This window comes from Mustelus asterias, chromosome 27, assembly GCF_964213995.1.
Source record: "Mustelus asterias chromosome 27, sMusAst1.hap1.1, whole genome shotgun sequence".
Taxonomy (NCBI): Eukaryota; Metazoa; Chordata; class Chondrichthyes; order Carcharhiniformes; family Triakidae; genus Mustelus; species Mustelus asterias.
Window position 1 is genome coordinate 30610394 of NC_135827.1, and position 255477 is coordinate 30865870.

General features: G+C 45.7%; 1 protein-coding gene across 1 annotated transcript; it reads right to left on the reverse strand.

The window, feature by feature from the left end:
* Nucleotides 1-46132: 46132 nt before the first annotated feature.
* sik2a (salt-inducible kinase 2a) lies at nucleotides 46133-216745 on the reverse strand. Its single transcript, XM_078198965.1, has 15 exons — nucleotides 216243-216745; nucleotides 173936-174052; nucleotides 156208-156271; nucleotides 92518-92679; nucleotides 82970-83094; nucleotides 79284-79407; nucleotides 75887-76107; nucleotides 73166-73318; nucleotides 69033-69194; nucleotides 63339-63567; nucleotides 60242-60526; nucleotides 54063-54223; nucleotides 52720-52833; nucleotides 49028-49119; nucleotides 46133-47711 (listed from the first exon to the last, which is right to left on the reverse strand). Exons 1-15 carry the CDS (start codon nucleotides 216375-216377, stop codon nucleotides 47138-47140), a joined length of 2718 nt encoding a protein of 905 aa, XP_078055091.1. The 5' UTR covers nucleotides 216378-216745; the 3' UTR covers nucleotides 46133-47137.
* Between the last annotated feature and the right edge of the window lie 38732 nt (nucleotides 216746-255477).

The following is a 255477-nucleotide window of genomic DNA, read 5'->3' on the forward strand; positions in this document are numbered from 1 at the left end:
TCTTCACCCAGAGGGTGGTGAATGTGTGGAATTCATTACCACAGAAAGTAGTTGAGGCCAAAACGTTGTGTGATTTCAAGAAGAAATTAGATATAACTTTTGGGGCTAAAGGGATCAATGGATATGGGGGGAAGGAGGGATCAGGATATTGAATTTGATGATTAGCCATGGTCAAAATGAATGGCGGAGCAGGCTCGAAGATCCGAATGGCTTGTTCGTGCTTCTAGTTTCTAGTTTCTATGTTTCTATAACTTGAACATTTTGACCCTGGACTATGGAGAGGTAAAGAGAGTTTGGATTGCTGCTCCTGATCACAACACAGTGAGACAAGCTAGAAGAACACTTGTAGAGACAGGATTGAGCTGGGTTATGAATTCCTCCCATTTATACTAATTGTGAGAGTCAGTTTGTTAACTCTACAAATGCAGGTCTGCTTACCCCAGGGCATTTAGGCCTTGTGTATGTCTTATGGCCCGACATCTGAGCCAGACGTTCCGGGTTGAAGCCCCACTCCAGGACTTGATTGCCAAGAAAGGTGCATTCATAACACAGTCAAATGGGTTGAATGTGTCAACTTTCCAACACATCAATGATGGCAGTAAGAGCGGGAGAGTCTCCTGGTCATCCATGCTTGATGTGAGGTGGTGCCCCTCAAGCCATAAACTGCTGGCGACAGACTAACGATCTGTTCCGGGGATAACCAACTATGGAAATGGACAAAAGTCTGCCTTAGTGCATTACTAGGTCTAGTTAATCCTGGGGGTTTAGGCCTGGTTAACCCTGGGCATCTAGGCCTGGTTAACTCTGGGCATCTCAACCTGATCAATTCTGGGCATCTAGACCTAGTTAATACTGGGGGTCTCGTCCTGGTTAACCCTGGGATCTAGACCTCCAGTGATGTAAATGAGCAAATAAAAAGTTACTGGAACAAAAATAGTATTGGAAAACATTAATAAAGAATTTTAAGATTTGATATTTATTCTGTTGCAAATAATTAAGCAGACATGAAGACTGGAATGTGACTATACCCCAATGGAGTGAGAAATTCTATTGAAAAACAAAGCCAATTTTCACACGCTGCTTTTTGAATATTTTTGTGAAGGTATAAAATTGGCAACTGAAATGAAGCCTGAAGCTCATCGGGAATGGGAAATAACCCCCGGAAGGTGCTGCAAAGGTTCAGCAGATCAATCTGCACCTGGAGAAGGCAGTCCGTTTATTTCTCTGGAAATGGACTCTTCAGCAGAACACTTCCGCAGTTTCTTACCAAGTGGTGGAGGGGTTGGAGAGGGGTCTTGTTGCAGGGCAGAGGTCATTGGGAAAACAAGTAGCAAGCGCAGGGATGAGATACCAGTGGTGGCTTGGTGGTAACCTTCCTGGACTAATCACCAGCAGGCTCAGGCTAATGCACTGGGGACAGGGGTTTGAATCCCAGCAGGGGTCTGGTGAAATTTAAATTCAATTAATAAAATCGAGATATATATATAAAGCTAGTTTCAGTGAGAGTGACCATGAAAACTATCATCAATTGTTGTTGAAAACCCATCTGGTTCACTAATGTCCCCTTTAGGGAAGGAAATCTGCCGTCCTTACCCGGTCTGGCCTACATGTGACTCCAGAGCCACAGCAATGTGGTTGACTTTTAACCGCCCTCTGAAATGGCTTAGTGAGCCTCTCAGGTCCAGGGCAATTAGTCATGGGCAACAAATGCTGACCTTGCCAGCGATGCCCGCATCCCCTGAAAGAACCTTAAAAAAGCAACAGTTGAGAGGTGAGGAGATATGGAACGGAGAGTGAAGGGTGCAGGTGGAGATGTGGGATTTTACCAGCTCGCTCCGCCCATCGCTAGGCGGGCTGAGGTGGTGGTGGGGGGGGGGGGGGGGGGGGGGGGCGGCGGGGGTGGCGGGGGGGAGAGCGAGTGGGTAAAGTCGCACGGCAGCCGAGAAATCAGGATCGCACACGAATTCCCGGCTCTCGCAATCTAACTGGCACCGGATTTCCGGCGCATTCAGCCTCCCGCCCATTTCCGGCGAGAGGCTGAATAATTTATTTAAATTTACTTAAATATAATTTGCATGGCATTAGCAAACCTGGCACGCAATTGTCCAGGCTCATTTGCCTTTGTGGCCTCGCCACAATACTCTTGTATTGTGTACTGAGGCCTACTGTGTGTAAACTAATGTGATAAGAGTAGCGCAATTGATATAGATATATATTTGGGCTTTTATATATCTGTGGGCGGCACGGTGGCACAGTGGTTAGCACTGCTGCCTCACAGGGCCAGGGACCCAGGTTCAATTCCCGGTTTGAATCTGTCTGTCTGTGCAGAGTTTGCACGTTCTCCCCGTGTCCACGTGGGTTTTCTCCGGGTGCTCCGCGGATGCTGCCGGACCTGCTGAGTATTTCCAGCATTTTTCTGTTTTTAATACAGATTTCCGGCATCTGCGAGATGGAACGATCAGGGGTGGGATTTTCTGGCCGCGCTCGCCCCAAAGCCGGAAAGTCCCGCCCGAGGTCAACTGACCTTTGCATGGTCCGTGTCCCGAACCGCTATGATTCCCGTGGCAGACGGGACGGGAAAATCCCGCCCCAGATGTTTCACTCACAGGGTCCTCAGAGAAAGTAGTTTGGGGGGGGGGGGGGGGAGGGGGGTGCTGTCGCAACGTTTTTTTTAAAGCTTATTTATTAGTTTTAAAGTTTATTTATTACTGTCACAAGTAGGCTTACATTAACACTGCAATTAAGTTACCGTGAAAATCCCCTGGTCGCCACACTCTGGCGCCTGTTCGGGTACACTGAGGGAGAATTTAGCACGGCCAATCCACCTAACCAGCACATATTTCAGACTGTGGGAGGAAGCCAGGGCACCTGCAGGAAACCCATGCAGGCACGGGGAGAATGTGCAGACTCCGCGCACAGTGACCCAAGCCAGGAATCGAACCCTGGTCCCTGGTGCTATGAGACAGCAGTGCTAACCATTGTGCCACCGTACCGTTCAAAGCAACAAGTATGAAATTTGAGCCATCAAACAAAGCTACCTAGGAATTTGATACTATGTAGTCCTGTTGGCCCACTACTTTGAGACACATATTGATTAATTACTCAGGAAATATAGTTCAGTGGGGAGACTATCCTCTAAGTCTGGGAATAAGGCCCTGCCGACGGTCTCTATACATCTATCCTTTGGTTGGAAGTATTTGACAGCATCACTAAGTAGAGAGGTAAATATTTCCTAATGTTGCCTCTTGTCTTCACAATTAAGGCTTTGCATTTTCTAGGAGTGTGAGAATACGCTGCGTTGTAAATGTTTTATTTGGATAAAGATCTTGGCAATGGTAAGTACAAACATCATGGTTTCTAGAGCTAAAGGGATGAGACACAAAGTTATCATAGTTACAAAATGGCCTGGTAAAATCCGTCAGTAACTGATGCGCGATATAACTCACGAGGCTAGGGATGCTCAAGGAAATAAAGGCTTTTATTTACTATTACAATGAAGCTACCATGTATAGTACACGATCCCAGACTGAGGGGTCCCAGACAGAGCAGTGACCTTTATACCTCTCCCAGGAGGCGGAGCCCGACTGGGATGTACCATAATAACTATAATACAGGTAGAACAGCCCAACCCTAACCCCAACAGTAACAAGTAGAACAACCCAACCCTAACCCCAACAGTAACAAGTAGAACAACCCAACCCTAACCCCAACAGCAACATATATACAGACTCATAGTACTGGCCAGACCCTGGCTCAGTACTACCTGGTGGGAACCAACGATGGTTCACCACAGTAACAGAAAGGATTCTCTAAGCTGCTTCTAAATTTGTAAGGACTTAATCATATTATCGTTGACACTAATTTCTACCCGAAGGACTCGCTATCTTTTCCCATTCTTGTGCTATCTCTGTACCAATGCAACATCTCTGGCTGAGTTCCCAATCACCCACCACTGACACTGGCTCTGGCCTTGAAAGAGATGCAGATGAGTGGGGCACATTGATCCTCCCTCCTTGTGATTAAACCCTCTGCTCTAACCCAGCATTGCTGAGATTGCCCCATTATATTGACCTCCTGCTCTGTGTTGTGTACCTCAGCCCCAACATTCTCGACAGTGCAGAAGGAGGCCATTTGGCACATTGGGTCTGCACTGAATCTCCAACAGAAGATCTCATCCAGGCCTCTTCCCGTAGCCCCATGTTTTTACCCCACTAATCCCCCTAAACTTAAAGTTAAAAGTTTATTTATTAGTCACAAGTAAGGCTTACATTACTGTGAAATTCCCCTAGTCGCCATATTCTGGCATCTGTTCGGGTCAATGTACCTAACCAGCATGTCTTTCAGGCTGGGAGGGAACCAGAGCACTTGGAGGAAACCCACGCAGAGAACATGCAAACTCCACACAGACAGTGACCCAAGCTGGCGCTGTGAGGCAGCAGTGCTGACCGCTGTGCCACCGTGCCACCCTTATGCTATACATCTTGGGACACTAAGGAGCAATTTAGCATGGCCAATCCACCTAACTCGCACATCTTTGGGCTGTGGGGGGAAACCGGAGCACCCGGAGGAAACTCATGCAGACACGGGGAGAATGTGCAAACTCTACACAGACAGCGACCCAAGCCGGAAATCGAACCCGAGTTCCTGGCGCTGTAATGCAGCAGTGCCAAGCACTGTGCCACCGTGCCACCCTACTAACCACTGTGCCACATGCTGCCCTACTAACCATTGTACCAACATGCCACCGGGTCCCTGGCGCTGTGAGGCAGCAGTGCTAACCACTGTGCTACATATTAGGATTCATTTTGACTTTGGCTGCTAGTGGAAAGAAGATGACATCGAACCAGCTTCACCTTATCCGGCTCTCACTTTCCCTCTCAGCAGATGACACAAATATAACTGGGGACATATTTATATAAATGGCTGGATGATTTAGCAGGGCCCAAAGTCAAAACTTCCCGCATATTGTTGCACCACATTGTTTCAGCTACAATGAACAAATACCCTGAAATAAAGTTTAAAGTTTAAGTATTAGTGTCAAATGAAGGTCATTTGCTAAAATTATTTGGTTGAAAACATTATTTCATTGGCAAAGATTTTACATGTTGTTACCCAATCTTTATCCTCTCCATCTTACTCCATTTATTATGTAATATGTCAAAGAATGACCGTGCCCTCTACTGAACTTTATTCTGTGGAATATTTGATCAGAGACTTTTAAACAAAGAAGCTTTTATGTGCAATTCAATCCTTCGGGACGCTGAGTGTGTGAGCTGTGTATACTCCTCCCCAACTTGGAAAAACCCATGCCTCTCTCAAAGTCCTATCGTTAGTGCTGAGAACTGAGGAGAGGTAATGTTTTGGGCACTGGAGGGTACACACACTCTCCTTTTCCCAGAGGTACGGTGCCAAGAGAAACACTCATGGGCTGAGCTGTGGTACATCATGTGGCATTGTCATATGTTTGAACAACTGCAGATCAGGAGATCTGGTGAAAGAATTATAGCAGCAGCTGAGATATCTGGCCAAATCAGGTCATGTGATTGAAGGTCTGATGGGTAGCTCCGTGCGATGTTTACAGAAGTTAATGTTCTCAGAAGGCATATCTGTTTTCTCTGCCCCTCACATCTTTGGGTTTGTGCAAGTCCAACAAGTGAATGTCAAATTGTGTTTCCGGTGCCTTTAACGTACAAACATTTCCCAGAGGGAGGTGCAATCGGGTAAAATGGACAACAAGCCAAAGAAGGAGATATTAGGTGGGGTGCCCAAAAGCTTGGTCAAGATAGGAGGACTTAGAGGAGGGGAGGGAGAAGGTGAGACAGGAATTTGGCAGGGAATTTCGGAATGTGAAGCCTCAGCTACAGAAGCCATCACACAAACCAGCCTCCCATCCATTGACTCCGTCTACACTTCCTGCTGCCTCGGCAAAGCAGCCAGCATAATCAAGGACCACATGCATCCCGGACATTCTCTCTTCCACCTTTTTCCATCGGGAAAAAGATACAAAAGTCTGAGGTCACGTACCAACCGACTCAAGAACAGCTTCTTCCCTGCTGCCATCAGATTTTTGAATGGACCTACCTTATATTAAGTTGATCTTTCTCTACACCCTAGCTATGACTGTAACATTACATTCTGCACTCTCTCCTTTCCTTCTCTATGAACGGTATGATTTGTCTGTACAGCACGCAAGAAACAATACTTTTCATTGCACCCCAATACATGTGACAATCTTAACTCAAATCAAAAAAATCAAAACCAGTGAGGTAAAAGGAGGGAGAGAAGCACAAGGGGCCAGAATGATAAGGATGAAAGTGTGGTGGCACGGTGGCACAGTCGTTAGCACTGCTGCCTCACAGCGCCAGGGACCTGGGTTCAATTCCCAGCTTGGATTATGTTCTCCCTGTGTTTGTGTGGGTTTCCTCCGGGTGCTCCGGTTCACTGTCTGAAAGACGTGCTGGTTAGGTTGCATTGACCCAAACAGGCGCCAGAATGTGGTGACTCAGGGATTTTCACAGTAACTTCATTGCAGTGTTAATGTAAGCCTATTTGTGACTAATAAATAAACTTTACTTTAAAAAAAAATGGGGATCAGGGAACGTGGGGCTTCATTGGCCCAGAAGAGATTAGAGAGGCAGAGAGGAGTGAGACCGAGAAACAAATTAAACATGAGAATGATCATTTAAAATGTGGACCGCAGTGATTCAGGAAGGCAGCTCACCACCACCTTCTCTAGGGCAACTAGCGAATGGATGATAAATGCTGGCCAGCCAGTGATGCCCATGTCCCCGAATGAGTAATCAACAATGCACAACTGCAGGCCAATCACAGCGAGGACAAAGGTGAATGGGTAGGATATTGGCAGAGGTAAAGTATTCTCCCTGCCTCCTTTCTTTTTCCTTCCCCCGGTGCCACACTTCTATTCTTATGCCTGTTCCTCACTCCACCTTTGCCAGCCAGTAACCTAGGTCCTAAGCTTTGAAATTCCCTAACTAAACCTTTCCAGTTCTCCAATTAGAACATAGAACATAGAACAGTACAGCACAGAACAGGCCCTTCGGCCCTCGATGTTGTGCCGAACCTTTTCCGAAACCAAGATCAAGCTATCCCACTCCCTATCATCCTGGTGTGCTCCATGCGCCTATCCAATAATCGCTTGAAAGTTCCGAAAGTGTCCGACTCCACTATCACAGCAGGCAGTCCATTCCACACCCCAACCACTCTCTGAGTAAAGAACCTACCTCGTATATCCCTCCTATATCTCCCACCACGAACCTTATAGTTATGCCCCCTAGTAACAGCTACATCCACCCGAGGAAATAGTCTCTGAACGTCCACTCTATCTATCCCCCTCATCATCTTATAAACCTCTATTTAGTCGCCTCTCAACCTCCTCCGCTCTAAAGAGAAAAGCCCTGGCTCCCTCAACCTTTCCTCATAGGAAATACCCTCCAAACCAAGCTGCATCCTGGTAAATCTCCTTTGCACTCTTTCCAGCTCTTCCACATCCTTCTTATAGTGAGGCGATCCCTCTCTTTTTTTCTAAACATTCCTTTAAGCATACCTCTTTGGTCAGTCTGCTGTATCTTATCCCCTTGGAGTGCAGTTGTTTCTGATTATGGCTTTGTTAAAACACCCTGGGATGTTTTTTGACATTTAAGATGTGATATAAGTGCAATTTATATTGAAGGGCCCAGGTTTAAGGGACAGAGAATGATCAAGAAAGCAGCGATTGATCTTAGATTAGAGATGACAAAAGCATGGATGGGGCTTTCAGAAACTGATGGCATTAGGTAGGGGTGAAGATGGATGATGGTTGAAAAGGGCTGGAAAGGATCTGGGGTCAGAAGTTGAGTTGGGAGTTGATTAGGTCACTAAATTTTCAAGTCAGGTTACCTGAAATTATGGCAATGGAGGGAGGTTAGAATTGGTGCTAAGGACACAGGGGTTAGAACCATAGAACCATAGAAACACTACAGTGCAGAAAGAGGCCATTCGGCCCATCGAGTCTGCACCGACAACAATCCCACCCGGGCCCTATCTCCGTATCCCTACATATTTTCCTGCTAATCCCTCTAACCCTCATATTTACCCACTAATCCACGCATCCCGGGACACTAAGGGGCAATTTAGCTTGGCCAATCAACCTAACCCGCACATCTTTAAACTGTGGGAGGAAACCGGAGTACCCGGAGGAAACCCACGCAGACACGGGGAGAATGTGCAAACTCCACACAGACAGTGACCCGAGTCGGGAATCGAACCCAGGTCCCTGGAGCTATGAAGCAGCAGTGCTAACCACTGTGCTACTGTGCCGCCCTTGCGGCGACAGATGAGAACAATGGCTGAACTTCTAGTTGCTGACGGAATTCCATTTTAAGGTATTTACACCTTGTTCAATGGTTAGTGTAGGGGCTGATCTGCGTTTGATTATGTTAGTCTGTTCACTGATGTATGTTTACAATACCTAATTGCTTGTGGGTGGAGCTAGAGAGTTAAGCAACTGAAATCAGACAAAAGGTTCCAGAATCTGAGTTGAGAGCATGTGTGTAAAAATCCTGTAATTACTAAGATATTTTAAAATACTGCAAATGAATCTGTGGGAGACTTCGAACTAGTGTTATCTGGATTGCTCAGATAAATCAGCTTAATACAAAGCAAACTGGCAAATAGAGTTCGGATAAGGTACAAGGTGCATATTCCTCTGTCAATCTATTAAATTAATTGAATGCAGATAGTGTTTCATTGAGTGTAAGAATACAATGTCAGTGCTGACCATGTGCTGATCACGAGTTAAGTAAATGATAACTTGCAGTTATGACTTGCATGAATTTAGCAATTTCATCTGGTCAAACTCCCAGGGCTGTAGAGGCACAGTTCTTATATATACATATATATGAATATTTAATATGAGAGGTCACACGACACCAGGTTATACTCCAACAGGTTTATTCGAAATCACAAGCTCTTAGAGCGCTGTCAAAGGAGCAAGCACTCTGAAAGCTCTCATCCTGTCCACCTCAGTCCAACACCAACATCTCTACATTTAACATATATACATTTGATTAAAACTGTAACATGTGACTGCTTCTAAACGCCTGGGGTGGGATTTCTGGCCTCACTCACCCTGAAACTGGAAAATCCCAACCGAGGTCAACAGACCTTTCCATGGTCCGCCCCTCACCCGCTACAATTCCCATGGTGGGCAGAATGGGAAGATTCACCCTCTGAAGTTACCTGCAGGCTTGGACCAAACGAAACACTCCCAGTTGTCATCGCTTTAAACTTATATGTTTGAAATAATGCAGATTTCACACCTCCGCTGTGGTGCCACCCAATTCCTGGTGGCAGTAATGTGTCATCTGGAATATATCCTAATCTAGATGTATAGTAAGCATTCTGTACTTGGAGCTGGAAATTAACACCAAGCGATGTGGGTTCCATTCCAATAAGTTACACCCAACCCCATAGAAAGCATTCTTTCTGGCTGTATCACAGCTTGGTATGGCTCCTGCTCTGCCCAAGACCGCAAGAAATTACAAAGGGTCATGAATGAAGCCCAGTCCATCACACAAACCAGCCTCCCATCCATTGACTCTGTCTACACTTCCCGCTGCCTCAGAAAAGCAGCCAGCATAATTAAAGACTCCACGCACCCTGGACATTCTCTCTTCCACCTTCTTCCATCGGGAAAAAGATACAAAAGCTTGAGGTCACGTACCAACCCACTCAGGCTTTTGAATGGACCTACCTCGCATTAAGTTGATCTTTCTTTACACCCTAGCTATGACTGTAACACTACATTCTGCACCCTCTCCTTTCCTTCTCTATGAACGGTATGCTTTGTCTATATAGTACGCAAGAAACAATACTTTTCACTGTACACTAATACATGTGACAATAATAAATCAAATCAAATCAAATCAGTTTATCAGTAAGAGGTTTGAGACCAACTGCTGGAGGGACTAACCTTTCCAAACACCACCAAAAACTTCAGTTTCCCTTTTTGCCAAAGTAATCATGTTTCCAAAACGTTAAATGTGTTTCGCTATCTCCACAGATACTGCCAGACCTGTTGGGCATTTGTACCATTCTCTCTTTTTATATCAGATATCAGGGGGTGGCACAGTGGTTAGCACTGCTGCCTCACAGCATCAGGGACCCAGGTTCGATTCCCGGCTTGGGTCACTGTCTGTGTGGTGCTTGCACGTTCTCCCTGTGTCTGTGTGGGTTTCCTCCGGGTGCTCCGGTTTCCTCCCACAGTCCAAAGCTGTGCTCGTTAGGTGCATTGACCCGAACAGGCGCCGGAGTGTGGCGACTAGGGGAATTTCACCGTAACTTCATGGCAGTGTTAATGTTAGCCTTACTTACGGCTAATAAATAAACTTTAAAAAAAAGATTTCCAGCATCCGCAGCATCTTATAATGATGGATTGGTTTGAGTATCAGCTTTTGGGGAAGCTCCCATAAAGAAAGAAATGGCTTTCATTTAATTAACGCCTTGCTGCATTTCGGTAATCCCAAATCCCTTTCCAAGAAGTATTATTGAAGTGTAGTCACCACTGTAATGGGGGAAATATGACAGCCATTTTGCGTACAGCAAGATCCCACAACAGGAAGTGGACTAGATAATCTTGCTTAATTGATGTTGATTGAGAGATAAATATTGGTCATAATTCCAGGGAGAACTGCCTTGCTCTTCTTCAAAATATTATCGACGGGATCTTCCTGATAACGCGACAATTAGATACCTGGTTAGATCAAGACTGAACAAGTCAGTCTGCGAGATAGCATTTGTCACTGTAAGTTGATCAACGCAACTTTATGTGTAGTTCTTTTAACCTTAATAAATATAGCTCTTGTTCTTCTATCATCCAATGCTGCACTGTTGTTACTTCTTGGATTAACAGCGGGTAGTCCCGATTATTAGCAACCCTACAAATAACAAGAACAGCACTGTCTCAGTTTCACATCCACACTTATCTGCCAAGACACAAGACCAGCCCAATGGAAGAATAGTATTACCCAACTGTACCGGAATCTCCCTCGTTCCTATTTGCATCAATCTGTAAGCGTCACTTTGTACGTAACATTTTTTAACATCGAGGTGCAAAAGTTGACAATTTTTGAAAAAGCCAAATAAAGCAACTATTCAGTTCTTATTTCCTGCAATGTTCCTTTCTCTGTGGATTCGAGGCAAGAAATTAGAAGGTCTTAAAAATGTACATATAATACAAGCAGCAAATCTGATCTACATCAATAACACTTGAGTGTCATTTGCAAAATGTGTTCAGTGCTGAGGGAAAATACGCAGGGAAATCCCCCAGCTCTCCCACTCTCCCCAAAAGATTGGTCCATTGGGTTGATTTTGGGTTGATTCCAATTGGACACATCAAAAATAAAGCTAAGGTTTTAATGGATTTTACCAAACTGTTGACAGTTGTCTAAGAATCACTTGGCCAAAATGGTAAAACAAAATACTTCAACAAATGTTCAGCTGTTCAAACAGCCATTCAATGACATGACTCTGAACAGTTTTCTGAGTCCTGAAGGAGTGAAACAACAGCCTAGTGAATAACGTTCTCCCGTGATCACTGTGCTACTGAGCCACTGGATGGTTAAGTCTCCAAATTTGATCCCCGGTCTTTTCTGTTAGCTGACCTCAGCCAGGGTAGGGGGCGATGGTACGAAAATTATCCTCGGTGCATGAGAGGGACGACAGGGAAGAAAAACTCTTGATTGTTCTCCTTGGAGAAGAGAAGGTTGAGAGGAGATTTGATAGAAGAGAAACTGTTCCCTTTGGGCCCAGATTTAAGCTATTTGGCAAATGAAGCAAACCCAACATGAGGAAAACTTCCCTGACGCAGTGAGTGGTTAGGAGCTGGAATGCATTTCTTGAGAGTGTGGTGGAGGAAGCCTCAATCGAAGCATTCAAAAGAGAATGAGATTATAATCTGAAAAGGAAAAAACATGCAGAGCTAAGGTGAGGGTGTGGTACTAGGTGAATTACTCCTTCAGGGGACCAGCACAGGCCCAATGGGCTGAAAGGCCTCCTTCTGTGCTGGAACCATTCTATAATTCCAGTATTGTGTTGATTTTTAATGGGAGTGGGCACAAATTCACCTGTTCTGAAGGGTTTAGTCCACAAATTTCTATCTTGAATGCTGACTTGACAGGATTCCAATGCTTCGGACAGAATTTTACCGTCCCGTCCGCCAAGGGAATCATAGAATCCCTACAGTGCAGAAGGAGGCCATTCGGCCCATCGAGTCTGCACCGACCACAATCCCACCCTGGCCCTATCCCCGTAACTCCATGCATTTACCCTAGCTAATCCCCCTGACACTAAAGGGCAATTTAGCATGGCCAATCAACTTAACCCGCACATCTTTGAACTGTGGGAGGAAACCGGAGCACCCGGAGGAAACCCACGCAGACACGGGGTGGATGTGCAAACTCCACACAGACAGAGTGGGCGAGGGGCAGACCATGGAAAGCATTTTATGGTTTCGGGATGAGCGTGGCTGTAAAATCCCTCCCTCTGTGTCTTTTTAGCACTGGCGTCACAATCCTACACACACTGAAGTTTTGATTCTCGGCTATGGCCCTGATTTTACCGACACACCCGCCCTGATTTCGGAACGGGCGAGGCTCGAAGAACGGCATTCTCAATCGGCCTCGGGCGCGATCTTACAAGCCTCGGGCCGGCGTACCGGTAAAATTCCGGCCTATGTCACTGTCCAGAGATGTCAAAACAAAAGCCTGGGTATTCTTCCTGGGAACAATCAGCTGGATAGCCTGGATTAATCTCCTGTGAGTTTCTCATGACTGATAATAGTCCAACATTGTTTGAGGTTAAAGAAGATCTCTCTATAGAGACCAAACCCTTCTTTCAATGCACCACGGGTTAACATAGTTCTTGTTTCCCCAGTGAAAGTAAGCAACATATATCGTCACTATTGTTGAATATGATTTCTTTATAATGAGAAGAAAAAGAGTGTCTGATCTTACAAGTTAACTTCATAAGACTATGAAAATCTGTATTAATATATCCTCACTGTGGGATCAGGCATTATATATTCATTGCATAAAAGATTGCTTGCTGAGATGGTCTTATCTCCAAGGTGCCACCATTTGCGTCACTCTCGCTGTATTAAATGCTGTCAGCAGCCTATGAATTATTCAAGTTAATCAAAGAGCTAACAAATATGATCCCTCACACAGATGGGCAGCAGTCTGCTCGTATTGTTAACTGCGAATGATCCTGATTGCAGTGTTGGTTTCTGGCGATATTTGTATGCGTTTCCTTGGTGCTTTGGGAGCGTCAGCAGTTCTGCTGGAGCGTGACTGTTTCAACAAGTGTTGGTGTAATGCAGTCAAGCAGAGAGAGGCCATTGGCTTCCGTTAGAATGGAATCGACAGCGGCACCCAACAGTTTGGCTATATAGAACCATAGAATCCTTACAGTGCAGAAAGAGGCCATTCAGCCCATCAATTCTGCACCGACTCTCCGAAAGTAGCCCCGCACATTTACCATGGTGAATCAACCTAACCTACACATCTTTGGACACCAAGAGGCAATTTAGCATGGCCAATCCACATTACCTACAGATCTTTGGACACTAAGGGGCAATTTAGTGTGGCCTATCCACCTAACCTGTACATCTTTGGACACTAAGGAACAATTTAGCGTGGCCAATCCATCTAACCTACACATCTTTGTACACTAAGGGGCAATTTAGCATGGCCAATCCACCTAACCTGTACATCTTTGGAGACCAAGGGGCAATTTAGCATGGCCAACCCACCTAACCTGTACATCTTTGGACTGTGGGAGGAAACCCATGCAGACACAGGGAGAACGTGCAAACTCTACAGAGTCATCCATGGCCAGAATCAAACCTGGGTCCCTGGCGCTGTGAGGCAGCAGTGCTAACCACTGTGTCACCCGAAGAGAATACAGGAAGGAATTTTAAGATTCAATACTCAACTCTCCGAATGCCACAGAGAGGAGGATTTAAAGTCCTTTAAAATGTATTCAGTCAGCACTATCCCTGTTTGAGATTGGTAAGGTAAGGTGCTTTAGCAGATCTTAGCAAAGTTTGTAGTGGAAGTGAGTCTAGAACAGAAATTTGCCAATAATTCAGCACCAATTTCAAACCGTTGGAATAGATATCTTGGAGAGAAGGTTAAGCTGCTTACACCATGACATTGAGCCAACCTTTAGGGTAGAATACATTAGTGAGAGCTTTACACTTCACACAATACAATTTAAACCTGAAGTACCAGTCAAACTTTACATTTCATTTCAACCCAACTATCAAATCCAATTGCTGCAGTGGAGAATGATGGAGATTTCTCATCACTGACCCGAGTCTGACCTGGGACTGACCGATGCTGGTTGTGAGTTTTCTGGTCTTTTGCTCATTCTGTCTGAAAGGATAATGTTTGTACCCGCATTGGTCTTCAAAATCTAAACGCATGTCTTGCAGCTTTTTAAAGTAACAAGTTTTATTTTTGAATTTACACCACATGGGCAGAATTTCATGCCTTCCCCTGTAGCAGGTTTAGAAATGCGGAGGGAGGGGTGGGGGAGGGGGGGGGTGAGAGGGGTGAATATTAATCAGATAGGAAGGTGGCAGATGGGGATCCTCCTCTACCTTGTTTACGTCCGTGGCAGGAAGTCCCATGGATGGTCTTCCTACCCCACTGCCAATCGAGGCCCTTAAGTGAACATTTAACGGTGATTTAAGGGCACCATCCCACTGCCTCTGACTCAGCGGCGAGCTGGGGTTTCACTTCATGGGAAGCTCCTCAAGCCAACCTGGACAGAGTTGCTTGGAAACGCCAATGTCGGGATGTGGGGGAGTGGTGTCCCTCTTTCAAAAGGCACTCAGTGCCTCATTGAGGGACCTGGCATTGGGAATGGTGGGGTCTGCAGTGAGACACATCCCTGCACTTGCTGGCTATGCACCCCCCCCTTCCTCCATCACTCACATGTGGTCGAGGATCCACCAACAATCTTAGGCCTCGGGTGGCTGTCATACTGACAGCAGCTGCCGCCTTTCTAGTGGCACTACCATTCAATAGAACACCTGTCCTATGATTGGCTGGCAGCTCTCGATAAGTGGGCCTTCCATCCTCGGTGTCCTTAATCCTGGGTAAGGGCCATTGCTGTCCAGCTAAGTGCCTGAGTGACAGCTAATAAAACAGGCCTTCCCTAATGGCAAGACAGGGCCTTTGATGCCTCTCCAGCCACCAAACAAGATCGTATTGCCTCCATTAAATACAGCACCAAGTGTAGAGTCCAAGGTTTTTCCTCAATGGGGTTTGCCTCCGGCAATCAATCAATATTTGACAATGAAGACAAGTATACTTTAAAAAAGGCACTACTCAGTGCACAAAGGATTTCTGGGCCCCATTGAGGTGGACATGAAGGGAGGTGGATGGGGCCTGAAATTTATACGGCCGACACCCAACCCTGTGCCTGACTTCAGCGATTTTGGCCCATATGGGTTCAGGGTCCAGCAAGGCTGCCGGCCTGCCCAGCTCGCAGGAGCAAATTCAACTCGTGAAGAGCCTTAGAAACATAGAAACATAGAAAAACTACAGCACAAAACAGGCCCTTCGGCCCCACAAGTTGTGCCGAACATATCCCTACCTTCTAGGCCTACCTATAATCCTCCATCCTATTAAGTCCCATGTACTCATTCAGGAGTCTCTTGAAAGACCCTATTGAGTTTGCCTCCACCACCACTGATGGCAGCCGAATCATAGAAACATAGAAAAACAACAGCCTTGTTTAAGGAGACTAAGTGGAATTTTCAGTCAACCTCCAGTTTCCAGACACGATAGAGAACAGTTCAAGAGACTGCAGGCACCTGATGACAGGCTGGATGGTGGTGGGGAGGGCGAGGGGGCGGGTGGGTTAGCGTTGCTGACATGCTTACAGCCCTCCCTGCCTGCTTGGTTTGAGTAGAGCCAAAGGCCTCCTGTAGGCCTCTGATTAGCCCTCCAGCTTTGAGAACCCCCCTTTCCCTGCTCCCTGCAGCCTTTAATTAGACGGGGAATTGGTGTCCATTGCCCATTAAGGGGGAGTTCAATAAAAATTCCAGCGAAGGACTGCTTTCCCCCCGGGGTGTGGTTGGGATACAGAAAGAGCCCTAACTTCTTCAAAACATCATTTACAGCACAACCAAGCTCAGCTGGATGCTGAGTTGTCCTCAGGACCGCCGGACAATAACCAGCTCACAAGGGACAACCTCAAGCACTGGACTGGAAAACATGGCCTTGATGGGGGCTGGTATGATTGCTGACCTCAAACTGACCTTACTTAATGTCCACTCATGTGTACTTTGTAGCATGAGGTAGAAATAGGGGCAGATACAAAAACAGGATTGCTCCTCAACCCTAGCCTGGGCCAGTAGGGGTAATTAATTAGATTTGATTTATTATTGTCACATGTATTAACATACAGTGAAAAGTATTGTTTCTTGCGCGCTATATAGACAAAGCAAGCCGTTCATAGAGAAGGAAACAAGAGTGCAGAATGTAGTGTTACAGTCATAGCTAGGATGTAGAGAAAGATCAACTTAATGCAAGGTAGGTCCATTCAAAAGTCTGATGGCAGCAGGGTAGAAGCTGTTCTTGAGTCTGTTGGTATGTGACCTCAGACTTTAGTATCTTTTTCCCGATGGAGGAAGGTGGAAGAGAGAATGTCTGGGGTGCGTGGGGTCCTTAATTGTGCTGGCTGCTTTGCCGAGAGAGTGGAAAGTGTAGACAGAGACAGTGGGTGGGAGCAATAATGGCCCCAACTGCCCTACCATGGTTTGTATTCCCTGGCGTATAGAAAATTAAGGGTGATCAAATTGCGATATTTAAGACGACTGAAGGGGTTAATTGTCTCTTTCTCTTGATCACAGAATCCAGAATAAGAAATAGATCTAGACTGTTCAGGGATGATTTCAGAAAAGATTTCACCACACAATAGATAGAAAATATCTGGAACTCTTTCCCTCAAAACCTGCCAACATAGCACAGGTCAGGGGTCAAGCATTGGCATCACCTGGTCTACGCTGTGCACTCCAAGTCTTGAAGCAGCCAAACTAAAGTTCAACAACAAAAGGTGACATGTTTCAAAATTGGATTAACTAGGCTGCTGTCGTCTCTGCATGGGGTATAATAACTCTTCCAAATTTATAATACTCCATGTGGTGTTAGATAACTGATTAGTCAAATCATAATTTGCATAAAAACAACTCAATCGAAACACGCTCCAACATAATTGCTACCAAGTGAAAGAAAATTGAGAATCCAGTGTTAACACAAACGAAATATCAGTAAAGATAAAAGAATGTCATCACATCACAATACTGATTTACCGTCATTTACAAATTATTTTATTTGAATATTCCTTAACGACTGTCTGGTGGTTGACTGCTGCTCTTTTGACAAAAAAGATATTGGCAGGAATTTTCTGCCCATTCACAGCAATGGGATTTTCCCATCCCGCTGCAGTGAGCGGAAATTTGGCTGGCCGCCAAATTCTCCATCTTCGCTGCAGTGGGAGCGTGGTGTGAACGGGTGGTAAGATTGCGCCCATTGTTTTCCTATCTGTGTCTTGGTTACAGTAAAGTCCTGCTGTTCGCTGGGGTTACATTCCCGTGAAATTTCCCAAATGGCAAAATGGCCAATGAGAGTTAATTAGATAGGATCCAGCCACCCTAAAGCATGCGTGAAAGGTCAAAGGCAATTAAATACCGTGGCCCCGAATTCTCCAACCCCGCCCGCGGTTGGGATTCTCCAGTCCCGCTGCAGTGAATGGAGATTTGGCTGAGCGCCAATTGTCCATTCTCGCTGGCAGCAAGAACAGACAATTGGTCAGAAAATACCTGGATTTATCTTTATTAGGCCCAACCTTGATACCCTACTTTACACTTCTCCACACTGAACTCCAATGCGAAAGTTTTACCTGGTCATTTAACCTATTAATATTGCAACTTTCCAATTCCATCTTCAGTATTAACTGTGCCATTTATTGGATACATGGCTCTCTAATCCCTCATCTAGTAGCTTTATTAGAGTCATAGAGTCATAGAGGTTTACAGCATGGAAACAGGCCCTTCGGCCCAACTTGTCTATGCCGCCCCTTTCTTTAACCCCTAAGCTAGTCCCAATTGCCCGCATTTGGCCCATATCCTTCTATACCCATCTTACCCATGTAACTGTCTGAAAGCTTTTTAAAAGACAAAATTGTAACCGCCTCTACTACCACCTCTGACAGCTCGTTCCAGACACTCACCACCCTCTGTGTGAAAAAATTGCCCCTCTGGACCCTTTTGTATCTCTCCCCTCTCACCTTAAACCTATGCCCTCTAGTTTTAGACTCCCCTACCTTTGGGAAAAGATATTGACTATCTAGATGGTCTATGCCCCTCATTAGTTTATAGACCTCTGTAAGGTCACACCCTCAGCCTCCTACGCTCCAGAGAAAAAAGTCCCAGTCTATCCAGCCTCTCCTTACAACTCAAACTATCAAGTCCCGGCAGCATCCTAGTAAATTTTCTCTGCACTCTTTCTAGCTTAATAATATCCTTTCTATAATAGGGTGAACAGAACTGCACACTGTATTCCAAGTGTGGCCTTACCAATGTCTTGTACAACTTCAACAAGATGTCCCAACTCATGTATTCACTGTTCTGACCAATGAAACCAAGCATGCTGAACGCCTTCTTCGCCACTCTGTCCACCTGTGACTCCACTTTCAAGGAACTATAAACCTATACCCCGAGATCTCTTTGTTCTATAACACTCCCCAACGCCCTATCATTAACTAAGTCCTGCCCTGGTTCGATCTACCAAGGTGCATCACCTCGCAGTTATCTAAATTAAACTTCATCTGCCATTCGTCAGCCCACTGGCCCAATTGATTAAGATCCCGTTGCAATCCTAGATAACCTTCTTCACTGTCCACTATGCTACCAATCTTGGTGTTATCTGCAAACTTACTAATCACGCCTCCTAAATTCTCATCCAAATCATTAATATAAATGACAGTCCTATTAAATGACATTAATATAAATGACAGTCGTAGCCCTACCTCTGGGACAGAAGTTCAAGTCCCAGTACAGGACTTGATGGCTACGGAATCTACGTTCATAACGCAGCCAAACAGGTTGATTATCAGCCTGTAAATCTTTCCACAACACCCAATGGCGGGTGGTAAGAACAGGAGAGTTTTCTGGTCAGCCATAGTGCAGAAGGCAATGGCAACTGCAGCACTTTGCCAAGCTTAATCATGGCGTAATGATCCCAGCGAGGTCCATGAGGTGGGCCTTTTGGAGTATGAGCTCCCTGATTGAGGTAATGATTGCCTGCCCAATCAGAGAGTTTCCGGTGTACCTAATGAGGAGTGTCAGGTCTTTGACTTTGTATCTGAAGCACTCTTAGGAGTGGAATTGAGTTTGTAAATAAAGGGAATTTGGTGAAGGGACACCGCCTCTGAGGAGTTATTTCACATGGACCAATCCATGGTCCCAAAACTGTCTGAGGGCAAGGGGTCTGAAGGAAGAGGTGGTTTCCATCATCTAAATAACTCATAAATATCGGAAAAAGTTCAGCAAAAGCTTAAGCCACAGTGCAATTTCCTAGGGGACACAACCAGTCATATGTTGTCAATTTCAGTAAGTGTCAATTATTTCTACTCCTTGTCTCCTGCCTTCTAACCAATTAATTAACTGTGTTAATAGTTGACTCCAATGCCATGTGTTCTCATTGTTGGTGACAGTCTCTTATGTGGAACCTTATCAAATGTTTCTGGGTGTCGATATAAATAAATCCAGCCACACACCCTTATCCAGAATGTTAATTACCTCTGATAACATTTAACTAGCTTTAACGGGCAAGACTTACCTTTCGGTTCCCCCAATGGCTCAGCAAGGTAAAGCTAGCACATCACGCGTCCTTCTCCAGCACAAAGGTTCTAAGTACAATTCCCATCATCAGGGAGAGAATCTGAGTAGGTTTGCAAACTCTGGCTGGAGGCAATCCTGGAAAGTTTACCATGTGACATTCTGAACACATGATATAAGACCATGTGATACATGATCACATGACATCTGATCACATCATTGCTCCAGATATTATAGAGGTGCTGGTGTGGGATTAGAATCATAGGCCAGAATGTTACCACCATTCACGCCAGCGGGATTTTCCCATCCCACTGCGGTGGCCAGAGATTTGGCAGTGCGCCAAATTCTCCAACCTCACTGCAGCGGGAGCATGGCGTGAACAGCTGGTAAGTTCGCGCCCATAGAGACGTAGAGCATAGAAAAGGCCTTTCCGCCCACTGAGTCTGCACCGACAATAATAAGAACATAAGAACTAGGAGCAGGAGTAGGCCATTTGGCCCCTCGAGCCTGCTCCGCCATTCAATAAGATCATGGCTGATCTTTGCTTGGACTCAGTTCCACTTACCTGCCCGCACACCATAACCCTTAATCCCTTTACTGTTGAAAAATCTATCTATCTTTGCCTTATAGGTAATTACCTCACAAGTCACGTCAATTCCATTTTCCAACACTTGTCCCATATCCTTGAATATTATGATGTTTCAAGTGCTCATCCAAATACTTTTTCAAGGTTGTAAGGTTTCCGGCTTCCACAACCTTCTCGTGCCAGATTCCCGCCACCCTCTGAGTGAATTTTTTCTTTCTCAAATCCCCTCTGAATCTCCTGCCTCTCACCCTAAAACTGTGCCCCCTTGTGATTGACCCCTCAACCAAGGTCTGCTCCCTACTCACCCTGTCCATACCCATTATAATCTTATACACCTCCGTCACATCCCCCTTCAGCCTTCTCTGCTCTAGAGAAAACAGTGCAAGCCTATCCAGTCTCTCCTTATAGCTCAAATGCTCCATCCCAGACAACATCCTGGATTGGAATTACATTGAGAGCGGACTGGGTGAGGAAAGCAGATGTTATCGAACCATTGGATTTCATGATGATTAAGGTCTACTTATGGGCTCCAGGATTTGATTTGATTTGATTTGATTTATTATTGTCACATGTATTAGTATACAGTGAAAACTATTGTTTCTTGCGCGCTATACAGACAAAGCATACCATTTATAGAGAAGGAAAGGAGCGAGTGTAGTGTTACAGTCATAGCTAGGGTGTAGAGAAAGATCAATTTCATGCAAGGTAGGTCCATTCAAAAGTCTGATAGCAGCAGGGAAGAAGCTGTTCTTGAGTCGGTTGGTATGTGACCTCAGGCTTTTGTATCTTTTTCCCGATGGAAGAAGGTGGAAGAGAGAATGTCCGGGGTGCAAGGGAACCTTGTTTATGCTGGTTGCTTTGCCGAGGCAGCAGGAAGTGTAGACAGAGTCAATGGATGGGAGGCTGGTTTGCATGATGGAGTGGGCTACATTCACGACCTTTTATAGTTTCTTGCGATCTTGGGCAGGGCAGGAGCCATACCAAGCTGTGATACAACCAGAAAGAATGTTTTCTTTGGTGCATCTGTAAAAGTTGATGAGAGTCATAGCTGACATGCCAAATTTCCTTAGCCTTCTGAGAAAGTAGAGGCGTTGGTGGGCTTTCTTAACTATAGTGTCGGCATGGGGGGACCAGGGCAGGTTGTTGGTGATCTGGACACCTAAAAACTTGAAGTTCTTGATCCTTTTGACTTCATCCCCATTGATGTAGACAGGGGCATGTTCTCCGTTAAGCTTCCTGAAGTCAATGGCAATCTCCTTCATTTTGTTGGCATTGAGGGAGAGATGATTGTCACTGCACCGAGTTTCTAAAACGGAATTCTCCTACTGATGGGATTTGAACTCACATTCTTGACGCTCCAAGTCTTTGGATTGCTAACACACACACAGCGGGGCAAATTCAATCCGGCCCTATCAATCCACTCTCAATCATCAGTAAATGATGAAAGGGGTCCTTGATGGAGCTATCACATGGCACAGACTCGGAGGAACCTGCTCACTGACACTCAGTTTGGGTGCTGGCGGGGCCACTCAGCTCCTGACCTCATTAAGACTTGGCCCAAACGTGGGGAAAAAAATCTTAATGTCAGAGGTGTGATGAGAATAATTGTGCTCGATGTCAACCATAGAATCATAGAATCCCTACAGCACAGGAGGAGACCATTCGGCCCACTGAGCCTGCATCGACAACAATCCCACCCAGGCCCTATTCCCTTAATCCCACGTATCCTGCTAATCCCCCGACACTGAGGGAGAATTTAACATGGTCAATCCACCCAACCTGCACATCTTTGGAGTGTGGGAGGAAACCGGAGCGCCCGGAAGAAACCCACGCAGGCACGGGGAGAACATGCAAACTCCACACAGATAATCACCCAAGGCCGGAATTGAACCCAGGTCCCTGGTGCTGTGAGGCAGCAGTGCTAACCACTGTACCACCATGTTGCCCATAACCAGGTATGGCATCAAAGAGGCCTAGCAAAGTTAAAGTCATTGGGAATGAAGGGGAAACTCTCCACTGGTGGGAGTCCGACCGAGCACAAAGAAAAATGATAAAAGCAAATTACTGGGGATGCTGGAATCTGAAACCAAACCAAACCAAACTTGTTTCCATTTTATTTAATTTTTAACTGTTCCCTACCTTTTATTTCTTTATTGACTTCCTTTATCTTTCTTCTCCCCAGTCTTTCCCTCTATTTTAGCCCCCTTTGCTTCCCTTTTTCCCCTTTTTCTCAATTTTACCTCTCTCCCCCCTCCCCCCACATCTTCCTCTGTCACAGTTTACCCTCTGATTTCAGCTTTTCTGCCGTTTGGCCATTCACACCTTCTATTCTCTCTGTGGGCTGCCATTAACACCTCTTAGCCTTTCCCCTTGTTTCTGTGGCTATGACTCATCTTTCATTCCCTCACCATACGGTATAAATATCTCCCACTTGCCATGCCTTTTAGCTTTGACAAAGGGTCATCTGGACTCGAAACGTCAGCTCTTTTCTCTCCTTACAGATGCTGCCAGACCCGCTGAGATTTTCCAGCTGTTTCTCTTTTGGTTACAAAGAAAAATGATTGCGGTTGTTGGAGGCCAATCATCTTTGCCCCAGATATCTCTTCAGGAGTTCTAGATGGTAGTGGGTGGTGAGGTGGCACAGTGGTTAGCACTGCTGTCTCGCAGCACCAGGGACCCGGGTTCGATTCCCGGCTTGGGTCACTCTCTGTGTGGAGTTTGCACGTTCTCCCCGTGTCTGCGTGGGTTTCCTCCGGGTGCTCCGGTTTCCTCCCACAGTCCAAAGATGTGCGTGTTAGGTAGATTGGCCACGCTAAATTGGCCCTTAGTGTCGGAGGTACTAGCTCGGGTAAATGCATGGGGTTATGGGACTAGGACCTGGGTGGGTTGTGGTCGGTGCAGACTCAATGGGCTGAATGGCCTCTTTCTGCACTGTAGGGATTCTATTCTAGTGTCCAAGACCCAACCACTTTCAGCTGCTTCATCAATTCCCTCCTGCATAAGGTCAGAAGTAGACATGTTCGCTGATGATTACACAGTGTTCAGCATCGTTTGTAACTCCTCAGATACAGAAGCACTGTGTGTGCACAAGCAACAAGACATGGACAACATTCAGGCTTGGGCCGATAAATGGCAGATTACAGTCACCTCATACAAGTGCCAGGCACTGATCGTAAAGAAAAAAAGACAGAATTACATTTTCATGACCTCCAGATGTCTCCAAGTGTTTCCAGCCAATGAGGTACATGTGAAGTGTAGTCACCATTGGATTGTCGGAAATGACCAGATAATCAGTTTCTTTGTGATGTTGAGTACGGGATAAATGTTACCACAACACCAGGTCTAAGTCCCTTTCTCCACCTCCAACAAGAGAGAGAATCTCACCATTCTCCCCCCGCTCCCCCACCACACCATCAACATCCTGGGGGGTCACTATTGACCAGAAGTTTATCTGAACCAGCTCCATAAATACCATGGCTATTTATAAGGTGCAAATCACAGCTAGTCAGCGATGCCCGTATCCCATAAATGAAAATGAGAAAAACCTGTGATGGACTATTCTCTTTCAGCCTGGATGAATGATGAATGCAACTTTTGTAGGAAGTACAGGGTTTCAATAATTGACAATAACAGTAAAGGTTTATGAACAATACTGAGCAACTCATACGTGCTGTGTGTCTGCCTGCATGATGTGGAGATGCCGGCGTTGGACTGGGGTCAACACAGTAAGAAGTCTCACAACACCAGGTTAAAGTCCAACAGGTTTATTTGGTAGCAAACGCCACTAGCTTTCGGAGCGCTGCTCCTTTAAGTGTACCTTTAAGTGTCCTTTAAGTGTCCATTGAGCACAGGTTAAAGAGATGTGTATTGTCTCCAGACAGGACAGTGAGTGTCCTGTCCTGTCCTGTCCTGTCTGGAGACAATACACATCTCTTTAACCTGTGCTTAATGCTCTCCACTCACATTGTCTGTACCTTTAAGACTTGATTACCTGTAAAGACTCGCATTCCAACCATTATTTTGTAAATTGAGTTTGTGTCTCTGTATGCCCTGTTTGTGAACAGATCTCCCACTCCACCCGACGAAGGAGCAGCGCTCCGAAAGCTAGTGGCGTTTGCTACCAAATAAACCTGTTGGACTTTAACCTGGTGTTGTGAGACTTCTTACTGTGTCTGCCTGCACCCAGGGGAGAGCCCCCACACTCCCGACACATGGCCCCTTTTGTACGAGCATCATCCCAGTGTCCACGTGACCACCTGTCTACAGCTTTAATAGTAAGAAGCTCGATGCCATCCAGGACAGAGCAGCCCACTTGCTTGGCACTCTAACCACCACTTTAATTATTCACTCCCTCCATCACCAATGTACAGTGGCAGCAGTGTAATACCATCTACAAGACGCACTGCAGCAACTCAGCAAGGCTCCTTCAACAGCACCTTTCAAACCCACCTTCTGTACCATCTTGAAGGGCAAGGGCAGCAGATGCATGCGATTTGATTTGATTTGATTTACTATTATCACATGTATTGGGATATGGTGAAAAGTATTGTTTCTTGCGCGCTATACAGACAAAACATACCGTTCTTGGGTACACAGGAGAGAAGGAAAGGAGAGGATGCAGAATATAAAGTTTAAAAGATTAGTGTCACAAGTAGTCTTACATTAACACTGCAATGAAGTTGAAAAACCCCTAGTCCCCACACTCTGGCGCCTGTCCAGGTACACTAAGGGAGAGTTTAGCAGGGCCAATGCACCTAACCAGCACATCTTTCGGACTGTGGGAAGAAACCCACACAGACATGGGGAGAGCGTGCAGACTCCACACAGATAGTGACCCAAGCCGGTAACCGAACCCAAGTCCCTGGCGCTGTGAGGCAGCAGTGCTGACCGCTGTGCCACCAAGACGCCCCAATTACAATTACAGATCGGGTGTAGAGAATGATCAGCTTAATATAAGGTAGGCCCATTCAGAGGTCTGATGGCAGCAGGGAAGAAGCTGTTCTTGAGTCAGTTGATACGTGACTTCAGACTTTTGTATCTTTTTCCCAATGGAAGAAGGTGGAAGGGTGCATGTCCGGACTGTGTAGGGTCCTTGTTTATGCTGGCTGCTTTTCCGAGGCAGCGGGAAATGTAGACAGAGTCAGTGGCTGATAACACCTGCAATTTCCCTTTCAAATCAAACACCATTCTGACTCTGGGTGTACCTACGGCGCAGGGACTGCAGTGGTTCAAAATGGTAGCTCACCACCACCTTTTCAAGGGCAATTAGGTCTGGGCAATAAATGCCGGCCTAGCCAGTAACACTCAAATCCAAAGAATTAAAGTAACCATTATGCTACTGTCCCCAAACGTTTTTCTTAGAATTGCCAACAATCCAGCTCAAATGATAAAAGAATAATCCATTATCATAGAATCATAGAAACCCTACAGTACAGAAAGAGGCCATTCGGCCCATCGAGTCTGCACCGACCACAATCCCACCCAGGCCCTACCCCCATATCCCTACATATTTTACCCGTTAATCCCTCTAATCTACGCGTCCCAGGACACTAAGGGGCAATTTTAGCATGGCCAATCAACCTAACCTGCACATCTTTGGACTGTGGGAGGAAACCGGAGCACCCGGAGGAAACCCACGCAGACACAAGGAGAACGTGCAAACTCCACACAGACAGTGACCCGAGCCGGGAATCGAACCCAGGTCCCTGGAGCTGTGAAGCAGCAGTGCTAACCACTGTGCTACCGTGCCGCCCCTACCCTCTGAAAGAGTGGTAGAGACGGGAACCCACACAACATTTAAGAAGCAGTTAGATGAACGCTTGAAATGCCATAGTTTCCAAGACAACAGACCAAGTGCTGGAAAATGGGATTAGAATAGATAGGTGCTTGATGGCCGGCAAAGACATGATGGGCTGAAGGGCCACTCGGGGCACTGAATACTCTGACTACTATTCCAGCCACCCCTACCCTCAAGATTATACTCAAGTTTCAACAAGTTTGCATACGGGAGATCAAGGATAAAGTCTTGCTTTGCCAAGTAATTGAATAAATCCAGACTGGAACTAACTGGCGGTATGATTGCAACACTAACGCAGCACTTACTGGCATTAAGGGAACTTGCCTGAATGCTTACACTCAAACTGACTTTTAATTACAGTAAACTTGCTGCTGTGTGACTCAGTGCTATACTCTGAAATGCACTCAATAATTCAGTCATCAGGGGAGTTTGAGATACATTTAACCCAGTGATGGGGAAGCAGACAGAGGAAGCTTTGTTCTTCTTCCTTTAGAAAGTCATAGGACACAAGGCAATAAAATCAAATAGAGCAAAAGGAAAAATCAATGCCCCCGTGATCAACCAGTGAGTGTATTCATCGTGTAACTGAGGACAGGCTCCAGCCTAATTCCAATCTTGGCTGGAATAGTAGTCAGAGTATTCAGTGCCCCGAGTGGCCCTTCAGCCCATCATGTCTTTGCCGGCCATCAAGCACCTATCTATTCTAATCCCATTTTCCAGCACTTGGTCTGTTGTCTTGGAAACTATGGCATTTCAAGCGTTCATCTAACTGCTTCTTAAATGTTGTGTGGGTTCCCGTCTCTACCACTCTTTCAGGCATTGAGTTCCAGATTCCCACCACCCTCCCTTCATAGTTGAAACGCTCCATCCCAGGCAGCATCCTGGGGAATCTCCTCTGCACCCTTTCTAATGCAATCACATCCTTCCTATAACGACCAGAACTTTTTTTTGAATAGTTCATGGGATTTGGGTGTCACTGGTTGGGCCATATTTAGTGTCTATCCCTAATTGCCCTTGAACTGAGGTCACTTCAGAGGGTAGGGGCGGCACGGTGGCACAGTGGTTAGCACTGCTGCCTCACAGTGCCAGGGACCCAGGTTCGATTCCCGGCTTGGGTCACTGTCTGTGTGGAGTTTACACGTTCTCCTCGTGTCTGCATGGGTTTGCTCCGGGTGCTTCGGTTTCCTCCTGCAGTCCAAAGGTGTGTGGGTTAGGTTGATTGGTCATGTTAAATTGATCCTAGTGTCAGGGGATTAGCAGGGTAAATATGTGGGCTTAGGGAGATAGGGCCTGGGTGAAATTGTGGTCGGTGCAGGCTCGATGGGCCAAATGGCCTCCTTCTACACTGTAGGGATTCTATGATTCCATGATGGCAGTTCCTCTGGTCCTCTGTACTTCCTAGTCCCCTACTGTTCATTCTGTATTCCATTACCTTGTTAATCCTCCCAAAATGCTCCACCTCACACTTTTCAGGGTTAAATTCCATTTGCCACTGTTCTGCCCACCTGATCAGCCCATCTATATCGCCCTGTAATCCAAAGCCCGCTAATGAGATGTAAATCTTCATTGTAATAATTTATGCACCTCTGCGCCGATTTCTGGCGCGGAGCTGACGCTGCCGGAATCCGGCGGCGGGAGACACGTGGAGGCAGTCGTGCCTGGCGAGGAGCCCACTACACCACCACCGCTTGAGTCTCCTGGCCCACTGCGCTGCTTTAGCTGGGAGAATCGCAACCCCCCCCCCACCAAATTTCTTCCCTTCAGTGTTCGAGCTCCCAAATTAAATCTGGCCCTTTGGACAAGGCATCATTGGGCAATTGGCGTCTCTAAGATTCTCCCTTTAAATGGGTTGGGGGAGTTTTGGGGGGCAAGAAATTGTTAGAAAATTTTGAGGGAAAAAGCTATTTAAAAATTGCATAAAGAAACAAACAGAATAAAGGAAAAGTGAAACACAAAAAACAAGTTTTTAAATAAATATGAAAGAAACAGAGAGTTAAATAATAACCCTCCTTCAATCAAAAATAGCTCCAATGAGCCAATCAATTCAAACTCATCTGTGGAACACATCAAAATAAGGAAACTTGATTCTGTTCCATTGACAGATATCGTCTCAACGATATTAATGAGCTGTTAGGCTGTAATGAGATGAATTTAGTCTGGAGCACATCATCAATCAATATGTTTCACAAGTGCGGCAAACTGAAAGCAAGTGGCCATTAAATCACCATAGCAACCTCCCCTTACCCTCCTCAGCACCAACATGCTCACATTATCATTAGACACATCTTTAATTTTTTTCAGAAAAAAAACAAAGCTGGTAATTTGGGGTTGAAAGTTTGGCATCATTTTCTCCTTCAAGCTGTAGGAACCGAGAAAGATTATTGCTCCCATCCCGAACCGTCAACCTCTCAACAAACCTCGACATTGCGAGAAATGAAAATATATTTAATATTCGAGGGTCAGCCGGTCCCCTACTGTGAGCGGGGTTTTCCGGGCATTTCAATTGGCACTGGTGGAGGGATCGAACAATGGGAAACCCCCGTGGAGGGATCAGAAGATCCCACCGCCAGCTATTGGCAGGCCACCTCCACCAATCCAAAATACTCTATGCTGGGGGGGTGGAGGGGGGTGGGATGGGCACGGCGGGGGGTAGTGGTGTGGGGCAGGGGAGTGGTGAAAAATCCTGCCCTCTCTTTTAAACTGCCCATTTCCATGGGCAGCACGGTGGCACAGTGGTTAGCACTGCTATCTCACAGCGCCAGGGACCCCGGTGTTCAATTCCGGCCTCGGGTGACTGTCTGTGTGGAGTTTGCACATTCTCCCCGTGTCTGCGTGGGTTTCCTCCGGGTGCTCCGGTTTCCTCCCACACTCCAAAGATGTGCGGGTTAGGTTGATTGGCTATGCTAAAAATTGCCCTTAGTGTCCTGAGATGTGTAGGTTAGATGGACTAGTGGGAAATATGTAGGGATATGGGGGTAGGGCCTGGGTGGGATTGTGGTCGGTGCAGACTCGATGGGCCGAATGGCCTCTTTCTGTACTGTAGGGTTTCTATGATTCTATGAATCCCACCCAAGCCCTATCCGATGCAAAAGTAGCCACAGTAGAGGGGCAGACAGCCGGGGTGGGCGACCCCCTCGGTCGCCTGCTGCCTGGATCTGTCCATTTATGTAAGGATGTCCAGACCACACAGGGATGTGTAATTGTTAGTGTCTTAAGATGTGTAGGTTAGGGGGATTAGTGGGGTAAATATCTGAGGTTAAGGGGATCGGCCCTGGGTCAGATGTTCTTTCGAAGAGTCGGTATAGACCTGATAGGCCAAGTGGCCTCGGTGGCACTGTAGTTAGCACTGCTGCCTCACAGCGCCAGGGACCAGGGTTCAATTCGGTCTCGGGTCACTCTCTGTGTGGAATTTACACATTCTCCCTGTGTCTGCGTGGATTTCCTCCGGGTGCTCCAATTTCGTCCCACGGTCCAAAGATGTGTGGGTTAGATGGATTGGTCATGCTAAATTGACCCGAGTGTCAGGAGGATTAGCAGGGTAAATATGTGGGGTTACAGGAATAGGGGCTGGGTGGGATTGTGGTTGGTGCTGACTCGATGGGCCGAATGGCCTCCTTCTGCACTGTGCGGATTCTATGATTCTGCATTGTAGGTGTTCCATGAGAATGGCAGCAGCTACTAATGTGCGACTTTGTCTTTGAAACAGTGCAAACATGCTGGAAAACCGACACTTTCCTGATATCCCAGATTAACAGACAGGATTTTTGGGGATTCTTTATGACTCGTTACTCAGCTGGCCTGCCAGGATATTGCTCTGTAATAAAACTGGAGAGAGACAGAAACACTTCATCATCAATAAAAGTGTCTGAAATGTTAAAGGAATGGCTGAATCTGAAACCTTTATCGATGGTGTTAAAAATGATTGCAACATGTTTTTTACTGCTGTTTAGTGAAATCAATTAGATCTCCTTTTGAGTTACTGTGTTGGATTTGTGTGTTCAGAAAGCGGAGACAGCTACACTTCATGTGCCCTGTGTTCTTCAAATCCCTCTATTAAGCTTCGGGGCAAATTACTGACTTATCCCAACTAGCCCCCTATTTTAACCCCTTTTGAACTATTAATACCACCAGACTTCATAACTGAGTTCGGACGAATGCCCAGATTCCTGGGTGATTTTGCAGCAGGGTGGCACAGTGGTTAGCACTGCTGCCTCACAGCGCCAGGGACCCAGGTTTGATTCGCGGCCTCGGGTCACTGCCTGTGTGGAGTCTGCACTTTCTCCCCCGTGTCTGCGTGGGTTTCCTCCGGGTGCTCCGGTTTCCTCCCACAGTCCAAAGATGCGTGGGTTAGCTTGATTGGCCTTGCTAAATTTACCCTAGTGTCAGGGGGACTAGCTAGGGTAAATGTATGGGGTTATGGGAATAGGGCCTGGGTGGGATTGTAGTCGGTACAGACTCGATGGATCGAATGGCCTCCTCCTGTACTGTAGGGATTCTATGATTCTATGTTGATTTTCAAGAAATTAGTATGACGCAGGAGGACTCTTGACCCAATTCTCCACACCCTCCCCCACCCCCGTCACCCTCCCCCGTGTCCGTGATCAAGGTCTTCCAGCAGTACCAGCAGTTCAGAGATCACAAAACATAGGAGCAGAATTAGGCCACTCGGCCCATCGAGTCTGCTCCGCCATTCAATCATGGCTGATATTTTTCTCATTTCCATCCTCCTGTCTTTTCCCCCATAACCCCTGACCCACTTATTAATCAAGAACCTATCTATCTCTGTCTTAAAGACACTCAATGACCTGGCCTCCGCAGCCTTCTGCGGCAAAAAGTTCCACAGATTCACCACTCTCTGGCTGAAGGAATTCCTCTTCATCTCTGTTTTAAAGGATCGTCCCTTTAGCCTGAGGTTGTGCTCTCTGATTCTAGTTTTTCCTACTAGTGGAAACATCCTCTCCACGTCCACTATCCAGGCCTCGCAGTATCCTGTAAGTTTCAATAAGATCCCCCCTCATCCTTCTAAACTCCAACGAGTACAGACCCAGAGTCCCCAACCATTCCTCATACGACAAGCTCTTAATTCCAGGGATCATTCTTGTGAACCTCCTCTGGACCCTTTCCAAGGCCAGCACATCCTTCCTTAGACACGGGGCCAAAACTGCTCACAATACTCCAAATGGGGCCTGACCAGAAGTTTGGATCAGGAGATCAGGAATTCAAGAGATGGAGGCAAGGGGCCAAAATCCAACAGCTCTGCATTGTGTGCCAGTGTTCACTGCATCAATGGGCACGATGTGGAGATGCCGGCGCTGGACTGCGGTGGGCACAGTAAGAAGACTCACACCACCAGGAGCTCCGAAAGCTCGTGATACCAAATAAATCTGTTGGACTTTAACCTGGTGTTGTGAGACTTCTTACTGTACATCAATGGGACTACCTATACAGTCAGTTTTATATGGAAGGTCACTGGTCCAGAGGCACTGGCAATAGCCAAAATCCTTAATGGAGCGGGGGAGGTGGGGGCAGGGGGAGGCGGGGGCAGGGGGAGGCGGGGGCAGGGGGAGGCGGGGGCAGGGGGAGGCGGGGGCAGGGGGAGGCGGGGGCAGGGGGAGGCGGGGGCAGGGGGAGGCGGGGGCAGGGGGAGGCGGGGGCAGGGGGAGGCGGGGGCAGGGGGAGGCGAGGGCAGGGGGAGGCGGGGGCAGGGGGAGGTGGGGGCAGGGGGAGGCGGGGGCAGGGGGAGGTGGGGGCAGGGGGAGGCGGGGGCAGGGGGAGGCGGGGGCAGGGGGAGGTGGGGGCAGGGGCAGGCGGGGGCAGGGGGAGGTGGGGGCAGGGGGAGGCGGGGGCAGGGGGAGGTGGGGGCAGGGGGAGGCGGGGGCAGGGGGAGGCGGGGGCAGGGGGAGGCGGGGGCAGGGGGAGGCGGGGGCAGGGGGAGGCGGGGGCAGGGGGAGGCGGGGGCAGGGGGGTGTGGGGGATGGCACTGTGTTTCCTGTTCAAGAAAATTAACTTTTTTTTCTACTCGAAATACATAATATAGGAGCAGGAGTAGGCCATTCGGCCCTTCATTCCTGCTCCACCATTCTGCATGATCAAAGCTGATCCTTCACCGCGTACTCCAGCATTCTCCCCATAGCCCTTTGGCTAATAACAACACGGTGGTCAACTTTCCCATCAGTAACAGACACAGCTGAGACACACCAGCCAGAACTTTGAACAGATTTGCCTCTTATGAGACCAATTGACAAAACTGAAAGTGATCTAATTCCAAAGGTTTTTAAGGAATAAAATCAGTTCCATCACTAATGGATCATTCCACCGAAACAGGCATGAACAGAGGGGAAGTTCCCCTCCCTCAAACTGTTAGTGTCATCTTAAGCAGGTGGTGTTGTAGGAGTAATGTCACTGGACTAGTAATCCAGAGACCCAGGCTAATGTCCTGTGGACACAGGTTCAAATCCCACCAAGGCAGCTGGTGGCACTTAAATTCAATAAATAAATCTGGAATATAAATCTACGGCGCGATTTTTCTCCCTCTCCGCAGCATGTTTGGTGGCAATGGGAGTAGGCGCACTGCTCGCTGGCGGTGAGATCTTATGATCCCGCCATTGTCAAAAGGGTTTCCCGTTGAATATATGCCTCGTTGCAGGGAAACCTGTGGCGGGAGGGGTGTGCCGTCAGCGGGACCGTATGACTTTGCAGGCCTGAATAGCAACAGGATTTCAGCTTCAATAATGATGACCATTGTTGATTGTCATTAGAAACGCCCATCTGGTTCACTAATGTCCTTTAGGGAAGGAAATCTGCCGTCCTTACCTGGTCTGGCCTACATGTGACTCCAGAGCCACAGCAATGTGATTGACTCTTAACTACCCTCTGAAATGGCCTCTAGCAAACCATGGACTGCAATAGTTCAGGGAAGACAAATCACCACCACGTTCTCAAGGACAATTAGGGTTGAGATGTAAGTGTTGATCTAGCCAGCGATGTCAAGAATGAATTAAAAAAAGCTAGTGATTGTTACTTAGACAAATGTGACAGCCTATATCTGCTATTTCTAGTGCAATAGTGCTCTAAAAGAATAAGGTTATTATATCATATAATAAAAATATTGTGTATACTTAAGTATTCTTAAGATGGGGCTGGAGGGAGGTGACTTCTTGCAAGCTGTGCCCAGCGTACCTTCTAATTCTATCTTTTACTCTCGTTCTAAAACTTCATTCTAACTCTTTTAAACTCTCTAACAATGCTTTAATTCAATTTCTTAGATTTCTTAAGTTGATCTTTCTCTACACCCTAGCTATGACTGTAACACTACATTCTGCACTCTCTCGTTTCCTTCTCTATGAATGGTATGCTTCGTCTGTATAGCGCGCAAGAAACAATACTTTTCACTGTCTGTTAATACATGTGACGATAATAAATCAAATCAAATCAATAAGGGGATCAGGGGTTATGGAGAAATGGCAGGAGAATGGGGATGAGAAAAAGATCAGCCATGATTGAATGGCGGAGCAGACTCAATGGGCCGAATGGCCTAATTCTGCTCCTGTGTTTTATGGTCTTGTGGCCTTATTGTGACCTATTCTGGTCACCTTTAGAGAGTGCAGGAAAGTTTCACAAAATGGTTACAGGGATGGTGGGCGGCGCAGTGGCACTGCTGCCTCGCAGCACCAGGGATCTGGGTTCGATTCTGCCCTCAGAGACTATTCTGCCTTCAGAGACTATTTCCTCGGGTGGATGTAGCTGTTACTAGGGGGCATAACTATAAGGCTCATGGTGGGAGATATAGGAGGGATGTCCGAGGTAGGTTCTTTACTCAGAGAGTGGTTGGGGTGTGGAATGGACTGCCTGCTGTGATAGTGGAGTCGGACACTTTAGGAACTTTCAGGCGTTTATTGGATAGGCAGTTGGAGCACACCAGAATGATAGGGAGTGGGATAGCTTGATCTTGGTTTCGGAAAAGGTTCGGCACAACATCGTGGTACTGTGCTGTACTGTTCTATGTTCTATGTTCAGGTGTCTGTGTGGAGTTTGCACATTCTCCCCGTGTTTGCGAGGGTTTCCTCCGGGTACTCCGGTTTCCTCCCACAGTCCCAAAGATGTGCAGGTTAGGAGGATTGGCCCTGCAAGATTGTCCCTTAGTGTCCAAAGATGTGTAGGTTAGGAGGATTAGCCATGGAAAATGTGTGCGATTATGAGGATAGGGTGGAAGCGAGGGCCTGGATGGAATGCTCTTTCGGAGAGTCGGTGCAGACTTGGTGGGCTGAATGGCCTCCTTCTGCACATAGGGATTCTATGATTCTATGGGATGAAGAACTTCAGTCATGACAACAGATTGGAGGAGAATGTTGAGTAGAGATCAGAGCTAGGATGAATTTTATGGATGCTGGAGTGAAACCCAGACAGAGGATATAGTTGGAAATCTGATTCAGATGGGAATTCCAAGAAGAAGAGACAAGAGGTGCCCCTATTTCTGTTTTTTTTCAGTCTCCAGTAGTTTTTGCTTTCTTCCTTTAGCTCCATGCGAGGTGAGAGTAACTTTCTATTAATTTATCTGTGTAAATGATTCACTAATTGACTAATTAAATACATAAAGTTGAGTAGAAATAGCAGGACTGGTGGTGTGCTATGATTACAGTATTTGGCAATGTGTGGAATACACTGGAATCCCTGACAATCATATCTGCAGTAAGTGTCTGCCACTTAGGCAACTTCAGCTCAGAGACTCTGAGCTGGAGTCTGTGATGTAGACATCACGGGGCATCAAGGAGGGAGAGTGTACTTTATAAATATATAAAAAGAAAGAGAGTAGCTAAAGTAAACGTTGGTCCCTTAGAATGGGCAGCACGGTGGCGCAGTGGTTAGCACTGCTGCCTCACAGTGCCAGGGACCCAGATTCAATTCCAGCCTCAAGTCACTATCTGTATGGAGTCTGCACATTCTCCCCGTGTCTGTGTGGGTTTCCTCCGGATGCTCCGGTTTCCTCCCATAGTCCAAAGATGTGCGGGTTAGGTTAATGGCCATGCTAAATTGCCCCTAGTGTCAGGGGGATTAGCAGGGTAAATGAGGATTACGGGAATAGGGCTTGGGTGGGATTGTGATCAGTACAGACTCGATGGGGTGAATGGCCTCCTTCTGTACTGTAGGGATTCTATGATTCCATGAAACAGAGACAGGAGAAATTATCATGGGGAATAAGAAAATGGCAGACATTGAACCTTGGGCAGGATTTTCCATGCAACCACCACCACCCCCCCCCCCCCCCCAACACCCTCCGCTCCCCCCTCTGCCACCAATTGCCAGGAAACCCATGGCAGTGATTTGCTCTCAGTGGGACTGGAAGATCCCACAGGCAAGGACAGCTGGAAAGCAGTAACCTAGGGGCTAGAGTGAGGAGATTAACATCAGCAAAGAAAAAGTATTGGAGAAAATTAAAGGACTAAAATCTGGCGCATCTCTGGGATCTGATGGCCTGCACCCCAGATACCTTCATAGAATCATCATAGAATCCCTACAGTGCAGAAGGAGGCCATTTGGCCCAGCGAGTCAGGCGTGGCGGCACTGTGGCACAGTGGTTAGCACTGCTGCCTCACAGCTCCAGGGACCCGGGTTCTATTCCCGGCTTGGGTCACTATCTGTGTGGAGTTTGCACGTTCTCTCCGTGTCTGCGTGGGTTTCCCCCAGGTGCTCCGGTTTCCTCCCGCAGTCCAAAGATGTGCATGTTAGGTTGATTGGCCATGCTAAATTGCCCATAGTGTCCTGGGATGTGTAGGTTAGAAGGATTAGTGGGGAAAATGTGTGGGGTTGCGGGATCGGGCCTGGGGTGGGATTGTTGTCAGTGCAGTCTCGATGGGCCGAATGGCCTCTTTCTGCACTTAGGGATTCTATGATTTCTATGAATCTGCACCAACCACAATCCCACCCAGGCCCTATTCCCATAACCCCACATATTTACCCTGCTAATCCCCCTGACACTAGGGTCAATTTAGGATGGCCAATCCACCTAACCCACACATCTTTGGCATGTGGGAGGAAACCCACGTAGACATGGGGAGAACTTGCAAACTCCACAAAGACAGTCATCCGAGGCCGGAATGGAACTTGGGTCCCTGGCACTGTGAGGCATCAGTGCTAACCACTGTGCCACCCACAGTGGAGATGCTGGCTATGATTTCCCAAAATCCCTCTGATTCTGAGTGGTGCCATTAGATCAGAAATTGGAAAACGTTCCACCATTTTCAGGAAAGGTGGGAGAAAGAGAACTGCAGGCCAGTTAGCCTGATATCAGTTATTGGGTAAGTGCTGGAATCTGTTATTAAGGAAATCTTAACAATGCATTTAGAAAAACATACGGGGCATGGTCTTAACTACCATTCACTCCACGCTCCCACTGCAGCGAGGTTGGAGAATTTAGCAGGATAATCCCACCAGCATGAATGTGATAAGATTCCGGCCAGAACGATTAGAACAAGTCAACATGGGAATAGGAAGATAGGAACAGCAATAGGCCATTCAGCCCATCGAGCCTGCTCCACCATTCAATACAATCATGGCTGATTGGGCACTTCAGTGCCTTTTACCCACACCCTCCCCATAACCCTTTACTCTATTGTTAATCAGAAATCTATCAATCTCTGCTTTAAATATACTCAATGTCTAAGCTTCCACAGCCCTCTGGCATAGAGAATTCCAAAGTTTCACGACTCTCTGTGTAAAGAAATTTCTCCTCATCTCAGTCCGAAGTGGCATCTCCCAATTGTGCCCCATGGTTCTATTTGATTTGATTTATTATTGTCAGATGTATTAACATACAGTGAAAAGTATTGTTTCTTGCGTGCTACACGGACAAAGCATACCGTTCATAGAGAAGGAAACGAGAGAGTGCAGAATGTTGTGTTACAGTCACAGCTAGGGTGTAGAGAAAGATCAACTTAATGCGAGGTAGGTCCATTCAAAAGTCTGACGGCAGCAGGGAAGAAGCTGCTCTTGAGTCGGTTGGTACGTGATGTCAGACTTTTGTATCTTTTTCCCGACAGAAGAAGGTGGAAGAGAGAATGTCCGGGGTGCATGGGGTCCTTAATTATGCTGGCTGCTTTTCCGAGGCAGCGGGAAGTGTAGACAGAGTCAATGGATGGGAGGCTGGTTTGCGTGATGGACTGGGCGACATTCACGACCTTTTGTAGTTTCTACAAAAACAGTTTCTAGACTCCCCAACCAAGGGAAACGCCCTGTCCACATCTACCCCGTGTATTCCTTAAGTATTTTTTTAGGTTTCAATGAGATCGCCTCTCATTCTTCGAAACTCTTGGGAATACATGCCCAGTTTGCCTAATCTCTCTTCATAGGACAGTCTCATCATCCCCAGAACAAGCCGGATGAACCTTCATTGCGCTCCCTCTGTGGCAATAATATCCTTGCTGAGGTAAGGAGACCAAAACTGTACCCAGTATTCCAGGTACAGTCTAACCAAGCTTCGGTACAATTGAAGCAAGACCTCACTACTCCTGCACTCAAATCCTCTTGTGATAAAAGCTAACATTTCATTAGTCTTCCTAATTGCTTGCTGCACCTACATGTTAGCCTTCAGTAATTATGGACAAGGACACCTTTTACACATCTACGCTTTCTAATTTCTTACCATTTAAGAAATATTCTGCACATCTGTTCCTTTAACCAAAGTGGATTTCCCTCACATTTTTCAACATTATATTCCATCAATTGCCACTCACTACGTCTGTCCAAATTCTCCTGTAGCCGCTTTACATTTTCCTCACAACACATATACCCACCCACCTTTGTATCATCTGCAAACTTGGAAATATTACAATTGGCTCCCACATCCAAATCATTGAAGTATATTGTGAACAACTGGGGCCCAAGTACGGATCCTTGCTGATATCCCTCTGCCAACCTGAGAATGACATGCTCATTCTTACTCCCTATTAGCCAATCCTTGATATTGGTTTCACTGAAGGGAAATTTTATTTGACAAATTTATTAAGAGTTTCTGAGGCCATGACTAATAGGGTAGATAAAGGAGATTTGATTTGATTTATTGTCACATGTATTAGCATACAATGAAAAGTATTGCTTCTTGCACGCTATACAGAGAATACCGTACATCGAGAAGGAAAGGAGAGAGTGCAGAATGTAATGTTACAGTCATAGCTAGGGTGTCGAGAAAGATCAACTTAACGCGAGGTAGGTCCATTCAAAAGTCTGACGGCAGCAGGGAAGAAGCTGTTCTTGAGTCAGTTGGTACGTGACCTCAGACTTTTATATCGTTAGTCTACCTGGATTTCCAAAAGCCATCCGATAAAGTGCCACAAAAAAGGGCTAAAGGCAAAATAAGAGTTAATGGGTTGGGGGTAATATTTTAGTATGGATAGAGAATTGGTTAATGGATAGAAAGCAGAGGGTGAGAATAAATGGGGTTCTTTCAAGTTTGCAGATAGTGAATGGTGGATTGTTGCAAGGATCACAGCCCGGGCCTCAGCTATGTACAATTCCCATTAATGATTTAGATGGAGAGACGGAGAGTAATGTATCTAGGTTTGTTAATGATACCAAGCTAGGCAGGAAGGTAAGTTGTGTGGAGGACACAGAGAGGCTGTATAGGGATATATACAAGTGAGAGGGTAACAAGATAGCAGATGGAGCATAATATGGGAAAGTGTGAAGTTCTTCTCTTTGGTCATAAGAGTAGAAAAGTAGAATAACTTTTAAAAGGTGCGAAACATTTTAGTGTTGATGTTTAAAGAAACTTGGGCGTGCTTGTACAAGGATCGCAGAAAGCTAGCATGCAGGTACAGCAAGCAATTAGGAAGGAAAATGGAATGTTGGCCTTTGTTGCAAAGGGTTTGGAATAGTAGAATAAAGAAGTCTTGCTACAATTATTTAGGGTTTTGATGGGACTACATCTAAAGTACTGTGTGCAGTTTTGGTCTCCACATTTAAAAAAAGGATATACTTGCATTGCAGACGGTGCAGCGCAGATTCACTCAGTTGGTCCTTGGGATGAAGGGTTGTCCTATGATGTGAGACTGAGTAAATTGGGCCTATATTCTCTGGAGTTTAGAAGAATGAGAAGCAATCTCATTGAAACATACAAAATTCTGAAGGAGCTCGATAAGGTAGATGCTCAGAGATCGGTTGCACTGGTTGGGGAATCCAGGGGACACCATCTCAAGATAAGGGGGCCAATTATTTAGGACTGAGATGAATAAGTAACTTCAAAGGGCTGTGGATCTTTAGAATTTTCTACACCAGAGGGTTGTGGATGCTCCATCTTTGAATACATTTACGGTTGGTCTTGGGGAATTAATGGGAGGATGCAGCACATTGGAATTGAAGCCTAAGATCCAACATGATTGTATTGAATGGCAGGGCAGGCTTGATGTGTTGCATGGGTGACTCCTGCTCCTGCTTCTTGTGTTCTAGAAGGGCTAACGGCCTCCATTTGTGCTGCAATCATGCTGTGATTCTATTTCTGTGGCACCATGGCGCACTCTCGGATACCTCAAAAGCGTTGTACCATTACGGAGACAAGCACAACCGTCAATTTTCACTTAGCAAACAGCAAAAGGCACGAACATCCCACGTTACTGATAAAATCTCGCAGCAGAACAATGACGGGAGTTCGCCCGTCACTTTGTGCGATGTGTATCACCTGGCATCGTTGTTAGTGGGAAACCCGATCGTCACTAAGGCAGCTGGCAAGCTACAAAAGCAAAAACCTCGCCTGTCCAGCTGTTGTCAAGTGGACTTGAATTGCAAACTTAAGCTGAGCATTTCTGCAGAATTTCAGCAGTAGATGAAATATTGATATGTTTATTTAAATGAGGCTAAGGCCCATTTCCTAATCATTTCTGGAACACAGGGTGATATCCAAAAGGGAGTATTAAATGTTTATATTCGCTGAAAAATACCCGAGGACGTTCCGTAATATTTAATGTTTTTCTAGTGTGTTTGAAGAATAAAGCAAAGTGGAAAATGATCAGATTTCACACAGTAAGATTCCACCTACAGATAAAATCCTCCTTTTGATAATTCCAGTTTACAAGCCAATTTATTTACGTGCATAACGGCACATCCTGCTTTTCATTTCTATCCAATAACAACGCTGACTTTTGTTCTGTTATCCCCTCCGGGTTGGAGAAATCTGTGCAGGTTTGTGAAGTTGGGTCAGAGATTGGTAAACCAGCCTCTTGTTAACCCCCAGCTCCGCACATTATGCTTTGTTCTGTTGTGCCTTTATTTTCATTTCTTCTTCATTCTTGGCATGCGAGAATTACTGACAAAACCAGCATTGATAACCCATCCCCTAAAAATCCTCAGGAAGGTGGTGGTGAGCCTTCCCTTTGTAGTTCACGCTGTGTCAGTACACCCATGCTGCTTTTTCCCTCTGTACGTTTGATACAATGTGTCTGAAATTACATGTAGGCCAGGTCAGGTAAGGATGGCAGATTTCCCCCCTGGAAAGTCATGGGTGACCCAGATATGTTTTTAAGAACAATCCAGTAGTTTGATGATTCGGATTTATCAATTCATTAATTTCAAATTGTCCCAGATTTGATGGTGGGATTTGAACTTATTTGAATTCTGGGCACACTGGAATACTAGTCCAGTAACATTGCCATCAACTCTTTGCCCTTTTAATAAACTTAACTGTCCAAAAAGGCAACGGATGATCTTTGTATGCTTCCCCCAAGAAAATTAATGACAGAGAACATTGTCCCCTGCATCCCAACATGGCACGGTGGTTAGCATTGCTGCCCGGGTTTAATTACGGCCTTGGGTTACTGTCTGTGCGGAGTTTACACATTCTCCCCGTGTCTGCCTGAGTTTCCTCCGGGTGCTCTGGTTTCCTCCCACAGTCCAAAGATGTGCAGGTTAGGTTGATTAGCTATACTAAATTGCCCTTACTAGTCAGAGGGATTAGCAGGGTAAATACGTGGGGTTAGGGCCTGTGTGCGATTGTCATCGGTGCAGACTCAATGGGCTGAATGGCCTCCTTCTACACCGTAGGAATTCTATGATGAACCGAGGCTACTGTCAATTTGTTTGCGTGTGTCATGGGAGAAACTTAAACTTGGAAGTATGCCATGCCCATATATGACAATATATGAGCTCAGATATGATATCCTGCGATGAACAGCTAACGCTCTCTCTCAACTTAAATATGGTGATTGCCTGCGTTTGTGGGAATGGTACAAGGGAAAGTTGAGGAAGTATCAGAACTGGGACAAGGAATACAGGCAGTTGTTTCACCTTGCCATATAAAGACAATCACTCAGTGCTATTGCTCAAAACACTACAGCCTTTATTCTCGATTCAATCAAACTGGGGATTTGGACCAGTACATGAACGGTATTCAGTTAGATCCTTGAAGTAAATTCTCTTATTTAAATTATCCTTTGGTTAACAGTACAAAGATTGCTTATCAAACTGCCAGAATCTCAGCAGTATCTTCTCCAGAAGTCTGGGACAGAAGTCTGCCGAATTATTCGAAAAAAAAGTCATCCTCCTTACTTCATCATCGTACGAAAACTTGCTCTTGAGGTACTGAAGACTGCCGACTCTCTCCTTTTGAGTAACAACAGACACGAAAAGGCAGCATCACACAATTATAATACACAGTTCGGTAACCATGGCGCGCAGTTTTCTTCACATGGTCCGTGATGTGTATTAGACTTCTTTATCGTAGAAAGAAAAACACTATCGTTTAATTACCAAATTGTAAAAAAAAAGCAGCTTTTACATACATCAAGAGCATATAGAACTAGTGCATTTCTGAAGCATCAACTATTTAACAGAATGCATCCTATGTACCACATGTATTGCACTTATCTCCATGTACACCTTGACCCCTTATACGCTGCACCAAAGCCTCTTCAAAGTATGTAATTGTATTAAAAGATTATAAAGGTAAAAATACATTTTTTTATACATCAAATTCAGAAATTGGACAGAAGACTTTTTCTTTTAAATCTTTACAAAACACAGACGATGAAGTCAAAGATGCCACAAGGAAAGATTATCACTCGACTCGTGTCATGGTTATTAATGGGTGGGAAGGAAAGAAAGATGGTTGATTGTGGTGAATGGATTCGTGGATTGGATTATTATGGTGTCGAAATGCAACGTTCTGTTTCCCACCAAACATCCCTTTGGGTTATTTGGCAGCACAGACGAAAGCAGAGAGAGGGGTAGGTTGAACTGGGGCGGGGTGGGGGCAACACAGAGCAGGCAGAATTGCACTGCCACCTCTTATCTGACCTGCCTCATGTTCCATTCTACTGAAGTCCCCAGCTCGGATGCAAGTACACCCCGATAGTGTTTTATCATTCTCATAAAAGGAAGTCTTTGACAGCTCACGTTTTAAGTTAGTGTACAGTTACTTATAGTTTCTTAAATGTAAGACAGAGATCTTGTACCAGTTTCTCCGGTAACTCAGCGGGCAAAGGCACTGTTGCATTGCAGCAACAAACCATTCAAGACCCAATGGTCAAATTCTTGTGAACCCCCCCCCCACCCACGCCAGTCTGAATCAGGCTAGATCTCTCAAATCTTCAGGCTGGGCCTTCACTCTTGCCTGTTATCCATTGTGCTGGTGAGGATATTCAGGTGAGAAGAGAGATTAGCCTGTCCCACACAATCTGGGTCTGCACACGAGGAGTGGTGACTTGACTTGAGGAACCGGCCGAACCCTCTGCAAAGACACCCAATGGTCTCAACCCACATTCAGGAAAAGGAATTGTAAAAAAAATCACACATACACCATATGCGTATCTTCTGTTCAGTTGGCAGTTTTGAACATGGGGTGTATTCTTGTCAATACACTGAGGAACCAGTGTATTGGTACAGCCACAGCATAATGTGGGACGGACTGGGTTTACACTGAGGCAGAGAGAGCTTGTTGAGAGGGGAGGCAAAAGAAAACACTCAACATTCATAGAATCCTTAGGGTGCAAAAGCAGGCCATTTGGCCCTTCGAGTCTGCACTGACTCTTCGACAGAGCATTTTACCCAGACCCTATCCCTGTAACCCCACATATTTACCTCACTAATCCTAACCTACACATCATGGGGCACTAAGGGGCAACTTAGTATGGCCAATCCACCTAACCCTTTGGACTGCAGGAGGAAACCAGAGCACCCGGAGGAAACCCACCCAGACACAGTGACCCAAGCCAGGAATTGAACCTGGGTCCCTGGCGCTGTGAGGCAGCAGCGCTAACCGCTGTGCCACCGTGCTGCCCCCATTCCTATAGGTCACCTCGGAGAGCAAATATATTCAGGCTCATATTGCTTAGTGGGATTTGGGCGGCATGGCGGCACAGTGGTTAGCACTCCTGCCTCACAGTTCCAGGGACCCGGGTTCCATTCCCGGCTTGGGTCACTGTCTGTGTGGAGTTTGCACGTTCTCCCCATGTCTGTGTGGCTTTACTCTGGTTTCAGTTGCTCCAGTTTCCTCCCACAGTCCAAAGATGTATGGGTTAGGTTGATTGGCCATGCTAAATTGCCCCTTAGTGTCTGGGATGTGTAGATTAGAGGGCTTAGCGGGAGTAAATAGGTGGAGTTATGGGGATAGGGCCTGGATGGGATTGTTGTCAGTGCAGACTAGATGGGCCGAATGACCTCCTTCTGCACTGTAGGGTTCCATTTTCAGACTCACGATTCTTTTTCAAAAAACTGAAAATGAAAGAGGAAATACTAATTGAAGAACTTTGCTCACGTTCTATGAACAATAATTTTCTTTTCTGTTGAATCTCTCTTTTGTTTGCCAGCAGAGGGGGGTTGGGGAAGGGAAGCTGCCTTTTAGTTTGGCTTCAGCAGGTACGAACAGAGTGGAGGAAATGTTCTCCCTTTTGAGGAGGGAGAACCTTGTCAATGGGCACCAGTCTCCCACTCAACTCTCCATAAATCAGCACTGATACAGGCCCCGGAAGAGTCACTGTCCTCTCCCTCCTCTGGTTGTGAAAGGGTTCATCATAGCAGAGAGAGTTCTAAAGGAGGACAGAAGAATACATATTTTGAAATTAATGACCCCCCCCCATCCCCAAACCCCTTCCTCCCCCCTAACCAACCCCCACATGCCAAGTTACATCAGGGTATGAAATTGTGAAATGATGATTGCGTTGGGGGTGGGGAGAGTGGGGTAAAAGGGGGAAAGGAAGACTAATACTTTGTACATTTCACCCCTTAAAATGGACACAGCGGAGGCAGACAGCGGTCACCCTGCACAGCTATGACTGAAATGAGGATGGGGACGAGGGAAATAGACCAATAGCAAAATGAGAGAGGCAGCGAGAGCAAGACGGTGCCCTCTGATCGAGTGACAACATTTACAGGGGCGCTGATTGTGACGCTGGCAATGGTCAGGGCTTCCTGGTGAAGTTGGAAACTTGGCAGACCAGACCTTGGCACCGCCGCCGCTGCTGCTTTTGCCCATCATCTGACTCGCGCTGCGATGTCGCAAAGTACAATCGCAGCACATGCCACGCGATTCGCATTGGAGGCATGCATGCCCCCCCCACCCCCCCTCCCTCAACTCTACTTGCCAAATCTTCTGCTCACTGAGGCATTTAACACAAGGTGTCTGGGAGAGCGGGGGGGAGGGGAGGGGAGAGGGTGGGGTGTCCGGGAGGGGGTGGAGAATGCTGAGGTACAATTTTCTACACGGCAATTTCAACATTGCTAACTCTTCACGGTGAAATGCTGATCCAACACCACAGATTGGCAGCTCGGGAGGGCCCATGGAGTCCAGAATGTCCCTTCCACGACCGCAATCATAGGCCTGTCTAGTCTTGCCATCTAATCTATCCAGATCAGCGCTTCACCTTCAATCCCTGACTGTATAATATATCAACAAGGAGGGAAAAAAAAAGGTCAAATTATCCCAACAGTGCACAAGACATCCATCACGCTACATGAACGGTACAATCGTCATTTCAAAGTATTTAATAAATATTGCTTTTTACTCTTTACATATAGGTTGACTTAAAAAGGAGCACAGAGCAAAACATTGGCCTGGGTTCCACATAGTGGAACCAGAAATAATTACTCTGAAGTGACTTTGGTTAATTTGCCAGTATAAACGGGGCATTGTATTTCCAAACTGTTTTCCAGAAATGTGTTTGTTTTTTTTTCTTAAATTAAAAGAAGCAAAAAGGCAGAGCACTATCACGCTTCACACAACAGTTTTTGTCTCAAAAACCTATTTCTCGTATAACTTCTAAAACCCTAGGTAAAGTGTACAAAGCTTTTTAATAAACAACCAGCAACTCAGATCTGAAATTCAAAATTACATTGAGTTATTCCTTGAAAAGCAAACACTGAACGACTAACACGTTAACTCAGCACCCTCAGGAACCAGAGGGTGTTCCACAGCTAAAGTGCCCCTGTAGGAGGCACTTTTTAAAAATTATATTTTCTTCTGAATTTCCATATTATGTCCTTTCTAGTGCTAAATGTAACCTAGCAACATCCTCTGGTGTGAAATGTAAGTTTATTGTTTTCAAATCATCTGGAGGTTCACAAGGTCCAGACTGTGGACTAAAACGAGTTCTTCTCCCTACCGGGGAGGGAAGGGGGTGAACAGGAGGAGGAGGGAGGAGCAACCGGAGGAGGAGGGAGGGGAAACTGGAGGAGGAGGGAGGGGCAACCAGAGGAGGAGGGAGGAGCAACTGGAGGGGGGAGGGGCAACCAGGAAGGGGTGGAGGCAACCAAGGGGGGGTGGGGGGCGCAACCCGGAAAGGGGGGGGGGCGCAACCAGGAAGGTGGGGGGGGGGGGGGGGGGGGTGGGCAACCGGGAAGGGGGGAGGAGGAGCAACCGGGAAGGGGGGAGAGCAACCAGGAAGGGGTCGGGGGGCAACCAGGAAGGGGTCGGGGGGCAACCAGGAAGGGGTCGGGGGGCAACCAGGAAGGGGTCGGGGGGCAACCAGGAAGGGGTCGGGGGGCAACCAGGAAGGGGTCGGGGGGCAACCAGGAAGGGGTCGGGGGGCAACCAGGAAGGGGTCGGGGGGCAACCAGGAAGGGGTCGGGGGGCAACCAGGAAGGGGTCGGGGGGCAACCAGGAAGGGGTCGGGGGGCAACCAGGAAGGGGTCGGGGGGCAACCAGGAAGGGGTCGGGGGGCAACCAGGAAGGGGTCGGGGGGCAACCAGGAAGGGGTCGGGGGGCAACCAGGAAGGGGTCGGGGGGGCAACCAGGAAGGGGCAGGATCTGGAGGGGCACAGGAGGGGCTTGAGGAGGAATGGGAGGGGCAGGAGGAGAATGATCTCAACTGAAAGCATTAGATTCCCCAGACAATTCAAGTCGATGGCATCAGCCAGGGTTTGTCGGAGGCGAGTGGGTGTCCAGTGGATTAGTGAGAACTTTTAATTTGGATAGCAATATCATTCTCGAGAATTCCCAAGCTCCTTAACTCCAGCTTTTCTGTTGATATATTGCCGTGTGGTCAGAAACACTTGCACTCTATTCTGTCTCTGTCCCCTTCCTATTTAGTGTTACGTGCTTATTGTCTGGTCGGTGGGTTGGTACCTTCTTTAGGAAAGTGCGTTTACTCCTTAAAGAGTTGCCTCTCTTGCCTCTTTCATTCTTCTCAGCACCCATGCACAAGGGCCAACTGTACCACACCACAGCTGCATCAACTAATGAGAACTAGTCCAAGCCAATTCTACATGGTTGATTTCTATTCTCTTCGCAATGCTTTAAGAAGGAAAGGTCATCAACTTTAGTGTTTTCTTGAATATACAAACTAAATTGACTTCCTTTTTTTTCCTCTTCTCTTCATCCCTTCTTTCTCGGTGAAATAACACTGAAAAAAAAATAAAGCGACTGAAGTCAGTTCACGAGGACATAGCCTCCGTGTTGAGTATCAACTGTCTCCATCATCTCACAGTCAAAAAGCCCTGGTAGCTCAGGGATGGTTATGTTCTTGTAGGTCGTTGGTGAGTCAGAAGCAGCATTGCATGCCTGGCTTTCGGACAAAGCCAAGGCAACCTGCGGGGTTTGGTTGATGGTATACGGGCAGTGTTCGGGGTAGCTGGGCTCTGGGGGTACGGCTCCGACTAGGTCGCAAGGCTGGTAAGGATACTGCAGGATTTGTTGCTGCTGCTCGAGGTGAACGTGGGGCTGAAGTGGAGGTTGTGCTGGCTGCTGAACGGGCGACATTTGTTGCAGGGATAGCTGAAGCTTGTAGTGCTGGCTGAGGAATGGGTCGCACTGCATCTGCTCCGAGGGCTCCACGACTGGGCTCAGTGCTTGGGCCATGCTGAATTGCTGCTGCTGCGCTTGGGAGTGAGGTATGGGCAGCTGTTGGGTTTGCTGCGGGTAGGAGCCTTCTGCAATGTGCATCTGGTTAAAATAAGCCTGGAGCTGCGATTGCTTGTGGAGAATCAGACGTTTCTGTTGTAACCTGAAATGGGAGATCAGAGGTTTAGAACCAAGCTACAGTTCATGAGGCAATCAAGGCAAGTTGGAAAGAACCTTGTCAGAGGGTACACTCTGCACATTAGGTGGTTTTCGCTGCTTTCCAAATAGGATGATCGAAGGAAACATTCAATTTATCCTTTCGTTGTATGTGGGCATTGCTGGCAAGGCCAGCATTTATTGCACAGTAAGAAGTCTCACAACACCAGGTTGAAGTCCAACAGATTTATTTGGTAGCACAAGCTTTCGGAGTGTTCCTCCTTCTTCAGGTGAGTGAAGGGTTGTGTTCAACTCTTGTGTTCACAATTCTTCACTCACCTGAAGAAGGAACGACCTAGTATTGTGAGACTTCTTACCGTGCTTACCCCAGTCCAACGCCGGCATCTCCACATCACAGCATTTATTGACCATCCCTATGGGGCAGCACAGTGGTTAGCACCGCTGCCTCACAGCACCAGGGACCCGAGTTTGATTCCCAGCTTGGGTCACTGGATGTGTGGAGTCTGCACGTTCTCCCTGTGTCTGCGTGGGTTTTCTCCGGGTGCTCCGGTTTCCTCCCACAGTCCAAAACACGTGCTGGTTAGGTGCATTGGCCGTGCTGAATCCTCCCTCAGTGTACCCGAACAGACGCCCGAGTGTGGCGACTAGTTTTTTCACAGTAACTTCATTGCAGTGTTAATATAAGCCTACTTGTGACACTAATAAATAAACTTTAAATTGCCCTTGAGCAGAGTGGTTTGCTAGGCCATTTCAGAGGGCAGTTAAGAGTCAACCACATTGCTGTGGGTCTAGAATCACATGTAGGTCAGATGGGGTGAGGATGGCAGATTTCCTCCCCTAAAGGACATTAGGGCGACACGATGGCACGGTGGTTAGCACTGCTGCCTCACAACACCAGGGACCCGGGTTCAATTATGGTCTTGGTTCCCTGTGTCTGCGTGAGTTTCCTCCGGTTTCCTCACACAGTCCAAAGATGTGCAGTCAGGTGGATTGGCCATGGTAAAAAAAAATTGCCCCTTCGTGTCCTCAAGATGTGCAGTGAACCAGATGGGTTTTTACAACAATTGATGACAGTTTCTCTGTCATGCAGACAAACTTTCAATTCTAGATTTACTAACTAAATTTAACCAGCTGCCATGATGAGATTGTAACCCATGTTCATTAGCCTGGATCCTGGACCTCTGGATCACTAATCTGGTGACATTACCACTGTGTCACCATCTACTGTTCGGCATTTGGGGCTAAGAGTATGAAATGTCAACATGGGATGTTCCACTGAATTGTGAAGTTTGGGAAGTTTACCTGTGTTCCTGTAGTTGCTGTTCCAGACTCCTGGGTATTTCCTTGCAATACATTGGACAGCTGTTTTGTGCTTTATTCAATAAGCTTGCGTTCTGTAAAAGGTATAGGATGGAATTTGATGACAACAAGAATTTGCATTAGTACTGCACCATTAACATAGCAAGATCAACATATGAACATGGAAATTAGGAGCAGGAGTGGGCACTTCAGCCCTCTGAGCCCACTCCGCCATTTAACATGATCATGGCTGATCTTATCCTGGTCTCAACTCCACTTTCCTACCTGCTCCCCATTGCCTTTCATCCCGCTTTTCATCAGATGCATAACTTTCTGTTTCTTGAATCTGTTGATTGATTTTGCCTCCACTGCACTCTGGGGCAGTGAGTTCCACTTCCGAGAGAAGTCGTTTCTCCACATCTCAGTTTTGCACCTACCTCCTCTCGCTCTGTATCTATGAGCTCTTGTTCGAGGCTGTCCCACATCTGCTCAACGCCCAGCTTATCAATCCCCTTAAGCATTTTATATACCTCGATCAGATCCCCCTCATTCAACTCCAGCAAGTACAAGCCCAAGCTGTCCAACAGCTCCTTGTACGACAGCCCTTTCGTCCCTGCAATCAATCTGGTGAACCTCTTCTGAACAGCCTCCAGTGCCACCACATTTTTTCTCGAGTAAGGAGAGAAAGCTCCCCACCCCCCACCCCCCAAGAAGAAATGGAGCATTATGGAACAAAATTTAACACCAAGCTCCACAAGGAGATATTATGTCAAGTGGAAGTATGTTTTGAATATTGTCTTAAAGGGGGGAGTGAGAATAAGAGGAAGCAAAGATTTAGGAGCCTTGAGCCTAGATAACTGAAGAAACGGCTGCCAACATTGGGGTGGGGAGAAGGGGAGGGGGCAATGGGAAAGGAAATTGGTGCTGCACCCAGAGGCCAAAATTGGAGGAGTGCAGGAACCTGCAGAGTTGTAGGGCTGGAGGGAGCGAAGCCATGGAAGGATCGGAGGATGTGAATTTTAAATGACATCATTAGAGACACTTACAAGGAAATTATTATTCAAATGAAGGAATATTACGGTGAGACCCCACTGATCTCTTTTTTTTTTGTGTGTTTCTTTTAAAAGATCCAACTCACAAGAGGCCTTCTGGGCGATTTAGGAACAGATGCTACGTTTCCGCACCACTGCCCCAGAATCACTGAGATGACAGTGGGACCATTGAAGGGAGAATGCACCCTGTGACGAGTTAAACCATTTAAAGAAAATTGAATATGCAGGTCTTTTTCAAAATACTCAGGCATTACATGGATTGTTGTGATCTTAACATTCTGATTAACACAGAGGCAGATTTAACTTTTTTCTATTTGAGCATTCCATCTTGTGCAAGTCCCCTGTCTCTCCTGCAGAGCCCTGCACATTTTTCCTTTTCAGATAACGGTCCAATTGCCGACTGAAAGCCTCAATTGACCATTGCCTCCACCGGGCCCTCGAGTGGCGCATTCCAGATCCCAACCACTCGCTGAAAAAAGATATTTCCTCATGTCGCCATCGTTTCTTTTGCCAATCGACTTAGATCCGCGCCCTCCTTTCTCGATCTCTCTCCCCCCCCCCCCCCCCCCAAGACCTCAAGTTTCCTCTCCATCTACTCTGGCCCTTGGGCCTGCCACTGCGGGGTTAAAAACGCAACCTCAGGCCTGACACTTCTAGCCTATCCACGGCTCCGATCCTCCCCCCCCCAAACCCCTTTGTGCCCACAGTTCCCTCTCACTTCCTGTTCTGTCTCAGTCCGACAGGGCACTGAGCATGCTCAGAGCACAGCCCAGTTTTGTGCTGGTGCCCTGGCTCCTGTACTCACTGATAGGGGGCTTTCTCACATGTGGGGAATTCTGGGTTAATGGTCTGCCATAGAGACCAATTAGTGAACTGGAAGATCAATAACAGAAAATGCTGGAAATATTTAACAGGTCTGGCAGCATCCTTTTCCTTCTACTTTAGTTTATAACGTTCCTTTTTATCTATATATTAGTGATAAAGCTTACAGATTTTACATTCAGGTCCACAGCCCAAACGACACTATAGTATTCTGAGTCACGCTCAATCTGGGTCTGGCAATACCTCAAAATCAAATAACTCCAATGCTTCCGTCAATATGCATAGTGAACTGCAGCCCCACACTTGTTGTGTTCTCAGCAACTTCAGAGAAACACATTCAGTAGGTGCTCCTCTGATGGGTTTTTGGTGAGTACAATTTGTCTCTATATTGCTCAGTTGTGAGATTGGGCAGTGGTCGGCACTGCTGCCTCACAGCGCCAAGGGCACGGGTTCGATTCCAGCCTTGGGTGGCTATGCAGAGTTTGCACGTTCTCCCCATGTCTGCGTGGGTTCCTCCGGTTCCCTTCTACAGTCTAAAGATGTGCAGGTTAGGTGGATTGGCCATGCTAAATTTCCCCCAGGTGTCCCAGGATGTGCAGGTTAGGTGGATTGGCCATGCTAAATTGCACAGGGTTATGGATAGGGAGGAGGAAGGTCAGGTAGGATGCTCTTTCATAGAGTTGATGCAGACTCGATGGTCCAAATAGGCTTTAGGGATTCTATAGGTGGTGGGGTGTTTTTCAGGTGGATGAATGCCAGGAGAGACAGTTGACTCTCAATTTGACAGTGAGTTTCTGATTGTGGTTTGCTGTTTAATCTTCAATGTACAGGGAACTGTTATGATGATGGTATCAGGAGCTGACGTCTGCGTTCTTACAGAATACAGCCTTTCAGTCCCAAGACTCAAGTTTCTTGCCCAACACCCAGATCTGGGGAGTTGAATGCCATCAAAGTTTCGTGAACAAAAGAGATTTGAAAGTTAAGCAGGTTTAGTATTGCTCAATGGCTGATAGGTTACCACTGTCCCAGGCCCTGACGTACTGAATTGCAATGTTGGAAACAAAGGAACCCAAAGTTAAGGATTCTCAATTGCTATTGCAGTGATTTAGAAGACTCCAGTCTCTTTTCTGTGAATCTTGTAAATGTTAGATTGACCTCTGCATCCACTAGGTATTCAATGTTTTGTTTTTAAAACATGAAACGTATTGAACTCTGCATGGCCAGTCCTAACCCAAGCAATTGCTGGACAAATGGCACAGTCGGTTAGCACTGCTGCCTCACAGCGCCAGGGACCCGGGTTCAATTCCGGCCTCGGGTGACTGTGTGGAGTTTGCACATTCTCCTAGGCTCTATGTTGGTTTCCTCTCACAGTCCAAAGATGTGAAGGTTAGGCGGATTGGCCGTGCTAAATTGCTGCTGGGTGTCAAGGGGATTAGCAGGATGAGGACATGGGATTACAGGGATATGGCCTGGGTGGGATTGTTGTCGGTGCAGGCTCAATGGACCTGCTAACCCCCCTGACACTATGGGGCAATTTAGCATGGCCAATCCACTTAACTCACATATCTGTGGACTGTGGGAGGAAACCTGAGCACCCGGAAGAAACCCACGCAGACACGGGGAGAACGTGCAAACTCCACACAGACAGTGACGCGAGCCGGGAATCAAACCTGGGTCCCTGGTGTTGTGAGGCAGCAGTGCTAACCACCGTGCCGCCCTTAGTTTATGAACTAACGCATCTCGAATTTTCTACCAGGTTTCCTTTATTTTTAACAAAATGTGCTGCCTTGCAATTAAAATCCTCGAGATAAAATACCATACCGGTAATCGATGTTGTAAGTAGTGCGTTTCGAGGCTCTGGCGTCGCGAGAGCATGTGTGGATGGACTCCATTAGGGTATAATGCTACATTTTCTTGATGACGAGAAGCTTCATCCTACAGTAAAAGGCATGGTAGTGACTTTTTTATTGCAAAATCTGGTTAATGGTGCAGTATTCAATTTGCAGTTACAGCTTACGTGGATCAACTGAGTTCAATTATTTTGGTGAGATTATCTGGCCTCCCAGCTGTGTATTTCCCAGCCAGCGGCCGGTGGCGCAGTTTGCTAGCGGTGGGATTCTCTGGTCCCGCCGCTGTCAATGGGAATTCCCGCTGACGTCACCCCACGCCGGCAGGAAACCCGCGGGAGAATCCCGCCGGCATGAACGGACGGAGAATTCCGGCCTTAATACTTTTAACACTTAAACTTACTGGAAGAGGTAATGATGTCTTACCTGTAAGGAAAATATCTCAGTCCATGCTGCAGGGGAGATAGTGGATGCTGAGTCTACGGGAGGGGATCAAAAGTGTACTTGGAGGACATGGGTGTGGAGAGGTCTTTTCATGGCTGGGAGGGAGGTAGAGATTCAAAGCAGAGCTCTGGTCAAAAGACAAGATAGGTGGTAGGGGTGGGACAAAAATGATCAAGGGAGACAGAGAGATGCTCCATCAGCAGGAATGTAAAAAACAATCCAGTGGAAGAGAGAGAGATTGGGGTGAAGTATCAAGTGCAGGAGGTTATCACAACCCCAGGCTCACTTGCTGGAAGGCTGCGTGGGGAAACTAATAATTGTACCACGTGCGAGGACAACTCGGGAAGTGCTTCTATACCCCAAGCTTTGGGGAGATGTTGGCACAACCAAGAACAGGCAATGGCATGGGAACATTGCAGAGGGACTGGAACCACTTCCCAATTAGGTTTGTTCCTGTTCGAGATCCACACCCAACATTTAATTAATTAATTATCTAACTGCTATAAACACATCAGAAAAGGGGATAGAACCATTTCCTACCCAGTGGGTAGAATTTTTCTGCTGCACCCCCCCGCCCCCTGTGGCGTGTTTTGCAGAGGTGGATCTTCCAGTCCCGCTGCTGTCAATGGGGTTTCCCGTTGTTCTCACCCTCTGTTGCCAGGGAACCCATGATGGGGGCGTTGGGGTGGGGGGGCGGGGGGTGGCTTTATGTGGGACCAAAAGATCCCACTAGCAGGGATGGCCAGAAAATCCCACCCACTGTTCCTCAGTCGTTATTAGGCCAACCCAGTCATTGAAAACGGATAGAGTTTCATACCGGCGCAAGTCCTCTAATAATGTCCTTGAACAACAAACTTTGGTAGGGAAGTTTACCTGGTGATGGTTGGTGAGGAGACCTTGTAAATGTGTTGCCGGTAACATATCAGGATCTTCATCTGAGCCCAACTGTTCGTACAACATCTGTACCTTGTTGAGTTCTAGAATCCCTTTGGTTCTGGCTAGATTCTGAAGATGCTGGCGGAAGGCCACGATACCTAGTCGAAGAAACAGGAGTCAATTGGTGTCCTCGACACAGGTGGGAACATAAAAACTTATAACACAACAGAAGGCCATTCAACCCACCACACCGGTGCTGACTCTCGGAAAGAGCAAGCAAGTTATTCCCCAATTCTGCACTTTGTTCATAATCCCATGGGTTTCTCATCCACCAGTACCTGCCTGACTGCCTTTTAAATTATTTACAGAACAACTTCCACCACCTACTCATGTGGCGTGTTCCAGATCCTACAACTATCTGGTTGGGTGGGTGGGTGGGGGGGACGACACAATAAGATGTAGACGGTACAATGGATATTCTCTTCAAATTCAACAGATGCTGCTATTTAATAAGAAATCACTTATCGGGGACCCACGGTTGTGGCTCAATTCTGAATTTTTTGCTTTCGTTTTGTGAGCAAGTGTGCCGTGCTGTAGCTCTACTCCTGCTCCTGTCAGCCACTTCGTCATGGAGTGGGAGGATGCTAAAATAGTTTACTCTCTTAGGAGTAAGGCTTCACCCCAGAACTTTATGACAAAGACGGAAGTGTGACCAGCTGAACCAAACCTTACACTCCCCAACAATGGGGAAAACATAAAGATTAAAGCAAAATACTGTCAATGCTGGAATCTGAAACAAAAAATGCTGGAAAATCTGAGTCTGGATGATCCAAGGGCTAGATGACCCGTGACTCAAAACGTTGACTCAATTCTCTCTTCACAGATGTTGTCAGACCAGCTGAGATTTTCCAGCATATTCTGTTCTTTGTTGCGTGGGAAAATATAAAGCCTTCTAACAAAAATGAATCAACCATGAGGGATTATAAATTTGTCAGTAAGAATGTGTTTTTAATCTTACCCATTTGTTCCTGTTAAAAGCTCAAGCCACTGACCCACAGTCACCACTTGCATGCAAGCTTCCCGTTTTCAACACTTCCTTTACTGCAATCTTGCAAAGTGCACTTGTCGAAAGCAACAGGCTAGACAACAACGTTGGTTCGGGGTCAGAAGATTTAGGTTTGAAACGCAGTCCTGGGCTTGATCACACACAAGCCACACTTGACACTCCACTGCAACGTGTGTTGGGGTGGCACAGTGGTTAGCACTGCTGCCTCACACTGCCAGGGACCCGGGTTCAATTCCGGCCTCGGGTCACTGTGTGGAGTTTGCACATTCTCCCCCCTGTGTCTGTGTGGGTTTTCCTCCGGGTGCTCCGGTTTCCTCCCACAGTCCAAAGATGTGCGGGATAGGTTGATTGGCCACGGTAAATTGACCCTTAGTGTCAGGGGCATTAGCTGGGGTAAATATGTGGGGTTACGGGAATAGGGCCTGGGTGGGATTGTGGTCGGTACAGACTCGATGGGACGAATGGCCTCCTTCTGCCCTGTAGGGATTCTATGTGTCGATGGAGGCAATGAAAACGATGACCTTTTCCAACGTTTAGGTGGGTGTGAAATATACCTCACCCAACCAACACCACCAGAGTAAAATGGATGCTCTTGTGTGAAAAAAGCCATGCCATTTGTTTTCACAACACTGTTTAAAGTGATTTGCCATACAGAGTGTTTAACAAAGGTTGTAGTGATAATGTGTCAAATAAGCTATGCACAGTCAGGCAAGAGTTGGCGGTATTTAGGAATTGAAATCAAATCTACGTCGAAGTGGACAGCAAAGAGAAGGAAATGCCCAACATTTCATCTGACCACAAACCACAAATTGGAGTTTACTCGCAGTTACAACACAGTAGATGTGGAGAAGACGTTTCCACTTGTGAAACAAGAACCAGGGGTCATAAGTATGAGATCGTTGTTAATAAATCCAATAGGGAATTCAGGAGAATATTCTTTTTAAACCCAGTGTGGTTAGAAAAAGGTTTATTAGTCACAAGAAAGGCTTACATTAACACTGCAATGAAGTTACTGTGAAATTCCCCTAGTGGCCACACTCCAGACGCGTGTTCGGGTCAATGTACCTAACCAGCACGTCTTTCAGAATGTAGGAGGAAACCGGAGCACCCGGAGGAAACCCATGCAGACACGGGGAGAACGTGCAAACTCCACACAGACAAGTGACTCAAGCCAGGAATCGAACTCAGGTCCCTGGCGCTGTGAGGCAGCAGTGCCAACCACTGTGCCACCGTGCCGCCCACAGTGGAATTAACGAGGGATAGGTGAGCTGAATAGCACAGGCGAATTGAAAGGGAGGCCAGATAAACCCATGGAAGCCAAAGGAAATGGGGAGGATTGTGGTGATGGGGTGAGATGAAGAAAGGGGGAAGGAAGTTTATGTGCTGCATAAACATTGACACGAACCTACTGGGAAGAACGGCCTGTTATTTTGCTTTGCGACATGATAATACAAGACAACCCTGGTCTGCTGGAGACCAGAGTTCAGACCTCTGAATTCTGGGGTAATATTCAGTGGACTGCTTCCATTCAATGGGAATGGAAGGGCAATAATCCCACTGACTCCCCGCCCCCCGTTCCAGTAGTGCCAGTGACCTGCCACATAAGCAAGTCTTTGATACAGAAACATCAGTGTGTGACCCAGTGGATGTAAAAAGCCGTGGAAAGAACTGGCTGCCTCATGCAGAGATGATGATAATGGTGTGTATTTTGTCATTCTAATGACAGCGAAACTGTCAGCGTTCTCGTTTACTGCCTTGTGAAATTGATAGCAACCTCTGGCGTCCATACATGCATAATTAAACACGGAAATCCAGAAGTTGCTGTCGGTGACTCCTTGCTTCTCTATGGGGTGTGGTGGTGAAATTCTCGGAGATGGAAGTCAATTAGAAATGACTGATCTGATGGGGCGGCACGGTGGCACAGTGGTTAGCACTGCTGCCTCACGACGTCAGAGATCTGGGTTCGATTCCCAGCTTGGGTCATTGCCTGAGTGGAGTCTGCATGTTCTCCCAGTGTCTGCGTGCGTTTCCTCCGAGTGCTCTGGTTTCCTCCCACAGTCTGAAAGGCGTGCTGGTTAGATGCATTGGTCATGTTAAATTCTCCCTCAGTGTACCCAAACAGGCGCCGGAGTGTGGCGACTAGGGGATTTTCACAGTAACTTCATTGCGGTGTTAATGTAAGCCTACTTGTGACACCAATAAATAAACTTTCGACTTTATGTGAGCTTATTACACTCTTATCTCATTATTTAAAACACCAACAATGTTAAGGCTTATTGTATGAAAGTGTAACTAAGTTTTTAATGGCATACCAAGTCACTGCTGAACAATTATTTTTAAAATTTGTCCATGATATTTCAATTTGTAACTTGGTTCCATGTATATTTTTTCCTTCGTAAAATTTCAATAAAATGTGAATGATGAAACCTACTTTGGTTTGTTTTCTGTGAGAATTCTTCATTGTGACTGGCTTGCTGAGCCTGTTTGATGACATCTCTGCTACTGGATGCCTAGAGATCTTTGGTAGCTGAAATTAATATCGGGAAAGGGGAAACCCATGCCACAGAGATTGCTAGATCATTGTGGGCAGCTTCTGCAAGGTCAGTTTTGTCTCTGACAGCAAGATCGGGGCCAACGTAATAGAATCTGTATGAAAGGAATAACGTAACTGCCCGACAAGCTATCACTGTTTCCGAGCCAAAGATATAATCACATGCAAATTCTGTTACTGCGCTGACAGCACCCATGACTAGAGCTATCGTCACAGAAACAGAAATGAGGAATCATAGATATTTAAGGACAAAAGGAGGTCAAATGGTGGCTTGAGTTCGTACCAGCTCAACACTTTCTATTCTGGATATGCCCCTCGATAGAATAATACAACACACAAGGAGACCTGTCCATGCTATGCTAAATCTTAGAAAAAGCTATGTTACACCAGTCTCCTATCTATTGACTCTGTCTACACTTCCCACAGCCTCGGCAAAGCAGCCAGCATAATTAAGGACCCCCACGCACCCTGGACATTCTCTCTTCCACCTTCTTCGGTCGGGAAAAAGTTACAAAAGTCTGAGGTCACGTACTCAAGAACAGCTTCTTCCCTGCTGCCGTCAGACGTTTGAATGGACCTACCTTGCATTAAGTTGATCTTTCTCTACACCCTAGCTAACATGACATTCTGCACTCTCTCGTTTCCTTCTCTATGAATGGTATGCTTTGTCTGTATAGCATGCAAGAAATAATACTTTTCACCGTATGTTAATACCTGTGACAATAATAAATCAAATCAAATTCTAGTGCCCTTTCATATTTTAACTCAAGGTGTTAACTGAGCAGTCAGCAGACCTCACATCACGGTAGGAAAGAAGTTAAGCCAATGGAAATCAGAGGAATGTGGCAATCTTGCACTTGGGGTAAAGTGACAAAATGTCTCGTGCGCCGCACTCAGAACCCTGTTGGGTCGCATGAACCTCCCGGACGGCAGATGGTCCATCTCTGATGTAGAAAAATATCCATTCCTGAAAAGTATTGCTCCAACTTTTAATTTAAGGATTCACCGACCAGTGCAAGCAACTTCTCACTATCTACAGTCTCAAACCCTTTCCCAATTTTGTACAGATGAGACTCTGGCTGAATCTTCCCTGCTCCACAGTGAATGTGCCGAACTTTTCCGTGTCTATTCTTTTTGTTCTTTTTATTATCCCATCCACGGTGTGCTTTTCTCATAGTCATTTAACAGGCTGTCCCAGCCTGCACAGTACTCCAACCCTAATATATCTGGCACAGATTCAGCATTTCTTTCCTGTTTCTGTATGGGATCAAGTTGGGAAGCAGCTTCCAAACTGGAAGTTCCATAGGGAAATGTGCTTGATAAAGGCAGCTACCTTGAGAGGAGCAACAGCTGGATACTAAGTGAGATGCGGATGCTGAAATGGACGTATGGAGTGACACAAAGGGACAAGATCAGGAGCCAGCACGTTGGGGAGTCAGGGAAGGTTACGGGAGCATTGAAGAAAGCAGCCCAGGCGAGACTGAAGTGTTGTGTGGTGGAGTGAGTGATGGAGTTGGGGCTGCCGGGAAGGGGAAGAAGATGGCCCGATTCCAAGATGGACAGATACGATGGCGAGGGACCTGAATGCAGTGGGACTGGAAGAGGAATGGGTGACTGACGAGACGAGACGGAGAAGGGTGATCAACTGGCATTGTGGTGACCCAAGTGAAATGGGAGAAGGTGATGTATGAAGACGTTGGTGGGAGCTACCTGTGATAACTGCAGGTGGTGCAGGTGATGAGGACTGTGTACCAAGAGTGCAGAAAATTGATGCTGAGCAATACTTTAAGCTAAGCTCCGACCACAAGACAAGGGGACTTGGGTGCAAACTGGTCAGTCCAGGACTGAGTCCAGGCACTTCATCAGACCCGGAATGGTCTTTTAGGAAAGAAGCCGAAGCGAAAGCTCTGGAATGATTTGGGTGGCAGTTAAATGCAGTTTCTACTTCGGGAGGACAGGCCAGATGCACAGCTTGCGTCTTCACCCATGTTGTTATTTAGGAGTCTCCCACACACTACAACTGAGTAAGACTTGGTGGGCAGAACTCAATCACATGAGGAGGTGGGACCAGAGGTGGGCAGATCCACAATTTCCCGACATCGGTTGGGGTGCTGACACGCTCCCACCTCCGGGCACCCCTTTTTTTAAACCCTCTCTGCATCCAGTGCCTTTTAAAGGGGCTCCCATTCCAGAAAAGCACACTGGCAGCAGAGGGCAGTTTCCATTGCAGACACTCTACATCTCTGATGGTGTGGATGCCGCTCTCTTCATGTTGGAGGGCTTCCGATTGGAGCACACCTTGGCCCATAATTTGACATGCCTCCAAAAAATAAAAATAAAACCGCGTTGGACATTTGATACTGATGCAGGATCGGAACCCAGAACCTCTCCCCCACATTGGGAGTCTCGAACCCAGAACAAAAATCCAGCCCAATAGGTCAGCCTTTCACCACAGGTATTGCGCAAGGGAGCTCCACACTGCTGTGGTGTAGCTACATATTACCGGCGGCACTCACATACGCAAATGCAGAAGATAATGGGTGCATGGTAGGTAGCCACCTTGTGTTAAAGACGTATCAGAAGCTCTGCGACCTTCTCGGAAGCTGACTGGTGACCGGTTGTGCACCTCGCGTTTCTGGGACGTCAGTGCCTCCATCGCAGGGTTTGGTGGCCTGATGCCAATCAGTGGCGGGGTCATCCGTGTCACAGGTTGGTTGACGAGAACAATCTCCTTCAGGGACAGTGTTTCCTCTAGGATATTGAGCTCACTATGAACCAATCCCATGTCGTATTCTGAATCAACGCTCCCCAAGGATGGATTGTTCCCGACAGTAAACAGTTTCCCTGTAATGAGGCAAAATACAGTGGTTAGGACAAGCGAGAGCTATCATCAGACCAATTAAATCTAATCTGTATTGCAGCCTCAAAACCCTATTGACTCAGCCCAAAGGTTCTTGTAAATTTATAATTAATGAATAACAGAACAAACTTTCTCAGGAGGCTAAGGAAATTTGGCATGTCCACCATGACCCTCGCCAACTTTTACATCACTATAGAAAGCATCCTTTCTGAATGTATCACTAGTCTGGTATTGCTCCTGCTCTGTCCAGGACTGCAGGAAACTACAAAGGGTTGTGAATAATAGCCCAGTCCATCAGGCAAACTAGCCTCCCAATCATTGACTTTGTCTACACTTCCTGCTGCCCCGGAAAAGTAGCCAGCATAATCAACGACTCCACGCACCCTGGACATACTCTGTTCCACTTTCTTCCATCAGCAAAAAGATACAAAAGTCCGAGATCATGTACCAACCGACTCAAGAACAGCTTCTTCCCTGCTGCCATCAGACTTTTGAATGGACCTGTCTTATATTAATTGATTTTTCTCTACACCCAATGTAATGACTGTAAAAATACAGTCTCTCCTTTCCTTCTCCCCTATGTAGAACAAAGAGCAGTACAGCACAGGAACAGGCCCTTCGGCCCACCAAGCCTGTGCCAATCACGTTGTCCTATCTAGACCAACCGTCTGTATCCCTCTATTCCCTGTCTGTTCATGTGTCGATCCAGATAAGTCTTAAATGTCACTAACATGCCTGCCTCAACCACCTCACTTGGCACTAGGCCCCCATTACCTTCTGTGTAAAAACTTCCCCCGCACATCTCCACTGAACCATTCCCCCCTTATCTTGAACTTGTGTCCCCTTGTAATTGTCATTTCTGACCTGGGAAAAAGCTTCCAACTGTTCACCTTATTTATGCCCCTCATAATTTTATAAACTTCTATCAGGTCGCCCCTCAGCCTCTGTCTTTCCAAGGGAGAACAATCCCAGTTTAATCAATCTCTCCTCATAGCTAATACCCTCCACACCAGGCAACACCCTGGTAAACCTTTTCTGTACTCCCTCCAAAGCTTCCACAGCCTTCTGGCAGTGTGGTGACCAGGATTGGAAGTATTCCAAAGGTGGCCGAACCAACGTTTTATACAACTGTACCATAACTTGCCAACTTTTATACTCGATGCCCCATCCGATGAAGGCAAGCATGCTATATGCTTTCTTCAATATCTTTTCCACCTGTGCTGCCACTTTTAAGGATCTGTGGACCTGTACTCCCAGATCTCTCTGTGTGTCAATGCTCCTGATGGTTCTGCCATTTATTTTATAGCTCCTACCTGAAATGGATCTACCAAAATGCATCACCTCACATTTGTCCAGATTGAATTCCATCTGCCATTTCTCAGCCCAATTTTCCAGTCTATCTATATCCTGTTGTATTCTCTGACAATCTTCATCACTATTCACAACTCTGCCAATTTTAGTATCATCTGCAAACTTGCTAATCAGACCAGCTCTGTTTTCTTCCAAGTCATTTAAGAACATAAGAAATAGGAGCAGGAGTAGGCCATCTAGCCCCTCGAGCCTGCCCCGCCAGTCAATAAGATCATGGCTGATCTGACGTGGATCAGTACCACTTACCCGCCTGATCCCCATAACCCTTAATTCCCTTACCGATCAGGAATCCATCCATCCGCGCTTTAAACATATTCAGCGAGGTAGCCTCCACCACCTCAGTGGGCAGAGAATTCCAGAGATTCACCACCCTCTGGGAGAAGAAGTTCCTCCTCAACTCTGTCTTAAACCGACCCCCCTTTATTTTGAGGCTGTGTCCTCTAGTTTTAACTTCCTTACTAAGTGGAAAGAATCTCTCCGCCTCCAACCTATCCAGCCCCCGCATTATCTTATAAGTCTCCATAAGATCCCCCCTCATCCTTCTAAACTCCAACGAGTACAAACCCAATTTCCTCAGCCTCTCCTCATAATCCAAACCCCTCATCTCCGGTATCAACCTGGTGAACCTTCTCTGCACTCCCTCCAATGCCAATATATCCTTCCTCATATAAGGGGACCAATACTGCACACAGTATTCCAGCTGCGGCCTCACCAATGCCCTGTACAGGTGCATCAAGACATCCCTGCTTTTATATTCTATCCCCCTCGCAATATAGGCCAACATCCCATTTGCCTTCTTGATCACCTGTTGTACCTGCAGACTGGGCTTTTGCGTCTCATGCACAAGGATCCCCAGGTCCCTTTGCACGGTAGCATGTTTTAATTTGTTTCCATTGAGATAGTAATCCCATTTGTTATTATTTCCTCCAAAGTGTATAACCTCGCATTTATCAACGTTATACTCCATTTGCCATATCCTCGCCCACTCACTCAGCCTGTCCAAATCTCTCTGCAGATCTTCTCCGTCCTCCACACGATTCACTTTTCCACTTATCTTTGTATATGTCTATTTATATACATTACAAACAGCAGAGGTCCCAGCACTGATCCCTGCGACACACCACTAGTTACAGACCTCCATTCAGAAAAACACCCTTCCACCGCTACCCTCTGTCTTCTTTGGCCAAGCCAGTTCTGAATCCATCTAGCTAGTTCACCCGTGCGATTTAACTTTTTGCACCAGCCTGCCATGAGGGACCTTGTCCTGCTAACATTCACTCTACAGACTGGCAATTGTAAAACGGACAAAACTCCTGAGGGCTAAGGCCAATCTTGGGAACAGCTCCTCAGACAGAGCGAACTCCTTGAGCAGAGGATGGGATGAAATGAGAAGTAAATACCATAAGCCTTTCCTGCCCGTCCTACCTGTGTTTGGCATCACCACTGGCTGGTTGGTCACTTCAGCAAGGGTATGCCTCCTCTGGCCACAACGCATGGCCTGAAACGATGCGTACACCTGGGCAGGATCCTCCTCGGAATCATCCTCAGTCTCTATCCCCTCATCGATGGAGGTCTCCATCATATTGCTAGGGGATGGTGGGCATCCCTTCCTCGCTATCACAGGAGGCAAAGGATCCAGGAGACAACCATTTACCTGTGAAATTAGGTCAAAGGGTTAGTTATCGTAAACAACATCTTCCGACATTCCTTGGATGTTTGAATGAATAATCATGGGTTAATGACGCCTTTGGAAGATTGGAAAATTATTGCCAAACAAACACGCCAAACTATCCCCTCCGCCGCTTTTCCCAGCTAGGAGTTCCACCCTTAACTATACACCTTTCAGTTTTAAACAACCGTGGATATATTATAAAAGCAAAGTACTGCAGATGCTGGAAATCTGAAATAAAAACAGAAAATGCTGGAAAAACTCAACAGGCACGACAGCATGTGTGGAGAGAGAATCAGAGTTAACGTTCTGAGAGTTTTTCAGAACTCCAATGAAGGGTCATAAGGTCTCGAAACATTAACTCGGTTTCTCCCTCCACAGATGCTGCCATATTGAGTTTTTCCAGCATTTTCTGTTTTCATATCTGGCATATATTCTGTTCGGGATTTGTATGGGCCTCCAATCACAGCACGCGGAGCACAGAATCAGACAATATGGCCCAGCCATTCCTTGCGTTGTTTAAGCTGCACACAATTCTCCTCCTATTCCTCCTCATTTAAATCTGTCAGTACACCTTTTCCATCCTTTCTCCCTCATTTAACTTCCTTTTAACTGTTTCTGTCATTGAACATTCTCCGGTACGTATCCACGAATATGAACACATTTAGAAAACTACAGGAGCCCGCGGTAGCAATAGAATCATAGAATCCCTACAGTGCAGAAAGGGGCCATTCGGCCCATCGAATCTGCACCGACCATAATCCCACCCAGGCCCTATTGCCGTAACCCCACATATTTACCCTGCTAATCCCCCGACACTAGGGTCAATTTAGCATGGCCAATCAACCTAACTCGCACATCTTTGGAGTGTGGGAGGAAACCGGAGCACCCGGAAGAAACCCACACAGACACTGGGAGAATGTGCAAACTCCACACAGGCAGTGACCTGAGGCAGGAATTGAACCCGGGTCCCTGGCACTGTGAGGCAGCAGTGCTAACCACTGTGCCACCGTGCCACCCACTTATTAAACATAGCTTATTAAACATTGGAGAAAAAGAGTAGGAACCAAAAATGGGGGAGGGGGGGGGGGGGTGTGCAGAAGTCAAGAATGAGTCATTTAAAAATTCTGATTCTCTGCAGACATAGCTCTCTGACATTTTCAGAGAACTGGGAAACATGCTGCCACTTATGTGTTCAGTCAAAAGATTCTAGAAATACCATAGGCACTTCCTCCATCTTGCTCTCTCAGTTTATCAGTGATAGCCTTGTCTGAGTCACTACCTCCCAGGAAACGACTTCATCTTCACCATTTATGATCTTGTGCAGATTCCTGTGCTCCCTCACATGTGTTTTCTCTCTCTCTCTCCATCCCATTCCCGCACAGACGTCCTCACATTTTTGGTACAATGAAGTTTGAAATCACTTCTGTCAGTTCATCTCTAACGCTGGTCAAAACAGCTTACAGATGACTCCTTTTCTGAAGTGCGCATTCCCCTGCAAAAGGCTCCTGAAATCATCGAATCACTACAGTGCAGAAGGAGGCCATTCGGCCCATCGAGCCTGCAGTCACTCTCCGACAGAGCATCTCACACGGGCCCATTCCCTTAATCCCACACATTTACACCACTAATCTCCCTAACCTACACATCTTGGGATACTAAGGGGCAATTTGGCATGTCCAATCCTGCACATCTTTGGGAATTTTGTTGTTGTCAGAAATTTGTTTGGGGGGGGGGGGCACATACATTCCCAAATTAAACTGGGGTTTTTTTGCCTTTCAAAGTGTGACCTATTTGCAAGTTAATTCACTTGGTAATGCGCTGCACCAGTGATATAAATTTGGAGAAAACTACACAGTTTTAAACTTTGTTCTTCACGAAACTTTGCTTGTTGGGCAGACCTGCTCTACATCACTTGGCAACACAGGAAGAATCTAAATTAAATGCCAAGGTCCATTGTTAGCAACAGATGCACTGATCCTGCAGCTCCTACATTTGTCATCATCAAATTAAGTCTATAAATGTCAAAAGTATGTGCCAACATTGGGTTTTAAAAGAGTTAATAGGTTTAAAATGTGGGTAGCGTCCTGCTGTGGAAAGTGGCTTGTTTCTTCATTCATTACTCATAGGATCAGAGAAACGGCAGCACAGGAGGGGGTTATTTAGCCCATCTACTGGTGCAGACTCTTCAACTGGAGCCATTCCCTCCTAAACATCTCTCAGTATTAGCTCTACTCATCAGCATCTCATTACGACAATATACGGACTGGGCTTACTTTGGCAGGAGAGCAAGTATAATAATGGATACAAAAGGAAGCATGATTAATTCCCGACAATGCCACAATTGTGCCGCACTCAAACATGTACACAGGGAACTGAATCCTGTAATTAAGATTCAAATACAGGCAGGGTGCTGACCTTACCATTCCCCCAACGCCCACACCCAGCACTTGAGTGAATTCCCAGTGGAAATGATCACACATGGTTGGGAATTTCTCTGCTGCAAGGGTTGTAGCGGAGACATTAAGTGTGAAAAACTACCTCAAATCTTCATATTCCAGTGTTTCGACACATTGTCGAGTCACGTCTGTCTCCTCTAAGGCAATATTTAGCAGTACGGCTTTTAAAAAGTTACAGCTAATTTTATCCGCACTGTTCGGAGTTGACTTGAGGGCTATGAAAGGCAGCCACTTAGCTACCTGAGCTAATAATGCCCTCAGATACGGAATCTCAACTTCAGGGTTCTTTTAAGTCAGTGAAGGGCTATGATTAGGTTGAATGGGTTTCCTTCCTGCCTGCCTGTTGAAATCTACTTTGCGTTCAGACACTGAATACGGAGGTGATAATTGCAGAGACTGCCTTCGGAAGTACCTACGAGGAGAATTTAGCATTCACTGGAATGACACAAAAACGAGTGGTGGTGAGGGGGGAATAAAAGCATCAACAATTAGTGGCTGCATTTGTTGAGGTTATCTGTCGGGTACAGGAATGCCAAACCACATGCTCCTGCATTTAAAAAAAAAACACACTCAGTACAAGGTGATGTATCCTGCTCGCAGGAAGGCGTCTTGCTACTTAAATTAAAGGTTTAAAAGAGAGACTTGTATTAATCTAGTGCTTTTTACTACCACCGGCTGTCTCGATATAGCTAATTAATTTTAAAGTGCTGTAAACTGCTGTAATGTAGGAAAGCTGGCAGCTAATAAATGCAGAGCAAGCTCCCAGAGACAGCAGCAACATGGTAATGACCAGATAAAGTAAAATAAAGTTTTTATTTATTAGTGTCACAAGTAGGCTTACATTAACACCGCAATGAAGTTACTGTGAAAATCTCCTAGTCGCCATATTCCGGCGCAAGTTCGGGTACACCGAGGGAGAATTTAGCACAGCCAATGCACCTAACCAGCACATCTTCCAGGCTATGGGAGGAAACCGGAGCACCCGGAGGAAGCCCATGCAGACACGGGGAGAATGTGCAGACTCCGCACAGTGATCCAAGCCGGGAATCGAACCCGGGTCCCTGGTGCTGTGAGGCAGCAGTGTTAAGCACTGTGCCAGCGTGCCACCCCTATCTATTCTGGTGATGTTGATTGAGATTCAAATATTGGCCAGGCCCCCTGGATAACTCGCCTGCAAAATAACACCATGGGGATCTGTTATATCCACCCAGGCAGACAGATGGGGCCTACACATTTAATATCCCGCCCAGCAGCACAGCACACCTTCAGTACTGCACTGGACTTCAGCCGTGATTTTGGTGCTCGGACCCAGAAGTCGGGGACCTGAACCCTGAACTTTGTGATTCAGAGACAAGGAGAAATGTATTCACTCAGATGGTGGTGAAATTCTCTACCACAGAAGGCTGTGGAGGCCAAGTCACTGAATATACTTCAGAGTGGTACGGTGGCAGAGTGGTTAGCACTGCTGCCTCACAGCGCCAGGCACCCAGGTTCGATTATGACCTTGGGTGACTGTGTGGAGTTTGCATGTTCTCCCCGTGTCTGCGTGGGTTTCCTCCCCGTGCTCCGGTTTCCTCTTGCACTCCAAAGATGTGCAGGTTAGATTGACTGGCCATGTTAAATTGCCTCTTAGTATTAGGGGGATTAGCAAGGTGGGGTTACGGGGATAAGGTCTAGGTGGGATTGTTGTCGGTGCTGGCTCAATGGGCCAAATAGCCTCCTTCTGCACTGTAGTGATTCTATGATACTTAAGAAGGAAACAGATAGATTTCTAGACACTAAGGGCATAAAGGGAGTGGGAGTGTGAAGTTGCGAGAGAGGATCAGCCATGATCATATTGAATGGCAGAGCAAGCTTGAGGGGCCGAATGGCCTTTTCCTACTTCTATTTTCTGTTTCTAAAGGTGTTAGTAACTGAGCCACAGCTGACACTCCGAGCAGCCTGGATGCGCATTGTAGGTAAGGGCCAAGTTTAACCATCTGCTCATCTAGTTTCTAGCAGGTAGATAGGGTTAAAATGCCCACTTTGTTCTAGTCCACCATGAACTCTATACCTAATGAATCTCTGGAGAAAAGGGTCTACAATTTCTCCCCTTCCCCAAAATGATTCTACAACATCCATTTAACCATACACAGTGCAATGCTCACTTTCACCAAAATAATAATTCTGTTGCTTAAGAACACTGATTGGAGTCTGGTAACTACAGTTTAAGGTTTGTCACAGCATCTTGTATTTATGTAACATCTTCAACATGGGAAATCGCCACAAGGTGCTTCACAGGGGCATTTTCAAACTGGATTTGACACTAAACCACAGAACGTAACCTCACTCACTCTCTCCCCCCCGCTCCAAACCCTCTCTCCTCCCCCACCCCAATCTCTCTCCCCCCCCCTCCAAACCCACCCCTCTTCCCCCCGCTCTCTTTCCCCTCTGCTGCAAACCCACTCCTCTTCCCCCCCACCCCTCCCCGCTTCAAACCCACCCCTCTCTCCCTCCTCTGCTCTCACTCTCCCCTCCACTCCAAATCCACCCGACTCCAAACCCACCCCTCTCTCCCCCCGCTCCAAACCCACCCCCTCTCCCTCCCCCGGCTCTCACTCTCTCCCCCCTGCTCCAAACCCACCCCTCTCTCTCTCCCCCTGCTCCAAACCCACCCCCTCTCCCCCTGCCCCAAACCCACTTGCTCTCCATCCCCCCGCTCTCACTCTCTCCCCCCGCCCCAAAACCACCCCTCTCTCCCTCCCCCTGCTCTCACTCTCTCCCCTCCCTGTTCCAAACTCAACCCGCTCTCCCTCCCCCCGCTCCAATCCACCCCTCTATCTCCTTCCCCCTGCTCTCACTCTCTCTCCCCCCCCCACTCTAAACCCACCTCTCTCTCTCTCCCCCCGCTCTCACACTCTCCCCCCTGCTCCAAACCCACCCCTCTCTCTCTCTCTTGCCCCCTTTCCCCAGCGTTCATCACCACACGTTAACACCAACTCGGTAACAAACCTTGGGAGTGTTGACATCTTCCTCCATGAAACCCAATTCTGGCTGACAACCAGTTTGCAGGAAGGAGAACGTGTCCACAGAGGTGGGTTGCGGCAGGATGGAGGACCTCAGCAGCCTGACATTTGGTGACAGGAGACTCACCTGGGGCACCGCAGGATTTGCCTGAGAAAACAATTAGGGTGTTGACATTTCTTTTGAAATATGATGCAAAATTTTTGACCTTTCACATTTCTTTCCCTTGCTTGGATCCACTGATCTTTATTCCTCCACCTTCCCCTCAGGGCACAGTAAAGAAATAAATAAGCCCCGTCCTGGAACAGGTGTCTCACCCAAACACCTATTTTTCAATGCAAGTCCAACACAGCAAATGTCAGCAAGCTATTCAACCATGAGAGGGGCATCATTTTAAATAACAATCCTGCGTTGTGCTTTCATGATCTCCAGACATCTCAAAGTGCCGTATGATCACCAAAATACTTTTGAAGTGTTGTCCCAGTTGTAATATAAGAATTGCGACAGGTTATTTGTGCATAGCAAGCTCCCACAAACAACAATCTGACAATAACCAGGTAACCCATTTTTGTAATGTTGATTGAGAGATAAAAGATTGGTCAGGACACCGGGGAGAACTCCCCCCCCCCCCCCCGCTCTTCTTCAAAATAATCCCATGGGATCTTCTACGTCCACCTGAGCAGACAGGTGGGGCCTCGGTTTAACGGAGGAAGGGGGTGGAGGAGTGAAGAAAAATCAGGATATTGAGTTTGATGATCAGCCATGATCAAAATGAATGGTGGAGCAGGCTCGAAGGGCCGAATGGCCCACTCCTGCTTCTAGTTTCTATGTCTCCTCCAAAAGGTGGCACCACCAATAGTGCAGCACTCCCTCGGTGCTGCAACAAGTGTCGGCCTTGGATTTTAAACTTTTGAACCTGGAGACTCGGAGGCGATATGTGACTGACTGAGTCACATCTCTCAGGGCGGGGGGGGGGGGTGTGTGTGTGTGTGTGTGTGTGTGTGTGGAGGTCAACAGTGTCTATGGAGAGAGTGTGTGTGTGTGGAGGTCAACAGTGTCTATGGAGAGAAACAAGAGTTCACATTTTGGGCCAATGATCTTTTCACCAGTTCAGATGAAAGGTCATCAATCTGAAATGTTAACTCTTGTTCCTTTCCACAGCCAATGGGGATCGTTGATTCTGCCTCATTCATTCTGCCATCCAGTCACTTTAACTATTCCTTTGAAAACCAACCGTGGCTCAATCAACTGCAATCGGTGGTTTAAAGAACAAGATGCACAGTGGCATGGACCAATTGAGTGACCCTATCAAGTGTGGATATCTCTAAGATTAATGGTTGTTCAGTAACATCTTTCCCCTTCAAAGCACAAATCTCCAAATATTTACACAGGAAGATGGTGGCACTCTGTTCACAAACCTAACGGCCAACCAGGCAATAATGCCAGAACATATCTTGCTGGGTCCTGGGAATCTTGCTCATGTAATCCCAGCTGAAAATTTGGCCAAGTTGCTTCGGAGATTTCACTGAACAGAAAGTTTTTCAGGCAAGTGAAAAGCCAAAAGCAGGAGATATGCAGAAAACGTGAAGAGGTTAGCCAACTGGAACCAGTGAATGAATACTTAATAGCCCTTAATGCGTCAAGCAGCCAATTTGAATTGGGCTGGGGTTGGGGGAGGAGAGGTTAAGGCTTCCCCCATTGAGACCTGACCCGATTCTGGTCAGAGTAAAAGTTCAATTATGTGTAAAATTTGGAGCAAGGTAGTGGGGTTGTCTCATCCAACAGCTGATGATCCACCTTATCCCAGTCTTTATGGTCCAGAAAATGATTGCTCAACATGGAATTTTCATTGTGAAGACAATTTTAACTCTCCTCGAACCAGTGGAACCTCGGCAGGTGGGAAGTTAAAACTCCCCAGCAAGAAACCAGAGTCTTCCAGACGGATACTGAAACTGCCCATCTAAAGTCAACCGAGTATGGTTTTGTAATAAAAAGGACATCACCAGGGCCTCAACTCCCCTTAACTCACCACAGCAGGACACTGGGGAATAGTGGTGGCACAGTGGTTAGCACTCCTGCCTCACAGCGCCAGGGACCCGGGTTTAATTCTGGCCTTGGGTGACTGTCTGCGTGGAGTTTGCACACTCTCCCTGTGTCTGCGTGGGTTTCATCCGGGTGCTCCGGTTTCTTCCCACAGTTCGGAAGACTTGCAGGTTAGGTGGATTGGCCATGCTAAATTGACCCATAGTGTCAGGGGGATTGGCAGGGATTACGGGGATAGAGTCTGGGTGGGATTGTTGTCGGCGCAGGCTCGATGGGCCAAATGGCTTCCTTCTGTACTGTAGGGATTCTATGATTCATTGCAGATTTAAGCTTTATCAGAATAGTGGGGTTTTGGAGTCTGTAGGTCTTTATTTTTGAATTGTTAGTATTTCCTTTGCCTTGCACTGACAGTGTAATTTTTTAAAAAACATTTCCCATGGACCGTTGGGTGCGATGAAGAGCCAGTGGAGGTACAAGTTTTGCGTTCTGCCTGCCTTCTTGCCAACTCTAGAATTGGAATTGGCAGAGGGAAGAGCCAGAAAATCCCACCTAGGGGCAATCAACGCTTGGCTGCCTCTCCGAACTCTCTGTCCCGGTCATCGCTTTCACAAAGAGAGGCAACATTTAGGAGGCATCCAGATGGGTATAGAATCCCTACAATGCAGAAGGAGGCCACTCGGTCCATCAAGTCTGCAATGACCACAATCCCACCCAGGCCCTATTCCTGTAACCCCACATATTTACCCTACTAATCCCCCTGACACTAAGGTTAATTTAGCATGGCCAATCCACCTAACCCGCACATCTGTGGAGTGTGGGAGGAAACCGGAGCTCCTGGAGGAAACCTACACAGACACGTGGAGAATGTGCAAACTCCACACAATGACCCGAGGCCGGAATTGAACCCAGGTCCTTGGTGTTGTAAGGCAGAAGTGCTAACTACTCTGCCACCATGCCGCCCCAATGAATAGGGAGGGAATAGAGGGATACAGACCGAAAAAAAGGGCAGAAAGATTTTTTTTTGTAGTTTAATTAGGGCATCATGATCGGGACAGGCTTGGAGGGCCGAAGGGCCTGTTCCTGTGCTGTACTTCTCTTTGTTCTTTGAAATAGGCAGATGTGATTATCAGGATTTTGGTGACAGATGAATTTTCAGCCTGGTTTATGAACGTTTATTGCATTTCACATTCTTCACAATTATTAAGGGTTTTGATACAAAAATAAATAAGGAGAAACTGTTTTCACTGGCAAGAGAGGACATTAATTTGAGGTAATTGTCAAGAGGGCTCAGAGGGGAGATGAGAATGTTTTTATCGTTGCGTGTTGTGATCTGGAATGCACAATTTGAAAAATTGGTGTGGAATAGTCGATATATACTCCAAGGGAAGCAAAACAGCAGGGCAATGGGGCAGGAACTGGAGCATGGGATTAATTGGATAGCTCTTTCAGAGTTGGCACACGCACAATGGGCTGAAGAGCCTCCTTCTGTTGTGTATCATCCTATGATTCAGATTCCAAACACTTCCTGTGACTCTGTGTTGGAGTTCCCAATATAGAATGCAACTCAATATGGTCATGAAGGAGATGAGGGGAGGAAGGCTTAACGTTCAGCTCAATTAGTTCTTCAATTAACATTCAGTTAATCAGCACCACAGGCGCAAGGAGGAAAACAGCTTAAAACAGATCTTAGTGAATCACTGGCAAAATCCAAGTGTGAAGAGAACCATAAATAATTCAAAACATCATGGGATGCTCTGTATTTTTAGTAAAACTACACACTCCCAAAAGCGCTGTACATTTAAGAAGTCTCAGTAGAATCCTTTGGTTATAAAGCACGAGGTTATCCAAAGACTTGAGCTGTGAAGTGTAAAAATAGACCCCCCCCCCCCAAAAAAAATATTTTCAAATTTACGCACTAACCTGTACTATTAAAGCCAGCACATGAATCGATCTTAACATTTAGCTGGCGCAACCTGTAGGGCAGGGGGTTGTAACCTTTACGCAATCGTTACTTCATCCATTGCAGCGCACGGTACGTATACAACTGACACAGCAACTGTCGGTGATTATGGCATTACCTTGGCAACACTTTGTTCAGCGATCGTGCTTGGTCGCCTTTGACGTGCATCAAGCCTCTGGTCGACGGGGAAGCTGCTTCTGTGAGACTTGAGCCTCTCCACCAGCAGATAATAAATAGCAGCAAAATGGTTATAACTCTTGTTCTGTAGAGACTGCATCAAACGCCAAAGAGAGGAGAAAATAAATCAAAGTGTAAATGGGCAAGGGCAAAAAAAAAAGCATCACACTTTATCTTCCAGTTTATTCAGCAGAGAAAAAAAAACCAAAGCCAACACAGTAATGATGTGAGAATGTGACTTTTGATGAGCTGAAAGGGATCCCAGTGAAGTGACCTTGTTCAAACCTCACTGCTTTGCCCTTGCGTGCTTTGCATACCATTTCTCGGTCCTCTCTAATCAATGCAATTTTTTTTTTGCGTTCACTGATTACTAGGCTGTCGGGGTCTTTCTTTCTGTCTAAGAATTATGGGCCAGTTGGGTCATCCTCCACTCACTTCCTTGTGCCGTCAATCTCACTAAAGTGGTCAAGGAGGGGGACAATCTTCAGGCAGGGCAATGAATCACCCCCCGCGACAGCATTTAACTTAATGATTTTTCTTTGAAGGGGGGGGGAGGGGGAAGTGTCATTGCATTAATCCAACTGATGTTCTGTGAGAAGCAACAAACAAAAACAGTTGAGAATCTTTTTCAGCAATTAAAAGGGGAAAGGATAGCTACCGAAGAAAGGGGGAGACTCCATCAATGGGGAGTTTTCTTTCCTTCAGGAAGAGTATTGAGAATTTAGGGATTTTGTAAAGAGAATATATGCAGAGATAAATATCAATCCTAGAATTCAGGATTGAAACAAACAATGATAGTCATTATTAAAACCATTGCGAAAATATTTGCCCATTCAAATGGTCTGGCCGGGTAATGTGTAATGAAGACTGAAGCAATAGCCTTTATCAGGGCGCTGCATGTGCTACTCCCACACACAAGGCTACAAAATCGAGCCTGTCAGGCACTTGGAAGTTACTCAACTCTGCTGGTCTAGGTGGAACAGCAAGGACAAGGACAGGGAGGACAAGGGGAAAGTGCAAAGGGGAAACTATAATTTTCCACACTAACATACCAAGATATGAATTGGGAGCAGGAGTAGGCCACTCAGCCCCTTGCGCTTGCTCTGCTATTCAAAAATATCGTGGCTGATTGGACTGTAAACCATCTACACCATCTACCCCCAATAACTTTTCACCACCTTGTTTCTCAAGGATCTATCTCTGCTTCCACTGCCTTTTTAGCAACGGAGTTTTCACTACCCTCTCGAGGGACAAAGTTTCTCCTCATCTTGGTCTTAAAAGGGCAACCCCTCATTTTTAAACAGTGACCCCCCTAATACTAGATTCACCCACAAGAGGAAACATCCTCTTCACTTCCACTCTGTCAATACTCCTCAGGATTTACCCACCTCAGAGGCATCAACACAGCCCTTTCAGGGCTAATGCAAACCATAGAAACATAGAAAATAGGAGCCATTCATTACGATCATGGCCAGTAGATTAAAAAAATAAAAGCAACAGGCTTGAGCTGCTTGGCTTTACTGAAGCCAAACTGGGAGTACTTTGTACAGTTTTAGCCTCCTCACTGGAGGAAGGACATTCTTGCTCTAGAGAGAGAGAGAGAAAAAGGGAGAGAGAGAGAAAGAGAGAGGGAAAGAAAGAGAGGGAAAGAAAGAGAAAAAGAGAGGGAAAGAAAGAGAAAAAGAGAGGGAAAGAAAGAGAGAGAGAGAGAAAGAGAAAGAAAGAAGAAAAGAGAGAAAGAGAGAGGGAAAAAAAGAGAAAAAGAGAGAGAGAGAGAAAAACAAAGGTTCACTCGACTGATTCCTGGAATGAAGGATTGTTCAAAGGAGAGAGATTCAGTGGTCAATGGCCAGGGTTTTCCAGCCCCGTCAAGGTGGGACCTGCCGCTGGCGATGTGGACGACCAGCCAAAAGTCCACTGTCCCAGCAATGGAAGGGGATGGATAATCCCAGCCAATGTCTATGTTTCCAGGAGTTTAGAAGAATGAGAAGTGATCAAATTGAAACATAGGAAATTCTTGGGGGCTCGAGAGAGTCGATGCTGAAAGAATATCTCCCCTGGCTGCGGAATCTAGAACACAGGATCACAGCCTCAGAACATGGGCTTGGCCATTTCGCATTGAGATGAAGAGAATTTTTTTCACTCAAGGGGTTGTGAACCTTTGTAATTCTTCACCCCGGAGAGCTGTGGATGCTCAGTTATTGAGTATATTTGAGGCAGGGACAAATAGAATTTTGGGTACTAAGGGAATTAAGCGATATGGGGATAGTGCAGGAAGATGAAGTTGAGGTAGAAAATCAGCCATGATCTTGGTGGATGGCTGGGGGTGGGGGGGATTCCTCCCGCAGTCCAAAGCTGTGCGGGTTAGGTCGACTGGTCATGATAAATTGCCCCTTAATGTCGGGGGGATTTGCAGGGTAAATGTGGGGTTATGGAGATAGAGCCTGGGTGGGACTGTGGTCAGTGCAGGCTTAATGGGCCGAATGGCCTCCTTCTGCATTGTAGAGATTCTATGATTCTATATTGGCCACTGGAAGTAGCAAACTAAAGTTGTGAAAAGAACCCATGATAAGAAATCCTGAAAAACCTTATTGCTGTCACTGACAACTCAAACTGAAGAAAACATGACCTTTGTCTCAAATGAAAATATTGCAGCCTTTACCTCAATGGTTTTCTGCTGGTCAATTCCCAGGCTATGCATCAGTCGTAGAACTTGTTCATTGTATTCTCCCATGGTTGATTCATTCTCAGTGGCTTGAGGATAGACAATTGGTCGGTGTACCGGCACCTCAGTCAGCATCCATTTGTGCTCCTTTATCTGGGCAATTGTGAGTCTTTTGGAAGGGTCTAAGACCAGCATGCGCCGAATGAGGTGTTCACAGTCTGGCAGGTAAGAAAGTCGATGAGTTGAGAATACGATCACCAGTAACTGGTTCACACATTGATCAAGGTTCCTACAAACAGACATTTGTCCAATAGTTTGCTTTAAGTAATAGAGAGAAATGTTCATTCGATCCCAATGGGTTCTTGGCTAAATTGCTCTTGGGTACGGCGTTAAGTGCTTGGAGGTTTCCAGTTTTATATCTGGCCTCTGCTGCGTGCTGCATTCAGAGAGCCACTGTCAGTCTCAGTTTCTCTGGGCTGGATGGCAAAAGACATCAGCCAAGGCTTTATCCACCCCCATTCCACAACCTCTATCCAATGACTCCTGCAGAATAAGGGCACCCACGGGCACATCAGGTTTTAAAAAAATTATTTCCTGGGATGCGGGTATCACAAGCAAGGCCAGCACTTATTGGCCACCCTGAATGAGTGGCTGCTAGGCCACTTCACTGCCATGGGTCTGGAGTCACATGTAGGCTAGACCCGGTAAGAATAGCAGATTTCCTTCCGTAAGGGTCATTAGTAAACCAAGTCTATTTTTATCTCAATCAATGACAATTTATGACCACTTTTTGAGACTCGATTTCCACTGGACTTATTAATTAATTGAATTTAATTAATTCAATGCCATGGTGGGATTTGAACCCGTGTCCTCAGAACAAAAGAGTGGGTCTCTGGCATCCAGTGAAATACCATTACGCCACCATCTCCTCTCGTGTGATACCATGGCCAAGCAGGCTGCCACACTCACCCGCTAGGCGTACACATGATTGAGCACTTGGGTGAGGGTCATTGGGACCATGACAGTAAAAAAATCAAGGAGAGGTGACAGAAAATTGGGAATCGTAAAAGGGAAAAAGATCCTTAAACGGGCTACCAGAAAAGGAGTTATCTCATCTTTAATTCTCAGATGAATGTGCAAATCGCTGGCAAGGCTATAGCATTTGTTGACGACCCCCAATTGCCTTGATCTGAGTTTGCCATTTCAGGGCATTCGTCATGACACGTCAACAACATTTTTGCTGCAGGGCTGGAGTCACATGTAAACCTGACCAGGTAACGATGGCAGATTTCGTTCCCTAAAGGAAATTAGTGAAACCAGATTGGTTTTTTACAACAGTTAATGATAGTTTCACGATTACCATCACTGAGATCAGCCTTTAAGGCCAGAATTATTAACTAAACTCAAATTTCACCTGCGACCACAGTAGGATTTGAACCCATGTTCTCAAAGAATTAGGCTAGATGTCTGGGTTACTAGCCCCATGACATTACTACCAAGCCACCTTATCCCCATCTCTTGGCTACAGTTTACAGCTACTCCTGAAGGCTGTTGGAGATTCCTGGGCTTAGGCCTTAGGCTTTTGCAGCAACACCTCAAATATGATAGCAGAAACTCCATCAAGTGTATATTTTGCATCCAATCAAAATAAAGTTTCTTCTGAAAATTACACTGGGTGGGATTCTCCGGCCGCATTCGGCCCAAAACCGGAAAATCCCACACAAGGTCAATGGACCTTGGCGTGGCGTGCCCCCCCCCCCCCCGCCTCCCACTATGATTCCCGTGGTGGGCGGGACAGGAGAATTCCCCCCACTGTCTAACGTGAGCTTCATACCAGGTCATGTGCAATATGCCACTATGGTATGGCATGGAAAACTGTTTTCTGGGTAAGTGGCCAATTATACAAAATCAAATTCAAAGAGCCAAGTTCTTCGTGGGCTAGTTATTCTAATTGGCCCATATATATTGTGCTGTAGCACATCCAACTTTCAGTCAGATTTTGGTATTTCCAATGGGAGTCAGAATAGTTTTCACTGGCTATTTCCTGAACACATCTGTCAGCCCTCCCACCAGAAATTAGGTAATTAGTTCCCCAATTATTTGTTGACTACACTTCTCAACTCTTCACAATATTCACACAAAATTTAAGTTTCGGCTTTTAATGCCAAACCGTGACGCCCAGTAGAACTGTAGCGTATTAGCAGAGAATGCACATTTAACATTGGCATTGAACCTTTTTAAATAGATCTGTGCGGCATGGTGGCACAGTGGTTAGCACTGCTGCCTCACAGCGCCAGGGACCGGGGTTCAACTCCGGCCTTGGATCACTGTCTGTGTGCAGCTAATGTTCTGGGGACCTGAGTTCGAATCCCGCCATGGTGGAAACTGAATTCAAGAAAAAATATCTGGAATTAAGAATCTACCATTGTTGTCTGTCGGAAAAACCCATCTGGTTCACTAATGTCTGTTAGGGAAGGAAATCTGCCATCCTTACCTGGTCTGGCCAACATGTGACTCCAGAGCCACAGCAATGTGGTTGATTCTCAACTGCCTTCCAAGGGCAACTAGGGACGGGCAATAAATGTTGGCCCTCCAGTGACACCCATATCCCACAAATAAATACAAAAAAAATTTGGAATAAAAAGGTCCCTGGAGTCATAGAGCAATACAGCACAGAAACAGGCCCTTCGGTCCAACCAGTCCATGCCGACCATGGTGCCCTCTCAGCTCCCACGTTCTACTTGTGTTCTGCACTGAGTTTGCTGATCACAGCCAGGGTGTGACTGAAGGGACTAACACTTTGTCCTTATCTTCCTAAGCTGAGAAGGGGGTGAAAAGCTCACAGCTCAGCCAGTGTTGACATCATGTGAAAGAGTTGGTAAGTGTTTTGGCTAGAGTTGTATGGTCCAGGTCCCTGGAATCTCCGGGGGGGGGGGGGTGTGTGTGTGTGTGTGTGGTGGTGCTATCCAAGCTACAGCTGCTTTCCATGATTTAGTAATAACATGTGTTGCGTCTGCCGCTTTGAAGCAGATCCTGGCCTATATGGTTTCATTTTCTTCTTTGATCGTCCCTGTCCTGTATGGAGCAATGGTTAATGGTGCTGTTACTATTTACTCTTTTACCCAGGACAACAGCTACTGTCAGAAGTTGTGCTCAAAGAATTTAGTAAAGGGCAGCACTTGAATTTTGGGTCTCCTCTATTTGTACAGTTGCTGAAAAATCAATAGGGGTGGAGTATAATATCTGAGTTAAGAGGCTAGATAACTCTTTTCCTATCTAAACCACACACAGTGTCATTCAACCAGACACCAAGGCTGATGCAAGTGGAGGCTCATTCCCCTCACGCAGACTGCAGCGCAGCTTAACATTGATCAAGTGTTTGGTCTGTTCTCACCTTCTGACATGAAGTACGGAATTCTAAACCTGCCTTCCAGAACCCTTTGCCTCAGGATGGGAAGTGTTGGACCGTCAAATGGTAAAGCTCCACAAACCAACACATAGAGGACCACACCGAGACTCTGTACGGACACAAAAATGAGAAGCATTACGGAATGCTTAATGCAAAACACTTCACTGCTCGCCAGTTGGAAGGTTCATTCCGTACCCGGTGGGCCCAAAGCACACACTACCCTCAATTCAACCGTTTAATTGATAACCGCACTCAGGAAGCCACAGGATGGCCAGTGTCAGGAGTTGCCCTGCTATGGTTGGGTCTGAGGCACATTGCTGGGGCAGAATAGAGGGGCTTTGTTCTTTGTACACGGATTGAGAGTTCTCGCCACCAACAGTGGACGCCCGAATTGAGAAAGCCATGCACTCTCCTGTACCACAACACCCCTCAACTTGATGATCACAAACAAAAGAAAAATTGGAAAGGTCATCATTGATTATAATGCTTGGGGCCTTCCAGAAATTGTAACATAACTGCCCCATTACTTGACAAATCCCTATCATTTTGAACTTTCACGTCGTTGTTAAAGTGACAATGCTTCAAAGACAGCTGACGAAAATATATTGGGTGCGATTTTCCCGCCCTGCTGCACTGGTTGAGTAGCAGAGTGGGGCAGGAAATTTGAACAGGAGGGCAAAAATGGAATAACACCGCCAGGCAGGTCACGATCTTCCTCGGCCGCATTTATTAGCGTGATCAGCCTTGTGTCAGGGAAGGGCGATCAGAGTGCTGACGATGGGGGGCCTAGACAGATATCCTATATACTGTGCAGACTTGTACACAGTATATGGGATACCAGGGCGCGTGCCTAGTGGACTACAGCCAGCTTGCCAGCGAGCTTAGCCTCCATCCCTCTCTACCGGCCTGAAAATCTTATTCTGCACACAAACAGTTCTCCCCATCATTTATTTGAAGCAAGATTTAGTGCAGCATCTATTTTAAGCATTGAGGCATAGGTCCACATCCAGCCCACTGACAGAAGGGAAGTTTCTATCTGCTGCCTGTGAGTATCCGACTTAAGAGAGTGTTTGCAAAGTTTCAAAACATCTCCTACCACAAAACCACCAGCACAAAACTGCACACAACCTGGCACCAACTAGCACCCCACCCCATTCAGGCATCAAGACAGAGAATGGCTAAACATAAGAAACAGGAGCCGAGTAGGTCCTTCCAAGCGTGCTTCATCATTTAGCACGACCGTCTACCTCAACTCCACTTTCCCACATTATCCCCATGTCCCTCAGTCCCTAAAATAAGAACATAAATCTCACAAGGACTGAGCACAATGCTGAGGTAGAATAGAGTTTTACTCTGACTAACTCCGCTGTCCCGAACAGAGAAACCTGGCCTGCCGGTACCAGAATGGAGGATTTCCATTCCAGTCGCCAGTGCAAACAACCCTCAGCAGAATAACTCTAAATAGGTAAACAAATTTGAAAGAAGACAAAAGAAAAGGCAGGAACATCAGCATCTTGGGGTTTCTGGTTTGGGTCAGTAGATTCCACGGTGAAGCATTTTGCCAGAACTGTGTCACTGGCAGAGTTTGGCACTCAGCTGGCAAACTGCCCATGCCTCTCTATCAACGATTTGCCAAGACTCCCAAGGTGACACTGGGTCTCAACAATTTTGGGTCGCATTGTCCAACCTCGCCCGCAGCCAAGATTCTCCAGTCCCGCTGCAGTGAACGGAGATTTGGCTGAGCGCCAAATTCTCCATCCTGGCTGGTGGCGGAGGCAGGGCGTGAACGGCCAAAGAATTCCGCCCATTATCTCATCAACTCAACAGCGAGGAAAGAAATTTTGATGTGTTGCCAGAGTGGCAAACAAACAGTCAAAAATATAACAGCACTTATTGGGTCAATGATAATTGGGACTTAAATTTTGAAAGGAATTCTTTAATTCAGAATTTTTTCCTGGAACTGTACCCAACCTGCATCTTATTGTAAAAAAAAACAGTCACAATCGCTTATGGTGAGGCTAAAGTTTTTGGCAGCGGTGAAGGTGTATGTAAAAGAAAAATCACACACCACTCATGGAGATCCCAGATCTTTCTGCACAGACTGTGCGATGGTAGCTCATCTCTACCAGAGCACCACAGCATCAGTACAGGCAAGCTCAATATGTTGGCACCAGAAGATACAGGGGAAATCAGCCAGGTCCCACTCTTCATTGGTAACCATTGACTCCTGTGTTGATACCTTTGGTAAGAAAGCTGTAAGACCTGTCCACACGGAGAATGATGTGGAGATGCCGGCGTTGGACTGGGGTAAACACAGTAAGAAGTTTAACAACACCAGGTTAAAGTCCAACAGGTTTATTTGGTAGCAAAAGCCACACAAGCTTTCGAGGCTCTGAGCCCCTTCTTCAGGTGAGTGGGAATTCTGTTCACAAACAGAACTTATAAGACACAGACTCAATTTACATGAATAATGGTTGGAATGCGAATACTTACAACTAATCCAGTCTTTAAGAAACAAAACAATGGGAGTGGGGAGAGCATCAAGACAGGCTAAAAAGATGTGTATTGTCTCCAGACAAGACAGCCAGTGAAACTCTGCAGGTCCACGCAACTGTGGGAGTTACAAATAGTGTGACATAAATTCTGATTCTAGGATCGCATGATAAAGACTCAGGAGGAAAAAAGCAGAAATATTTATGTGAAATAGTGTGACATAAACCCAATATCCCGGTTGAGGCCGTCCTTGTGTGTGCGGAACCTGGCTATCAGTTTCTGCTCCGCGACTCTGCGCTGTCGTGTGTCGCGAAGGCCGCCTTGGAGAACGCTTACCCGAATATCAGAGGCCGAATGCCCGTGACCGCTGAAGTGCTCCCCAACAGGAAGAGAACAGTCTTGCCTGGTGATTGTCGAGCGGTGTTCATTCATCGAATGAACACCGCTCGACAATCACCAGGCAAGACTGTTCTCTTCCTGTTGGGGAGCACTTCAGCGGTCACGGGCATTCGGCCTCTGATATTCGGGTAAGCGTTCTCCAAGGCGGCCTTCGCGACACACGACAGCGCAGAGTCGCGGAGCAGAAACTGATAGCCAGGTTCCGCACACACAAGGACGGCCTCAACCGGGATATTGGGTTTATGTCACACTATTTCACATAAATATTTCTGCTTTTTTCCTCCTGAGTCTTTATCATGCGATCCTAGAATCAGAATTTATGTCACACTATTTGTAACTCCCACAGTTGCGTGGACCTGCAGAGTTTCACTGGCTGTCTTGTCTGGAGACAATACACATCTTTTTAGCCTGTCTTGATGCTCTCCCCACTCCCATTGTTTTGTTTCTTAAAGACTGGATTAGTTGTAAGTATTCGCATTCCAACCATTATTCATGTAAATTGAGTCTGTGTCTTATAAGTTCTGTTTGTGAACAGAATTCCCACTCACCTGAAGAAGGGGCTCAGAGCCTCGAAAGCTTGTGTGGCTTTTGCTACCAAATAAACCTGTTGGACTTTAACCTGGTGTTGTTAAACTTCTCACACGGAGAATGGACATTTTGACAAGGTCGGAATTCACAGGAGCAAAGTCAGAGAACTACCGGGTTTCTGAAGGGACAGGGAATTTTTTTTTGTTGTTCTATCTTTAAAACTAGTTTTAGTATTGGAGTGAAGTTGTTACCCAGATGTCCAGTTGCGGTCCCTCATACTGCTGTCCTTCAAAGACCTCAGGAGCTGCATACGGTGGACTGCCGCACCACGTGGCCAAGGGCTCTCCCGCTTTGTAGAAATTACCAAACCCAAAATCTGTTCAAACAGAAACACAAAACCGGAAATGTTATTTCTGATATCCGTATCTTGAGTGGGGTCACGCACTGTCACACGGTTTAAAAAAAAGGTAAAATCGCCATCGTCCCAGATGACCATAGGTTGACTGTTGGTGATTTAACCTGAGGATCGCCACACCTCAGGTGAGGGGCAAGCTTGAAAAGGTGGGGCCTTCATGAATAAGCTCAGCCAGTATGGGAATTGAGCCTGCATTGTAGATGTAGAGGGGAGATGAGGAAAAACATTTTTACACAGAGGGTAGTGGGTGTCTGGAATTCGCTGCCAGAGTTGGTTGTGGAGGCAGAGACCCTATATTCTTTTAAAAAAGTATCTTGACCTGCACCTTAAGTGCTGTAAGTTACAGGGCTATGGGCCTAGTGCAGGCAGGGCACCTGGATATCCTTGGGCTGGCATGGACCAAATGGGCTGAATGGCCTCCTTCTGTGCTGTAACCTTTCTATGGTTCTGTTGGTGTCACTCTGCGCCACAAACCAGCCGGCCAGCCAACCGAGCTGACCAACCCCCAAACTCTTATTTCTGGTGGTCACGGTTTAGGTTCGACACTAGCCTGTCCACAATTTACCATTGTAGATTGCTACGTCAACATTCAAGTTTGCGCGGTCAATCGTCACAAATGCTGTTTCAGGTTTTTGACAGTGTCTGTCTCTTGTGGAGCAGGTTCCCAAAAATCTTCTATTCAGCGACTGACTTGGGCAATGTCACCAGCAATTTAAATACATAATAAGCAGGATGCAGTGAGAATGCAGGTTGGCGACCAGAATGTCATTGTTTTTGTAGCTGATGTGCGAAACTATTCCCCTGGGAAATTCGAAAGGCCAGGAGAGCCATCCCCCAGCTCACCAACAATTCCACGGGTTCACCACCCTCCGAGTGAAAATGGTTTTCCTCATCTCAGCCCTAAATGGGGCCTACCCCATATCCTGAGACCGTGAGCCCTCTGTTCTTGGACCCCCCAGCCTGAAAAAAAACAACATTCCTGCCTCCAGTCTGCCCAGCCCTGTCAGATTTTTATGTTTTAATTAGATCACCTCTCATTCTTCTAAAGCTCCAGTGAATACAGGCCTAGTCGACCCTATTGCTCCTCATACGGCAATCCGGCCATCCCAGGAGTCAGTCTGGTGACCCTTCGCTGCACTCCCTCTGTGACAAGTATATCCTTTCTTGGATAAGGAGACTGCACACAATACTCCAGATGTGGACTCACCAAGCCCCTGTACAGCTGCAGTAAGGCAGTTTCTTTGCACGTTCCCGACTTTCTCATAGCCTGTCCGTTTGGGTAGCAGCTGTTCCATCATTCTGCCATTCACACCTCCTTTTACACACATCTCTTGTTTCTAATCTTGTCCCGTTACTGCTCCCTGTGGTCCTGTACCAGAATTCTTTTCTCATTTAGTGTCTCCCGTTTTCAATCCTATCACAGTCCTTCCCTTTTTGTTCTTTACCCACCTTTTCTGCTTTCATTTGTTTAAAACCAATTACATTTCCAACTTTTCCCCAATTCTGATGAAAGGCCACAGGCCTGAAACGTCAACTCTGTTTCTCCACAGATGCTGCCTGACCTGCTGAGCTTTTCCAGCATTTTCTATATGTATTTACACGAGGAAGACAAAGCTGGGAAATAGCCTTTGCTTGCTTCTCAACTTTAATATTTTCAATCGAGTTATTTCTGGGTCATAGAATCTCTACAGTGCAGAAAGAGGCCATTTGGCCCATCGAGCCTGCACGGACTACAATCCCACCCAGGCCCTATCCCCATAGCCCCACATACTTACTCTGTTAATCTCCTGGCATCAAGGGGCAATTTGGCTAGCGTGGCCAATCCACCTAACATCTTTGAACTGTAGGAGGAACCGGAGCACCCGGAGGAAACTCACGCAGACATGGGGAGAACGTGCAAACTCCGCACAGTTACCCAAGGCTGGAATTGAACCTGGGTCCCTGGAGTCAGCAGTGCTAACCACTGTGCCACCCTGCCGTCATGGGTTGGGGGGATGAAATCAATTCCGTGAAGGAATTTTAATCTCAAGCAAACATTGCCACAGAAGGAGCAGTGGGAGGTTGCAACCTTATCAGCACAACAGACTGATTCTTGTGAACCATTAACCCCCACCACCCATCCATCCATGTTTAACAGCTCAGATGTTCGACTATGGGATAGAGGGCAGCAGTAATATTTATACTCATTGTACAAATACCCAGGCACCAGCAGCCCAGAGACCACACGATACACGAGGCTCAGCTGGTACCACTCTCACCTCAAGAGAGTGAGAACATTGTGGGTTCCAATCCCACTTGGGGGCATAATCCAGATGGGCATCCTAATGCAGTACTGAGGGAGTGCTGCACTGTCAGATGAGATTTTAAATTGCGGGCCCCCCCATCTTCGCTCATCTGTTTTAGGGGGACAGACCATCCACACACCGTGATTAGCGTTGCTGCCGCGCAGCACCAGGGACCCGGGTTCGATTCTGACCATGGACAACCGTCTGTGAAGTTTGCACATTCTCCTTGTGTCTGCGTGGGTTTCCTCCGGGTGCTCCGGTTCCCCTCCTATAGTCCAAAGATGTGTTAGGTGGATTGACCATGCTAAATTGCCCCTTAGTGTCAGGGGAATTAGCGGGATATCATAGAAATCATAGAAACCCTACAGCACAGAAAGAGGCCATTCGGCCCATCGAGTCTGCACCGACCACAATCCCACCCAGGCCCTACCCCAATATCCCTACATATTTACCCACTAATCCCTCTAACCTACGCATCTCAGGACACTAAGGGCAATTTTTTAGCATGGCCAATCAACCTAACCCACACATCTTTGGACTGTGGGAAGAAACCGGAGCACCCGGAGGAAACCCACGCAGACACGAGGAGAATGTGCAAACTCCACACAGACAGTGACCCAAGTCAGGAATCAAACCCAGGCCCCTGGAGCTGTGAAGCAGCAGTGCTAACCACTGTGCTACCGTGCCGCCCATATACGTGGGGTTGCGGGGATAGGGCCTGGGTGGGATTGTTGTTGGTGTAGGCTCGATGGACTGAACAAGCTCCTTCTGCACTGTAGAGATTCTATGACACAAACAAATATTCACCGCAGGGTGAGAGAAAACTGCTCCCCACATGCATCCGAGCCTTTTGAAACCAATTGTACCAGGATAGTACACAATTCAAAATTACACTATTTCAGTCATCGGCATTTGTCTTGTTAAAAATAGCTTTTTCTTGTTTATTGACACAAGAGAAAAGCTGCAAAGCAATTCCGAAGGGGCAAGAAAAAAGCGTCCCTCCATAATCTCAATTGCTTCTGCCCTCGCATTAATAGAGCAATGCCACATTCCAGAGCATGCAGATTCCACTATTCTTTGAATCACGTAGTGCGTCATTACCAAGAGCACTGGACTCACGCTGAGCCAACCATGGGCCACCAAGAAGTAATCATCAAGGCGTGTGTCCATGTTATTGCCCACTGCCCCATTGCCAAAGCAATTATTGAAGAAGACCATTCAATTGCTTGGAAGAGGGCCCTTTCTGCCTTCTGCGTTGCCCGGATTACTAAGTGTTGGTAAGTTGAAGGCCATTTGTTATGGCTAAGCTGGATGGCACAGCCCAATAAAGAAAGAGGCCGAATGCACGCTTCAGGCTCGGTGACCCCGTACCCACAAACATCCCGCAACCGGCCTACCACAAACATCCTGCCAACAGGCCCACCACTCAACGAGAAGCATCTTTTTCAGCTGGCACCAGACCGCGTGTTCATTCCAACAAATACAATTTCCTTTAAAAGTCGAAACCAGATTGATCTTCACATAAAAGAACAAGGAGAAATTCCATTCCTTTTCTGGCGAACTGTCCCACTTACATCAGTGAAGATACTTAAACACTGTGGCACAATAATTTGGCTAGTTGGCTAATCTTTGACTAAAATTGCTTAAAAAACTACGTGAACCATTTCTAGGTAGAAAAATAACATCCACCGCAAGACTATAACAAAGGCTTCAAAAGAGTTATACTCTGGAGTCTTTTGCTGTGGGAGCTATCGACAGTTCTCCCCCTCATCCTCGTTCCAACCCCTCCCCCCACATCAGCACTACATTTAAGTGAGGGAACTTATTCAGCTAAGCTGCTGACAAAAAAGAATAGATAGGAGCCCATGATTGTGAACTAATTGTCTGAACTGACCCACTTCACGAGCAGCATACTGATCAGCAGTGTTTGACGTCAATACTCCTCTGTTGTCCACCGGCTAGGAAAGCTAACACAGAGGCTGCTTCAGAATAAGAGTCACGCAGCTCGCAGCAGACATTAGCTGCATTCCTGGTCACAGCACAGGGTGGGCTTCCCTTACCCACTCTCCTCTCCACCTCACCCCACTCTACCTTCCCATTTACCATCTTACTCCATGCCCTACAACATGGGTAAGGATCTCCCTTCTGGCAAATCTCCCCCACCCTCCTCCCCCGAGCTAAATGACTTGGGATTGTCATGGGACTTCTAGATGCAAAGTAGAGGAATGATATTTGCCAAAAAGAATCTCTTTCATCTTCCCGTCAGTGCTTCATCTGTCAAAACACTGAGGAAAAGGTGCCCAGAAATCCTGCTCCCAGCTTTCAATAAATGAGATTAATAAAGAAATGAGATAACAGATAAATCCAGAATTCTCTCACTCTCGGAACTTAACCCCTTAACTGCTGAGCAAGATTCCAAAAGGTAGTTGTTGGATGGCATTTAACACCTTAACAGCCGAGCAAGATTCCTGCAAGAGTCTAAAAGTTAGGTATTGGTTGGTACGTTTGTGATGCTAGAAACGGACTTAAAAATGTTTCTAACACAAATAAATTTTTGATTAGGCACAGATGAATTGTATTTATGGTTCCGATATTCCCAAATTCAGGAGAGACTGAACGATCCAAGATGAGGTTGGTCAATGGAACTAGCATTTAATCAAGTTTAGTAAGATAACGGACGATGCCTATACTATAGGTAACCAATCGTACACAGATTTTATATTTTATTTGCTGTCGCTGGGTCAAAATCCTGGATCTCCCTCCCTAACAGCACGGTGGGTGTATCTACACCTCAGCGACTGCAGCGGTTCAGGAAGGCAGCTCACCACCACCTTCTCAAGCTGGCCTTGCCAGTGAAGCTCACATCTCAAGAATTAATTTTTTTTAAAGTATGAAGCTGCTTCAGTCAGAATGTGCCTACTTAAACAATGATTTCTCTCTTCCTTCCACTACCTTGAGTCCAGGTGTGTGATACGAATTAGGAGCCAGAGTAGGTCACTTGGCCCATATCGACATAGCAGTCTTCAAGGTAAAGACTGAGTGAATCCTCTGGCTGTACTTGAGCATTCCAGAATGCTTCAAAAAATTCAGATAGCCTCACTGTCAGTGCCAGCGATTGTTCAGTGAGGAACTCACATTGCTTAATGTGACCCTGCATCATACAGGCCAAGAAAGTTGCAGATGCGATCCCTGGTCTGTACTGAATTGACTGGATAGACAGCAGTGCTTATATCATTCTTAATTCCCATCCCCAGTTACTCTTAAGTGACCTTGCTGGAGAGTGCATCAGGCAAGGACAAGATTGATCTGACAGTTGTATAACGTGATCGGTCGCTGTACCTGCTTACAGGTGGCTACTTGTGAGTGGCAGAGGGAGACATTTGCATTTTATTTGCTGTCGCTGGGTCAAAATCCTGGACCTCCCTCCCTGACAGCACTGTGGGTGTGTACCTACACCACATGGGGTGCAGCGGTTCAAGAAGGCAGTTAGCTCACCATCACCTTCTCGAGCTGGCCAGTGAAGCCCACATCCCAAGAAAGATGCCCTGTATTCACAACCCCACCAGGCTTAGCACCTTCAAAAGAGGAAGGGGGGCGGGGGGGGGGGGGGGGGGGGGTCAGAAAAGGAATTTATTTTGTAAGTGCCTCAATATCTTGCTTCTTGCCTACTAACCACACCCGCCCCTTCCGTGCTTTGCAAAGTGGCCCAATTAAAACAAACAGAACACAGAATTCACAAACCGCACATCATCTTCCTGAGGTTTGAACCATTCCAGATTACCCCTTCTGCTTTTTAACATTTGGCCCCGGTGTTCAAACCAAAGGAAAATAAATTAGTGCAGCAGGGGCTTTGGAAGTGGAAAACAGCCCCATTTAACACAGTGACTGCAGGTGCTTTGAAGTGCTGAATGAAAAGTACAGTTCACACACCACTGACCTTTCTTTGCGTAAAAGGTCTCAGACAACAGTGCTGGAAATGGTCTTTTAAGTATGAAAGCGTGCAAGCATGAGCGAGGTGGGGGGGAAGCTGAAAGAGGCAAAGGAGGCGGTTCCTCTAGATAGCCAAACATAGAATCATAAAAGTCTTACAGCATAGAAGTAGGAGGCCATTTTGCCCCTTGTGACTGCGCCACCTCCCTGGAAAAATTATACAATACAAAGAACAACTCTGAAATGTGTCCTTTCAAGTATTAATCCAATGGCCTGCACAAAGTTATAAGTGAATCTGTTTGCATTACCTTTTTGGGAAATGCATTCTGGATTATAATAACGCAATGTGTAAAAACAAAAACCCCATTTCATCCCTGATACTCTCCCTTATCTCTTTCATTATCTTCAGTCTATCTGCTCTGGTTCACACTAAAAACATTCTCTTCCCATCTACTCCATCAAAGAAAACCCTCTTAATCTTGAACACTTCTCTTAACTCTTGTCTTGCCCTCCTCTGGCCTAAAGAGAACAATCTCGGATATTGTTTTTTACTCATTTGTGGGACATGGGTGTCGCTGGCTGGGCCAGCATCTATTGTCCATCCCTGGTTGCCCTTGAGAAGGTGGTGGTGAGCTGCCTTCTTGAATCGCTGCAGTTCACAAGCTGTGTGTTGACCCGCAATGCCGTTTGGGAGGGAATTTCAGGATTTTGACCCAGCGACTGCGAAGGGACGGAGATATATTTCCAAGTCAGGATGGTGAGTGGCTTGGAGGGGAACTTGCAGGTAGTGGTGTTCCCATGTAACTACTGCCCTTGTCCTTCCAGGTGGAGGTGGTCATGGGTTTGGAAGGTGCTCTCTAAGGATCTTTGGTGAATTGCTGCAGTGCATCTTGTAGATAGTACACACTGCTGCTACTGACCGTCGATGGTGGAAGGATTGAATGTTAGTAGATGTGGTGCCAATTAAGTGGGCTGCTTTGTCCAGGATGATGTCAAGCTTCTTGAGTGTTGTTGGAGCTGCACTCATCCAGGCAAGTGGGGAGTATTCCATCACACTCCTGACTTGTGCCTTGTAGATGGTGGATAGGCTTTGGGGAGTCAGGAGGCGAGTTACTCGCTGCAGTATTCCCAGCCTCTGACCTGCTCTTATAGCCACTGGATAAGAAAAATATAAACCATTTTCTTTAAATTTTTGGGAAGTTTACCGGACACATACCTGGTCATTTAGTTGGTAATACACTGCCACTGCACAGGCCAGTTAGTTCAGTTGGCTAGACTGCTAGTTAGTGATGCAGAGCGATGCTAACAGTGTGGGTTCAATTCCCGTACTGGCTGAAGTTATTCATCTACCTTGTGGTGACCCTCAGGTTAAATCATCACCAGTCACAGCTTATGGTCATCTGGAACTATGGTGACTCTACCTTTATCTTAAAGACTTCTGTGCTACTCTAATCTTAGCCTCTTGAGCATCCCCAATTTTAATTGGTTGGTGGCTTCAGTTGCTTGGGCTTAAGCTTTGGAACGCCTCCCTACACCATTATGTCTTTCTACCTCACTTTCCTCCATTAAGCCATTCCTTAAAATGTACCTTTTGGACAAGCTTTTGGTCATCTGAACTAATATCTGCTGACGTGGCTTGGGGTCAAATTTTGTTTTGTAATGCTTTGGTGAAACACCTTCAGACATTTAGTTATGTTGAAGATGCTATATAAACATAGGTAATTGTTTCAATTGATATCCATTGGGGTGTCAGATGGAATGCTTGAACGGAGCTCAGTTTCCCTGCATAAGGGAAGAAGTCTACCCCCGATGGCTATTTGTTGGATAGTACTGGTGTGTGGGTGTTAAGGACAGGGTCACACTGTAATGCTTGCGAAAGTGTAAAACCTGCTGTGGAATGGCTACTAGATCAATGGGTCGGAGAGAAGCTCATGTCCCCCGTAACCTTGGCCCAGGACGGAGCGGGGACTTTGGGAGAGGAAATTGGAGGCGGGAAGGATTAACCTTAAGGCAGGAGGGTGGGGGTGGGGGGGGGGGGGGGTGGGGGGTACACTGTAAAATTCTACAAAAAGACCAGGGACACAGCGAGCAGGTCAGAAAAGGTGCTTTTGTCAGAGTTCACCTCACTGACTTAATGACAACTAGCTAACAGGGGCGGCACGGTAGCACAGTGGTTAGCACTGCTGCTTCACAGCTCCAGGGTCCCAGGTTTGATTCCAGCTCGGGTCACTGTCTGTGTGGAGTTTGCACATTCTCCTCGTGTCTGCGTGGGTTTCCTCCGGGTGCTCCGGTTTCCTCCCACAGTCCAAAGATGTGCGGGTTAGGTTGATTGGCCAGGTTAAAAATTGCCCCTTAGAGTCCTGAGATGCGTAGGTTAGAGGGATTAGCGGGTAAATATGTGGGGGTGGGGCCTGGGTGGGATTGTGGTCGGTGCAGACTCGATGGGCCGAATGGCCTCCTTCTGCACTGTAGGGTTTCTATGATTCTTTCTATGATTCTATGATTCTTCTAACAGCTATTTAAATCTACAAGGGATAAACAGTTGCGCAATCATCTAGGAGTTCTAGCAAGACAGTTGCTCAAACAGGGCTGAAAGAGACCCCACGGCGCAGCCCAATCACAATGCATATCTAAGTATCGCCATGCAGATTCAAGTCTGTGGCAGGCCTCAAGCCTCATCTGTGCCTTTTGGGGAGGTGCCAACTGGAGTAATAAAGTGTAGGGTGGGGGGCAGTGAAAGAGAAGAGACACCCATTAGGCTGCAGATACATGGGATAGGGGGGAAAAAGGGCAGTTTGAAACATTCCAAACAGCACTGAACAGTGCAGTACCTCTTGTATGTATCAAACAACGCGCGTGTGAATGTGTGTGTGCGTGTATACATACGTGTGTATGCATGCGTGCGTATGCATATGTGCGTACGTACGTGTGTGCACGTGCATACATGTGCGTATACGTACGTGTGTGCGTGCGTGTGTGTGTATGTACATGCATGTGTGTGTGTGGTGGGTGGGGGAGCAGGGAAATGGGGCATGTTTGGTTATCTTAGTCAACTACACTCTCTTTGGCGCTAAGCCAGGAGACAGAATGTTCTCAGCCTCCCGTCAGGTTTTGCAGGTAAGTGTTAATATCAACCAAGCTCCTCAGATCTCACACTCTCAATACGCACCCGCTATTTTAATATTCATATTGCTGTCTAACAGAAGGTTCTCAGCTTTCAGATCCCGGTGGACGATTTTGCGGTTGTGGCAATATTCCACTGCCGACAGGATCTGCCAGAACTTGCGCCTGGCCTCTAGCTCGCTCAGACGGCCGTGGTTTGCCAGATAATCTGAAATTTGAAGAGAGAAAATTGTTACTGGGTTTCTCCAGAAGCAGCAGGGAAGACTCTTATGTTTAACAGTGTGTTACAGATCAATGCAAGCGTTGGGTCACTCATGACACACAGTAAATAGGAGCAGTGAGTGAGCCAAGAGAAAATCGATCTTGGACCCGAGTCGTGCAAGCTGCTGTTGAAATACCATCTTCGCACAGGTGGTCACAACCCGCAAACCTATTTATTTTATAAATTGAGACATCCGGGCAAAGGGCCAAGACCCCATTGTGCAGGGAAAGCTGCAACGACTAGGAGAGAATATGAGCTAAATCAAGAATAGGTGACTGCTAGCTGGGGCTTTGAAATAGTGCCGAGTGCAGGGAGTTAGAAGCTTCAACACTCTGGGGGAAAAAGACAAGTTATTGAGAGGGCAGGGGAAAAGACAGAGAGAAAGAGAAAGGGGGGCAGAAAGAGGGGAAAACAGAGAGAGGGGGAAGCGGGAACAGAGAAGTTTATTTATTAGTGTCACAGATAGGATTACATTAACACTGCAATGAAGTTACAGTGAAAATCCCCAAGAGGAGGGCACAGAGAGAGAGAGAGAAAGAGAAAGGGAACAGAGAGAGAGAGAGAACAGAGAGAGGGAGGGAGCAGAGAGAGAGAGAGAAAGAGAGGGGAGCAGAGAGAGAGAGCGTGCAAGTAGAGATGGAACAGAGAGGGAGCACGGGTGAGAAAAGGGAGAGGGAGAGAGAGAGAAGTGGAGAAACAAAGAGAGGAGGGAGACAGAAAGCAGAGAGAGAGTGAGAAAGAAAGAGAGGTTTGTTGCACTGGCGACAGATTGCTTCTGGGAAACCTTTTGTAGGTTTAAATGATTTGGACCTTTAAATACCTAGAGAGGCAGTGTTATATTTTCTGTCGACTTGTGTGATAATTAATACTAGCAAAAAATAAAAATTTCACACAGAAAGATGAATTACTAAACATTTACCAGTTGCACTCCACATTCTAACATTACATTACAGATTCCAGAGCAACAACTCACTCCCAAATATAGATTTCAATAGTACAGCTCAACCAAAACTGGTTTCAGCTTTAGTTACAGTATATTTTACAACAAGCTTCGTGATTCACACTTTGCACCAGGGTTGAAATACCAGGGTGTACCTGCAGACACAAGCTGAGTAAGGGAGACATCTTCACTCATGCTGGGGCAGGTTACATTGACACTATAGCGATAGTGATGGTACAAGGAGAACACTGCAGCTGTAGTGTAAGTTTACACTTGTATTAACACAGCACAAAGCTGCTTGTTGCTACCTCTAAATCAGGCACTGGGATCTTCCTGTATGTGTTTGAGCTCAAGACGAAACCTATGCTGTCGTGTGTGGGAAGGAGCCGCAAGAAGCCAGCCCACATGTCGGTTTATTAAACAGTTCACTGCACATCCCAGTTTGTAATCATTGCATAACCCAAACACCCACAAACATTAAAGGAGATGTAAAGGTACAATACTGACTGCAAATATAAGGAGTGTCTGTGTGTGTGTGTCTGTCCGTCTGTGTGTGAATACAAACACTTCAAATCTCTTGCTCCTGCGAGAAAACGGCAGAATTGACGTGAAACAAAGTAAAGTTTATTTATCAGTGTCACAAGTAGGCTGACATTGACACTGCATTGAAGTTACTGTGAAAATCCCCTAGTCGCCGCACTCCAGCGCCTGTTCTGGTACATGGAGGGAGAATTTTATCATAGCCAATTCATCTAACCTGCACATCTTTGGACTGTAGGAGGAAACTGGAACACCCAGAGGAAACCCACGCAGACACGGGGAGAATGTGCAGACTCCGCACTGACGGTCATCCAAGCCGGGAATCCAACCCGTGTCCCCTGGCAGGATAATCAACTACCAGGTCTACAACTGTCCCTGCTTCACTACCATTTCCATTGGGTGATCGGAAAACAGCGAAACCCAGTCTCTTGTAGCATTTGATCAATTCTGCCTTGGATGAGAGTTGCAAGTGGCTTAGTGAAATGGGTGGGTCAGAGATACAGGGGAAGAGTGCATATGGGTGGCACAGTACTTAGCACTGCTGCCTCATAGTGCCAGGGACCCGGGTTCAATTCCCAGCTTGGGTCACTGCCTGTGCAGAGTCTGCACGTTCTCTCCGTATCTGCATGGGTTTCCTCCAGATGCTCCAGTTTCCTCCCACAGTCCAAAAGATGGGGTGGTTAGGTGCACTGGCCATGCTAAATTCTTCCTCAGTGTACCCGAACAGATGCCGGAGTGTGGCGATTAGGGGATTTTCACAGTAACTTCATTGCAGTGTTAATGAAAGCCTATTTGTGACACTAATAAATAAGCTTAAACACCACCCTTTCAGGAAGAGCATTCGAGACCATAACAATGCGTGTGTAAAACATACTCTCCTCATCTCCCCTTGTGTTCTTATGCTGATTGCCTTGTGTCCTCTGGTCACTGACTCACCTTGATGTGGAGATCCCGGCGTTGGACTGGGGTAAGCACAGTAAGAAGTCTCACAACACCAGGTTAAAGTCCAACAGGTTTATTTGGTAGCACGAGCTTTTGGAGCATTGCTCCTTCTTCAGGTGAGTGAAGAGTTGTGTTTCACAAACAGGGCATACATAGACACAGACTCAATTTACAAGATAATGATTGGAATGCGAGTCTTTACAGGTAATCAAGTCTTTGCAGGTACAGACAATATAAGTGGAGAGAGGGTTAAGCACAGGTTAAAGAGGTGTGAATCGTCTCAAGCCAGGACAGTGAGTGAGATTTTGCAAGCCCAGGCAAGTCATGGGGATTACAGATAGTGTGACATGAACCCAAGATCCCGGTTGAGGCCATCCTCATGTGTGCGGAACTCACCTGCCAGCAGAAGTAGTTTTTACTTATCTACTCTTATCAAAAACCCCTCTGTATATTTTCAACACCACAATGAAAATTCCCCTTAATCTTCTCTGCTCAAAAGGAGAACAATTCTACGAAATACTATGGTGCAGACAACTTCTGCCCATTTTGAGAGTCTGTCCAATATTAGGGAGTGTTCCAGCTGGTCATGAAGGCAGAACTTATTTATTCCACTGCCACAAAACCTCATCTGAGTTGGGAAGTCATGAACCACATGAATCCCGCCTGCACGGAAACACTCTGGGAAAAGAAGCTTGTGAAATAGCTCTCTCGTCTACAAATGCAACCAACAATCTGGAAGTGCTTTTTAAGTGAACGTTTCAGTAACATCAGCAAAGGCTTACAAGCTTGTTTTGATGCCCAAAAGACGAAGCCAAATCATTCGGGAACTTCCACAATCTGTTTACTTTTTAAACTTTCTAAAGCTGCTCCTCTCACTCCTCCTAGCTAACAATTTCATTGGTAAATTCACACAGAATTACAAAGAGATCATTGCAGAGATACCGGTCAATCAGCCCAACTTTTCGATGCCAGTGTTGGTGCTCCACACAGACCTCCTCCTACCCAACTCATCTCACCCGTCAGAAATGTTTTCTTGTTCCATTTCAAACGTTTATCTCACTCCCTCTTATAGGCATCTCGGTAATTCGTCTCAACTACTCCCAAGTGGTCGCGTGTTTCACATCCTAACCATTCTCCAGGGAAATGTTCCTGAAACCTTTATTGGATTTATTAGCAACTATCATATTTACAGCCCCGTGTAACCACCCCAATTCCAACCCCATCCAATTCCCAGTGTGCTGGGCTATGACTGAGATGTCAAGGATCCAGTCCCAAAGCTGGTGGTGTCAGCTGTGCTGCAAGCGAGAGAACAGGAGGGGGCAAAAAAAATATACATTATATAGTGTGTGTGAGAGAGAGAGAGAGAGAGAGAGAGAAAGAGAGCGAGAAAGAGAGATAGAGAAAGAGAAAGGGAGAGAGAGAAAGAGAAAGGGGAAGAGAGAGAGAGAGAGAAAGAGGCAGAGAAAGAGAGAGAGAGAGAACGAGAGAGTGTGAGAGAGAAAGAGAGAGAAAGAGAAAAAGAGAGAGAAAGATAGAAAGAGAGGGAAAAAGAGAGAGAGAGAGAGAGAAAGAGAGAGAGAGAAAGAGAGAGAGAGAAAGAGAGAGAGAGAAAGAGAGAGAGAAAGAGAGAGAGAAAGAGAGAGAGAGAAAGAAAGAGAGAGCGAGAGAGGGGAAAAGAGAGGGAAAAAGAAAGAGAAAGAGAGAGGGAGAGAGAGAGAGAAAGAGAGAGACACACACACATACACGAGAGAGAGATTTTTGGGGTGGGACAGAGAGAAGACATGTCCCCTTTTCTTCGTGCTCTGCCACTTTTCTTTCAGCTCACGTCCAACCCCTGTTGCTCCCTGTATCTTATGGCTTGTTGTCTACTTGCCTCCTGGGCCTTTTTTATTCGTGTTAGTTTTTTCTTGTGTGGGGTGGTGAATGGAAACCCCCAAGTGGCAGAAGAGGAGGAGTAGGTGGGGGGGAGGGGGGGGAGGAGAGAGGAGGAGGAGGAGAGAACAAAGGAAAATAGGGTGATGGTCTGCTTCTGTCGTATTTTAGACAGAGACAGAGAGAGACACACACACACACACACACAAACACAGAGACACACACACACACAGAGACACACACAAACACACACACAAATGGAGAGAGAGAGACACACACACACACGGAGGAGCGAGAGATAGCACACAAGTGAGCTGTTTTGGGGACAGCTGTCACCTAACCCCCAAATAATCAGCTGAGCGAGACAGAAGTGAAAGGCCCAAGGTTGTCAGCCACTCAGCTGTAAGACTTGTATTGCTCAGGGGAAAGGAACGACTGGGAACACAAGGGTAAAACAACAAAAAAACCAATCCTACAACCTCCATGGGGCACCTCTGCTTTAAGGAGTCTCTCAACATGCTGTCTGGTTAATTGCACTTAAGACTCATTACTCATTCCACATGCAGCCGGATGACACTAATTCGAGCAGGATATTCCTGAGTACATCAACACAATGTTCCCCAATTCAGACTAAAGAGCAGTGATGGGAAATAAATGAAACAAAAAGCAGTTGCGTTAAAGATTTTAATCACACCACGCTCCCATAAATTGTACAGCACCAATTTAGGGTAAAGGGGCTGGTCAGCTAGACGCAGAAATGGACAAAGGCACACAAACATGAAATCACCACCTTGGTCTGGAAATGACACTGAAAAAAAATTAGCCTGCGAGCTGTTAGTGCGCTCATGAACAAATCCTTTATTCCCCCTACTTTACAAAGAATTAACCTGCTTATTATAAATGGATAAGCACACGCATTAAAATAGCAAGGACATCGAGGGAACTCCCTTGGCTCTTCAAATAGCACAAGAAGATTTTGTTATATCCAAGGAACAAGCAACTGAAGCCTCAGTTTAAATGCTGGTGAAAGAGGGTGCAAGATGACACAGTGGTTAGCACTGCTGCCTCACAGTGCCAGGGACCCGGATTCGATCCCCGGCTTGGGTCACTGTCTGTGTGGAGTTTGCACACATTCTCCCAGTGTCTGTGTGGGTTTCCTCCGGATGCTCCGGTTTCCTCCCCCAGTTCAAAGATGTGCAGGTTAAGTTTAGTTTATTTTATTAGTGTCACAAGTAGACTTACATTAACACTGCAATGAAGTTACTGTGAAAATCCCCAAGTCGCCACACTCCGGCGCCTGTTCGGGTACACTGAGGGAGAATTTAGCATGGCCAATGCACCTAGCCAGCACGTCTTTCCATCTGTGGGAGGAAACCGGAGCCCCCAGAGGAAACCCACGGGGAGAACGTGCAGACTCCACACAGACAGTGACCCAAGCCGGGAATCGAACCCAGGTCCCTGGCGCTATGAGGCAGTGCTAATCACTGTGCCCAGGTGGATTGGCCATGCTAAATTTCCCCTTAGTGTCAGGGGAACTAACTAGGGTAAATGCATGGGGATTATGGGGATAGGGCCTGGGTGGGATTGTGGTCGGTACAAGACCCGATGGGCCGAATTGCCTCCTGCTGCACCGTCGGATTCTATGATTCTAATGCAGCACTCCCTCGGTAATGCTTGCCCAGTTAATTTGTCCAGTCAGGTTGGCTGAGGAAGCAATGCTATTTCAGAGGGTCACCGATGCAAATTACTTGCCACCTTTGACTAGATAACAACAGCGATTGCACTTCAAAAAAGTAATTAATTACATTTAGAGTGATTCTCCGAGGATGTGAGAGATGCTCTACAAAGTGCCCTGTTCCTTTACATTCTCTGATCTAGCGCAAAAAGGAGAGTGTGGAGAATTAGATTGAATAAATCAACAGTATAAAATAATAGCTTCTAATTACTTGAGCTACTTTTTCTTGCATTATTGATTAAAAGCCACCTAATGCTGCTAAAGTGTGCACAGAAAAAAAACAATTAATACATCCGAGGATTAAAATATTGACAAGCTTGATGCCTGGCTTGGGTCACTATCAGTGTGGAGTCTGCATGTTCTCCCCATGTCTGCGTGGGTGTCCTCCAGGTGCTCTGATCACTGCATCTGCGTCAACTTTTTTTTTGGGTAGTAGAAGCTTACCATAAGCGCACACACACACACACACACACACACACACACACACACGCACACGCGTGCACACACACACACACAGACAGAAAATACAGGTAAATCACAGCAGGTCTGACAGCATCCGCGGAGAGAGAATAGAGCCAATGTTTTGAATCTGGATGACTCTTCGTCAGAGCTAAAAGAGCAACGAAAATCAGAAAAGATTTATACTGGGGTGGGGTGGGGGTTTGTACTAGGGCAAAGGGAATGTAAATGAGGATGAAGGCAGCTGAGAGAGGTGGTAAATGTGTCCATTAAGTGATCAGAATGTGTGAATGGCAGAACGGAGGTACAGATGGTGAAGGCAGCTGGCCTGAAGGCAGGGGGGGGGGGGGGGGAGGAGGAGGAGAGCGGGAATGGAGAAGTGGAAAAATGGAAGTGAGAAAGGAGGATGATAAAAGAAATGGATGGAATGAGATGAAAAGAAGAAACAGAATGAAATAAAATAAACGGAAATGGCGCGAAGGTGGAGGGGAGAGTTCATGCTCTGAAGTTGTTGAACTCAAATGTTCAATTTTTACCATTGTTCTTTCTCACTTCCATTTCAGTGCAGGCTCGATGGGCCGAATGGTCTCCTTCTGCACTGCAGGGATTCAACGTTCCTCACCTTCATAAAATTTCTCAGAAAAGCATACCAAAGTTTGTGTGTGTTTGTGCATGACTGTTAGCTGTCCCACGATTCAAGGATGACATCTACTCAGGTTGCGAGTTTCTGCCGTGGGTCTTCATGTGACCGAACAGGCCAATTCTGGACCCACAGGGTTTTGGGCACCTGGGGCAGGACGAGGCAGTGGGATTCAAAGTGTAGGATCTGCTTCTGTCTCCTCCACCATTTCGCCTCATCATTAAGACATTGTGACTCAAAATGTGATGCAGCTTGATGGACAAGTTGTCACCATTACGAACAATTGGTCGCAAGCCCCTCTCAGTCATTAATGTCAATGCTGCCACACTTCAAGGAGAGCTTCAGAGTGTCGTTGTAGCACTCTCTTTGTCCTCCCTGGAACATTGGCCAATTGAGAGTTGGAGAAAACAGGACCTGTTCGGGGGAGTTGCTTTCCAGCCATCCGATCATAGTCTCCAGTTCATAGTGGTTGATGCTGCAGGGGCTTTGCCTCAATGCTAACCTGTCAAAACTGTAAAGAGCATTTCCAACAACTCCTCAAAGTGAATCCACAATGGCAGCTGATGTGCTCCAGGCTATCCCCCCAGTACCCTGTGGTGGAATCCATGGGGGAACCACCATCGATGAAGAGCTGCAACGAGCAGCATGCATGTGTAGCAGAGACGGGCATCACCCTTGTATCATGTTCTAACTTTGGGGGAATCCCTGGAGAAATGGCATAAATAGCCAGTCACCCTTGACATGTAGGAAATGCAGCAAACTGCAGAACACCGGGACTAACCTCTCTGCTCTTCAACTTAGTCATGCCATGGGATCTTTGGATAGCCAGATGAAACTTCAGTTGTGGATCTCAACCAAAGGACAGCACTCTCCGACAGCGCAGCACTCCTTCAGCACTGCGGTGAAGTGTCAGTCCAGATTTTTGTGTTCAAGCCCTGGCGTGGGACTTGCGACCCATGGCCTCCTGACTCAGAGGTGAGAGTGCATGCCATGGCTGACACCAAAAAAATGCAAGATCCTACTGATATCAGAAACGAGCTGAAAACATTTCCAGGACATTGCATCTTGTAAATCAGTGCTCGACGGACAATGATCTGAACAATTGTGCTTTAAGCAAGTTTTATTTAAAAAATTCAGACCTCCTTATTAAATCATTGCAGAAATCTTGTTCCTTTGAGATAGCCTAATGACCTTCAATATTCACAGTAGTGCTTTGCAATTTTACAAAAAGAAATTGGAGCTGAAATAGCTGCTGATTTGCAATTGTGTCTTTTGTCAATTTACTTTGATTTCTATCGTTTTAATCGGAGAGATTTTCATTTAAAATGTGATCTGGTTCCTTGTCATGCTAATATATGTGCATTGAAATGCCTTGTTAACTTCTTAGAGATGGAGAGTGCTTGGTAGCTATTACGATTCCACAATTACCAGGCACTGCAAAAAAATATGGGGTGAAATCTGCCCAGCTCCCCATTGAGCTGAATGTATTTATTGGTAAATTGGACGAACTTCTCCGAATGCATGAAAGCAATAAAGTGACAGCTTTAATGGCCTCTGCACCTCTCTCTGTGGAAACCTTTTCAGGTTTTGTCGTCAACAGGTGAGAAATAAGAGCTTATTAGCTGCTATGTGAAGTAGAAAATTTTCAAAGCCGTGCAGATGACGCACACAATCTGTCAATGCTGTGGCATGATTGTCTTCTTACGACCAGGGGGCTGGTCTGTGGCAGATGGAACCATTTACACCCCGCTGGTTGTATAACACAACTTTAGAAAGCTTCAGGAAGCTGGTTCTTTCCAGTGTCACCAAGGTGGAGGAGTTAAAGTGACAGCAATCCGTGTTCGGGTAGAAAATGCCACAAAATCCCAGATAGGTCAACCTACATTATTTATATATATAATTTTTTACGTGTACATGAAGGTGCACACATTTCGGACATGTGTAGATCCACCAGTTTAGGATATGTTAAAACAGAAGTAGATCATGTTGTTCTTCATGCACTGTGTTACAACATAAACCCTTTCATAATGAGATACCTTGACGCAGGAGGAGTTCATCATACTTTGAGCTGTCAAGACTGAATAGCATATTGCTATTCAGGGCGGCACGGTAGCACAGTGGTTAGCACTGCTGCTTCACAGCTCCAGGGAACTGGGTTCGATTCCCGGCTTGGGTCACTGTCTGTGTGGAGTTTGCACATTCTCCTCGTGTCTGCGTGGGTTTCCTCCGGGTGCTCTGGTTTCCTCCCACAGTCCAAAGATGTGCGGGTTAGGTTGATTGGCCATGCTAAAATTGCCCCTTAGTGTCCCGAGATGTGTAGGTTAGAGGGATTAGTGGGTAAATATGTAGGGATATGGGGGTAGGGCCTGGGTGGGATTGTGCTCGGTGCAGACTTGATGGGCCGAATGGCCTCCTTCTGCATTGTAGGGTTTCCATATGAAGTAGGAGGTAGGTATTAAAGACAGATGGGCTGTATTAGAGAGGAGGAGAAGTCTAAGAGGAATAGAGCGCATCAGTATAAATTCCAGCCTCTTCTAATTTTCTGCCCTCCTTTCTCAGTTGTAACGCTCTCACCTCTGAGCTCGACGGTTGAGAGTCCCAAGTCCCACTCCAGAAACCTCAGCACATAGGGCTGGATTTTCCGATCTCGCTCATCCCAAAACCGCAAAACCCCGCCCGAGGTCAACGGACCTTTCCATGTTCCACCCTTCGCCCACTCTGATTCTTGTGGCGGGCGGGGGGGCGGTAAAATTCCGGCCATAATCTCAGCTGGCCCTCCAATGCAGTGCTGAGAGAGTGCTGCATTGTTGGAGGTGCGGTCTTTCAGAAGAGATGTTAAGCCAGGGCCCCACCAAAGCCTCCCAGGTCGACATAAAAGATCCCCTAGCACCATGTGAAGACGGTAAGAAGTCTCACAACACCAGGTTAAAGTCCAACAGGTTTATTTGGCACTAGCTTTCGGAGTCTCAGGCCAACGCCGGCATCACCACATCATGGCTACCATCGACACCGCAAACCGCCGGCTCCAAGTGGAGAGGATCTCCAAGAAGATCGCCCATATCGACAGAAGGAGCCCGAGACTCCGAAAGCTAGTGCCAAATAAACCTGTTGGACTTTAACCTGGTGTGAGATTTCTTACTGTGCTTACCCCAGTCGAATGCCGGCATCTCCACATCATGGCTACCATGTGAAGACAAACAGAGTTCTCCGGATTGTCCTGGTCAATATTCATCCTATGACCAACATCACCAAAACAAATTGTATGATCATTATTTCATTTCTATTTGTGGGACCTTGCTGTGGTTAAACTGACTGCCTCACTTCCCCTTCACTACAAAGTACTTCCAATTTGCTGTAGAGTGTGTATTGAGACATCATGAGGTCCTAAAAGGTGCAATGTAAATGCAAGTTATATCTTCCCAAAGGTTCAGAGGTATCATAGATCATAGAATCCCTACAGTGCAGGAGGCCATTCGGCCCATCGAGTCTGCACCGAACACAATCCCACCCAGCCCCTATCCCTGTAACGCCACACATTTACCCTTCTAGTCTCCCTGACATTAAGCGGCAATTTAGCATGGCCAATCCACCTAACCTGCACGTCTTTGGACTGTGGGAAGAAACCAGAGCACATGGAGGAAACCCACGCAGACACGAGGAGAATGTGCAAACTCCACACAGACAGTGACCCGAGGCTGGGAATCGAACCCTGGCCCTATGAGGCAGCAGTGCTAACCACTGTGCCACCGTGCCGCGCCCACCTATCAGCAGCCTTCTTCTTGAGACTCTGGGTGGGATTTTACAACCCCGCTCGTCCCGATACCGTACAATCCCACAGAAGGTCAACGGAAGGTTCACAAGGATGTTGCCGGGACTTGAGAAGCTGAGTTACAGAGAGAGATTGAATAGGTTGGGACTTTATTCTCTGGAGTGTAGAAGATTGAGGGGAGATTTGATAGAGGTGTATAAGATTTTGATGGGTACAGATAGAGTGAATGCAAGCAGGCTTTTTCTGCTGAGGCTAGGGGAGAAAAAAACCAGAGGGCATGGGTTAAGGGTGAAAGGAGAAAAGTTTAAAGGGAATATTAGGGGGGGCTTCTTCACGCAGAGAGTGGTGGGAGTGTGGAATGAGCTGCCGGATAAAGTGGTAAATGCGGGGTCACTTTTAACATTTAAGAAAAACTTGGATGGGTTCATGGATGAGAGGGGTGTGGAGGGATATGGTCCAAGTGCAGGTCAGTGGGACTAGGCAAAAAATGGTTCGGCACAGACAAGAAGGACAAAAAGGCCTGTTTCTGAGCTGTAATTTTCTATGGTTCTATGGATCTTCAGATTGTCCGCCCCTCGCCCGCTCCGATTCCCGTGGCGGGCGGGGCGGTAAAATTCCAGCCTGTGTGTTGTTTAACAAGTGAATCAAGCGTCAAGAGACTGTTTAACCAGGAAGTTTGTTAAAAGTGAACCCATTCCAAGTCTTTGTGGATGCATTTTCCAGAAGGGATCAGGAAAGGGAATGCTGCATTTTCTTTACCCCATCTCTCTGGTTTGGAAAGGATCTCCTGCACCACCCCAGTTGACATTAGTTTATTCAGCACGAACTCAAGAATCAAACCTGGAATCATGTTAGCCTGCAGAGTTAAATAGTATCACACAGCACCCATGTTGTGTGTCATCGGGAGGCCTAGTAAGTATTTTAAAAATAATATTGTTAAATAGCTCCTTGAAGAGACACCGCATTGATAGAAAGACTTACATTTATACAGCATCTTATACACACCCCAAAGCACTTTACAGCCACTCGAGTACTTTTGAAGTGCTGTCACTGTTGTGACATAGGGAAACATAGCAACCAATCTGTGCACAGTAAATCCCCACAAGCAGCAATGAGATTAAGCACCAGATAATCTGTTTGTGGAATAAATATTAGCCCACCCTGGGAGAATTCGCCTGATCTTCTTAGTACCATTAAAACTTATAAACCCACCCACAACACCAGACAGGGCCTCAGTTTAAGGTCGCTTCAGAAAAGCAACATCTCGTGTTAGGGCATGCCCTTTAAGAGACCAGGTCAAGAAACCCAGGACTCAAGCTCCACCCGCCTAACCAGTCTTACACTGACTGTGCTAGGATTAAAAATGTGCTAATAAACTGTTCCAGTTCGTTTAGTCTGATTTGATTTATCATTGTCACAGGTATGAGTATACAGTGCAAAGTATTGTTTCTTGTGCGCTATACAGACAAAGCATACCTGACATAGAGAAGGAGAGAGGGTAGAATGTAGTGTTACAGTCATAGCTAGGGTGTCGAGAAAGATCAACTTAATGCGAGGTAGGTCCATTCAAAAGTCTGACGGCAGCAGGGAAGAAGCTGTTCTCGAGTCGACTTATACGTGTCCTCAGACTTTTGTATCTTTTCCCCGACGAAAGGAGGTGGGAGAGTGTATGTCCGGAGTGCGTGGGGTCCTTGATTATGCTGGCTGCTTTTCCGAGGCAGGGGAAAGTGTAGACAGAATCAATGGGTGGGAGGTTGGTTTGCATGATGGACTGGGCTTCGTTCATAACCCTCTGTAGTTTTTTTGCGGTCTGGTACAGGGCAGGAGCCATGCCAAGCGGTGGTACATCCAGAAAGAATGCTTTCTATGGTGCATCTGTAAAAATTAGTGAGAGTCGTAGCGGATATGCCAAATTCCCACTGACCTCGTGGTTTATTATTAGCATCAATATCAGACCACAAACATAATACTCTGACAGCGCAGCACTTCCTCAGCACGGCACTGGAGGGTCAGCCTGGATTATGTGCTCAAGGATCTGGACTCACGACCGTCTTGACCCAGAAGCGAGAGTCAGGTCTGATAATGAGTCAATAAACCTGCCTGAGCCAGCTCTGACCAGTTAGCATTCAACACCAGTGCAATATGATATCCCACCTGTTAAAGTAAACCAGCCTCCCATCCATTGACTCTGTCTACACTTCCCACTGCCTTGGAAAAGCAGCCAGCATAATAAAGGACCCCACGCACCCAGGACATTCTCTCCTCCACCTTCTTCCATCAGGAAGAGGATACAAGAGTTTGAGTTCACGTACCAACCAACTCAAGAACAGCTTCTTCCCTGCTGCCATCAGACTTTTGAATGGAGCTACCTTGCATCAAGTTGATCTTCCTCTACACCATAGCTATGACTGTAACACTACACTCTCCCCTTTCCTTATCTATGAACGGAATGCTTTGTCTGCATAGCGCGCAAGAAACAATTCTGTTCACTTTATACTAATACATGTGACAATAATAAATCAAAATCAAGAAGATGTTGCTATTCCTGATTCAATACTGGGTTAGGCTGCGATACAATGTGCCACGATTGTGGGGTAGACATGCACAGCTCCCACAGTACAAGCTGCAATGATTTGGGGAGGCGATAAGAGACAAAAGGTTAACAGAAAGAGGGAGAACTGTTTACAGCAGCTACCATGTGCCGCCTAGCAGGCAGTTCGATGATCAATGGAGAAGGACACCTTTGAGTACCTTTGCCATGAGACATGTACTGTGAACGGGGAATCTGGAGCAGGTATTAATTCCAGAATCTCCACAGGGCACTTCTGCTTTAAGAGGATTCTCAACACACTGTCCAAATAATTGCACTGAAGAGTCATTATTCATTTCACACGGAGCTAGATGACACTAATTTGTGCAGCAGATTCCCGGAATACAACACGCCAGTCCTCAATTCAATCTAAAGAGCAGAGATAGGAAAATAAATGAAACAGAAAGCGTTGGCCTGGAAGAGTTTAAAATCAGACTACACTCCCAGATAATATACTGGGATAACTATTTACTGTGAAAAGTCCACTGGGCAAGTGCAAAATTGGACAGAGCTGCAAAAACAGGACAACAGCAAAGGTGACACGGAATCAGGTATTCAAAGCAAAATAACCTTGAAGGAGCTTGTATGAAGCATCTGAACAGCTGACAGGGATATGGCCAAGGAACAATGGAATAAAGGAAGTAAAATGCAAAAAAGGAGCTTTAAAGTTTATTTATTAATGTCACAAGTAAGGCTTACATTAACACTGCAACAAAGTTACTGTGAAAATCCCCTAGTCGCCACACTCCGCCGCCTGTTCGGGTCAATGCACCTAACCTGCACGTCTTTCAGACTGTGGGAGGAAACCCGAGCACCCGGGGGAGACCCACACAGACACAGGGAAAACGTGCAGACTCCGCACAGACAGTGACCCAAGCCAGGAATCAAACCAGGATCCTCGGCACTGTGAGGCAGCAATGCTAACCACTGTGCAGCAGCAGGGCTAACCAGTGTGCCAATGCGAGGTGCAGTCAAAGAGGCTTTTTGTTAGGAGGCTTTTGCAAACAAAGAGTTCCAGAAAGCAGTGGCTGAAGACATCAAGCTGGTAGCTCAATATGTGACGGTGGCGAGAAGTTCAATCTGGAGCCAAACTCTGTTGGGTTAGGACACAGGGTTCAAAGTTACCTGAATGGGACTGAATGAAAGTTGATTAAAATATTCAAAAGTGAGGTAGATAGATAGATTCAAGGATTTTAAGGGATATGAACTGAAGGTGGCTAAAAGGACTCAAGATACAGGTCAGCCATGATCTAACTGAACAGCAGAATAGACTCAAGGGGCTGAATGGCCTACTCCTGTCCCTAAATTATCTCCATATTTTCCAAATATACAGAAGAGGATATGGAAGTTTGCCATTCTCATTCAGTGATTCCTGCAGATGCATAGCAGTAAAGTTACTTTAAAGTTAAAGATTAGTCACAAGTGAAGCTTAAATTAACACTGCAATGATGTTTCTGTGAAATTCCCCGAGTTGCCACACTCTGGTGCCTGTTGGGGTCAATGCACCCTAACCAGCACGTCTTTCAGACTGTGGGAGGAAACTGGAGCACCCGGAGGAAACCCACGCAGACACGGGGAGAACGTGCATACTCCACACTGACAATGACCCCAAAAGCTGGGAATCGAACCCGGGTCTCCTGGCGCTCTGAGGCAGCAGTGCTAACCACTGTGCCACCGCGCTGTCCACAGCAGCGTAAGTAATGCCAGAGTGATGCCACCCCAAGGAGTCAGCGTTTGAGCTCCCAGCTGGCTGGATGGTCAGCAGTCCCGACATGGCAATGAGTGCCACTTCCTTCCGAATTGTGTCAGGGTGAACAGACGCTGTGCGGGGTCATTTCTCTTGCTAATGCGACAGCAAATTCGCATTACAGCCGGCACATTCACTCTGCCTGGCGTAATTTCACACCACGCCGTCCTATTAAAGAGCTGGTTTTAGCACCACGATGCTGTAAATCGCTGTTAGCATCAATATCAGCTCCACTGCAGCTCACTAGAATAAAATCTCACCCAAATGACTTCCTGTCGCATGAGCGCAAAGGCTGCGGATGGAAAAGAAAAGCTTTCTCTATTTAGAAAGCAATAATCCAACAACAGCTGGTGTTGGTTTAAGGGGATTCCAAGTTGTCCATAAATAATAAGTTAAAACCTTGGCCCATCTCCAGCCACACATAAAACTTCTGAGGTCACAGTGACAATGAGGCGGCCCAGGTCAAATGGCTGCATGAAAATCCAGAGATTTGAAGCCTCCAATCAAGACATAGCAGCTGATGCAAAGAATAATGAAGGGTTTAGCAATACCTTCATCTCAGCTAACGGGCGGTGTCAATTCAACACAAGGCAGAACATTTCTGGTTGAAACGAAGATGGAGATAATGGAGAATCCAACCACGGCTCAGTTGACCTCACAGGTGATACTCCAACCCTGAGGGAAGGAAACAACCTTTCCCCAAGTCACCATCTGTTCCAAGATATGAATTCCCAGGTACTTCACAGTTCCTTCAAGTAGCCATCCTTGACGTTCAATGGCATTATCATCGCTGAATCCCCCACTATCAACATTGATCAGAAATTGAGCTGGAACAGCCATATAAATACTGTGGCTACAAGAGCAGGTCAAAGGTTAGGAATCCTGCAGCGAATAACTCACCTCTCGTCTCCGCAAAGCCTGTTCACTATCTATAAGGCACAAGTCAGGAGTTGATGGAATAGTCTTCACTTGCCTGGATGGGTGCAGTTCCAACAACACAGAAGCTTGACATCATCCAGGGGAAAGCAGCCTACTTGATTGGTACCCCTTCCACAAACATCCCCCCGCCACCACTGACAAACAGTGGCAGCAATGTGTACCACCTACAAGATGCGCTGCAGAAGCTCACCAAGGTTCCTTAGTCAGCACCTTCCAAACCCATGACTGCTACCACCTAGAAAGACAAGCGCAGTGGATACCTGGGAACACCACCACCTAGAAGTTCCCCTCTACGTTCCCTCACCATGGACTTGGAAACATATTCACCATTCCTTCACTGTTGCTGGATCAAAATCCTGGAACTCCCTCCATAACAGCACCATGGGTGTATCTATACCTCAGGGACTGCAGCAGCTCAAGAAGGCACCTCACCACCACATTCTCAGGGGCAACTAGGGGTGGGCAATAAATGCTGGTCTATCCAGCGATGCCCACATGAATTTGAAAAAAAATGGGTGGCAGCAGACTGACCATTGACAGCATTGCAGTGAGGTGAAATCCCTACCCTACCCAGTATTGGCAAGTAAGTGCCCAGGGAGTGACCAGGAGCCAGGAACTCTGGTTCATTTATTTTCTCACTTCTGATGCCAGTAAACCAGTTGGGCTGCCCCCAACCCTCCCAGGATAACCTCCGCAAGACCAGGAAACAAACCTGGGACTTTGATGATCTGCGTAGATTGTTGCTCTCCCAGATAATGCTTTAATCTGAGGCACCATTGGAGGCGCTTATGTGTTTGTACTGACAGATTGTAAGATTGTTGCCTCAAGTACTGAAATGTTCTGCCAACCAATAGTACAACCCCCACAGACAGTCAAGTGAATGATCGCAGGAACACTCACACCAGTCATCCCAGTGCTTAGACCACATACCATTATCATCACCGTCCACTCTTACATCATACTTCAACTAATTTAACAATCATTCTTACCCCTGGATAAAATTCCTTCATGGATCACTAAATGCAGTTCTTTCCTTTTACTTGTTCTCAGGATAGTGCTTATGTTGCGAAGGTCATAGAGTCATTGAGGTTTACAGTATGGAAAACAGGCCCTTCGGCCCAACTTATCCATGCCGCCCAGTTTTTAACCACTAAGCTAGTCCCAATTGCCCGCATTTGGCCCAAATCCCACTATACTCATCTTACCCATGTAACTGTCTAAATGCTTTTTAAAAGACAAAATTGTATCCGTCTCTACTACTACTTCTGGCAGCTTGTTCCAGACACTCACCACCCTCTGTGTGAAAAAATTGCCCTTTTGTATCTCTCTCCTCTCACCTTAAACCTATGCCCTCTAGTTTTAGACTCCCCTACCTTTGGGATACAATGTTGACTATCTACCTTATCAATGCCCCTCGTTATTTTATAGACCTCTTTAACATTACCCCAAAGCCTCCTATGCTCCAGGGAAAAAGGTCCCAGTTGATCCAGCCTCTCCATATAACTCAAACCATTGTCCTGGTAGCATCCTAGTAAATCTTTCCTGTATTCTTTCTAGTTTAATAATATCCTTTCTATAATAGGGAGACCAGAACTGGACACAATATTCCAAATGTGGCCGTACCAAAGTCTTGTACAACTTCAACAAGATGTTCCAACTCCTGTATTCAATGTTCTGACCAATGAAACCAAGCATGCCAAATGCCTTCTTCACCACCGTGTCCACCTGTGACTCCACTTTCAAGGAGCTATGAACCTGTACCCCTAGATCTCTTGGTTCTATAACTCTCCCCAACGCCCTACCATTAACTGAATAGGTCATTTAAATGGCAGATGGAGTTTAATTTAGATAAATGTGAGGTGATGCATTTTTGATAGATCAAATCGGGGCAGGACCAAGACCCACTGGCCCAGTTGATCAAGATCCCGTTGCAATGCTAGATAACCTTCCTCACTGTCCAATGTGCCACCAATCTTGGTGTCATCTGCAAAACTTACTAACCATGCCTCCTAAGTCTGCATTTATTGTTCTTCCCTAGGTGCCTTCTCTTTGAATCACTGCCACCCTGGTAGCAGTGCTATATCCATAGTGCTATTGACAGGGATTGCCAGGATTTTCCCCATTAAACCAAGACCCGCTTCAAGTGGACATAAAGAATTCAACATTGAAAAAGAGTAGGGGTGTTCTGCCTTGTATTCTGGCCAGTATTTATGCCTCAACCAACATCAGTAAATAGATTATCAGAACATTTATTCCACTGCCACTTGTAGAGAGTTTGCTGTGCGCAAATCGGCTGATGCCTTTTCCACATTACAAGACTGACCATTTTTCAAAACTGCCTCATTGTCTCGACATTTTGGGACATCTTGACATTGTAAAGGGAACAATGCAAATCTCTCTGCAGAGGCAGGATAGAGTAAAGCTCAGACATAATGGCGTTCTCATTTGTCCAACATGGTGGCAGAGATGCCAGGGCTCCAAGATGCTGACGAAATAAAACTGGGTGAGTTGCAGCACTGCATCTTGTAGATAGCATTGCAATTAAGCATTTGCTGCTCCCACTGCAGCCTGCATCACATCAGAGCGACCAAACACAGACTGGCTGACCGCTTTACTGGACACCTTCGGTCCGTCCGCAAGGAGGACCCAGGCCTTCCTGTCACTTGCCCTATCAACACTCCATCCTGCCCTCACGTTTACATGTCTGTCCTTGCCCTGTTGCAATGCTCCAGTGAAGCTTTATGCAAAACGGAGGAACAGTGCCTGATCTTTTGATTAGGCACTTTGCAGCATTCCGGACCGAACATTGGGTTCAACAACTTCAGAACATGAACTCTATCCTCCAACTTCACCTCATTTCCATCAATTTATTTTCATTTTTCAATCTTTATTATCTCACTTTCCATCCTTTTTTTCCCCTTACCACTGTCTTCCCTCCCCCCACCCCACCAGGGCCATCTGTTACCCGTCTCAGGTTGTCCTCTGACACAATGTCTTCCTTTGTTCTGCCATTTACACATTCTGATCCCCCAATTGGCCGCTATCAGCACCCTTCCTAACCATGATCACTGCCATTTATATTCCCTTTGTCTTTTTGTCTATGACACCTTTGTTAATCTTCTCCATCTCCACCAACCACTGGCTCTCTCTACAGCCCCCGCAGCTCACCCCACCCTCTTCACCCAACTATAAATCTCCATCCTATTTTCTATTGTCTTCAGCTCTGACAAAGGGTCATCCAGACTCAAAATTTTGGCTCAATTCTCTCTCCACAGATGCTGCCAGACCTGCTGAGATTTTCCAGCATTTTCTGTACTCGTTTCAGATTCCAGCATCCGCAGGTTAAGCACTGTGCTAAGACAGAATCGTTAACTTGTGCCAAAGGGAATGGGGGACGTCAGCTATTTTACCAGCACATGCTATGTAATCAGAGGCATTTTACACAAATGCATTAAACAGTGCCTCAGCTCAACTGCTGCTGAAACCCTCACTCATGTCTTTATTACCTCTAGAATTGACTATTCCAATAGTCCCCTGGTTTCCCCAGCATCCTCAAACCTCTCCATGACCATCTCTCTAACCTTATGTCCAGTGGTACCACCTCCAAGATTGCTACAATCCTCCAATGTTGATGGCAATGCAAGTCGCTGATTTTCACTGATGCACCATTGTCCTCATCTACCTGGACCCTTGAGTCTGAAATTTCTCCTTAAACCTCTCTGCTTCTTTTTCTCCTCCTCCAAGAAACTTCTTAGAACTTCTCTTGGTCACCACGGTGGCACAGTGATTAGCACTGCTTCCTTGCAGCGCCAGGAACCCGGGTTCGATTCCAGTCTTGGGTGACGGTGTGGAGCTTGCACATTCTCCACATGTGTGCGTGGATTTCCTCCAGGTGCTCCAGTTTCCGCCCACAGACCAAAGATGTGTAGGTTAGGTGGACTGGCCACGCTAAATTGCCCATTAGTGTCCCAAAATGTATAGGATTCCTGGATTAGCCATAGTAGATATGTGGAGTTATGGGGATTGGTTGGGGGAAAGGGCCTGGGCAAGATACTCTGTCAGAGAGAGTTGGTGCAGACTCGATAGGCTGAATAGCCTCCTTCTGCACTGTGGGGATTCTATGAACCTGCACTAATATTGCTTTATGGGGCTGTCGGTGACAAATGTTAACACTCCAGTGATGTGCCCTTAGAACCTTTACGATATTAAAGCTACTATACAGATGTACAGTGTTATTAACCTCTTCAGTTAAAGTTACTTTTTTAAAAAGTTTATTTATTAGTCACAAGTAAAGCTTACATTAACTCTGCAATGAAGTTGCTGTGAAATTCCCCTAGTCGCCACAATCCGGCACCTGTTCGGGTCAATGCACCTAACCAGCACGTCTTTCAGAATGTGGGAGGAAACCCACGCAGACACGGGGAGAACGTGCAAACTCCACACAGACAGTGACCCAAGCTGGGAATCGAACCCGGGTCTCTGGCGCTGTGAGGCAGCAGTGCTAACCACTGTGCTACCATGCCATCCATTTTTACCACTCAAAATGGAATAGAATATATTCAAAAATAATTGATTAACAGTGTGATTTTAGGATTTGGACAATAAATCTTGTGAGCTTTGTTTTTTTTTATAAACAGTTTATGGTATCACCTGCACTTTAATCTGATGTTCCATGCTGCCTTTTACCACTGCTTTGATTTTCTATATTTAACACTGTTCTTCCTCCGGTCAAACTTCAGGCTCCTATTGTAAACTCAAGTGCTTTGAAGCAGACTAAAGCTTAGCATTCCATTCTTCTAAACATAAACAAGTGGTAAGCTTTGTAAATAAAAAGGAAGAAACTTTGGGACTGTGTGCTGAACTACATTGCCTTAGTGAGGCTTTCTTGCTCAAGGAGCACGAGAGGGTGAATAATACATGACAGCTCGTCTCAACAACTCTTAGGAAGTCTCTTCAAAAAAGTTCATGCTACATGTGTGTGGACCTTGGTGCAACTTGAAGGATTCTTGGCAGCTAAGAGTGCTGGTTTATGAATCACAGCCTTCGAGTGAGAGTCCTCTGTATCCTTTCACTTACGGTAAACAGTAAACTTACAAATAGTCAGCATCTGCCTCCCTTCCAGACTTGTGAATTGGCCTTACGCCCAGTTAAAAAGGGGGAGAAATCAGACACTAGCTGAGTAGGTGACTTTCTTTTTGGTTTCCTGACCTGGCCTAAGAGGCCTCCTAGTCTTTCTCAGTTGAAAACCAAAAAAAAACGTGGTTTTAAACTAAAACACTCTCGCCTTTCAAAAAGTCAAGATGTTTTAACAACAATTACTTAATTTTAATTTATTTTTTGTTTTCCCCCCCTTGGCAAGTCTGATGGTTTTAAAACACTTGGTTCAGAGGGCAAATGGACCACACTGCATCATGGAGCGGTGTTTAGTCACTCTTGGGATGCGAGTGTTTCTGGCTAGGTCAGCATTTATCACCCTTCCCCAATCGTCCATGAGCTGGTACTGGAGAACAACCGAGTGGCTTGAGGGCTGTCAATCACATTGCTGGGGATCTGGTGTCATGGGTAGGCCAGACCGGGTAAGGAGAACAGAGCAAAAGAAAGAACAAAGAACAGTACAGCACAGGAATAGGGCCTTCAGCTCACCAAGCCTGCGCCAATCACGTTGTCCTATCTAGACCAACCACCTGTATCCCTCTGCTGCCCGTCTGTTCATGTGTCTATCCAGTTAAGTCTTAAATGTCACTAACGTATCTGCTTTAACCACCTCACTTGGCAGTGCATTCCAAGCCCCCACCGCCCTCTGTGTAAGAAACTTCAACCCCTCCCACATCTCTACTGAACTTTTCCCCCCTTATCTTGAACTTGTGCCCCTTTGTATTTGTCATTTCTGCCCTGGGAAAAAGCTTCCAACTGTTTACCTCATCTATACCCCTCATAATTTTATAAACTTCTATCAGGTCGCCCCTTAGCCTCTGTCTTTCCAGGGAGAACAATCCCAGTTCATTCAATCTCTCCTCATAGCTAATATCCTCCATACCAGGCAACATCCTGGTAAACCTTTTCCGTACTCCCTCCAAAGCCACCACGTCCTTCTGGTAGAAATTGGACACAGTATTTCAAATGTGGCCTAACCAATGTTTTAATAACTGGAGGGCAGATTTCCTTCCTCTGAAGTTAACCTGATGTGTTTTTACACAATCTGGTAGTTTTGTCATATTAACAAGATTAGTTTTCAAGTTTTTAGGTGTCCAGATCACCAACAACCTGTCCTGGTCCCCCCCATGCTGACACTATAGTTAAGAAAGCCCACCAACGTCTCTACTTTCTCAGAAGACTAAGGAAATTTGGCATGTCAGCTATGGCTTTCACCAACTTTCACCAATAGAAACCATTCTTTCTGGTTGTATCACAGCTTGGTATGGCTCCTGCTCTGCCCAAGACCACAAGAAACTACTAAAAATCGTGAATGTAGCCTTATCCATCGCGCAAACCAGCCTCCGATGCTTTGACTCTGTCTACACTTCCCACTGCCTCGGCAAAGCAGCCAACATAATTAAGAACTCCACGCACCCCGGACATTCCCTCTTCCACCTTCTCCCTTCGGGGAAAAGATACAAAAGTCTGAGATCACGTACCGACCGACTAAGAACAGCTTCTTCCCTGCTGCCGTCAGACTTTTGAATGGACCTACCTCATATTAAATTGATCTTCCTCTACACCCTAGCTATGTCTGCAACACTACATTCTGCACTCTCCTTTCCTTCTCTATGAACGGTATGTTTTGTCTGTATAGCGGGCAAGAAACAATACTTTTCACTGTATACTAATACATGTGACAGTAATAAATCAAATGGTTCTGATCACAAACTAATTAATTAATTAAATTCCTCCAGCTGCTGTGGTGGGATATGAACTCATCGGCTGGTTTTGCCACCCCCCATCCCCACCCCACCCCCAATGGGGGGGGGGGGGGGGGGGGCGGGGGGGCAAGTAAAATATGCGGGGTGGCTAGCTCTCCTGCCCACTTGTTTAAGTTTAGTTATTAGTGTCACAAATAGGCTTACATTAACACTGAGCCACACCCCAGCACCTGTTCGGGTACACGGAGGGAGAATTTTAGCATGGCCAGTGCACCTAACTAGCACCTCTTTCGGACCTGTGAGGTGCTCCCCAATAAAAAAAAATAGGTGGGCGGGCCTGAAATCAGCAGCCTGCCATTTTAAAATTAAAAATAATTAAAATGGTCAATTGAACTTCTTACCAGGTTAATTGACACAAATAACACGCTGCTCACACCGTTATAGGGTTAACGTGGACAGGCAGGCAGGAATGGTCAGGCATTTTTAAAGCAAGCTGCTCAAAAGATGAGAAGTTAGGCCGCTATGCAGAAGAGTCCAATTCAAACATTGGACTCAAACGTTAACTCCATTTCTCTCTCCACAGACGCTGCCAGACCTGCTGAGCTGTTCCAGCATTTTCTGTTTTATTTTAGATTTTCAGTATCGGCAGTATTTTGCCTTTATGTTGATATATTATGAATGCTGTAAAGGTGGGAACGGCGTATTCTTTGGATGGGTGCCACGGGTAGCCCCCCCCCCCCATCCAAGATGCTACAGCTTCTCCCCCCAACCACCCCCACCCCTTCCACCTCCACTTTGTTTCCCCCCCCCCCAAAAAACCTGCCCTAAAAGCCCAGGACTTGCCTCACTCCAGACGGCCGCCCCTCTTGCTCGTGGGCCAATCCGCTGTCCCGGCAGCTTCCACCACTCAATTCCGGTCTACCGACCAATCAGTCTGGCCGGCAGCTCGCAACGGTGGGGCCACTGAGCGGTGGAAGTCACGCTCTCATTCGGTTTACCCCAACCGGTAGCATCTTGTGGCAGCACAGGTGTGTTGGCTGTCAGCGGGACGCTTGTGGTAGGGAGGCAAAAAAAATCAACCCCCCCACCCCCCCCTCCCCACCATGAAATCCAGCCACATGTCTCTGGAGCAATAGCCTGAGTACCTGGGTTACTAGGCTAGTAACATCATCACAATGGGTGGGATTTCCGCCCCTCCCACCCCAATGTAATTTCCATTGGCCGCTAGCGGAATCTTCTGATCTCGCTGATGGTGACAGCGCTTTGCGTGGCTCGCCCACCATCCAGCCGCCAAGGGACCCAGTACTGGAGAGGGGGGGGGGGGCCTTCGGTGGGAGTGGAAGATCATGCCGACAGACAGGGGCTGGAACACCCTGCTCTGTAAACCCCCCCCCGGTACCTGTAACACTCCCATGTGCTCAGGCCCAACCTCAGGTTAGTGAACTGGTAGAGAAGTAGATTTGGGGCAGGGGTAGGGGCTGACAGGCTATTGTCTTCCCACCAGGACTGAAGGCAGCCCGTCGTTAGGCCACCCATCAATCTGAGGGCACAGAAAATCAAAACGACACACACCAGGGGCCGGGGTTCGATTCCCGGCTCGGGTCACCGTCCGTGTGGAGTTTGCACGCTCTCCCCGGGATCTGCATGGGTTCCCTCCCACAGTCTGAAGGACGTGCTGGTTAGGGTGCATTGACCCAAACAGGCGCCGTAGTGTGGCGACTAGGAGAATTTCACAGCAACTTCATCGCAGTGTTAATGTAAGCCTTACTTGTGACACTAATAAATAAACTTTAATTAATTAAAGGGAGTGAATGGAAACAGCCACAATCTACAACAAAGCACCTTCAAATATTTAAATTTAAATGGTCCTTTCTGGATTGGGATCGTTGCTCCGACAACACTTCATAGAAATCATAGAAACCCTACAGTGCAGAAACAGGCCATTCGGCCCATCGGGTCTGCACCGACCACAATCCCACCCAGGCCCTACCCCCATATCCCTACACATTTGCCTGCACATCTAACCTCTAATCTCCACTAAGGGGCAATTTTAGCATGGCCAATCAACCTAACCCGCACATCTTTGGACTGTGGGAGGAAACCGGAGCACCCGGAGGAAACCCACGCAGACACTAGGAGAATGTGCAAACTCCACACAGACAGTGACCCAAGCCGGGAATCGAACCCAGGTCCCTGGAGCTGTGAAGCAGCAGTGCTAACCACTGTGCTACTGTGCCGTCTTGTATGTCATTTGGGGTTGAAGGTTTTAATACTTCTTCCTTGGCTAATAGCAGATGGTGGAATTTTACACAAACAAGTTATTGGGTAGATTTTCTGCTGAGCGACTGCATTGCCCTTGTCCCAGTTGCCTTTGCAGCCACTTTCAACCAGCCAGTCCCCACCCACCCCTTGGGTCTTTGCTGATTCATGCATTGGGGTCAGGTGACGTCAAATAAGCTTCAAAGCAAAAACCACCGCTGACGTAACAAAGTCGCACCCAAATAATGAACAACTGTTCTGCCAGCTGAGCCTACTGAGCAGCAAAAACACAATGGAACCATAAAACGCGGTTGCTGAATAAACGCAAGCAGTGCATGCCTTCATTGATTGGCACAGTGAGACTTTACAAGTGTGGATGGACTTTTTATAGTCCGTAATTGGCAGAAAGCCGAGTTCATACACAGCTGATACTGTTCATACTGAGCCCACCTTACCAACCGACAGCAGTGGGTTTTAATCACACGTGCTTCAAGTCTCTCTGTTCATACACTTACATTTTCAGACATAAACCAGGTTCAGTTGCAGTGCTTTTGGCCTGCAATCCTTTGTTAAATCACATCTGGTCCCCGTCTTGGGTATTTTTAAAAAAAATTGTGTTACAGGTTTTCAGGATGGCAGCTCACATTTCTCTGAAGCTTTGTTCCCTCATCAGCCGACAGTTTTCCTTTCCAAACCCCAGCCAGCGTCTGGACACTGTAGAACAATGACTGGTGACTGGCTTGTCTGGAATATGCATTTATAGAAGCCCTACAGTGCGGAAGGAGGAGGCCATTCAGCCCATCGAGCCTGCATTGACAACAATCCCACCCAGGCCCTATCCCCGTAACCCCACATATTTACCCTGCTAATGCCCCTGACATTAAGGGACAATTTTACATGGCCAATCAACCAAACCTGCACATATTTGGACTGTGTGGGGAGGGGGGGAGAACCAGAGCACCCGGAGTAAACCCAAGCAGACACGGGGAGAACGTGCAAACTCCACACAGACAGTGACCTGAGGCCGGAATTGAACCTGGATCCCTGGCGCTACAAAGCAGCAGTGCTAAACACTGTGCTACCATGCTGCCCAATACTGACCGCGAGTTCACTATGTAGATTTGACTTGTGCCCATCATCAAGAATTGGGAGCGGGGTTGGGGAGTGCCTAATTTCCATTTGGTGGGCAGCTGATTCATCATGCCAGTTTCACGCTTGGATGGCAAGTCAATTTCATGTGCTAGATATTCCCTTGGTTAACTGTCCCCAGCCACTGTCATAACTGGACATTACGCATCTGCAAATCAAAGTGAGCCTGATGTTTAGATAACTGCAGAGGTCTTGTTACTGGGCTCCTGTTTGCTGGAACACTTTGCACGCCACCAAATAATTTCTCCTTCAGTAGTGGTTCAAAAAGTACAATCTACTCAGGATATAAACTATTAGATATGCAGGTGAGCGGAATTTTTAAAAACACAATGGATTGTAAGGATCTGAAATGGATGAGAGGGCCTTGAAGAGGGTGCAGAGATTTAGAACAAGAGAAAAGAACAAAGAAAATTACAGCACAGGAACAGGCCCTTCGGCCCTCCAAGCCTGCACCGACCATGCTGCCCGACTCAACTAAAACCCCCTACCCTTCTGGGGACCATATCCCTCTATTCCCATCCTATTCATACATTTGCCAAAACGTCCCTTAAAACTCACTACTGTATCCACTTCCACTACCTCCCCCGGCAGCAAGTTCCAGGCACCCACCACCCTCTGTGTAAAAAAATCTGCCTCGTACATCTCCTTTAAACCTTGCCTCTCACACCTTAAACCTGTGCCCCCTAGTAATTGACTCTTCCATCCTGGGAAAAAGCTTCCGACTATCCACTCTGTCCATGCCCCTCATAATCTTGTAGACTCCTATCAGGTCGCCCTTCAACCTCCGTCGTTCCAGTGAGAACGAACCAAGTTTCTCCAACCTCTCTTCATACTTAATGCCCTCCATACCAGGCAACATCCTGGTAAATCTTTTCTGTACCCTCTCCAAAGCCTCCACATCCTTCTGGTAGTGTGGCGACCAGAATTGAACACTATATTCCAAGTGCGGCCTAACTAAGGTTCTATAAAGCTGCAACATGACTTGCCAATTTTTAAACTCAATACCCCAGCTGATGACGGCAAGCATGCCGTATGCCTTCTTGACTACCTTCTCCACCTGCATTGCCACTTTCAGTAACCTGTGCATCTGTGCACCCAGATCCCTCTGCCTATCAATACTCTTGAGAGTTCTCCCATTTACTGTATATTTCCTATCTGTATTAGGCCTTCCAAAATGCATTACCTCACATTTACTAGAATGATACCAGGGTAAGGAATTTCAGTAATGGAATTGTTCTCTCTCTCTCTAGCAGAGAATATTAAGGGAACATTTAGTTCAAAATTATAGAGAATTTTGCTTAGAGTAAATAAGGAGAAAGTGTGTGCAATGGCAAGGGTGGAGGGGTTGGGGTTAATAATCAGAGGGCAAAGATTGAAGGCAAGTTTATTTATTAGTGTCACAAGTAGACTGACATTAACACTGCAATGAAGTTACTGTGGAAATCCCCTAGTCGCCACACTCCGTGTTTGGGTACACGGAGAGAGAATTTAGCATGGCCAATGCACCAAACCAGCAGTAATTGGCAAAAGATCCAGAAGGCAGGTGAGAATTATTTTTTTTTAAAAAAAGGTGAGTTGCAGCCTGAAAGACTTTTTAATAATCCTCTTCAAAAGGAAAATGAAAAGACACTCGAAAAGAAAAGATTTAGAGGGCTTTGGGGAAGGACCAGGGGAGTAGCTCTTTCAAAGAGTCACCACATGCTGTTTATTCATATATTTCATCGCATACATTTTCTCCAGTGGCCTTTGTACTGGAAGATACTAAGAATTGGCCCACGGCGAAAGTGTGGAATGGGCGTTGGTGAATTGGCAACTCTTTTTACACCATAATCAGTTTTCCAAGGAAAGTGGGCTATCGAGTCATTACTCACCAAGAACCAATTTCATTCCCATTGAACAGCAAACCGGTCACCAACAAGCTACAGTCAGGGCAACCAATACAATCACTATAAAGCTTCCTATATCTTCAGAATCCGGAACAATGAGGGTGCTCCCCCTGTTCCAACGTTCAATGTAAAATGGTCCATTAGTTCCCATAGGACCACAGAATCCCTACAGTGCAGAAAGAGGCCACCCAGCCCATCAAGTCTGTACCAACTCTCTGAAAGAACATCTTACCCAGGCTAATCCGCCATGGTTAAGCCACCTAAGCTTGGGTCACTGAGAGGCAATTTAGCATGGCCAATCCATCTAACCTGCACATCTTTGGACTGTGGGAGAAAATCGGAGCACCCGGAGGAAACCCACGCAGACACGGGGTGAAAATGCAAACTCCACACTGTCGCCCAAGGCTGGAATCGAACCTGGGTCCAGCAGTGCAAACCACTCTGCCTCCCTAGTAACTGGCATAAGTAAAAAGAACATAAAATTCCTGAAATTGCTAGCAACATTGAATTTCAACTCTTGGGATCAGCCTGAAAGAGTCGAATAAATAATATCAGCAGGACAAAAGATCCATTTTTCTCACATTCATCATTAAAATGGCTGGATACCATCATTCTGTTGCTTTTTGTTCTGAGTTCCTTCATTGAAATAGATAATGGATAATTAGCCATAGTCAGAAGGGGCCATAAAGAACACTGATCATTCATATAATCCCAGGCTAACTGCTCCCCAAGCATTGGCTCCAAATTGGCTTTTTCGTTAGCAAGGAAAAGCACAAAAGTTCCAGGTCCAATCTAAACCTCTGACCCGAGTTCCACCTTTTCAACACATTGCAGGTTTGCAAAAGCTTTTAAATTTCCACGCAACGCCTTTAAATAAATAACTGTAGCCAAGAATTGGGTGGCATGGTGGCCCAGTGGTTAGCCCTGCTGCCTCACAGCGCCAGGGAACCGAGTTCGATTCCCGGCTTGGGGTTACTCTCTGTGTGGAGTTTGCACGTTGCTGCCAGACCTGCTGAGATTTTCCAGCATTTTCTCTTTTAGTTTCAGATTCCAGCATCTGTAGTAATTTGCTTTTATCCAACGTTCTGCGTAGGTTTCCTCCGAGTGCTCCAGTTTCCTCCCACGGTCCAAAGATGTGCGGGATAGGTTGATTGGCCATGCTAAATTACCCCTTAGTGTCAGGGGGATTAGCAGGGTAAATACGTGGGGTTACAGGGGTAGGGCTCGGGTGGGATTGTGGTCGGTGCAGACTCGATGGGTCAAATGGCCTCCTTTTGCACTGTAGGGATTCTATTCTATTCTTCTACAAGAAGAAAAAAAAAGAATGTTTTTTTTATAACCAAAAGAGAAAATGCTGGAAAATCTCAGCAGGTCTGGCAGCATCTGGAAGGAGAGAAAAGAGCTGACGTTTCGAGTCCAGACGACCCTTTGACAAAGGATCAAGTGGACTCGGAACGTCAGCTCTTTTCTCTCCTTCGATGCTGCCAGACCTGCTGAGATTTTCCAGCATTTTCCCTTTTGGTTTCAGATTCCAGCATCTGCAGTAATTTGCTTTTACCCAACGTTCTTTTAAAATGTGTGTGAGTGGAAAGGAAAATATACAATTCCAGCAATTTCCTCCTGGTTTATTTAAGCAGTGGGGAAACGAACGAGAGCGAAGTGGGAATTTGAAAAATCCAGGTGAAAGCCGGCTATTTTCAGTGTTTACTGGTGCAAATCATCACGAAGCAATTCCTCCCACAAAAAAAAAAATCAAGCTGCAAAAAAAAAACCTTTCAGGGATTTTACACAAGAGCTTTCTCAGTAAATGGAATTCCAAGATTCAGAGCTGATGTGTGAAACGCAGCTCTCCGTAAAAGCCCTCAAAGCAGATGGCACGAGAAATGTGGTCGGGGTAAATCTACTGAGAGAGAGAGAGAAAGAGACTACCCTGGATGCTGTAAATCCTCAATAGACTGAGGAGGTCAAGAGCGAAACAAAGAAGGAAACTCGATTGGTAAATGACATTCCTCTGGATCGGAACAGGAAAGGGAGCCGAAAGGCCTGGTCTTTGCTTTTATGGTGCCGGTAACTCTAAACCCAGCTTTCTCCAGGTGTAAAGGCTAATTCTCCATGGACGTCACAGTCATAGTTTGGAATGATCCAAAAGGGGCCTGTCAGGCTGTCGGGCATGGGGTGGTAACCTTTTGGATTGTGGGACACAGGTACTTCAGCCCCATAGGGCAGTGGTGCCCCTCGGCCCATCTTGTCCATGTCAGTCCGAGGATACCCAGGGGCCCTTTCTAAACCCACCTTCCTGTACCTGGCCCATACCTCTCCGGCTTACAGCACTTCAAGTGCAGGTCCAAGTACTTAAAGAGTAAAGGTGGTGGTGCCTCCACCACCAACTCTCGGGCAGCGAATTCCAAATACCCACCACCCTCTGCATAAAAAAAGTTCTTCCTCGTGTCCTTGGTGAGACCACATTTGGAATATTGTGTGCAGTTCTGGTCACCTCACTATAAGGAAGGAAGGATGTGGAAGCACTGGAAAGAGTGCAAAGGAGATTTACCAGGATGCTGCCTGGTTTGGAGGGTAGGTCTTATGAGGAAAGGTTGAGGGAGCTAGGGCTTTTCTCTTTAGAGCGGAGGAGGTTGAGAGGCGACTTAATAGAGGTTTATAAGATGATGAGGGGGATAGATAGAGTGGATGTTCAGAGACTATTTCCTCGGGTGGATGTAGCTGTTACTAGGGGGCATAACTATAAGGTTCGTGGTGGAAGATATAGGAGGGATGTACGAGGTAGGTTCTTTACTCAGAGTGGTTGGGGTGTGGAATGGACTGCCTGCTGTGGTAGTGGAGTCGGACACTTTAGGAACTTTCAAGCGGTTATTGGATAGGCACATGGAGCACACTAGAATGATAGGGAGTGGGATAGCTTGATCTTGGTTTCGGAAAAGGTTCGGCACAACATCGTGGGCCGAAGGGCCTGTACTGTGCTGTACTGTTCTATGTATGTCCTTTCTACACCTACTGCCACTTATTTTGAATATGTCCCCAAGTTCCAGAATTCTCCACCAAGGGAAAAATATTATCCCGTCCACTCTATCTCTTCCCTTCATAATTCTGTGCACCTCTATCAAGTCAACCCTCAGCCTTCTTTGTTCCAAGGAAAATAACCCCAACCTATCTAATCTCTCCTCATAGCTACACTTTTCCAGCCCTGGCAACATTCTTGTAAACCTCCTCTACACTCTCTCCAGATCAATTACGTCCTTCCCGTAATGTGGTGACCAGAACTGCACACAATACTCCAGTTGTGGCCTCACCGGTTTTTTTATACAATTGGATGGACACACAAGACCACACAGCCCATCGGGCCTGCTCCGCCTCCAGTACAATCATGACTGATCTTGGACTTCGACTCCAATTTTCCCACCCACTGCCCAGATCCCTAATTCACTGAGACACCAAACATCTGTCTATCCCAGCCATAAAACCCCCTCTGGGGGTAGAGAATTCCAAAGATTCACAATCCTTTGAGTGAAATAGCTTCTCCTCATCTTAGTCCTAAACAATCAGTCCCTTATCCTCAGACTGTGCCTCCATGTTTCCGATTCCCGACCAGTTGGGAAAACAATTTGTGATGATGCAGCCCATTTTTGCTGAAATTGTAATTGTAAATTTAAGATGGACAGTGTTTGGCATCCAAGTGTTTCACCGTTGGGCACGGTAGCTTTTAGATAAACAACCAGAACTTTGTGGAAACTGCATATAAATGGAAAAACAGCAGGAGCATCCAGATTGTGAAGTGACGTGCCCTTCTAATTTATACCCTCTTGTTGCCCACCCTCCTCTCTGGAGCCAGCTGACCTGTCCCGGGGTTATGGCACCATAGTTACTGGACACACTCCTGGATCTCACCCAAGCTCTTGTTTGTAAAATGAAGTGTTCACAACGCAAAACAAAGCAGCTGCCCCCAACTCTACGATCACTGGTGATCTTTTTAACTCATTTGTGGAACATGCGCGTTGCTGGCTGGCCTAGCATTTATTGCCCATCCCTCGTTGCTCTTGGAGGGCAGTTGAGAGTCAACCACATTGCTGTGGCTCTGGAGTCACATGTAGGCCAGGCCAGGTAAGGATGGCAAATTTCCTTCCCCAAAGGGCATTAGTGAACCAGATGGGTTTTTCCGACAATCGACAATGATTTCATGGTTATCAGTAGATTCTTAATTCCATTTTTTTTTCATTGAATTCAAAATTTTGCCATCTGCTGAGGTGGGATTCGAACCCGGGTCCCCAGAACATTAGCCGAGTTTCTGGATTAATAGTCTAGGCCATCACCTTCCCTAAATCTAGTAATCCACTTCAGGTGGATCAAGAATCAAACCAGATACCTTCCAGAACAGCTAACTTGGAAGATCACTTCCCAAAAATCCATCAAGCGGGGAGCAACCGTTACAATTCCATTCAATCTCACAGCTCTGCAACACCCGCCTAATTTAACTTAAATGCCATCTGCTCGACTCGCCTCAACTGCTCACCAGGATAGTGAGTTCTACATTCTAATCGCTCTCTGTGTCAAAAAGTTTCTCCTGAATTTCCTATTCGATGAATTTGTGGATATTTTCTATTTAGTGCCGTTATAGTTCTGGAACAAAATTAGTCCTGCGCATTAGCTGCCTCCCAAGTTTCTTCTGTGTGAACTCTCTCTCTCTGTTGGATCAGTGCCCGTAGTTCTTGTGAAAAGTTACAGGTCTAACCATTGGCATTACAAATGACTCATGGTGCCAGCGATAAAATGCTTCTCCCAGATTTCCCCAGCAGATCAGACATTTCAGTCGGTGGTGACAAGCGCTCAGAAGCTTAAGCTCCATTATTTTATCTGGATGCCGCCTCCTTGCTAATTTACTTTAGCATCGAGCTACCAAAGCTCAGCTTCTTCCGATCTCTCAGCAGCTGTCGCAGCTCAGAATGCTTTCCCCCAGTAAAAGCCAAGGAGTGCAGAGCTGGGACGCCGGAATTGATTTACAGCTTTACCAGCTGAATTAAGCTAATGATGTGTAATTACATTCGCTGCAATATCATGTATGTGACACATCAGTACTTGTTTGGACTTGGTTCAGTAGATAACGTAGAGGAGGTCACATTAAGTCAACTTCCCAAGCTTTGTCTTACCCCATTACAAAGCTGCATCTCATCATCGGCTGTAACCTCCGCACACAATCACAGTCTGATGTACGAGATGTTTTCATGACTTGTCAAGGCTTTGGACAATAGGCTCTCTTCTTGACAAATGATAAGGTTGAATGGATAGTAGCTTACAAGGATAATAAACAAGCGGTTCAAAGTGTCAAGGCATATTCTCATCTCAACAATTGACTCCCCTCTCTCTCCCAGTGTTTCACTCCTCCACGCACACACCACCCCTCTTCACACACCCACCCCAGGCACCAGCCCCCTGCAGACATTACACCCATACCTCTCAGTGTCAGCGTCCTACAGTGCAACAGTGGCTACACTTCAAAAGTATTTCATTGGCAATAAAGTGTTTTAGGACATCACAAGATCATGAATGGCACCACACAAGCCACAGTGATTAGCAGTGCTGCCTCACTCAACAGCTCCAGCGATCTGGGTTAAATTCTGGCCTCGGGTAACTGTGTGTGCAGTTGGCACATTCTCCCCGCTCTGCGTGGGTTTCCTCCGGGTGCTCCAGATTCCTCCAACAGTCCAAAGGTGTGCAGGTTAGGCTGATTGCCCGTGCTAAATTGCCTCTTAGTATCCCAAAGATCCATAGATTAGGGGATTAACGGGGTAAAGTGGATAGAGTAAGATGCCCTTTTGCAGAGTCGGCACAGACTCGATGGGCCGAGTGGCCTCTTCTGCACTGTAGGGATTCTATAAGTGCAAGTCTTTCTTTCTTTCATTTGGCCTTTCAGAGCTGAGGTAAGCCTCCCCTCAACTGAGTTCTCGATAAACATTACAGTTTATGATCAGAAAGATGACCATGGGAAAAAAGGATAACAGGGCACTGATAAGAAAGAAAGAAGTGGATCAGGAGGTTGATCGAGGCGATGCAGGTCAGATGATATTAAGAAAGCTGGCAAAAAATCCAAGAACAACAGAGGTACAAGTCAAGGAGTTAAGTCAGCCCTGAATAAAAGTAGGGATATTAATCCAGAAGAGGAAGAATTGCAGAAACACAGGAGTTGTTTTATTGGGGCAAGTGGTGACTAAACAGTCTGAACAGACTTATTGGGTAGTATTTGACGGAGGTGATGGGAATCTCATCCACTGGCTAGAGAGCCACCGAGAGTTTAAGTTTATTTATTAGTGTCACAAGTTGGCTTACATTAACAATGCAATGAAGTTACTGTGAGAATCCCCTAGTCACCACACTCGGGCGCCTGTCCGGGTACACTGAGGGAGAATTGAGCACGGCCAAAATCGCCGAACTCTTTCGGACTGTGGGAGGAGACCAAAGCACCTGGAGGCATCCCACGCAGACATGGGGAGAACATGCAGATTCCGCACAGACAGTGATAAACAGCCGGCATAATCAAGGACCCCACACACCCTGGACATACTCTCTTCCACCTTCTTCCGTCGGGAAAAAGATACAAAAGTCTGGGATGATATACCAACCAACTCAAGAACAGCTTCTTCCCTGCTGCCATCAGACCTTTGAATGGTCCTATCATATATTGAGCTGATCTTTCTTTTCACCCTACCTGTAACTGCAACAATACATTCTGCATCCTATCATTTCTTCCCACCCCCCTGTACTCTATGAACGGTATGCTTTGTCCGTATAGCACAAGAAACAATACTTTTCACCGTATCCCAATACATGTGACAATAACAAATCAAATCAAGTTAAATTCCACCCAATGGGTGTCTTGTGGACAGTTGCGTTTGTCGTAAACAGCAGTGTGGCGACGATTTTAGAAATGGGTATAATGCATCATCCATCATCTCCCCATCCATTGATTCTGTGTACGCTTCCCGCTGCCTCAGCAAAGCAGCCGGCATAATCAAGGACCCCACGTACCCCGGACATACCCTCTTCCACCTTCTCCCGTCGGGAAAAAGATACAAAAGTCTCAGGTCGCGTACCAACCCCCCGACTCCAGAACAGCTTCTTCCCTGCTGCCATCAGACTTTTGAATGAACCTACCTCGCATTAAGTTGGGATCTTTCTCTCCACCCTGGCTATGACTGCAACACTAGAATTCGGCACTCTCTCCTTTCCTTCTCTATGAATGGTATGCTTTGTCAATATAGCGCGCAAGAAACAATACTTTTCACTGTATGCTAATACATGTGACAATAATAAATCAAATCAAAATCATCCACAAGAGTTCTTCTTTTAGGGAGTCTTGTGCATTCCACCCTGTGCAGAGAGTTTTTGTCTCTAATCTGGATTCCAGTGCTCGGCAGTAGTTCTATTTGTAGACAGAATTATTTCATAATGTACTTGCTGCACTATAAAAGAAAGACTTCCAATAATATAGTTCTTTTCACAATTCAGAACAATCCTCCCACCAACTATGTATTTTTTTGAAGTGCAGTCACTATTGGAATGCAGGAAATGCAGCAACCAATTTGTACACAGCAAGTTGTACACAGCCAGATAATCTATCTTAAAGACATTGATTGAGTGTTAAGTGCTGGTCAGGTCAGAGAGTTAAAATCTCCTGCTATTCTTTGAACTGGTGACGTGGGATCTTTGACCGTGTTATTTAGACCCACAAAGCTGTGTTTGTGAGTTTATCCAGTGAGTAACTAAGATCAGGACACTGACAAACCACCAGAAAATTTTTCACCGAAGATACAACAAATATCAGTAACTACAAGGTACAACAAGTTCCAAATTCTCACTCCCTTGGAGTAAAGACATTTCTCCTGAACTCCCTATTGGATTTATTAGTGACTATCTTTTAATTGTGGCCCCTAGTTTTGGATATCCCTACAACTGGAAACATCCTCGCAACATCAACCTTTTCCTTTTTATAACTCTAAGACTTCTGCCAGATCTCCCCTCGGACTCCCTTTAAAAAAGCCAGAGTAGCCCGAGTCTGATCAGCCTTTCCCCCACTACACCGGGCGCCACGGTGGCACAGTGGTTAGCACTGCTGCCTCACAGCGCCAGGGACCTGGGTTCGATTCCCGGCTTGGGTCACTGTCTGTGTGGAGTTTGCACGTTCTCCCCGTGTCTGCGTGGGTTTCCTCCCCGGATGCTCTGGTTTCCTCCCACAGTCCAAAAGCCATGCTGGTTAGGGTGCATGGACTCGAACATGCGCCAGAGTGTGGCGACTAGGGGAATTTCACAGTAACTTCATTGCAGTGTTAATGTAAGCCTTATTGTGACTAATAAATAAACTTTAACTTTAGCAAGTTTCTGTTCACAGCAGTGAACAGCAGTGGCCACAAAATCTATCTTAAAGACATTGATCGAGTGTTAAGTGCTGGTCAGGTCAGAGAGTTAAAATCTCCTGCTATTCTTTGAACTGGTGACGTGGGATCTTTGACCGTGCTATTTAGACCCACAAAGCTGTGTTTGAGAGTTTATCCAGCTGCACTGACAATCACTGATATAGAATCTTTAACATAGAGAATAATTCAATGCTCTTCATAGAACAGGCATCAGGAAAACAGATACTGAATCAGGATTATTTGAAAAAGGATCCAAGTGCGTCAGAAGCAGTTCAGAGAAGGTTCACTCGACTCACGGCTGGGAAGAAGGTCTTGTCTTACGAAGAAAGTTGAACAGGTTGGGCCTATATCCATTGGGCTTTAGAAGAATAAGAAATGATCTTATTGAAACATACAAGATCCCAAGAGGACTTGACAAGGTGAAAACCGGGAGGGTGTTTCCTCTTGTGGGGGAGACTAGAACTATGCGGCACTGTTTACAAATGACAGATCTTCCTTTCAAGACAGAGATGAGGAGAACTAGATCTACAATTAGATCAGCCACAATCTTATTGAATGGTAGACCAGGCTCAACAGGCCTAATGATCTCTTCCTGCCCTTTTGTTTAAGACTGGGAAAGGAACACTTGGCTAAAGAGGTGGGTTTTGAGCAGACCTTAGAAGGTGGAGAGGTTTAGGCAGAAAATTCCAAGAGAATACCTCTCTATTCTTCTTCTTTAAATGGTTCAATCCAACAATAAACATAATAACTGCGAGAAATGACAAGAGGCGGCACGGTGGCACAGTGGTTAGCACTGCTGCCTCACAGCGCCAGGGACCTGGGTTCGATTCCCGGCTTGGGTCACGGTCTGTGTGGAGTTTGCACATTCTCCCCCGTGTCTACGTGAGTATCCTCCGGTTTCCTCCCACAGTCCGAAAGACGCACTGGTTAGGTGGATTGGCCATGCTAAATTGACACTGGTGTCAGGGGATTAGCAGGTTAAATATGTGGGGTTACGGGGATAGGGCCTGGGTGGGATTGTGGTTGGTGCAGACTTGATGGGCCGAATGGCCTCCTTCTATACTGTAGGGATTCTATGAAGAGCTGGCGAAAACAGTTGACATTTCGGCTCTACAGAAAGTTGTATTCCCTCCCCTTATACTGAGCCTAACTCCACCCTTTGCAGGTTGGGAGACAACTTGGGCTGGGTGGGACTCACTGTGTGCACTCGGCACCGTGTAATCATAACCCTTTATGAGGCCATTTATGATATTACATCTTGTGCACAAAGGAAATCTTCTCTTCCCGAACTATATGCTATCACGACAGCAATTGTAATTGATGTGTCACTGCAGTTATAATTTAGCAAACTACCTAATTACAGAAAAAGATGAAAAGAAACTTATCTGGCATTATCCAGCACACAGTCCAAGTTCCAGGTCGGCTACTGAACTTTAGACAAAGACATTGACCGTACAAATCATCAACAGGATGCAACACTGATGGGAAATGTTCATATGATCAGATCAATCTCTTGTCAGGAATATATATATTCCAGCACTCGCAAGTTCTAGGAACACTCGTTTTGCCTCTCAAAGTGCTGCCACTTCCCTGTTACAATGAAATTGATCCATGAAATAGGAACAATAAGGAATTGCATTTGTTTAGGTAAAACAATGAACCGAAAGATCCTGTCTCGGGGGCAGGGAATTCATATGGTGTTCGTGGAAGTGGAAATGACTAGGGTTGGGAAGCATTTTCCGATCAGGGCCATTGTGATCTCCTGGACTCGTTTCGATCGCCTCAGGGGGTCGGAGAGGAATTTCCCAGATTTTTTTTCCCCCATATTGGCCCTGGGGTTTTTCACTCTGGGTTTTCGCCTCTCCCTGGAGATCACATGGTCTGGAATGGGGGGGTGGGGGTGAGTTAATAGGTTGTAATGAACAAAGTATCGTAGCTGTGAGGGACAGCTCGGTGGATAGGATATTGGTATGTAGATAGGCTGGAAAATTGGGCGGGGATCCTGGATTCAGGATTCAATCCTGGACCGGGGAGCGGCGCGGGCTTGGAGGGCCGAAGGGCCTGTTCCTGTGCTGTATTGTTCTTTGTTGAAAGGCTACCTGCTGATTTCAGGCCAACATTTAAGACTCCAAAGGCACTACTCCAAGTGTTCTAGGGGATTAGTATTTTCCTGGCGACTCCAACAAAGCTCTCTCCTATCATTGAAGCTTGTGGGATCTTATTGTGCAAAAGAAAATGGTTTCCATGCTTAGCCACACAACAAATGACAAGTCAAAAGTAGGCATTTGGTGAACCAATTTTGGGATGTTTGAGAGACAAGTAAAATGAGAGGCAAGTCTTAGTTCTTTCTTATGAATAAACATAAGCAATCCTAAAGAATAAAGTCAATAACCCTCCTCCCTCCCCTTCGGCACACAATCTCATCAGGAATTTACTGTGATTCATCTCAGGAAAGGCACGCAATAGCCAAGCTGTTTCAAATAACGCCTATTAAATTAAGAAACATGGAACTCTCTAAACGCAAAAGGAAACCGGCTTGCTCTCAGCTATCTCCATCAGCACAGAAGGTAAACTGGTTCCAAAATTGGCTGCAACACAACTGGTGACAAGGGCCTACCCCTGCATGAACACATGAATTAGGTGCAGGAGTAGGCCACTCAGCCCTTCGGGCTTCTGCTGCCATTTAGCAAGAACATGGCTGATCTGATTGTAACCTCAACTCCACTAGCTCTGATAACCTTTCACCCCCTTGCTTAATCAGGAATTTGTCGAACTCCAACTTAAAAATCTTCAAAGATGCTACTTCCACCGCCTTTCGAGGAAGGGAGTTCCAAAGATTCGCAATGCTCCGAGAGAAATAACTCTCCTCACCTCTGTCCTAAATGGGTGACCCCTTAGTTTTAAACAGTGGCCACTAGTTCCAGACTCTCTTACAAGACAAATCATCCTTGCCACACTGACCCTGCCAAAACCCCTCAGGAACTTTATCAAAACCCATCCGGATGCTATAGTGTATGTTTAAATCAAGTTGCCTCTTACTCTTCTGAACTCCAATGAATACAAGCCCAGCCTGCCCAATCCAGATATTAATCCAATAAACTTTCTCTGAACTGTTTCAAATGAATTTACTTAAATAAAGAGACCAATATTGTACACAGCACTCCAGATGTGGTCTCACCAACATCCTGTACAACTGAAGCATAGCCTCCCTCCTTTTGTATTCAACTCTCCTCTTGATAAATGATAACATTCTATTAGCTTTCCTAATCACCTATTCCCATCAGCTTGATATTCAGAGCAATGCTACCATGTGGGATGGTGATGATGTCTCATCAGAAGAGAATAGGTTTTATTAAACACAGGTCATTGCATTCACACACTATACAATTAGCTGGATCTCGGAGTCCAACATGGCCAGGCGCTGCCTATAACGTATGCCATGAGGTGGAGATGCCGGCGTTGGACTGGGGTGGGCACAGAAAGAAGTCTCACAACACCAGGTTAAAGTCCAACAGATTTATTTGGAATCACGAGCTTCAGATGAAGGAGCGGTGTTCCAAAAGCTCGTGCTACCAAATAAACCTGTTGGAGTTTAACCTGGTGTTGTGAGACTCCTTACTGTTAAAACGTATGGGGCAGTGGTGGGTAGAGGGACATGCAGACATCCCACTTTCTCAATAGAAATGGCACGGTGGTTAGCACTGCTGTCTCAGCACCAGGGACTAGGCATTGATTCCGGTCTTGGGTGACTGTGTGGAGTTTGCACATTCTCCGAATGTCTGCATGGGTTTCCTCCGGGTGCTCCGGTTTCTTCCCACAGTCCAAAGATGTGCAGGTTAGGTGGACTGGCCATGTTAAATTGCCTCTTAAGGTCGCAAGATGTGGGGGTTAAGGGGACTAATGGGGGTAAATACATAGGATTATGGGGATAGAGCCTGGGTAAAACGCCCTGCCAGAGGGTTGGTGCAGACTCAATGGGCCGAATTACCTCCTTCTGCACTGCAGGGATTTTATTCTGGGCGACACGGTGGCACAGTGGTTAGCACTGCTGCCTCACAGCGCCAGGGACCTGGGTTCGAATCCCGGCTTGGGTCACTGTCTGTGTGGAGTTTGCACGTTCCCTCCGTGTCTGCATGGGTTTCCTCCGGGTGCTCCGGTTTCCTCCCACAGTCCAAAGATGTGCGGGTTAGGTTGATTGGCTATGCTAAATTGACCTTAGTTTCAGGGGGGATTAACAAACACTCACCACCCTCTGAGCATAAAAGCTGCCCCTCTGGGCCCTTTTGTATCTCTCCCCTCTGACCTTAAACCTACGCCCTCTAGTTTTAGGCTTCCCTACATTTGGGAAAAGATGTTGACTATTTTTGGTGGGAATAATGTAGGGAGGAGCTACACGATAAATGGAAGAACCATAAAGGGTGTAGAGACGCAGAGGGACCTGGGGGTGCAAGTCCACAGATCTTTGAAGGTGACGTCACAGGTGGAGAAGGTGGTGAAGAAGGCATATGGCATGCTTGCCTTTATAGGACGGGGCATAGAGTATAAGAGTTGGGGTCTGATGTTGCAGATGTATAGAACGTTGGTTCGGCCGCATTTGGAATACTGCGTCCAGTTCTGGTCGCCACACTACCAGAAGGACGTGGAGGCTTTGGAGAGAGTACAGAGGAGGTTTACCAGGATGTTGCCTGGTATGGAGGGGCTTGGTATGAGGAGAGATTGGGGAAACTGGGGTTGTTCTCCTTGGAAAGACGGAGGATGAGGGGAGACTTAATAGAGGTGTATAAAATTATGAAAGGCATAGATAGGGTGAACGGTGGGAAGCTTTTCCTCGGGTCGGTGGTGACGTTCACGAGGGGTCATAGGTTCAAGGTGAAGGGGGGGAGGTTTAACACAGATATCAGAAGGACATATTTCACACAGAGGGTCGTGGGGGCCTGGAATGTGTTGCCGGGCAAGGTGGTGGAGGCGGACACACTGGGAACGTTTAAGACTTATCTAGACAGCTATATGAACGGAGTGGGAATGGAGGGATACAAAAGAGTGGTCTAGTCTGGACCAGGGAGCGGCGCGGGCTAATTGTTCCTTGTTTCTCGTTTCAAGGCTTCATTCTATGATCATCTTGCTGGTGCCAGTACAGAGCGAGACTGCGGATAGTTGGGAACCTGTCTCGGGGACAGGGAATTCATATGGTGTACGTGGAAGTGGAAATGACTAGGGTTGGGAAGCATTTTCCGATCAGGGCCATTGTGATCTCCTGGACTCGTTTCGATCGCCTCAGGGGGTCGGAGAGGAATTTCCCAGATTTTTTTCCCCCATATTGGCCCTGGGGTTTTTCACTCTGGGTTTTCGCCTCTCCCTGGAGATCACATGGTCTGGAATGGGGGGGTGGGGGTGAGTTAATAGGTTGTAATGAACAAAGCATCGTAGCTGTGAGGGACAGCTCGGTGGATAGGATATTGTTATGTAGATAGGCTGGAAAATTGGGCGGGAATCCTGGATTCAGGATTCAATCCTGGACCGGGGAGCGGCGCGGGCTTGGAGGGCCGAAGGGCCTGTTCCTGTGCTGTATTGTTCTTTGTTGTTGTTGTACCTTATCTGTGACCCTCATTATTTTACAAACCTAAATTAATAGACCTAGGTTAATCGGAGGGGTCATGGGGATAGGATGGGATTGTTGTCGGTGAAGACTTGATGGGCCGAAATGGCCTCCTTCTGTACTTTAGGGATTCTATGGTTCTATGAACAGTAAGCAACTCGCAGGGTTAACAGTGTCTCATGATGCAGAGTGCTGCACATTTACTTCTCAACAAGGGCCTTCCTTTTCTCAGGCTGAAGGAGTTTCATGCTGGCTCACTCTAACCAGCTCTCATTTCATCTCATCAATGATGAACACATTTCCGCTACAAATTTTAGCCAGTGCCTTACAATTGAGACAGGAAGCAGCCAATTTACAAAAAAGACACAACAAGCACTTAAGACTTTGTCAGCAGGAAGCACGGATTACTCAAACCTCCCATTAACCAACGGGATTACAAACACATTGCAGGGACTGCACCCTCAATTATTTGGAGACTTGACATCCATGTGAGGCGGCCCTTCTCCTCCTCCTCCTCCTCCCCTGTAAGGAAAGGCAAAAAATTGGGGGAAAGAAATGTGCAACATCAAAACATGGGCAGAAAACGTGGTTCACAAGTTCTTCCAGAAGAAGATCAAAGGTGAAATGTTTCACCCGTAAAGTGAAATGCCGCACAGGAAAAAGGAAAAAGGAAAAAAGTCTCCAGTGAAGTCACTGAACTTTCCAGGAAAGCTTTTTAAAAAAACTTCATATGTGCCTTAACACTGCGGCACCGTGCAGAGTTTGACTAACAGACAAACCACAACAACGGCTGGTGTCGAAAGTGAAAATGTTGTTCGCGCTCGCTTGAGGCTGTGGCAATTTATTAGGGCACTCCGAATGGGAGTTTCATTCTGTAGCTTGACTGTGCTACAACTAGCCATGATTTAACTGAGGAAACTAACTGTGAATTGTGAATGAAGAGAAGAGAATAATGCAAGAACACTGACGGAGAGTACTGGCACGCCAATTCGCAAGATAGGCACCAGAGAAAAGTTATTTCTGACCCATTCAGGATATCGTATGCCTCTCGATGGACCAAAGGGCTTCTTTCTCTGCTATAAAGCTCTGTGTCGCTAGGACCCTCCTCCACCAACCTTCTCACTCACCAACTTTTACAGATGCACCATAGAAAACATTCTTTCTGGTTGTACCACTGCTTGGTATGGCTCCTGCTCTGCCCAAGACCGCAAGGAACTACAAAAGGTCGTGAATGTAGCCCAATCCATCATGCAAACCAGCCTCCCATCCATTGACTCTGTCTACGCTTCCCGCTGCCTTGGCAAAGCAGCCAGCATAATTAAGGATCCCTCGCACCCCAGACATTCTCTCTTCCACCTTCGGGAAAAAGATACAAAAGTCTGAGGTCACGTACCAACCGACTCAAGAACAACTTCTTCCCTGCTGCTGTCAGGCTTTTGAATGGACTTACCTCGCATTAAGTTGATCTTTCTCTACACCCTAGCTATGACTGTAATACTACATTCTGCACGCTCTCATTTCCTTCTCTATGAACGGTATGCTTTGTCTGTATAGCGCGCAAGAAACAATACTTTTCACAGCAAGTTAATACATCTGACAATAATAAATCAAATCAAATCAAATCAATCCATCCCAGGTCTCTTCCATTCTTGGTGTGAACAAAACATCCTGAAGAATGGTTCCAGGGGTGAGAAACTTCAGTCATAAGGATAGAGTAGAGAGGTTGGGACTGTTCTCCTTGGAGAGAAGAAGGCTAAGAGGAAATTTGACAGAGATGTACACAATGATGAGGGTGCTGATCAAAGTGGATAGGTAGAAACTGTTTAAGAGACATCTGGATGGGTACATGAATAGGGAGGGAATAGAGGGATATGGCCCGAGTACGGGTAGAAGTTTTTTTTTAAGTTAAGGCATCATGATCAGCACACGCCTGGAGGGCTGATGGGCCCTGTTCATGTGCTGTACGTTTCTTTGTTCTTGCTTGTTCCCACTCGTAAAAGGATCAAGAATGAAAGGGACACAGATTTTAAATGATTTGCAAAAGAAGAAAATGCGATGCGAGAGAAAACATTTTCACACGGCGAGGGGTTGGGGTCTGGAATGCACTGCCTGGAAAAGTGGGTGGAGGCAGGTTCAGTTGAAGCATTCAGGAGGGCATCAGATAATCATTTGAATAGAATCAACGTGCAGGAGTATGGGGAAAAGGCAGTGAAATGGCACTAAGTCATGACGCTCATTTGAAGAGCCTGTGCAGACATGATGGGCCAAATAGCCTCCCTCTGTACCCTAATAATTCTGTGATCTGGCCTCTCGATGGGCCTATGTTTTTCTTTTCGTTGGAGCCTGTGGCTCTTGTCCATCCATCACTTGACGAAGCGTTTTAGATTTAACATTTACTATCCTACATGCCTCGAGAAATAACTCCCTTAATCCACTTCCTTTCACGGCTGAGTAACTTCGAATTCCCCCAGCCTTTCCAGGCAACTTATTGTTGGACGATCTCTTAAAAGAATGCAACACAGGTCAGGTCATGAACTGAAAGGTTGAAGCTAAAACCATTTATACGAGGCACATGAAACCCAAGGTTCTATCTCAGCCTTCCGCCTGAACAACTCAAAGACCAGGGAAGAACTTCATGGCCAGTTCTGTGGCTGACCAGTCACCCTTGATCCAATACCCAAATAACTTGGCATCCCTCTTGATTGTACATTGACCTACTGGCAACACCTCTGGAACACAGAAGCGAAGGTCGAAAGATGAGCGTGAATCTCGTATGGAAAACTAGTGGGCACCACCTGAGACAGGCGGCACGGCACGGTAGCCCAGTGGTTAGCACTGCTGCTTCACAGCTCCAGGGACCTGAGTTCGATTCCCGGCTTGGGTCACTGTCTGTGTGGAGTTTGCACATTCTCCTCGTGTCTGCGTGGGTTTCCTCTGGGTGCTCCGGTTTCCTCCCACAGTCCAAAGATGTGCGGGTTAGGTTGATTGGCCGTGCTAAAATTGCCCCTTAGTGTCGTGAGATGGGTAGGTTAGAGGGATTAGCGGGTAAATGTGGAGGGATGTGGAGGTGGGGCCTGGGTGGGATTGTGGTCGGTGTAGACTCGATGGGCTGAATGGCCTCTTTCTACACTGTAGGGTTTCTATGATTTCTATGACAGCAGAGCCAACATTGTTTCATCCACCCTGGCCTACCTATTGTGGTTTGCCAGTTAGTCGAACTCTGCATGGTGCTGCAGGTATGAGGTTTTTTTTTTAAAGCTGTCCTGGAAAGTTCCCTGACTGCACTGGAGACGGCATCTTTTTCCCCACGGCATTTTACTTTACGGGTGAAACATTTCACCTTTGATCTTCTGGAAGAACTTGTGAACCATGTTTTCGGCCCATTTTTGGCGTTGTACATTTCTTTCCCCAATTTTTTTTGTCTTTCCTTACTGGGGAACGGAAGGAAATGGAGAACCCCCTCACATGGATGTCAAGTCTCCAGATAATTGAGGGTGCAGTCCCTGCAATGCGTTTGTAATCCCGTTGATTAGAGTCAGAGATTTACAGCATGGAAACAGGCCCTTTGGCCCAACTTGTCCACGCCACCCAGTTGTTACCACTAAGCTAGTCCCAATTGCCCGTGTTTGGCCCATATCCCTCTATACCCATGCAGCTGTCTAAATGCTTTTTAAAAGACAAAATTGTACCCGCCTCTACTACGACCTCTGGCAGCTCGTTCCAGACGCTCACCACCCTGTGGGAGTGAAAAAATTGCCCCTCTGGACCATTTTGTATCTCTCCCCTCTCACCTTAAACCTGTGCCCTCTGGTTTCAGACTGCCCTACCTTTGGGAAAAAATGTTGACTATCTACCTGATCCATGCCCCTCATTATTTTATAGACCTAAGTTAATAGACTTAGATTAATGGGAGGTTTGAAAATGCTGATGCTCAGCTTGGCTCAGGTCCCACCAGACAAAAATGGGAGATCTCCACCGCTGGACTATTTCTGGGACATTGACACAAATGAAGCTCAAGTGACTTCCTCCTGCTAGTACACCCTGAATCCCCTGACATCAGCAGGCTCCTCAACACCACCGGCTGACAGCCAAAGTCCTCCCACTGACACTTGACCTTAAAAGACAATGCGTGCACCCATTGGAAACCCTTTAGTCTCCTACTGGAACACACTACACATCCTGCAAACAGACAATGGCGCCACTTCTCCTGGGTGACTGCAATCCACAATCTGGGAACGTACGCGATCTGTGAAGTGCCAAGGTTTCAACCTTCCACGGAAAATCTGAGCAATTCTCAACCGCTTGAGGCCGGGCTCGGGACGATGTGGCCACCCGCTCCACAACTGGAACACGAGGAACAGCTCAAACTTTTGACCATAGCCATCCAAGCCAGACCATCGCCATCCCAGCCAGACCATCACCCACATACCAAGTTTCTGCCAGAGATCTCCATTCCTGGTGGCATTACAACTATTCACCCTGCGTTTGCGGATGCAGTTGAATGGGTTGTTAATCTTGGCATCAAACTATAACTGCTTCCCCAGCCACACAAATATTTTTTATTGAAATCTCAAAATCTTGGGAGTGTCACACTTTTGATGTATGACAGGCTCAGAAGATGTGTTTGTTTTAAGTAGAAATTTTGGAAACCACGGGCTAAGGTGTAAATTCTCAGATTGCTGCTCCCAGAGTGTAATTCATGTCAATGTGACAATACAGCACCTGGAGGAAACCCATGCAATCATGGGGAGAACGTGCAGACTTCGCACAGACAGTGACCCAAGCCAGGAATGGAAGCTGTTCTTGAGTTGGTTGGTACATAATCTCAGACTGCTGTATCTTTTTCCCGATGGAAGAAGGTGCAAGATAAGATAATATGTCTTGGATGCGTGGGGTCCTTGATTATGCTGGTTGCTCATCACTGTCTGTGTGGAGTCTGCATGTTAGAACATAGAACAGTACAGCACAGAACAGACCCTTCAGCCTACGATGTTGTGCCGAGCTTTATCTGAAACCAAGATCAAGCTATCCCACTCCCTATCATCCTGGTGTGCTCCATGTGCCTATCCAATAACCGCTTAAATGTTCCTAAAGTGTCTGACTCCACTATCACTGCAGGCAGTCCATTCCACACCCCAACCACTCTCTGCGTAAAGAACCTACCTCTGATATCCTTCCTATATCTCCCACCATCAACCCTATAGTTATGCCCCCTTGTAATAGCTCCATCCACCCGAGGAAATAGTCTTTGAACGTTCACTCTATCTATCCCCTTCATCATTTTATACACCTCTATTAAGTCTCCCCTCAGCCTCCTCCGCTCCAGAGAGAACAGCCCTAGCTCCCTCAACCTTTCCTCATAAGACCTACCCTCCAAACCAGGCAGCATCCTGGTAAATCTCCTCTGCACTCTTTCCAGCGCTTCCACATCCTTCTTATAGTGAGGTGACCAGAACTGCACACAATATTCCAAACGTGGTCTCACCAAGGTCCTGTACAGTTGCAGCATAACCCCACGGCTCTTAAACTCCAACCCCCTGTTAATAAAAGCTAACACACTATAGGCCGCCTTCACAGCTCTATCCACTTGAGTGGCAACCTTTAGAGATCTGTGGATATGGACCCCAAGATCTCTCTGTTCCTCCACAGTCTTCAGAACCCTACCTTTGACCCTGTAATCCGCACTTAAATTAGTCCTACCAAAATGAATCACCTCACATTTATCAGGGTTAAACTTCATTTGCCATTTTTCAGCCCAGCTTTGCATCCTATCTAGGTCTCTTTGCAGCCTACAACAGCCCTCCACCTCATCCACTACTCCACCAATCTTGGTGTCATCAGCAAATTTACTGATCCACCCTTCAGCCCCCTCCTCTAAGTCATTAATAAAAATCACAAATAGCAGGGGACCAAGCACTGATCCCTGTGGCACTCCGCTAGCAACCTGCCTCCAGTCCGAAAATTTTCCATCCACCACCACCCTCTGTCTTCGATCAGATAGCCAGTTACCTATCCAATCGGCCAACTTTCCCTCTATCCCACACCTCCTTACTTTCATCATAAGCCGACCATGGGGGACCTTATCAAACGCCTTACTAAAATCCATGTATATGACATCAACTGCCCTACCTTCATCAACACACTTAGTTACCTCCTCAAAAAATTCTATCAAATTTGTGAGGCATGACTTGCCCTTCACAAATCCGTGCTGACTATCCCGGATTAATCCGCATCTTTCTAATTGGTCGTAAATCCCATCCCGAAGGACCTTTTCCATCAATTTACCAACCACCGAAGTAAGACTAACCGGTCTATAATTACCAGGGTCATTTCTATTCCCTTTCTTAAACAGAGGAACAACATTTGCCATTCTCCAGTCCTCTGGCACCATCCCCGTGGACAGTGAGGACCCAAAGATCAAAGCCAAAGGCTCTGCAATCTCATCCCTTGCCTCCCAAAGAATCCTAGGATATATTTCATCAGGCCCAGGGGACTTATCGACCTTCAGTTTATTCAAAACTGCCAGTACACCCTCCCTCCGAACAACTATTTCCTCCAGCCTATTAGCCTGTAACACCTTCTCTTCCTCAAAAACATGGCCCCTCTCCTTGGTGAACACTGAAGAAAAGTATTCATTCATCACCTCGCCTATCTCTACTGACTCCATACACAAGTTCCCACTACTGTCCTTGACCGGCCCTAACCTCACCCTGGTCATTCTTTTATTCCTCACATAAGAGTAAGAGTGTTCTCCCCATGTCTACGTGGGTTTCCTCCGGGTGCTCCGGTTTCCTCCCACAGTCGAAAGACGTGCTGGTTAGGTGCATTGGCTGTGCTAAATTCTCCCTCAGTGTACCCGAACAGGCACCGGAGTGTGGCGACTTGGGGATTTTCACAGTAACTTCATTGCAGTGTTAACGTAAGCCTACTTGTGACACTAATAAATAAACTTTACTTTCAAGTATGTACAAGTTTCTACAGAGAATTGAGAGATATGGTGAGAAGACGGATTCAAAGCAATAAAGATGGTGAGTATGTTCAGCTGATGGTCATTTCCTCATTAGTTCTATAACTAATTAACATCCTACTGAAGATACAAAGGAACACAAAAAAAATGACCAGAGGCTGCACCGTGGTTAGCACTGCTGCCTCACAGCGCCAGGGATCTGGGTTCGATTCCCGGCTTGGGTCACTGTCTGTGCGGAGTTTGCACGTTCTCCCCGTGTCTGCGTGGGTTTCCTCCGGGCGCTTCGGTTTCCTCCCACAGTCGAAAGATGTGCGGGTTAGGGTGCATTGACCCGGAATGTGGGGACTGGGGGAATTTCACAGTAACTTTGTTGCGGTGTTAATGTAAGCCTTACTTGTGACTAATAAATAAACTTTAACTTTACTTTGTGTAAAATGGAGAGGGGAAACCGACCCAGACCTCTCTTATCCATGTGCTTATGATACCACCACCCACCAACCAACCCCCCACCCCCGAAGCACTCATCACAAATTTCAACGCACTCAATTTCGACAAGGGTAATCGGTATGTTTTGGGCACAACTTTGAGAGCCAGCACTTACACCCTGCTCCACCCAGCCCCACAGAGAAAATTCCAACCCAACAATTATTTTAAAACTAAAAATCAGCGCCTTGTAGCTGCTCATTATAATGATTCATAGAGGAATATGTTCTGGGATCTGTAATTTTAATACGTTCTTTAAGCCCCACGTAAACTGTCCAAACAAGCTCTCATGTTGCTATACATCTTTTTACTGTTATATTAACGCTGACATTTTTATTTGCAGTGCGTTTTGTGAACTAAGCTTCAATTGAAGAAGAAATAATACCTTATAAAACAATTCACAGCAACATTTACAGAAAAAAAATACTTGGCATAATGAAGTAGTGTTTATAATATTCCAAGAACACAATAGCCAGTGGGCTGATAAAAGCAGCCATAAAACTACTTAAATGTTGATTTAAAACAGATAGTCAACTCTTTTACATTCTTACTAGAATCCTACGTGGAAAAGGGGAGAGGATTTTTTATTGCACTATAATAGAATTTTAGTGTGTTATCTAAAGCACAAGTTCCAAACCTAAAAACCATTGGTGTTGAGGTATAAGAGGTGATCAGGTTTCTACACACCCCAGTGTCCCAAGAGTGATCAATTTGGAAACCCCAAGAAATTTAAATATTTTTCAGTTGACAATAAACTGTTGGGGTAGAGTGGCAACTAAAGCAAAGGACAGAGTCAGTGTGAATCTAAACTTTGGTATTTTGTGTCTTTATTTGCCAGGGCTCACAGAATCCCTACAGTGCAGAAGGAGGCCATTCGACCTGTCAAGTCTGCACCAACTCTCTTAAAGAGCATCTTACTGAGTTCCAAACCCTGTAAGCCCACATATTTACCCCATTAATCCCCCTAGCCCAGACATCTTGGGACACTAAGGGGCAATATAGCACAGCCAATCCACCTAACCTGCACATCTTTGGAGTGTGGGAGGAAACCCACGCAGACACGGGGAGAACGTGCAACCTCCACACAGACAGTCACCCGAGGCTGGAATTGAACCTGGATCCCTGGCAGTGTGCGAGACAGCAGTGCTAACCACCGTGCCGCCCATACTGTTGACAATTTTTTCTTTTGCTATGTACGAATAATAAACATTTCCTGCCGTGAACACACAGGTTCCCTTTGGGTTGCTGACACCATTTTCTAAAAGCTGTGACAGGAGAACCTCTGGAGTCCACTCTGTCCCATATGGACGAGTGCCAAGGAAGTTACATTCGCTTTCAATGCATTCTTTTGGAGCGTGTTCCCATTCACAGGAGTCCCTGTAGTGTGTTACAGTCCAAAGGCAGTCCTAAGCAGCATAATGCCTATCGTAAGGGGCGTTGAGGACCCATTCCCCCATTTGCAGGGGGTCCCTTCAACTGCAAAGGGTCACACTCACAAAAGGAATACAGGTGAAATCACTGACTTAAGGAGATGGATCTCAGTACAGCTCTCCTGCCCTCTCTACTTGTGATAGGGTTGGTGTTCAGGCTCCACAGTGGAATGGGGAAATCTGGAAACACATGACTTGGTGTTTACATCTGTGAAACCAGTTCCTTAACCTGATGACACATTTCCAGACCCACATTCTAGTAGGTATATGGGGCCATCAGGGAAAAGAGATCTGTAGCATGGAACGGAGCCAGTGACATTCACCTCCTTCACCTGCCGAGATATAAAAACACCTCAGGCACTCCTGCCAAACAGGTGACAAGATGAGCTAGTTTTAACTGGGATCTCATCATGCCTGAGTCTGTCCAAGCCTTGAGCCAGTGAGGTCTTGGCACCATAAATTGCAGTATATTTTTATATTTGTATATATGGAGAGTACAGTTTGTTATCTCTTTCATTGTTTCCAATCAAACCGGACACAATGGGTGAGATTTTATGGCCTTGCTTGTCCCGAAACCGTAAAATCCCACCCAAGGTCAACTGACCTTTCCATGGTCAGCCCCTCACCTGCTCCAATTCCTGGGGTGGGCGGGACAGCGAAATTCCGACCAGTGTGTTAATTTCAAAACCCAGATTACTGAACACTATGATATGTTGTTCATTTCCGATTTGATCAGGGAAACAGAATCTTAAAGCACAGAAGGAGGCCATTCGGTCCATTGTGCCTCGCTGGCTCTTTGAAAGTGCTGTCCAAATTGTTCCACACCCCCGCTCTTCTCCCCACAGCCCTGCAATTAAACTCACTAGATCAAGTACAAAAAGGCTTCTCTGTCGCTGTGAAAAATTAATTTTTCCGTTCATGCCAACCCACGTCTTTCCCAGACCATGAAGGCATCAAGCCAGCCGGCATGTAGCCTGGTGACACAGCCATTCTGCAAACTACTGGAAGGTGTCAGGAACATGATTCCGGGAAATTCATGTCCCAAATTGATGCAGCGTTGTGAGGAGGGCTATACCTAGCCATTGCTCAGTGCTTCTCACAAGTGTTTGGAGTCAGGAATATAATATGGGCAGAATGGTAGAGGTGCACAACCAACCTAACAGCACCACACATGTTAGGTATTGAAGGTAATGTCAGGGAAATCTGTCAGGAAATGCCAAGAAATTGGAATATTTTTCTGTTGGTAATATTCTTGGCATTTTTTTAAACTGTTGGGGTATGGGAGTGGTAATTAAAGCAAAGGACAGAGTCAGTGTGAATCTAAACTGTGGTTTGATATGGTAATAAGTCTAGCAGGAGTTCAAACAGATATTTACACAAGGTAATTTAGTAAGGATGTTTACAGAACAGGAGCAGATTTGAATGGATTGTCGTGACTGAAAGGAAACAATATCCAAGCTGTGAAAAAGGTGTCCTAGGTGAAGTGTGAATAGAGTGAGTTTACTTTTCTTTTATATTCTAGAAGCTAAAGTAAAGAGATGGAATCAATTAGTTCTGGGAGTGAGAATTTCTAAAAAAGAGACTGGGTGAGACAATGGAGAGATCAAAGGGAAAGAACGTATTTAAGGGGATACTGAAACCTATGAAGGAGCTGTTTTAGGTTTCAGCAGACAGCAGTGATTACTGGTCAAACTCCCAGCCAGAACAAAGTCAGATCTAAAAAAAAACCAACTACTGGTAACCACAGAGGGCACCCCAACAGAAATTAAACACACTGGTCCAAACTCTACCACCACGCCCGCCATGGAATCGGAGCAGGTGAGGGTCCGAAAACGCAAATCACCGTTGATCTTGGGTGGGAATTTCCGGTCTCGCCCGAGCGAAGATGTAAAATCCCGCCCAATGTGTGGCAAAAGTTGCTGGAGTTTTATGGATCTTAAAATCTATAAGGTGTTGCTGAACAGACGGTGATGGTTGGGTCCGAAGGTAGTTAAACTAAGATTGTTTGGAACGGGATTTAAAGTATTGGTACTACGTGAAGCCATTAATTTTTAAGTGTGATTCTATTTTATTTTATTGTTTTTTTTTCCTCTGGTTCTAAGAAACATTTACTTCACTGCAAAATCACCACAAGTGGTTAGGGACTTCATTTCTGGATTTCAAAACCTTTCTTTATGCTACACAAATTGCAAAAAAGTTAAACGCAAGGGAAGTTGCTTCAATAAATAAAAGCAAATTACTGCAGATGCTGGAATCTGAAACCAAAAGAGAAAATGCTGGAAAATCTCAGCAGGTCTGGCAACACCTTTAAGGAGAGAAACAGTGGGCGTCACGGCGGTTAGCACTGCTGCTTCACAGCTCCAGGGTCTCGGGTTCGATTCCCGGCTTGGGTCACTGTCTGTGTAGAGTTTGCACGTTCTCCCCGTGTCTGCGTGGGTTTCCTCCGGGTGCTCCGGTTTCCTCCAACAGTCCAAAGATGTGCAGGTTAGGGTGATTAGCTAAATTGCCCCTTAGTGTCCTGGGATGTGTAGGTTAGAGGGATTAGCGGGGTAAACATGTGGGGTGACAGGGATAGGGCCTGGGTGGGATTGTTGTTGGTGTAGACTCAATGGGCCGAATGGCCTCCTTCTGCGCTGTAGGGTTTCTATGATTCTATGAAAAGGGCTGACATTGAATCCAGTTGACCCTTTGTCAAAGCTTTGAGCTCTTTTCTCCCCTTACAGATGCTGCCAGACCTGCTGAGATTTTCCAGCATTTTCTCTTTTGGGAGCTGTTTCAAGTTTCTCTTCTGGGATTTGAACAGCTTGGCATTTAACATCAGCCGTGCAATAGCCTCGTTTGCGGGGTGGGGGTAATTAGCTGTGGTCCACAAAGGACTATAGGTTAGAGAGATTAGAGAGATTAAATGCTCAAGACAATTAGAGAAATATCTCCTCAGAGGCTGGTGTCCCTTCATTTACAAACTCAATTCCACTCCTCAGAGCACTTTAGGTAGAAAGTCAGAATCCGAAGTTCCAGAGGACCTGACACTCCCATATTTATATACAGGTGAGGCTCCCTGATTGGGCAGGCAATTATTGCCTCAATCAGGAGCTCATACTCCAAGGGGTCAATCTCATGGACCTCACTGAAGTTATTACACTTGGTTTGTTAGCTTGAGAGACACCACTCTGCATATAGTGTTGGACAAGGCAAAAAGGCATTACTCCATGAACTACCACAGCCGGTATGAGAATAGAACTCTCATCATAACTATGCTGAATAACAGTTTGCATTTCTATAGCACTTTTAACATTGTAGAATATCATAAGGCTCTCCACATACGTCCTTGGCACTCGCTCCAGGAACTTTCTGCTCCTCCAATGTCTCAGTTTGTTAGTGCACTGCATTGGATGAAACTGAGCAACAAGGGCGGCACGGTAGCACAGTGGTTAGCACTGCTGCTTCACAGCTCCAGGGTCCCGGGTTCGATTCCCGGCTTGGGTCACTGTCTGTGTGGAGTTTGCACATTCTCCTCGTGTCTGCGTGGGTTTCCTCCGGGTGCTCCGGTTTCCTCCCACAGTCCAAAGATGTGCAGGTTAGGTTGATTGGCCAGGTTAAAAAATTGCCCCTTAGAGTCCTGGGTTGTGTAGGTTAGAGGGATTAGCGGGTAAAATATGTGGGGGTAGGGCCTGGGTGGGATTGTGGTCGGTGCAGACTCGATGGGCCGAATGGCCTCCTTCTGCACTGTAGGGTTTCTATGATTTCTATGATGAAGTTGTTCAGAATAGAATAGTTAATGACACCGGCATCTCCACATCATTAGTTAATGAGGCTGGGGGAAAAGTTGACTTGGACTCCCACTGCTGTCCTGTGGGCATCCCTCAACCGAGTTCACTTTGGGAGATCGAGTGAGGGCGAAAGTGAAGCTCGACTGTAATGCTGTCCATGGACAAACAGTCCAATACTGTTCATCTTCAAGGTGAGGGAATTTTCACAGTACTTGTGACACTAATAAATAAAACTTCAAACTTAAACATGAAGAATGGTCACTTGAATGATGAGAACTGCTTCTCTTGAATAACATTGAACATAAAATCACTGCCTACTCAACAGTAACATTTTTGGAAGGACAGTTTCAACATTCCAGAAATTGGAGGATAAACAACGCAAGGAGATTAAGTTGAGGGAGGTTTGACAGAAGTGTACAACATTATGACAGGTCTTGATAAGGGTAGACAAGGAAAATCTGTTTCCCATTAGCCGATAGTACAAGACTTGGGGAGACAGATTTAAGGACTTGGGCAAGAGATGCAGAGGGAATGTGAGGAAGAGCTTTGTTTTTAAACACAGCGAGTAGTAATTGCCCGAAACTTGCCTCTCACAAGGGTGGTAGAAGCAGAGACGATTTGTGGTTTCAAAAGTAAACTGGATGGACACTTGTAAGGAATAATCTTGTAGGGCTGCAGGGATAGAGCAGGGGAATGTGCCTGACTGGATTTCTCCAGAGAGAGTTGTCGCAGACTCAAATGGGCTGAATGGCCTCAGTCTGTGCCGTGAATGACTCTAAATGATCGGAGGAAGGAACAATGAGAGTTCCAGGGTGGGAGAACCCCGCTCAAATTGATATGTAGACAGGGTCAAGCAAGACAAGTGATAGAGCAGCAGGGCTGAACTTTACCTCTCAGTTCTGGGCTGGAATGAATCATCAAGCCAATTTTCCTCTGGCGGCAGGGCAACTGGATGACACTGCAGTTCTGGAGCAACATGAATAATCTAAGAGAACCCGTGGCAACGGAGCACAGACTGAGTACGCGTTTCAAGCTAAACTCAAATGTTAACAGTATTCACTGGGAGGTACATGAATATGCTACACATTCACGATGCTAAAAATATTTAGACTGCCCTTGACAATAGGCATCAGTGGTCTCTTATTGTCAACGGTGGTTGAGTTAAGACGTCTACCGTTCCACATTTTGCAACAAATGCCACAATCCAACAACCGTCTGATGTGATAATTACCAACATTTGTGGGTGCTGTCAACAATAGCAAAGAAGAAAGAAGAAACTGAAGTGGCAGAGACAGGAACACTCGTTGAAACAGCTAAGAGGATGTCAAATGTGCCCGAGATGGTAGCAGGAAGAGTGGCTGCAGAGTTTGGAGAAAGAGCCATTGACATCACATTGCCCTGTTGATAATTTAAACGTTTGCTGCACAATGAGATAATTCTGGACTGTTTGCTTTTTGATTCACTCTTTCATGAAAAAAGCAAACATTCATAAATACCCCAACACAGGGCACATTGTGTAGGCTTCAATACGCTGATTATTGGCACTCCCCATTGTCTGCAAGAACTTTTATGGGAATTGGGATTCATTTCTGCATCAACCGGTTAGAAGTCAATTAAATGTTTTTGTAGGAACTTTTCAGACAGTATGTTCTGATTCTGATAAAATAAAGTAACTGCTTTCCAAATTATTAGCACGTTTACTATATATACCCCTGACAGACGATGCTTCACTCCAGAGTAGAAATTCATCAAATTGCTTCACTCCTCCCAAACCAGCATCGCTACCAAAAGCGACAGCAGCCAAACTGCTGCCCGTCTCTCTACTTCAAAGCCCCAATTCCTTACAGGCCCAAAGTGGAGCCTCAAAAACAGCCCCCCCCCCCAACCAATACGATGGAAAAAGCAGCATTCCCTCACTAGTGTGTTGTACAAATCGGATTAGACCATGTCCTGGGGTGGGGCTTAAAAGTCCATAACCATGCGTGGTACCGACTGAATGGCCCAAGCGGTGAAGGTCGAGGATTTCCTCCGGTGAGCTCCAAAAAATATATTACCGGAGTTTGCAGTGATAAACATGGGTGACCTACTGGCACTGCCAGATAAACACCCGAATGTCCATCCTTATATAAAAAGGAGACATGTTTGGTGAGATCACATGAATCGGTTAAATTTTATTCTGCAAATCCCACTTGCATAGATATGAAAATCACGTCCCAATATTTTCCAGTGGCAGTCAAACACCAATAGCACTTGAACATAAAAGCCCCTTAAGTGGCAACAAAAAATACTGGCAGCAGGTGGCCTTCTGGCTGAAGCATTAATAAGCAGCAGTGTGGAGTGATACTATTCCTCTACGACTAACTGATCTCAGCTTGAAGGAGGCCTCTCGACAGGAGAACGGGTCTTTTTCAAAAGTCTCTGATCAGGCAGTTGAAGAGTGAGTGATAGCAGGCAAAACAGGAAATGATACCCTTTCAGTAAATGAAGCTACATACCGCACAGGGTTCATTACACAACCCTGTTGTTACGTGTAATCTTGTGATCTGGCGGCTCCACATCACAATCCAATTTGCTTAACAAATCAGTGCAAAGTGGAGGAACATAATGCAGGGCCGTCTCTGAAGCTTGACGGCGACAAACTGTAGTGGCAATCCCACCTCAAAGCTCTGGATTGTTGTACTCTTACAACCTGGGCAGCACCCCAGGTGGCACGGTAGCACAGTGGTTAGCACTGCTGCTTCACAGCTCCAGGGTCCCGAGTTCGATTCCCGGCTTGGGTCACTGTCTGTGTGGAGTTTGCACATTCTCCTCGTGTTTGCGTGGGTTTCCTCCGGGTGCTCCGGTTTCCTCCCACAGTCCAAAGATGTGCGGGTTAGGTTGATTGGCCAGGTTAAAATTGCCCCTGAGATGCGTAGGTTAGAGGGATTAGCGGGTAAATATGTGGGGGTAGGGCCTGGGTGGGATTGTGGTCGGTGCAGACTCGATGGGCCGAATGGCCTCCTTCTGCACTGTAGGGTTTCTATGATTTCTTCACCGTGGTTAGCACTGCTGCCTCACAGCACCATGGGGACCCAGGTACAATTTCCGGCTTGGGTCACTGTCCGTGTGGAGTTTGTACCTTCTCCCCATGTCTGCGTGGCTTTCCTCCGGGTGCCCCGGTTTCCTCTCTCTGTCCAAAGATGTGCGGGTTAGGTGGATTGGCCTCACCAAATTCTCCCTCAGTGTACCCGAACAGGCGCCGGAGTGTGGCGACTTGGGGATTTTCACAGTAACTTCATTGCAGTGTTAATGCAAGCCTACTTGTGACTGTCTGTGTGGAGTCTGCATGTTCTCCCCATGTCTGCGTGGGTTTCCTCCCATAGTCCGAAAGATGTGCTGGTTAGATGCATTGGACATGCTAAGTTCTCCCTCAGTGTACCCAAAGAGGCGACTGGGGGGAATTTTCACAACAATTTTATTGCAGTGTTAATGTAAGCCTACTTGTGACACTAATAAATAAACTTAATCTGCTTTGCCGCAAAAGCAGATGGCAGAGGCTCCCTGAAGATTTAAGTGGTGCGTTTCTCACTGTTCCATGGAATAGGAAGGAATGAGTCTCCATTTAGAAGAGGGGCGATTAATAAGCCAGAGTTTTGACCAAGTCAACTGACTCTGTCACAACCCCTCCATACACGTTGAGCAAAGCATTACAAGAATGTGTGGGGGCATTCGCCCACAAATGGCCTCCTTATGCTCAACCCCAGCATCTTTATAAATACACAAGTTGGTGGATTTATACGAAGGGAATGAGTGTCACATCAGCAATAAGTTGCTTGCTGTCATTTAACGAGCTACAGAAGAGATTTTTTTTAAAAGGACAGCAGGGGGTTCTAATTGGCAGCTCAATCTCAAGGCAAACGGGCACATTTATTTTGATTATGGTCTATCACAGTCAATCTGTCAGCTCCTGAAGTGTAAAAACTACACCTACCGCCCCACTGCAATGTGCCTGTCGCAATCTGCACATGCACACCCAGGAGCGGTCTCTGGACAATGATCACAACCAATTACTGCCCCCCCCCGCCCCGTTAGCCAAGACACCACTCAATTCCTTTCCCTCTTAAGCAGAAAGACGTTAATCTATGTGCATAAAAGGGTATTTAGTACTATTTTCAAGAGGGGAGTAGTATCAAGCAACAGGCAAAGCAGAGAAAAGTCTACATTTAAGAACATAAGAACTAGGAGCAAGAGTAAGCAATTCAGCCCCCCCCCCCCCCCCCCCACTCCTTTCTAGGTGTAACACCAAAGAGGCTAGATTCCTTTTACGGGGCCAGGCTTTCTGCTCTTGCCTTCACCCGAATAATGTGGCCGCTGCTGCCCTTGGCCTGTGGCTCATGTCCTCTTCCCAACATAGCCCAGTCCATCACGCAAACCAGCCTCCCATCCATTGACTCTGTCTAAACTTCCTGCTGCCTCGGGGAAAAGCAGCCAGCATAATCAAGGACCCCACGCATCCCAGACATTCTCTCTTCCACCTTCTCCCATTGGGAAAAAGATACAAAAGCAGAGAGTGGTTGGGGTGTGGAATGGACTGCCTGCAGTGATAGTGGAGTCAGACACTTTAGGAACATTTAAGCGGTTATTGGATAGGCACATGGAGCACACCAGGATGATAGGGAGTGGGATAGCTTGATCTTGGTTTCAGATAAAGCTCGGCACAACATCGTGGGCCGAAGGGCCTGTTCTGTGCTGTACTGTTCTATGTTCTATGTTCTAAAAGTCTGAGGTCACGTACCAACCGACTCAAGAACAGCTTCTTCCCTGCTGCCATCAGACTTTTGAATGGACCTACCATAGAACCATATTATTAAGCTGATCTTTTTCTACACCCTAGCTATGACTGTAACACTACATTCTGCATCCTCTCTTTTCTTTCTCCCCTAACGGTACGCTTTGTCTGTATAGCGCGCAAGAAACAATACTTTTCACTGTATCCCAATACATGTGACAATAATTAATCAAATCAGAAATATTGACCAAGGCTGCCTGATGTTGCAGTGGCAAGCGAGGGTGCGCACTTAACACTTGGCTGTGGTACAATAGTAAGGACTGGCCATCAAAACGTGCAGGCCTCCCACTGACACAAACCAGATAACCATTTTAATAGTTAAAATTTACTTCCATGCACTTCGACTGTGTCATGGGCGGTTGCGTCAGAGATGTAATGATGTAACACTAATACAAGTATGGGGGTCACGGTGGCACAATGGTTAACACTGCTGCTTCTCAGCCCACCAGGGACCTGGATTCGATTCTCAGTTTGTGTCACTGTCTGTGTGGAGTTGGCAAGTTCTCTGCCTGTCTGCGTGGGCTTCTTCCGGGTGCTCCGGTTTCCTCCCACTGTCCAAAGATGTGCGGGTTAGGTGGATTGGCCATGCAAAATTGCCCCTTAGTGTCAGGGGGGCCAGCTAGGGTAAATGCATGGGATTATGGGGATGGGGGATTGTGGTTGGTGCAGACTCGATGAGCCGAATGGCCTTCTTCTAGAACATAGAACATAGAAAAGCTACAGCACAAACAGGCCCTTCGGCCCACAAGTTGCTTACCTTCTAGGCTCATCTATAACCCTCTATCTTACTAACCTCCATGAACCTATCCAAAAGTCTCTTAAAAGACTCAATCGAATCCGTTTCCACCACCACTACCGGCAGCCGATTCCATGCACCCACCACCCTCTGAGTGAAAAACTTACCCCTAACATCTCCTCTATACCTACTCCCCAGCACCCTAAACCTGTGACCTTTCGTGACAACCATTTCAGCCCTGGGTAAAAGCCTCTGGGAATCCACTCTATCAATATCTCTCAACATCTTATACACCTCTATCAGGTCACCTCTCCTCCTTCGCCTCTCCAAGGAGAATAGACCTAGCTCTCTCAACCTATCCTCATGAGGCATACCACTTAATCCCAGCAACATCCTCGTAAATCTCCTCTGCACCTGTTCTATGGCTTCCACATCCTTTCTGTAATGAGGTGACCAGAACTGGGCACAGTACTCCAGGTGGGGTCTGACCAGGGTCCTATACAGCTGCAGCATTATCTCCCGATTTCTAAACTCAATTCCTCTATTGATGAAGGCCAGTATTCCATACGCCTTCTTAACCACAGCCTCTTCCTGCGATGCCGCTTTGAACGTTCTATGAACCCGGACCCCAAGATCCCTCTGTTCTTCCACACTGCCAAGCGTCTTACCCTTAATATTATATTCTTCCATCCTATTCGACCTGCCAAAATGAACCACCACACTTGTCTGGGTTGAAGTCCATCTGCCACTTCTCCGCCCAGTCTTGCATCTTATCTATGTCTCATTGCAACTGCTGACATCCTTCTACACTATCCACAACACCTCCAACCTTTGTGTCATCAGCAAACTTGCCAACCTATCCTTCCACTTCCTCATCCAGGTCATTTATAAAGATCACAAAGAGCAAGGGTCCCAGAACAGATCCCTGGGGCACCCCACTGGTGACCGACCTCCACTCTGAAAAAGACCCATCTACAACCACTCTTTGCCTTCTGTGGGCAAGCCAGTTCTGAATCCACAAAGCAATGTCCCCTTGTATCCCATGCCCCTTCACTTTCTCCATAAGCCTTGCTTATGGGCACCTTATCAAACGCCTTACTGAAATCCATATAAACCACATCTACCGCTCTTCCCCCATCTAAGTGTCTAGTCACATCTTCAAAAAACTCAATCAGACTCGTAAAGCATGATCTGCCTCGGACAAAGCCGTGCTGGCTACTTCTGATCATACTATTCCTTTCCAAATGTTCATAAATCCTGCCTCTCAGGATCTTCTCCATCAACTTACCTACCACTGAGGTTAGACTCACCGGTTTATAATTTCCTGGGCTATCTCTTCTCCCTTTCTTGAATCACGGAACCACATCCGCCATCCTCCAATCCTCCGGAACCTCTCCCGTCTCCATTGACGACGCAAAGATCATAGCCAGAGGATCAGCAATCTCTTCCCTCGCCTCCCACAGTAACCTGGGGTACATCCCATCCAGTCCCGGCGATTTATCTAACTTGATGCTTTTCAACAGCCCCAACACATCCTCTTTCCTAATGTCCACATGCTCAATCTTCTCAGTCCACTGCAAATCTGCATTGCAACTACCAAGATCCTTTTCCACTGTGAATACTGAAGCAAAGTATTCACTGAGTACCTCTGCTATTTCAACCGGTTCAATAGAGACTTTCCTACTGTCACATTCTGCACTGCAGGATTCTATGATTCTTACAGGCCTCAAGCAAAAAACACAGGACCAGCACAAGGTCAAAGAGAAGGATTTCATGTGGATTCAGTTTAAATAAAGTGTTGCTCTGGGACTTATCACAATCCAGCCTTCGAGACAGATCTTTAGTGCATAAACTAATGTCTTAATAATACAAAATTTCCAGCTTTTCAGTAAAGCATTTTTAAAAAATTATGGTTGAAAATTAAACATTTTATTTAAGAAGCCTGAAACACAAGATGATTGGGCCCTTTGCACCTTCTCTCCTTGACACACTTAAACTCCTGACGGAGAACAAACTTGAATTTACATGATGTCTTGTCATGTCTTCTGGGCATCTCCGTGTCCTTCACAAACTGTGCAGTTGTCGCTGTTATGTGGGCACACACAGCAGCCATTTTTGCACTTAGGTGTCTTACTAAAAGTCAGTCAGTTGAATGACTAGAAACAGTGTTGTTGGCAGCAACTGATGGAGGAAGTGGCACGGTACACTGGTAGGACTCTGTCCTTCTTCAAACAATGAGGCGGGATCTTTAGTGACAACCTGACAGGGAACTTTCTTGGCACCCCTGTCTGAAAACCAGCACCTCTGACAATGCAGCATTTCTTCGGTACAACAAAGCGTTGGCCTGAACTACGTTTCCCAAGACCTACAGTGAGGTTTGAACCCATGACCTTCTGACTCAACACAGTGAAGGGAGCTGACAACTGAACCAAAGTGACACTTAAAGAGGCTAATAACCACAGGTTAAACCTCCAGAAACAAAAGACACTGGAACTATTCCCTGACTACTGTGAATGGAAGTTCTGGTATGATCACAACATCACAACTTGCTTTGCTGGGCATCTCATCATTTTCCAACTACTCCTGATATTTCTGATACACGGTAAGAAGTCTCACAACACCAGGTTAAAGTTGGACTTTAACCTGGTGTTGTGAGACTTCTTACCGTGTTCACCCCAGTCCAACGCCGGCTTCTCCACATCATTTCTGATACCAAGCAGGATGCCTCTTCAGGCCATTAAACAAAATGTTTCTCAAAGTAAGGACTGCCGCTTCTAATTTCGTGAACTTGTTTCAAGCTAAACATCTGTGCCAGGTGTTTTCATGCTCACGGAGCAGTGCGGATTTGTTCGACAGATGTGGCAGGCAGACGGTGCTGGAAATTGATAACAAAAAACCAGGGTGAAAAAACACTTACCGAAGATCTCTCCATTTTTGGCATACTCAGTCACAAGATACAGCATGTTTTGGGTCTCCATCACCTGTTAGCACAAGAGAGGCAGGAAGTCATATATAACAGTCACAACACATCTCGAAACTATTGAGATTCTTACAAAAGACATCTATTGGTGTTGGGGACCTGAACAATCCTGGAAATACACAATACGCAAAACACTGAAATCAAGGGTTTATCACTTAGACCTTCAATCTTTATCCCACAAAAATGTTTTGTTTAAGAGCCAACAGCAATAGTTATGAGATTATCCTGCAACACTTAAAGTTTATTTATTAGTCATAAGTAAGGCTTACATTAACACTACAAATGAAGTTACTGTGAAATTCCCCTAGTCGCCACACTCCAGCGCCTGTTCGGGTCAATGCGCCTAAGCAGCACGTCTTTCAGACAGTGGGAGGAAACCGGAGCACCTGGAGGAAACCCATGCAGATACGGGGAGAATGTGCAAACTCCACACAGACAGTGACCCGAGGCTGGAATTGGACCTGGGTCCCTGGTGCTGTGAGGCAGCAGTGCTAACCACCGTGCCACCGTGCCATCCACGAGGGAGGCTTTGACGGAGGAAAGCACAAAACTATGATTCAGCCCATTTTTTCATTTGGAGGTTCAGGCTCCACATTGAACTCCTAATGTTGCCACTACTCAGAAAATTCTGTTCAACTTTTATTGGTTTTTGCGCTACACTGGGCAATTTTTACACTTTGTTGGCGAGGCCCTTTCAGTGCGGAATGAGGGACGCAAACTATCAGTCCAAGTTCCAAACTCCATCCGCTACTTGAACCTCCCATATTATTCAACCCTGATGCAGCAAGGTGAAAGACTCGGTTTTGAACTCGAGCCAAGTGTCCCCCGTCATCTTAAAAAATAAGTCATTCATAATCAGCACGCCTCGGGATATCCCCTGCAATGTGATGAATCATTCAGGTCAGCAGCCGACTTTCAGTCATTTGGAAACCAGCCAACAGGAATGCGTGAAGGAGTCCTGCGATATTGACATAAGGTGGCGTACACAATGGTGACAGGTTTGAGATGGGGACGTTATAGGCCGCGTCACAATAAAATGCTGCTTCCTCACAAAAGGTAGGAAGCAGCTCTTCCATCAGGATTGCAAGCTCACAACCCACACTCAAGATGAATCATAGAAACATAGAAGATAGGAGCAGGAGGAGGCGATTTGGCCCTTCGAGCCTGTTCCGCCATTCATCACGATCATGGCTGATTATCCAAATCAATAGCCTAATCCTATGCTTTCTCCCCATAACCTTTGATCCCATTCGCCCCAAGTGCAATATCAAGCCGCCTCTTGAATACATTCAATGTTTTGGCATCAAACTACTTCCTGTGGTAATAAATTCCACAAGCTCACCACTCTTTGGGTGAAGAAATGTCTTCTCATCTCCGTCCTAAATGGTCTACCCCAAATTCTCAGACTGTGACCCCTGGTTCTGGACTCCCCCACCATTGGGAACATCCTCCCTGCATCTACCTTGTCTAGTCCTATTAGAATTTTATAAGTCTCTATGCAATCCTCCCTCATTCTTCTGTACGAGGATCAGTTAGTGCATGCTGAGCTTGGGACAGCGCATTCTCTAACTGATTCTCCCGCTCCGTCAGACAATGAGAAAGCAGGACTTCAAATCCTTTCATATTGCTGCCGCTCTCTTTATCCAGGCTGATATGGCCTTTCATGTTAAACCCTCAATTAAACCTGTACACCATGTGTACATCTTCCAATATCCTATTGCAGGACCAATATCCATCAGGCCAAACGGCACAGTCCTGGCGCAGCACCTCTTGGAGTGCCCAACCCACAAGCTGTGAAATTCTACATCACAACATGGAGGCAGTAACACTCAACTTCTGCAGGGTCAGAAAACTGGCAGTGATGGAGCAGCCACCCATTCAACACCTTGCTCCAATTATCCCATCTGCTGAAATCGACGTGAAGCAAAATCCATCCTAGTGTACAACAGGTGACTGATCCACCACCTTCTGTTTTAATTCAGTAACACCCACCACCAGTTAAAGACATGCGACTGGGATGGTGAAAGCGATGGTGCAGTATGACACACTGATCTTTCGTCATGCCAAATGACATCTGGATTAACAGAGTGAACATTCTCTTCGCTGCTTCCATGTGGTCCAATGTGAATAGGACCTTTTGAACCCTAAATTATGTATGGAAAACTATATTCCCCACAACCCCTTCACTATTCAACACTTTTTGGGAATGTTACCCAGACAAAGCCAAAGGATAGTTAGAGTGAGAAATAGAAAGAATGGGTCAACAAGGAGTGAACATCTGGGTTCGAGGGTGGAGCAGCATAGGGACAGCATTGATCTGCACCTAGCTGCACTAGAGCGCTTGGTACGGCGTACCTAAAATAGGAAATGTTCCATTCTTAAGCACCAGCATCACTGAGCTTGCCAAGTATAAATAAATACCTGTCGGTATTTTTAAGTAGCGAAAATAATTATTTCACATCTTCAGGCACTTAAAAAAGATCCACAGTTACACTCTAATTCCACACAGTTACAGCACGTGATGTTAAAACCTGTTGGACTTTAACCTGGTGTTGTTAAACTTCTTACTGTGTTTACCCCAGTCCAACGCCGGCATCTCCACATTATAAACCTGGCCATACTTGACCATTGCACAGAGATTGCCAACCGCAGACCTGGGGTAGGAATTTTCCTCTCCCGCCCACCACGGGAATCGTAGTGGGCGGGACAGAAAATTTGGCGGACCACGAAAAGGTCCGTTGACCTCGGGCGGGAATTTCTGGTCTTGGGACGAGTGCGGCTAGTAAATCCTGCCCCTAATTTCCAGGATATTACCTTGAACAACCTGGGGAAAAAATAACCGAGGATTTTTTTTTAAAGAAGAGGATACTTTCCTTTAAACAATTTTATGAATTAGTTATAAAAAAGTTGGCGATAAGAAAAAATATTATTTGATTGACAACCGATTATTTCCAATTGGCATAGGATAGCAATGAGTCACAAATTTGGATGTGTTGGTTGACACTGGTAGCAGTGAGAGGGAATGTTCAGTAGAAGGCAAGTGATGGGAGCTCAAGTTCCACATCAAACCAGAGTTAGCTACCGTGCCCTTGCTTGTTTCAGCCAAAATCAAGAACAATGGGGACTGCAGGTTGTCAACCTGAAGAGGGGACAAATTGAAGGGAAAGGGAAGGGATGTAGCAAGAGCAGCCAAGGGAAGAAGCAGATCTTCTCACCCTTGGACGGACAGCGGCCCGAGAAGATCACAGTGAGAAGGAAAGACGACGACAGATTTATTCATTTCTCCTCCCAACCCAAATTTTTTTTTAAAAGTTCTTCTCCAGCTTGGTTTCCCCCAAACCCCAGAAAATGCCCTCTCTCACAAGACAAAGACAAGGTTGTCTGAAGTTAGCCCATGAAGCGACAGCCAAATTTTCACTACACCCAATCTTCTTGCCCCCTGAGCAATCATTCAGACTCTTTTTGGAGATCCATTGCCCTGTGTCGGTGCCTTCTACTTGGTTTGAGATTAAACATCTTGGCCAATGGAAAATAAAAGCTAACAGTACATAACAGGCTGCTGCTCCACTATGAATCCATGTCACGCTGCTGCCAAGTCCAATTCCGCCCAACAAACGTCTAAATCGAGTTATTAAAAGATCCACAACAAGAGTTTTTAAGTGTTTGGCACAGAGTCAAGTCTTTGTTGTATCCTAAACAGCCAGAATGTGGGAGTGGGGAAATGTTTATTCATGACAATGACAGCTGGGCAGTCAGAAAAACTGGTTGGTACCATGACTGGCAAGCAGCATGAAACAGTATCACATTGCCAGCCACGTAAACTAAAATCACACAACATTACAGCACAGGAGGCGGCCATTCAGCCCATCAAGCCTCTTTTAAAGAGCTACACAATTAGTGGAACGAGGCGACTTCTTGCAAGATGTGCCCAGCACACCTTCGAATTCTATCTTTTACACTCGTTCTATGCTTCTAAAACTTCATTCTAACTCTTTTAAACTCTCTAACAATGATGTTTCTCTACACCCTGCTATGACTGTTAAGACTACATTCTGCCCTCTCTCCTTTCCTTCTCTATGAACGGTATGCTTTGTCTGTATAGCACGCAAGAAACAATACTTTTCACTGTATACTAATACACATGACAATATTTATCAAATATCAAATCTTACTCTTGGTACTGCCATCACGACATCACCTACCCAAGAACTGTAATGCTGTTTTTCTCCGCTTTATAAATATCCAATTACCTTTCTGTATCTGCTTCCATCACCCTTTCAGGCAGTGCATTCCAGATCATTGCAGCATGCCGTGTGATCCCCTTGAGTTCTTTTACCAATTTATCTTAAATCTGTGTCCTGTTGTCACTCTGCCAGCGGGTTCAACATTTTTTATAAATACATCCCCTCTCTCTGTTAAATCTTCACTTACCTTTCCCACTCCAAGGAGAACAATTCTCCACCTCCTTCATCCCCAGTATCATTTTGAAAAATCTCCTCCACCCCCCTCCAAAGTCTTGATATTCTTCCCAAAGTGTGGCATCCAAAATTGGATGCAATATTCTAGCGAGTGCTGAATCAGTATTTTGTAAAGAGTAACCTCCTTGCTTTTGTACCCTGTGCCTCGATTCATATAGATCCGGTTTGTTTTTAAGAATAGCTGTTATCAACAGGTCTTGCCACCTACAACAATTGGTCCATGCGACTATATGCATAGACAGAGATAGATAGGTTCTTGATTAATATGGGGATCAGGGGTTATGGCGAAATGGCAGGAGAATGGGGATGAGAAAAAAGATCAGCCATGATTGAGTGGCAGAGCAAACTCGATGGGCTGAGTGGCCTAATTCTGCTCCGATGTCCTGCAATCCCCGCCTCCCCCCCAACTTTAAAATTAAACCATTTAGTTTCAATTGTCTCTCCTCACTTTTCCCACCAAAAATGCATCAGGTCACACTTTTCTACATTAAATTTTACCCGTCACTTTCTACCTATTTCACTAGTTTGTGTACTATCATTCACCCGGTTTACTACATTTCCAAATGTCATGCCAACTGCAAACTACACTCAAGCCCATGTTACTAATATCTATCAAAAGAAATGCAGCGGTCCGAATGTCAATCCCTAGGCAACACCACCAGATAGTTCCTTCCAGTCTGAAGAACAAGCATTTTCACCACTGCTCTCTGCCTTTTAGCAAATTTCTTAACTACACTACCACTTTGTTTTAATTCTGTGCTTTGGTTTTGCTCACAAGTCTATTATGTGGCCTGTCATAGACTAAACCATCAGAAACAAGCAGTTCACTCCCACTTCCAGGGCGACTGAGTCAGCACTAGTCACTAAACACAGACATAAATAACATATAAATTTAAACACATGTTACGTTTGTTGGAGGCTACAAAGAATGTGAACGTCAGCTTAAAATATATTTTGTTTTTTCTGTCTGGATGTGAATCACTTCATTTTACCCCCAGCTCCTCCTCCAGCTTGCAATGTTCACACTCCGTCAGGGACCTCCAGTGATACCCTATTCTCAACGCTGGCTTGTTGTCTAATAGTTACTCGAACTTAGGCAATATCAGTCTGGTGGAGATGGCTCTGCAGCAAAGCCAGGAAGACGATGGTGCTCTTGGTTTGCTCCGTACATTCCTACCGTCCTTTCCAGCTGAGCAACGCTGGGCAGTGATCGGGAACGAGGGCCTTGGATACCTTGTCAACTGTTCCACCTCACGCCAGCTAATTTCAGATGCAGTGAAGGTCAAGCCTGGGGTACATATCACAACTAATGTCCTTTAGGAAAGGAAATCTGCCATCCTTACCTGACTCCAGAGCCACAGCAATGTGGTTGACTCTCAACTGCCCTTGGGCAACTGGGGATGGGCAATAAATGCTGGTCAGCCAGTGACACCCATGTCCCACGACTGAATTTTTATAAAAGGCCAATGTGTAATGATGTTATTCAGGTGGTTACGACATGCTCCATAGTCACCAACCTCCCTATCGTTCATTACATCAGTTTTCAGATTTATTTTGGACTGTAATGCAGGGAGTTTGTAACGAGGGATGCGAGGGTTGGAATGACCTTTAAGTTAGTTATTTACACTGATAGTGTGCCAAGGGAGTATGACATATAGGATTCTCAGGGGACTTGACAGAGTAGTTGCTGAGAGGTTTCTTCTTGTGGAAGAGTCGAGGACCAGAGGCCATAATCTCAAAGTAAGGGGTCTCCCATTTAAGACAGAGATGAGGAGGAATTTCTTCTCTTGGAGGGTAGTGAATCTATGGAATTCTTTACCACAGAGGGCTGTAGAGGCTGGCTCATTAAGTATGTTCAAGGCTGAGATAGACAGATTTTTAATCAGTAAGGGAATCAAGGTTATGGGGATATGGTGGGAAAGTGGAGTTGAGGATTATCGCATCAGATCAGAAATGATCTCACTGAACGGCAAAGCAGACTTGATGAGCCAAATAGCCTACTTCTGCTCCTATGTCTTATGGGAGTGGAAATATTGAATATTCAGTGACTGCAAATGGAAGAGATACACCCACAATCCAACCCCTACACAACTCAAGTCCGCAACCAGTACAACTGAGAAACTTTAATTTTCAAGGTAAGAACTTATTTTCTAAAATGCAAATTAGTTTTATTTCTCTCTTCCCCCTTCCCCAAGCTAGTGATAAAAGCTGGAATATAATTTTTAAGAAAAGAGGGTGCAAGTTAGAAAATCCTTCCAGAGAGCCTCATTCTGTCACAGGATCTGGTGGAGAACTGACCGTGGATATCATCAGCACAGATGCTGCCTGTGTGGGTTGCGGGTGCAATGAAAGACCAATATGGAGAGGAGCTCCCATCCCACAATAGTGGTGGCCTGGCTGATTTTTTGGCTTTTATTAAATGGAATTCATTCAAAAATGGCCGAGAGCGCATCTTGCTGAGGTGTCCTCAATTTCACAGAATCATAGAAACCCTACAGTGCAGAAGGAGGCCATTCGGCCCATCGAGTCTGCACCGACCACAATCCCACCCAGGCCCTACCCCCATATCCCTACATATTTACCCGCTAATCCCTCTAACCTACACATCTCAGGACACTAAGGGGCAATTTTAGCATGGCCAATCAACCTAACCCGCACATCTTTGGACTGTGGGAGGAAACCCACGCAGACACGAGGAGAATGTGCAAACTCCACACAGGCAGTGACCCAAGCCGGGAATCGAACCCAGGTCCCTGGAGCTGTGAAGCAGCAGTGCTAACCCACTGTGCTGCCATGCCGCCCGAATTTCTTTTTATTCATTTGTGGGACATGGCATCGCTGGCTGGCCAGCATTTGCTGCCTATCCTTAGCTGCCCTTGAACGGAGTGGCTTGCTAGGCTATTTCGGAGGGCAGTTGAGAGTCAACACATTGCTGTGGCTCTGGAGTCATATGTAGGCCGGACAAGGTAAGGGCGGCAGATTTCCTTCCCTAAAGGGCATTAGTGAACCAGATCGGTTTTTCCGACAATCAACAATGGTCTCATGGTCATCAGTAGATTCTTAATTCCAGATTTTTCTTATTGAATTCAAATTCCACCAGCTGCCGTGGCGGGATTCGAACCCGGGTCCCCAGAACATTAGCTGAGTTTCTGGATTAATAGTCTAGCGATAATACCACTCGGTCATCGCCTCTCCAAATTACTTACCTTGTACTGCAGCTGGATGCTTCTCTGAAATTGGAAGGCCTCCATGAAGCTTATCTGCTGTCCTTGATTGGACAGGAACCCTGTCTCCATGCTGACTAAGGACTTGCCCACCTGCAACTTGACTCAGATTTCCCACTGTGGGTGGGTTTCTCAGCCAAAAGCAAACCCAGCTCCTGTTTCCCACCTCATTGGTGAAAACTCAGCCCCAAACGTTTGATTTCTTAAGAATGTTGGACAGCCAGCAAATAAAATGCTCAACTGCTGTCACTCCAAATATCCAAAGTGTTACCTCTTTGCAGATACTTGTCTGCATTCAGGTGCAGGATGGCAGCGTGAATCTCTTCCAAACCAGGTCCAGCACAGCCAAGAGCAGCTGGAAACCACAGTTCCCCTTATTCGGCCCCTGGCTTAACAAGGCACATTATTAGACTTACCCCGGGTTCCGGAAAAAAAATTCAAACCTTTCAAAGAAGTGTTACTCCGAACCTAACTGCATTCTGGCACAGTTAACCCACCAGCGGCCTCAGCATTTGCTACAGGGAAATAAACACACGGAGACAGAGTGGTTAGCGCTGCTGCCTCACAGAGCGCCAGGGACCTGGGTTCAATTCCCAGCTTGGGTCACTGTCTGTGGGGAGTCTGCACGTTCTGCCCGGGTCTGTGTGGGTTTCCTCCGGGTGCTCCGGTTTCCTCCCACAGTCCGAAAGACGTGCTGGTTAGGGTGCATTGGCCATGCGAAATTCTCCCTCAGAGTATCCCGAACAGGCGCCGGAGCGTGGCGACTCGGGGATTTTCACACTAACTTCATTGCAGTGTTAATGCAAGCCTACTTGTGAAACTAATAGCTAAACACTGGAAAATGCACCAGAAATCAACCGGACTGGGACACCTGGGTGCAGATTTATGCTTTATCGGAGCTGTAGGGTTTTGGAGTCTGAGGCAATTGGAACTCGAGCTTAAAGCCACAAAGCAGTAGGTTCTCTATCTTTGAACACATGTATATATTTTTGTTAGTATTTCCACATCAGTGCTGGTGATGTGCCCGGTCAGTTCTCCACCAGATTCTGTGACAGAATCTCTGCACCAAAGTCCAGGGGTCGGACAGCCAATTATTTGTCCCCGTGAGGATAACAGCCAGGGACTCGGATCGAGCTGCGAGTAAAGTGAAACAGGTGTTCCCAAGTTCCCAGCTGGGATAACCAGTTCCCTTTGATCAAAAAACTTGTTGCCGCAAGTGGAGTTTCCAATTACATCTTAATTTAATCCCTCTGCACTTCAGTGGCTCAAACGTGACCGTCAAACCTGGCAGGTGGATAGAAATAATTACACACATACACGTGCTCTCTTTCTCTCTTCAAATCAAGTCTCTCTTCTCCACTTTGTTCCCATTTCCAATCTGCTCCTCTTTTCTCAGTCAAAAGTCTTTCCTACTCAATCTCCCTCTGAAGACTAGAAGACTCTGGCTGATGCTCACAAGCTAAAGCTGAGAGAGCAAATATATGTTGCTATGGATGGAGGTTGGTGGCAGCAAGCGAGGGAGAAAGAAGATGATCTTTACAGGGGTTGTCGTCAAAGGGGCTTATTTATTTCTTTCAAGCTGGTGCCCACTGTTGAGAAATGTTGGTGCTGTGCAATGGAATGTGAAGGCCTCAATTTCATGCTGATCTCTGGGACTGTACTAAATTTTTAATGCCACACTGGGGAAGGTGATTCTTATGCAACCAACTGCCAGAAAATGGGGAAGCAGAACAAGCCAAAAGACTAACATTTAAAGTCACACCCACTGGTTGCTTGTAGCTCACCCCATAAAATTGTTGAGTGGGCCTCAAAACTGGCGGCCAGTCTTTCTGCTTGAAGCAGCTATGTGGAGGGTTGCCAACTCTGGAGGTTTCATCGCATGACCTTCTGCCTCGAGGTGCCCCATCCCCCGCACTCTTGCTATTGGTAGCCCAACAATAGCAGGCAACAGAAGCACTGGCGCAGTGGTATTGTCAATACACTAGCAACTCAGGGTAACGCCCTGGGGACCTGGATTCGAATCCCACTGCAGCAAGTGATGAACTCAATTAGAAAGTCTGCTGATGACCCTAAAAATATTGTAGAGCAGCACAGTGGTTAGCACTGCTGTGACTGCATGGACTTCCTCTGGGTGCTCCGGTTTCCTCCCACAGTCCAAAGATGTGTAGGTTAGGTGGACTGGTCATGCTAAATTGGCCCTTAGTGTCAGGGGATTAGCAGGGTAACTACATGAGGTTATGGGATATGGCCTGAGTGGGATTGTCGTCAGTGCAGGCTCGATGGGCCAAATGGCCTCCTCCTGTCGTGTCAGGATTCTATGATTCATTGCAGATTAAAGCTTCATCGAAGTAGTGGGGTTTTGGAGTCCGAGGCAATTGGAACTCTAGTTTAAAGCCACAAAGCAAGAGGTCTCTATCTTTGAACGCATGTATATATTTTTGTTAGTATTTCCTTTGCCTTGTACCCACTGTGCCTTGAACCTAGAGTCCAACACATGTGCTGGTTAGGTGCATTGGCCATGCTAAATTTTCCCTCAGTGTACAGGCGCCGGAGTGTGGCGAGACCTGACCACTGATTCTTTCACTGCTGTAATTGGGAGTTCAATTGCTTTATCTGGCACCTGCCCAATTCCTCCGCTCCTCTCCCCTCCCCCCACCCACGATGAAAAATAGAGCAATGATTTAATGTTGTTGTAACTACCCTTTCCTCTAACCCCTGTTCTCCCCCCACCAGTGGAGCCAGAGCCTTCAGTGGCCATCTACTCCAGAACTCTCTTGCCGAAAAGGCGGCGAAAACAGAATCTTTGAACATCTTTAAGGCAGGGGCAGATACATTCTTGGTAAGCAAGGCGGTGATAGGCTATCAGGATGCAGATTCGAGATATCTTTCAGATCAGTCATTATCTTATTAAATGGCAGAGCAGGCTCAAAGGGCTGAATGGCCTACTCCTGCTCCTTGTTTGGATGCCCCATGCATCACAAAGTGAACGGGCGGCACGGTGGCACAGTGGTTAGCACTGCTGCCTCACAGCGCCAGGGACCCGGTTTCGATTCCCAGCTTGGGTCACTGTCTATGTGGAGTTTGCACGTTCTCCCCATGTCTGCATGGGTTTCTTCCCACAGTCTGAAAGGCGTGCTGGTTAGGTGCATTGACCCGAACAGGCGACTAAAGGAATTTCACAGTAACTTCATTGCAGTGTTAATGTAAGCCTTACTTGTGACTAATAAATAAAACTTTACTTTAAAAGAAATAAGTTCTGCAAAGAGTTTATACAACCCAATGTACAACTCAACAGCGTAACCTGCCCCTTTTAAAACAATCTGCTGAGGCAGAGGTGACTAATGCACTAGTTCTCATGGCGTTTGCCATTTGCTGTTTAGTTCCCAGTTGGTTCAAACCTGCCAAAACAAGGCGATGTCTTGCAGTCTAGTCAAGATCCCAGTAATTGGGAATCCACACAAAATAACCACCAGAACGACAAACAAAGGATTAAGAAGCGTCATGTTTAATAACTTGATTATAGGAATCCAATGATTTTAGTCTGTAACTGGGCTGAAATACGATTGAAAGATTAGGCATTTAAGGTTGCGTGCTTGAATAAGCTCTTTTATTTTATCAATTGGTACTTTATATCTGGAGGAAACATCATTGAAATGGATGTGCAGCAAGTCAGAACAACATGTCTGCCAAACAAAAATATCCTAAACGAGATCAGCACGGAGCAAAAACTTGGTGGCGCTGAGTGGAGACAAAAGCCAATAAAGTCAAACCCAGCCTAATAAATGTCTGGTTCACCCTCTGCTACGTGTTGTATCAGCTTGGAGAAAATCCCTCATCATCCAGAGAGGAGGATATCAGTGGTGCTAAGTGATTGAGCGCATGCTGGAGACCACCAGAGTGTGTTAAACTTATGATAGACATAGAACAGTACAGCACAGAACAGGCCCTTCGGCCCACGGTGTTGTGCTGAGCTTTATCTGAAACCAAGATCAAGCTATCCCACTCCCTATCATCCTGGTGTGCTCCAACTGCCTATCCAATAACCGCTTAAATGTTCCTAAAGTGTCTGACTCCACTATCACTGCAGGCAGTCCATTCCACACCCCAACCACTCTCTGCGTAAAGAACCTACCTCTGATATCCTTCCTGTATCTCCCACCATCAACCCTATAGTTATGCCCCCTTGTCCACCGCCCATCCACACGAGGAAATAGTCTCTGAACGTTCACTCTATCTATCCCCTTCATCATTTTATAAACCTCTATTAAGTCTCCCCTCAGCCTCCTCCGCTCCAGAGAGAACAGCCCTAGCTCCCTCAACCTTTCCTCATAAGACCTACCCTCCAAACCAGGCAGCATCCTAAATCTCCTCTGCACTCTTTCCAGCGCTTCCACATCCTTCTTATAGTCAGGTGACCAGAACTGCACACAATATTCCAAATGTGGTCTCACCAAGGTCCTGTACAGTTGCAGCATAACCCCACGGCTCTTAAACTCCAACCCCCTGTTAATAAAAGCTAACACACTATAGGCCGCCTTCACAGCTCTATCCACTTGAGTGGCAACTTTTAGAGATCTGTGGATATGGACCCCAAGATCTCTCTGTTCCTCCACATTCTTCAGAACCCTACCTTTGACCCTGTAATCCACATTTAAATTTGTCCTACCAAAATTAATCACCTCACATTTATCAGGGTTAAACTCCATTTGCCATTTTTCAGCCCAGCTTTGCATCCTATCTATGTCTCTTTGCAGCCAACAACAGCCCTCCACCTCATCCACTACTCCACCAATCTTGGTGTCATCAGCAAATTTACTGATCCACCCTTCAGCCCCCTCCTCCAAGTCATTAATAAAAATCACAAAGAGCAGAGGACCAAGCACTGATCCCTGTGGCACTCCGCTAGCAACCTGCCTCCAATCCGAAAATTTTCCATCCACCACCACCCTCTGTCTTCGATCAGACAGCCAGTCACCTATCCAATCGGCCAACTTTCCCTCTATCCCACACCTCCTCACTTTCATCATAAGCCGACCATGGGGGACCTTATCAAACGCCTTACTAAAATCCATGTATATGACATCAACTGCCCTACCTTCATCAACACACTTAGTTACCTCCTCAAAAAATTCTATCAAATTTGTGAGGCACGACTCGCCCTTCACGAATCCGTGCTGACTATCCCGGATTAATCCGCATCTTTCTAAATGGTCGTAAATCCCATCCCTAAGGATCTTTTCCATCAATTTACCAACCACCGAAGTAAGACTAACCGGTCTATAATTATCAGGGTCATTTCTATTCCCTTTCTTAAACAGAGGAACAACATTCGCCATTCTCCAGTCCTCTGGCACTATCCCCGTGGACAGCGAGGACCCAAAGATCAAAGCCAAAGGCTCTGCAATCTCATCCCTTGCCTCCCAAAGAATCCTAGGATACATTTCATCATGTAGGAACCTCAGTCCAAAAGCTTGATACCCACGGTTTATGCCATCATATTTTTTCCTTTCTTAAATGGATTGGTTCCGTCTTTCATGCTCAATCAAAATTCCATTGCGTTAAGATTACCTTTTGCAGACTTTAGCACTCCTTACCAGTTGGCTAATTTTAGGTCACTCTTCCTGACTCACTGTCCAACTCAAGTATGCAACATGGGGCGGCATGGTGGCACAGTGGTTAGCACTGCTGCCTCACAGCGCAAGGGACCCGGATTCAATTCCGGCCTTGGGTGACTGTCTGTGTGGAGTTTGCACGTTCTCCCAGTGTTTCCCCAGGGTGCTCCGCTTTCCTCCCACAGTCCAAAGATGTGCAAGTTAGGTTGATTGGCCACGCTTGCCCCTAAGTGTCAGGGGAATTAGAAGGGCAGGCGCGTGGGGGTTATAGGGATGGGGGTTGGGTGAGATTGTCATCGGTGCAGGCTCGATGGGCCGAATGGCTACGATTCTATGGCCACCATAAATGTGCAGACTCACTGCAAATTAAGCTAGTGCAAGATCAATGAAAGAAACATCAAACAGCCCCTCAACGATGCTGAAAAGACCACGTTCTCAATGAAAGAGAGTTTGATAAACCTTCTGCTGTTTACTTTTGTGCGCGCCTTGGGAAAAGGTTGTGGTAGACATTTGTGAGATTGTTAAGATGGTAACGCAAGATGATTGGTGGGAAAGTATTCTGTGATTAGTTCTAAAAACTAAACATGGATCATTGTGAAGTGTTTTAAACTGTCTCAACTTTCCAAGAGCCAATTGAAAAGGTCCCGACAATTTGTTTTCTTCTACAGCCACATGTGAAGTGTTCTATATATAAGATATTTACTATATTAATGCAAGTTAACGAAGGCAATGTTCTAAATCAAGTTGACTGCATAGGAATTATTCACATCAATGAGCAATGTGTTTGGCTTTCCTCTCAAGAGATTGACAGATACTCTTACAATGACAATATCCACAGAGGGCGAGATATTTATCAGTGTTTAACAGCATCAATACATGACATAATGATGTAATTCATATTATTGTTTCCACTTGTGGGAGAGTCTAGGACCAGATGCATAATCTCAGGGTAAAGTGTTGCCCATTTAAGACAAAGATGAGGAGGAATTTCTTCGCTCAGAGGGAAGTGAATTTGTGGAATTCTTTACCTCAGAGGGCCGTAGAGACTGGGTCATTAAGTATGTTCAAGGCTGAGATAGACAGATTTTTAATCAATAAAGGCTTCAAGGGTTATGGGGGTATGAGGCAGGGAAGTGGAGTTGAGAATTATCATCTCAGATCGGTCATGATCTCACTGAATGGCAGAGTAGACTCGAGGGGCCGAGTGGCCTACTTCTGCCTCTATGTCTCATGGTTTTATATGATGAAGAAAACAGCACTGTGTTACTGACAGCAACACAAAGTGCTTCCATGTCCCACATAAATTAAAGAGGCATCCTTTGATAATCCCACATGACGCACTGAAATGCCTGGCTGTACAACAGAAAAATTACGAGGGAACAGAAGATGAAGTTGTACCAAACCATGATAAAAGTCAGTGGTTAGGCCTCAGCTATTGCATGCAATTCTGGGGCACCACATTTTGGGAAAGTTGTCAAGAACTTAGGGGAGAGAAAGAGAGAGAGAGAGAGAGAGAGAGAGAGAGAGAGAGAGAGCAAGCGAGAGAGGGTGCGAGAGTGTGGAGGATATTTGCTGAGGTGATGCCAGGGATGAGTGACTCCAGATATGAAACTGGAGAAGCAGAAATTGTTCTCCTTTAAGCACACAGGGGCTTTCAGGAAGATTTAACAGGGGTACCCAAAATTAAGTGGGGTTCTGCTGGAATAAATAATGAGAAACTGTTTCCACCAGCGAGAGAGCTGGTAAACGAAGGACACCGATTTAAGATAATTGGCAAAAGAGCCAGAGAGGACATGAGTTTTTAAGCACTGAGTCATTACGATCTGGAATGGACTGGTGAACGGGTGATGGAAGCAGATTCACTAATAACTTTCCAAATGAAAATTGGATAAACAAAAAGGTGAAAAGGAAAACATGCAGGGATATGCGGAAAGAGTGGAGACCATTTAGACAAATCCCTCAAAAGCTGACACAGGTATGACTGGTCGAATGGCCTCCTTCTGTGCTGTAGCATTGAGAGATAATAACTTTACAGAATCCCTACAGTGCAGAAGGAGGCCATTCAGCCCATTGAGTTTGCACCGACTCTCCGACAGAGCATCTTTCCCAGGCCCCCACCCCCCTATTCCTATAATCCCACAGAGTTACCCTGTTAATCCCCCTAATCTACACATTTTGGGATACTAAGGGGCAAATTTAGCATGGCCAATCCACCAAATCTGCACATCTCTGGACACCAAGGGGCAATTTACCATGACCAATTCACCGAACCTGCACACCTTTGGACTGTGGGAGGAAACCAGAGCACCCAGAGGAAATCCACGCAGACACGGGAGAAGGTGCAAACTCCACACAGCCAGTCACCCAAGGAGGCTGGAATTGAACCCAGGTCCCTGCTGCTGTGAGGCAGCAGTGCTAACCACTGCGCCACCATGCTGCCCTCTTTAGACAGCTTAGGTCACTGAATTTTGGATTGACACAAACCATGTCCCGGGAATCAGGAATTAAGTGTGGTCGAATTCTATTGGGCAACATCTGAGTCTCAAGACTGTTTCACATTCCCATCAACATCAGGACATCTGCATCCATTCTTTATGGTTGTATCACTGCTTGGTATGGCTCCTGCTCTGCCCAAGACCGCAAGGAACTACAAAAGATCATGAATGTAGCCCAATCCATCATGCAAACCAGCCTCCCATCCATTGACTCTGTCTACACTTCCCGCTGCCTCGGCAAAGCAGCCAGCATAATTAAGGACCCCACGCACCCTGGCCATTCTCTCTTCCACCTTCTTCCGTCGGGAAAAAGATACAAAAGTCTGAGGTCGCGTACCAATCGACTCAAGAACAGCTTCTTCCCTGCTGCTGTCAGACTTTTGAATGGACCTACCTTGCATTAAGTTGATCTTTCTCTACACCCTAGCTATGACTATAACCCTACATTCTGCTCTGCTCGTTTCCTTCTCTATGAACGGTATGCTTTGTCTGTATAGCGCAAGAAACAATATTTTTCATTGTATGTTAATACATGTGATAATAATAAATAAATCAAAATCATTGAAAACTCCATAGCTGATCATTGGGCCAATTGGGATGTTTTTTTTAAAACCTCAATTTTGACCCATTCTTAACCTTTCTGACCACACTTTCAGCCTCCTTCCTCCAAAGAAAAATCTCTTCCTTCCCATTTCCTGCTCGGTTTCGTTGTCTTGCTGGTAAAACATCTTGAGAGATATTTAATTATACAAAAGTATTCATAGGCTAATGGTAGCAAAAAGCTAATGAGATCAGTAACACGATGTACATCCTGCAGGATAGCACAGATCCATGTCAGTCTAGGCAGGAACACATTCTCTCTCAATTCATCAATGCACTTGCAAAGTGAACAGATCCCTATTCATTGGACTCCATAAGCTCTCACACAGAGCATGCTCTGATAGAGACCATGTACAGTATGGTGTTCAGGTCTGGGGTCTGTATCTCAAGAAGCATATAAATGCACCTGGAATGGTGGAGGGGAATTTGGGGGCACAGTACAGATGCACAAGAATAAGTCCTGGGTTAAAGAGGGATTAGATCAGGGGAGGTTGGTTGCACAGACTAGCCCTATGTTCTTGAGTATCAGAAAGTCTAGAAGTGATCTACTGGGAGTGTTCAAAATGATTAAAGGATTTGATAGGGTAGATGGAGAGGAACTATTTCCTCTGATGGGGGTATCCAAAACAAGGAATCATAATCTAAAATGACACATAGCGGGGTAGTGATAGGAAGGGGTGTGTAAATCTGGAACTCTCTCCCGCAACAAGTTGTTGAGGATGAGTGTCATTTGAAAATATTTTAGACAAGGAAATTAGAAGTTACAGAACCAAGCCAGTAGATGGACTTAAGATATGATTAGCCATGATCTAATCAAATGGCAAACAGGCTAGAGGGGCCTGTTTAAAAAAAAATGTTCCAGGTTCAGCAACAGATTGAAAGCATCTTGCTCAAGTCTATCTGATTAACTTTCCCAACATTAAGTCGCCTTCTTTTCCAAAGGATTCTTGGTGTGTGGAAACAATATCTCGGTTGATGGAAACATAGAAGATGGAGCAAGAGGAGGCCACTTGGCCCTTCAAGCCTGCTCCGCCATTCATCACGATCATGGCTGATAGTCCCAACTCAATAGCCTAATCCTGTTTTCTCCCCATGACCTTTGATCCCATTCGCCCCAAGTGCCATATCCAGCCGCCTCTTGGATACATTAACGTTTTGGCATCAACTACTTCCTGTGGTAATGAAATAGAAAAATATCTTCTGGGAAGAGGAGAAGATGCCTACACCCAACGGGGATATATTTCGATGTCCTGTACCTGATAGAGTTTGATGATGTGTGGGTGATCCAGAAGTTTCATGATCTGCACCTCTCTGTAGATCTTCTCCAAGTTCACAGCGTCCAGTTGAGACTTGTCGATGATTTTTATTGCAACCTGATGCCCCAATTTGAAAGAGAAAAAGGAAAATGTGAAACATGCACAAGGTTCTCCTGCTAGTGTCTCAAATCCTCAAAAATGCTGCCATCACTGTCACACTTATACAAAACAAAATTTTGAATGCCATAAAAATTGGCACAAATCACGCAGCTCATCAGCAGGTTTGTTTTAAATTTTTATCAACTTTAAAAGGGAAGTCAGAAAATGCAGGAAGCGGAGGAAGTTGGTCGGTTTTCGATAAGGGTTAGGCAGGCTAGCTGCTTCAGATTGTGACCTTTCATCAGAACTCACACTGCGGGTGACACGGTGGCACAGTGGTTAGAACTGCTGCTTCACAGTGCCAGGGATCCAGGTTCGATCCCTGGCTCACTGTCTGTGTGGAGTTTGCACGTTCTCCCCATGTCTGCATGGGTTTCCTCTGGGTGCTCCGGTTTCCTCCCACATTCTGAAAGACGTGCTGGTTAGGTGCACTAACCTGAACAAGCGCTGGACTGTAGCGACTAGGGAAATTTCACAGTAAATTCATTGTTAATGTGAGCCTTACTTGTGACACTAAAATAAACTTTAACTAATCTTTTTAAGATTAAGTAGAGTTAAAGTTTATTCGTGTCTTTTAGTGTCTATCTAATCAGATAGACTTGAGCAAGATGCTTTCAATCTGTTGCTGAACCTGGAACATTTTGTTTTAAACAGGTCCCTCTAGCCTGTTTGCCATTTGATTAGATCATGGCTAATCACTATCTTAATTCCATCTACTGGCTTGGTTCTGTAACTTCTAATTTCCTTGTCTAAAATGTTTCAAACGACACTCATCCTCAAGTAAGGCTTACACTGCAATGAAGTTACTGTGAAATTCCCCTAGTCGCCACACTCCGGCGTTTGTTCGGGGTCAATGCACCCTAACCAGCATGTCTTTCAGAATGTGGGAGGAAACCGGAGCACCCGGAGGAAACCCACGCGGACAACATGCAAACTCCATACACAGACAGTGACCCAAGCCGGGAATCGAACCCGGGCCCCTGGCGCTGTGAAGCAGCAGGTGCTAACCACTGGGCTACCTTGCCGCCCTCTCTCTCCCTCCCTCTCTTTTCCAGATGGCCACTACCCCGTTAAAGCATTCCCTGCCATTTGCCATTTTTAATTTCAGATTTCTAACGTTCACGGGCTCCTTTTTGTTGCCGCTCGAAAGGGAACATTTCTTTCAGACTCTTTTCTCCCCCCAATCTGTGCCATTTACTGACAATTTGTGAGACATGAGCGAGATCAATGGAAATGAAATGCTTTATGTAAGCCAGCTGTGGAGACTGGAACTGCTGGAGATCTGCTCAGCACTCACTGGTACAGTGTTAGGACACACACTGGTACAGTTAATGAACAGCAACAGGTCTGAATCATTTACCAGCTCAATTTTCAATAATGTACCAGAGTGCAGATCATTTTGGAAGGCTAGAGCAGAACAAAAGACAATGATGAAAGGCCATTTACTGTAAGCTGCATAACTGAGGAAAGGCAAGTCTAAATTATTTTTTTTTTAAAGCATAGCTTTAATTAGTTGCCTGGCCCTTTCTCTGACGCTTGACAAAGTAAGTGACACAAGTAATTCTTGCAACAGAAATAAAAGAGTGTAGCGGAGGGACAATTCTGCAAAAGGAAATCTACATGAAAATGATCCATCACAGTGTAAATGGACTGAGGCAAACACTCAGGAGTGAAGCCAGAAATGTTATGGATAGTGCCAATCGTCTAATCCTGCTGGATTACTTTTAGACGATTTTGCAAATGAGAATTAAGTGCGAGTCTTGAACTGGAGCAACACTGTTGTTTGGAATGTGCAATGACATCATTCGGAGTCCATTTTCCCTCTCATGGTCCCCATCTGTACTCACTAGTGAAGTAATCTCCATAAAATATGAACCACATTTCACGAACATGATGTTGCCATGTGCGCTCCCAGCAGGCTTGCCAGGCAGGTTGAATAATGAGCGCTGGGCACGACACTCACGTCTCAACCAATGCCTTTACACCTTTCACGCTCCTGCGCCAGGCAATCCCTCTCACACTCACAACTCAAGCAACAATGTCATCAGGTGAGTGGAGAGGTAGGTTTCACAAACATGGCATATATAGACAAAGACACAATTACAAGATAATTATCTTGCAATTGAGTCCTTGTCTATATATGCCGTGTTTGTGAAACCTACCTCTCCCCTCCCCTGACAAAAGAGCAGCGCTCCGAAAGCTCGTGATTCCAAATAAACCTGTTGGACTTTAACCTGGCATTGTGAGACTTCTTACTGTGCCCCACCCCAGCATCTCCACATCAACAATATTATTGTGCTCTCTCTCACACCAAATGCAGACAGATATCTCCTGGTGTTTGAGTGCTGATCACAGAGCGAGGGTCGCTCTAGGCACTATGAGCAGCACCAAGGTAAGTGAATGGAAATTCTTCCCGGTGGGTGACTCCAATGTAAATCATGTTCTTAAAAAAAAACACATGATTGGATAAAATAAAAGGCATGAGAAAAATAGTCGGGGAGGCAAATTTAACCAAACTGCCCACAGGGACAGTGTCCTAATGGACAGGACCGGAGGTCAGAGAATTCGGGCTGTGATATTGCAGCCACACTCAAATTCATGCTCTCACCCATTCGGGCTCTTTTCTGGGAATGCAGCCTCACTGAACTTCCCTCAAATCCTTCACAAATGCAATTTGCAGTGCAGTCACTACAGGAATTCCCATTCGTTAAAAAGCAGTTTCTGACTGCGAGACACTAACCCAAACTCAACAACAGCAACCCAGGGAAGCCCATAAAACGGGGAAGAAAAACAACCAGGGCCAACGAATGACATCATTCAGTTCAAGATAAGCTACCTGACTTATCTACAAAGCGGAGTGTTTTAATATCCCTACCAAAGCCATTCATTCATTTTCAGCCGATTCCCACAACGGGCGGTTTCTATAATGGTTGGAAGACTTAAAGTCCAGCCCATTGATGTGGCACCGTGCAAGTAAATTAACCTCGAGGAAGAGAAAGAAAGAAGACCGCTCATGACGACTGGATGTTCCAAAGTGCTTTACACAGCCAATGATTTGAATTGTAGTCATTGTTATAATGTGAGAAATGTATCAGCCACCTTGCACTCAGCAAACTCCCCTAAAACAGCAATGTGGTAACGACCAGATAGGCTGATGAGGGATATATACTGACCACGACACCGGGGTAGACACTCCTGCCCTTTCTCGAAATAGTTCCAAGGGATCTTTTACATCCACCTGATGGTGCCTCAATATAACATGTCATAGAGTAGAATCTTAGGAATCCCTACAGTGCAGAAGAAAGCCATAAGACCAGAAGACATAGGAGCAGAATTAGGCCTCATGGCCCATCGAGTCTACTCTGCCATTCAATCATGGCTGATTTTCTTTCTCATCCCCATAACCCCTGATCCCCTTATTAATCAAGAACCTACCTATCTCTGTCTTAAAGACAATCAATGACCTGGCCTCCACAGCCTTCTGCGGCAAAGAGTTCTACAGTTTCACCACTCTCTGGCTGAAGAAATTCCTCCTCATGTCTGTTTTAAAAGGGTTGTCCCTTTAGCCGGTGGTTGTGCCCTTTGGCCCATTGAGCCCACACCGACAATAATCCCACCCAGGGACCTATCCCCATAACCCCACATATTTACCCTGCTAATCCCAAGGGGCAATTTAGTATGGCCAATCAACCTAACCCACTCATCTTTGGGAGGAAACAGGAGCACCTGGAGGATACCCATGCAGACATGGAAGAGAACATGCAAACTCCACACAGACAGTAACCCGAGGCTGGAATTGAACCTGGGTTCCTGGCTCTGTGGGGCAGCAGTGCTAACCACTGTGCCACCGTATTGCCCCCTCATCTGAAAGACAGACCCCTGATAGTGTAGCACTCTCATGGTGCTGTACCGGAGTGTCAGCATAGATTTTTATGCTCAAATTCTGAAGAGGGACTTGAGCCCACAACCTTCTGACTCAGAGGCGAGAGAGTGTGACACAGCTGTCACTTGCAAAAGATTAATTAATTGAAAATATTTTTAATTAAATAGAACCCTTCATTTTGAAGCAACAGAATTTGCGTCAAAATATTTGGCCGCCCCTTTTGAACGCTGAGCTAAGGTGGATGGCGTTCTGTATTAGCCATGGTGACTACATATTTTCACTATGGAATTTTGCATACTGGCTGCACTCGGAACTTTCCGGTGTCCTACAGAGTAACACAGTTGGCTTCTACACAATACAAATACATTGCATGGAAAAAGGGACTTGTTAATATCTAGGACAGGAATCTGCTAAGGGAAGATAGCTGGCATCTCCAATTTCAAGTATTCAGCCTTCATGTCAACAGCCCTGGAATCATTTGGAGCAGCAGTAACAAGAAAGCCTGCACTTTCCACTCACTAGACTTTATAGATTCATACAGTATAAAAAGCTGGCTATTTGGCCCATCATGCCTATGCTAGCTCTTTGAAAGAACTATTCAATTAAGATTTGTGATTCATCTTACTATACAGAATGGTGAGGATATTAATGGGTATACATTGAGAACTCTGCGAGGGAGGTTAGTGTCTCTTTGCAACTTAATTAGTCTCAACGCAAGATTTAGGCTCCATTTTCACTATGGCCAGAATTTTACCCCCCCCCCCCCCCCCCCCAGAATCGGAGCGGACAAGGGGCGGAACATGGAAAGGTCCGTTGACCTCGGGCAGGATTTTACGGTTTCGGGACGAGCGAGGCCGGGAAATCCCGCCTATATGTAAGTAAAATGTTTTGAACTATGATGGTGGGGAGGGTGACAGAAGGGGCAGGGGAAGGCAGAACAAGGGGACATAACCTTAAAATTAGAGCTAGGTCATTCAGGGCTGAATGGCCTACTCCTGTCCCTACAAACCTTAGTACGGTTGGGGTATTAGGTAGGCAACAATGTCAGCCATCCAGGGTCAGAAATATCCCAGCAAACAGCCAAGGGATAAATCAACAGTTGGGCTGTTTTTGACTGATGGAGGAATCATGCCTAAGGCACTGGAATCACCATAATATTGAGGTGGCCTGTGACTCTGGTTTCGAACTACTTTGCGCATTAGTTTTGATGGAAGTTTATTGAGCTGTACATGTTAACTCTGTTTCCTTCTCCACGTATGCTGTCAGACCTGCTAAGCCTCTGCAGTCTTTTTTTCTCATTTTCATTTTAGATTTCCAGCATCCACAGTATCTCGCTTTGCTCTTAGAAACATAGATAATAGAATTGAGAGTTGGCCATTCAGCCCTTCGAACCTGCTCCGCCATTCATTTTGATCATTGCTGATCATCACATTCATTATCCTGATCCTATCTCCCCCCCAATATCCCTTGATCCCTTTAGCACCAAGAGCTATATCTAATTTCTTCTCGAAATCATACAACATTGTGGCCTCAACTACTTTGTGGTAGTGAATTCCACACATTCACCACCCTCCAGGTGAAGGAATTTCTCCTCACCTCAGTCCCAAAAGGTTTACCTCTTATCCTCAAACTATGACCCCTAGTTCTGGACTCCCCCACCATCAGGAACATTCTATCTGAATCTACCCTGTCTAATCCTGTTAGAATTTTACAAGTCTCTATGAGCTTCTCTCTCACTTTTCTAAAGTCCAATGAATATGATCCTAACCTCTTTTATCTGATTCTTGGGCTCCTTGAACCCACTCCACATCACAACTTAGTCATGCTTCCTCCCACGCAATGCTCCCCTCCAAGTCACACACCGTCCTGACTTGGAACAATATCACTGTTCCTTCACTGTCGTTGGGGCAAAATCCTGGAGCTTCCTTCCTAACAGCACTGTGGGTGTACGTACACCACATGGACTGCTGCGGTTCAAGATGGCAGGTAAGTGGAGCTGAGTCCACGAAATGATCAGCCATGATCTTATTGAATGGCAGAGCAGGCTCGAAGGGCCAGATGGCCTACTCCTGCTTCTAGTTCTTATGTTCTTATGGCAGCTCACCACCACCTTTTCAGGGCCATTAGGCACGGGCAATAAATATTAGCCTAGCCGGCGATGCCTACATCCTGTGAAAGAGTAAGAATATCTGTCTTATATATCCTTATGTGGCTCAATGTTAAATTTTTTTTATTAATGCTCCAGTTACTATATAAAGGTCTTATATAAAGGTAAGTTGTTGCTTTCCAGAGACTGGCTGTTCAATACTTGCAACCTACTCTTTGGTTTCAGGGGTTACTTCCAGGATCCAGTGGTCCCAGCAATGAGCTGCACTGAAGGGTACGGGCCTCACTCGAGCGAGACCGGAAATTCCCATCCGAGGTCAACGGATGTCTCTGTTTTCAGCTCCTTGGATCCCATGGTGGGTGAGGTGGTAGAGTTCCAGCGTACATTTCCTGTCCTTTAAAATGATGGGGAGGACCAGACCAGGAAGCTGTTCTCCACCTCAACCTTGATCGGTTAGTGACTGGAAATGTCTAGCTTGGGCGTTGATGTAGCATTCTGCAGTATCAGTGAACCCCTTTGACTGAATGCATGGACAACGTTGGTCCTCAAAAGAGTCGAGGTGGACTCAATGGGCTGAATGGCCTCCTTCTGTGCTGTCCTATTCTATAATTCTATGAAAGAGCGAGGAATTTCAGAGCAACACTTTGGGTGGAATCTTCATGCCGGCAGGATTATCTGGTCCCGTTGTAGTGAAGGGAGATTTGTCTGGGTTCCAAATTTTCCATCCTTGCCTGCAGTGACAGGCAGCGAGGGCGTGAACAGCCGTCAAGATCATTACATCACCTCATTCATTACAACACAATTTTATAGTCTCATGTTTCGGAGACTTTAAAGCTCTGGAGTTATGATAATCTAGATAGGAATACGTTGGCACAGTGATTAGCACTGCTGCCTCACAGTGCTCAAGATCCGGTTTCTCTAACCGCAAGTTTGCACATTCTCCATGTGTCTGCGTGGGTTTCCTCCGGGTGCTCCGGTTTCCTCCCACACTCCAAAAGATGTGCGGGTTGGGTTGATTGGCCATGCTAAATTTCCCCTTAGTGTCAGGGGGATTAGCAAGGTAAACACATGGGGTTATGGGAATAGGTTTTGGGTGGGATTGTTGTCGGTGCAGGTTCGATGGACTGAATGGCCTCCTTCTGCACTGTGGGAATTCTATGAACACAAGGGAGACAAGTGCTGATAGAGTTAGACGGAGTGGAAGAGGCTCATGAGGATTCAACATCCAGCACAGGCCAGTTGGACCAAATGGCCTGTTCCTGCACCTAATTCCATGAAGTGTGAAAAGAACACACTATATCTGTTTTTTAATATAGATGTACAGGCCAGTCCTGAGAATCTTACATGAAGATTTCTCAATAGTGTGGGGCAAGGACTATTTTTTTCATTATTCGGCCTGCTGAGTCCAGTTACTGTAGCACTTTAAATTTGTGCATTGCGAGTCAGCTGAATGATTCATCCTTGACACAACGTTAACTCTGCCAGACCTACAAATGTCATCGAACCTCAGTAACTGTGAGGACTAATCAGCGATTAGCAAGAGCCGTGAGTCACCACTTGGTTGAGTCACGAGGTTTCAGCTAAAAACCCTGAGCTACTGTAACTTGCCCTGAGCAAAAGCCAGGAGGAGAAAACTCTAATTCTAACTGAACTAATTAAGTTCTAATTGAAGTCAAGTATCAATCTGGCTTTCTACGGTACCATTTTTTTTTTAAAAAACCCATTTCATTCAGGATGAAATGAGGTGCGTTCTCTCTGGCAATGATATGCATCAGCGAAGCAGGGCTCGGAACGGACATAAAAAGGGCACAGCTGTCATTGGCACACTTTTGTTTGGTTAAGAACAATGCTGCGACACAGACCACATTGAATTATGTCGCTCATGTGTGGCCTTGTGATATGGGTCATCTGGGTCCCTTGCCAAAGAAAATATGACAATTATTTTTTTTTTACATGAAGGCACAGAAGCCATAGCTCAGTTGGCAGCACTCTCGACGCGGAGTCTGAAAAACTCAGGCTGCCACTCCCACTGCAGCTACCGAGGGAGTGCTGCACCATCAGAGATGCTGGCCGGAACTTTCCAGCCGTTTCACACTGGTGGGATCTTCCAGCGCACCCTCCCCGCCGGGGCGAGGTGTGCATTCAATGGGAAACCCCGTTGACAACGGCGGGACCAGAAGATCCCACGGTGGCAAGCACTGCTGCCTCACAGCGCCAGGGACCCGGGTTCCATTCCGGCCTCGGGTCACTGTCGAGTTTGCACGTTCTCCCCGTGTCTGTGTGGGTTTCCTCCGGGTGCTCCGGTTTCCTCCCACAGACCAAAGGTGTGCGGGTTAGATTGATTGGCCATGTTAAATTGCCCTTTAGTATCAGGGGGATTAGCAGGGTAAATACATGGGGTTATGGGAATAGGGCCTGGGTGGGATTGTGGTCAGTGCAGACTCGATGGGCCGAATGGCCTCCTTCTGCACTGTTGGGATTCTATGAATCTGCCACCGGGCAATGGCAGGCTACTTCCTGCTGCCGCAAAATGCATAGTGGGTTGTGCGGTGAATCCTCCTCCCACCTTGCTATTTTTCAAATGAAACTTTAAATGGCCGCCCCGTTGTTGTGTGTGGTTCAGTAAGAAGTTTTGAGTTTTATATAGTTAAGTGTTTATTAATTGCTCATAATTCTGTATTTATGTAGGGTCTAAGCTAGGACCAACTCTGTGCTTGCCTCTACACACATCTCTGTCCAGCCCGAGATTGTCAGGTGTTCCTCCAGTACACCACAGTGTGGGCAGCAGTGTGCCCACTCCCACATGAACCCTTTCTATGTCTGACTATTATACAATACCCATCACCCTTTCAGGTGGACATAACTAATCCCATAGCATTATTCCGAGGATTATTCCCCTGATGTCCTGGTCAATATTTATCCCCCACCCGACATCACTAAAAGCAGATTACCTGGTCATTAATTTCTAATGGACCTGGATGCACGTAAATAAGCCGCTGTGTTTCCTCCATTGCAACGGTGAGTACATTTCAGAAGTACGTCATTGGCGGTAAAGTACTTTGGGCATCCTGAGATTGCGAAAATTGCTATATAAATGCAAATTCTCTCTTTTCACATTGACAATGAATGAATTACCAGGATGTGCCTCTAGTTGAAGTAGCAATTACAGCGCTGAGGGCTCAGGGTGACTTTAAATAACCCAGAAAGATTCTGCACTCCTCTCAAAATACACAGAATCTATTTTCTTCAGCACACAGTTTGGATTTTGATGCGATTTCAATTCTCAATCTCTTCCAATCTTCAGCATCATTACCGTTGTAGCTTTTAAACTAAAACAGCAAGCTGATACAACGTCAAAATCTCAAGGGCAATGAGGGATGGGCAATAAATGCTGAGCTTTCCAACAATTCCCACAACACCACGAACGAATACAAATTAAAGGAAAAACGCTGTGCCAGGGTGGTTGGAAACAGGGTTGGTGTGAAAATCCAATACACAGTTTGATCCCAGCCTTGGAGGAGATCATTCAGGGAGTCACAAGGAAAAAAGGAAACTGCTTCCTTGTGGTGGTGTGAAAATCTGTCTTGGGTTTTAATTTTGGAAACACTGCGTTAAATGGAATGCTGCAGCATGGAAACAGATATTCGACCCTCTTGGTTAAGAAAGAGGAGCAGTCCCCAACATATCTCCTGCTGAGGCCAGTCGCTGAGGCACTCAAAGAACAAAGAAGAACAAAGAACAGTACAGCACAGGAAACAGGCCCTTCGGCCCTCCAAGCCTGTGCCGCTCCTTGGTCCAACTAGACCAATCGTTTGTATCCCTCCATTCCCAGGCTGCTCATGTGACTATCCAGGTAAGTCTTAAACGATGTCAGCGTGCCTGCCTCCACCACCCTACTTGGCAGCGCATTCCAGGCCCCCACCACCCTCTGTGTAAAAAACGTCCCTCTGATGTCTGAGTTATACTTCGCCCCTCTCAGCTTGAGCCCGTGACCCCTCGTGATCGTCACCTCCGACCTGGGAAAAAGCTTCCCACTGTTCACCCTATCTATACCCTTCATAATCTTGTATACCTCTATTAGATCTCCCCTCATTCTCCGTCTTTCCAAGGAGAACAACCCCAGTCTACCCAATCTCTCCTCATAGCTAAGACCCTCCATACCAGGCAACATCCTGGTAAACCTTCTCTGCACTCTCTCCAATGCCTCCACGTCCTTCTGGTAGTGCGGCGACCAGAACTGGACGCAGTACTCCAAATGTGGCCTAACCAGCGTTCTATACAGCTGCATCATCAGACTCCAGCTTTTATACTCAATGCTCAGAAAAGGTATATTGACCTTGATGAAAGTGCAGCACAGTCAGTCATCACCAGAATTACAATACGGCTTAAAAGGCTTGTATTCCCTTAAGTATAAAAAATTGAGGGACTATTTTAATTGAGGCATTTAAAATGTCAATGGGTAGTAACAGAGAAACTATTTTTTTTCTGATCAGGAAATTCAAAAACGAGGAGGCACTAGCGGGATTGCACCCTGAATGGCAGAACGTGTGGCGGAGATGGAGGTGGCCCATCGTTGGTGCAATCAGAAGTCAAATGGGGCTTCCTTCCCCATGCCCAACCCCCCTTCCCACCCCCTTAGAACAGTACAGTACAGCACAGAACAGGCCCTTCGGCCCACGATGTTGTGCCCTTCCCCGCCCCACCCATCCCTCCCCCCATCTAACCCCCCCCCAAACCCCCCCCCACCATCTACCCCCCAAGCCCCCCCCCCCCCCTCCCCCACCACGGCAGGAAACCTGTGGCGGGGGTTTGCTGCCAGCAGGATTATATCCTGTGATAGGGATCCTAGACAAGCCGCCTTCCCAAACTTCTTTCTTAATATCCTCACCCCAGTCCTATTCCTAACACTTTCCCTCCTGTTCTATTTTAAAGCGGGTCAGCTAGATTCAACTGGTATCACCAAGATAGAAGCAAAATACAGCGGATGCTGGAATCGGAAACATAAACCGAAAAATGCTGGAAAACCCAGCAAGTCTGACAGCATCTGTGGGGAGAGAGTAGAGCCAACGTTTTGAGTCTGGATGACCCTTTGTCAAGTATCACTCTTGCCTCCCAGGCAGAGAGCCAAATGCTCAAGACACACTGTGGAACTTAAGCACAATATTTAGGCTGATACTTTAGTGCAGCGACAGACAAGGGGCAGAATTCTCCCAAGCAATTTCTCAGTGCCATTATGGCAAGAACAACGGAGTGATCAACGTCAGTCTTTCAGGCATGCACCGTAATCTGGGGAGGGGGGTGCAGAGTGCTCGGGAACTGTTGCGCAAGGGCTCCCTAATCACACAGTGCAATGGGAGACCACCCCTCCCCTCCCCCACCCCAAAAAAGGTATTGCTTTGTCAGAGGTGATGTCCTTGAGATCAAATACTAAAAGCAATGCTCAGCTCCCCATTCTGGTGGTTCAGGGTGCAAGCACCACAGGATCTTCACGATCAGAAGAGCTGGGGAGTTTTGCTGGTGACTAGACAAACATTCCTTCTCAAGGCTTATGGGGAGGAGGCAGGAGAATGGGGGATGAGAATCATATCAGTCATGATTGAATGGCAGGGCAGACTCGATGAACCGAATGACCTCATAATGCTCCTATCTCTTATAGTCTTGCTCCTCCCTCAGACAGCAGCACTGAAATCTAGGTAACTGCTCATTCACCCAATTCGATGTTGGCTAGGAAATAGGATACAAGAATGACTACGCTTCAAAAAAAGAGTATTTTAAAAAAAGGTAGTGAAGCGCTTTGAACAATCAGGGTGATACAAAAGAGTGGAATTTTCCCGTCCCGCCGCCACGGGAATCGAAATGGGGGTGGGGTTTGACCATGGCAAGCTCAGTTGACCTCAGGCGGGACTTTATGGTTTTGGGACGAACAGGGCCATAAAATCCCACCCAAGGTGTTCTACAAGGACGTGGATTATCTGGGAACCTACATATAATGATGTATACCCAGCAGTCAGAGGATTGGAGGTGGAGGATGGAGAGAGTTTAATCCTTACTAAACTCTAAGCCAAATTAATGCATCGTCCATTTTTCTCAGCATTTTCAGAATCTAGGTCAGGGGGTTAATCCCCCCATTCTGCAATCCTGGGAAATCACACACACGTATGCAGGTGCACACACGCACACACGCACACACGCACACGTGCGCAGGTGCACAAAAACACACACACATTTCAGACAATGAAGAAAGCCCCTTAAAATCTATTTCCCCATGGACAAAGTCCCACTTCAGGATCACACTTTTAAAAAAGAACAGGCCCCATTTCTCCTCTCCACAGATTCTGTTGCAGAGTTTCTCATCACAATTCATTACCTCAAGTTCATTAGTCAACTTTATTTATCACTTCTGAACTCTCAAGTGCATTGATGTCATTATCAAAGCTGGACCTAGAACTGCAAACAATATTCCAAATCTGTCCTTAATGGTGTTGTCAAGGTCAGAACATTTTTTTTTCAACTTATCGTCAAATGTCCTTCGTATGCTTCCAGATTACGATATAGCCTTGTTGATAAGAAGTTTTGTGTCGATTGTAAACTTCCACTGGACAGCCAGCACTCAGTTTCCTTTCTACCCATGCAGCAGGAGGCTTTTAACAAAAAAAGCACACGCATTTCAGCATTCCTCATGTAAAAGGTTTCTTTAGCCAAGGAATAGGAAGGCACCAAGTGGAAAGGAAAGGATTTGGGGGAGGGAACGAGTGCAGATTGCATGGTCAAAGAGCCAGGCGTTTTAACAAGGCTTTCAAAGGCACACAGGCAAGACAAGACAACGTGGTTTAGGAGGAGTGTTTCAGAGGGGTGGTCACGAAAGTTGAAGGATTAATCCAGAATGATTAAACAGTGGACAAGTAGTAAGCTGAACTCAGAGAAAATGGAGAGTTGGAGCTAAAATATCTGCCGGTAGCTTGGGCCGAGACCATGGAATCATCTGGAAATGAGGAGGATTTTCACTGATGGAGAATTACAGAAGAGTTATGGGGTTTGGTAGGAGGAGGAAGAACAAATGAACATTAGTTCCAGGGTACCTGATATTTGTGAAGGAGTGGATTGATCAGAGCTCATTTGGGAGACCAAAAATTTTATTTTTGAAGGCTGGAGCAAAAGGGCTTCCTACTCTCCTTTGTGCTGTTCAGTTTATTGAAGTGGCAGCTCTAACTTTTCATTCCTCCTCCTTCAGGTATCATATGCCAACAGGGCATTGGCAACCATGGACTTCCACTGGATTTGTCCATGATCATGTTTGGTAAAGTACTTGCTTTCTGTAGTATGGCTTACAGGAACCTCTCCCACTTTTACCACCTGCCATCAGGTGCACTGGAAAGGATTTACAGCCCGATAATAATACTGTGTGGCCATGTTATGAACACACCTTCCATGGCCATCAAGTCCTGAAAGTGGATTTGAACCCCGAGTTTCCAGCCCAGAGGTAGGGATGCTACCACTGTACAACAAGGTCTCCCAAGCTTTTATCAGCATCCCTCAAGTTACATGATTACGTTCACAGAATTAAAACTGTTTCTTTCAAGACAAGCCTGAGAATGACCATAACCTATTTTAAATTATGCTGAAAGCTGCCCCCATGTTATCAAAATTGCTTCCCTATTTCAACATGCTCAAAGTCAATCAGGACCTTTGAAAGAGATTTCAGATTAATATTTCTAGTAAGGTAGAAGTACTTAAGATTTCAGGACAGGAATAGGAGGGGCTCGGGAGTTCGTTAAAATAAAGAGATGAACAGGTGGTGAGGGAGAGGAATCCACGATGGAATAATTAAACATGGACTCTGGATATTCTGCTGTTGAAACCCTCCGGATATTTGCTTCGACCGAATTTTAAGTGATTTACATTGCACGGCATTGGGGTGGCACGGGTGGCACAGTGGTTAGCACTGCTGCCTCACAGCGCCAGGGACCCGGGTTCGATTCCCGGCTTGGGTCACTTGTCTTGTGTGGAATTTGCACATTCTCCCAGTGTCTGCGTGGGTTTCCGCCGGGTGCTCTGGAGGAAAGCCGTGCTGGTTAGGGTGCATTGACCCAAACAGGCGCCAGAGTGTGGCGACTCGGGGAATTTCACAGTAATGTCATTGCAGTGTTAATGCAAGTCTTGTGACTAATAATAAATAAACTTTTTAAAAAAGCACAATATCAAATGCTTCGTAAAGCAAGGAGGATGAAAAATTGAATATCTCCTCCCAAAAGCAGGGATCACATGAAAAGTGTTCACAGCCAGTAGTCTTTCTGCTATCCCCAGCTACAAATAGGTCACAAAGAGAATAATTTTGGTTAAAACTAAACTTGAATAGGTTTCCGCAAACAGCCGGAACACATCGGCCCAAATCACATCGGGCTAGAGATTAAATCAAAGAAAGGTTCTCTTAAGATACAGCCCTAATGCAGAGAGAGTGTTCAAACCCTGGGAAAACCTCAACTCCCTGGACACAGAATAAATTATATTCGCTGAAACCAAAAGCCAGTTTTTCTTTCCCCCCCACTCTTTCCTTTCCTTTCCTAGGACATGAAATCAACGGAATAGAAATCGCCATCAAATGGCTACTTTCCAGGACCATATTCCCAAAAACGAGAGCTGCCGTTTACAGGACACGTCCCGGCATTCAACATTCCCAGAGCTGTGAACACCAGAGAATTGTCAGCAGTATTGACTATCATTGGCAGGAATGGCACATTGGAAATGTGTTTAGATACACTCACCGAGCTGTTTATTTTTTTAAAGGAGCGATATATACATCAAAACAAGACACATTCTTAAACCACGAGTTTAAAAATGGTTGTTGGTCTTAATGAGTCTGTTTGGCATGTCTGTCCGCACCCCAGGGACCCCATTACACTTGTAATGCATTCCTTCAGCAACACAATCTAATTGTAAAACTCTTCTAGGATCTATTCCAGCGAGATGCAATACATTATTTCCTTTTCTATATAAAAATAAGAGTCGAGAGGGGAAAAAAAAATTCAAAAGACTCATTCATGGTTTTGAAAGTAAATCCGGAAATCTCTGCATCTCTATGGTAACATCAACTGACTTTTTCCCCCCCCCATTAAATGCATTATTCGCACAAAGATCTGGATATTGTATCCCGCATGTAGCGACTTGCAATCTTCATTCAGAGAGCTCATCAAATGAAGAATTCGATACATGTCAGGGGTAGCACAAGATTAAAAGGCAGCAATACAGCTGCAAATGATCATTACTCTGAAGTATCTATACTTTAAAGCCCAGTTTTCGTCCTGCCCTCCACGCAAGGACTTTGCAGAAGAAAAAATAAGATGCGTAATTCTTGCTTTGCACCAAGTAGTTTATTTATTAGTGTCACAAGTAGGCTTACATTAACACTGCAATGAAGTTACTGTGAAAAATTCCCTATTTGTCACACTCCGGCACCTGTTCGGGTACACTGAGGGAGAATTTAGCAATGCCAATGCATCTAATCAGCAAGTCTTTCAACCTGTGGGAGGAAACCAGAGCAGCCGGAGGAAACACAGACACAGGAAGAACGTGGCGACGTTACACAGACAAGAGACCCAAGACGGGAATCGAACCCGGGTCCCTGGCGCTGTGAAACAGCAGTGCTAACCACTGTGCCACCCGTAAAGTAAACCTGAAAGGGCCAATTCCTACAGGCTCCATTTTTTTGTCCAGATCCATCCACTTGTTGAATTAGAATGTTGCAATCTCTTCTTGTGGGCATGTGTGTTTTAAGAACCGAATTCAGAATAGACAACATGATCTGTGTTGGACTCCATATCCATCACCATCAGGGGGAGTTCCCCTTCTGCACTCAAGATTCAAAAAAGTCCAAAAGATGTGCTGGTTAGGTGCATTGGCCATGCTAAATTCTCCCCCAGTGTACCCGAACAGGCGCCGGAGTGTGGCAACTAGGAGATTTTCACAGTAACTCCATTGCAGTATTAATGTAAGCCTACTTATGACACTAATAAAAAAAAGATTCTCACTGCAGCCTCCTACAATCCCCACACCACCCCAGTAAAGTAGTCAGGAAATATCAGCGTGCCAAGTGAGGAAATGGAAAATCCTGACTCTTGTCACCTCCTCCAAACCTTTTACAGGTTTTGAAAATTTCCAGATCATTCTCGGTTTCTCCTGGGATCTACAAGTTTGTAAAAAGAAAACTGTGGCTTGGTGCCCCTTAACTGCTGCCTCTTGAATCATTCCACCTTTTCAATATTCAGGGTGTCTAATCTGAATTGCGACCCACATAGTTATTTTAATTGAGAAACCCAAGTACGCATTGCCAATGAACCTCACCAGTAAAAGCATAGCTGGAAGTGCAACTAAAGAATGCAACAGCTTGAGATTGAGAATGAAATGGCACTAACAGACCACAGTTGCTTTGCTCTTGTGGTTAAATGTCATCTGCATCAAGCTGTGTGTAGATCCTCGGTATGCAAACAATAAGTGTCACTACTTACTGAGATTCTACCTGTCCCCAATGTTGTGAAAGATGGGTCTAGTCAAACTGCCATGGAACGCTCCCAGTCATTGGACCATGGCGTACCACCTGTCCCTCGTGGAAAAACACCATTGACCACAAGTCCATCAGGCAGTGATCTGCACGTAAAGTCCTAGAGGCCTTATGGGAAAAGATGGTGATGGATGCTGTCGGATGGTACCCTGACCAACTGTCAGGGTCATCTGGCAGAATGCCTCATCACCAAAACTTTCAAACAAGCACCAAGATCTAGCTTGGCTGGTGGTGAGAAAGGCCCTCCCCGTTAGATCCTTCCTACACACCTGGAGTATCATCCCATTTGCACGTTGCCCTCGGGGTGACTGTGGTGGGGAAGAGACTGTTGTCCACCTCCTTGTGGAATGTGTCTTTGCAAAGAGGGTCTGGAAAGAGATGAGGTGGTTTTTCATAGAATCGCTCCGGTGCAGGAGGCGGCCATTTGGCCCATTGATTTTGCACCGACCACAATCCCACCCTATCCCCTATCCCCGTAACCCCATGTATTTACCCTGCTAGTCCCCCTGACACTAAGGGGCAATTTGCCATGGCCAATCCACCTAACCCGCACATCTTTTAGATTGTGGGAGGAAACCGGAGCACCCGGATGAAACCCATGCAGACACAAGGAGAACGTGCAAACTCCACACAGACAGTGACCCGAGGCCAGATTTGAACCCGGATCTCTGGCGCTGTGAGGCAGCAGTGCTAACTATTGTGCCGAGATTCATCCCGAGCAGGAGTCCTGTGACGCAGGACTCTGTGCGCTATGGGCTGTTCCCAGAGACGCACTCCAAGACAAAACATCAGATGTTGCTGGAGGATCATCAACTGAAAGACACTCTTTGGTCTGGCTGAAACTTGTTGGTCTTCCAGTACAAAACGTTGTCCCTGATTGAGTGTTGCAGACTGGCACATTCCAAAACCCAGGATTACATGCTGAAGGACATGGTGGTACAATAGTTAGCACTGCTGCCTCACACCGCCAGGGACCCGGGTGATTGTGCAGAGTTTGCACATTTTCCCCGTGTCTGCGTAGGTTTCCTCCGGGTGCTCCAGTTTCCTCCCACAGTCCAAAGATGTGAGGGTTAGGTTGATCAAGCTAAAAAGATGCTCCTTAGTGTCAGGGGAATTAGCAGGGTAAAATATGTAGGGTTACAGGGATAGGGCCTGGGTGGGATTGTTATCGATGCAGACTCGATGGGCCAAATGGCCTCCTTCTGCACTGTAGGGATTCTATGATACAATAAAGCTTGGGGCAGCTGCCACACAGGTGCAATGGGAAGGGTGGCTGCCTAAGACCTTTCAACCACAATGAACCAAGGGAAGCAGAACCTTCAGGCTAAATGACTCACTGAATGCATGCAGTGAATACCACATGTATCTCAGTTGTACTGAAGCACCTCGGAGTGCAACTTGTTCAAAGTAGGGAACCTTTAAAATAACTTTGCAACATTTGTAAGGACCATTGTCAAAATGTCTGGAAAGTTTCCTTGACTGTATTGAAGCATTTCAGAGTGTGTGACTTGATGTATATAAAGAACTGAATATTATTGCTTAGTGTGTTGTGGCCATTTTGAAATGTTTGTAACGTTCTTGCAGAGTTATGAACAAAAAAAAAAGAATCATCCTAAACACAATGTGTGAGGAGTTTATAACGTACTTCACAACATGTCTCATTCTCCAGTTAGATCAAGTGTTGGGCTGTGCTCCATGAAGTCATTCATTCTTCCATCATCTCATTACAAAACCCAGCCCACTGATGATTTCTAAATAAACTCACATTATCCCCACCATGAAAAAGATTTTCCTGCACTTTAGTTTCTAAGCAACAATCCCTCCTTGGCAAAACCAATTTCTCATGAAACCCAAGGATCTTTACACAAGAGCAATGACCTCACATTACAACAACTGCACATACATAAACATACACAAGTGTGTGTGTATATATATATACACATACATATATCGCACGTAGCACATGTCCATCAAACTTCAAAGTGCCAAAAATATTTAAAAGCAAGATAGAAAGGCTGCCATTTGGAGTGGAGCTGAAAGTGGCAAAGTTACAATCACCTGCCAACCTGCAAACCATTCCTTGCCAACACCAATTAAAATTTAGTTGACCTTAGGTTCAGGCTATTTACAACAATTAGACCTGACAGAAAGCAATAGCAGATCAGGCGAAATAAAATGCAAGTTAGCAACAGAATAGTTCATTGTGGGTTTCTTATTCCTTTTGTTTGTTACAGTGCATCACCTGATTTATCCTGGAGTAACTCCACAGGAAAACTGTTGGTGACCTTAACTCAAGCAACTGCAAGGAATAGCAGCATAGTACAGAATTTAGGCAACAGACTAAAAACACTCCAGGATAAAATCTATTAAAAAGAAACACAAGGTGGACTTCTCCCAAGCCCCTGCCAGCAGGTTCAAAGGTGGGCGTTGTTCATGGGATGTAGATGAAGGCCTTTGCCCTCCCCACACCCCCCCCCCCCCCCCCCCGCCCCCCCGCCCCACACACCAGATTCTCCACAGTGTCAGTGGGAATATAAGCCGGCATGAAACATGTTTGGAGCGACATGGTGTGCAGATCTCGGGACTCATCTGAACAATGCCTGGGACTGCCTCCGGAGTTCAGGATGGAAGCCGCCCGCAACCCTGACCACCACAGGAGGTGGTCGGGGTGCATCTTCAGGGAGACCTTCCAGGTTAGGTGTCTGGACGATATCCATTTTCCAGCCTCGGAATGTACCTGGAGGTCCATCTTCATTTTCAGATAGTCCACCTTCTTTCTGCAATAGTGAGTCAGTGACGTTGGGCGCCTTTTCAATTTGGCACCCGGACATGAGGGTGGACTACATGCCATCCAGGACTGCCCTGCCAGGTGGCAGTTAATTTGCATAACAAGATTCCATAAGTAATAAATTGTGATCAGATATCTTTCTTCATTGATTTAGGCTGAAGGAGCAAAAGTCTGACAGCACAATGAGAACTCCTGGCTCTTCTTTGCATTGCACCATGTTCACCTGAATCAGCAGATGAGAGCCTAGATTTAATGCCTTGTTTGAACGATGGCACCTCCCACAGTGCAGCACTCCCTCTTTCCTACACTCAGATCAGGCCAGACTGTGCTCAGGTCTTAAAAAAGTGGGCATGAATCCACACACAACCCTTGATGGAAAGACTGACAGCGTCAGGTAATTTCAGTGCTGCCAGACTTCCAGAGGGTCATCATCATCATGTGTCCTCTGCCCAATGGCAGGCACTTAGTTCATAGTAGTTTTTCCATATCTCCCTATCCTGTGCCAGTCTTTCCATTTGCCAATAACTTCCTTTAATTTTCAAACCATCCAATACTGATATATTCTCCTCCTTTCTTGTCCTCTTTTACCTTGAAATCTTCCCTCCCTAACATCTCTTACAAGTTTGTTTCCTCTCAAGATGTGTCCCACCCAAACTCACCATCTGTTCCTAATTACCTTCAGCAAGTGTCTTTTGTTTATTCGCCTTTGCCACAACATTTCTTCATTTGTTACTTTTGATGATGATGATAAATCTGGGCCTGACAGCAAAGGCGCACCTGACAAACAGGATTCTCATCGGGAGTTCGGGTTGCTGGATTCACTCTATTCCTGAATTAACAACCCAGAATATTTTAAAACTAACATTACCAATAAGTTGAACAGTACGCAGACTGATCATAGAGCCAGTTGGTGTCAGAAACCATGGAGCACTTTAGATTTCTGACCAGCTTGAATTACTGCACATATCTACCAGTTGGATTGTTGTAGTTAGCTTAGAGCAATAAAGTTCAAGTTTAAAGTTTATTTATCAGTGTTACAAGTAGGCTTACATTAACACTGCAATGAAGTTACTGTGAAAATCCCCTAGTTGCCACACTCCAGCCCCTGTTCAGGTACACCGAGGGAGAATTTAGCCTGGGGCCAATGCATCTGACCAGCACGTCTTTCGGACTTGCGGGAGGAAACCGGAGCACCCGGAGGAAACCCACGCAGACACGGGGAGAATGCGCAAACTCCACACAGACAGTGACCCAAGCCAGAGATCGAACCCGGGTCCCTGGCGCTGTGAGGCAGCAGTGCTAACCACTGTGCCACCGTGCCTGCCTTTCTGAATTCTGACGCGACCGCTTCTGAATAATAGAAGATCAGACATTAAGATAATTATGTAATATATTTCTCAATGGATCAAACCTAGTTATCCTCCTCAACTGAAACAAATTAAATAAGCTCACACCTATTTATATAAATAGGACACAGGGTGGAAAAGAGAACCCTCAATGTTTATTTAATTTGTGCGAGGGATGTTCACAGTCCATTTAGAAAGATATCATCCCTGAATTAGCAGCCCTAATTTGCTCATAGAACATGCTGGCAATGCATTAACTTAAATCTCCACATCTTCAACTTAAACCCTTCCATGGACTTCTGCCACTCACCTCAATATCCCGACTAGTCTCACATTCTGACACTCCCTCTACCCCTACACCAGCCTAACTCTCATTCCTCACTCCATGCAAGGCAATTCCTTCAGCTACTGTGGAACTACCATCCACTCACTCACCCTCCCACCCCAACACTTCGGCCTTGCTATTTCCTTCTCCGCCTTTGGAAGGCTCTTTGGCCTTGGATCCGACCTGCCCACTCCCACATTCCGGTTGGGGTTTACTCTTGGTGTCGTGCACTCTCAAGTACTCAGATGTCTCTGTACGCAGGAAAACACGACAGGAATGCAAGCTGCTTTATCCACAATTAAGGGATTTGCCACTGAGAAGAAAAAGTTTCCGCAGAAAATCACTTTGCAGGGAATGGCACAGAAGGACAAACGTTGCATTGATGTAGTTGACAGGCGAGCTTGGAAGTGGCAAGAACATGTTTTTAAGCAGGATGCTGGTGTAACCGAACACCATCTCTGCCTGAATTAAATTCAGGACAGGAAGGCCCATGATAGGAGGCTTAGGGCTGAACTTATAGAGGTCTAAAAAATAATGAGGGGCATAGGTCAGGTAGATAGTCAACACCTTCTTCCAAAAGGTAGAGAAGTCTAAAACTAGAGGGCATAGGTTTAAGGTGAGAGATACAAAAAAGTGTCCAGAGGGGCAGTTTTATCACACAGAGGGTGGTGAGTGTCTGGAACGAGCTGCCAGAGGGAGCAGGAGAGGTGGGTACAATTTTGCCTTTTAAAAAGCATTTAGACAGTTACATGGGTAGGATGGGTATAGAGGGATAAGGGCCAAACATGGGCAATTGGGACTAGCTCAGTGGTTAAAAAAAGGACAGCATGGACAAGTTGGAAGGGCCTGTTTCCATGCTGTAAACCTCCACTCTATCCCACCCGCCGCCAATTAATGACCACTTAAGGACCTCATCTCACCACCCCTGGGATTAACCCAACGGCAGAATGGCCTGTCACCATGCATGACAGCTGTGACCATATGGGCAACTTGTCACCCAAAGGGGGGGGGGGGGGGGGCTGCCACCCTCCTGCCCTTACTTCCAACCCGCCACTGCCTAACTGTTGTGTCTTCCAGCAGATCTTCCTAAGAGGCAGAATGGGTCTCTTGCCAGCTCTCCAGCCATAGGGCAAGACCCCTGACTCGTCATCAAGATTCCGCTCTCTACTTTAGAAACCCACACTGGTTAATGATCACCCGGTGCTGGCTTCTGCAAATCAGGTGGTCATTTAGATAAACTACTGATGATGCAAATAGTGGCTAAATATTATGCAATGCATTTGCAGGAGAGAGCTTATTGAGTAACTTACAAATAGGAATGTTCTTCACTCAGTCAGTCAATCATTAGTTTTCTTGTTCATTTTACATATTAAAACTATTGGAAAATATTAATATATGAGGCTACTCATGGAAACTCAGACAACAGTATTTAATGACACTGGAAATATTGTACCGCAGGATGCATGTTGTATTACTTATCAAATTCTCATCCCTGCTTTCAAATCCCTCCATGACCTTGCCTTCTTCCCATCTCTGTAACCTCGTCCATCCTAACAATAGATCTCTGCACTTCTCCACTTCTGGCGTCTTGCACATCTTGGTTTTCATTTTGTCACCAATGGAATCCGAGGTCTGGCATTCCCTCACTAATCCTCTCCACCTCTCCCATCTCCTTCAAGACATTCCTGAAAAACCCCATCTCTTTGACGAAGCTTTTGGTCACCTGCCCGAATACCATCTTTTGTGGCTCAGCGTCAAAACTGTGGTTGAAGGCAGTCTCCAAGAAGCACCTTGAAATGTTTCACTACATTAAAAGGGGGTGCTATAGAAATGCAAATTGCTGCATCTGCTAAAATGTGGGTATGTGGCTGTTTATGGTTTACAGAGTTTAGCCAGAATTAAACACTGGAGGGGTAATTTTGCTACACGTGGCAATGGGGCCCCTCAGACAGAAGTACAGGTTGCAGCATCTGCCTTAATAGTATTAAATACCCATCTCCTGGGACTCCACACAGAGTAGGGTATTGCTGAATTACTCTCTGGGTTCATACAGGTAATTAAGAGGCTGTTATTGTCAAGTAAATACTGCTTGGATTCCTACAGCTGTCAGTTAAGAGATTACAGATGTCTTGGCTCTGGTATTGTTTTTCTGATCAGATCCTTGGAATCTTTACACTTGCTATGCTAAATTGAGGGTGACACTTGAAATGTGACAAGACAGGGAACATGCATCAGACTTTACCATTTTAATTCGACATAGCATGTTCTGCTCAGAAACAGGCAACTGAGTCCATCCGATGTACACATGCCAATGCTGCACAATAGCCCCCCTCACCCTATAATGATCCAACTTCCTCATGGATACATCTAAATATTTGCATTTGTTGTGACCGAAAAGAGGGGTGAAAGGTTATCAGGGGTCAGGCAGGAATGTGGAGTGGAGGTTAAAAAAAAAAGTCAGACCAACCATGACCTTGTTGAATGGTGGAGAGGGCTTGAAGGGCCAAATGGCCTACTCCTGCTCCTAATTCGCATGCAACTCCTCCACTGTTGTGGCGTTACCAACATACACAAGTATTTACACGCACGTAACTCGAATTTGATGCAAGTCTGAATATATCTGTCTGCTGAGTCCTTTTCTGAAGATACATGGCCAATAGTCTCACTTGGCAGGGTGCAGCTTACTCAGCAGTCAACATCGTTCTTCTCAACGGTGTAAAATAATTGCAAACAATATATACTTCCCATTTGGTCATATATTGGCATAGAGTGGTTTCACTCTTGACAATAAAGTATTGAGTTCACTGAACTCATGTACTACCTCATTTAGAAATACATCTAGCAGCTCTGAAGCAACTCAGCGAACTACGCAAAACAAAATTTCTCAAGTTTGTTCTTGGCCAGTACACTGAAATAAACCCTGCCTTGCCTCGTCAGTTCTGTACATCAGATTACTTCAGAGAGAACCAAGCAAGAGCACTTTGATACTGATTTAGATGGCTTACAAACCCGAGGGGTATGGTTTTCATATTGTTACAGTGTTGTAACTGGTCTGGCTGTCATGGTTGTGTGACAGGTTTTTAGGGACCAATTGGCCTTTTCCTGCCACTCAACCTTTGTTGTTCGTATGAATTTAATGATGCAGAAATCAAGTGAGGACTTCAAGCACTGTACACACCTTCAATCACATCCTGTCACACTGTATCGAGTCCAGAGCAATTGCAGTTTCTTACTAACTAATTCAGCAGATATGTGGGAGAGGGGGGTGGTAAATACCCTTTGTATAGGAAGAAGGTTAAGAGGTGACTTAATAGAGGCATACAAGATAATCAGAGGATTAGATAGGGTGGATAGTGAGAGCCTTTTTCCTCAGATGGTGTTGGTTAGCACGAGGGGACATAGCTTTAAATTGAGGGGTGAGAGATATAGGACAGATGTTAGAGGTCGGTTCTTTACTCAGAGAGTAGTAAGGGCGTGGAATACCCTGCCTGCAGCAGTGGTGGACTCATCAACGTTGAGAGAGTTCAAGTGGTTATTGGATAAACATATGGATGATGTTGGAATAGTGTAGATTAGAGGGGCTTTAGATTGGTACCACTGGTCGGCGCAACATCGAGGGCCGAAGGGCCTGTACTGCGCTGTAATGTTCTATGTTCTATATCATATGGTAACAGCAAAGAAAGCGGCCATTTGACCCATTGTGTCTGTGTTAGATCTCCAAAAGAAGTAAAATCTTCAACATGGAGTTTTACGAGTTAATTCACAAAGTCGGCAGAAACCAGGAAATCTTTCCTAGGTTTGATTGAAATGTAAAGATTTTGTTGATTGATACATTGAGCAATCACTTTCACCAGTTCCACTGTGCAACTGTCATTGAAGTGCTACTCTGCAAATTGGCTCCCTTCCCTGCACAAAAAGAAACAGTACGTATTTGTACACACGGGTAAAAATGATTCCAACCACAAAGCCATTACTGAACACAATGTGCAATCTAGGTATTTTCCTTCTGCTCTTTCATGCATCTCCAACTGTTGTCATAAAAAGAAACAATTATCACCATACTGGGGACATGAAAAATAGAACCCAAAGAATCCCTACAGTGCAGACGGAGACCATTCGGCCCATCAAGTCTGCACTGACTATCCTACCCAGCCCCTCCACCGCCCTATCCCCACGCATTTAGCATGGCCAATCCACCTATCCTGCACATCTTTGGGCACTAAGGGGAAATTTAGCATGGCCAATCCACTTATCCTGAACATCTTTGGAGGGGCAATTTAGCACAGCCAATCCCTGGACCATAAGGGGCAATTTAGCACAGCCACTCCCCCTAACCTGCACATCCTTGGACTGTAAGGGGCAACTTAGCACAGCCACTCCCCCCTAACCTGTATCTCCTCGGATGGGCTCTACTGTTTTCAGAAGAGCATTTATGTCACTGTGTGAAATATCAGGTGGTATCTTTAGGAATCAGGAGAATAGGTACAACATGGTGACATGACCTTCAACTACTAAAAGTTAAGTTTTTAAAAAACCACAAGATTACTTCACTTCTTCGCTTAGAGAATGGAACACACGCTGACTGTACAACTTTGTTCCAGTGTTTTATGACTCTTTACCAATCATTGCTTAAGATAAAGGATTGACGTCCTGGGAGAGGGAGTGGAAACAGAGACCTCAAAAAGATCCGTCAGTAAGATAAACGCATTTCGCATAAACGAACGGGTTGGTGAGAATCACTGATAATGCTACAACTGATATTTCTCCCCACCCCAGGCAGGCAGTTGGGAAACATTACGTTAACATGTTGGTGGTGAGAGAAAGTCTTATCGCACTCAGCCTGCTTGCTCTATTGGCAAGCTAAACTTGGTGAGCAAAAGGTTGCCACCGGTGCCAGCTCGAGGTGACTGCAATAGCCCAAACTAACCGAGTTATAAAAGAAAATAGTCACCTCCTCAAAATGAATTGCCCCTGTGTGCTTTCAGCTGACAAACCGTCTGAAAATAAGTAAACACCTAGGTCACACAATTTCACTCATGGTCTTCTTTGCCCCCCGCCCCCCCCCCCCCCCCCCCCCCACAATTTCACTCATGGTCTTCTTTGCCCCCCCCCCCCCCCCGCAGTTGCAACTCTTCCCTTCCCCCCCTGCCTCTTCCACTGACGTCAAAGTGACTGCAAAGCAAAGCTTGTCATGTAATACCAAGAAGATTCAGGTTATAGAGCTGCGAACAGCATATAATGGGATCGTATAATGGAGATGATGGCATTGCGGTAATGTCCTTAGACTAGTAATCCAGAGGCTGAGGTAAATGCTCTGGGGATATGGGTTCAAATCCCACCACAGCAGCTGGTGGAACTTAAATTCAATTAATAAATCTGGGAATCTAAAGCTAGTCTCAATAACAGTGACCATGCAATAATCAATTGTTACAAAAACCCAACTGTTTCACGGGGAGGTAATCTGCTATCCTCACCTGATCTGGCCTAGATGGGACTCCAAACCCATAGCAATATGCTCGACTCTTTAAACTGTCATCTGAAATGGCCGCGTAAGTCACTCAGTTCAAGGGCATTCAGGGATAGGCAATAAATGCTGCCCTTGTTTGTGACATCCAAATCCCATGAAAGAATAAAATAACATATCTTAGGGCAGAAATTCTTCTGAGGCAGAGACACCAAATGGGCAGAATTGGTATGGCCTCCCATTATAGTGCCTGGCGTTTAATTCCATTGATTACAATGGAACCAAATAGCAGAAACTGTGTACAAATGAGTGACCAATCCCACACCATCCATTCTGCGTCACCACCAGAACCAAATTCTCAAAACTGTTAGGCTCCAGAGTTGCAGTTCGATGGTAAAACACGATGCAAGTCCTGCTTCTTCATAAACTCACTTTATTGTGTTGCACGACTCAATATACGGACCAGCACTCAGTGCCACCTGTAGCCCCTTTATAGATCAGTGACTTATATTGAATAATTGATATTAAATTAGGACGTGTGGAAGGTCTGTTAACCCATTCCTAACAAAAACCCCTTCGATTTTTGTTTCATTGGCAAACCTTTCTATTCAAAACAAAAAAAAGGTAGTTTACCCTCCATTGCATGTCTGTCCAATGATATGTGCCACACCCAAAAACAAAGGGTGGCCTGTCCCCAAGCAAAGACTAATGTCACTTTGATACTGGCTGCCGGGATGTGAGTGATTGTGATCAAGGAGGATTCTTGCCAGAGGGAAATACTTCAACTCTGCTCGACACCTCAACCAGGCCTAGCGCAGGAACTCACTATGTACAAAGCTGTGGCCATAGAATACAAGATAGATGCACCTCACCACTCCCATTGATCATTAATTTTTCACTTCATCAACAAAGACACTTTAAGTCCCAGACACTACTTCTCCATTCCCACAACTTCAGAAATGAGGAAAAGGTGATCTACTTTGGATTAGCAAAACAAATAAAATAATCCATTGACGACATCGAATTCCAAAAAAGGTTTCTTAGGACATTCCAATAAACTAGAGTTCTGCATTTATAAATGGTCTTGCCATGTCATTGAAATACCTCCAAGTGGTTCACATCATGTAATAGTTTGAGCAGTGATTAGTTTCCATTATGGAGCTGGTCAAAGCTGTGTCTATTTGACCTGCCCGACCTATGAAGATGTTTCTCTCTCGACCAATTGTTGCTGGGTCTGTTAAGTGTCCTGATGGCTTATAAATCCACAAGATTCCTAAATGTTCCCACTCTACCCCATAGGACAATGTACATTTTCACGAGAAAAAGCAATGAGTAGCTGTGTTTTCCATGGTCCCCTATTCAAAGACTGTCTGTATAGTTTGGTACTCTTCAGGCCTACGCACGACCAAAGCTTGGACCAAATCATATTGCGCTCTTCACACAAGTGTTATGCCACTCAGAACATCTATCCTATGCTCTCCCCAATTTGGCTTTTCCTTCAGTTTCTAATATTGGCAAAACAGCCATCCTGATAATTGTCCACACCTTCAAGCACATTTTGAGTGTTTAATACAAGTTGTTGTCATTGTTGTAGTCTGAACCTTAATAGAAAGATAGAAGATAGGAGCAGGAGGAGGCCATTTGACCCTTTGAGCTGCTCCGCCATTCATCACAATCATGGCTGATTATCCAACTCAATAGCCTAATCCTGCTTTTTCCCCCCCCATAACCTTTGATCCTATTCGCCCCAAGTGCTATATCCAGCCGCCTCTTCAATACATTCAATGTTTTGGCATCAACTACTTCATGTGGTAATAAATATTTATTTCAATGTTAAATAACAAACCTGTCAGCTTTTGTAATATTGACAACTAATGGATTGTGTATTAAAAGTAAATTATTCAATAAATCCACCAGCAACTCAATTGCCAAATGTAATCACTCCCAACATACAATAAATTGCTGTGTAATCACAAATTGGACTACAGAATACACCATACATTTCCTCTTCCACCCATGGCATTAGCAAAGAGGTAAGACTCGTTGATTACTCAGTTAAAGAAAAACAAATATCGTTGCATTTATAAATGGTCTTGCCATGTCATTTTAAAATATCTCCCAAGTGGCTCACATCATGAAATAGTTTGAGCAGTGATTGATTGCCATTGTGTAGCTGGTCAAAGCTGTGTCTATTTGACCTGCCCAACTATGAAGATCTCTGTTTCTCTCTCGACAGATGTTGCTGGGTCTGTTAATTGTGTTCCAGCATGGTCTTATCCAAGTACGAGACACTGGCCTTCAGCAGAAGTGTGCAAATTGAAAAAGAATTTTTTTAAAAAGGACACAAGAGTAATATTTTTAAAGAAGGTTGAATTTTTGCAAGCCTCTTCACTTCATTATCTGAGCTTCCAATAAACAACCCCATTCAAACCTCAACACTGAGCCAGAATGTTTTCAAAATATTTTGAAAAGTCTCGAGAGGACAGAGAAATATTATCTCCACGAGTTGACAAGTCAAAGAGTGTGAGAATTATCACATGGGTTAATAGAGCATGGGAAGCTTTACCACAAGTCACCATGGAGAAGGGAGTTACAGTATTTAGAAAGGAGCTGGACAAGTATTTAAAAAGAATGAAAAAATGTTACCAGGGTGAAGGACAGTGAAATGGTCCCAAAGTTGCAAGAGTTGCATGGGCACCAAGGGCCAAATGGCTTCCTTCTTTGTGTCAATTCAGACATTATGACCAAGATCACTGAAAATCCATTGGCATTGATCATAGAACCCTTAAGAGTACAGAATTTGACCCATCGAGTCTGCACCGACTCTCCAAAAGAGCATTCCACCTAGGCCCATCCTCATAACCCTATGTATTTACCCACTAATTCCCCTAACCTACACATCTTGGGACACTAAGGGGCAATCCACCTAACCTGCACATCTTTGAAGTGTGGGAGGAAACTGGAGCTCCCAGAGGAAAATGTGGGAGGAAACTGGAGCTCCCAGAGGAAACCCACGCAGACACAGGGAGAACGTACAAACGCCACACAGTCACCCAAGGCTGGAATTGAACCCAGGTCCCTGCTGCTGTAAGGCAGCAGTGCTAACCACCGTGCCTCCTTGAAAAATTGTTTCCCCAAAAAAAAAATGCAGCTTTCCCAAAATTAAAAAATCTGCAATTGGACACTGACAGCCAAGATACCAATTTACAATCCAATTCAGTATTGCTGAGGCTTTGGGAAACCTCAACTTACACTGAACACAGCACCTAATCACACAAATCATCTGAAGTGGAGAAGACAGTTGCAAGTATCCAGCAGACTATAGTGAAAAAAGTAAAGTTTATTTATTAATCACAAGTAGGCTTACATTCACACTGTAGTGAAGTTACCGTGAAAATCCAATGAAGCAGTAAGCTCACCAAGTGTCTCCAATTCATTCCGGTGAGTTCATTTTTGACAATCTCTTCTGGTTTGACACAAGATTTATATTGAACTGAATGATTATTCTTAGCTTGTCCTACTCTAACCTTCCAATGTTTCACAAGCTGGTTTGAATGAAAAAGTTTGAGATTAGGTTTTAATTCCATGACCGCCATCTTGTATAGGTTCACCCCAGAAAAGAAAAATCACGATCAAACCACCCCTTGCAAAGTGAAGACAATTGTATCCCAGGACAAGATTTACAGCAATTGAGAAAGCATTACGGTTTGCAGGTAAAAATCCACATACATTGCTTTTTAAAAGAAGTATGGCACAACCTGTATGTCCAGCATAGCTTGGTTCCTCTTTCATTAGATCAGAAAATGTGTTCAGGTTCTGAAGCGCAACACAATGAACTAGGCCACAAATTATGACACAGATTGAAAACAAACCATCATTTCTTCCTAATCAGATACCACTGAGTTTTGCTTTTTGTGAAAACTTGCATGGAATTACATCATGCAAACCTCCACCCACTCATGCCACCCCTTCCAAAAAAAAAGTCCTAGGCCATGGTAGGAGGTGTGGGATAGAGGGAAAGTTGGCCGATTGGATAGGTAACTGGCTATCTGATCGAAGTAAGAAGTTTAACAACACCAGGTTAAAGTCCAACAGGTTTATTTGGTAGCAAAAGCCATACAAGCTTTCGGAGCTCCAAGCCCCTTCTTCAGGTGAGTCATCGAAGACAGAGGGTGGTGGTGGATGGAAAATTTTCGGACTGGAGGCAGGTTGCTAGCGGAGTGCCACAGGGATCAGTGCTTGGTCCTCTGCTCTTTGTGATTTTTATTAATGACTTAGAGGAGGGGGCTGAAGGGTGGATCAGTAAATTTGCTGATTGGTGGAGTAGTGGATGAGGTGGAGGGCTGTTGTAGACCGCAAAGAGACATAGATAGGATGCAAAGCTGAGCTGAAAAATGGCAGATGGAGTTTAACCCTGATAAATGTGAGGTGATTCATTTTGGTAGGACAAATTTAAATGTGGATTACAGGGTCAAAGGTAGGCTTCTGAAGACTGTGGAGGAACAGAGAGATCTTGGGGTCCATATCCACAGATCTCTAAAGGTTGCTAGTCAAGTGGATAGAGCTGTGAAGAAGGCCTATAGTGTGTTAGCTTTTATTAACAGGGGGTTGGAGTTTAAGAGCCGTGGGGTTATGCTGCAACTGTACAGGACCTTGGTGAGACCACATTTGGAATATTGTGTGCAGTTCTGGTCACCTCACTATAGGAAGGATGTGGAAGCGCTGGAAGGAGTGCAGAGGAGATTTACCAGGATGCTGCCTGGTTTGGAGGGTAGGTCATATGAGGAAAGGTTGAGGGAGCTAGGGCTGTTCTCTCTGGAGCGGAGGAGGCTGAGGGGAGACTTAATAGAGGTGTATAAAATGATGAAGGGGATAGATAGAGTGAACGTTCAAAGACTATTTCCTCGGGTGGATGGAGCTATTACAAGGGGGCATAACTATAGGGTTCGTGGTGGGAGATACAGGACGGATATCAGAGGTAAGTTCTTTACGCAGAGAGTGGTTGGGGTGTGGAATGGACTGCCTGCAGTGATAGTGGAGTCAGACACTTTAGAAACATTTAAGCGGTTATTGGATAGGCACATGGAGCACACCAGGATGATAGGGAGTGGGATAGCTTGATCTTGGTTTCAGATAAAGCTCGGCACAACATCGTGGGCCGAAGGGCCTGTTCTGTGCTGTACTGTTCTATGTTCTATGTTTAACTGTACAGGACCTTGGTGAGGCCACATTTGGAATATTGTGTGCAGTTCTGGTCACCTGACTATAAGAAGGATGTGGAAGCGCTGGAAAGAATGCAGAGGAGATTTACCAGGATGCTGCCTGGTTTGGAGGGTAGGTCTTATGAGGAAAGGTTGAGGGAGCTAGGGCTGTTCTCTCTGGAGCCGAGGAGGTTGAGGGGAGACTTAATAGAGGTTTATAAAATGATGAAGGGGATAGATAGAGTGAACGTTCAGAGACTATTTCCTCGGGTGGATGGGTGGTGGACAAGGGGGCATAACTATAGGGTTCATGGTGGGAGATACAGGAAGGATGTCCGAGGTAGGTTCTTTACTCAGAGAGTGGTTGGGGTGTGGAATGGACTGCCTGCAGTGATAGCGGAGTCAGACACTTTAGGAATATTTAAATTGGATAGGCACATGGAGCACACTAGGATGATAAGGAGTGGGATAGCTTGATCTTGGTTTCAGATAAAGCTCGGCACAACCTCGTGGGCCGAAGGGCCTGTTCTGTGCTGTACTGTTCTATGAATTTCTTCTCAGCAAATCCTGCTCCTTAGACGTATAGCGTAAACCCTACTCATGCACATAAATGGGGTTTCTGCCACACTGTAGGAGAGCAGATTGGAAGCAGCTCCAAGGAAATTGGTCTCCATGGAATCCCAGACAATGGAATGGAATTAGCCTTTTTCAGTCACTGTATGGCTGCCCTACTAATAACCTAATTTTAGTAAAACTGAAAAGATATAGCATCACAGGAGCAGAGCGCACACTTATAGAATTCAACTCATGTAATGCTCATTTCCTTCTTTGGCTCATCAGCAGAAATAGGATACTCTTCCACATTAGCAACGTCAAGTATTCTCAGGCCTGCAGTAGACAGGTGAGGTGTGGGGGGGGGGGGGGGGGGGGGGGGGGGGATTCCTCCTGCGTCCCAGGAATATGATACAAGCTGAAACTCTAAAGAGCGCAGCACCCTCCATGTCAACCACCTTTGCAGCTTCTTAAAATTAGAATACCAATTAGCAAACTTGCTCTCTGTTGTAAATTCACATCCACAAACTGAATGGAGACGGAGCGCAAAACACTTTGCATAGAACCCATTCGGGTTGCACACAGAGAGCACTTTTTCATTCAGGAATTTTAATGTAGTAATCTAAGCTGACACACTTCAGTCCAGGACTGGGGGAGTGCTGCACTGTCAGAGGAGTGCCACTGTTCAGAAGAGATGTTAAATCCCCATGTGTTCTCACAGGTGGACGTAAAGGTTACCAGGACAATAGTCCCCGATTTCCTGGCCAATCAACATTTTTTTTTTAAACTATCCTCATTACCACATTGCTGTTGGTGCTGTCTGAAAATTGGTTGCTATATTCCCTTTCCTTACAACAGTAACTACACTTCAAAAATACTTTATTCCTGTACACCATTTTGAAACATCCCAAAGTATAAAAAGATTCCTATAAGAATACAAGTCGTTCTTTCTTTGGGTTTGAACACTATTAAAGGGCAGTGCACTATGCCTAACATCCAATTGGTTTCAAGCCTCAATGCACAAATGATGTGGAGATGCCAGCGTTGGACTGGGGTGGGCACAGTAAGAAGTCTCACAGCATCAGGTTAAAGTCCAAGAGGTTTATTTGGTAGCACGAGCTTTCAGAGCACTGCCCCTTCATCAGGTGAGTGAATGCACAAAATCGCACTTCATTCATGAGGGGGAAACGGAGAAGAATTTTCCAGATTTTATTTTCCTTTATTAGCCCTGGGGGGGTTTTTCTGCTTTTTGGGGTCTCTCTCCCAGGAGCTTACATACCCGAGCAGGCTTAGGAAAGGTCTAGTCATGATGCTCCAGGAATCATGAGTGCGGCGCAGCCTTGATGAAAAGCACCAGAGGAGCAGATGGCAATTTATTCCTTTTTACCTGCACAATTTCTTCATTCCTGCAATCAATTCACGGGAAAATGATAGAATTTCAAGCCATCAGAGAAAATGTATTTCTGATCCTCGAGGATAATGCCAGGCTACCTTCTCAAAAATTCCTGCATCATTATTCATTCTTGATGATACGCACACAGGCAAGCAAGCATAAAGTAACTAGTTCAAATGTCACAATTTGTGTTTATTCTTTTCCAGCCCTGGTAAGTGCTGTCTCTCCATCATGCAGACAGAACTGGTATTGCCTCTTGTGCAGAAAATTAATACCCGTTCACTACGAACACTGTGCTGCAAACAATCCCGTCTCATCTAAAACACCGATTTTAATTAACCATCGACCTTTAACATGATCACGATCTTGCTTCCATAACAAAATCCTGCAGGTTAGGGATCTCAACATTCAAGTACTCTGAATGGTTTCAGGCCATTAAAAATACAATGACGCCAAGATGTATTAGGCAGTCAACAGTATGTTATCAGGGTAATTCAAACATCATCTGTAAACTCATACCAATGATTTACTGTGTACAGTACTAAAAATGAATAGGTATTCATTTTCTTCACAGATGCACGCCAGTTTGGTTTGCGTGATAAGGAGGCTGCACTTAACATGGTTAAAAAGGAATAACCCAAATCTGAACTAGTTACTTTAATTCAACACAATTAACTTCACATCAGTGATACTGGAATTTTCTCCCAGCTGATTAATGACACATTCCTTAAAATCTACAGTTGCATGCGCAATTGAAAGCTTCACGTTACGAACCTCAATAGAGTTGTCTCAACAAATAAACCATCAACAACTTTGTAACTTACTCCTACCCACTCACCAAACATTTCCACCTGGGGATTCACTATTATTCAATAGGGCAGAACCTTGAGAAAGAGTTAAATGGGTATACAAGTGTTGTGCAAAGCTGTTCCAGCAGCAGCTGGGCCAGAGAACAGCTTCGATTCCCAGCTTATTAAGAAGTCTCACAACACCAGGTTAAAGTCCAACAGGTTTGCTTGGTATCAGGAGCTTTCGGAGCACTGCTCCTTCGTCAGGTGTGTGTGAAGGATGAAGGAGCAGCACTCTGAAAGCTCCTGATATCAAACAAATGTTGGAATTTAACCTGGCGTTGTGAGACTTCTTACTGTGCCCACCCCAGTCCAACGCCGGCATCTCCACATTACCATGTAGCTTATGTTAGACAAGATACTTAGGAATGCTATAATTGGCCTTTCTAGCTCCAGTATCTCAGCGTGAGGAAGGATACCTTTCCCCTATGTGCTCCCCAGTACAGTAAGGAGTCTCACAACACCATGTTAAAGTCCAACAGGTTTATTTGGTAGCACAAGCTTTCGGAGTGTTCCTCCTTCTTCAGGTGAGTGATGGGTTGTGTCCAACTCTTGTGTCCACAACTCTTCACTCACCTGAAGGAGGAGGAACACTACGAAAGCTTGTGCTACCAAATAAACCTGTTGGACTTTATGGTGAGATTTATTACTGTGCTTACCCCAGTCCAACGCCAGCATCTCCACATCATTGTTACCCAGTAGCCAATTCTGGAAAGTATATACAGGATCAAACGTGACTCTCACCACCCCCACACATAGAACTATGCAAAAAAAAATTCTCTTCAGGCTTGGAGGACCAAAGGGCCTGTTCCTGTGCTGTATGTTTTTTTCCTCTACAATTTATGAGTTCCCTTTTGAAAGCCACGGCTGAATCTGCATCCAGCACCACACTCAGGTAAGCACATTCCTGATCCCAACCAGCTGCTGTGTGAAAGTGATTTTCTGCGCGTAAACTCTGGCTCTTTGCTGAGCATCTTACATTGATGTTCTCCAATTCTCAGCTTTTCCGCTAACGGGAACAGTTTCTCCCTTGCTGTATCTCGGCCTTTTGGCCAAGATGCAAATGAGATCAAGCCTTGGAGGAGGAATTCTCCGCCTACTCCAATCAGCTTTGCTCATGTAGATCAGGCCCAGGACAGGGTAAATGGTCCCTTGCCCTGTCTTGTCAGCCTGGATCGGAAATGTCTCAACTTGTTGAGACTCTGAATTGGACTTGATTTGATTGAATTGGAAAAGTATTTAAAAAAGTTTCTCCCTTCATGGTTTTGAAAAACTTTTGTCAAATCTCCTCTCAATGTGTGCTCTAAGGAGAACAGCCAGATATGCCATTCTATCCACATAATTAAAGTATCTCGATCCCTGAGCCACCCTTGCAGATCTTTTCTGCATCCTCTCCAATGCATTCACATTCTTTCTGAAACACGAGGCCCAGGATTGGACACAATACTCCAACTGAGACCGACCCAATGTTTCAAAAATATTCACCACAGCCAGTGAAAGAAGACAAGTAAACGTCAACATTTTTTGCAAAGACAACTACCAGTTATGCATTAAAATAAAGTTACTAAAACATTTAGAACTCAGTCAGTATCATAACAATTTAAAAAGACAGAAAAGGTTAGATGAGATAACTGTTGTAGAGACAGCATATTACAGGTAAAAATGATGAGAGAAAAATGGCCTCCTTTCTCATCACTCAGTTCTACATTTTCCTCTTCAATCATAGAATCATAGAACCCTACAGTACAGAAAGAGGCCATTCGGCCCATCAAGTCTGCACTGACCACAATCTCACCCAGGCCCTACCCCCATATCCCTACATATTTTACCCACTAATCCCTCTAACCTACGCATCTCAGGACACTAAGGGGCAATTTTAGCATGGCCAATCAACCTAACCCGCACATCTTTGGACTGTGGGAGGAAACCGGAGCACCCGGAGGAAACCCACGCAGACATGAGGAGAATGTGCAAACTCCACACAGACAGTGACCCGAGGCGGGAATCGAACCCAGGTCCCTGGAGCTGTGAAGCAGCAGTGCTAACCACTGTGCTACCGTGCCGCCCAATGCTATGCTATGTTCTTCAGATCCCCAGCATTGAATTTACTAACCCCTTTTAAAAACAAAACAGCTTTAATTCAGTCTGCACGTTGCTTCTGAAGTATATATCTTTGGTGCTGACCATCTAACTCAGGAGTGTCACACAACAGGATACAGCGTCTCTACACATTCCTCACATCAGTTCCAATGCCTGTTCCATATTTTGCACAGCCCAAGTTTGAACTTTATTTGGTGATGTTCGACAAATGGGATTCTAAACAACACAGATCATGGGAATTGTTCTGAAGTTACTTACTTTAAAAATTAAAAACACAAGTTAAATAAGTCATAATGGGAACAGATGGCTTAAATCCCTTGTCCCTATTATTTAAAAAGGATCAGCGATGTTTATGTGTATTCAAATTAGCTATGTCAAACATAAACTATAAGATGTACTAAATTAAGATGCCTTCACTAATCCATGAGACAGGATGAAATTTGACTTTTCCCATTTCTGATGCACAGCAGTTTGGGCTCACCAGGTAAATCACATCTACATACACCAACTGTTCCCATTATGACTTATTTAACGTGTGTTTTTATTTTTTGAAAGTAACTTCAGAACAATCTCATCTTATGTGGTTTAGAATCCTGTAGCCGAAAGTCACCAAATAAAATTCAAACTTGGGTTGTGCAGTACATGGAACAGGTATTGGAACTGACGTGAGGAATGTGTAGAGAAGCTGCATTCTATCTTGTGACACTCCCGAGTTAGATGGTCAGCACCAAAGATGTATACTTCAGAAGCAACGTGCAGACTGAATTTTTTTTAAAAAAGCTTTCCTAGATCACACTGCACCTGCACTGACAATACAAGCAATGTAAATGGCTCTGGAGAGCGCAGCGAGATGTATTTATCTCGACACTGCATTGTGTACAGTTACCTCGCAAACAGCCTGCTTGCTGGCGGATAAAACTGACTTTTAAAAATGATGTTTCCTTTCCTCCTGTTGGTTTGAGTTGCACATGTTGCTTTTTTTGATAGGTCTTACTGAAGGATACATTGTTTCAGCAATTTGCCATCCTTCTGTCACGAGCTTACCACATGTCTGAGCTGGAAGGATGAGTTTTTTTTTTCTTGAACTTTTAACCCACCAGAATAAAGCATCTGGCTAAATGCAATAATCTCATTTTGAGCATCGATCTATCCCTTCCCCTGCCCCAACAGATAAAGAAAATTACCTGCAGGATATGGGATTAATGCAAGACTTTACAACAAAGACGCAATAATTGTCTTTCTTGCACTGGGCAACTTGCAATGCATCTCAAGAAAAATCTAATATCCTTGGAATCGTTCAAAATGTACAGCCCAAGGGAGTTAGACAGAATATTATAGATGCACATGCATACACATACTTCTACATGACACAATGTTGTGGGCATGAGCAGCTTAATATCTCCATTCAATTTACTTTGCACATTCCAGCATATAAAGATATATTGAATCCTGCTATGTTGCAAGCTAAAAATTAGTGAAAAGTAATGTGCTTATTTTAACATTTTGCAATTAATATAGATTTGTTTTGGATTTATATTTTGACTACGTGGAGTATGACAAGGGGAAGAGAGAACTAACAATTATTTCAGTTTTCTTAAAGAAATTGCTTGTGTAACAAATGGATTAACCACCACCCCCCCCCAATCCCACCAAGCTCCCTAACCACTCCCCTGGGTTAGGACCCAAGGGAATCCAGTGACCCCAGGCTGAGGTTGCTCAAGTACACATGCCTGAGTTTGATCCCAGCAGGGTTACAAAAGAAAACACAGGGGGTGTAAGAACCTTCCCTCTTATAGGGGCTCCCCACAGCGGCATTCAACCAGCCTTTTGCTGCCTCCAGGACTCCTCAGCTGGGAAGCGATCCAGCTGTTTGTGAATTCCACTTCGAAAGACTGCAGGAAAATTCCACTCTTGCATTTTTTTTTGAAAAAAAAAGGAAAAATAGAAACTAACCAGGAAAGTCGGGAACATATGGACCATACAGAAATGGCCAACTTCTGCACAAGCCTGCAGAATCCTTTGGCTAATATTCCCAGCATTATGAGCAAGAAGATGCATGTTTATTACCTCCACCCCCCCCCCCCCCCCCCCTCCACACACACTACAGTTAGTTCCAATTTGGGAAGGTCCCTAATTGCAGTTTGCATTTTCATGATCAGTCAGGAATTTGCAGAACACTTCAAATTGCCACCCCAAATGCCAGGAATGGGAAGCAAATCAAATTTTAAACATGTTTTTTTTAAGCCTTCGATAAATCCCAACCACCTCGCCGTCAAATTTAGAAAATGATTCATATATGCAATTTTTAAAAATGTTGCATTTCTACACAATGAAGGGATAACAACTTCACAGCGTTGACGCCTGTCTAAACGCGCTTGGGTGATGGGGGTTCGTGCACATTGTATCCCGAGGTCCGATACTGTCCCCGCTCACACCTGGCTGAAAAATCCATGCCCAGTGCGTGAGACTGGGGATTGGAAATTAATAAGACGGCAAAACGTGCGTTCCTGCAGCACAAAAGGGGGGGGGGGGACAAAGAAATTTAAAAGAAAATACGCAGCGAGCCGGCTTTGAGAATGTGGGAACACAACTGAGAGCAAGCACTCTTTGGAAAAGAAAAATAGTGCTTCCTAAATCCTTAAGGCGACTGGCTGAGTTCTGTACGTTTCTTGCCTGTAAGGTGCAATCATTCTGATTGCTGGGGGAGGAATCGTTCACTGGTCATCTTTTCCATCCTCTCCCACCCGGGGGGGGGGGGGGGGGGGTTCTCCTGATAACGGCAGGGTTTTTTTTAAAATAGAGGGAAAACTTGAGAGCCTCGCTAATGTTTTACGGGATGACCGCACTCCCATTCTAGCTCATCCTGTGCACTTTAAGCTATCAAATGAACAGCGCGTTTGATGTTTTTCATTCAACCAACACTTACTGGGGGACTGGGGGGATGCGTGTAGGTGATGTTGGAGAGGGATAAAAAAAAACAAGCATTGGGAACCATCACGAACACCACCACCCGCTGGCGACAAACTGAAATAAAACAACTACACCTTGAAATATTAAAACACTTAGTGAATTTTAAGGCTGTCTGGTGGGGCATTATTAAATCGAAACGCTTGCCGCGTTACCACAGGGGATGGAAATGCTTCAACTTGAGTATTTTGTAAAAAGTTTATTTTCCCTCCCTATCCACTTGCCATAAAATTCACGGAAAGAAATGACCAATCTTGCTAACATCATGCAAATACAAAACTTTTTTTAAAAAAAAGAACTGGGTGGGAGAATGGAGATAAATCAGTCCGGGTTTGGGTGGAAGGAGGATGGGGGGGAAGGGGGGTGAGGGCAAAAGTTCCAAAGTTTTTTGTGAAGTTTTTAAGTCTCGAAAAGCTCCAGGTCGCATTTGAACTGTCCCCCTATGTCACTAATTCTGTCGGGGGGGGGGGGGGAGGGGTGGTGCACCCATCAATTATTAAGAAGGGGTTTAACACATTGGAAATCAGAGCTCCTCTCGACATACGATGAATTGAAAGGACCTGTCACTAATAAAATTTTCAAACACACTCTTCGCGTTAGCAAGACTCTCAAATGTAATCCCCTACCTGTAAACAAACTCCAAAAAGAGACGGCTAAAGCAAGGAACATTTCAGCCTCTGGGCCCGGACCAAGAAGTGTCATACGTATATTTTAAAAGGATAATATATATATATAAAACTATCTTCTTAAAATATATATTCTAATCCCATGAACTAACCAGTTAAATGAATTTATTGAACATGTATATTAATGTAATATTCAATGCCCCGTGAATAGATGGTTTCACACACTTCAATAAAACAAAAATTTCAACTGTATTTGTGGAAAGTGTAATTTCTCAAGACTCGCATTCCAACCATTATCTTGTAAATTGAGTTTGTGTCTTTATATGCCCTGTTTGTGAACACAAGTCCTCACTCACCCGATGAAGGAGCTTGAGGCTCCGAAAGCTAGTGCTGCCAAATAAACCTGTTGGACTTTAACCTAGTGTTGTGAGACTTCTTACTGTGCCCACCCCAGTCCAACGCCGGCATCTCCACATCATAATTTCTTTAGCACAGGGAACCAGTTACAGAAAGAGGAAACCCGTGATAAATTGCATCTAATATATTCTGAATTGAAACAAAGTCTGACAACGGGATCTGTTTTAATACCCCTTTATCTGTCCCAAAAGTTTCACCCAGCTCCGACCTCCGCCGTTCTCAATTTTGCAAATCCTAAATCACCAAGGAATCCAGCGGAAAACCAATCCACCCCCCCATACCGAATTGTGTGTTTTCTCTCAAACCTGCAGAGCAACTCATTCCAAAAGTTCTTTTATGGATTATTCCCCCCAAAAAAGAGAATTAAGGTGCGAATGTTATAATATATTTATATAATGGTCCTCCTTTTATCACTGAGCTCGCACGGTTAGATAGGATCGAAGTCTATTTATTCCTGTTAAATCTCCAGAAGAATCGATTTTGTCACAAGCAGATCCAGTCAAACTTAACCCTGCAAAGGATTTTTAAAATGTGGAACTTGGCCTAAAGTGGGACATGATTTCGGTGTAGCAAATTGTGTCCAAAATGACTGCGATAGCTGCCAATTATTGGCTACATTTTAACTTGCTACATAGCTGGATACATTCGTGATATACGGTGGGATCATTTGAAATATTGCTGCTCTTATTTGCATTGTTGCAAAAAAAATTCTTACATTCGTGCCTGACGTACTAAATAAAAGAGGGGGTACCGGACCCTTCTCGAATTTGCATGTTGTATCAGAGAGGTGACTGATTCCAGCATGACTGTAAAATACATCAACAGTTCGATGCAACAAAAGGCGAGATTAGGAACAATGTTATTAGAAACTGAAAGAAACAATGTCATGTTGTTAAAGCCCTAAAATAAACTCAGGACATCGTTATTCTTTGCTAAAAGATGCAGTGGGAACTCTCTTCCCCCAGTGGATTTCGGTCACCTACACTGTTATGCATCGCCCTTCAACAACAACTCATTATTGAGAGGAATTTACACACATTTAACTGGGAGGACGGCGGAATTATGAATTCCGACAGAGTTTGAATGCATGGGCTTAATATTGTGGCCGTGTGTGGGATGATCTGCTTAAAATAAAAACTAGCAACACAGTGCACCACTAAATAAAAATACATTTATAATAACTATTTCCTATTTTACATGTGCAAATGATCTGGGTGTGTCTCTTTTGCAGTCAGAACTTGGCATGTTGTCCCTGACACGAGCGGACACACGACCGAATAGGAACCAAAGGCTTGCCTTGCTGAACACCACAGCCCCACTCCCAGCCTCTGAACACCCCCCCCCCCCCCAATAAAACTGCACACAACAGTTTGGAAAACAAGAATGCAACAAAAGAAAAACAACAGTTGGCGGCACAAACAAAAGAAAAGTTATTTCTATTGAGCTTTTGAACTCTAGTTCCCCCCCAGCCCCCCAATGTCTTTCTTCATTCGACCACGATACGACTTCTCTGGGGAGGAGGGGGGGGGGGGAAGGTGAGGAAAATTTTTAATTACATTTTTTTTTGTCCACTCACCTCAGTTTTGGTGATGCGATGTCTCGCCAGTTTGACGACGGCGAAGTTGCCTTTGCCTAAAGTGCGCTCAATATCGTAAAAACCCACCCGGACAGGCGCCCGATGTAATTTGCCCGGGCAATCCGCCATGACCATGCTGGGAGCCGGTATAAAGCAACTACACACATATACACAGCCACCCCACCACAACAAGACCAAAATAACTTTCTTCTTCCCCCCCTCCCCCCCTTAACGAAAGCAAAAAATAAAAAAATAATAATAATAATCCTCCTTCTCTTCCCCCCCCCTCCCACAGGATCTATGACCAGGTGATATCAGGATAATTGAGGGAGGGAGGGGAGAAAGGAAGGAAGAAAGAGGTGGGTGGAGGTGGAGTGGGGTTGGAGGGTGGAGGGGGGAGGGGGGGGGAAGAGAGAGAGAGAGAGGGCGGGAAGCTGGAGAGTCAAACCCGGTCTCCACAGAGGCAACAAAAGGGAAATCAAGCTACAAGGTCCCGCTCGTTGCAGGAGGCATCATGTTATCCTGGCTGACGCATATTGACGTAAAAACTCCGGGCTAATGTGTGCAGAAGGCGGGTTCTGAAGCTTTTCTCACTGCCCTGCGAATTTATCGCCATAGCAACCCTATCCACCTTTTACGTCAGAAGCAGCCACTTCTATTCTCGAGGTTGTCAGTCTTGGAAATCTAAATGCTGCCACACTGCTGCTGTTGCTGCTGCAAAATGTGCTCTCTCTCTGTTTCCCTTTCTCTCTGTGTGTGTCTCTTTCTCTCTCTCTCTTCCTCAGAGGATCAAACACTAAAGCAGGGGAGTTTCTGCAGTCTTTTTGTAACCTCTTTTTTACATGCCAAAATATTCTCTCTCTCTCTTTCTCTTTTCCTTGTTCTCTTGCACTCTCTCTCCCTCAGAGGATCAAACACTATAGCAGTCTTTTTGTTAGTTGCAACCTTTTACGTGCCAAAAATATTCTCTCTCATTCTCTTTCTCCCTCTCTCCCTCAGAGGATCAACCACTAAAGCAGGGAGTTTCTGCGCTGTCTTTTGGTTATTTGCAGTCTCTTCTGGGGTTTTTTACATGCCAAAAATATTCTCTCTCTTCCTTTCTCTCTCTCTCTCTCTTTCCCCCAGAGGATCAAACACTAAAGCAGGGGAGTTTCTGCGCTGTCTTTTGGTTATTTGCAACCTTTTTTTTAACATGTCAAAAATATTCTCTCTTTTTCTCACAAACGCACACAAAAGGGAGTTGGAGACTTTCTATTGTTTTTGAGTGACTTGCTGGTTACAAAGTCCCCCTGCTACATCACATGGAGGCAAATTGGATTTGGTTCTGGGTTTTTTTTTAATGATTTACAACAGCGAGTGATCTTAAAATCCAGACTCAGGAGAGTTCACTACCCCCAGATACACACAAACACACACACATAATTGCACATGGTGCAGATGTTGAAACTTACATGGTGTTATATTACCCAACTCCATTCTGAGTGGGCTCCAACTGCCCTTTGGTCTGGTGACCTTGCCTGTTTTGAAAAAAAGGAGACCATCATAGCCAATCAAAAGAAGATAAAGGCAAAATACTGCGAGTGCTGGAGATCTGAAATATAAATAGAAAATGCGAGAAGAACTCAGCAGGTCTGGCAGCATCTGTGGCAAGAGAACAACAGAGATAACATTTCTAGTCCATTGTGTGACTCTTCTGAAGAGAATGCTGCCAGACCTGCTGAGTACTTCAAGCATTTTCTGTTTTAATTATAAAAGGCACTCCTTTCGATGTCACTTTTCATGACCATTGGACCATTGGACATGCCAAAACATTTGTACTGCCAATGAAGTGTAGTCATGGAGCATTTGTTAAAAAAAATTCAAAAAGAAAATGGGGGGGGGGATCTCATAGAGACTTATAAAATTCTAACAGGACTAGAGGGAGGATGTTTCCAATGGTGGGAGTGTCCACAACCAGGGGTCACAGTCTGAAGAATCAGAGTAGACCATTTAGGACGGAGGTGAGGAGACATTTCACCCAAAGAGCGATGAGCCTGTGGAACTCATTACTACAGGAAGTAATTGATGCCAAAACATTGAATGTATTCAAGAGGCAGCTGGATATAGCACTTGGGGCAAATGGGATCAAAGGTTATGTGGAAAAAGCAGGATTAGGCTATTGAGTTGGATGATCAGCCATGATCGTGATGAATAGCAGAGCAGGCCCGAAGGGCCAAATGGCCTCCTCCTGCTCCTGTCTTCTATGTTTCTATGTCATAAATGACCTGGATGAGGAAGTGGAGGGATGGGTTGGTAAGTTTGCTGACGACACCAAGGTAGGTGGTGTTGTGGATAGTTTGGAGGGATGTCAGAAGTTGCAGCGAGACATAGATAGAATGCAAGACTGGGCGGAGAAGTGGCAGATGGACTTCAACCCGGATAAGTGTGTGGTGATCCATTTTGGCAGATCCAATGGGATGGAGCAGCAGTATAAAATGAAGGGTACCATTCTTAGCAGTGTAGAGGATCAGAAGGACCTTGGGGTCCGGGTCCATAGGACTCTTAAATCGGCCTCGCAGGTGGAGGATGCGGTCAAGAAGGCGTATGGCGTACTGGCCTTCATTAATCGAGGGATTGAGTTTAGGAGTCGGGAGATAATGCTGCAGCTTTATAGGACCCTGGTTAGACCCCACTTGGAGTACTGCGCGCAGTTCTGGTCACCTCATTACAGGAAAGATGTTGAAGCCATTGAAAGGGTGCAGAGGAGATTTACAAGGATGTTGCCTGGATTGGGGGGCATGCCTTATGAGGATAGGTTGAGGGAGCTTGGTCTCTTCTCCCTGGAGAGACGAAGGATGAGAGGTGACCTGATAGAGGTTTACAAGATGTTGAGGGGTCTGGATAGGGTGGACTCTCAGAGGCTATTTCCAAGGGCTGAAATGGTTGCTACGAGAGGACACAGGTTTAAGGTGCTGGGGGGTAGGTACAGGGGGGATGTCAGGGGTAAGTTTTTCACTCAGAGGGTGGTGGGTGAGTGGAATCGGCTGACGTCGGTGGTGGTGGAGGCAAACTCGTTGGGGTCTTTTAAGAGACTTCTGGATGAGTACATGGGATTTAATGGGATTGAGGGCTATAGATAGGCCTAGAGGTGGGGATGTGATCGGCGCAACTTGTGGGCCGAAGGGCCTGTTTGTGCTGTGGCTTTCTATGTTCTATGTTCTATGTTCTATGAGTGCAATGTGGAGAACACAACACTTACACACTGCAAACTCCCACAAACAGCAAAAATATGAGAATAACCAGGTAATTGTGGTGTATTTTCTCCAACGTGCATTTTTCATACGCAGCACCTGGGCTTTGGTTTGACATCACAGTTGAAATTAGCGCCTCCAACAATGCAGCACTCCCTCAGTTCAATACTATTGGGGGAGATGTGGTGCTCAAGTCTTGGAGTGGGACTTGAAATCATGATAGTCTGGCTCAGGGGCGAACAGTGTAACCAACGGAGTTGACCAATAAAACCTGAACGTTGAAATATTAGCATACTTTGCCTGTGGTTCTCGTGCAAATATAGCCAATGAGCCTATCACTAGCATGCTTCTCAGGAGGCCGGCACAGAGGAGAGGCGATAAAACCCCCATTGTTCTAAAGGTGCATAATTTAACTGATAAGGCTGCAAGACATATTCAGGAAAGCTGTGTGAAATGTAAAAACATAATCTTAATAGGGGGTTTCAGAGTTCTTCACTCTCTTTTGTGATTGCAAACATGTCTAACGTACTTGCCTTAGTAAAACAAAAGAATGTTTTCAAATTATGCAAACCACGCACATTTCCTCACATTATGGTGCAATACAAAATGTATAAGTTATATGTTAAAGGGCAATACTTCTCCTGAGGATCTGAATGATAAATATGTTGCAGAATCACAGATTACTATGCAGAAGAGGTCCTTTGGCCCATCAAGTCTGCACTGATGCATGAAAGGCCCTGACCTGCCCACCTAATCCCACTTGCCAGCACTTGGCCCATAGCCTTGAATGTTATGGCGTGCCAAGTACTCATCCAGGTACTTTTTAAAGGATGTGAGGCATCCCGCCTCCACCACCCTCCCTTGCCTTTGGTGCTTGCCAGACACTTCTGTTGACAGTAAGGGGCGGCATGGCAGCACAGTGGTTAGCACTGCTGTCTCATAGCATCAGGGACCAGGGTTCAATTCCTGGCTTGAGTCACTGTCCGTGCGGAGTTTGCACGTTCTCCTCATGTCTGTGTGGGTTTCCTCCGGGTGTTCCAGTTTCCTCCCACAATCTGAAAACAAAATGTGCTGGTTAGGTGAGTTGGCCGTGCTAAATTTTCCCTCAGCGTATCCGAACAGGCGCCGGAGTGTGGCGACTAGGGGATTCTCACAGTAACTTCATTGCAGTGTTAATGTAAGCCTACTTGTGACGAATAAATAAACATCTTGCATTTATATAGCACCTTTAAAGGACTGAAACATCCCAAAGTAACGCCAGAGCATTACCAAACAAAATTTGACCACCAAGTCACATAAGGCGATATTAGATCAGATGACCAAAAAGCTTGCTCAAAGAGGTAGGTTGAAGGGAACATCTAAAATGTGGAAAGCAAAGTAGGAAGTTGGAGAGGTTTAGAGAGGGAATTCCAGAGCTTAGGGATTCAGCAGTTGACACTGCGACCAGTAATGGAGCGATCAAAATCAAGGGCTGGATTCTCCAACCTCTTCTGCAGCTGGGATTCTCCGGTCCCGCTGCAGTGAACAGAGATTTGGCTGAGCGCCAAAATTCTCTGTTTTCACTGGCAGAGGCAGCAGGGCATTAACAGCTGGAGAATGCTGGCCAAGGTTATGGAAGAGGCCAGAACTGGAGTAGCTGCATCAAAAAACTCCGATCAGTTTTTAAGAGATCAGACAAGGTTCAAGTTCTTCCTTGGTGTTAACAAGGTCATAAAGTTAGCTATGTTCACCATTCCTAATAAACTTGTACATGCATTTTAAAGCAACACTTTTATGACTTCACTTGTAATACCCATCAGTGAAAAGTTTCCGGATATTTTTATGATGTTATTAATGCAAAGGCCAGAGGAAAATGTACACAGAACTTACGAGTTTTGCTGCTAATGTTTACGGACAGGGCTGTGACCAATCATTGGAAGAGGGCTAAGATGACCTAACGACAGATAGGGGCAAGGAACGTAGTAAGATGTTCTCTGATCGTAGATCGTAAATCGTAAACATGTTGCTTTAGAATGTGTGAACAATTTTGTTAGAAATGATGAACATTGAGCATTAACTTTGTGTGGTGCACGGTTTCCTTAAGACTCAGAGGCAGCACGGTGGCACAGTGGTTAGCACTGCTGCCTCGTAGTGCTAGGGACCGGGTTCAATTCCTGGCTTGGGTCACTGGCTGTGTGGAGTCTGCATGTTCTCCTCCGTGTCTGAGTGGGTTTCCCCCGGGTGCTCCAACTTCCTCCCACAGTCTCAAAAACATACCGGGTACACTGAGGGAGAGTTTTTTTTAAACGTACTGGTTAGGTGCATTGGCCATACTAAACTCTCTCTCAGTGTACCTGAACAGGTGCCAGAGTGTGGTGACTAGAGGAATTTCATAGTTTTGTAAGCCTACTTGTGACACTAATAAATAAACTTTGTGGAGAAGGGGATGTGCTAGGAATCAAGAATCTGTTGGCTATGGGGCCACGTGGGGGAGATGTTTCTGTGGGAGAAGTCACAGAGAGGTCTTGCTCATACCATTACACATTTACAGTACAGATAATAATGGACAGATCTAAAATAGTTTGAGAGGAAGTATAACTTTTGAACTGGCCTAGCAGCAGGACCCACCTAAATATTTTGTTCTGAATATAGCGTCCAATGTGAATCCACAGCAAGCATAACTAGAAAGAGGCTATCTTTATCTTCACTATTAGAGCAGAGAAGTGTATAGCAACAGGAGTTTCATTGGATAAGCAAGAGGATTGTCTTGAGTTCAAGCCTTTACATCAAGAAAATTTTAGGAGTCATTTCAAAAAAAAGTCAGACAGGACAAAAGCTCACTTGAGAGAAAGCTTTGTTTATTTTTGAAAGTAGATTATACGTTTGACCAAAATGAATTTTAATCTGAATAGATGAGACACAGTAGGTGGAAATCTCCGGCCGCGCTAATCTAAATTCCCACCCGGCCATCAATGGTGTTTCACATTCTCCGCAACACGCCCGCTAAAATTCCAGTGGCGGGCAGGATGGGAGAATTCTGGCCTGTAAGTTTGCTTTTAAGAACATAAATTGATTTCCCTCACACGGTTGCATTCAATTTCATGGGACGGCACGGTGGCACAGTGGTTAGCACTGCTGCCTTACAGGGACATGGGTTCGATTCTTGGCTTGGGTCACTGTCTGTGCGGAGTCTGCACGTTCTCCCCCTATCTGCGTGGGGTTGCTCCAGTTTCCTCCCACATTCTGAAAGATATGCTGGCTAAGTGCGTTGACCAGGCTAAATTCTCCCTCAGTGTACCCAAACAGGCGCCAGAGTGTGGCGACTAGGGGATTTCCACAGTAACTTCATTGCAGTATCAATGTAAGCCTACTTGTGACACTAATGAATAAACCTTAATTTACCCATCAAACCATCTTATGTCATGAGTGAATGATAAAAACGACATGCAGTGAGAACATTGACCAAATCCTGATGTATTGTATGATGTGTACTTTTTTTTAAGTGAGAGGGACTTTCAGTGAGAACAGCTGTTAAACAGTGGAACTGTTTACTCGAGTGGCAAAGCTACTTAGAATGTTATCAACTCTATCCTGTGTTTCTACAAATGGTCTAGACTTGTGAAGTTATATTCATCCACAATACTCTCTTCAATGCCAGCATTAAAGAGCACATCCCAATATAAAAGACTTAAGAATAATGATTAACTTTAACATCCATATGTCAGTGATGCGAAGTGATGATTCAAAGCAATGTGTCACAGAGGGGTTGGATAGGATGAGGTTCATTCATCCACTTGGCATATGGCAAGTTCCGAATTCTGGCTGTGGTGTCACAGCCGTGGGTAGTGAGCAGATCCTTGATCTTTATTCTATGGGAAGAGCAGAGCATTGAAGAAGAGTCATCGTCTTGCACACTTCCTAGTGGGAGGATTGCAGCAGCACAGCTCAGTCCTCAGAGCAGCTGGTCTGACAGCTCTCTCAGACAGGGACTGACGAATGGTATGTGGAGATGTAACAAAGAGAGAGAGAGACAATAAAATGAGTAGCAAAGAGAGAAACCTTCCTCGCTTTAGTCCTCAGTTATTTTTACTTCTCTTTTCAGCAAAAAAAAAGGTTGGCTAAAAAATAAATATTTCTGACATCATTAAAGGATTTAGCTGGGAGTTGCAACTCATCCCAATAGTGTGATGGAGTCGAATTAATGTCAGAAGAGATGATCATTAATCTAGGGGATGCCGTAATTAATTTAATGATGTTATTATTTCAAATGCGCACATTAATTAATCTCCCTCATATTTCTCCTTCAAGCCAGCTTCTCAATTACAGTACCAGCATTTAACATTTAAATTGAATATTAAAAATAAAAACAGGAAAAACTCAAAATAATGCTCAAGTTAATAGGCCGATGCAGTTTAGGGCTGCATCAAAACATTAGCTTTCAATGTTGGGATTTTGTAATGGTGGCAAGTGCTTTTTTAAAGCAAGCCACTCACCATTCTGACTTGGAACTATATTAACTTTCTGTCATTGTCTCTAGGTCAAAATCCTGGAACTCCCTCCCTCACAGCACTGTGGGTGGACCACATGCACTGTAGCGGTTCAAGGAGACGGCTCACCATCATCTTTTCAAGGACAATCAGGGATGCGTAACTGGCACGCCCTCATCCCATGAGAGAATAAAAAAGATGTGGCCTCCCTAAGATAACCTGCTTCCCTCCCACAATTAGACCCACCCCCTCCCCTCGACAATCAGACACAACCGCAATTGGAGTTCCCCTGGCCAATCATCTCCTGGAATCATGGACCACTCCCTTAATCACTACCTCTGAAATCCTCCCTCTCTCTGATTCCTGCACCAAGCAGACCTTCTGAAACATGCTGTTCCCACCTTCACCCCTCCCTCAGCCTCTACCCTGAGGAGCAGAAAGCTGACCTTCTCCTGGGTTAGGAAAACTCCCCACACAGGGGTCTACACCCTGTCAATCAGGCTCTGTTGAAGATTGGGAACATAAGAACATAGGAGCACAAGAGCAGGAATAGGCCATTCAGCCCATTGAGCCTGCTCCACTATTCAGTATGATCATGGCTGACCAACCACTTCAATGCTTTTTTCCCACACTATCGTCATGTAAATTGTTGTCATTAGCATTTAAAAATCTGTCAATTTCTGCTTTAAACATACTCAGTGTCTGAGCTTCCACGGCCCTCTGGGATGGAGGTTCATAACCCCAAATCTCCTCATCTCGGTCCTAAGTGGCTTCTCCCTTATTTTGAAACTGTATCCCTTGGTCTGAGAGCCAAGGTTTCGAGTCAGGACGAAGTCATCCTGACTCGAAACGTTGGCTCTATTCTTCCTCCACAGATGCTGTCAGACCTGCTGAGGTTTTCCAGCATTTTCTGTTTTTGTTTCAGGTTCCAGCATCCACAGTAACACACACACAGACGCACAGACACACACACACAGACACACACACACACACGTGTGCGCACACACACACACAAACACACACGTGCACGCACACACTGACCTGACTGTCTCTTTGGAATATCAGATGAATTTGTACACTTTTCACCCTGGTAGAACAGTGGCACAGAACATTTGGGTGGCACAGTGATTAACACTGCTGCCTCACAGTGCCAGAGACCAGAGTTCGATTCCCAGCTTGGATTGTTGACTATGTAGAGTCTGAATGTTCTTTGCGTTGGTTTCCTCCCACAGTCTGAAAGACGTGCTAGTTAGGTGCATTGGCCATGCTAAATTCTCCCTCAGTGTACCCGAACAGGTGCCAGCGTGTGGCGGCAAGGGAATTTTCATATAACTTCATTGCAATGTTAATGTAAACCTACCTGTGACACCAATAAATAAACTTTAAAAGAACAGTAACATTTTTTTAAAATTGGGGGTGTTGCAAACCTAGTTGTCAAATCAAGGCACAATATCTATTCACACAGTATCTGTAAGAAAGCAAAAGGAATCCATGAGTATCAATATCAAGGAATAGAGTGTTAGCTGAAATAAACACCACATTGACTTGCCGTAAAATGTCTTTAATGCCCTTGATAGAGCAGCCATGTACACCATGCACAAAGTTGGATTGTCCATCATCCTTTAGCAGGTGGATGAGGGGAGTCTGGGATTTCAAATGGTCTCTAAAGTGCCTGGAAAGAATGTTGAGAGCAAGGACAAGTCACCAGAAATCTTCTCTGCATTTCAGTTCCAACACTGGCATGTAACATGAGCAGTCATGAATTTACTTACATGCAAGGTGCAGCGTATGTTATCATGTTATCAGGGTGATGAGTGTCTGCAACAAGCTGCCAGAGATAGTAGTAGAGGCGGGTACAATTTTGTCCTTTAAAAAGCGTTTAGACAGTTACATGAGTAAGATGGCTATCAAGGGATATGGGTCAAACACGGGCAACTAGGACTAGCTTAGTCGTTTAAAAAAAAGGGCGGCATGGACAAGTTGGGCTGAAGGGCCTGTTTCCATGCTGTAAACCTCTGTGACTCTATGGGACACATTCAACAGTGAACTGCACTGCACAACACCAATTTGGTGATAGTGACCACAATTCGGTTACGTTCACCTTAGTGATGGAAAGGGATAGGCATGAACCTCGGGCCAGTGGTTTTAGCTGGGGGAAGGGTAATTATGAGGCTATTAGGAGAGAATTAGGAAACATAGGTTGGACTAGGAGATTACAGGGACTGGGAACGTCCGACATGTGGAGTTTTTTCAAGGAGCAGCTACTGCGAGTCTGTGATAGGTATGTCCCTGTCAGGCAAGGAGGAATTGGTAGGGCTAGGGAACCGTGGTGCACCAAAAAAGTTTCTTTGTTGGTTAAAAAGAAAAAGGAGGCTTATGTTCGGATGAGACGTGAGCACTCGGGTAGTGCACTAGAAAGCTTTAGATTGGCTAAGAGGGAGTTGAAGAGCGAGCTTAGAAGGGCTAAAAGGGGACATGAGAAGACTTTGGCGGATAGGGTTAAAGAGAATCCTAAGGCGTTCTATAGGTATGTCAAGAACAGAAGGTTGGTTAGGGCAAGTTTAGGGCCAGTTATAGATGGCAGAGGGAAGTTATGTGTGGAACCGGAGGAGATTGGTGAAGCATTGAACCAATATTTCTCTTCGGTGTTCACGCAAGGGGACATGAATATAGCTGAGGAGGACACTGGGTTGCAAGGGAGTAGAATAGACAGTATTACAGTTGATAAGGAGGATGTGCAGGATATTCTGGAGGGTCTGAAAATAGATAAATCCCCTGGTCCGGATGGGATTTATCCAAGGATTCTCTGGGAGGCAAGAGAAGTGATTGCAGAGCCTCTGGCTCTGATCTTCAGGTCGTCGTTGGCCTCTGGTATAGTACCAGAAGATTGGAGGTTAGCGAATGTTGTCCCATTGTTTAAGAAGGGGAACAGAGACTTCCCCGGGAATTATAGACCGGTGAGTCTCACTTCTGTTGTCGGCAAGATGTTGGAAAAAATTATAAGGGATAGGATTTATAGTTATTTGGAGAGTAATGAATTGATAGGTGATAGTCAGCATGGTTTTGTGGCAGGTAGGTCGTGCCTTACTAACCTTATTGAGTTTTTTGAGAAAGTGACCAAGGAGGTGGATGGGGGCAAGGCAGTGGACGTGGTATATATGGATTTTAGTAAGGCGTTTGATAAGGTTCACCATGGTAGGCTTCTGCAGAAAATGCAGATGTATGGGATTGGGGGTGATCTAGGAAATTGGATCAGGAATTGGCTAGCGGATAGGAAACAGAGGGTGGTGGTTGATAGTAAATATTCATCATGGAGTGCGGTTACAAGTGGTGTACCTCAGGGATCTGTTTTGGGGCCACTGCTGTTTGTAATATTTATTAATGATCTGGATGAGGGTATAGTTGGGTGGATTAGCAAATTTGCTGATGACACCAAAGTCGGTGGTGTGGTAGACAGTGAGGAAGGGTGTCGTAGTTTGCAGGAAGACTTAGACAGGTTGCAAAGTTGGGCCGAGAGGTGGCGGATGGAGTTTAATGCGGAGAAGTGTGAGGTAATTCACTTTGGTAGGAATAACAGATGTGTTGAGTATAGGGCTAACGGGAGGACTTTGAATAGTGTGGAGGAGCAGAGGGATCTAGGTGTATGTGTGCATAGATCCCTGAAAGTTGGGAATCAAGTAGATAAGGTTGTTAAGAAGGCATATGGTGTCTTGGCGTTTATTGGTAGGGGGATTGAATTTAGGAGTCGTAGCGTTATGTTGCAACTGTACACAACTCTGGTGCGGCCGCACTTGGAGTACTGTGTGCAGTTCTGGTCCCCACATTACAGGAAGGATGTGGAGGCTTTGGAGAGGGTGCAGAGGAAGTTTACCAGGATGTTGCCTGGTATGGAGGGGAGATCCTATGAGGAGAGGCTGAGGGATTTGGGATTGTTTTCGCTGGAAAGGCGGCGGCTAAGAGGGGATCTTATTGAAACATATAAGATGATTAGAGGTTTAGATAGGGTGGATAGTGATAGCCTTTTTCCTCTGATGGAGAAATCCAGCACGAGGGGGCATGGCTTTAAATTGAGGGGGGGTAGTTATAGAACCGATGTCAGGGGTAGGTTCTTTACCCAGAGGGTGGTGAGGGATTGGAATGCCCTGCCAGCATCAGTAGTAAATGCGCCTAGTTTGGGGGCGTTTAAGAGATCCGTAGATAGGTTCATGGACGAAAAGAAATTGGTTTAGGTTGGAGGGTCACAGTTTTTTTTTAACTGGTCGGTGCAACATCGTGGGCCGAAGGGCCTGTTCTGCGCTGTAATGTTCTATGTTCTATGTTCTAATAAGCCTGATGCACAACAGCCAGAATAAGCTTCTACACTGTAAATAATAAACCACATACATAAGGTAATGGAAGTGGTCAATAAATAGTGCATGCATGCTCCTGGTTTGGGTGGCACGGTGGCACAGTGGTTAGCACTGCTGCCTCACAACGCCAGGGACCCGGCTTCAATTCCCAGCTTGGGTCACTGTCTGCGTGGAGTTTGCACGTTCTCCCCATGTCTGCGTGGGTTTCCTCCGGGTGCTCCGGTTTCCTCCCACAGTCCAAAGATGTGTGGGTTAGGTTGATTGGCCATGCTAAATTGTTCCTTAGTGTCAGGGGATTAGCAGGGTAAATATGTGGGGTTACAGGAATAGGGCCGGGATGGGATTGTGATTGGTGCAGACTCGATGGGCCAAATGGCCTCCTTCTGCACTGTAGGGATTCTATGATTCCTCCGGGTGCTCCAGATTGTACTCCCACAGTCTGAAAAGACGTGCTGATTAGGTGCATTGGCCATGCTAAATTCTCCCTCAGTGTACCCAAACAGGAGTGTGATGACTAGGGGATTTTCACAGTAACTTCACTGCAGTGTTAATATAAGCCTACTTGTGACACTAACAAATAAACTAAAATGATAATCCTACTTTTATTTGAAAGCTGTCATTCTTTAACCTCAAACATAGCTTAAATCATTAAAAAAAACACAATGATTTCTCTTTATTTATTTTCTCTCTCCCTGTCTTGCCTCCTCTGGCCAAAGCTGAAATAGAGTTTTGCAAATACCAACAACTGCCCAGTACCTTAACCATTGGCCATGTGTGAACTTGAGGCAGGGAGAGGGTTATCACAGACAAACCAACCAACCCAATGCTCAACTCAGACGCCCCCCCCACAGGAGCGGTGACTGGGTATTTGCTCAGCATTGGGAAATCTGGCTGAGTTATTTCCCCCACCAGCATTTATTTAATTGCCAGTTTTGCCTGCATTGCTGAAGTGGAGAACTGGGAATGGCATCCCAAAAATGCTGCACAGTTAATTAAGTAATCTTGACGTGGAGTGGCTGTTGCTTTCGTTGGCCAATTCAACGACTAATTCGCACAAAAAAAAAACCCAGTAAGATAAATGATTTTTTGTTAATGGTTGCGCGAATTGAGATTAGTGGCAGCCGCACAACAAACCCTTTCTTCAGTGAGCGCCATCTCTTTTATTTGTCGAAGCACTTGTAACATTTCCATATTACGTCTCCGCAAGACCCACTCCGGCTCGAAGCCACAGCCCTGAGGTGTACGTGTTGAAGTTACCACTGAGATTACTGTAGACCACTCACAACACTCAGGACCTTCTCTTCTGGTCACACCAAATCATTTCACAGAGAGAGGCTGGAGGGGTTGGGGGGGGGCGTGGGGGTTGGGGGGGGAGGGGTACGGGGGTGGGGGTGGTGGGTGGGGGTGGGTGGGGGGGGGGAGGTGGAATGATTCTTCACCATCTTCAAAAATGCCCAAATTCTGCGGCATGCTTGGATTTTCCCCCCAACGTTGCTTGTTCCACAGTAACATCTCGTTTCTGACGCTCCAGTTTTACTTTAAATGCTCTGCAGTCTTTTTGCTTCTCTCGCCTCTTCTCACTCACATGGTTCTAGCTGTGCTCCATTATCCAGTGTTCTGGATCTCCAAATACTAGCCCTCCACCCCCCACTGCCCCCACACACCCACACAAACACATCCCCCCGGTGACCACCCTCAACACCACCTTTGATCTAAAACAGAAAATGTTGGAAAGTCTCAGCAGGTCTGACAGCATCTGTGGAGAGAGAATCGAGCCAATGCTTGGAGCCTGGATGACCCTTTGTCAGAGCTTTGATCTCTTAGATGGTTCCTGTTAAGCTTCAAGTTAGGTTCCTGTCCTTAATGCCTGTGATCTGGCCAAGGTGAAGCGTAATCATAGACAGGGGGAAGGAGGCATCAATTTGTCATCACTTATAGGATTCTCAGGGGGTTCGACACAGGGTTCGAAAGGGTAGATGCTGAGAGGTTGCTTCCCCTTTGTGGGAGAGCCTAGGACCAGAGGGTGTAAGGGGCGCCATTTAAGACAGAGATGAGGAAGAATTTCTTCTCTCAGAGGGTACTGAATCTGTGGAACTCTATACCACAGAGGGCTGTAGAAGCTGGGTCATTACGTTCATTCAAAGCTGAGATAGACAAATTTTCAATCAGTAAGGGAATCAAGGGTTATGCGGATAAGGGTTTAAGGGGCGGGACGGTGGCATAGTGGTTAGCACTGCTGCCTCACAGCACGAGGGACCTGGGTGACTGTCTGTGTGGAGTTTGCGCATTCTCCTTGTGTCTCCGTGGGTTTCCTTTGGATGTTCCGATTTCTTCCCACACTCCAAACATGTGCAGGTTAGGTGGATTGGCCATGCTAAATTGTCCCTTAGTGTCCCAAGTTGTGTAGGTTAAGTGGATTAGCGATGGTAAATGTGCAAGATTATGGGAATGGGGTGGGCATGGGTAAAATGCTATTTTGGAGGGTCGGTGCAGACTTAATGGGCCGAATGGCCTACTTCTGCTCCTTATGTCTTATGGTCTAACAAGATCCCAATGTGATACACTTGATTTCTCCTATCTTAAGTGCTATGTAGAAACTTCTGTTTCTGTTTTATGTTTTAACTTTTTTCCACTTCCCCTTTTCTCCACTCCTTTCTAGAGAGCAGTGACTCTCACTGGGATGCAATTCTTGTTGTGGGTGATGACGAGTTGTTTACTTGCTCCTTTCTATGGCCATGTTTTACCATGACTAGATCATAGTCATTAAGGAACACTCTAGAACTATGGTCAATAGTTTGCCCACATTGTAGGTCTCCAAACAGCAATGAATCATTCTACCAGATATGGTAAGGTGCTGTCTGAATCCTTTATTTTCAAGTACACGTAATTTACCTAAATGTTGTCAGGCTACTGGACTGTGGCAGCATCACAGGCAGGCTCAGTCTTGTCTGTACCTGATACTTGCATGCATTTTCCAGCAGCAAGTGCAAGATCGTGCCTCCCAACCAGCCTCCCATCCATTGACTCTGTCTACACCTCCCGCTGCCTCGGAAAAGCAGCCAGCATAATCACGCACCCCGGACATTCTCTCTTCCACCTTCTTCTGTCGGGAAAAATATACAAAAGTCTGAAGTCACGTACTAACCGACTCAAGAACAGCTTCTTCCCTGCTGCCGTCAGACTTTTGATGGACTTATCTTGCATTAAGTTGATCTTTCTCCGCACCCTAGATATGACTGTAACACTACTTTCTGCACTCTCTCCTGTCCTCCTCTATGAGCAGTAGGCTCTGTCTGTAAAGTGCGCAAGAAACAATACTTTTCACTGTATACTAATACTTACGACAATAATAAATCAAATCAAATCAAAGTGATCAGAGGAGGCAAGCCACTCTGATTTTTCCCCTCCCGGGTGGGCTATGTGATGCTGAGGGCAATTGCAGAGTCCTGCTATCAACCCACTGTTGGTATTTAATTTACCCAAGACCGGGATTGAAACAACCAGACCTTTCTCATCATTATCAGCACAGCAAGCTAAAGGGGAAAGACATGACTGAAGTCCTGAAAAGGATCAATTTTAAAGGATGATTGCGATCTCCAAAGATGTGCGGGTTAGATTGATTGGCCATGCTAAAAAAACAAATTGTCCTAACATGTGTAGGTTAGAGGGATTAGTGGGTAAATATGTAGGGATATGGGGGTAGGGCCTGGGTGGGATTGTGGTTGGTGCAAACTCAATGGGCCGAATGGCCTCTTTCTGTACTGTAGGGTTTCTATGATTCTATGATTCTATGATCTCCTTGGTTGAGGAGTTGATCACGAGGGGACGTAGTTTTAGGATAAGGTGTCAGGAGATTCAGAGGGAATTTGAGAAAACATTTTTTTTCACTCAGAGGGTGGGAATCTGGAATGCACTGCCTGAGAAGGTCGTGGAGGCTGGGAACCTTACAAGCACTTTTAAAAAGTACTTGGATGAGCACTTGAAACATCATGACATTCAAGGACATGGGACAAGTGTTGGAAAATGGGATTAGTGTGACTTTAGTGGTACTTATTGTCGGTGCAGACTCGATGGGCCGAAAGGCCTTTCTGCACTGTATGGCTCAATGACTCTGTCTCAGGGTGCTATAGAGCAATTGAATATAGAGTCATAGAGATGTAAAGGGCAGAAAAGGCCATTCGGCCCATCAAGTCTGCACCGACAATAACTACCACTGAACAGCATGGGCGGCACGGTGGCACAGTGGTTAGCACTGTTGCCTCACAGCACCAGGGACCTGGGTTCAATTCCAGCCTCGGGTCACTGTCTGTGTGGAGTTTGCACATTCTCCCCGTGTCTGCATGGGTTTCCTCCGGGTGCTCCGGTTTCCTCCCACAGTCCAAAGTTGTGCAGGTTAGGTGGATTGGCCATGCTAAATTGCCCCTTAGTGTCAGAGGGATTAGCTCGGGTAAATACATGGGGTTATGGGGATAGAGCCTGGGTGGGATTGTGGTTGGTGCAGGCTCAATGGGCTGAATGACCTCCTTCTGCACTGTAGGGATTCTATGATAAAGTCACATGAATCCCATTTTTCAACACTTGTCCCATATCCTTGAATGTTATGATGATTCAAGTGCTCAACCAAATACTTTTTAAAGGTTGTAAGGTTTCCAGCCTCCACTACCTGACCCTATCATTCCACTCATTGAATTCCTGATATTAGGCATGCAGTTATGGGTGAACAAGGGGGCTTTGGTAATCAGACACCAGTTATTCAGAAGCTTTCTTGTGCTCTTTTTACCGGCACATCTAGTGTGGGGTGAAAGATGTCTCCATTTCATCCTATTGGCCAAGAAAACATGACGCACTGGCACATTCTAAATCGAATCATAGAAACCCTACAGTGCAGAAAGAGGCCATCTGGCCCATCGAGTCTGCACCGACCACAATCCCACCCAGGCCCTACCCCCATAGCCCTACACATTTACCCACTAATCCCTCTAACCTACGCATCTCAGGACACTAAAGGGCAATTTTAGCATGGCCAATCAACCTAACCCAGAGTGTGGGAGGAAACCGGAGCACCTGGAGGAAACCCACACAGACACGAGGAGAATATGCAAACTCCACACAGACAGTGTCACAAGCTGGGAATTGAACCCAGGCCCCTGGAGCTGTGAAGCAGCAGTGCTAACCACTGTGCTACCGTGCCGTCCGGTAAAGCTGAATAGAAAAAAATAAATATCATATTAAACAAACAAGTGCACTAATAATCCCCAATATCAGTCTCCAGGGTAATTCATAAGCTACTTGGTAAGGCTCACATGTCAACACTCTGTACCATGAACACTGTACCTTGTACACTGTACACCAGGAGTGTAATATATAGCAATGTGTTGTAACCAAAGAACAATCGCAGTCTTTAATGGAACATATAATTTCCCATCAAAAGACTTTGCAACATGCTGACGCACTAGTGCCTCAGGCACAGAATGGTCACACATCATTTCTCAACAGTCCGTCTGGGGAGATTTAGGTGGAGGGAAGAGCAATTAGAGGGATTCTCAGCTCATATGACAAGCACCTCCCAACACCCTGTTTAAGAGCAGAATGTCAACTCCCAGTGAACAGATTGTTTGCTGTTTACAGTCAAAGAACAATGCATGATGTAGAGGCATGTAGCACAACAGGAGCAACAACAGGAGGTTAGAAAATAGGAGATGGGGAACAACTAGCTACATACATTTTAATTTATTATTCATTTAATTACTTTATTTCATTCTAAAACAAGGGTTCTATCACAGTCGATTATCCCCAACAGACCCCAATGTAATCTAGTAGACATGGTCTGTACTTATTTGTCAAATGTTCATCGTGATGCCAAGACATGCTATCATAAAAATAGGCTGATTGGGTGGGTGAAAACATTAAATTCAGTTCACCCGACTTTTCATTCAAATATATCAAGTATAAAAGTCTAAAGATGTGCGGGTTAGGTGGATTGGTCATACTAAATTGACCCGCGTGTCAGGGGGATTAACAGGGTAAATATGTGGGGCTACGGGAATAGGGACTGGGTGGGATTGTGGTCGGTGCAGACTCGATGGGCCGAATGGCCGCCTTCTGCACTGCAGGGATTCTATGATTCCGTGATAAAACAGATTGAAGTTTTGGCAGAAGCTCATCCTGAGTTGACTAACTATTCAGTCGTTGTTATATTTACATTCCTCACTCCTCTCCATTTTGAACCCCTCTATTATGATTTGGGGAGGTGATGGTCGAGACTATTAGGAACTAAGCGAATATTCTGGGGCTCTGGGTTTTAAAAGAAATCTGGAATTAAGAATCTACTGATGACCATGAAACCATTGCCGTTTGTCAGAAAAACCCATCCGGTTCACTAATGTCCTTTAGGGGAAGTAAATCTGCTGTCTCCACCTGGTCTGGCCTACATGTGACTCCAGAGCCACAGCAATGTGGTTGACTTTCAACTAAGGGCAACTAGGGATGGGCAATAAATGCTGGCCAGCCAATGACGCCCATGTCTTATGAATGAATAGAAAAAAAGAGCCAACACCCTTCCCCAAAATCTTTGTCAGTTGACAAAATTTGAATCTCAGGGCGCGATCTTTCCAGCAGTTCATCCCGCTGCAGCGAGATTGGAAAATTTGGCAGCTAGCCAAGCCAAATCTCTGTTCACTGTGGCAGGATGGGAAAATCTTGCCGGTGCAAACCTTGGGAAGATTCCGGCCTGTCAGTGTCGTCCAACATTATCCTATGGACAATAGTAGGTGGGTGAACAAAATCTGGCTTGTTTTACTGCTCCATTTTCCTAATGTTCCCTAACCCTGTCTTCACTGAGAAAGCCTTGTGAAGAATCCTGCTTCAAACACCATGAAGTAGGCTTGATAGTCTTGAATATATAATAGCAAGTCTTTATTAATGACTCATAACCATGTACATATTTACAATAGAGGGTACAGGTACGGGGCTGACTCCATTGCAGGAATTTACCCAACCCTGACCATCTCTAGACTGACCCTGGCTCTGGGTTATGTGTCTTCTTACATCACTGTAAGGGTGGTACTGCACTCCATCGCACATTAACCCATTATGTGCCAGACCCTACTACCACACCACCTATGCCCTTCTTCCTTTCAATGAAATGGTTAACCCAGGTCAAGTCTACCTCTATTGTTCAACTTTTTAAATCATGTAGCCATATTTGAAGAAGAGGCAGAGTGGTTATCCTGATTTCTTGGCCAACACTAGCAATGTTTAAGAGGCATCTTGAAAGATACATGAATAGGCAGGAAATAGAGAGATAGGGACCAATTGGAGGCAAAAGGTCTTTAGAAAGGCATCATGTGATGGCGCAGGCTTGGTGGGCCGAAGAGCCTGTTCCTGTGCTCTACTGTTCTTTGTTCTCTGGTTCGACTCTCCTTTCTCCATCAAAACATAATATTTACAGGACAGATGCTACTTTTCATGCACCATATAGGCCTCCTCCCACTCATCGTTTCACCCTAACAGCATAACCTTCTATTCTTTTCTCTCTGATATACCTATCTAGTTCTCCTTTTAAATGTACCTATTCACCTGACCTACACTCTTAGTAGCGGGTTCCAGTTTCTCACCACTCCTTCGATAAAGAGGCTTCTCCTGAATTCCCCCTCCGATTTATTAGTGACTATCTTTTATTTATGGCCCCTAGTTTTGATTTCCCCCACAGGTGGAATTGTCTTTGCTGTTTGTGCAAATCCTTTTGTAACCATAAAGACCTCTATCAGGTCATCATCTATCGGGTCACCCTTCAGCCTCCTTTGTTTCAAAGGGAAGAAATTGAACCTAGACTTTCCTGATGGAACACTTTAAAAGACTAACCGGTTGTCAGACATCTTCTTACTGTCTGTGGGGACAGAATTTCTGTTGTGGTTTTTTAAATTCAATCGTGATGGGCATTGCCAGCTGGCCAGCATCTAGTTGCCCTTGAGAAGGCGGTGGTGAGCTGCCTTCTTGAATCGCTGCAGTCCATGTTCTATGGGTTGACCCACAATACCGCTAGGGAGTGAATTCTAGGATTTTGACCCAGCATAACAACAGTCCCTGCTCTCCGAAACCCGACAGCTGTGCAAAGCGGTTTGGGGCAATTTGATGACACGATAAGGTTCCACAGAAATGGAAGTATTTATTTTCTTCTCCCAACAAATAGCTGTGGTTAACTACACAAAGGATCTTGCCTGCCACCCAGCACAGTCCGACAGAGAATCGTGTATGTCGGAGCCACCCTTTGATGGAGAATTCTCAGCCACAGCGAATGTCATGTTGGAAATTGTTGCAGCTTTAGTGCAATGTGTCTCAAAATAGGAAACGAGAATGAGGTCATGAAGAAGCAGGACCTGTTTTTATGGACCCCGCCTGGATTTTGAATTTACCTGAGTTAATGAGTATCTGGTGACATTTACAAAGGACCCACCTCCTCAAGAAATTACTTAACTGAGAACATTCTGAAATATAATACATCATCTTGGCATTCATATCTGATTATTTTCCATAAACTATCCCTGTGCTTTTTACTTAATATCAACCATAAACCTACAATTTAGTTAAGTCCTTGAGTCCCTCAAGGTAAAGGTTATTTGATAAAGTCCTGTATCCACACTCCCACTCCCGAGTCCCTTAAGGTAGAGGTTATTTGATAGGGTCTACCCCTTCTAAGTCATTGGTTGATGCTGGAATGTACTCTCACCAGTGTTGGCTTTCAACCACAATCTAGCTCGCATACCCATTCTTCATATGTGTGACAAAATAGTAAATGCCAGCAAACCATTCTATGTAGCTGAGGATGATAAATCAGCATTTATCATCAGCAGTGGTGGTGAATTATGAGCGGCATGGTTGCACAGTGGTTAGCCCTGCTGCTTCACAGATCCCCAGCTTGGGTCACTGTCTGTGTGGAAAAAAAAAATCATAGAAACCCTACAGTGCAGAAGGAGTTTGCACATTCTCCCCGTCTCTGTGCGGGTTTCCTCCGGGTGCTCCAGTTTCCTCCCACATTCCAAAAATGTGCGGGTTAGGTGTATTGGCCATGCTAAATTGCCCCTTAGTATCAGGGGGACTAGTTAGGGTAAATGCTTGGGGTTATGGGGATAGAGTCTGGGTGGGATTGTGGTCGGTACAGACTCGATGGGCCGAATGGCCTCCTTCTGCACTGTAGAATTCTATGATACATGCACACACACACACACACACACACTTTCCAGCAATGGCTAGCAGCAAGGTGCGAGATAGTTTTCCTTCTTAACCCAAGGATGCTGAGACCAACTGTGGCATTCCATCTGCTGCTCTGGCTGTGAATGATAGACCAAGGAAAATGAGACCTTCTGATCTACATGGTTCAGTTTCACATAATGCAGTTCCTGCACCCATTGAGCTATCTGGGGAACTGTGATAGTGTTGTATAGAGCTTTCTCAAAGCAATAGAGAATAGGTCCTGGGGACTCTCTGAAGAAAAAACAAACAACCTGTGACAAAGATGCACATCTAATGTAGATGCCCATGCTGCTAATAAAATATAAATGGCACAGCTTCACTCTCGAAGCATTTTGATGCCAAACCTGAACTTCAGCATTGGATTTCATTGGAAATGGGCTGGAATTTTACCAACCTGCCTGCCACAGGAATCGGAGCGGGCGAGGGGCAAGGGGCGGAACATGGAATGGTCCTTTGACCTCGGGCGGGATTTTACAGTTTCGGGACGAGCAAGACCGTAAAATTCTGCCAATGGTCTGGTTTCAGGTCAGTCTGAAACACGGTCCAACTGATTTCTTCGAGGATTTTTACCATTTTCAGAAATCCAAACACAGTCAGGCTGAAGGATGAAAGATCATGCACTTGAGGGTCTTCCATGGCTTTAGCGTGCGCCAAAGCATGTTCCAACCAACATTTGCATTGCTGGCACTGTTGTGAAGTAGGACATTCAGCAGCCAATTTAAGCACTGCAAATCTGCAGCCACAAACAGCAATGAGATAATGACCAGAGATCAGTTTTAGTGACGTTCTTTAAAGGAGACTTCACCTACACTACTTTGAATAGCGCCATGGGATCTTCTACATGCAACTGAGAGGACAGACTGGCTTTGAGATTCTCAAGTGTCAGGTAGATTGTTATCTTAACTCTGGAAAGTAGGGTTCAAAGCAACAATCTTCTGACTCAGAAGTGAGAGTGAATGACTGCTTTGTGATAAAGTTTACTTTCTGCCACCCAGTTTATAGCTTATGACTCAGGAATGACGTGTACCTGATCGATAAAATTACTTTCATAGAATCCTGACAGTACAGAAGGAGGCCATTTGGCTCACTGAGCCTGGACCAACAACAGCCCCTATCCCTGTAACCCCATGTATTTACCATGCTAGTCCCCCTGACAGTAAGGGCAATTTAGCATGGCCAATCCACCTAACTTGCACATCTTTGGAGTGTGGGAGGAAACCAGAGCACCCAGAAGAAACCCACGAAGAGGAGAATGTGCAGACTCAACACAGACAGTCACCCAAGGCAGGAATTGGACTCGGATCCCTGGCATTGTGAGGCGGCCGCATCAATGTGGAAATTATCATTTTGTACTTGTAGCTGTTTCAATGCATCTATCCAACAAACCTACACATTGCACAACTCATCTTTATACTATGGCTTTTTATACCACACCAAATTATGGATTTCTATTTTCCATATGGAGTCTTATATTGTATAATGGAATTCCACTTCCTTTGCCTGGAGTATACACTGCAGATAGATCCTTGAGATGGAGATGACCTACAGGATGCAATCCCCAAAATGACCACAACCTATATTTATGTAGCATCTTTAACATCATAAATAAGGTCATAGAAACCCTACAGTGCAGAAAGAGGCCATTTGGCCCATCGAGTCTGCACCGACCACAATCCCACCCAGGCCCTACCCCCATATCCCTACATTTACCCGCTACTCCCTCGAATCTACGCATCTCAGGACACTGAGGGGCAATTTTTTAGCATGGCCAATCAACCTAACCTGCACATCTTTGGACTGTGGGAAGAAACCAGAGCACCCGGAGGAAACCCACGCAGACATGAGGAGAATGTGCAAACTCCACACAGACAGTGACCCAAGCCGGGAATCAAACTCAGGTCCCTGGAGCTGTGAAGCAGCAGTGCTAACCACTGTGCTGCCGTGCCGCATAATAAAAATCCTAATGCATTTCACAGGAGCAGTATAAGACAAAATACGACCAAACCACATAAAGAGAAATTAGGTTAGATGACCAAAATCTTGATCAAGGAGGTAGGTTTTAAGGAGCGTCTTATGGGAGGAAAGTGAGGTAGAGAGGCCAAAAGATGTAGGAAGGATATTCCAGAGCTTGGGACCTAGGCAACTGAAGGCACAGCCACCAATGATGGAGCAGTTAAAATCAGGAATGCACTATAGACCAGAATTAGAGGAGGGCAGATATCTCGGAGGGCTGTGGAGCTGGAGGAGATTACAGAGATGGAGGGGGACAAAACCATGGAAGGATCTGAAAACGAGGATGAAAATTGAGGCACATAATAGTTCCTGAACTAGCTAAATCCTACTGATAGTTATCGAATTAACTTGATCTGCCTTGAGTTTACGTTAAGTACAAAAGATGGTGACAAACTTAGTATATACCTCTAGAGATACCATGTGATAATTTGCACATTCTCTTTATAAATACGTATGAAAAACAAACAAAATTAGAGGAATTTGCAGAAGAGAATGCTGTAATAGGAAGATATTTTGGTTGTATTTGTGAAGAATGAGGCTATTCTGAACCTATCATGTGATCTCTACTAATAATCCAAGTTAATTTAAGAGGGTGGCACAGTGGTTAGCACTGCTACCTCACAGTGCCAGGGTTCAATTCCCAGCTTAGGTCACTGTATGTGTAGAATTTGCACGTTCTCCCCGTGTCTGCGTGGGCTTCCTCCGGTTTCCTCCCACATTCTGAAAGACATGCTGGTTAGGCACATTAACCCGAACAGGCGCCGGAGTGTGGCGACTAGGGGAGTTTCACAGTAACTTCATTGCAGTGTTAAAGTAAAGCCTTACTTGTGACGAATAAATTAACTTGAAACAGATTACTTTTGCCATCCAAAACCAGAGTTTGCCTTCTCTGATTCGCCCTCCCTAATTTTCACCCTTCTCCTTTCTGAAGACACTGATTTATGCTGGGGTTCAATTCACCAGAAAGCAGTGCCCTTCTGTATTTCAAAAGAGCATAAATAATTGGAGGAAAATGTTTCCTGTCTTCACGTATTAAATATGTCGACAGAGCTACCTCATACATTGCAGCATTTCCCATTTTCCTTCATTGATATTTCCATCTTTGTAGAAATTAATGTTGTGTTTTCTGTCCACTCCCACATCACTCCTTTTAATTATTTTATGTTGATGTTTTCTCTTTTTGCTGCTTAGTTCTTCCCAGGCTATATTTTGTCCCCCTAAGTAAATGGGCAGACAAGTAATCTTTGCCCTGGACAAGAGAGAGCCTATAATCTTTGCCCTGGACAAGAGAGAGCCTATAATGTGGCAAAGAGTAGTGGGAAGTCAGAAGATTGGGAAGGCTATAAAAACAAACAGAGGATAACAAAGAGAGAAATAAGGAAGGAGAGGATCAAATATGAAGGTAGGCTAGCCAGTAACATTAGGAATGATAGTAAAAGTTTCTTTAAATACATTAAAAACAAACGGGAGGCAAAAGTAGACATTGGGCCGCTCCAAAATGACGCTGGTAATCTAGTGATGGGAGACAAGGAAATAGCTGAGGAACTTAATAAGTACTTTGCGTCAGTCTTCACAGTAGAAGACATGAGTAATATCCCAACAATTCAGGAAAGTCAGGGGGCAGAGTTGAATATGGTTGCCATCACAAAGGAGAAAGTGCTAGAGAAACTAAAAGGTCTGAAAATTGATAAATCTCCGGGCCCAGATGGGCTACATCCTAGAGTTCTAAAGGAGATAGCTGAAGAAATAGTGGAGGCGTTAGTTATGATCTTTCAAAAGTCACTGGAGTCAGGGAAAGTCCCAGAGGATTGGAAAATCGCTGTTGTAACCCCACTGTTCAAGAAGGGAACAAGAAAAAAGATGGAAAATTATAGGCCAATTAGCCTAACCTCAGTTGTTGGCAAAATTCTAGAATCCATCGTTAAGGATGAGATTTCTAAATTCTTGGAAGTGCAGGGTCGGATTAAGACAAGTCAGCATGGATTTAGTAAGGGGAGGTCGTGCCTGACAAACCTGTTAGAGTTCTTTGAAGAGATAACAAATAGGTTAGACCAAGGAGAGCCAATGGATGTTATCTATCTTGACTTCCAAAAGGCCTTTGACAAGGTGCCTCACGGGAGACTGCTGAGTAAAATAAGGGCCCATGGTATTCGAGGCAAGGTACTAACATGGATTGACGATTGGCTGTCAGACAGAAGGCAGAGAGTTGGGATAAAAGGTTCTTTCTCAGAATGGCAACCGGTGACAAGTGGTGTCCCGCAGGGTTCAGTGTTGGGGCCACAGCTGTTCTCTTTATATATTAACGATCTAGATGACGGGACTGGGAGCATTCTGGCCAAGTTTGCCGATGATACAAAGATAGGTGGAGGGGCAGGTAGTATTGAGGAGGTGGGGAGGCTGCAGAAAGATTTAGACAGTTTAGGAGAGTGGTCCAAGAAGTGGCTGATGAAATTCAACGTGGGCAAGTGCGAGGTCGTACACTTTGGAAAAAAGAATAGAGGCATGGACTATTTTCTAAACGGTGACAAAATTCATAATGCTAAAGTGCAAAGGGACTTGGGAGTCCTAGTCCAGGATTCTCTAAAGGTAAACTTGCAGGTTGAGTCCGTAATTAAGAAAGCAAATGTAATGTTGTCATTTATCTCAAGAGGCTTGGAATACAAAAGCAGGGATGTACTTCTGAGGCTTTATAAAGCACTGGTTAGGCCCCATTTGGAGTACTGTGAGCAATTTTGGGCCCCACACCTCAGGAAGGACATACTGGCACTGGAGCGGGTCCAGCGGAGATTCACACGGATGATCCCAGGAATGGTAGGCCTGACATACGATGAACGTCTGAGGATCGTGGGATTATATTCATTGGAGTTTAGGAGGTTGAGGGGAGATCTGATAGAAACTTACAAGATAATGAACGGCTTAGATAGGATGGACGTAGGGAAGTTGTTTCCATTAACAGGGGAGACTAGGACGCGGGGGCACAGCCTTAGAATAAAAGGGAGTCACTTTAGAACAGAGATGAGGAGAAATTTCTTCAGCCAGAGAGTGGTGGGTCTGTGGAATTCATTGCCACAGAGGGCTGTGGAGGCCGAGACGTTGAGCGTCTTCAAGACAGAAATTGATAAATTCTTGATTTCTCGAGGAATTAAGGGCCATGGGGAGAGAGCGGGTAAATGGAGTTGAAATCAACCATGATTGAATGGTGGAGTGGACTCGATGGGCCGAATGGCCTTACTTCCGCTCCTATGTCTTATGGTCTTATGGTCTTATGTTAATTAAGGCCTTGAGCTTTCCTTCAGTCTCCAGGCGGCACGGTGGCACAGTGGTTAGCACTGCTGCCTCACAGTGCCAAGGACCGGGGTTCAGTTCTGGCCTGGGGGGGGGTCTCTCTGTGTGGAGTTTGCACGTTCTCCCCGTGTCTGCGTGGGTTTGCTCCGGTTTCCTCCCACAGTCCAAAGATGTGCAGGTTAGTTTGATTGGCAGTGCTAAATTGCCCATTAGTGTCAGGGAGATTGGCAGGGTAAATATGTGGGGTTACAGGGTTAGTGCCTGGGTGGGATTGTTTTCTGTGAAGACTCGATGGGCTGAATGGCCTCCTTCTTCACTGTAGAGATTTTATGGTTCTCCCTTGTGACGAGTTGCCTGAGGCTCCACCACATCCAGGCAAAACTATTGGTTATTATTGGCTATCCTTTGCCTGTGAGGGTGATTGTCTTCCATGAGTACGAAGGTGGCAGATGAGGCCAATTTGGAATCTGCGGACTTCATGGCACGTGGTGCATTTGTTGTCATGTGGATTGTCTGGTTGTGTGTCAGGGTGTGTTCTTTCCACCACTATCGCTTTTCCTTTTCATTTTGTCATCATTGGGTCTCTAAATGCTGGGATCGTTTCCCCAGACTCTGCCACCATCTGATCTGGTCCAAGGTGATGGTTTTCATGTTGGCTTTCAGCACGTCCTTGAAGCACATCTGTCCTCCTCTGCTCCGTCTGCCCTGACTGAGCCGCGAGGAGAAGACCTGCTCTGGGAGCCTGGTATCTGACGTACAAACGATATAAGCAACCCAGCAAAGCTGATGGTGGTCAAAGCCTCGATGCTTCTGAGAGGACACTGCCGTTGGTGCACCCATCCTCCCACTTAATATCTTGCACAGGCAGCATTGCTGGTATGACTGCGGTGGCTCCTATACGTTGTCTTTCTTTCAACCCCATCCAGTAAGGAAGTGATCACGGTAGCACAGTGGTTAGCACGGCTGCTTCACAGCGCCAGGGACCTGGGTTCGATTCCTGGCTCGGGTCACTGTCTGTGTGGAGTTTGCATGTTCTCCCTGTGTCTGCGTGCGTTTCCTCCGGGTGCTCTAGTTTCCTCCCACATTCTGAAAGATGCGCTGGTTAGGGTGCATTGACCTGAACAGGTGCCAGACTGTGGCGACTAGGGGAATTTCACAGTAACTTCATTGGAGTGTTAATGTAAGCCTTACTTGTGACTAACAAATAAACTTTACTTTTTTTTGATCAGGACTTCAGGATAGGTCAAGAGCTTGGAATCAGTTTTGATCTTGCAGTCTTCAAACATTCGCTTCCTCGGTGTCAAGGGCTGCATCAGCAGATTTCAGGCGATGCCGGATTTCTTTGTCGACCTTTCTGTGAAGGATAACTTCCAAGGTACCGAAAATGTTCCATATTTTCCAGGCACCCCTCATGAATCCTATTCAATGGGACTGACTTTGAAAGGCAAGAGAGGAGCAGCTAGGTGAAAGGGGTTTAGGAAGGGAGTTCCAAAGCATGGGTACCATTGAAGGGAGAAAAGAGGGTGCAGAGGGAGGCACAGAAGGTCAGAAGTAAAGGGCTCTGGAGAGATTGCAGAGTTGGAGGAGGCCACAGCATTAGGGAGAACACAGGCTTTGAAAAAAGAATTGTACAAGAGAACAAAAGTTGTTAATTCCTTGTGTCGGAGGAGAGAGTCAGAATGGAGGTCAGCAAAGATAAATAAACCAGGTTACAGTACAAATCTTCACACACTTCTATCAGCTTACTATGGGAGTAAAAATATACATGATATTCTTGGGAAGAATCGCATTCTCATGACTTTAGTTGGTGCATGTGTATTCACAAGCACTTTCAACACAAAATAACATATCAAGGTGTCTCAGGGGCATGAGAGAAAAATATATCATTAAGCCAGTTTGGGAGACGTCCTGAGCCAATGAGGGCAGGCGTTGGGTCTTTAAAGAAGATTTGGGGTTTTGCGAAGTGATCTGGAAGGTTGGGCCCTCGACCAGTCAGAGTGTTTGGGCTTTGTATGCAAATTCATTTGATCAAAATGTAAAACAGCTAAAATAAAAAAAACGGGAATATAAAGCGTTTTTGAATGCGGTGCAGTTTCGAGGCCTTGGGCAAGTTTCTCGAGAACCGCACTGTTTTCTTCACACCCTGGATCCACCCTGTATTGTGAAATGGTATTTCAGCCAAACGTCTGTCAGTATCATTCACAGTGATGCTTGTTTGGCGTCTTTTAAATGAGTTGCTATCCAAGAATTTGAACAGGACCATCTTTCAGTAGTGTTATGACCCATCACTGATGTTTCTCCCTTATTATGAGAAAGGGATGTACAAAACACTACATAAGGAATTGTTCCAGCTTTGTGCATTTTTAAAAATAATTCTTTCACAAGACGTGACCATCTCTGGTTAGGCCAGAATTTATTGCTAAAGTTTATTTATTAGTCTCATTATTAGTCTTACATTAACACTGCAATGAAGTTGGGGTGGGTGGCACAGTGGTTAGCACTGCTGGAATAGGCTGCTGCCTCACTGCACTGCTGCCTCACAGCGCTAGGGACCCGGGTTCGATTCCCGGCTTGGGTCACTGTCTGTGTGGAGTTTGCACATTCTCCCCGTGTCTGCGTGGGTTTCCTCCGGGTGCTCCGGTTTCCTCCCACAGTCTGAAAGACGTGCTGGTTAGGGTGCATTGGTCATGCTAAATTCTCCCTCAGTGTACCCAAACAGGCGCTGGAGTGTGGCAACTAGGGGATTTTCACAGTAACTTCACTGCAGTGTGAATGTAAGCCTACTTGTGACTAATAAATAAATTTTTACGTTATTGTGAAAATTCCCTAGTTGCCACACTCCGGCATCTGTTCGGATAGGGGATTTTCACATTAACTTCATTGCAGTGTTAGTGTAAATCTACTTGTGACACAGATAAATAAATAAACTGAGGGAGAATTTGATTTGATTTATTATTGTCACATGTATTAGTATACAGTGAAAAGTATTGTTTCTTGCACTATACAGAAAAAGCATACCGTTCACAGAGAAGGAAACGAGAGAGTGCAGAATGCAGTGTTACAGTCATAGCTAGGGTGTAGAGAAAGATCAACTTAATGCAAGGTAGGTCCATTTAAAAGTCTGACAGCAGCAGACTCGGTTGGTACGTGACCTCAGACTTCTGTATCTTTATCTGTATTTTCCTGACGGGAGAAGGTGGAAGAGAGAATGTCCGGGGTGCGTGGGGTCCTTAATTATGCTGGCTGCTTTGCCGAGGCAGCGGGAAGTGTAGACAGAGTCAATGGATAGGAGGCTGGTTTGCGTGATGGATTGGGCTACATTCACGACCTTTTGTAGTTTCTTGCGGTCTTGGGCAGAGCAGGGCCAGAATTTAGCATGGCCAATGCACTTAACTAGTATGTCTTTCAGACTGGGAGGAAACTGGAGCACCCGAAGGAAACCCACATGGACACGGGGCGAATGTGCAAACCTCGCACAGACAGTGACTTGAGCTGGGAATTGAACTCGGGCCCCTGGCACTGTGAGGCAGCAGTGCTAACCACTGTGCCACCGTGATATATTGTTGTTCCTCCACTGTCGCTGAGTCAAAATCCTGGAGCTCCCTCCCTAACAGTGGATGTATCCACACAACATGGACTGGGCAATTAGAGAAGGTGGATCACCATCACCCTCTCAAGGGCAATTTGGGGGTGAGAGCAGGTGTTGGTTCTACAATCACTAATCCATTCCAAAGAGGTTTGTGACCACTGGAATAGACTATAAGGTTATAGAGAAGATAAATCTGAAACTCAACTACAAGCTAATGTATGATTGTAAACCAAAGGCAGACATGTTAAAAGACCAATTGAGGACTGGTGTGAGGAGGTTCTTCTTGAAATGAAGAGTGATCAATTTATGGAATAGGCTGCTGAGCAGGAAAGTCATTGATAAATAGTTTGATGGAGGATAGTCAACATCCTGGGGGGGGTTACTGACCAGAATCAGAACTGGACCAACCATATAGATACTATGGCTCCAAGAGCAGGTCAGAGGCTGGGGATTCTGTGGTAGGAAACTCACCGCCTGACGCCCCAAAGTCTGTCCACCAAGAGAAATTTGAGATGGGCTGTAAATACTGGCCTAGCCAGCAATGCCCAAATCCTGTGAAAGAATAGATTGGGGGGGGGGAGGGGAATTTTACCGTTCTGCCCGCCATGGGAATCGGAACGGGCGAGGGGCGGACCATGGAAAGGCCCGTTGACCTCGGGTGGGATTTTCCGGTTTCGGGGCAAGCAAGGCCATAAAATCCCGCCCACGAAGCCAGTTCCTGCTGGGTGATGAGTTGGAATGTTTCAAATAAACCTCTTCATCCAGACCTGTCGGGTGTTAGGCAGGTAAATAACAGCTTTGTACTTGGAGAAGTGAACTCACTGTTACATGTTTATATAGCTGCAAAGATTGGTGAATACTTAGGGAGACACGTTCTTGTTTCCTGTTAATAATATTTAAGAAAATCTGAGGGTGAACTTATTTTCATTTTTAATCATCATTTTAATTATCTGACCCATACATTTAATAATAAGCAAAGCAATTTTGTCCTTTGTATTTTTTTCCTTTCAGCCTTCCTCTCTTCAAGATGATGGTAGCTTTTTTTTATTAATCCATGGGACGTGGGCATCACTGGCTGGGCCTGCATTTATTGCCCATCGCTAGTTGCCCTTGGAGGCCAGTTCAGAGTCAACACGTTGCTGTGGCTCTGGAGTAACATGTAGGCCAGACCAGGTAAGGACGGCAGATTTCCTTCCTGAAAGGACATCAGTGAACCAGATGGGTTTTTCCGACAATCGTTTCATGGTCATCAGTAGATTCTTAATATCTTTTAGTGAATTCAAATTCCACCATCTGCCGTGGCGGGGTTCGAGCCCGGGTCCGAATTGTGTGAGTTTCTGGATTAATAGTCCAGCGATAATACCACTCGGCCATCACCTCCCCTCTGCTGGGTGGATTAACTTTGTGACTGTCACAATGGCTGCTCCTATCCTTATTTGACATTCCTTGCACATTATGAGTCACTGGCTAAAAATTGGAACCAACAATCTTGGCAACTTTGCTCTCGACGTCTAGATCAGGGGTGACGAAGCCCATTGCAATGTTTCCACCAACAGCCCCGCTCAGATCAGCAACTCAGGCCAGACTGGATTCAAACATAATCTTTTATATATTGACCTTTTATTTCCCAGTATATATGGCTAAGTATGATATCACGCAGGATATTTAGCTGTGCTGTAATAAGATATCGATGTCACCTTTAAGCCAAGGCACAGTATCTTGGAAGAACAGACTGCTATATTGTAATACGCTTAATAGTAATACGGATAGAGCAAATTCCCTTGGGTTCAATTATTTTTATGTCCTAAACATTTTAAAAGCTAAGCTCCGATCTTCACTGATATGTCTCTTTGCTGTGATGGAAGATTGAAAGCACATTCCAGCGATCCAGTTGGAGAAAGTGCTCCCGAAAGTCAGACCCCTCCCTGACATCGCTCTCAGCCAACCCACTCAATGGATAGGGCTTTTAAACTGTCCCAGGTTATTTCACTCTGTTCTAAGGGGATACTGACCTCAACTTGGACATTTTAACTACTCGATTACGGCAAACTGCAAGAGAACCTGCTTGGAGGTTTTTAAAATCTACTTCTCGGGGTCAGTTTGGTTTCCAGTTTCCCATTTCGATCCTGGACAAGCTCCGATATTTCTGTTATGATCAGATGAAGAGGAGCCATTGGCTCCCCTCTTTTCCCTTTCCTCCTTTGACTCTAACAGGTTGGTGTTAGAAGAGATATACTTGCTAATTCAGCAAGTGATAAACTCTTTAAGCACTGTGACAAAAGACGCATTCGGACAGGTTTTATTTGCATTTAACAAAGAAAAGAGGATAGTTTTTATTGTACTTAACGCTTTCTAAGTAAAATGTTCCAAATTTTGCACACACACATACTCAGACACACACACACACACACACATACTCAGACACACACACACACTCAGACACACACATACATACTTAGACACACACACACATTCATACACACACACATACTTAGACACACACACACACACACACATACTTAGACACACACACACATTCATACACACACACATACTTAGACACACACACACACATACTTAGACACACACACACACACATATTCATATGCGCACACACACACACACACACACTCAGACACACACATACATACTTAGACACACACACATATATACTCAGACACACACACACATACTCAGACACACACACACTCAGACACACACATACATACTTAGACACACACACACGCATACTCAGACACACACACACACTCAGACACACGCACACTCAGACACACACATACATAGTTAGACACACACACACACTCAGACACACACATACATACTTAGACACACACACACGCATACTCAGACACACACACACACATACTCAGACACACACATACATACTTAGACACACACACATACTCACACACACACACACATACTCACACACACATACACACACTCAGACACACACATACTCAGACACACACATACATACTTAGACACACACACATACTCACACACACACACACATACTCACACACACATACACACACTCAGACACACACACACACACATACATAGTTAGACACACACATACATACTTAGACACACACTCAGACACACACATACTCAGACACACACACACATATTCATACGCACGCACACTCACACACACACACACACACACTTAGACACACACGCACTCATACACACACACACACACTTGCATACACTCCGACACACACATTCACACTCACACACACATTCATATACATACACACACACACACTTAGACACACACACACACTCACACTCAAAGTTCGCATACATATTGGCCAGAATTCCCCCTCTCTCTCCCCCCGGGGTGGGATTACCCGCAGTGGATGCAGTGAGCCGACTGGATCTTCTGGTCCGGCTAACGTCTATGGACTCTTTGTCTGGCTCGCCCACCCGCCCAGTAGCCAGGAAAGCCAACGCGAGGGGTCAGCTTTGGTGGAATACAAAGATTCCGCTGGTGGGAGGGACTGGAAAATGCTGCCCGTAAATTACAGAGTGGGGAAGGAACCCAGAAAAAAATTAAAGGGCTAAACAGGTTGTGGAGGTTGGTGACTTGGCTGGATTCAGGCTGAGTTTTGTGGCCCTGATGCTGCCGGTGTCCGGGTAATCTAAAGGAACAGATGGATGATGTATCTGTTCTCCTGGTGAGAGTACTGCTGGATTGATTCCTGGGTTGGCAGCAGAAAGGATTCAAAGATTTGTAAGTTGGGTGGAGAGAGGGAGAGAGAGAGGCAGGAAACCACACTGGATCTAGTACCTTCAGCATCTTGGCTACTTGTGTTCTGCAGAGAAAAAAGGTGCTTAAAAAATCACAAAATGCTGGATTATCACATGACCTTCTCTCTCTCCCACTGCCCAGGCATTCAAATATTGTCATGGCCAGGGCCTTCCAATTGTAGCTTGATTAGGACATGCCTAGGAATTCCTCTCTCAACCAGGGGTCCCATTAATTATTTCTAATGGTTCATCTCCATACAGACAAGTGTCCAGACACTGCGATGATGGGATGGGGGATGGGGCTCATACACATTCCCCTGAGGTTATTGACTTTGGATGCAGGTAGACTCCACCTCAATGGTGTTGGAATGTGGAAGGCGGAGTGATGCAAATTGTGCAACCATCTTCAGCTGCAAGCTCAAGTCGCTGGGATGCAACTTTAGTTTATTTTTCTAATAAAAAATCAACTAAGGGTTTCCAGCCAGAAGATTTAGTTATATCACAGCTTAGTATGGCTCCTGCTCTGCCCAGGACCGCAAGAAACTACAAAGGGTCATGAACGAAGCCCGGTCCATCACGCAAACCAGCCTCCCATCCATTGACTCAGTCTACACTTCCCGCTGCCTCGGCAAAGCAGCCAGCATAATTAAGGACCCCACGCACCCCGGACATTCTCTCTTCCACCTTCTTCCATCAGGAAAAAGATACAAAAGTCTGAGATCACGTACCAACCGACTCAAGAACAGCTTCTTCTCTGCTGCCATCAGACTTTTGAATGGACCTACCTCACATTAAGTTGATCTTCCTTTACACCCTAGCTATGACTGTAACACTACATTCTGCACTCTCTCCTTTCCTTCTCTATGAACGGTATGCTTTGTCTGTACAGCGCGCAAGAAACAATACTTTTCACTGTATACTAATACATGTGACAATAATAAATCAAATCAAATCAGATCAAAAATCATTTTTTTGACATAAAACATGTTCCCATAAACACCATGCTCCATCCAGAGATCCTTAAAACTTTAAGAGGGAGGCACCATCATCATTAATTTGAGAAGATTCTCACTAGTTTAATTCAAAATCAGTTCAAGAAGGTCACCCTTCTTAGGGCCATTTCAGATGGACAATAAACAATGTCGTAAAAGCAAAATAATGCGGAGGCTGGAAATCTGAAATCAAAACAGAAAATGCCGGAATGACTCAATCCATAAGGCAGACTCGAAACATTAACTCTGTTTCTCTCTCCACAGATGCTGCCAGACTTGTTGAGGCCTTCCAATAAACAATGTCAACTTGCCACCATTTCCAACATTCCTTGAACAAATGTAGTAAAGTATCAGTCTTGGGCACAGACACCATTCAAGCTTATCTTTATTGAACTACATTTATTGAGTATAGGGATAGGGAAATTGTTTTGCTACAATTATATAGCGTATTGGTGAGGCCACACCTGGAGTGTTGTGTGCAGTTTTGGTGTCCTTATCTGAGGAAGGATATCCTTGCTATAGAGGGAGTGCAGCCAAGGTTTACCAGGCTGATTCCTGGGATGGCAGGTCTGTCATATGAGGAGAGACTAAGTTGGTTAGGATTATATTCACTCGAGTTTAGAAGAGTGAGGGAAGATCTCATAGAAACTTATAAAATTCTAACAGGATTAGACAGGGTGGATTCAAAAAGAATGTTCCTAATGGTGGGGGAGTCCAGAACTAGGGGCTCATAGTTTGAGGATAAGGATAATAACCTTTTAGAACTGAGGTGAGAAATTTCTTCACCCAGAGGGTGGTGAATGTGTGGAATTCACTACCACAGAATGTAGTTGAGGCCAAAGCGTTGTCTGATTTCAAGAATAAATTAGGTATAGGTCTTGGGGCTAAAGAAATCAAGGGATATGATTTGATTTGATTTGATTTATTATTGTCACGTGTATTAGCATGCAGTGAAAAGTATTGTTTCTTGCGCGCTATACAGACAAAGCATACCGTTCATAGAGAAGGAAAGGAGAGAGTGCAGAATGTAGTGTTACAGTCATAGCTAGGGTGTAGAGAAAGATCAATTTAATGTGAGGTAGGTCCATTCAAAAGTCCGACAGCAGCAGGGAAGACGCTGTTCTTGAGTCGGTTGGTACGTGACCTCAGACTTTCGTATCTTTTTGTAAATGGGGGGGGGAAGAAGGGATCAGGATGTTGAATCTGATGATCAGCCATGATCAACATGAATGGCAGAGAAGACGCGAAGGGCCAAATGTCCTACTCCTGCTTCTAGTTTCTATGTTTCTATGAACTATATTAAAATATGAGCCGATTCATTTTAAAATGACCGCTTACGATAATGTTAAATTCCTAACTGTAGCAAAGTTCATCACGATTGAAAGCAGCACCAAGAAGAAAAAAAAAATCATTAAGCTCAGCACGAAGACTTCAATATGCTGGGTAGAATTAAAGTCACCTTTCCGTAGATTAAAATGACAAACCGCTGGCCTTTGGTAATTGTTTCCGGCTCTGCAATAGACGAAATTGAGGACATTACTTCAGGGGCCATCTCTCCAGCTTGTCCCACCTGTGCTACAGTTACTGCCGGAAGTCCATTTTTTTCTTTAAGAAGAACAGCTGGCCTAATTTGTTTTCTGCTTTTCCAGGCCTGGCAGAAAGGAACTTTGCCAGAAAATGAAAAAAAAAAAGAAAAGTGTCACAGCCCTGAGGGACAGCCCACACCATCTCTGCCTTCCCATTTTAGGCTTCGAAAGATTTAGCGATGAGACCCATTAATTAGAAGACACAAAAAAAAAATACTGTATGGAACCAGCATTCCCGTTGTAAATAGTCGGTGTCGCAGACATTTTTACTGTTTCGCGACACCTACAAATATTGATAATTGATGGGAGTGGGGGAATAAGAGGAGGTTTAGAAGGCAGATTCTGAAGGTCAATACCAATCTTCACGAAGATGACAAATGCGCTTCTACTGTGAAAATAACTCATTTCAGAATCACGCATTCTTCCATTCTGCGTCCACACAGTTGAAAAGCTTTCAACCAACTTGGTTTAATTTACAGCACGCAGGATTAATGTGGAAATGATTGCTTTGATGTTGTCGCTGAACATCAGCTGTTGAATCACTCTGCATCTCCGCCACAATAGATACACTTGGCAGGGAAACCCTCCTTCACATTCCTGCTTTCTTTCCTCACTTCAGCTTTATTTATTTTCTTTACATCTGCTTTAAGGTCCCTCCCCCTCCCCCCCACCATCAGCCACCCCACCGCCCCCTCCCCCCAGCCTCTCCAGCGTAATAAACCATTCCCACGCTGAGGATGAAGGCAGGGATATTGATCTCATTTCATAGAAACACTACAGTGCAGAAGGAGGCCATTCGGCCCATCAGGTCTGCGCCAACAATAATCCCATCCCAGGCCCTTCCCTCTCAACCCCACACATTTAACCCACGAATCCCTCTAACCAAAAGAGATAACGCTGGAAAATCTCAGCAGGTCTGGCAGCATCTGTAAGGAGAGAAAAGAACTGACGTTTTAAGTCCAGATGACCCTTTGTCAAATCTCTCTAACCTACCACATCCCGGGACACTAAGCGGCAATTTAACATGGCCAATCAACCTTGGCTCTGTTGTTCTTCAGCTGATTGCGAGTGTGCTAAGATGACGGGACGTCCCATTTCATGGCGTCAGTGGATGGGGGAGGGTCATGGAGGTGTCCGGGGCGGGGGGAGGCGGGGGTGGAAGGCACAAAGGTGTGGCAGTAGGACTCAAGAGTTGGGAATGAGCTCAGCAGTTGAGGAGGGATTTGGGTATCTGGGGATGGGATGGGGTGGCTGCTTTTGAGAGTCAGGTAGCCAGGAGCGAGGAAGAATGGGAGAAAGGGGAACGTGGACGGGTGGGGGGGGGGGGGGGGGGTGGGGGGGGGGAGAATGGTCAGGGAATGGGGTGAGAGAGAGGAAATTGGTGAATGTTATTTTGAGAATAAGAAGAGGAATCTGGGCAAGTGAAGGAATGGTGAAGAGCAGATAATTGTAGAATGGGAGTGAAATAATTCCTCAGAAACTGGTGTCCCTTCACCAGATTCCCTTTATTTACAAACTCAATTCCACTCCTAAGAGTGCTTCAGGTACACGGTCAGAATCCAGAGTGTCCGTAGCCATGACACTCTATATATATATATATATATATATATATATACAGATGAGACTCCCTGATTGGGCAGGCAATCATTGCCTCAATCAGGGAGCTCATACTCCAAGAGGCCCACCTCAATGGCCTCGTTAAGGTCATTACAGGGAGTTTGGGGGGATTGATGAATTGTGGTCAGATGTCCACTCTAAGCCCCTTTTCCCCTGGTATGTGATTCTACTTCATTTAGTACCTTCCTCCTATAACCTTCGGGGCTGTTCAGAGATCCTCCTTCTTCGTAGGCCGTCCCTCAGGATCCAGGATGACTTGTCTTCACTCCAGTTTGATGGGTTCCAAGATAGCTGATTGTCCAATTTGTGATCTGCATTCCCTGCCTCGTGTGCGGCAGATGGTGCTTGAGGCATTGGGAAGATGTGTTCTAGGTTTTATGCACTCTGTCTGAAGCCTTGACTCTATGGCTGCATGTTCCTGACAACGTTCCTCAATGTGCTCGGTGTCTTCCCGAATAAACCTTCGCCAGTTTGGTCCGCCACATGCCAGGGACTCCCATAAGTTGGCGGGACAGCTTGATCTCTTCAATTCTTCATTGAGGACATCCCTAAAGCATTTCTCCTGGGGGTCTCCTGCTGTGACCGAGTCCCAAGTAGAACAGTTACTTCAGGAGTCTGGTGTCAGGCATACGGACAACATGGCCCGCCCCTGGAATCTAGCTTTTTGAATCTAACACCTATCCTTTATATCTTGGCTTATCATGCTTTCCCTTACTAGGTTAGGTGCATTGGCCACGCTAAATTCTCTTGAACAGGCGCTTGGAGTGTGGCAACTGGAGGATTTTCACAGTAACTTCATTGCAGTGTTAATGTAAGCCTACTTGTGACTAATAAATAAACTTTACTTTATTCTTTACAGCTTGATGACTGGGCCCTCCACCTGGGTTTCTCAATTAACATAACTCCCGAGGGAAGAAAATACTAACATTTTTAAATTTTCTGTTCCTCCTGCTGAGTAAATCCACTGCAGTGATATTCACAGTGGAATTAATAAACCAAACTCTCCCAATCTCCGTGGTATGTGGCAGCAAGTATGTGAGGCAGAAATTGGAATAATGTGCAGGGGGAAATATTAG

Excerpts from the sequence above, each read along its gene's own strand:
- sik2a (XM_078198965.1), bottom strand. The coding sequence starts at position 216,377 with ATGGTCATGGCGGATTGCCCGGGCAAATTACATCGGGCGCCTGTCCGG. Across the intron at positions 79,408-82,969 it reads GACCGCAACTGGACATCTGG|AGTCTCGGTGTGGTCCTCTA; the intron begins GTAACAACTTCA and ends GTGTCCGTACAG. Across the intron at positions 60,527-63,338 it reads AGTGGTGATGCCAAACACAG|GGAAACTGTTTACTGTCGGG; the intron begins GTAGGACGGGCA and ends GCCTCATTACAG.